General features: G+C 44.5%; 4 protein-coding genes across 7 annotated transcripts; 3 read left to right on the forward strand and 1 right to left on the reverse strand.

Moving 5' to 3' along the window:
• The first annotated feature begins 6,596 nt into the window (after window positions 1-6,596).
• Window positions 6,597-8,998, forward strand: LOC110494023 (cytochrome b561 domain-containing protein 2). Of its 2 annotated transcripts, none has more exons than XM_021568689.2 (4): window positions 6,597-6,749; window positions 6,979-7,217; window positions 7,351-7,388; window positions 7,559-8,998. In XM_021568689.2, the coding sequence occupies exons 2-4, from the start codon at window positions 7,091-7,093 to the stop codon at window positions 8,060-8,062; spliced, it is 669 nt and encodes a 222-aa protein (XP_021424364.1). In that variant the 5' UTR covers window positions 6,597-6,749; window positions 6,979-7,090; the 3' UTR covers window positions 8,063-8,998. The 2 variants fall into 2 exon arrangements, with proteins under 2 accessions (XP_021424364.1, XP_021424365.1); XM_021568690.2 differs by having other exon boundaries at window positions 6,616-6,749; window positions 6,964-7,217.
• A 1,317-nt stretch (window positions 8,999-10,315) lies between these two features.
• Window positions 10,316-47,082, reverse strand: rad54l2 (RAD54 like 2). Of its 3 annotated transcripts, none has more exons than XM_036950010.1 (23): window positions 46,930-47,082; window positions 39,441-39,639; window positions 37,531-37,948; window positions 36,791-36,924; window positions 35,496-35,675; window positions 34,242-34,471; window positions 33,513-33,695; window positions 33,191-33,324; window positions 32,866-33,062; window positions 32,001-32,343; window positions 31,491-31,668; window positions 30,875-31,099; window positions 26,488-26,606; window positions 26,147-26,271; window positions 25,432-25,531; window positions 24,766-24,971; window positions 24,099-24,274; window positions 23,792-23,988; window positions 17,591-17,775; window positions 17,036-17,125; window positions 14,520-14,612; window positions 13,350-14,290; window positions 10,316-10,590 (listed from the first exon to the last, which is right to left on the reverse strand). In XM_036950010.1, exons 2-23 carry the CDS (start codon window positions 39,583-39,585, stop codon window positions 10,507-10,509), a joined length of 4,683 nt encoding a protein of 1,560 aa, XP_036805905.1. In that variant the 5' UTR covers window positions 39,586-39,639; window positions 46,930-47,082; the 3' UTR covers window positions 10,316-10,506. The 3 variants fall into 3 exon arrangements, with proteins under 3 accessions (XP_036805905.1, XP_036805906.1, XP_036805907.1); XM_036950011.1 differs by lacking the exon at window positions 46,930-47,082 and adding an exon at window positions 41,134-41,327; XM_036950012.1 differs by lacking the exon at window positions 10,316-10,590 and having other exon boundaries at window positions 12,156-14,290.
• Window positions 47,083-51,451: 4,369 nt separating this feature from the next.
• Window positions 51,452-64,542, forward strand: bap1 (BRCA1 associated protein-1 (ubiquitin carboxy-terminal hydrolase)). Its single transcript, XM_021568695.2, has 17 exons — window positions 51,452-51,768; window positions 52,105-52,134; window positions 52,248-52,302; window positions 52,430-52,562; window positions 52,757-52,876; window positions 52,969-53,030; window positions 53,293-53,435; window positions 56,591-56,669; window positions 56,762-56,885; window positions 57,148-57,295; window positions 57,580-57,749; window positions 57,946-58,079; window positions 58,311-58,780; window positions 62,178-62,416; window positions 62,702-62,794; window positions 62,909-62,981; window positions 63,290-64,542. Exons 1-17 carry the CDS (start codon window positions 51,732-51,734, stop codon window positions 63,421-63,423), a joined length of 2,244 nt encoding a protein of 747 aa, XP_021424370.2. The 5' UTR covers window positions 51,452-51,731; the 3' UTR covers window positions 63,424-64,542.
• Window positions 64,543-67,768: 3,226 nt separating this feature from the next.
• On the forward strand, window positions 67,769-187,668 carry bsnb (bassoon (presynaptic cytomatrix protein) b). The gene is made up of 13 exons (XM_036950013.1): window positions 67,769-68,076; window positions 80,899-81,280; window positions 95,355-96,359; window positions 145,944-146,786; window positions 151,261-157,881; window positions 172,144-174,250; window positions 174,671-175,650; window positions 175,790-175,904; window positions 176,442-176,606; window positions 180,609-180,664; window positions 180,787-180,923; window positions 181,710-181,933; window positions 185,317-187,668. The coding sequence occupies exons 1-10, from the start codon at window positions 67,907-67,909 to the stop codon at window positions 180,647-180,649; spliced, it is 12,429 nt and encodes a 4,142-aa protein (XP_036805908.1). The 5' UTR covers window positions 67,769-67,906; the 3' UTR covers window positions 180,650-180,664; window positions 180,787-180,923; window positions 181,710-181,933; window positions 185,317-187,668.
• Window positions 187,669-239,606: the final 51,938 nt, after the last annotated feature.

Consider the following 239,606-nt stretch of genomic DNA (forward strand, 5'->3'; position numbering starts at 1 on the left):
AATCATCAATTACTTTTGATGTAATCTACCCACTAAATAAACCCCACAGATAATATAGACAATCATTCTGATCATAAAATAGTCCTAAGACCCAGTGGTGTAATGTCCTTAAGTAAAAAATACCTTCAAGTTAAAAGTTTTGGGTATCTATACTTTACTTTACTATTCATATTTTTGACAACTTGTATTTTTACTCCACTACATTCCTAAAGAAGATAATGTACTTTTTACTCCATACATTTTCCGTGACACCCAAAAGTTCTCATTACATTTTGAATGCTTAGCAAGACAGGAAAATTATCCAATTCACTCACTTATCAAGAGAACATCCCTGGTCATCCCTACTGCCCCTGATCTGGTGCACTCACTTAACACAAATGCTTCATTTGTAAATGATGTCTGAGTGTTGCAGTGTGCCCCTGGCTATATGCAATTTTTAAAAACAAGAAAATCGTGCTGTCTGGTTTGCCTAATCTAAGGAATTTGAAATTATTTGTACTTTTACGTTTTGATACTTAAGTATATTTTAGCAATTACATTTACTTTTGATACTCAAGTATATTTTTAACCAAATACCTTTAGACTCTTACTCAAGTCGTATTTTACTGGGTAAGTTTCACTTTTTCTTGAGTCATTTTCTATTAAGTTATATTTACCTTTACTCAAGCTATGTGTATGTCGCGTGTTACAACTTCACAGGAGAGGCATTTGAACGTAAAACAATATATATTTTTTTTATAAAAATGCGTTTTTTGACAGAAATGTCTTCTGGAACATATGAACTTTCATGTGCCTTAATAACAAACTTGTATGCCATCTGTAAATACAAATAAAATGTTTTAATTATGAGCCTAGTTGGTTTAACAACTGAAAAAGTCAGGAACTTTCCCGCTAGCCATTATTGGCTGAGATAATGGATGGGCTGAACATACCGAGAGATGCGTTCGGATTGGTCTGCCATGTATCATGCTTCTGTCTATAACATGAGCTGCTCAGTATGTGTAGATAATCCTTGCTACCGCGTCTTTTTTGAAAGATATAACGTTAGCCATGGAGAACTGCAAAAGTGTTGCTGCTGCGCTCAACAACATTGCTGCCCTGAATTTAGCAGGCACTATTGACAAAGATCTGTAGGAAAAAGTTGTGATAGAATACTTTCTGCACACTGTCAGTATGAACCGGAGTGACTTGACACAATGGGCCAAACAAGCGTTCATCCATGCATACAGGTAAGAGTCTGCAGTGGAGAAGGTGGAAAGCTTCAAGTTCCTTGGCGTACACATCACTGACAAACTGAAATAGTCCACCCACACAGACAGTGTGGTGAAGAAGGCGCAACAGCGCCTCTTCAATCTCAGGAAGCTGAAGAAATTTGGATTGGCACCTAAAACCCTCACAAACTTTTACAGATGCACAATTTAAAGCATCCTGTCGGGCTGTATCACCTCCTGGTACGGCAATTCCACTACCAACAACCACAGGGCTTTCCAGAGGGTGGTGCGGTCGGCCCAATGCATCACTGGGGGCAAACTACCTGCCCTCCAGGACACCTACAGCACCTGATGTCACAGGAAGGCTAAAAAGATCATTAAGGACAACAACCATCCAAGCCACTGTCTGTTCACCCCGCTATCATCCAGAAGGCAAGGTCAGTACAGGTGCATCAAAGCTGGGACCGAGAGACTGAAAAACAGCTTTTGTCTCAAGGCCATCAGACTGTTAACTAGCAATCACAAGCACCTTAGAGACTGCTGCTCTATATACATAGACTTGAAATCACACTTTAATAATGTGTAACACAGACACTGGGAGTCAGGAAGCAAGTACAAGGGATGAATTTAATAATACAAAAAAACATGGAACAATACAAAACAAGAGTAGCGTCTGGACATAACTAATACTGCCTGCTGAAAGAACCAAAGGGAGTGACAGATATAGGGGAGATAATCATAGAAGTGATGGAGTCGAGGGAGTCTCAGGGGGCGCAAGTGCGTGTAACAATGGTGGTAGGTGTGTGTAATAATAAGTAAACTGGCAACAATGAGCGCCAGAGTGGGGGAGCGGGAATATATATGACATAATGGAACACTAGTCACTGTAATAATGTTTACATATTTTGCACTTCTCATCTCATATGTATATACTGTATTCTATTCTATTGTATTTTAGTGTATGCCGCACGGACATTGCTCGTCCAAATATTTATATATTCTTAATTCCATTCCTTTACTTTATATTCGTGTGTATTGTGTGTATTGTTGTGAAATTGTTAGATATTACTGCATTGTTGGAGCTAGAAACACAAGCATGTCGCTACACCCACAATAACATCTGCTAAACATGTGTATGTGACCGATAAAACTTGATTTGGTCTAGCTACATTTTCAGATATTATACTTTACGTTTCTAATTTTGTCAGAAACTTGTTTTCATTACAAGTTAAAGCGTATTGTTAGCTAGCTAGCAAACATTAGCTTCCTGGCACTCTAGCTAGCGTTACGTGTTTGATATGTGTAGTAATATTATTTGTATCTCAGAAACCCATTTGCATTGCTAGTTATAGCCTAATGTTTGCTAGCTAGCTAACATTAAATGTAGTTGGTTAACTTTATTAACCGGCAGACTCATAATACAGCATTTCATGCATGGTGGCTAACTATGACAATATGTTTGTACTGTATGGGTTGAGATTATGGTTAATTGTTTAGCTAGCTATCTAGCTACGTGTCTAAACAAAAGACTTCACTTCGCCAGATGATTACATGACCCATCAAGTTAGCCAGGTGTGTTTGGTGGCATCTACTATGCAAATATGCAAGTAACCATTTCACTGTACTGTTTACACCTTCTGTATCCTGTGCATGTGACAAATCACCTTGAATGGGTGTTGACAAAGAAGAGCTCTCCAGTAGGTGTACCAAAACATTCAAGGTACATTTTCTCAAAAGTGGGGTTACAAGTTAATTAACTTTCAAAACAGAATTACTTTCCCATTGTACCTCAAATACAGTGCCTTGCGAAAGTATTCGGCCCCCTTGAACTTTGCAACCTTTTGCCACATTTCAGGCTTCAAACATAAAGATATAAAACTGTATTTTTTTTGTGAAGAATCAACAACAAGTGGGACACAATCATGAAGTGGAACAACATTTATTGGATATTTCAAACTTTTTTAACAAATCAAAAACTGAAAAATTGGGCGTACAAAATTATTCAGCCCCTTTACTTTCAGTGCAGCAAACTCTCTCCATAAGTTCAGTGAGGATCTCTGAATGATCCAATGTTGACCTAAATGACTAATGATGATAAATACAATCCACCTGTGTGTAATCAAGTCTAAGTTTAAATGCACCTGCACTGTGATAGTCTCAGAGGTCTGTTAAAAGCGCAGAGAGCATCATGAAGAACAAGGAACACACCAGGCAGGTCCGAGATACTGTTGTGAAGAAGTTTAAAGCCGGATTTGGATACAAAAAGATTTCCCAAGCTTTAAACATCCCAAGGAGCACTGTGCAAGCGATAATATTGAAATGGAAGGAGTATCAGACCACTGCAAATCTACCAAGACCTGGCCATCCCTCTAAACTTTCAGCTCATACAAGGAGAAGAGTGATCAGAGATGCAGCCAAGAGGCCCATGATCACTCTGGATGAACTGCAGAGATCTACAGCTGAGGTGGGAGACTCTGTCCATAGGACAACAATCAGTCGTATATTGCACAAATCTGGCCTTTATGGAAGAGTGGCAAGAAGAAAGCCATTTCTTAAAGATATCCATAAAAAGTGTCGGTTAAAGTTTGCCACAAGCCACCTGGGAGACACACCAAACGTGGAAGAAGGTGCTCTGGTCAGATGAAACCAAAATTGAACTTTTTGGCAACAATGCAAAACGTTATGTTTGGCATAAAAGCAACACACCATCCCCACTGTCAAACATGGTGGTGGCAGCATCATGGTTTGGGCCTGCTTTTCTTCAGCAGGTACAGGGAAGATGGTTAAAATTGATGGGAAGATGGATGGCGCCAAATACAGGACCATTCTGGAAGAAAACCTGATGGAGTCTGCAAAAGACCTGAGACTGGGATGGAGATTTGTCTTCCAACAAGACAATGATCCAAAACATAAAGCAAAATCTACAATGGAATGGTTCAAAAATAAACATATCCAGGTGTTAGAATGGCCAAGTCAAAGTCCAGACTTGAATCCAATCGAGAATCTGTGGAAAGAACTGAAAACTGCTGTTCACAAATGCTCTCCATCCAACCTCACTGAGCTCGAGCTGTTTTGCAAGGAGGAATGGGAAAAAATTTCAGTCTCTCGATGTGCAAAACTGATAGAGACATACCCCAAGCGACTTACAGCTGTAATCGCAGCAAAAGGTGGCGCTACAAAGTATTAACTTAAGGGGGCTGAATAATTTTGCACGCCCAATTTTTCAGTTTTTGATTTGTTAAAAAAGTTTGAAATATCCAATAAATGTCGTTCCACTTCATGATTGTGTCTCACTTGTTGTTGATTCTTCACAAAAAAAATACAGTTTTATATCTTTATGTTTGAAGCCTGAAATGTGGCAAAAGGTCGCAAAGTTCAAGGGGGCCGAATACTTTCGCAAGGCACTGTACATTGTATGATATGCCGTTTTGTAGCTCTGAGTCTGAACTTTAAAAAAAAAACACAATTTAGATTGTTGCTACATAAGACCGAATTGAGGTGGTGGGTTACATATTGGACTTGATTTACTTGGCTATATATCCATAAATAATAGGCACATACAGCCCAATGATGGATTACAATGTTTGAGGGGGTCTAAAAAACACAATGAAATGGACAACAAAAAAACATGTATCCTTTAAACTTTTAGTAGACAAGTGGTGCAAACGCATGCCAAATTACAGTGTTTTGTTTTGTAAATGTTTTTATTGTTAGTTCCAATAGTTTACATGTAAACACTCTAAAAAGGTATATGGGTGTTCCCTGTAGTCTACTGACTGCAATTATATATAATGTGATAATCACTCAGTTTCATGAGAATATGCATTTAAACCCTCTTGAGTGATGTAAGTAATACTCTTTTAGCGGATTTCAGAGCATACGATATTAACAAGCTACCTATAGCCTACCTATATTGTTTCCATCTGTGGACATTTATTCTATGGTGGCATCATGAGAAAAAAAGCCGCAACCATTCAGTACTATCATCCATAAATGTCATAAGAAATGATTTTGGTCTTACAGTAATGTTATAGTATGCTATTATGCTCAGGCTGTTATACATAATCATAATGAATAATTTACTAAATGTCCTTGCGAGACATTGGTTCATCGTTCTGGTGTGCTCCGGCAGCATTATACCCCTGATTATACATCGTTTTCCAAAATGACCCTCAACCAGCTCCATAGGGCCATATTGGACAGGATTCACATGGCCATATCTCCATAAATAATTGGTACATACAGCCCAATGATTAATTACAAATGTTTGAGGGGGTCTGGAGAACACAATAAAATCTATCTTTTAAACATTTTGTAGAAAAGTGGTTAAAAAGGGCCACAACATTGTTTTCCAAAAATACTTTAGACATGCCCTAGTGTGTGAAATTTGGTCTCCAAAAAAGTAATGTAGCTGCTGGACTATAGTCAAAATGACCTCAATATGACCCCTATTAAGGTCTTAAGAGTACTTTATGATCAGAATTATTGTCTATATTATCTGTGGAGTTTATTTAGTGGATAGATAACATGAAAGTCATTTTTATATTGTTTAGAATGATTTTACCCTATTTTCTTCTAACAGGAAATTCAGATGGCAGCTGTTTTATGAAAGTGGCCTCCCTGGTTGACTGACAGGCTTCCCAGACTGCCTCCAATCTTTAAAATGTTCCTTAAGTTATCTAGTATTAGTGTACCAAGTTTGATACTTGTATCATAAAATGGAACAATTATTTCAGCTATCCACAGGACTAGTTGGTTGCAGTGAATCTGAGTGGACGAGGGCCTTTATGCCCTAGTGAGAATGTGTCATTCTAGTGTCTAGCCGTGTTGCACAAGTCTCAGTCTTGTTTGGGAGGAATTGGAGCACAATGAGTAGTGAGTGAATGGAGGAGCACGGTGTCCATTGAGTGGTGCAGTTTGAAATGGGCGGTAGCATATTCCAGGTGCCCATTTAACAGCAGTGAGCAGCACACATCACAATGCTACAATTGATGAGTTTACAGACTGCATTATTCAAGATTTAGCAAATTACTTCTGGACATTCTGTTGTATTCTTGATTCCTTGTTAATTCCCTAGGCCTACTGCTCGGTGCTTGCTCTACTGGCAAAATTCGACTTTCCCCAAAAAATAATGATTAGGAAAGGTTAATCGGTGCAGTGAAGAAAAGACAATGTTGGCCAGCTGATGGTTTGTGCTCTATGATCATTCATTTTTTTTAGCATTCCTTCTGAATATAACACAGTGTTGGTGCAACAGATGGAATCCAGCCTGTTCCACAATGGACATTAAATAATTAACCCCTCTCTTTATGCAGTCTGGTCATGATAAGGAAGAATGTGCACTGCTTTACTGAACTACAATTCCCAAAATGCACCTGCGAAAGTAGGAAGTGGATAGTGATTCTTTCCACGTCACACCGCAGCCCGAATTTCAACGTCAAGCGAACGCCGCATAGTCATGCTGATTGAGAATAGAACATTGCACGCAATTAAGGACAATTTTCATAATCTCTATGCAATTTAAATATTGACATTCCGGTAGGTATTAGTCTTATTTAGCAAAACGTGTGGTTATTGTGGTAGGCTACTCTTTGACGTGCGTATCCCACTCTCACTTGTCAATAACGGTTTGCAATAGCTTTCTCGTTAAGCATATTTTACTTTATTGAATCAATTTAGTGAGGAACTTAATGGTGTTATGCTTTGGTATTAACTTTCTCTATGGGTTTCGAGGAATCTACAAAAAATTCAGCTTTTCTGTTTTCAGGAAAAGGTATCAACTCCCCCTTGTGGGGTAAAAAGGTAGCTGTGGTTGCCCTGACGTTGGATGCGCACAGTTCTACCTGTCAGTCTCTTGTACGAAGGAAAGTCCGAAAACCATGGCGGAACTCCCCGAATCAGAACCCCGAATTTACAGTGTTGGGAAAGTCGCATGTGGGATACTGACTCACGTGCTTTGTGTTGTCTTCACTGTGCTTATCACGGTATTGGCCAAGCCTGGAACAAGTGAGTAACCCAGCCTTGGCGCCAGCAACAGAGCACCCATCAATGCTGTTCCATATCTGCAAATAACACATGGAATACTTTATATTGAGTTGATGAAACGAGACAATATTTTTTGGGTTGATCTGTTTTTCAGGTTTGTTCTCTTGGCACCCTTTCCTGATGACACTGGCGGTAAGGTGACACATCTGTGTGTGCATAATGTATTCTGTGAATTTATCTCATTAAATTGTCTCAGAAGTGTTACAACAGTTCACGGTCATTCCATCTTTCCTCCACCACTCTCACCGTCTTTTCTTGCCGTTCTCTCCCCATCTCCTCTTGATCCCCCTCTTCCCTCTTAGTTCTCCCTCTTCATGACAGAGGCTGTGCTCCTCTTCTCTCCACATTGCTCTCCCATTCGGAAGCTTTCCCACAAGACCAAGGGGCGTGTCCACTGGATCCTGCAGTGCCTCTGTGCCAGCTGTGCCACCCTGGGCCTGGCATCCATCTTCTACAACAAGCACCTGAACGGCAAGCCCCACTTCGCCTCGTGGCACGGCCTGGTGGGCCTGGGGACATTGTGTGTTGTTGGGGTGCAGTCTCTGGCCGCTCTGCCCCTCCTCTACCACTCCCTGGCTAAGGGGTGGTCCCTGGCTAAGCTAAAGCGCTACCACGCAGCGTCTGGCCTAGTCACTTATCTGCTGGGAAGTGTCAGTCTGCTCCTGGGCATATGCTCAGTGTGGTTTACAGGCACTGTGGGAGGATACACCTGGTACCTGGCAGCACTTTGCCCTGCCCTCAGCACCCTGGTCATCATGAGCCAGGTGTCCAATACCTACATGGCTAAGAAACGGCTGGTGTCCTAACCAGGCTGGCCGCCAAAGCCAAGCTCACAAACATCAGCCATAAACTATTACTGTATTCAAATGAAGCTTTAATAAAAGCTTTACCGTAAGGCTATCTTTGGAAGACCAACCTGCATTCTGCCTAATGTCCAAAAGTACCAGTGCCTTATATTGGTGAAATTATTATTTTGTTACATCTACTGCTGAACTAGTTCTAATTTCAAAGTTTGGTCTTTGTATGTTAATTCTACCTTGAGCAAAAAAAGTGCACGGAATCATCAATGAGCATAGCTTGGCTGTCTAAAAAAAAAATATGATAACAGGCCTCGGTCTTTTGGAGTATTTAGTAGTATATAGTAGTAGTATTTAGTAGTATATAGTAGTAGTATTTAGTAGTATATAGTAGTAGTATTTTGTATCCGAGAGCCAAGAAAGCCTGTTATGTGTCTAACGAAGTACAAATATTGGTTGTTAACCATGGAAAACAACTAGAGGCCACTGATGCTGCTTGATTTTATTTGCCTTTGGGCTTGAATGGACCAATGCACATTTTTTGTGATTGGTTTGTTTTTATAAGGTGATACATTTGTGTATTAGTTTACACTAAGGTGTGAAATTCCAGCCGAATCCGTAAGATGTCATATTTACTGATATGGTAGGCTGACTGCAATGAAGAGTCAAAAAAACAGTGTAGTGTTTACTCCCATACATTCTGTAACTCCATTACCCTCAATTTTCTTACTGATAGGACATACGCAGTTTCATCATAACCGCATCATATTCAAATCCATTATCCTCACATGGGCGTTTCATAGATTCCCGGCTGCAAGAGTGCAATTGAAGGTCGAGTTGAACATAATTCTTGGAATATACTGCAGATTATTACTGATTATTGTTGACATGTTTTGTCAAATTTATATTTTGATGCAATTTCAATAAAAAAATACATTTTGCATATTGGTATGTTTCCATGTGCATATACAGTGCATTCGGAAAGTATTCAGACCCCTTGACTTTTTCCCCTTTTTTTACGTGACAGCTTTATTCTAAAATTGATTAAATAAATAAAACATCCTCAATCTGCACACAATAACCCATGATGACAAAGCGAAAACAGGTTTGACATGTTTGCTAATTTATAATAACAAATACCTTATTTACGTAAGTATTCAGACCCTTTGCTATGAGATTTGACATTCAATCCAATCAATTTGGTTGGCGCCCAGGTGCGTCCTGTTTCCATTCATCATCCTTGAGATGTGGTTAAATCAATTGATTGGACATGATTTGGAAAGGCACACACGCCTGTCTATATAAGGTCCCACAGTTGACAGTGCATTTCAGAGCAAAAACCAAGCCATGAGGTAAAAGGAATTGTCCATAGAGCTCCGAGACAGGATTGTGTCGAGGCACAGATCTGGGAAAGACTATCAAAACAATTCTGCAGCATTGAAGGTCCCAAGAACACAGTGGCCTCCATCCTCCATCTCTGCAGCACTCCACCAATCAGACCTTTATGGTAGAGTGCCAGATGGAAGCCACTCCTCAGTAAAAGGCACATGACAACCCGCTTGGAATTTGGTTTGATGAAACCAAGATTGAACTCTTTGGCCTGAATGCCAAGCTTCACGTCTGGAGTAAACCTGGCACCATCATCCCTACGATGAAGCATGGTGGTGGCAGCATCATGCTGTGGGGATGTTTTTCAGTGACAGGGACTGGGAGACTAGTCATGATCGAGGGAAAGATGAACAGAGCAAAGTAGAGAGATCCTTGATGAAAACCTGCTCCAGAGCGCTCAGGACCTCAGACTGGGAAGAAGGTTCACCTTCCAACAAGACAATGACCCTAAGCACACAGCCAAGACAACACAGGAGTGGCTTCTGAACAAGTCTCTGAATGTCCTTGAGTGGCCCAGCCAGAGTCCGGATTTGAACCCGATTGAACATCTCTGGAGAGACTTTAAAATAGCTGTGCAGCGATGCTCCCCATCCAAACTGACAGACCTTGAGAGGATCTGCAGAGAAAAATGGGAGAAACTCCCCAATTACAGGTGTGCCAAGATTGTAGAGTCATACCCAAGAAGACTCAAGGCTGTAATCACTGCCAAAGGTGCTTCAACAAAGTACTGGGTAAAGGGTCTGAATACTTCCGTAAATGTGATCCGTTTATTTTTTTTTATACATTTGCAAAAAAATTTGTGCTTTGTCATCATGGGGTATTGTGTGTATATTAATGAGAAATCTATTTAATCCATTTTAGAATAAGGCTGTAACATAAAATGTGGAAAAGGTCAACTTGTTTGATATTTTTCAAATGCACTGTAACTTCAAAAAACATCTGTGCATAGAACATACAAAGCCCATAATTTTTTTTTTATGTCAGTGTAATAATAAAATGAAGTAACAACGCAGGAGAAGTGTGTTTTATTATGTTAAAATAAAATTAACGAAGTAACACAGTTGTCATATGCTGGATACATGGGGGTGGACTGTCCCTCCCGATCTCTCACAGTCAGTCTGTGCCACTGCTCTGCTCTTCCACAGACACTGGACAAAAAGATCAACGTGGACAAAAAGAGAGGGAAAAAAGTTTTTTTTAAATAATACAAATAATACAGCAGATGAATTCATATCCATCGTTATAAATAAAGACTTTTGGTAAATTCATACAATGAGATAAATGACAAATTAGTCAAGGCAAGCTAACATTATCAAGATGTTATAAAATAACATTGTTACTTAGACAACATACGGACCATGTTCTCTTCATGATAACACTAAGAAACAATAAGCACAGTGAAACTATTTTGATTGAGAGGGAGGATGGGGATTCCTTCTCCAAGGAAATAGTGTTCCCTATTAAAAGGACTGGGATGATTGGCTAAATCATTTGATAGACACACGACATGGCCAATTAGAAAAAGGTTGAGGTTCCGAAGTGAGGTGGAAAAAACCATGATCAACTTGAAGCAGGCTGTAAGGAAGAGGACAAGGAAGTAAGCAGTAGTGGGTGGGTAGAGTAGAGGTTGTGAGGAGTGTATGGTGAAATAGGGAGTAGAGAGTAAACAAACTCCAAAAAAAGAGAGTTATAGAATAACTCCAGTAGGCTTATTCCATGTCCAAATGCAGATTTTATTCCAGTGGAGAAACAGAACCTTGAGGCCCGATCCATTCCACTCACAATGATTTTGACATGACATCACAGACCGAGAAAGGTACTGGCCAACCACGGAGAAACTTTTTACTACTTTAATACACTAAGTAAATGTCCAAATACTTATGTAAAAAGAAAAATATTACGTATTGAAATGGGGGGACTAGACACATAGTGCTTTCATTTCTAAATGGTAAAACGGATACATTGCCATCAGAAAATATTCACACCCCTTGACTTTTTCTACATTTTGTTGTTACAGCTGAATTTAAAATTAATTACATTTAGATTTTTTTGTCACTGGCCTACACACAATACCCTACAATGTTGAAGTGGAATTATGTTTTTCAAAATGTTTACAAATGAATTCAAAAAGGAAAAGTTTAAATGTCTTGAGTCAATACGTATTCAACCCCTTTGTAAAAAAAAAAATTAAAAAAAAGTACACATTGAATATCCCTTTGAGCATGGTGAAGTTATTAATTACACTTTGGATGGCGTATCAATACACCCAGTCACGACAAAGATACAGGTGTCCTTCCTAACTCAGTTGCCGGAAAGGTAGGAAACTGCTCAGGGATTTTACCATGAGGGCAATAGTAACTTTAAAACCATTACAGAGTTTAATGGCTATGATAAGAGAACTGAGGATGGATCAACAACATTGTAGTTACTTCACAATACTAACATAATTGACCGCGGGAAAAGAAAAAAGCCTGTACAGAAAAGAAAAAAATTCTACAACATGCATTTTGTTTGCAACAGGGCACGAAAGTAATTTTGCAAAGAATGTGGCAAAGCAATGAACCTCTTGTCCTGAATATAAAGTGTATTGTATAGGCAAATCCAATACAACAAATTACTGAGTACCAAATGTTACGGGTATGCTTTTAATCGATAAAGACTGGGGAGTTTTTCAGGATAAAAAATAAACAGAATGGAGCTAAGCACAGGCAAAATCCTAGAGAAAAACCTGGTTCAGTCTGCTTTCCACCAGACACTGGGAGATGAAGCCACCTTTCAGCTCGACAATAACCTGCAAAACAAGGCTAAATCTACACAAGTTGCTTTCCAAGAAGACCGTGAATGTTCCTGAGTGGCCAAGTTAGTTTTGACTTCCATCTACTGTACTTGAATGATGAACAAAATTTGGCAGAGCTTTTGAATTTTGAAAAGAATAATGGCCAAATGTTGCACAATCCAGGTGTGGAAAGCTCTTACAGACTTACCCAGAAAGGCAGTGATTACATCTGTGGGTCTAAGGTGCTACTACAAAGTCTTGATTCAGGGGTGTGAATACTTATGTAAATGAGATGTCTATTTCATTTTCAATACATTTCAAAACATTTCTAAAAACATGTTTTCAAGAAAATATTCAATCTATTTTGAATTCAGGCTGTAATAAGTCAAGAGGTGTGAATACTTTCTGAAGGCACTGTATGTATGAAAATACACTAAAATAAAACGTGATATTTTGTACTGTTGCCTCATGAAAAACTTGATCTCAAATTCAAAATGCTGGAGTATAGAGGCAAATGTAAAAATGTTAGCTTCATTGTCCAAATAAATTTGTAGGGGAGTGTATATTGTCTTCTTGTCCTTTCCAACTGGGTTTGCTACAATGTCTATCAAACAGCTAACGGCTCTAAAATCACATTTTTTTATTTATTTTGAATGCAAACGGTCCAACAGACGATCACATAGTACCATCTGATGTGAGCTCCGAGGAGATAGTGTCCTGACAGGCCTCAGTAATCGTCATGGGGGTAAAATAACTGCACGGCCATGCTAGAAGACATAGCAGGAGAGGCAGTGCTTAGAAGCGCCAAGTTCAACCAACTGGTCCCCTACAACAAGAAGTCCATCCATTCCCGTCCATGGTCTCTGGTGCTCAGCCTCACCAACCTCAGGGGCTCGGGCAAATCTTCAGTCTCTTCAGTAAGATATTCAGCATAAGGATTTTGTTACTTTGTCTTGGTAAGCACATTGAGGTACGCCTCGTTCCCTCTCACTCGCCCGCTCATAGGAGTCTGTGTGTGTGTGTGTGTGTGTGAGGGGGGCTAAGAGGGTTAGCCAGGTTAGGGTGGGGAGTTGTTTGTTTTTGCAACTTATCCCTTCAGGGTTAACGAATGCTGGCTCATTGTCCTGTTACCTCGATGACATCATCGTCCGAGCTGCTGCCGCCGTTGTCCGTGGCCATGTGATGGGTGTCAGGCCGGCTCAGGGCTGCACCCAGGAGGCTGGAGGGGGAAGAGGAGTAGTGGGAGAGGAAGTTGGAGCTTCCTCCAGAGCTGGCTGGGCCTCCTCCCAGGGTGTTGGGGTACATCCTGGGATCAGGCAGCAGGGACTGACTGTAGTTCAGAGGGAAGCCTGGGGACAGAAGGTCAGCCACACTGGGATTCATCAGGTAGGGGGGCAAGGTGGAGGAGGCAGAGGACACAGGCATGGTGTTGGTGGAGGAGGAGGTGGTGGTGGAGGAGGAGGGGAGGTGTCCATTGCTTCCTGTGGCTGAGGAGGCGTGGTTGAGGAGGTCCGCCCCTGCCAAGGGGAACATGGCCTGCAGGTCTCCCAGAGTCTGTCCTGCTGACTGGAGAAAGGGGGATGAGGAATTGCCTCCCATCAGCAGCGGGTGGCTCATGTGTCCCTCCAAGGCCTGGTTCAGGGGGGGGAAGCTGAGGCCGCCGCTGCCCAGGGAGAGGCCGGGGAAACCGGCTGCTGTCGAACTGCGTTTGCCCCCCGCCTGCTTGTGTCCACGGCTCTCGGCCATCTTGCGTTTGGAGCGTTGCAGAGCCTCGCCGATGCTCATTCCGATGTCATCTCTGAACTGCCGGCTGTGGTCCGATTCTGTGGTCTGATTGTGCTGCTGCGTTCTTCCCCCTCCCCCTCTGTCCCCTGTAAACGTGTCCGATGGTGACGGCAGCTCATTGCCCACGGTGACGGTATCCGCGGTGACGGCGTAGCGGCTGAGCTCTCGTAGGATCTCAGGGCTCTCGGGTGTGGAGGGCCACAAGGCGCTGTCGGGGGTCAGCCGTTGGCGCTCCGCGGGAGACGAACAGCCGTTACCGATGGCGTGAAGAAGGGAAACCTGGGAACCTGAGGAAAATAGAGGGTCAAAATGGAGAGTAACTATTCATTTTTCAAACAGTGCTTCAACTAGATTCCCTTAAGTCTGCATCTTGATGAGGTCTCACTACTTGTGACCCCCAGGGCTCGGTACTAGGTCCACTCTGGTTCTCTCTGTAGTCTGTACACCAAGTCAATCTATCATATCCTGTCAAATGGATTCCTTATCAAATGTAATGTAATTGAACTTATAGTGCACCTCTGTTGGTAGCAGTTCCTCCCTGCACTGCTCTGCTGAGCTTCCCTGAGCGGATGGCAAAAATCCTGCCATCATTGGTCTTGATGTAGGTACCTGTAAGGAGGACTACAGTTAATGGATGATAGCAAATCAAATCAAACTTTGTCATATGCACAGGATACAGCAAAGTTAACACAGTGCAATTAAATGCTTAATTGCAAGCTCTCCTCTCATGACAACAGCTAATAAAAGTATAAAAGGTATTCAGACAAAAATAAGGCTGCAAGGAAGCACCAGTCAGTTTTGATGCTTAGGTTAATGTACCGAGCCCTTTATCTAAATGAGATAACTGGGGGATTTCAGGTGCCCATGTGGCTGTTGATAACCACTCGCTAAGGTGTGTACAGTATTTGGATTAGAGTATGTAGAGAAATAATTTGACGACATGCAGGTAGATGTGGGGCCACAGCTTCTACAGTATACAGTGCATTCGAAAAGTATTCAAACCACTTTACTCAACATTGTGTTACGTCACAGACATACATTAACATGACCCCCCCCCCATCAAACCACACACAAACCCCATAATGACAAAGCAAAAACAGGTTAAGAAATGTTTGCAAATGTATAGATTTAAAAAAAACTGAAATATCACATTACATAAGTATTCAGACCAGTACTTTGTTGAAGCACCTTTGGCAACGATTACAGCCTCGAGTCTTCTTGGGTATGATGCTACAAGCTTGGCACACCTGTAATTGGGGAGTTTCTCCCATTTTTCTCTGCAGATCCTCTCAAGGTCTGCCAGTTTGGATGGGGAGCATTGCTGCACAGATATTTTCCGGTCTCTCCAGAGATGTTTGATCGATCGGGTTTAAGTCCGGGATCTGGCTGGGCCACTCAAGAATATTCAGAGACTTGTCCCGAAGCCACTCCTGCGTTGTCTTGGCTATGTGCTGAGGGTTGTTGTCGTGTTGGAAGGTGAACCTTCTCCCCAGTCTGAGGTCCTGAGCAGGTTTTCATCAAGGATCTCCCTGTACTTTGCTCCGTTCATCTTTACCTCGATCTTGACTAGTGTCCCTGCCGCTGAAAAACATCTGGCCAAACTGCTCCCCCGATTGTTCAGTTTGGCCAGGGGGCCAGCTTTAGGATGAGTCTAGGTGGGTCCAAACTTCTTCCATTTAAATATGATGGAGACCACTGTGTTCTTGGGGACCTTTTAATGCTGCAGACATGTTTTGGTACCCTTCCCCAGATCTGTGCCTTTCCACAATCCTGTCTCGGAGCACTACAGACAATTCCTTCGACCTGGTGGCTTGGTTTGCTCTGACATACACTGTCAACTCCGGGACCTTATATAGACAGGTGTGTGCCTTTCCAAATCATGTCCAATCAATTTAATTTACCACACGTGGACTCCAATTAAGTTGTAGAAACATATCAAAGATGATTCATGGAAATAGGATGCACCTGACCTCAATTTGGAGTCTCATAGCAAAGGGTCTGAATACTTATGTAAATAAGGTATGTTTTTTTATACATTTCTAAAAACCTGTTTTCCCTTTATCATTATGGGGTATTATGTGTAGATTGATGAGGGAAAAAATGTATTTAATCCATTTTAGATTAAGGCCGCAATGTAACAAAATGTGGAAAAAAGGGGTCTGAATACTTTCCAAATGCACGGTATATAGTGCCTTCAAAAAGTATTCATACCCCTTGACATATTCCACATTTTGTTGTGTTACAGCCTGAATTCAAAATGGATTATATATAAAAAAAAAACATCTTACCCATGTACACACAATAAATACCCCATAATGACAAAGTCAAAACATGTTTTTTTTAAATTGTAGCAAATTTATTGAAAATGAAATACAGAAATACCTAATTTACTTAAGTATTCACACCCTTTGCTATGATATACAAAATTGAGCACAGATGCATCCAATTTCCTTTGATCATCCTTGAGATGTCAATACAACTTGATTGGAGTCCACCTGTGGCCAATTGTTTCAATTGTTTGGACATGACTTAGAAAGAAACGGTTCCCCACAGTTGACAGTGCATGTCAGAGCAGAAACTATACCACGAAGTCCAAGGAACTGTAAGTAGACCTCCGAGATAGAATTGTGATGAGGCATATATCTAGGGAGGAGTATAAAACAATTTCTAGAGTGTTGAAAGTTTCCAAGAGCAGGGTCTCCATTGGCAAATGGAAAAAATATGGAGAAACCCAGACTCTGCCTAGAGCTGGCAGTTTGACCAACCTGAGCAACCGGGAAAGAAGGGCCTCGTAGTCGCCACTTAAAATGCTTCAACAAAGTATTGACTCAGGGGTGTAAATATGATATTTCATTTTCAATAAAATGTGCTAACATTTCTAAAAGCATGTTTTTACTTTGTCATTATTGGGTATTGTGTGCTGATGGGTGAGAAAAATCTAATCAATTTTGAATTCAGGCTGTAACAAAATGTGGAATAAGTCAAGGGGTATGAATAATTCCTGAAGGCTCTGTAGGCTGTGTTCTTGTTACCTTTTGACCCTTTGATCATGTGGATACTCTCTCCTGCACCGATACGGGCCTGGACATCAGTGGTGCTGTTGGCTCCTGGGATCACTATATCTGAGAGGTCAAAAACAAGGAGTAAGATACATACTGTATTTGTCTTCTTTTAACTGAAATGTTTCTAACCTTCTAAAATTGCTTAAAGTTGGAATGGTCAACTTAACATAGCTGCATGACAAATGGCACCCTATTCCCTTTGCTGGTCAAAGTAGTGAACTATATAGGGGGAATAGGGTGCTATTTGGGACATAGACCGGTGTTATAGGGTCTATCCTAATGCAGCCCCACAGCGTTTCAGTTATTCCTTCAACTCTTAAACCTACCCTTGGGTCGTGTTCAGTAGGCACAACATGTAAGAAAGTGCTCTAAAAAGGGGAGGTACCATCTAAACGTAATCCAATAAGAAACCGTTTCGCTACGGTGTGCCCTAATGAACAGGACCATGGCAAGCATATCAGTGTTTATCAACACCAATTCTGTTAAATTCAAACTTTAATGTCCCCGCGGGGAAATGTATTGTACCAGTGGTAGTGACGATCCTCTGGACGTAGACGCCAGCCTTCTGCAGGTAGTTGACGGGGAAGCCCACCCCGGAGCTGGAGCCTGCCACGCCCATGCCCGCCATGCGGGGCATCATGGGAATGGGGGTGGACTGGACGGGCCGGACGCTGGCCACGGGCTTCTCATCACCCCGAGCTATGGGACGCCTAGTGGATTCAAAACACACAAGATTGAGGATCATACACAGTCTGATGTGGTTCCGATGGCATGGTTGAATTTGGAGGCGAGAAGGGTGAATCTCATGAAACAAGTTTTAACCATGTCTGTAGAAAATAGTTACAAAACCATGATGCACCTGCAAAAATATACTATCGTTCTGAAGAGTAAGATGCATTGTTTATGTCAGTGTCTTATTTTTAATACATTTTCTTTAGAATTTTGTAAATGTTCACCCTTTATTCTCATTACCAAAATGCGTCCGGATTAAATTCTCAGGTCATTTTATACAAATTTATTATAATAAAACAGAATGTTGCTGTAGTATTTCCATGAATTCATAACAAAGGTAAACTAGCTGAAGTTTACATTTCACTATAATATTTATTACATAAAAATAGTGTCTGTGGACATGTCTCATTACCGTAACACTTTATCAAGTTCCTGTAAAAACTTAGTTTTTAAATAGAATTTTATTCACCCATGATGAATCATCTAGATGAGTTACCATGACCCTTTGCTAAGACACTCGAAATTGAGCTCAGGTGCGTCCTGTTTCCATTGATCATCCTTGAGATGTTTCTACAACTTGATTGGAGTCCACCTGTGGTAAATTCAATTGACCGGCACACACCTGTCTATATATGGTCCCACAGTTGACAGTGCATGTCAGATCAAAAACAAAGCAACGAGGTCTAAGGAACCGCCATAGAGCTCCAAGACAGGATTGTGTTGAGGCACAGATCTGGGGAAAGATACCAAAACATTTCTGCATCATTGAAAAGTCCAAGAACACAGTGGCCTCCATCATTCTTAAATGGAAGAAGTTTGGAACCACCACGGCTCTTCCTAGAGCTGGCTGCCCGGCCAAACTGAGCAATCGGGGGAGCAGGGCCTTGGTCATGGAGGCGACCAAGAACCCGATGGACATTCTGACAGAGCTCCAGAGTTCCTCTGTGGAGAAGAGAGAACCTTCCAGAAGGACAACCATCTTTGCAGCACTCCACCAATCAGGCTTTTATGGTAGTGACCAGACGTAAGCCACTCCTCAGTAAAAAGGCACATGACAGCCTGCTTGGAGTTTGCCATAAGGCCCCTAAAGACTCTGACCATGAGAAACAAGACTCTCTGGTCTGATGAAACAAAGATTGAACTCTTTGGCCTGAATGCCATGCGTCACGTCTGGAGGAAACCTGGCACCATCCCGACAGTGAATCACGGTGGTGGCAGCATCATGCTGTGGGGATGTTTTTCAGTGGCAGGGACTGGGAGACTAGTCAGTATCGAGGCAAAGATGAACGAAGCAAAGTACAGAGAGATCCTTGATGAAAACCTGCTCCGATCAAGACCTCAGACTGGGGAAAAGGTTCACCTTCCAATAGGACAACGACCCTAAGAACACAGCCAAGACAACGCAGGTGGTGGCTTCGGGACAAGTCTTGGAATGTCTTTGGGTGGCTCAGCCAGAGCTCAGACTTGAACCCGATCTAACATATCTGGAGAGAACTGAAAATGTCTATGCAACGACGCTCCTCATCCAACCGGACAGAGAGGATCTGCAGAGAAGAATGGGAGAAACTCCCCAAATACAGGTGTGCCAAGCTTGTAGCGTCATACCCAAGAAGACTCCAAGCTGCAATCGCTGCCAAAAGGTGCTTCAACAAGGTACTGAGTAAAGGGTCTGAATACTTATGTAAATGTGATATTACATTTGCAAACATTTCTAAAAACCTGTTTTTTGCTTATGTGTAGATTAACGAGGGGGAAAACTATTCAATTCATTTTAGAATGAGGCTGTAATATAACTAAATGTGGAAAAAGTCAGGCTGAATTTTGTTTGGTATTCCGTGGATTTCATTTTGAGAAGCCCATGTTATCACACACACGATCCTGCAGCCACTAGCTAGCTTGTCACTTGACGTTTGAAGTTACCGCCATTCTGCCCGTGGAGCAGTGACAGTGTTCTATTGAGCAGCGACCACTCTTTGACCATGGCCATAATGACATTCTATTTACTTTAATCATGCTTAATCCTCTGAGTAAACCGTCTAACTTTTAAACCATATACGATTCATAAACGATGAATGAAATCATTATGGGCGAACACCCTACAGAAAACCTAGTTATTTTGGCAAAAAAAGATTCAGAAGATGACAGAAAACAAGGTTCATTAGGGTAATGAGAAATTAGAAAATACATTTTAATATTTACATTTTACATCTACGAATTATGTTTGACTCAGGCCTTTTCATTAGGTAAGCAATGTTAAAATTATTAGAAATTGGTTTGTTTACAACTTTTTGGGACTTTGAAGACGGCGGAAATTGTGGTAAAATGCATAATATCTGATACATAAATATAATAATAATAATAATAATAGTATTATGAAAGACAAATACAGATCCTAATTCAAGTGATTTTTAAATTGTGATTTTTGTTGTCAAATGCCAGTTGTGACAATGATCTAACGGGATCATTTGTTTAGATAGGCAGTAAAGATCGACAGATTTAAAGTTCGACAGATTTAAAGTTTTCATAACAAAAATCGGTAAATCTGCATTTTTGGATGACGACTATGGCCGATTACATTGCATTCCACAAGGAAACTGCGTGACAGGCTAACCACCTGTTACGCGAGTGTAGCAAGGAGCCAAGGTAAGTTGCTAGCTAGCATTAAACTTATCTTATAAAAAAAACAATCAATCTTCACAAGTTAACTCCACATAGTTGATAATATTACTAGTTTATCTAGCGGGTCCTGTGTTGCATATAATCAATGCGGTGCCTGTTAATTGATCATCGAATCACAGCCTACTTCGACAAACGGGTGATGACTTAACAAATGCACATTCTAAAAAAGCACAATTGTTGCACAAATGTACCTAACCATAAACATCTTTTGCCTTTCTTAAAATCAATACACAGAAGTAAATATTTTTTTAAACCTGCATATTTAGAAGAAATGAATGTTAGCAGGCAATATTAACTAGGGAAATTGTGTCACTTCTCTTGCGTTCATTGCATGCATAGTAAGGGTATAATGCAACAGTTTGGGCCGCCTGGCTCGTTGCAAACTAATTTGCCAGAATTTTACATAATTATGACATAACATTGAAGGTTGTGCAATGTTACAGCAATATTTAGACTTGGGGTTGATAACAGTTCCGTATTTCACTGAAAGATTAAAGGTTTTGTTTTCAAAATGATAGTTTCCAGATTTGACCATATTAATGACCAAAGACTTGTATTTATGTGTTTATTAAAGTCTATGATTTGATATTTGATAGAGCAGTCTGACTGAGCGGTGGTAGGTAGCAGCAGGCTCGTAAGCATTAATTCTAACTATACTGCGTTTGCCAGCAGCTCTTCGCAATGCTTGATCACAGCGCAGTTTATGACTTCAAGCCTATCAACTCCTGAGATTAGGCACTTTAGTATTGCCAGCCTATTAGAACATCCAATAGTCATAGGTATATGAAATACAAATGGTATAGAGAGAAATAATCAACGAGTCATAATTCCTATAATAACTGCAACCTAATATCTATTTACTGGGAATATTGAACCACCAGCTTTCATATGTTCTAAGCAAGGAACTTAAACATTAGCTCTTTTACATGGCACATATTGCACTTTTACTTTCTTCTCCAACACTGTGTTTTTGCATTATTTAAACCAAATTGAACATGTTTCATTATTTATTTGAGACAAAATAAATAAAATCTATGTACTATATTAAGTTAAAATAATTGCTCATCGAGTATTGTTGTAATTGTCATTCCAAATTTTATAAAAAATAAAAAAAAATGGAGAAAAAAATAAATTTGGCCGATTAATCTTCTTCTTCCGGGATCTTCTTTTTTTGGTCCTCCAATAAAATCGGTAACGGTGTTGAAAAATCATAGGTAGTAGTTTAGGCCTGCCAATTAGGCTTGCTCTGCCCTATTGAAGTATTTGCAGGTGCTTCCACATGGGTGTGGTTCCTGAGTTAATTAATCAATTAACATCCCATTATGCTTAGAGTCATGAAGAAAATACCCAGAAGAGAGCTCAGTGACGTTGAAAGAGAGGTCTCAAATGAGCATAGAGGATTTAAAGAGTGTGTGTGTGTGTGTGTGTGTGTGTCTCAGTCACCAGATCTCAACCCAATTGAAGTCAGAAGTTTACATACACTTAGGTTGGAGTCATTACAACTTGTTTTTCAACCACTCCACACATTTATTGTTAACAAACTATAGTTTTGGCAAGTTGGTTATGACATCTACTTTGTGCATGACGCAAGTAATTTTTTCCAACAATTGTTTACAGATTATTTCACTATCACAATTCCATTGGGTCAGACGTTTACATACGCTAAGTTGACTGTGCCTTTAAACAGCTTGGAAAATTCCAGAAAATGTCATAGCTTTAGAAGCTTCTGATAGGCTAATTGACATAATTTACATCATTTTAGTCAAGTGGAGGTGTACCTGTGGATGTATTTCAAGGCCTACCTTCAAACTCAGTGCCTATTTTCTTGACATCATGGGAAAATCAAAAGAAATCAGCCAGCCAAGACCTCAGAAAAACAATTGTAGACCTCCACAAGTCTGGTTCATCCTTGGGAGCAATTTGCAAACACCTGAAGGTACCACGTTTATCTGTACAAACAATAGTACGCAAGAATAAACACCATGGGACGACGCAGCCGTCATACCGCTCAGGAAGGAGACGCGTTCTGTCTCCTAGTGATGAACATGCTTTTGTGCGAAAAGTGCAAATCAATCCCAGAACAACAGCAAAGGACCTTGTGAAAATGCTGGAGGAAACAGGTACAAAAGTATCTATATCCACAGTAAAATTAGTCCTATATCGACATAACCTGACAGGCCGCTCAGCAAGGAAGAAGCCACTACTACAAAACCTCCATAATAAAGCCAGACTACGGTTTGCAACTGCACATGGGGACAAAGATCGTACTTTCTGGAGAAATGTCGTCTGGTCTGATGAAACAAAAATAGAACTGTTTGGCTGTAATGACCATCGTTATGTTTGGAGGAAAAAGGGGGATGCTTGCAAGACGAAGAACACCATCCCAACCGTGAAGCACTGGGGTTGGCAGCATCATGTGGGGGGTGCTTTGCTGCAGGAGGCACTGGTGCACTTCACAAAATAGATGGCATTATGAGGCAGGAAAATGATGTGGATATATTGAAGCAACAACTCAAGACATCAGTCAGGAAGTTAAAGCTTGGTCGCAAATGGACACTGACCCCAAGCATAATTCCAAAGTTGTGACAAAATGGCTTAAGGACAACAAAGTCAAGGTATTGGAGTGGCCATCACACAGATCTGACCTCAACCCTATAGAAAATGTGTGGGCAGAACTGAAAAAGCGTGTGCGAGCAAGGAGGCCTACAAACCTGACTCAGTTACACCAGCTCTGTCAGGAGGAATGTGACAAAATTCACCCAACTTATTCTGGGAAGCTTGTGGAAGGCTACCCGAAACGTTTTAACCCAAGTTAAACAATTTAAAGGCAATGCTACGAAATACTAATTGAGTGTATGTAAACTTCTGACCCACTGGGAATGTGATGAAAGAAATAAAGCTGAAATAAATAACTTATTATTCTGACATTTCACATTCTTAAAATAAAGTGGCGATCCTCACTGTCCTAAGACAGGGAATCTTTACTAAGATTAAATGTCAGAAATTGTGAAAAACTGAGTTTAAATGTACTTTGGTAAGTTATATGTAAACTTCTGACTTCCAACTATATGAGAGATTCTGGAGCGGAGACAGACAGTGTTTTTCAACAAATTATGGAATTTGTTGTGCAAACATTGTGTCACCTCCCTCCAATACAGTTCCATACACAAGTACAATCCATGCCAAGGAATATTGAAGCTGTTCTGGCTCAATCCCCTACTAAGACACTATGTTGGTGTTTCCTTTATTTTGGTAGTTACTGGTCTGTTAGTGCTGTGATAGCGCAGGTAAGAGAATGGAGAGATTGTCACTCACCAGTTGCGCTGGTTAAAGGCTGGGATGTTGATGAGGGTCTGGTCACTGGTTGGGTAGTAGTGGGCGTAGGAGGGGCGAGAGTAGGGCACGGAGGCACGCTTCTCGTCCTCGTAGCTCTTCTTAGCGGCTCTCTTCTCTGCTTTAGTGAGCTTGGACTCCTTCCGGTCCACCAGCAGAGACTCATGGTGGAAGGGTTCCTGGTGGGGTACAGATCAACGTGGTTGATCGATTGCACGTGTACCATAATAATGATGTACAGTGATGCATGACAGTGTGCATCTGTGAGAGAGTGAGTGTGTGAGCGTACCTTAGTGATGAGGTGGGGGTAGAGCTGGCAGGCTTGGCTGATGACTGTCTCCATCTCTTTCTGGGGCTGGGGAGGGGCTTTGGTCGAGTCAGGCTCCTCCTCTGCAAAGTGCAGCAGAGACTCCACCTCCTTGCGGGTGAATGTCAGAACTGGGTTCAGGTCATCCACCACGCGGTCTGAACACAACCAATCACAGTGTGTTATTGACCACTGAGACACAACCAATCACAGTGTGTTACTGACCAACTATAAACTGGGTGATTTGAGCCCTGAATTCTGATTGACTGAAAGCCATGGTTTATCAGACCACGGGTATGACAAAACGTTTCGTTTTACTGCTCTAATTATGTTGGTAAGCAGTTTATAATAGCAATAAGGCTCTTCGGTGGGTTTGTGATATATGGCCAATATACCAGGACTAAGGGTTGTGTCCAGACACTCAGCATTGCATCTTGCAAAAGAACAGCCCTTAGCCATGGTATATTTGCCACACCTCCTCAGGCCCAATTGCTTAATTAGACTCTCCTGGCTTGTACTACGCTGTCATTCATAATTCAACTTCTACACGCTGCCATTCATTCTGATTTAAGTATCTCAAATTAATCCAGCAATTTCCACACACACACAGTCATATCGTGCATCACTGTACCCCCCCCCCCCCCCTTACCAGACATGCCCTGCTTGGAGACCTGCCGGTCGTAAATCTTCTTCTCCAGGGTGAAGTCACAGACCAGGCGGTAGATGTGGCAGGGCTTCTTCTGGCCGTAGCGGTACACTCGACACACAGCCTGGGCGTCGTGACACGGGTTCCACGACGCATCAAACACCACCACCCGGTTGGCCCCGATCAGGTTCACCCCCAAGCAGCCCGCCCTGCAAGTCACACAACACAGGCTTATTAACAACATGCACAAGTGTGTATGTTACCCTGTATGTGTGTGTGCGTGTGTATATGCCTAAGTGAACAGCTGATCAAGTTCCCTGTTCAGCTGTTGACTTATATGCAAAAGGAAGGGGGAATATATGCAATTGTGTGTGTGGAAATATATCTGTGTGAGCGAGTGTGTCTAATTGAGTGTATTTGTCTTCGTTTACACAGGCAGCCCAATTCTGACCGTTTGCCCAATTATAGGCAAACGAGCTGATCTGATTGGTCAGAAGACCAATATGTGGAAAAATAATCACAATTGGGCTGCCTGTGTTAACACAGCATTTGTTGTGTATTTGATTGAACAATATATAAGCATAGAAATATAATTATTAGAAAGGGCAGAAGCCATCAGATCACAGCAATTTCACTTCTATGCGTATCAGTGTGTGTACAGTCTAGTACCTCGTTGACAGGAGGAAGACCCACGTGGAGGTGTTCTCTGGGTCGTTGAACTGGTTGATGAGTCTCTCTCGCTCTGAAGCAGACGTACTCCCATCCAACCCTGGGGGTTGACAGACAAGACACATTCACATCAGCATCATGGGACGATTCCAGTCAAATCGTCTTCCGTTCCAAATGGCACCCTATTTCCCTATGTAGGGCTCTGGTAAAAAGTAGTGCACTGTGTAGGGAATAGGGTGCCATAAATACTTCACTAGTGGATCTAGTGTATTGCGGTGGTCAGTGCAGTAGGGGGCGGTATGACTTCATAAAGAAAAATAAAACACCTGGGCCGCCCAGATTCATTCATTGTTTTTTTTCCCGACTGAGATTATAACGAATGGACAGAGGTGACCTGATCCTAGATCAGCACTCCCATTCTGAGATTATGAAAATGGGCCCTGATGGTTGAGAAAATGGCAAAGTGAGAGTGTAGATGAGTAAAGTTATCAGTTTGAAGCCAAGTACATGTCACAGGACAATTTTCTGTGAAAACAACTCCGGTCTAATAGTCTGGAACAACAGAGTACGTTAGTGAGCATCTAAATTGGATCTGGGTTCACAGCTGAGCCGACACGGAAAGAGAGTCAAAGGGTTGCCATGGGCTCGACGACACTGACACCGCCCCGGGAGTAGTGGTTGCCATGGGAACCGGGTCGTGTGGACGATGACTCACTGTAGTAGTTGATGTTGCGGACCCAGGTCTGGTTCTGGCCATGGTTGTTCGGGGAGACACGGCCTGCTGGTATTGGCCGTCTGGTCAGGAAGTCTTCAATGACGGTCAGGGTGGACAAGCTCTGGCTGATGGACACACACACGTTAAAAACACGTTCAAGTCAGTTAACTTCAACCATATGGATACTTCTAGGTTAAAAAGCAAAAACACAAATTTCCGTCCTCTGCAAGAAAAAGGTCAATAACGTTAGAGTAGAAGAGTATGCTCATAGAGAAAACACTTCATTCAAACCGATGATGTACATAAACACACTCCAAAAGAGCCGTAGGAATAGATCCAACCTGAAGACCAAGATCTTGTCTCCTCTGATCACGCTCTCGTCGATCAGATGGAAGAGCAGCAGCATCTTGGCTGAGTTCTCCAGAACTCCAGTCTGGTAGTTGCTCATGATGTCCTTGGCCTGAACAGAGATGGAACAGGACAGGAAGTGGGTGAGTGAAGCTGTCCATTCTTTCACACCAAGGGGAGGTCTAACGTTTTACAATATAACGTTAGAATAGGGCTGTGGTCGTTCATGACATTGTCAGCCGGTGATTGTCAAGTAAATAACTTCCGGGTCTCACGGTAATTGACTGTTAATTACCAGAAAAACATTTAGCATTTCCTGGCTTCCACGCACAGCCTACAAGCCAGTGATGCAGACCTTTGGAACAAAAACATTTTAAAATGTATAATAAATCCATATAATATAGTCTACACCATCACAATAAATCAATTATTTATTTTAGACAGGTCTATTTCAGAAGAACAGAATAGCAAACTGAGTTGTCCTTGTTGGGCCCTAATCTGGCTATGCCATATGGCTGTGGGCTATACCAGTTCATTTAGAAGACAAGATTTGCTTAGAATTTTGTGGCATTATTTTATATTATGAAGAATAGAATTGAACATAGCTCAATAAAATGAAGGATCTTTTCTCCAAACGATTTGGGGGAGTGCGCACATACGGCTATTCTGTGTTGAGAGGTTAACAAAGAGACAAGTACTCCAATATGCTTAATTTAGAGTTATTAATGTAACTTTAGTTGTGATACAAACTTTGCGCTATATGTTTTTATTTTTAATACATTCTAAGGATGCATGATGCAACTAATGATGATTTGAAAAAAATCAGCTTGAAAAGGTATGAGCTCTGCTTTGTTGTTTTTTGCACAGGCTGTCCACACTTCATCAGTCTCTCATTCACAATCTGACAAGTCCTTGATAATGCCACAAAATTTCTTTGTGTGGCCGTAATGCCATCTAAACAAATCCATGCCTTTTGCAGCCAGTGGTCATTGTGCCCTTGGGCTGAATATAAGAGTTACTTTTCCCCACTGCGTGCCGAAGCACCTCTCTCACGCACATGGCTCTCAGTCATGTGATCGGGTCTTTCTCACAGGCTACAAGTGAAGACAGACACATCGGGGACACAACTGCGCTCGTCCTTATCCAATTCCAAGGTGCATATTGAAGACATTGGAAGAACGAACAATCCACATTTACCAAAAAAGATGAGTAGGCCTAACGAACAACAAAAGCACTAGCCTGTGTCAATCTATTATCCCCCACAGTACAAAAGTTGACCTATTCTGTGCGAGAAATAAATATTCAAAACAGTCCGGGACAGTTGTGGGATGCAATAGATCCCAATTAATACAATCACTATCATAAAAAACAACTGTTTTAAGCAATGAGCCTGACGCAACAGAATAGAATGTTTAGCATAAAATGTTGACAACCTATTAGGCTATTTCTTCACATTATAAGCACATCAATGTGCACACGGCAGTAGGCTACAAGCGCAAATGTTCCATTAGCAGGAAAACACCAATCTCAAAAGTGCACACAAATACAATTACGCATATAATACTTTTATTAAAAGGTGTATTTTTAATGGTGAAAATGATCATCCCCAAACTTGAAACCAGTGGTGTAAAGTACTTAAGTAAAAATACTTTAAAGTACTACATAAGTCATTTTGGGCTATCTATACTTTACTATTTCTATTTTTGACAACTTTTACTTTTAATTCACAACATTCCCAAAGAAAATACATTTACTTTTTACTCCATACATTCCCGGACACCCAAAAGTACTCATTTTGAATGCTTAGCAGGTCAGGAAAATGGTCCAATTCACACACTTATCAAGAGAACATCCCTGGTCATCCCTTCATTTGTAAATTATATCTGAGTGTTGGAGTGTGCCTCTGGCTCTGCTTTTACTCAAGTAATGACAATAGGGTACTTTTCCCACCACGGCTTGAAACTCAATCGCTGCATATGTAGTGGTTCCTCCTTCAAACGTTGCAGCGTACTGCGGCGCAGCTTGCATGGTGCCGCAGAATTCTATGGCAGGTTATTTAAGTGTGAACCACTGGTACTATTAATGCTAGTTAGTGCTAGTTTGACCACCAGAAGGCATCTTTGAGAAGCATTTGGTAGCCTTCAAAAAAGGCTGTACTAGAGACCGGGGTTCAATTCCCCGATGGGGAGGAAGGAGTAGGCTGTCCTTGTAAATAAAATCAAATTCTTAACTGACTTGTCTCGTTAAATAAATCCTATTGCTTCGAACTTCAATATGCTCTATTTATAAATAAGACCTACACCACATGAGTCAACACTAGTGAGACTCATGTCGCCAACAGTAGGCCTACAGTATATCGAAAAACACGACGTGACTCTCGGCCAATAATTACATATAGAGGATTGGAGGATATTTCTGTAATTCAGTGGTAATTCAGGGATATTTATTGCCATAGTTATTCGTTATGGATCAATAACTAAAAATAAATTTTAAAAAAAATCGACATTTTGAAAGAGTATTTTTATAATTTTATTAACGAACACATAAAGATGCCATTATTAGTTACGTTGTTTTAGTTTGAACGTGCAGACTGGTACTAAGAACAGAACAGCGGGAACGTTTCCCTAGTCAGCGTCATTACTAGTGCAATGCCCCTTAAAGTGTGGCAGGATGGGGCCAAGGGTATTAAACCAGCATCTGTAGCAACACAGCTTGCAGTACTTTGCAGTGTCTTATAGACCATTGCGCCACTCAGGCTCTGTACAACGTGAACGGTCGGAAGTGACATAGGATTATTTTGCTCTTACTGTAGCACTAACAAAATAAAAGATTAACAACCTTACTGTAAGAACAGTTTTAGTAAGAAATATTGAGGTCGAGCACAATTATCAGTTTCTATTTAGGTTTATGTCGCCCATTCATTGTCAGTTAGTGACACAGTAGGACCCAAAAAGCATAATCAGTGCTCTAAGTCCCCCCTTGCGCTGGTCTGGAGGAATGAAGTGGTGACGCAGGGTACCGTACTAAACGCAGGGTACCGTACTAAACGCAGGGTACCGTACTAAACGCAGGGTACCGTACTAAACGCAGGGTACCGTACTAAACCAAGAATTACTTCTAAGTCCCACGGCGTAATCTCGCAACTTTTAAAAGGAGGAACCACTGTATGCCAGTTAGGCTCTATACCCGTTAAGAAGTTATTTGGCCACTTTAGTTGTGATACAAACCTGATCAAAACATATAGGCCTATGGGTTAGGCTACATGAGGTGTGATACAAACCTGATCAAAACATATAGGCCTATGGGTTAGGCTACATGAGGTGTGATACAAACCTGATCAAAACATATAGGCCTATGAGTTAGGCTACATGAGGTGTGATACAAACCTGATCAAAACATATAGGCCTATGGGTTAAGCAACACGAGGTGTGCGAGTAAGATTTGAAAAAGGTACAAAAAAACAAAAAAAACATGCACTGTTTGCCTTAAGCTGGGCATCATTCAAAAGTGATAATATATAAATGATGGTGATAGGCTAATATTGTCACTCATTCTTGATTTAATCTTGTCTTTACATATACTAAATAATATATGTGTGAAATTTGTTTTTATTTATAATGTCTCATTATCATGCACCGAGCTCGAAACAGGGGCAGCGGGGGGAAAAAAGGAATCTATGCACTTAAATAGTGAATGGAGGACGCTTCTCCCACGGTTCATTTTCATGCCAGCCTGGTAGGCTATAATCCTGTTTTATAGAGAAGTAATGTGCTTAATATTAGGAAGGCTGAGAAATAAATATAGTAGGCCTAAACTAAAGAAAGCTGATGGGGTCCTCCTCTTTTTAATAGTGGCCATCCCTTTGTTTTCTCCCACAATTGCATAGCCTATAGAAAGGTTGCGCAACATGAGCACATGGGCTCTCATGAAGTGTTTGATTTGATATTTGAGAACATTTGCATTGATGTCAGAGTGATTAGAGGGACAATAGAGTGCTGAGTATCAGGCAGTTAGCAAGTTTGGTAGGCTACTAATGACCAGCAGCAGCATCAGAGCTTGGAAAAGCCTAATTACCATGACTAAACGGTCACATGGAATTTGACTGCCATCATGACTCGTGACCGCTGGTGTGGCGTAAATACAGTCAAAGTAACAGCCCTACATTAGAATCCCCACAGTGGAAATTCATGCAATAATTTTGCAATAATGGTGTTATTTTTTCATTTTTCCCAACACTAAGGTAGCCTGGTTTAACTAGACACAGCAACGTTCGGTGTGGTTTGACCAGGCTAACTCAGGAGAAGTACCTGACAAAATTCCAGCCAACCAACCAGCGGGTGGGTTGGGAGGACAGAGTCAGAGAGAGGTGTCAAGGCGTACCCATTCGTAGGTGATGACCTGATTGGCTCTCTCCTGGATGGGATTGAGCGGGGGCAGGGTGATGTTGGACCGGCTGTTGGCCGAGTCGGCCGCTTTGGCCTTCAGGCCAGCGCCAGGGCAGCGGGGGTTGGTGGCCGCCGTGATGTCATCCAAGTCCAAATCCTGCTCGTTGGCCAGGTTCTCCTTCTGAAGGGTCTCATAGAGCACGTCAGGGTGGTTCCAGATCTACACACACACACACACACACGATTAATGAACAGACTACAATAATGTTACTCTGGTCCAGGTGTCAAGAGTAGGCTGATTAGCCTGACTGCTTTAAAGGGACAGTTCACCCAAATTACATGTTGGTTTCCTTATCCTGTAAGCAGTCTATGGACAAGCTATGACAGCAAACCATGCTTCGGTTTTTGTTTACCTGGCCACTGTCTCCAAATGCTAACTTTTTAGAATTTGTAGCACAAATCCAATACAAGACAATATCCCCAGAATTAGCATTTGTCCCTGCGTTTCATCTCCAAATCATCAGAAATTGTGTAGCTGCTGTTGCCTGGCTCTCTGTGTGTCTGCCTGCCTGCCTAACCCCACAGCACCAGTGAAGCCATCTCAGACTAACCTTGCAGCAGACGCAGAAGGCCTTCAGCGGGTTGAGGCCCAGCCAGCCGCTGTTACCTGCCTCTCTGAAGCGGTCCATAAACTCGGCGTAAAGGGCCCTCTGCAGGGGTGACAGGCGCACCATGATCACGTGCTCGTCCTTGGAGGGCAGCTGGTCCCTCAGCACATCGTGGCCTCGCCTGGGACAGACACGGAGGAAACAACGCGCAAAGATCAGCTTAGTGAGCTATAGGAGAGAGTAGGAGCTAGGGGTTGATTTGGGATTGGGGATGATGCCTGGGTCACCCAAAATCTTCTCCCTAAACACCATTGTAAGGCTGTTCTCTGCTCTTGAGTAATGCGATAATGGGTCGTATATGTATGACCCTCGATACATATGGCTATTGGACAACTTGAGATCAGGATTTTGGTCAGGGGAAAGGGTTGTGCAAATAATATGTGAATGGAGGATAATGTGAGCAAAGTGGGAATTCTTGATTAAGTCAGGAGAAATCCTATTTGTGGAACTTACCTCTGGACGAACCCCTCCAGCAGGCTATGCAGCACGTGGCTTCTGTATCTCATCAACCTGGCGTCCTGTGGCGTGCTGTCCACACACTGCCCGTTCAGAATGGGCCTCTCGAACATGTTACTGAACTCCTGCCTGGTGCCCAGGAAGTCAGGCCTGACAAAGTCAACCATGCACCAGTACTCTATCAGGTTGTTCTGGAGGGGGTAGCCCGTTAGGACCACGCGTCGCCTGGAGCGAATGTTCTTCAGGGCCTGCGAGGTGCTGGCGTGGTAGTTCTTGATGCGGTGGCCCTCGTCACAGATCACCACGTCTGGACCAGGCCTGGCCAGCGCCTTCTCGATACCTGGGTGGGTAGGTGGAGAGGTAGAGAGAGCGCAAAACACAGGTTGAGGAAATGTATGGAGGAGTAGAGCGAGAGTGTAGGTGTGTGAGAAAGGAGAGAGTAAAACACAGCTTACAGGAATGCCTGATGAATAAATCAAATAACACCGTTCTCTAATGTACTACAGTAGTGATTAATACCATCATTTTCATTCACTATGATGTTATTGATGTGCAGAAAATACATCAGCCTTGGCATTTGAATAAATGGTCATTTATGCAGATATCGATAACGCATTATTCTCCAACATCAACTCTCTATACTCTATTGTTTCATCATTATACTGGTACGCAATTTCTAATTTTCAATGGATCAGGGGTTTCTTGTAGGAGTTCTGATCTAGGATCAGATTTGCCTTCTAGATCACTATGAATAATATTAGATGGACAGGTGGGACCTGATCCTAGATCAGCACTTCTACTCAGACGACTACGGCCCTAGATCCACCTACAGCGGGCCCCACAGCAACCTCTAACCCCTGACCTTTCATGAGCTCCTGCTGCCTGTCCTCTTCGTCCAGGTCGATGATGACGGGTCCCTGGGGCTTCTTGGACTTCCTCTTCCTGCCCGTCACAAAGCTCTTCTTCAGGGACAACAGGCGGTACATCTCATAACCCATCAGGAGCACGCCCCCGTCACGTGACCAATCCTCCACTACCTTAGCCCGGGCCACCGTGGTTCTGTAGGGCGCACACACACACGTCAAAATTGGTAAACACGCACACATACTAGTTAGTGCGTTTTGTGTTATGGATATAACACACACACACACGTGTGTTAGCTAGCTCTACTATATCATGTTACGTACTTGTGCTCATCATTGAGGATGTGGACTCTGAAGGTGCGTCCTGCGACCTCGGCAGGGTCACTATCAGGGGGCAGGGCCTCTTGTGATGGGAGCCACAGGTTAAACTCTGCCAACCAGTTCTGGAGCGTGTTCACCTGGGGGAGAGAGAGAGAAAAAGCTAGAGAGATGTATGCATACACACACACACAAGACAGACAGCGATACCGACAGACAGGGGAGACGCAGAGAGAGCAGAGAGAGAGAGAAAGGAAGAGAGACAAAGAGAAACACACACACTCACTCAAACCACACACCCAACCACTCTCTCTATCCGTGAACTCACAGGGACGATGGCCAGTACGGTGTGGGCCCCGGTGTGTCGCAGCAGGATGTCTATGAAGGAGATGACCTGCAGGGTCTTACCCAGGCCCATGCTGTGGGCCAGGATACAGCCAAACCCGCTGCTGCCCTTGTAGCGCTCCAGAGACTCCACCAGGTTGTCATAGAGGAACCGGATCCCACCAACCTGGGAGGGAGGGAGGGGAAAGAGAGATGGAAAGCAACGGGTGAGAGCGAGAGGTGAATCAAGAGCCGAGTGAAGAGGAGATCGGCGATGGAAAAAGTGAATGGTGTCACGTCTGAACTATCTTCATACGGTAGAATACACCTTGGCCTCCGCGTTTCACGGTGCAGGGTAAGGGCTAACAGGCATGCTACACTGGCCGTGTTATTTTTGCAGAGCGGGAGATGCTCCCCCCCCCCCCCGAAAAATGGCAATGAATTACACCAGTTCTTTTTTTCACGAATTCGATACTTGGCTCACGTTCCGAGACCACCTTGACAAAGTGGTTCACGCTCTGCTCCCTCCGGCTAAAGTCACACATCCACTGCAGCAGCTAGAAGACTAGGACCGGTTTCCCAGACATGGCTTGACGTTAGTCCTCGACTTAAAAACACTTTCAATGGATATTAACCCGTGAGAAGGTAGGTTTTTTTTTATCCAGGACTAGGCTTAATCTGTGTACGGGAAATTGGACCGTAGTGACGGCCCAGTGGAGCTCCCCTGTACTACCTGGTGAGGTTTGACTGCACGAGCCAGCTGTGGGACGAGGTACAGGTCTTCCTCCTCCGCTGGGTGGTTGATGTTGACCAGGACCCTCCCCTGGGCGTCTGGTTGGTTGAGTGAGTCGTTGATGTGCGCTCCGCTGCTCTCTTCCGTGCCCCCCGCACCTTCATCCTCATTGGCCGATTCGCTGCTGATCGGCAGTGTGTCGTCATCCCCAGAGCTCAGCTCGATCACGTCTGGGTTGGGGAAGAATTTGATTTGATGTATTTATTTATTTATTTTTGGGTAAAAAACAAACAGTTAAAAATGTAAAAAGTGAAAGCTTTATAACACACTTATTTCCAATGTAGAGAAGGCTTGGTCCAGAGCAGGGGAATGTATTATCTATCTATTCATGACATTAAGTGTTCATAACCTGACAGCTAAACATGACATTATGACTCACATAGATTATTAAGTAATTATGAGGTCTGTGCTCACTCTAGATACAGCATTTTTAGTACTAACCAAGAACTGTGTTTATGTTCCTGTTTGTCTAACCAAGGATCCTTATAACTAGGTTTTACCTAGAATGTCTGGCTCTAAGCCTGTAGTGTAGATAGTAGGGTTGTCACAATACCTGTATCACTATACTCAGAAGTAGCATGGCAAGGAATCAATAAAATAAGAAGCGGACTTCGTTTCTCAAAGAAACACACAGCCTTGTGTCGTCACCCAGAGTCATATTTGTTCATTTCCCAAGCTATTGGCACACAAAACATGTCACTGGGATAGTTTGGGATTTTGGCAATGAGGACATTTATCTACTTCCCCAGGGTCAGATAAACTTGTGGATACCATTTTGGTTTGAAAGAAGTCGCTAGCGTTAGCGCCATTGCTAACTAGTGTTAGCGAAATGACAAAGTCTATGGGAACAGCTAGCATGCTAGCTGTTCCTGTAGACTTCCAAAACTACCTCTAACCTTCACACTGGATGAAGATACATACATGGTATCCACAAGTTAATCTGACTACGGGGAAGTAGATGAAGGGCCTCACTGACAGAATTCCAAACTACCCCTTTAAAAAAGGACCAAATAGTGAAGTCTGCTTTGTGTTTTTGCCATGGAAATTTGAGTAACGTGATATAGTTAACGTGATACTGGTAACGTGATATTGGTAACGTGATACTGGTAACGTGATACTGGTAACGTGACAACCCTACTAGACAGAGGGTGATGGTTGTTCCCTCCGTTTTAGCAGTCCTTCTACTGGTCTTACCGTCTCTGATAGTGGGTGTGATAGTGGGGATAGCTGGTGGCTTGGCGTCCTCCTCCTCCTCCTCTCCACTGCTGTCGCTGCTGTCCAGGCAGATTACGTCCTGCCTGGCTAGGAAAGCCGCCTCTAACGACCCCTGGCCCTGAAACTCCTCCTCTCCAGGCCTCCCTGGCACCGCTTCCACTGGAGGGGGAGATGAGAGAGGAGAGATGAGAGAGGAGAGAGGAGAGGGGAGATGAGAGAGAGCGCACCGACCATTGTTGCTATTTTTTTTTACTTTGACAACTTAAGGGATTTAACGTTCCATGTGAATAAAGTCAGAGAGAGAGACAGAGAGAGAGACATGCAAAGACAGGAAATAAGTAAGAGGTTAGGAAAATAAATCTCCCTCGACCATGGGGTGGAAGAATTAGGGCTCTATAAAATCGGCGTTGTGGAGAACGCAGACGGAATCCATACATTAAAACTGCATTCAACCATATTAAAACATTCACTGAACTTGGTAGGAAATCAACCAAATGTATTCAGCTTATTAGAAAAGTAATTAGTTTGCCCAAATGAATCATAAGACATTAACAAAATGCATCAATGATTCATATTTTCCTGCAACTTTCTGAAAGGGCAGAGGAATGCAGTCAGCGATTAGAGAACCTGTCAGAGGTGATGCTGATGACAGTCATCTTCTAGTAGAGATGGAATGGATTTCCCAAAAACATTCTCAATTAAATGTTAACTACAAAGTAGACTATGTTTCAATTTTAATGGTCAAAAGAGCAGTTTCTCAATAAATCATTTTGCTAGGACTGTATGGGAGTGGTCTGAGCGAGGAGGGGGAAACTAAAAACAAGCTGTTATTGGCAGAGAGGTTTGGAAGTCTTCTAATTCACAAACTCTGCCATCACATGAGAACTATAGAAACGTCGCTAACCAAACAATGGCCTCTCTGCTGGTGCACAATTTAATTAAAGTGTCACTACACCCGAAAATCTGAATTTCTTAGATTTTCTGAGACCTCAAAAGTGGTCTCCTGATGTGGTTTAAGCAGTGTTGGGGATTTACAACATCCAATTGGGTTGTTTTTCTATTATTAAAAAAAAGTGTGATTTTGAGAGAAAAAAACATGAACATTTGAAAAAACTTGGACCTGGAAAAACAAAAGAGAAAATGGAATCAGGCAAAAAATAAAGTTGTAATATTTTATAGGGCCCTACAGAATCCTTTGTATGACAAACCACAAAATGGAGCCCCTCTATGACAGTCAGTGTCCAGAGGGCTTCAGGCTGAAATAGGACTCTCACCTGCTGGAGAAAACTCTTGGACGGGTGGTGCCATGAAGTCCTTCCTCTGCTGCTCCAGACGCCTCAGCCTCTCTAACTCCTCCTGCTGGGCTGCTTTGGTCACTGCCTCCATCTGGTGCTCCTTCAGCAGCGTCCTGTTGGGAGGAGAGGAAGATGGGTTAGGAGGAGAGGAAGATGGGTTAGAGGAGAAGAGGAGGACAGGGGGATGGGTTAGAGGAGAGAAGAATGGGTTACAGGAGAGGACAGGGGGAGGGCGTTAGAGGAGGACAGGGGGAGGGCGTTAGAGGAGGACAGGGGGAGGGCGTTAGAGGAGGACAGGGGGAGGGCGTTAGAGGAGGACAGGGGGAGGGCGTTAGAGGAGGACAGGGGGAGGGCGTTAGAGGAGAGAAGAAGGACAGGGGGAGGGTGTTAGAGGAGAGGGGGACAGGGGGGTGGGTTAGAGGAGGACAGGGGGAGGGTGTTAGAGGAGAGGGGGACAGGGGGATGGGTTAGAGGAGAGGGGGACAGGGGGATGGGTTAGAGGAGGACAGGGGGAGGGCGTTAGAGGAGAGGGGGACAGGGGGATGGGTTAGAGGAGAGGGGGACAGGGGGATGGGTTAGAGGAGAGGGGACAGGGGGATGGGTTAGAGGAGAGGAGGAGAGGTGGACAGGTTAGAGAAGAGAAAGAGAGAACAGGGGGATGGGTTAGAGGAGATAGGGTGGTTTCAATCCCTTGTTATCAAACAGATGAGTGTACCTACCTGATGTTCTTCCTCATGTGTACTGTCTTCGAGGGTTTAGCAGGCTTAGGCTCCTTAGACTTAGAGGTTCTCGGTTTCTTCTTTTTGCCAACTGAGGTCTTGTCCTTGCTGGGGGTCTCAGGACAGGACGAAGGGGCCTGGGACTTTGAGGCCCTCGGTTTCTTCTTCTTGCCCGCAGATGGCTTGTCCTGGCTGGGGCTCTCAGGGCGAGAAGGAGGCTGGGAACTGGGGCCAGAGGGGGGCTGGGAGCGAGACTCAGGCCTAGAGTTGGGCCGGGAGGAAGCCCTGGAGGGGGGCTGGGAGGTTGGCTGAGACGGGGGCTCAGAGGGAGTCTTTTCTGAGGGTGAGGTAGCTGAGGGGGAGTCCCTCCCTTCCTGGGTCTCCGTCTCTGTACTGCCCTGGCCACCCTCTGGCCAATCTGTGGGAGAGAGGAGCAAAGAATGACAATCAATCAACTAATTCTAAAGTCCAGGCCTGGGCTTAATCTGTGTCTGGTCAATGAGCTGAAGAATCTCCAATGAACAAGATTCTTAGTTCAGGATCAGGCTTAATGATTTATCAGGGAAACCATCCCTAAATCCTAACTCTTGTATTGTTTACTGGGCCAACTGATCATCTTCTCTATGGTCCATTCATGACCGTTACTGTCCGGCCCCAGTCAGACAGACGTGAGTGTCCGGCCCCAGTCAGACAGACGTGAGTGTCCGGCCCCAGTCAGACAGACGTGAGTGTCCGGCCCCAGTCAGACAGACGTGAGTGTCCGGCCCCAGTCAGACAGACGTGAGTGTCCGGCCCCAGTCAGACAGACGTGAGTGTCCGGCCCCAGTCAGACTGACGTGAGTGTTCGGCCCCAGTCAGACAGACGTGAGTGTCCGGCCCCAGTCAGACTGACATGAGTGTCCGGCCCCAGTCAGACTGACATTACAGACAGTGTCGGTCCTCCCAAATGGCACCCTATTCCCTTAAATAGTGCACTACGTCTAACCAGTCAAAAGTAGTACACTAGGAATAGGGTGCCATTGGTGACGCAAGCCAGTGTCTTCATTACACTCCCATCCTTCTGGACAGTCATGCCCGAGTGTATGAGAATGAGCGGGGGTTGCCTGGTGTTACCCCTGGCAGCCTCTCACATTCCTGGCATTGAACACGTCGTTTGAGAGGCGCCGCTCAGAGCAGATGCCGGCAGCTCCAGGCTGGAAGTCTCGTTACAGAAGCGGTCAACAAACCCTGAACCTGGACTCTCCTACCTGTTGCTCTAACACGCTCAAAACTGGTCCGTCTGGCAACGTGGGCCTTGGCGGATCAGACTCTCTCCGAGTGCCCGACTCACTCCCAAATGGCACCCTGCTCCCCATGTAAGTGCACTACTTTTGACCAGGTCCCCTGATGCAGGGCACTACGTAGGGAATAGCGTGCCAGACTTTGTAACTGACTGGTTGACTACATTAGATCGTATTTGAAATACAGACAGCCTATGTTTTGCATCAGACTTGACAAAAAAGAAAAGAAAACTAGTTGAATCCCTTTTTCTTAGCAGCTGGCAGCTTTGCAACCATTGTTAAACTGAGACTTGGCGATATGACACTGCCACAAGCAGCAACATGAACTGAGAGTATTGCTGGTGAGAGCAATGCAAAACGATGCACTCGTACACAGTATCTGCGCACGTGCACGGTTCCCTCCGCTGCAATGTAAAAGCACGTAACAGCTGCGGCATTACAACAGCGTAGAAGTTTAGCCTGGCGCTTTCAGTTGACGCGGAAGGAAGCGCAACTCCGCTGTTCACAACGTGCACCCCCGACTTCAAGTCTTTAGATTGAATTAGAACCACTTCTAGAATGTCTTCTGTTCTGAACCAGTACTAATTGTGAGTATTAAGTCGGAGGCAAGACACCAGCCATGTCACTCACCGACTGCATCATCTTCATCATCCCCATCGTTGTCACCCTCATCTTCATCCTCAATCTCCTCCTCCTCCTCCTCCTCTTCCAGATCCTCGTCTTCGCTGTTAACGCTGGGGTCCAGGTCGCTTCCTGAGATGGCCTCTTCAGACATGACGTCCTGCAGGGCTCAGAGAGCATTACCTACACACATAGTCACTGGGAGTACCTGCAATAAAATACACATCACTTAAAGCCAACGGTCAAACAAAGCACAACAAAATGGAGACCCCCTTTAAAAATGGATAGTTCACCTCGGCTAAATCAAGGTAAGGAAACCAATATGTGGCCAATTCCACGGTAACAGAATCACACAGAGTCAGATTGGTATGCCAAACAACAACCATTGATTTCAAAGTTGAACTCCGTGCACAAGGACTACTTTACAAAAACACATTTACTGTAAAAACAGTGCAGATACGAAGTTCGGTAACAACATTTCTGCATAATCTCCCTCAGTTTTTTACGTGTCCACATTTTCCCAAAAACCTAGGCTAAATCAAGGTAAGGAAACCCTATCCCAACCCCATCCCAAAAACGGAAATATCTGCTGCGAATTAAAGATTCAACGATATCTGCAGAAAGAATGGGGTGTCAGCTATGACATACCGAGTTGAATTTTTTAAAATATATTTTGGTTATTGAACTACATTAAGCAAAGGAAGGAAAGGGGGGATACCTAGTAAGTTGTACAACAATGCATTCAACTGAAATGTGTCTTCCGCATTTAATCCAACCAAAATGAAGTGGATTTAAACCCGGTAACAGAATTACATCATGGGTCCCTGAGCTGTACTATACAGAAACTATGGATATGAATGTCATGGTGATGTACCCTGAAGATGAACACAAAAAGGTGGAAATATGCAATATCCTCCTTTGCATCTTTGGGTATTGGCATTATTACCAAATCTGAACCAATCATAGACGTCTATGTTTCTTTATGTTGAACCTGTATTTAACTAGGCAAGTCAGTTAAGGACAAATTATTATTTACAATGACGGCCGACCCCGGCCAAACCTGGATGACGCTGGGCCAATTGTGTGCCGCCCTATAGGACTCCCAATCACAGCCGGGTGTGATGCAGCCTGGATTCAGGTACTGAACCAGGTTAATGAACCAGGTACTGAAGTGACACCTTTTGCACTGAGATGCATTGTCTTAGACCACTGCGCCACTCCAGAGCCCTCAACAAGTTTGGACATCAAAGTACAGCACAGTAGAGCGCAGAAGAGTAGAGTACAGTAAAGTAGAGTTTAGTACAGTAGAGTTCAGCACAGTACAATACAGAACATAGTGTGCTCAACTTGTGTGTTCTACTGTGTACTGTACTCTAATTTTCTTTACTGTACTCCACTGTGCGGTATAACAAAACTCCGGTACCTTTTAGATACTAGAACATGAAAAATGGTTTGGTACTAGAATTCTTGTTACTTTCGGTACTTCTGTCAAATGTGTCTCACAGCTCAAGTCTGTACCAGCGCAGCCGACGTACCCCTTATAGCGCGAGTGCCTGCTCCACTTAGCCTGCATCGTGTTAGCTCCCCACTCACGCGGCACAGAAGTTAACACACTTGAATAACGCGACACGGCATTGTGAAACTGTTAATTGCTGTTTGCAAAACAATGTCCATACAGGCTAGTCTGGCTAGAACACTTTACCATGCAAGACGATACCGGTATCTTCCAGCTTTGTAGGCGAACTATCCTTGCTAGCTTACAGCTGAAGCCAACATCAATTCCCTACCCCAGTACTTTGTTCGCAAATCATTACGCTAAATATTCTGACTTCAAAGCTGATCGGCCTCTCACTCACGTCTCTCCCAAAGATGATCTATTGCCTCAGCTAACTGACTAGGGCTCCGACGGGCTGCTCCCCTCTTGCCTTGTGAATGACGTCATTACGGGTTAAAGAGACAACGCTCACTTTTATAAAAAATAAACTACTTCTATGCAAATTATGTTGAACAGTACAAGAAATTAAGTACCAAATTGAAGGGAAACTGATTTTTTTTTGTCATCTGTAGCCCCATGAAATCAGCCCAAAACAAGCTCAATAACTCAATGCATGCACACACTCACTCCTGTTGAATATGCATTCACCTGTATTTTGAATAGGCCTACGCTACATCTGGATTTACCCAGTTCTTCAAGAGATATACCATTCAAATACAATTATTACCATTATGTTATGTAGTTAAATTGCTAAACACAAAGTGAAATTGATTTGTGTAATTGATTCATTAATGCATACATGGCTGTCTCTGAAAAATGTCACAGAAAAAAAATATTGGTATTGAACTCAAAAGATGCCCACCGATTGAACAGAGGAGTAGATGAGTTTATCTGTCTGGACCAAATGCCATTCTGTGACTTTGGCTAATATGCATTTTTTTCCTTTCAACGGTATCGTTTTGGTATTGAGTATTGTGATACTAATCTGGTATGGAAGTAGAAAATGCTGGTATTGTGACAACACTACTGTACTCTACTGCAGTGTTTCCCAACCCTGGTCCTCCAGTATCCCCAACACTACACATTTGTATCATAACACTGGACAAGCACACCGGATTAAACTTGTCAACAAATCAGCAAGCCTTCCATGAGTTGAATGAGGTGTGTATGTCAAGGGCTACAATGAAACTGTACTGTTGGGGGTACTCGAGATCCAGGGTTGGAAAACACTGCTCCACTGTCCAAACTTGTGAACCCAACTGTGGTTTGTGACTACTATGATTTCCCAATGTAATCAATTCAATTGTCAAAATTCCGTGACAAATTTTTCAGAAATAACAATTTTGAGTTTTATTCACTCAATTACTAAACAAAATTTATATCAGTAAAAACACTAACTAATTGATAGGGATAGCTGTACTTGTTGCTTCTGTGAACTTTCATTATCTTCCCTCGTCATGAGGATGTGGGTTTTTGGTAACGGCATTTCAAGGCACAAGGCAATGTTTCTTAAACTTCCAGAACTAAATATAAGTGTTGATATTAGTTGACAGGGGGTCTTCAAGTCAACATTATTTTGTTTTGATCTATTTCTAATACCTTTTAAATACTTTCTTTCTGGTAGTTGTTTTCTAAAACCATTTTTCCATCTGCTTGACCAAAAATCAGTCTGCTTATTCCTCATTTTTAGGATGGAAAACAGTGGAAAAATGTACATATGCCGTGATTTCAAAATATATATAAATAGACTCTTAGCTTTCATTTGATATGCTCCTATGAACTTCACATGTTGGTGCTCATGTTTTTATTTTTTTTTACATGGAAATGCCCATGTAATTTTGGTGAACTCTCTCTTTCAGCTTGGCAAAGTGGGGAGAGTTTGATCTAGGGTATGAAATTACTATGTTGGGTAAAACAGGCTGGTTATTATCATCAATAAATCGATTCCTTTTGTACATTCATCATCTATGATAGAGGGATGCATGAAATGAGCAGTACAGTAAAACAAACTGTCGTTGCTTTACCTTCGTCTTTCCTAAGGCACTCTCAAAGTATCAGAGAGAAAAAGAGGAAAGGGAGCTCTGTGAGTGTGTGTCGAAGTGTGAGTGTGTGAGTATGAGTGAATATGTGTGAGCGAGCGAGGCGGCAAGAGTGTGAGCGAGCTGGCCAATTACATAAGAGCTCAGTTACATAACAGGCCGTTGCAACTCAGACAGACTGTGTTAAACAGCAGGATATATAGGCTAACCCAAGACACACAGACTATAGTCGTCGCTCCCGTTTTCTCTCACCTCACATACAAAGGCCTGTACACTGTTCCTTCAGATGGTTATGCAACGACTGTAAGGTCTGAGTGTCACAAACCCCCCCGCCTCCCACACTGGCAGACAGGCTGCGTCCCCATTCTCCCAAGTGGGCACGTCCCTTCAGCCATCGCCCACACCGATCCTATGCTTTTCAATCTGAGGGGGAGATGTGTGCAAGTGCACACTTTTAGGAGAAGGGATGTCGTACCCAATGGCGAAGAAACATTTTCTCTCACTGCCTACTGTTCTCCTATTAATAACATACAGTTGAAGTGGTCGGCACATCGGTACATCGTAGATGTCTTCCCAGTTTTTTTGTAACATGTGTGGCGCAGCATTCAGCGTTTTTGTCCTCAAATGGAACTGTAATATACTTTTATTTGTCACCCCCCCCAGCCAAGTTTTATCTGTAATATTGCGAAGAGAAACAAGTTCCCAATGGTACCTATGTGGGTTTGTACCATAAATGCTGAAACGTTAGCCAGGTAAACAAAACCAAAGCACAGGTTGCTGTCAGACCTTGTCCTGGTGTTTCCTTTGGAAAAATGTGTAGCAGTGAGGGGAAAAGGTAATTGGAAACTGAGAAGCTGAGTTCTGGTGGCTTACTACTCCAAATTGAATGAAAATGAAATTACGCTGACACCTTTTAAAATATAATTTCCACCTCCAGAAATGAGTCCAATAATATATTGGTAAAATTTATTTGACATATTGGTCCATGCATATATTACCAGGTATGCTATTAGCAATAAGCATAATCACCCGAGAACCCAACTGATGCAGCATAGTGGCTACAAATAAATACAGTAGGCAACCCCATGCTTCAGCCTATCTGCATTTACCCTATTGGGCTAATCATTAGATCGATCCCAAATTAGGTACTTTAACTAGTTAGCATACTAGTGTTGAAATGTATGTCCCAAAAAACTTAAACACAGTGACTATATGTAGAAAAAAATCTGTTAGGGTAACTTGGGGTAATATGCCCAATCTGTACTTGTCACAGAACCCACTTCATGTCACCATTTTCCCCTCCAACACTTTCCCAGGTTGCCACTACGCTTGCTCAACTAAAAATGTAGTCTGTCTCATTACAATTTAAGTCACTCCCCCAAAAATATTTTGAGGTTGGGTGGCGGTTTACACCAAGGTTGCCGCTGTTAACTCTGGGCCTATTCAGACGTTGAGAAATAAATAAAGTAGGAATAGAGATCTGGAATCCAAGCCAACTACGTAAATAGATAAACTATCTACTATGGGGTAGTCTGATTTTTCTATTAATTTGTTGTTTTGTTTTCAGAGGAAAATTAAAAGTGGACTGTTTTATCATCTTCAGTGCGCCTTGGTAGAAATATTTTTTTCATGTTCCATATTTTTTGGGCATGGTGGCGATTTTGCGATGGCTCGACACCACATAAATGACTGCAGCGGAAAACAGCCTTGTCAGCAGGAACAGCACCATTTAGTGGTCAGAACCTGGTAATATCAAGATGTAGGATGGGACATAAACCTAAAAACTTCAATGACTAATTTCTCTGAACGGGGGGGGCTACAAAAGTCACTGAGAATAAATTACATAGGATGAAGAAACAATAATCTGAGCCGCAGCTCAAACCGGCTGTGCGAATGTGCCATCGTGCATAAATGTATTTTGTCACCCCACACCAAACGCGATCATGACACGCAAGTTAAAATATCAAAACAAACTCTGAACCAATTACATTAATTTGGGGACAGGTTGAAAAGCATTAAACCTTTATGGAAATTTAGCTAGCTAGCTTGCACTTGCTAGCTAATTTGTCCTATTTAGATAGCTTGTTGTTGTAAGCAAATTTGTCCTGGGATATAAACATTGAGTTGTTATTTTACCTGAAATGTACAAGGTCCTCTACTCTGACAATTAATCCACACATAAAACGGTCAACCGAATCGTTTCTAGTCATCTCTCTTCCTAGGCTTTTTCTTCTCTTGACTTTATATTGTGATTGGCAACTTTCATAAATTAGGTGCATTACTGCCACAGAACTTGTTCGTCTTTCAGTCACCCACGTGGTATTACCAATGAAGAGAAGGCACATGGGTACCTGCTTCTATAAACCAATGAGGAGATGGGAGAGGCAGGACTTGCAGCGCGATCTGCATCAGAAATAGAACTGACTTCTATTTTAGCCCTTGGCAGCGCAGACGCTCGTTGGTGCAATAATTAAATAATATAGATTTCTATTTTGCGATGCGAGCAGTGTAGTCAGCCTGTAATTACTTATCAGATATAGAGAACTGATACTGATGTTGGGTTGGGATTGTTGTGGGGGGTCGTTTGACCATTTCTTTTGATTCCTCATGTCTTAGTCACTGTTAGAAAAAAATGTCTCTCCAAATCAGATGTTAGGTACTATTATTTATTATATGAATCCTATTCATTTAAATGGTCAATTTGGGTGCAATCAATTAGCTTAATTTCTCAGAGATCAAAATATTTCAACAAAATAATGTTGCAGGAATGCTAATCGTATCTGTGTCTAACTACAGAAACGATTTCAGAACAATCTGAGATGGTAGGGATGATAGCTTGCTGAAATGACATGGAACGACCCACATGCATGTCCAGCATCAAATATGACCACAACACTGAGCAGCATGTGATGTGGATGATATACCCCTTCTCACCTGCAACTCCCAAGGGCAAATCAATATCAACCCCTGTGTATATTTTTTTTGCGTTCTGTTGACATTTCAATGCGTCAAATGTTAAATCATAGGACATGAAGATGTTGTTGCACCTTGGCGTGATAGTTTTGTGTTACTTGAATTTCGGAGAAGAAAAAAAAAGATGTCACACTTTTGGTATTGCACCACAATAACATGGAAAAGACAGTTCAGGAATATATCTGAGACTGAGATTTTGTTTCCAAACAACAATGGCAATATTCCTGCTAATTAATATAATATGGATGCCAACATTAACCTCTGTCACTCCCTCTCTCACACACAAACACAATTGAGCAATTATAGCGCAGTGTTACAGGAAATGCTAAATGCAAGAGATAATAACCAACTCTAGCTTCTGTATGTAGCCATCACGTGCAACCATAAACAGGTAGATATCTAGCTAGAATAGGGGCGCATCATTAGCAAATACCTAGCTGGCTTAAAGTTACTTGTCGTTTTCTACCTTGTGCCCATCATTAAATATATGTCATTATTAACTCGCGAAAATCAACATAATAGCTACTGTTATTAGGACACTAACTAGCCGGATATTGAGATGTTGGCTTATTAAAACGCTCATCTGATATGAAATATTGCTAAGAGATGCTGTTGCTAACGTAGCTAGCTACGCGTCTGGCTATAAACAGATCACAATCCAAGATAATGTATTTTACGCTAGCTAGCTAGCTAGCTTAGCTAATTTGTTACAATTAGTTAGCTAACAGCAGTTAGCTCGTTCAACGAGTTTCCATAAATTAACAGACGAGTCGTACCAAACACAGCCTGCTAACGTTAGCTAGCTCGTGCGTGTTTGAGCAGCTAGCTAGCTTGTTGTTAGTGCGCTAGCGTCATGTTACCATACACTCGCTGTTTTCAGCCAACGTCTATTGTCCAGAGGATGGCTAATCAAGAAATCCCCTTATGTAACATTGTAAGACTGAAACTAAAATGAAATTCGAGTCAAAAAGTTGTCAAACTATGTACTTACATTTTGCATTCCCTTGGGAAATCGAATTGATGATATGCTTATGATTAATACATTATTCTTTTTACAAACTGTATTTTTTTTATTTCCCCCCTCACTGTTTCTTCAAGGGTAACAGTAACACGGTTCCCCTGCACAGATGGGAAAAACAACTCGCTAGAAGTCGGTTCCCGAAGGCACACTCGAATGACAAAAACTGTTTATAAGAAGCCAAAAACTGCTATCAGTAAAGGTTAAAAAAAAAATCATATTAGATTTTAGTTTATGCTGTACGCGTCAACACTAATTCATTAAGTTAATAGCATAGAAATTAGAGCATGTAATTGTTATATTAATGCACATCACGACAAAGTATGTTATGGCACCATCTGCTGGTGTAGTCTTGAGGTTAATACGGAGCTGTGCTGTGACAAGTGGGATGCACTATTGAACGCAACATCCTGAGAGGTTCGTGCTGATTGTAAGAAGATTGTGTCAGCCGGTTAAATGTTGTCCCTTGACAAGGCAAGAACAATGTGTAATGCAGGAGAAGTGCAGTAATCTCATAAGGAGCGTTATACTTGGAATACGGAGGAGGAATGGAGGGAAAAGAGAGGGAGAGGAGGTCTAAGAGAGAGAGTGAGGAAGAGGGTGAGCTTGAGTCAGTTGAAAAAAGAGATGGTTTGTTAAATAAGAATGGTAGAAAGTGTAAGCAGAGAGAGTTGAAGACAGGAGGTGAAATATAAGTGAATGAGGGCGATGTATTGGAGGTGGTAGGTATGGTGAAGTTCTCGGAGCTCGAGGCTTGCACCACCGTAGGAGTGAAGTTTTTGGAAAAAGTGGATCCTTGACTTTTGGCTGATCCATTTCAGGTTTCATGGTGGGTGCTGTGCTTTTTCAGAGTTGGATGCTCTGGAATTGGTGAGGGTAACCAGAAGTGATATTGTGATAATTGTATGTGTTCCTGCTGGTCAGAGGGAGCAGGCGCTCCGTGTTAAAAGAATGGAGCCAAGATATGTGAATTATTTTGCTCTCAAGAAAAGGGCGCCATTGAGTGGAGTGATTACTGGGGTTGCGGTAAATGTGAAAGCTGACCAACCGAAAGGGGAAGATTCCCGGGGGTTGTGATGCTCGTCGTTTGGTGCTTAGCAGGCAGGGTGACATGAGTGGAGAAACAGAGTTTTGATGTTGAGTCTTTGCCCCATAAAGTGATGTTAGGATATATAAGTTATCCTGTATGAGCTTTTATGCCGACTACATTACGTTGTTACAGGTGTCAAGCGTATGGGCATGTGGCAGTAGTGTGTAGGAAGGAGGTTCCTATGTGTGCAGAAGGGCATGAGACAAATGTATGTGTAGAATTGGGGAAAGTCGTGGTTTGTGTTAATTGTGGGGGTGCGAGAGAAGCAGGTTGAGGTTTCCAGGGTTAGAGTAGTGCAGAAGTTGTCATATGCTGAGGTAGTGAAGAAAGTAGAGTAAGATGGGTCCTGGCCCCTTACGCTAAGTCTGAATTTGTTCTGCTAGGTGACCTAAACTGGGACATGCTTAAACCACCTGAACAAGTCCTAAAGCAATGGGACTTCCTAAATCTTTCCCAGATTATTACCAATCCCACAAGGTATGACTCCAAACACTCAGAAAAGGCTACTCTCCTCGATGTTATCCTCACAAATAATCCTGATAGGTGTCAGTCTGGTGTTTTCTGTAATGACCTTAGTGATCGCTGTTTTACAGCTTGTGTTGGTAATGGCTGCTCAGTGAAATGACCTGTCCTGATTTGTCATAGACGCTTGCTAAAAAAACTTAAATGAGCAAGCCTTCCTTCATGAACTAGCCTCTGTAAAATGGTATAGAATCAACTTGATCCTCTCTGTCGAAGATGCTTGGACTGTCTTTTTTTATATTTTCAGTGGTATTGTTAACAAACACGCCCCCATAAAGAAAATGAGAATTAAAAACAAGTTCAGCCCCTGGTTCGACTGTGATCTGGCAGAGTTACTCCGCCTCAAGAATTGTATTTGACGAAACGCTCGGCACACACATAGTCAGGCTGACTGGCTCTCGTTCAGGCAAATGAAAAATAAGTGCACTCAGGCTATCTGGAAGGCCAACGTTAGTTACTTTAAGGAGCAGTTCTCTCTCTGTGGGTCTAACCCCAAGAAGTTCTGGAAAACGGTTAAAGACCTGGAGAATAAACCCTTGATGATGTGGTTGTTACTGACAAGAAGCACATGACTGAGCTCTTTAATCACCACTTCATTAAGTTAGGATTCATATTTGACTCAGCCATGCCTCCTTGCCAGTCCAACATTTCCTCATCTCCCACCTCTTATAATGAGACTATCCCTGATCCTTCTCCGTATTTTCACCCTGCTACAAAGTTTCTCCCTGCAGGCAGTCACTGAGTCTGAGGTGCTAAAGGAGCCCCTTAAACTTGACTCAAAAAAACATCTGGCTCAGATGGTTTAGACTCTTTCTTCTTTAAGGTTGCTGCCCCTATCATTTCCAAGCCCATCTCCGACCTTTTTAACCTGTCTCTTCTTTCTGGGGAGGTTCCCATTTCTTGGAAGGCAGCCACAGTTTGTACTTTATTTAAAGACGGAGATCAATCTGATCCTAACTGTTTATCCCTGTTTATCAAAAGTGTTGGAAAAACTTAATAATCAACTGACTGGCTTTCTTGATGTCTATAGTATTCTCTTGGGTATGCAATCTGGTTTCCGCTCAGGTTATGGATGTCACTGCAACCTTAAAGGTCCTCAATGATGTCACCATTGCCCTCGATTCTAAGCAATGTTGTGCTGCTATTTGTATTAACTTGGCCAAAGCTTTTGATACGGTAAACCATTTAATTCTTGTGAGCCAGCTACGGAGTATTGGTGTCTCTGAGGGGTCTTTGGCCTGATTTGCTAACTACCTCTCTCAAAGAGTGCAGTGTGTAAAGTCTGAAATTCTTCTGTCTCAGCCACTGCCTGTCACCAAGGGAGTACCCTAAGGCTCGATCCTAGGCCCTACACTCTTCTTAATTTACATCAACAACATTTCTCAGGCAGTAGGAAGCTCTCTCATCCATTTATATGCAGATGATACAGTCTTATACTCAGCTGGCTCCTCCCTGGATTTTGTGTTAAATGCTCTACAACAATGCTTTATTAGTGTCTAACAAGCTTTCTCTACCCTTGACATCCAAAACAAAGGTTATGTGGTTTGGTAAGAAGAATGCCCCTCTCCCCACAGGTGTGATTACTACCTCTGAGGGTTTAGAGCTTGAGGTATTCACTTCATACAAGTACTTGGGAGTATGGCTAGACGGTACACTGTCCTTTTCTCAGCACATATCAAAGCTGCAGGCTAAAGTTAAATCTAGACTTAGTTTACTCTATGGTAATAGCTCCTCTTTCACCCCAGCTGCCAAACTAACCCTGATTCAGATGACCATCCTACCCATGCTAGATTACAGACACATAATTCATAGCTTGGCAGGTAAGGGTGCTCTCGAGTGGGTAGATGTTCTTTACCAGTCACATTCTGTTAAAGGTCCCCAATCACACACATCCCTTGCTTGCTCCTCTTTTCAGTTCGCTGCAGTTAGAAACTGTAACGAGCTGCAACAAACACTCAAATTGGACAGTTTTATCTCAATCCCTTCATTCAAAGACTCAATCATGGACACTCTTACTGACAGTTGTGGCCGCTTTGTGTGATGCATTGCTGTTGTCTGTGCCCAAATATATTTCTACCATATTTTGTGCTGCTACTATGTTGTTGCTACCATGTTGTTATGTTGTGTTGCTACCATGCTATTTTGTCATGTGTTGCTGCCTTGCTATGTTGTTGTCTTAGGTCTCTCTTTAAGTAGTGTAGTGTTGTGTTGTCTCGTCGTGATGTGTGTTTTGTCCTATATTTTTATTTGATTTTTAATTTTTAATCACAGCCCCTGTCCCCACAGGAGGCCATTTGCCTTTTGTTAGGCCGTCATTATAAATAAGAATTTGTTCTTAACTGACTTGCCAATTTAAATAAAAATAAGTAAATCAAGAGGGAGGGATCCTGAGAGGAATGGTGTGACTAGTAGATCTGTACCAGTACAGAGGGATCAACCAACAAGTGATCTATGTTTCAGTAAGATTGGATTTTTTTTCATTTATAGTGATGGTTATGAACTGTACAGCAGGATGGAACATAAGTCACAGAAAATAGAGGTTGTGGTGGCAGCTGCAGAGAGGAATTTGTGCTAGACTATCAAAAAATCCAATCTTACTGAAAATAATTTCACTACACCCGCAATAACATCTGCTGAACATGTGTATGTGACCAATAAAATTTGATTTGACATCAGAAGAGTTACAGGGTGTGTTAAGGGGTGGTGTCCCATCCTTTCAGACTGTTCGCCTGAAGTAGGACTAAATATATTTAAATAGTGGAGTATGGTATTTATTATTTTTGGGGGAGTGTACTGTTAAATGGTAGGGTATTTGTTGTATTTAATTTTTTTTAATGTTCTTTGGGGGGGAGAAACATTTTTTATATGCAAAGTATAAGGAAGTTATACTCCAGTCTAGTAGGTGGCGGTAATGCAACATTTATTGGATGCCAACCGCCGTTAAACCTAATCGAAGAAGAAGAATAGTAGTCTTGAATTCGACCATTTCGAAGTCGCGCATAAATGACGTGAATTAAAGCGTCCAAGCTGTCGTTCTTTTGTGTTAGAAATGAATATGTCTTCGTTCCGTTAGCTAATTGGGTAAAACTTTTGCAGTGGTTATGTGAATATGGACTGACTCAGTACTTAGCCAAATATCGATGGACTGTAATTTCATACAAAAATGAACAAAGGGTGGCTGGAACTCGAGAGTGACCCGGGTAAGAAGCTAATGCGTTAGCTGCTAACGTTAGCGAACAATTATTTGTCAGATATAATCTAATCTGCAATCAGAATGTTTGATCGTCTCAATATGTTTTACTGCCAGTAAACACAATACATGTAATAGCAAATTACGTTATATAGATTCATACGTAGGGCTATAAGTTAGCTAGCTACTGTAGCTTGTAATATATCAATTACACACTAGTTAGTACAATAACGTTACATTGTTCATTAGTTGCACCAGCAGGAGGAATTACCTACAATGTTTCTGTTTGTATGATCGATGCCATTGTTACATTTTCAATTAACGTGTTTTCTTATGGTCTGTGCAGGGCTATTCACGCTCTTGGTGGAGGATTTTGGTGAGTTGATTTGACAGGTTGGCTGATAAAGTAAACCTGTACTGGATAAGTGTGAGCACCATGTAGTTTGAGTATTCCTTTTTTTGTATTCTGCATGTGTGTTTGTAATGTAGGTGTGAAGGGGGTTCAGGTGGAGGAGATATACGACCTACAAAGCAAGTGTCCAAGGTATGGAGCAACTCTCTGAAAGCCTCACTATTTACAGCCCACTGTATATATAGCCTCGGCCTACTAGTGTATAAACCCAAATATGTGGACAGCTATCTGATTTCCTTGACTCTTGTCTCCCACCCAGTCCTGTCTATGGCTTCATCTTCCTGTTCAAGTGGATTGAAGAACGAAGGTCTAGGAGGAAAGTCTCCACCTTGGTGGATGAGACGTCTGTCATTGATGATGACATTGTTAATGACATGTTCTTTGCTCACCAGGTGAGTCTGTTTAATCCTTGACTATAAGATTCAGGCCAGTCAGTTTGCAGTAATAGTGATTTGCATGCATGGAGGCTATATTGTTGTCAGAATGTGGTGCATTCCATCATTTCCTACTGTGTCAGAGGAAGACATTGGTTTTTTTTCTTTCTCTCATTGAGTTCCTTTACATGGTTATTTTTTTCTGTGCCCAGCTGATCCCCAACTCCTGCGCCACCCATGCACTTCTGAGCGTGCTCCTGAACTGTAGTGGGGTTGAGTTGGGCACTACCCTCAGCCGCATGAAGACCTTCACTAAAGGCTTCGGTCCAGAGGTGAGGACACACACACCTACCTCTCTCCAATTTCTGCTGTGGTGTTATGATTACAATCAAATTTTACATTGCATTCTTTTGTGTTCTTTCAGAGTAAAGGCTACGCCATTGGAAATGCCCCAGAGCTGGCCAAAGCACACAACAGCCATGCCAGGTAGGTGCTGCTGCGTTTGTCCCTCCCTATTGAGTATGCCCCTTCCTACAACTAGATTTTATTCAGTAGGCACATAAAAAAAACAAGGCTGAAACAACAGAGGTACCAACCTGAAATCATCCAATTAGAAACAGTTGTTTTCATTTGCTGTTGCAAAACATTGTCTACGTTGTGCAGGAATGAATACAACCCTGATTTGTACAAATGTGACTGCCACCCATGATTGATTCTTCCGCCTCTTCCTTCTCTTGTTTCCATGGAGACCGGAGCCCAGGCACCTGCCGGAGAAGCAGAATGGGATTAGTGCCGTGCGGACCATGGAAGCGTTCCACTTTGTCAGCTACGTGCCCATCAAAGACCGACTGTTTGAGTTAGACGGCCTCAAGGCATACCCCATTGACCACGGTGAGGCTGCACACTGTGATGGACTAAGGGAAGCAGCGTAGTACTGCTCACTCACGTTGAGACAGCCTAGCGCAGCCTTAAAGTATGGGTCACGACCCAAAGTGGGTTGCAGACCTGTTAATTGCGGCTCGTGATTTGTCCTGAGTAAATGTATAATTATTTCATTTAATTACTGGAATTGATTTGGTTAAGTGCAACTGTGCTCTCTGCTCAGTGCGCTCTCAGCTGAGCAGCGGTGTCTCTGCTCAGTTTGGCAGCTGTGCGAGTGGGAGGGAGATGCCCGTGTGCTTTGCAGTTTACCCAATCTTTTTTTCTGCAGTTTTATTGAAGATCACGCTGCTGTCATTCAGCAGTAGATGATGCGCTGTCAGCCATTCCCACTCGCCATCACTCACCGCTGTCATCCAATGGACTCAAGCTAGCCACAAGTTTTGACTGAGCGCAATTGTCATGAAATGCAAATGCAGTGATGAGTTTCTCTCTTGGTTTCATACAAACTTTGAGATGTAACGAGGAACCCAGGGAGTTATTTCAGAACAGGGCAGAATGCTTCAGGAAACAGTGCTTCGACAGTGGGAAAAGTAAGTCAGCTAGCAAGGCATTGTTGTCATTTTCTAACGGGTGATGATCAGCAGAAATAAGGGGAGTGCTATCTTTCATAGTAGTCGATGTCAGTATCTCTTTCAAACAATCCCCTTGGACACAGCTAATAGCTAGCTAGCTAACGTTAGCCAAAGCAAACTAGCTAGCTACTGCAACCCTAAGTAGCAGTACAGATGATGAAACATTATCAGGACTACTGTACAACTTACTATAGAAATGATTATTGAAAGCAAGTTAAGTTGAAGCTGTTCTGTTAAAATACAAGTAATCATTTTGATTCTGGAATTAACTGATTTAAAGCAAGATGCTTTTTGAGGCAAACACGCACAGTTCTGGGTTGCTCATCTACAGCAGGAATCGGTCTTCTGTCTGACTGAGAAAGCAGTAGATGTGAGTCAGTGTTCTCAACTCTGCCGTCCTTAAAAAAAACAAGTACAGAAACGGACTCAATGCTGAGCATGACCTCCGAGTTGCACTGTCAAAAACGGAGCCGAGAATAGACCTGCTTGTTGAAAACTTCAACCAGCCACGCACCTCTGTGTGTGTTTTATGTTGGTTTTCTGGTCTACATCTGTGTGATGTGATCAATCAGTTTATTCCATTTCAGAATATTTTTTGTTGTATTTTAAGAGCAACAGTTCCAACCTAGACATATATGTAGGAGTGTTTTTAAAGGGGGAAAATAAACATGAATTACTTTTTACAGTTGAAGTCGGAAGTTTACATACACCTTAGCCAAATACATTTAAACTCAGTTTTACGCAATTTCCTAGTAAAAATTCCCTGTCTTAGATCAGTTAGGATCACCACTTTATTTTAAGAATGTGAAATGTCAGAATAATAGTAGATTTTATTTCCGCTTTTATTTCTTTCACCACATTTCCAGTGGGTCAGAAGTTTACATACACTCAATTAGTATTTGGTAGCATTGCCTTTAAATTGTTTAACTTGGGTCAAATGTTTCCGGTACCCTTCCACAAGCTTCCCACAATAAGTTGGGTGAATTTTGGCCCATTCCTTCTAACAGCGCTGGTGTAACTGATTCAGGTTTGTAGACCTCCTTGCTCGCACACACTTTTTCAGATTTTCTATAGGATTGAGGTCAGGGCTTTGTGATGGCCACTCCAATAGCTTGACTTTGTTGTCTTTAAGCCATTTTGCCACAACTTTGGAAGTATGCTTGGGGTCATTGTCCATTTGGAAGACCCATTTGCGACCAAGCTTTAACTCCCCGACTGATGTTGCTTCAATATATACACATAATTTTCTTCCCTCATGATGCCATCTATTTTGTGAACTGCACCAGTCCCTCCTGCAGCACCCCCACAACATGATGCTTCCACCCCCGTGCTTCACGGTCGGGATGGTGTTCTTCGGCTTGCAAGCCTCCCCCTTTTTCCTCCAAACATAATGATGGTCATTATGGCCAAACAGTTCTATTTTTGTTTCATCAGACCAGAGGACATTTCTCCAGAAGTACTATCTTTGTCCCCATGTGAAGTTGCAAACCGTAGTCTGGCTTTTTTTTATGGCAGTGGCTTCTTCCTTGCTGAGCGGCCTTTCAGGTTATGTCGATATACTTGTGTACTATTGTTTGTACAGATGAACGTGGTACCTTCAGGCATTTGCAAATTGCTCCCAAGGATGAACCAGACTTGTGGAGGTCTACAATTGTTTTTCTGAGGTCTTGGCTGATTTTATTTAGATTTTCCCATGATGTCAAGCAAAGAGGCACTGAGTTTTAAGGTAGTCCTTGAAATACATCCACAGGTACACCTCCAATTGACTCAAAGTATGTCAATAAGCCTATCAGAAGCTTCTAAAGCCATGACATAATTTTCTGGAATTTTCCAAGCTGTTTAAAGGCACAGCCAACTTAGTGCATATAAACGTCTGACCCACTGGAATTGTGATACAGTGAATTAAAAGTGTTGGGAAAATTATTTGTGTCATGCGCAAAGTACATGTCCTAACCGACTTGCCAAAACTATAGTTTGTTAACAAGAAATGTGTTCAGTGGTTGAAAACCAAATTTTAATGACTCCAACCTAAGTATATGTAAACTTCTGACTTCAACTGTACATTGGTATTTCATTCAATTATTTGTTTTAGTCTATTGTGTTTTAGGCATAAGGTCAATGAAATGTACCGATTTTTTTTAATTTTTTTTAAATTTTTAAATTTTAATTATTTTTTTTTTTTTTTTTTTTTTTTTACGCATAGGGCCATGTTTTCATAAGCTTGGGTCCCAGAAAAACACAGAATTTCTAATTTGGGTCCCAGGCTGAAAAAGTTGAATAACCCCTGGCCTAGTGTCTTCATAGCGCTGTAATGCCATGTGAAGCACATGATCTACTGTGTGGCAATACAACCCTTGACGAAATTCTGTGAGACTGCAGTGGCTCATTTTCAAATGGCACTCTATTCCCTATGTAGTCCACTACTCTTGGCCAGGGCCCATAGGGTGACCACATGGGCTCGGGATGAAAGCAGCATGGGGAGGGGAGAGTAAATTCTAAACATTTCTTCCTCCACCTCTCTCTCGCTCTCAGGGCCATGGGGAGAGGAGGAGGAGTGGACGGACAAGGCGCGACGGGTCATCATGGAGAGGATTGGCTTGGCCACAGCTGGGTGAGCCTATCTCCTGCCTCAGTAACACTGAATGAGATGTTACGCATACACACACACACACACACACTCACACACTTTCTCTCACCTCTCAGAGAGCCATACCATGATATCCGCTTCAACCTGATGGCAGTGGTTCCTGACCGCAGGGTGAAGTATGAGTCCAAACTAGAGATCCTCAAGAGGAACAGACAGATGGTTCTGGAGGGATTACAGCAGGTCAGGAAACTCACACAGAGGAGCCGATTGATACACCCCAGTGAGAAAGTGTGTGTGTGTGTGTATGTATCTGATTGGGTGCATTCCTTTTAGCTTGCCCTTTGTCCTGGTTAAGCAGAGTTCTGACTTTAGGATCAATTGAATGGTCTAAAATGTGCCAACTCTACCCAGCCAGTGCCCCTGGCGAGCTAAAACGAATGCACCCAGACCAATACACCATGTGTGTCCAATTGACTTGACATGAATGTCACCTGTTCTCCAGCTGATCCGGGTCACCCAGCCAGAGCTCGTCCAGGACAGAAAGCAGCAGGACTCCTCCCCTTCAGAGGACACACCCCCTGCTATCAAAAAAGAAGAGGCAGAGCCTCAACCTGTTACATCACAGGGGGCTGAGCAGACTCCTCCCACAGGTATTACATTCAGCTCCAACCACCTAAAATGTAGATTCTCTTTATAAACATGAGAAATGGTTCTGTGAGTCTGTCGTTGTCTCCCAAATGGCACCCTCTTCCCTATGTAGTGCACTATTTTTGACTATAGCCATATGGGCGCTTGTCAAAAGTAGTGCACCATTAAGGGAATGTCATGCCATTCGGGGTTCATCCTGTCTCAGGTTATGATGTGCTGCAACAGTTCCACTGATGTCCATGACTTCATGACTGTCTCTCCCCTTGTTCTGCGGACGCTGCAACAGCCCAGTCCCAGTCGACACCCAGCCCCTCAGGCAAGGGGAAGGCCATGGGGAAACCAACCGCCCCAGCGGGGGGAGGGGGAGCCACGCAGCCTGTCAACAGCACCTCCCTAATCGCCCCACGACTGCCCGCCTTCCTGGACAACCACAACTACGCCAAGTCCCCCATGCAGGTCAGCAGGAGAGGGATGGGTTACAATGTGACAACTCAAATTTCCACACACAAGTCTCATTAACGTCAATGCTTGATGGATTGTCACGACAGGCTTGACTTGCGTACGCATATCTCAAGTTAGGATTCGGCCCCATGGACCAATACCATATGTTTGCCGTGACAAGGTAGATGATTGGTTGTTCTGTGATTGACAGGAGGAGGAGGACCTTGCGGCAGGGGTGACGGGGGTGGGTCGTCCCCGGGTCCCTGGCGCAAACCAGCCCCCCTTCTCTGATGTTGATGACGATGAGGAGGAAGTAACTGGCACAGCAGGAGGCACACCCACCAGGTCAGCTCCACACAACTAGAGTTATTCTAGTGCTATGGTCACTCTCTTTCTATTCTAGTTCCATTATATTTCTATACTCAGCTTCATATCGCATGATGTTTCAATTTAGACTGTGGTAAAGGCCTCAGGTGATGGTGTTATTCAGACTAAAAAGCGTTATACCACATTTTTCATTGAGTCCAAAATGTTCCCCTCTGTAACTTGAATGTTCGTATGTTCATGAGTGTTTAGGTTCAGGCGGAAGGCGGGCCTGCGTTCCCGTACGGGCCGTGCAGGCGGCGGTGGCGTGGAGACCAAGCTGGCGCTGAGTGTCCTGGCCGAGAAACTCAAGAAGGAAGTCAAGAGGAAGGACGCTCTGGCCACGCCCCTCTCGGTCCGCACCGAGGGCCGCACGGGGGGCATCGTGATCACCGCCACCTCGCAGCCTTCGCCCACGCCAAGCAACGAGAGCACCGACACCGCCTCGGAGATCGGCAGCGCTTTCAACTCGCCACTGCGCTCCCCGGCTCGCTCCCAGGCGGCCACACGACCCTCCAGCCCCGTGGCGTCCCACCTGTCCCGGGTATTGTTCGGGGAGGATGAGGGTCTGCTGAGGCTGGACGCCAGGCACAACCGGGCTGTTAGAGAGCTGGGGCCCTCCGTCAGCACTGCCCTGCTGCATCTACAGGAGGACGGTGTTATATATGCTGTACCGCCACCCGGTGAGGATATGTGTGTGTGTGTGTGTGCAAGATGGGGAGCGAAAGAGACTGGACATGGGGGAAGCGAACATGGGCACTTGGATTTAAGATTATCATCATAAATGAATTATCAAAGAGCAGCTGCTTACCTTCAAACCTAATTACATAAGCCATATTAACACCTGGATTATACTAATCTAATACCAGACTGACACAGCTCTGGAGATGCAAGAGCTGAACAGGGCATTTAACTAGTAGGGATGTAACTAGTAGGGATGTAACGATTCACCGACACGCACCGGCCCCAGATTTTTTTTTAAAGAAACAAGTGCATCGGCCCACAAACCGATCCAAATGTAGCATGCATCAGTCAGAAAATCGATTCAAACGTTACAAATCGGCAGTTGACTAAAATGTTTTTCTCATATTACCTTATTTTTACCTTCTGAAAATTCTTCATCTTTCAGTGTCGACCTGCGTGTAACTGTGTTGCCAGTCATTGGTCTACAATTAATTTTGCATGCAGAACAACCCCAGGCTATATCTGGGGTAGCTTCACACGCTGACCAATGCCAGGCAGGCAACCTGTTCCTGATCTTGCATGATATTAGGCTGTATTAGTTGAGTAACAACCTATATAATTTGCTAGGTTATAGTTATCTATGCACTGTTAAATTGTGTTTTACCGGAATAGATGTAAACTACAGGAGACACAACTCTCATTGACTGTCCCTGCTGACAATAGATTTTATTTTTGATTTGTTCAACATCGGATGCGTCCCATCAACTACACTGATTTTGAAGTAGACTTAACAAGTGACATCAATAAGGGATGAAAAGAGCATGTGTTCCTAATGTTTTGTACACTCAGTGCATATGGTCATTTTTAGATATACAGGGTTAAGTTGATAATTCCATAGTGAGGGCAGCAATCACTCGCACACTGCATGGCGGAAGCAGAGGAGAAGCGATCACACAGTTAAAAACGTCACAACGGGGGACGGGGGGGAATCTAAAGTGTGCTATATGTTAATTGGAAAAATATTGATGCATAACTAGCTCAAACACTTAATCTGCAAAAATGACTAGTTAATTAGTGGGTGATGATTTCAGAGTCAAAGTGGGGCGACACACAACTGCCTACATTGTCGCACCCCCCCCCCAAATCTGGTAGTACCTAGTCTACCTTATGTCTCAGGTACCTACATAATACCTACACCATAGACATATGTAATTCACACACACACACACAGCCCTCTCAGACAGATCCAGCTCAGAGAGGCCCAACTCATGAGCTCTATCAGCAGCAGATTTGAATTTAGAATGGAAAATGAATGTGTTTATGCAACAAATGTTGGTGCATCGAATCGTATCAGGCCGAATCCCACCGATTCGCTCTCAAACCAAAACGCACTAAAACATCTCGTTCTAGAATCCTATCGGAGCCCATGTACAGTTGTAGTCGTACGTTTACATATACTTAGGTTGGAGTCATTAAAACACATTTTTCAACCACTCCTCACATTTCTTGTTAACAAACTAAAGTTTTGGCAAGTCGGTTAGGACATCTACTTTGTGCATGACACAATTTTTCCAACACTTTTAATTCACTGTATCACAATTCCAGTGGGTCAGAGGTTTACATGCACTAAGTTGACTGCCTTTAAACAGCTTGGGAAATTCCAGAAAAGGATGTCATGGCTTTGGAAGCTTCTTATAGGCTAATTTACATACTTTTACATACTTTGAGTCAATTGGAGGTGTACCTGTGGATGTATTCCAGTGCTTGACATCATGGGGAAATCAAATGAAATCAGACAAAAATATTGTAGACCTCCATAAGTCTGGTTCATCCTTGGGCGCAATTTCCAAACGCCTGAAGGTACCACGTTCATCTGTACAAACAATAGTATGCAAGTATAAACACCATGGAACCACTCAGCCGCCATACCGCTCAGGAAGGAGACGCGTTCTGTCTCCTAGAGATGAACATACTTTGGTGCGAAAGGTGCAAATCAATCCCAGAACAGCCAAGGACCTTGTGAAGATGCTGGAGGAAACAGGTACAAAAGTATCTATATCCACAGTAAAATGAGTCCTATATCGACATAACCTGACAAGCCGCTCAGCAAGGAAGAAGCCACTACTACAAAACCTCCATAATAAAGCCGGACTACGGTTTGCAACTGCACATGGGGACAAAGATCGTACTTTCTGGAGAAATGTCGTCTGGTCTGATGAAACAAAAATAGAATTGTTTGGCTATAATGAACATCGTTATGTTTGGAGGAAAAAGGGGAGGCTTGCAAGCAGAAGAATGCCATCCCAACTGTGAAGCACGGGGGTGGCAGTATCATGCTGTGTGGGTGCTTTGCTGCAGGAGGGACTGGTGCATTTCACAAAATAGATGGCATCATGATGCAGGAAAATTATGCAGATATATTGAAGCAACATCTCAAGTCATCAGTCAGGCGGGAAGTTAAACTTTGGTCGCAAATGGGTCTTCCATATCGACATTGACCCCAAGCATACTTCCAAAGTTGTGGCAAAATGGCTTAAGGACAACAAAGTCAAGGTATTGGAGTGGTCATTCACAAAGCCCTGACCTCAATCCTATAGAAAAATTGTGGGCAGAACTGAAAAAGCGTGTGGGAGCAAGGAGGCCTACAAACCTAACTGTTACACCAGCTCTTTCAGGAGGAATGGACCAAAGTTTACCCAACGTATTGTGGGAAGCTTGTGGAAGGCTATCTGAAATGTTTGACCCAAGTTAAACAATATAAAGGCAACGCTACCAAATACTAATTGAATGTATGTCAACTTCTGACCCACTGGGAATGTGATGAAATAAATAAAATCTGAAATAAATCCTTCTCTCTACAATTATTCTGTTCTTAACGGACCTAAGACAGGGAATTTCTACTAGGATTAAATGTCAGGAATTGTGAAATCCTGAGTTTAAATGTAATTGGCTAAGGTGCATGTAAACTTCCGACTTCAACTGGAGAAATAACAAAATATGCTGAAAAGCTGCTGTGTTGTTCAATGTAACCAGGTATAAAATCCCGACCTACGGTTTGGTTTGCAATGCTCCCACATAGGGAAATAGAGAATGTGAAAAGAACCCTGTGGCCTCACGCTATTCGATGTGGGAAATGTGGGCACCCGGGGTCCATCAAATCGTCTTGAAAGGGATCGATGCATATTCCTATTAGCTGAATCTGATGGCGAGTTGATAGCTGGGACATATTCACTACAAACTAAACGAAAGAAAATGGACAAACCGGGAGGAACTTCCTGAACTTGTCTAATAAGAAACACTTTTTTGGGGGAGGGTTCCAAAATGGGTTTTTTTTTATACAATGATGAAGATTTGTTGGTTTATTGCTCAATAGATGTTGTTTCTGTGCCAGTGCAGCTGATACACCACCTGAGGGGTCCAAGCGAGAGAAGGCAGGCACTCCAGAGAAGGTAAAAGACCAAGAGCAAGGGAGCAACCCAGCAGGAAGGGGGGAAGGTGTGAAGGAGGATGGTAAGGAGGGACCATCGGTGGAGGTGAAGGAGGAGCGCAAAGACGTCAAACCCAGAAAGGAAAAGATCATCTCCACGGAAACCGTTGGAAGCAACAAGCCCTCAGGGGAGAAATACTCTCCTAAAGTAAGTCTTTTTTTCTTTATTTTCTCTCTCACTTGCTAGAAACATCTCTGGAGATTTCTGTATTTAATGGCTCCTCAATCCTTTTTTTCACTTTTTTTTTCCCAGTTATTGTCCGGTTTTCCACTCTCGTTTTGTATGCCTTTTTGTTTTCAAATTCGTCGTCTTTCACTGTATTGTGTGTCGAATAGCTAATTGGAGCTAGAGGTTGACTTGCTGTATGTAACAGTTTGCTGTTTTATAAATGTCAGCCAGATGATTTCTTCTCCATCTCTTGTTTTCCTGCAGGAGCTGCTTGCTCTGCTGAAATGTGTGGAGGCGGACATCGCCAACTATGAAGTGTTTTTGAAGGAGGAGGTGGAGAAGAGGAAGAAATACAAAGTTAGAATGAATTCTAATCAAGTTCCTAAGTAGTGGGATGAATGAGTTTGGTCACAGAAATCCAAAGCTGTGTGTGTGGGTGTTAATGAAAATGTTCAACTGTGTTTTGACCAGATCGATGACCAGCGAAGGACCCATAATTATGACGAGTTCATCTGTACTTTCATATCCATGCTGGCCCAAGAAGGTACAGTCACCACTCAACGCTTTCCCTTGGTAGAACTAAAGGTGGAATGTCATGCATGAACACATCCAGTCTTAGTCTCTCTCTGTTTATTAGCTAATCCCTGTTCTATATTTAACCTCCCTACTGTGTAGTCGGGGACCCACACTGCCTGAGAGTAGTCCACATAATGGTACACTCTCTCCACATCTTCCTCTCTGACAAGTGTTTTTAATATGATTTCCTGTAGAAAATGCGGTAACATTTTACGAGATCATAGGCAATTTTACAGTAACCAATTTTACAAGTTCTCGCTCTCCTTCTGTCTCCAGGCATGTTGGCTAGTCTGGTCGAGCAGAATATCTCTGTGCGCCGTCGCCAGGGCGTGAGCATCGGCCGTCTACACAAACAGAGGAAACCAGACCGCAGGAAACGCTCGCGACCCTACAAGGCCAAGCGCCAGTGACCCCCAGGAAGTGTTAGCTCGGAATCACCGATCACCAATCGCAGCAGAGAAAATGCAAAAACCCTTGTTGCACTCATGACACTGTCCTGTGACGTCAGGGAGAAAAGGACTCATATTGCTGTATTTGTGTCAGTCTCTGACTTCCTCCAATGGACCATCTGTTGATTAGTTTAATCAGGTTTGCTTTACTGTAAGCAGAAGAGTAATTTTGTATGTTTGTGTTCCTGAGTGACACCTTATTCCCTAGTGCACTACTTTTGACCAGAGCCCTACATAGTGCAATACTTTTTTATGGGCCCTGATCACATGTTGGGCACTATATAGAGAATTGGGTGCCATTTGGGATGCACTCCTAGTCTCCCATGTAAAAGGACCTCTGTCTGTGCCATCACACTGTGTACTGGGTCGTGTTCATTAGGCACGCGGCGCAAACTTTATGAACGTTTTGCAAATGAAAATGAGTGTTTGCAATTCCAGATAGTTCCTCCCTGTTTCAGTCTGTTTTTCTTCCATTTGGTGCCTAATGAACACAAAGGTGTGACAACTGATTGAGGGACACAGGAAGCTTCTGGGAAGTCTTTGAGTTGGTCGGATCATGTGATGTGACTCTTTCCTGTCAAGAAGGGCTGGTTTACTGCTATTTGCTTGCTTGTATTATGCTTTGGCAGTACCGTACTATGCGTCCCAAATAGCACCCTATTTCCTATTTAGTGCACTACCTTTAGGTCTCTGATCAAAAGTAGTGACCTATATAGGGAATAAGGTGCAATTTGGGATATACTGTATCCCCTTTTGAGGTCCTGTAAATGAATGGATTAGATCTACTCTTGTTTTTTTATTTTTTATCTGTAAATGATCTCTAAATGTAGATTCTAATGTTTGAGAGCATGAGATGTGTGTGTGTGTGGGGGAGTGTGTAAGCAGTTTGTATGTTTCTGTACATATGTATCTGTCAGCTCAGCATCAGTGGTAACAGAAGTGTTTAAAAATAATAATAACCCTAGTCACATGAATACAATGAACTCCACAGAAGCACTATTGACCTCACTCACTTCTCATCATGCCATAGGTGGATGCTCTGGGTCATATATTTGGTGAGATAAAAACATATCACATGGGCTTGGCTTTGACTGCGTTTATTCCATTACTTGCACAAAGAGACTTCCATCCTTTTGGCACACTGAGTTTTGTCCACGACCATCCTCTCTGATTTGAATAGTGTTACGAACGGGACCCGCTGAGGCGCGGAACGCAAACACCTTACTTACGCTTCGCGCCAATAGGAACTCCTCCACTTGGTGGGAATTGTAACATGCTTCATATAGCGAGGATCGTTACAAGAGCTTTATATGTTGAGACACTGCTGGAGCTGGAGACTTTCCTAAGGAGGAATACCCTCTGGAGTCCAGAGGGCAGACTTAAGCGGGGGAGGCCCAAGACACCATGGCAGAGGAGAGTCGAGACTGCGCTCCAGCCACATCAGTAGAGCAGGGCCACGGTGAAGATGGCCAGAGACCGACAGAATCGAAGGGCCTTTGCTGTGGCCCTGTGCCCCAGCCAGCACGACTGAGATGAGTGAGTGTTAAGAAAATGTCCAAGCTGACATTTTGTTTAGTTGCTGCCTATGTCCACGAGGTGTAGCAATGGTTCCCGGATGTGCTGCTGAACCCCCTTAGTCACACAGTTATATCATCGGTCAGCAAGGCCTCTCGCCACATGGGTTCCTTCCAATGTTGTGTCACTTTGGAGACGTTTAGGCACGTTAATATATGCACCCAGAGAAAGTAATTGTCTCTCCATCCTCCCCCGTGTGTTTGCATCCAAAGCTGCAGTATCTCGGTGGGTGTACACAGAGTATCCAAAACATGAAGAACACCTGGTCTTTCCCTGACAGACTGACCAGGTGAAAGCGATGATCCTGTATTGATGTCACTTGTTAAATATACTTCAATCAGTGTAGATGAAGGGGAGGAGATAGGTTGAAGGATTTTTAAGCCTTGAGACATGGGATTGTGTATGTGTGCCATTCAGAGGGTGAATGGGAAAGGCAAAAGATTTAAGTGCCTTTAAATGGGGTATGATAGTACGTGCCAGGCGCACCGGTTTGTGTCAAGAACTGCAACACTTCTGGGATTTTCATGCTCAACAGTTTCCTGTGTGTATCAAGAATGGTCCACCACCCAAAGGACATCCAGCCAACTTGACACAACTGTGGGAAGCATTGGAGAACATGGGCCGGCATGGGGGGTGCAACTCAATATTAGGAAGGTGTTCCTAATGTTTGATATACTCAGTGTATGTGTGTGCTTGTATGTTGGTGTGTTAATCAAGATCTCTAACCATGTTTTGACCAGATCGAAGACCAGAGGAGGACCCATAATTATGACAAGTTCATATTCACCTTCATATCCATGCTGGCAGAAGAAAGTAAGGCCATCTCTCACCCACATATCCAGTCTTCTATGAGGCGTGCCCTAAATATAGGCTAAAACCTTGGTATACCTTACATGCTTGACACCAACTGTCACAAGTCAACAATTCTGCCTATGGACATATTCATGAGCTCTATATATTGCAGAAGATCGACCATTGAGCAGTGTAAACCTAGCATTATACATAGACCTACAACCAGGAAGCCATAACCCAAGCTAGCCTCAATCTTCGCTTTGGTCAAGTCAGCACAACTCAACATTATGAAGTAAAAAATCCACTCCGATTGTTATTTTAAAAAAAATGTTTAGGGCCAAAGTGTCATTATGAATGTGGAGTGTATGTATTAAATAGGGCTTGTTCCGGTGTACTGGTTTCACCTTCTAATCTTCCTTAACCCAATGGCATTGTCACACCACCATGATAGAGCTGGCCATGCACCTTGAAGATGTAGTGCTCTATGTAGGGAATAGGGTGCCATTTGGGACACAGGTTCACTCTGAGCCAACAGTGCACTGACATGACTACATTGTAGTTGGCATTTTCTTTTTCATTATTTTAGGCAGGAAATTAATCGCGTTATGCTAACCCCAATGTTAACTTTTATGCCTTTCCCTAAATCTAACCTTAACCTCACTGAAACTATACCTCATTTTAACGTTAACCTAAGTCTAGACCATATGCCTGTTTTCATTCTGCCCGTTGATTTCATTCTGCCACTGCGCTGCGTCTCTCCAACAACACCCTGGAGAGGAGCGCAGGGCATGGACAAGCTAAATATTTTGCACCCCTGCCTTTGGCAAACTGGGCACTGCTTATCATCAGGCACTCACCTAAATAGCCCTTATGCCACTGGGTGAGAGAAGTTATCATTGTTTATGGGCAGAATAATGTGAAGTTTTATGTGTTGTTGGTGGTGTGTCTTTGTCAGTTTAGCTCGGAAAATGCTGCCCTCTTCAAACTGCCGCTCTAGGCGGCTGCCTAATGGACTGGCCGACACTGCTCTACATGATTATTATTTACCACCTCTATCATTAGTTTTAATTTAAGGTCAGGGTTAGCAGTGTGGTTAAGTTTAAAATCCAACTTTAAGAAGATACATTTTTTCTAAATAGGCAGGGTTTATAACTTTGTGGCTATTGAAGCTGGTGACAACCGGGTTTTTCGCAGGAGTGTGAATGAATGAGAGTGGTGCTGAGGGGAGAGATAGCCTTATCAATGGTGGAGTAGCCTTAGCTGCGGAGGAAATGACATCCGCTGGGTCCTGCAGAGCACAGCGCCTGGAGCTGATCAATAGTTAACTGATCAATAGTCACAGAAACCATGGCCAGAAAGGACAGACAGGGGGACTGGAAGGGAGGGGACAGGGCAGCTGGCTGACACCCAAATAGCACCCTATTCTCTATACAGTTTACTACTTTTGATCAGAGCCCTATGGGCCCTGGTTAAAAGCAGTGCACTAAATAGGGAATAGGGTGCCATTATGGATGCATGATCTGTCTAGTGCCCTTTGAGAATGTAGCCTTTTAACGAGGAAGAGACCGTGCAGGCGTCATAGAATATTTGGTTTATTCTATTTAGTGGTCGTTATTTTCAATCCATCTCAGCGCTTTAATGCATAACAGGTTGCACAACCTGGAGAGCACCACTGTAATTGGTCCACTGTTCGGGAGACACACCTCTCCGTGGAGCATAGTAGGCCTATTAAAAAACACTACGCCTACGTAACATGCAGTGAACAATGGAGATGAATGACAGTTTCCTGTTAAAATTGCTTCTATATTGGAAAATGTCATGTTTTTCATAGCGGTTCAAGTGTCTTGACAGGCGACACAAACGAGGATTTAAGGGCACGCGCCCGTACGCGCTCACTCCCTTTTGCGTCAGCGCGCGTCCTCTGTCTTTCCGCCAGTGCGCGTGCTCCGTGCAGGAAACAGAATTATAGGTGATGATGGCGGAAGGGGAGCAGCGTTGAGTTTCCTCTGAGTTTTTTATTCTAACTGTAGAACCCTCTACAACTTCGTTTCTCTCCTCCGAATCATCTTCTGAGACGATGGGGAACGAAGGCAGCATCGAGGGTGAGGGGCAGCCCGGCTCCGCTGTTCCTTCCCCGGGGGCTCCGACTTCCATTTCAGCACCAGCAGGCTCTGGACAGCTCATCAAGCCCAGCAATGGTGCGCCAACGGGAGGGACGGGGGCCGGACCCGGCCCGGGGATTAACAGGTACTATCTGGGACAGTTCTCTGCAGAACCGTGACAATAAAACAACAGTGTTTCCTGTTTCCAGGAAATGTATTTATCGTAATGCATGTCATGTAGCGTAGCCTTTAGTGGACGATCAGCTATAGCCTGTAGTGGCCGTTTGTCAGAGTGTGGAGAAAATAGGCTACAGCTGGTGTTTTTAATTATTTATTTACAATATCGTTGTCAACACATATTGTCCATATAGGCTAGATTATTCCTAGTTTTGCAATGTAGCCATTTGTTGAATCGGTTACTTGTACAAATGTGATGCAACAGTCATGCATAAATGGCTAAAACATCACGTTAACGGGCGGGTGAGCTAAAGTAAGGCAGTCGGCTACTGTATAAGCTATAAAGAGAAGGTAGACATTTTAAATCGTGAATGGTCACAGCTCTATACTGTATAATTATAGCGTGCGTAAGCATATTGTAGCCACCAAATTGAACATTTTCATTGATGAAGATTCCACGCCCGCTCTTGCACGGTGTGCGTGAGATTGGGATATCAGATTGTAGCTATACTAGAGGGGCCATCTCTTTACGGTGAAGCGAAACACCACGTTCATACTTTTTTCATTCTCTTTTGGTGATCTCTAAAATGTAGCCCTTTTAGTAGATAAGCGATTCCATTGCTTTTTACACTTTGATTCCACGATGGGCGTGACGTGTGAGGAAAAGCAGCTGCAGTGACTGTAGTGGTCTTTTCACGTGACGTAGATTCAGAGAAAGAGCAACCGTTTTTTCTCGTCAATTGACCACAACACCTGCTAAAAAGCGGTCTAAAAGGCGACCGTTAGAGTCTTAGCAGAAAATACAATCACTTCTTCAATAGAGAATATTCCAATAGAAAAAGAAAAAACGATAGATTAGTAACATACTGTACGTTAGAGATGGGATGAAAGCATATTGAGTCAACGTGTTTCCATGTTTCCAACTCTTGAATCATTTGTATCGCCACACCTTTTAAATGGTCGGTTGCTGTTGGAGCACCATGACGTAAATAAAACATACATATTTTCCCACGTATGAGACAGTAAAATGGACTGTGCAAAGTAAAGTTTGCATGCTACCTGCATGGTTAATGTTACATCAACGCCGAATCGAGTGAATCATATGCCTCACGCTGTCGCTTGTCGCTTACCCTCCCCATATGGTCTTTTGTCAATTGTATAATGTAGCCCAGCCTACCGTGTGTTTACTATTAATATTCATTTGCTACTCATTATTCATTTGTAACACACACACACACACACACACACACACACACACACACACGTCTTCAGCTGAGCATCCTGTGTGTGTAGATAATTGTCAGACTGATGGTCTCTAACATCATTGTGACTGGATGACTCAAGCTGAAGACCAGAATACCATCAGCAGATAGCGCTGCCAGTAGTATGTACAGTATATAGGCTTATTTTGCATGTATGTAAGCCTTGTCTGAGACAGAACGCATAGGGTAGTGAAGGCCACCCCCTCCAACCCTCCAAAATAATATACGGTATATACCGTGCATTCAGACCCCTTCACTTTTTCAACATTTTGTTACATTACAGCTTTATTCTAAAATGGATAAAAATAAATAAACAATCCTCATCAATCTACACACAATACCCCATAATGACAAAGTGAAAACATTATTATTGTTTTTTTGCAAAACAAATCTGATATCACAAAAAACTGATATCACTGGGGGAAAAGGGCCTCGGTCAGTGAGGTGACGAAGAACCCAATGGTCACTCTGACAGAGCTCCAGAGTTCCTCTGTGGAGATGGGAGGACCTTCTAGAAGGACAACCATCTCTGCAGCACTCCACCGATCAGGCCTTTATGGTGGAGTGGGCAGGCGGAAGCCACTCCTCAGTAAAATGCACATGACAGCCCACTTTTTTAGGTGCCACAAGGCACCTAAAGGACTCAGACCATGAGGAAAGAGATACTCTGGTCTGATGAAACCAAGATTGAACTCTTTGGCCTGAATGCCAAGTGTCATGTCTGGAGTAAACCTGGAACCATACCTACGGCGAAGCATGGTGGTGGCAGCATCATGCTGTGGGGATGTTTTTTAGTGGCAGGGACTGGGAGACTAGTCAGGATCGAGGGAAAGATGAACAGAGCAAAGTGCAGAGAGATCCTTGGTGAAAATATGCTCCAGAGCACTCAGGACCTCTGACTGGGTTGAAGGTTCACCTTCCAACAGTACAATGACCCTAAGCACACAGCCAAGACAACGCAGGAGTGGCTTCGGGACAAGTCTCTGAATGTCCTTGAGTGGCCCAGCCAGAGTCCGGACTTGAACCCGATCGAAGATCTCTGGAGAGACCTGAAAATAGTTGTACAGCGAAGCTTCCCATCAGACCTGACAGATCTTGAGAGGATCTGCAGAGAAGAATGGGAGAAACTCCAAATACAGGTGTGCCAAGCTTGTAGTGTCATACCAAAGAAGACTTGAGGCTGCAATCGCTACCAAAGGTGCTTCAACAAAGTACTGAGTAAATAATAATAAATCATAAAGGTCTGAATACTTATGTAAATGTCATTTTAGGTTGTTTATTTATTTTCACTTTTTCATTACGGGGTATTGTGTGTAGATTAATGAGGATTTTTTTTGTTATTTTATATATTTTAGAATAAGGCTGTAACGTAAAAAAATGTGGAAAAAGTCAAGGGGTCGGAATACTTTCCGAATGCACTGTATATACAGTACCAGTCAAAAGTTTGGACACACCTACTCATTGAAGTGTTTTATTTGTACTATTTTCTACATTGTAGAATAATAGTGAAGACATCAAAACAATGAAATAACACATGGAATCATGTAGTAACTTAAAAAGTGTTATACAAATCCAAATGTATTTTTAGATTTTAGATTCTTCAAAGTAGCCACCCTTTGCCTTGATGACAGCTTTGCAGTCGCTTGGCATTCTCTCAACTATCTTCACCTGGAATGCTTTTCCAACAATTTTGAAGGAGTTCCCACATATGCTGAGCACTTGTTGGCTGCTTTTTCTTCACTCTGCGGTCCAACTCATCCCAAATCATCTCAATTGGGTTTAGGTTGGGTGATTGTGGAGTCCTGTTCATCTGATGCAGCACTCCATCCCTCTCCTTCTTTGTCAAATAGCCCTTACACAGCCTGGAGGTGTGTTGGGTCATTGTCCTGTTGAAAAACAAATGATAGTCCCACTAAGCGCACACCAGATTGGATGGTGTATCCCTGCAGAATGCTGTGGTAGCCATGCTGGTTATGTGTGCCTTGAGTTCTAAATAAATCAAATCAAATCAAATGTATTTATATAGCCCTTCGTACATCAGCTGATATCTCAAAGTGCTGTACAGAAACCCAGCCTAAAACCCCAAACAGCAAGCAATGCAGGTGTAGAAGCACGGTGGCTAGGAAAAACTCCCTAGAAAGGCCAAAACCTAGGAAGAAACCTAGAGAGGAACCAGGCTATGTGGGGTGGCCAGTCCTCTTCTGGCTGTGCCGGGTGGAGATTATAACAGAACATGGCCAAGATGTTCAAATGTTCATAAATGACCAGCATGGTCGAATAATAATAAGGCAGAACAGTTGAAACTGGAGCAGCAGCACAGTCAGGTGGACTGGGGACAGCAAGGAGTCATCATGTCAGGTATTCCTGGGGCATGGTCCTAGGGCTCAGGTCCTCCGAGAGAGAGAAAGAAAGAGAGAATTAGAGAGGTATTCCTGGGGCATGGTCCTAGGGCTCAGGTCCTCCGAGAGAGAGAAAGAAAGAGAGAAGGAGAGAATTAGAGAACGCACACTTAGATTCACACAGGACACCGAATAGGACAGGAGAAGTACTCCAGATATAACAAACTGACCCTAGCCCCCCGACACATAAACTACTGCAGCATAAATACTGGAGGCTGAGACAGGATGGGTCAGGAGACACTGTGGCCCCATCCGAGGACACCCCCGGCCGGACAGGGCCAAACAGGAAGGATATAACCCCACCCACTTTGCCAAAGCACAGCCCCCACACCACTAGAGGGGTATCTTCAGCCACCAACTTACCATCCTGAGACAAGGCTGAGTATAGCCCACAAAGACCTCCGCCACGGCACAACCCAAGGGGGGGGGGGGGGGGGGGCAACCCAGACAGGATGACCACATCAGTGAATCAACCCACTCAGGTGACGCACCCCCTCCAGGGACGGCATGAGAGAGCCCCAGAAAGCCAGTGACTCAGCCCCTGTAATAGGGTTAGAGGCAGAGAATCCCAGTGGAAAGAGGGGAACCGGCCAGGCAGAGACAGCAAGGGCGGTTCGTTGCTCCAGAGCCTTTCCGTTCACCTTCCCACTCCTGGGCCAGACTACACTCAATCATATGACCCACTGAAGAAATGAGTCTTCAGTAGAGACTTAAAGGTTGAGACCGAGTTTGCGTCTCTGACATGGGTAGGCAGACCGTTCCATAAAAATGGAGCTCTATAGGAGAAAGCCCTGCCTCCTAAATCCCAGACAGTGTCATCAGCAAAGCACCCCCACACCATAACATCTCCTCCTCCATGCTTCACGGTTGGAACTACACATGCGGAGATCATCCATTCATCTAAGACACGGTGGTTGGAACCAAAAATCGCACATTTGGACTCATTACACCAAAGGACAGATTTCCACTGGTCTAATGTCCATTGCAAGTGTTTCTTGGCCCAAGCAAGTCTCTTCTTCTTATTGGCGTCTTTTAGTAGTGGTTTCTTTGCAGCAGTTTGATCATGAAGGTCTGATTCACACATTTTCCTCTGAATAGTTTATGTTGAGATGTATTTGTTACTTCAACTCTGTGAAGCATTTATTTGGGCTGCAATCTGAGGTGCAGTTAACTCTAATGAACTTATCCTCTGCAGCAGGGGTAACTCTGGGTCTTTCTTTCCTGTGGCGGTCCTCATGAGAGCCAGTTTCATCATAACGCTTGAAGGGTTTTGCGACTGCACTTGAAGAAAACACTTGGTCTTTTACCAAATATGGCTATGTTCTGTATATCACCTCTACCTTGTCACAACACAACTGATTGGCTCAAACACATTAAGAAGGAAAGAAATTCCACAAATGAACTTTTAACAAGGCATACCTGTTAATTGAAATGCATTCCAGGTGAATATCCCATGAAGCTGGTTGAGAGAATGCCAAGAGTGTTCAAAACTGTCATCAAGGCAAAGGGTGGCTACTTTGAAGAATCTCAAATATAAAATATATTTTGATTTGTTTAATACCTTTTTGGTTACTACATGATTCCATGTGTGTTATTTCATAGTTGTGATGTCTTCACTATTATTCTACAATGTAGAAAATAGAAAAAATAAAGAAAAACCCTTGAATGAGTAGGCATGTCCAAACTTTTGACTCGTACTGTGTGTGTGTATATATATATATGTGTATGTATATATATATATATATATATATACATACATACATACATACATACATACATACATACATACATACATACATACATACATACATACATACATACATACATATGTGTGTGTGTGGACACGACTTCAAATGAGTGGATTTGGCTATTTCAGCCACACCCATTGCTGACAGGTTTATTAAATAGAGCACATATCCAAACGTTGGCAGTAGAATGGCCTTACTGAAGAGCTCAGTGACTTTCAATGTAGCACCGTTGTAGGATGCCACCTTTCCAGTTCTTAAAATTGTTGTTCTTTTGAAGTGGAAATGTCTAGGAGCAACAACGGCTCAGCAGCGAAGTGGTAGCCCACACAAGTTCACAGAACGGGACCACCGAGTGAAAATCATCTGTCAGTTGCAACACTCACTACCAAACTGCCTCTGGAAGCAACCTCAGCACAAGAACTGTTCGTCGGGAGATTCATGAAATGGGTTTCAATGTCCGAGCATTGAAACCCACCTTTGGAATCTGGAGCAGTGGAAACGCGTTCTCTGGAGTGATGCTTCACTATCTGGCAGTCCGACGGACAAATCTGGGTTGGACAGATTGCAGGAGGAGTGAATAATGGTTGGGGGTGTTTTTCATGGTTTGGGTTAGGCCCCTTAGTGCCAGTTAAGGCAAATCTTAACGCTACAGCATAAAATTAGATTTTAGACGATTCTGTGCTTCCAGCTTTGTGGAAACAATTTGGGGAAGGCCCTTTCCTGTTTCAGCATGACAATGCCCCCGTGCACGAACCGAGGTCCATACAGAAAGGGTTTGTACAGATCGGTGTGGAAGAACTTGACTGGCCTGCACAGAGCTCTGACCTCAACCCCATCAAACACCTTTGGGATGAATTAAAACACCAACTGCGAGCCAGGCCTAATCACCCAACATCAGTGCCCGATCTCACTAATGCTCTTGTAGCTGAATGGAAGCAAGTCCCCGCAGCAATTTTCCAACATCTAGTGGAAAGCCTTCCCAGAAGAAAGGAGGCTGTTATAGCAGCAACAGGGACCAACTCCATATTAATGCCCATGATTTTGAAGTGAGATGTTCGGTGAGCAGGTGTCCACATACTTTTAGTCGCAGTAGTGTGTAAATATATATAATTTATATATGTGATTTTGGGGAAACAAACAGCTAACTTTCCACAATTCTACACATTTTGCTATGGGGCAAAGAGAAAAATGTGCAGTTGTATAGCTAACGCCATGCTATTCCACACGCTTTGCCATGAGGCTGAGCGAAAATCTTGCTGTTTGAAAGCTAATTTCCTGCATTTCTACACATATTGCCATGGGGCAGAGAGAAACATTTTCAGTTGTATAGCTAATCTCATGCTATTCTACGCATTTTGCGATGAGGCTGAGAAAATTCGGAATTTTAAAGCAAATTTCCTGGTGTTCTTCACATCTTGCCATGAGGCTACAAGAAATTATCCTGTAATTTTTTTTTGTTTTTTTTGCCATGGCTTATGACATCTGGGGGTGGGGTGGGGTGGGGGGGACCTCCAGGGTATCCCCCCCCCCCCCAAAACAATCCTATGGGCCCCTTTTTTTCAGTGAAGTACACCCTCTGGATCACAGGAGGCTAGTCCAGGCGGTATGTATGCCTATTTTTGCATGTGCAGTAGGTGAATTCTGTGAACTTCAATTCAGATTCCTCCTCGCATATCGGTGAATTTCTGTCTCTCTGGGTGGTGCCACATGTACATCACAAATCACCCAGCCTGTGACAACCACAGATGGGTTCGACGGTTGGTGCTGTTCGCTCTGCATTTTCCGTGGCTATGTTTTATGGTGATATCTCAGCCAATAGCCCATGGCAAATCAATCGGTGTGAGACTGCAACATATATGTTTGTAGCCGTCTCTCTGGAGAGAGAGAAAGGAAAGAGGTAGGGAGGGCGAGAGAGATAGAAACCCATTACCATGTTTCATTAAAAAAACCAGTAGGTGGTTTTAAAGGCTCATTGCTATCTTCGTCTCACATTCCCGACAAACTGCCTAACAGAGGTGAGACCTAAATCTACGTCCCATATAGCCCCCTATTCCCTATATAGTGCACTACTTTTGACCTGGGCCCATAGAGAATAGATGGAATAGGGTGTCATTTGGGATGCAGACCGTGTGTGTGGTGACTGAGCCACTGAACTTGATTGGCAACGTTTTCACACCTAGGTCTTCATCAGACGTGATGAGGGTGGAAAATGCCAATGAAGCACATGGGAGCATAGATTGCACTATGCAGAGTGTATTTTTAATTTAGCTGAACATCTGGTAATGTGAAGCAGTAGTCGTAGAAATGGCCTAGAAAAAAACAGAGGTCTATGATGAACCCAAGCACTCCAAGCTGTAGCTGCCAGACAACCACATGTCTCTAGGCTTACTCAGATACCCCTCCACAAGGCCCATGGGAGTAGCTGTTGCTAATCAGCATTTGTATGCGTTGCATCCCAAATGGTGCCCTAATTCCCTATGTAGTGCACTACTTTTGACCAGGGTCCCACAGGGAATAGGGTTCCATTTGGGACTCATACGTTGCCTAATGGATCAGACACCCGGTCACGTGATTGTCCTTTCAATCATGGCTGCTTGGTTGGTTCGTCATTGATCCGCAGTATGCAATCAGATAGATTTGATAATGACCGTTGAGGATTATTTGCATCCCAAATGGTGCACTACTTTTGACCAGGGCCCATCTAATTATTCTGAGTTGATTTGTGTTAAAGACCTGTGTCTGAAATGGCACCCCATTTCTAATATGGTGCACGGCACTGCTATGGACCCATGTCAAAACCAGGCCACTATATAGAGTCTAGGGTCCCATTTCGGATTTCCACAGGAATATCCCTGCCATTTGTGCATCCACAGAGACTCAAGGGTCAGCTTGGAATGTGCAGACAGGCACAGAATATGTCCCAAATGGCACCCTGTGCCCTATATAGTGCACTACTTTTGACCAGAGCCCTATGGTCCTTGGTCGAAAGTAGTGTACTAAATCTGGAATAGGGTACCGCGGACCCCATCATAGTCCTGTAGTCATTCTGCAATATTTTTCATTGCAGTCCAGTCCACCTGACCGTGCTGCTGCTCCAGTTTCAACTGTTCTGCCTTATTATTATTCGACCATGCTGGTCATTTATGAACATTTGAACATCTTGGCCATGTTCTGTTATAATCTCCATCCGGCACAGCCAGAAGAGGACTGGCCACCCCACATAGCCTGGTTCCTCTCTAGGTTTCTTCCTAGGTTTTGGCCTTTCTAGGGAGTTTTTCCTAGCCACCGTGCTTCTACACCTGCATTGCTTGCTGTTTGGGGTTTTAGGCTGGGTTTCTGTACAGCACTTTGAGATATCAGCTGATGTACGAAGGGCTATATAAATACATTTGATTTGATTTGATTGCACTGCCACCTAGGTGTTAGAAAAGCTCTGGGAAATGGCTCCCTCCCTGCAATCTTGGCCACATCGTTGCCTTGAATCAAGATCTATGTTACTTGCAGATATTGACATGTTTTGGAATAATGGCATATTCAAAATATTATTATCAAATAATGGCATATTTTCACAATGGCTCCCAAACCCCAGACGTAGCCAAGACCAGGCGATTCATTCATCATGATGCATCCCAAATGGCCCCCTATTCCCTATTCTTGTGCACTGCTATTGACCAGGGCCCAATGGTCCCCTTTTCTCTATATAATGCACTACTTTTGACGAGAGCTCAAGGGTCCCATAAAGGGAACAGGGGGCCATTTGTGATAAACACACAAGCTCTTCCCTACTGTGATTTATCCTTTGTGATGTTTCACCTTGTCTCTGAATGATCCATGGTGTTGTTCCCACAGTAAAAAGAGCATCAGTGGTTGACTTGATCAAGCTGATAGTGATGATAGGTGGTTGTATCAGTTTACTGCCATGGAATCTCACAAACATACAGTACACGGATATTTGGATCTGAGAGCCTTCACAATACTGAACATGTTGTGCACACATATTACGTTCAGAGTATGTTCACATGGAGGCTCTCTTACGTTCCTACTTATCCCTCTTCCCCGTGCACACACACACACACACGCGCACGCACGCACCCGCACACACGCGCACGCACACAACATTTGAGTAGGAATGTCATGTAGTGTCTGAGTGTCTTTGTTAAACAAATGCACAGACAGACAGACAGACAGACAGACAGACAGACAGACAGACAGACAGACAATCTAATTCTCACTCTCAGCTGGCTAGCCATTTCCCTTCCAGTAGAAGACAGAGGGGATGATGTAAATCTATGTACAAACTAAGAAACTCTCTGGGGTGTGAGATTTTCTCCAGACTATTACCTCTATCAGGAGAAAGATGGGAGGGAGTCAGAGAAACCCGGTCTGCTTCTCCAACGGCACACTATTCCCCATATAGTGCACTACTTTCAGGACCTATGAGTCAAAAGGAGTGCACTATAAAGGGGAATAGGGTTACATTTGAGAGACTCCCCAGCACCATCTCCTGCTGCTGAAATATTGAGTTCCCTGCCACTGACCATGTTCATAAAGGAAATGGTAATTGCCTGTCCATTTATTTCAATATATATTGCGTATAGATTGGAATAATTCACTGCTAAAAGGTCCCACATGAAGTGCCATTAGTGAGCACAGCCCTGGGTTGGTTCTGAGGAGGTCAGCGCCGTCTGTCTCTTCACGGAGGAGCTCTGTGTGCTGAGTACAGCAGCTGTGGTTGTACCTCCGACAGTGTCTGAATATCTGTCCGTGCCTGGAATTCTGTCTTGGCCAATTTTCCATGTGGCTCAGTTGGTAGAGCGTGGCGCCTGGATTGTGGGTTCGATTCCCGCTGGGGCCACCCATACAAAAAAACGTATGCACGCATGATTGCAAAGTGCTTTGAATAAAGGTTTCTGCTAAATGGCCTATATGATTCTATTACTATCTGCGTTGAAAATGTGCAGTGAGGGGAGAGGCCTCCGTACTGAGAGGATACACTGCATGCTGTGGATTCATTTGTAATGGCTGAGAACATAGATATCTGTCTGTACTCTTGTTGTTGTGTTCTATAGTAGCCTTCACTGGAGGTAATTGCTGTACACACTGTACATCGGTAGGCCTACTGCAGATGTGTTGTTGAGCTGTGTAGGTAAGCAAACGCTGTTCACTTGCTCGTCTCTGACATTGGTATTTGGCACGGTGGTTCGGAGCCTAGCTCTCTCGCTCTAACCGCACACCAACAAAAGGCTCTGCTTCCTACTCACTTCCACTGGCACCAGACTCAGAGCGACGCTTATCGGAGAGGAGAGTTGCACCAAGCGTTTATGCTTTTCACTCTGGGATAAAGCAAACCACCTGCCTTTCCTCTTATTGCTTAATAACAACAGATGCAAAATCCCAAGGTGCTTTGCTTTCAACAGAGTGCTGTTCACTGGTGGATGAAAGCGTCTGAAGAGGTTGTTTTGAAGAGGTGGATGAGCGTATGGATGAGCATAGAGCGCTGCTATCCCACTCGTGGCTTCCTGCCGTTTGGTTTTAATGCCGTGTGTGTGTGTGTGTGTGCGTTTGGGATTGTTTGTCTATCGCCTGAGGTTTGGGCTTTGTTTGTTTAACGCCTGAGGCTTGGGCTTTGTCAGGACCACAGGGGATTCCACTCTACAAGCCTTCATTAGCAGAAACGATAGGTTTTGAACCCAAATAAAAACATTTTAGTTGCCACCAAACCACATATCTTTTTAATACTGCTTCATTTGACCCCTTTCCAAACTAGTTGCAGTTGTTAGTAATAAAGTTGTGAACGATGGAATGGAGAAATGCATCGTTTTCCGCGAGTTGAACGGTGAAAGCTGATGGCCAGTATTACTACCATGATGGGCACTTTGCCCAATGTAGAACAACACGCTTGGCGCTCTTCCAATAAGACATTATGCATCTCGTAGATGTATATTTGATGTAACCCGGGAGCCTAGCTCAGCTCCTTTTCATTCGGCTCATTATTACGGATCCTATTGGCACACTGCCAGGAAGACTTTGTCGAGGAGACTTCATGTCAAGCCTTTTATAGTGCTAGTGTTTCTGTGAGCAGGTCTTAGGTGAACAGAACGGTTCCTAGAGAGAGAGAGAGAGAGAGTGAGAGTGAAAAACGGGTGATTTGAGCGCTGCTTCACAACATGCTGCTCTGCTCCACTCTGCTCAGCCCGTCTTCAGTGACTCACTGTCACAAACAGTTCTATTTTCATTCTCCTCTTCCCTCATTTCCATCTCCTTCTCCCGCCCTTGGAAGTGGTGTGCTGCTGAACAGTCTTGACTACTGAAGGAGGCTCCTGGACTTTGAGGAAGACGTGCGCATCGAAACAAAGGCCTGCGTAGCGTGGCTCGTTCTCACAGGGAAGCAGAAAGCTAGGACTTCTGTTTGAATTGCTGTAGCCACTCCGTGGGCGGGTGTCTGCGGGGCAGAGAGGGCAGATTGGGGAAGAGAAAAAGAGACAAGAGGGGAAGTTGTTAGTGCTGCTAACGTCCACCTTCTCGTCTCGTCTTTTCTTCCTAACGGTGTTAAGTCCACAGAGACAGGTCACCGGAAAGGCATTTTCCATACCCAAGACTCAATCTAAACCTCTCATAGGCTGCAGACACCAGCACATTTATTCCATATAGACTCAACACAAACCACTACTTGAATTACATGTATGCATGCTTGGTTCAGTACTCAGCGGACCCGCGGGGTTGACGAGGTGTGTGTGTCTGTGTGTGTGTGTGTGTGTGTGATGGAGAGGGCGAGTGTTTTGTCCAGTTGCCTACTTCTTCCTTCCATCTCCAGAGCTACTATGCTGTAGGGGAAACTGAGGCTGTGCCTCAAATGGCCCCCTATTCCCTATTTAGTGCACTATTTATGACCTGGGCTCTGGTCAAAAGTAGTGCACTATATAGGGAATAGGGTGCCATGAGAGACTCAGCCTGTCTTTTCCACTGCCAGGGGGTCAGAAGGGGATCAGAAGGCTGAAAACTGTGGGCGAGGAAGAGGAAGCAGTGAAGCAGAAAGGGATAAAAAACATTCACCGCTCTTTGAAGGAGCCAAACGCTGTTCTCCTCTTATCTCACCAGGAGAAAACAGACCATTTCTCCAGCTCACACTGTCTTTCATTTTTCGTGCCCATATTGGTATTGGCCAAAGCAAATTGGCAACTTGCAAACCCTTTCATTCAGGATTCATGACCAAATAAATAGGTATGTTTAAATGTTGTTACTTGTGATATTCAAAATCATTGCTCCCTGTTTAACACTTTAAGAGGTTTCAGTTCAATTTTTGACCCCCAAAAGGCCTGTTTTTCTGATGTGTAACCTAACATCCTCTAACGAGAGTGTAACGTGTGTCTGTCCTCCACAGCATCTCTGGAAGACTCCCCCAGACAGACCCTGGGTCCGGGCCCAAGGCGGGGGTCCAGACTGGGCCTGGGACGGGGGACCGCCTAGCCTCCCAGAGGGAGCAGCAGGGTCAGAGCCACGTCGCCCGCAAGAACCTCCAGGTGGACGTGGGTAGTAGCAGGACAGGACGGTCCCCATCGGTGTCCCCCGCCGTCACCCCCACATCACCCTACTCCGTGCCCCAGATCGCCCCCATGCCCAGCAGCAAGCTGTGCCCCGTCTGTAAGACGGCCGACCTGACGGGCACCACGGAGGACAACCAGCCAAACTGCAGCACCTGCACCCAGTGCCGATCCACGGTGTGCAACCAGTGTGGCTTCAACCCCAACCCACACCTCACCGAGGTAGTACCTGCTTCTGATCGGCCTTGTGGAACTGTTAGGGGGGGAATATAAAAAAAATCTATAAGTTATACACCTGTTTAACAATTCTACAAGATATTGTTTGTGTATCATCATGTTGGTCCGTGGTCCGGTTTAGAGAATGTGGTCCGGTTTAGAGAATGAGGTCCTGTTTAGAGAATGAGGTCCTGTTTAGAGAATGAGGTCCTGTTTAGAGAATGAGGTCCTGTTTAGAGAATGAGGTCCTGTTTAGAGAATGAGGTCCTGTTTAGAGAATGTGGTCCTGTTTAGAGAATTCCGGTTTAGAGAATGTGGTCCTGTTTAGAGAATGAGGTCCTGTTTAGAGAATGTGGTCCTGTTTAGAGAATGAGGTCCTGTTTAGAGAATGTGGTCCTGTTTAGAGAATTCCGGTTTAGAGAATGTGGTCCGGTTTAGAGAATGTGGTCCTGTTTAGAGAATGAGGTCCTGTTTAGAGAATGAGGTCCTGTTTAGAGAATGAGGTCCTGTTTAGAGAATGAGGTCCTGTTTAGAGAATGAGGTCCTGTTTAGAGAATGAGGTCCTGTTTAGAGAATGAGGTCCTGTTTAGAGAATGAGGTCCTGTTTGAAGAATGAGGTCCTGTTTAGAGAATGAGGTCCTGTTTAGAGAATGTGGTCCGGTTTAGAGAATGAGGTCCTGTTTAAGGAATGTGGTCCTGTTTAGAGAATGTGGTCCTGTTTAGAGAATGTGGTCCGGTTTAGAGAATGTGGTCCGGTTTAGAGAATGAGGTCCTGTTTAGAGAATGTGGTCCTGTTTAGAGAATTCCGGTTTAGAGAATGAGGTCCTGTTTAGAGAATGAGGTCCTGTTTAGAGAATGAGGTCCTGTTTAGAGAATGTGGTCTGGTTTAGAGAATGTGGTCCTGTTTAGAGAATGTGGTCTGGTTTAGAGAATGTGGTCCAGTTTATAGAATGTGGACCGGTTTATAGAATGTGGTCCGGTTTAGAGAATGTGGTCCTGTTTAGAGAATGTGGTCCTGTTTAGAGAATTCCGGTTTAGAGAATGTGGTCCGGTTTAGAGAATGTGGTCCTGTTTAGAGAATGTGGTCCTGTTTAGAGAATGTGGTCCTGTTTAGAGAATGTGGTCCTGTTTAGAGAATGTGGTCCGGTTTAGAGAATGTGGTCCGGTTTAGAGAATGTGGTCCTGTTTAGAGAATTCCGGTTTATGGAATGTGGTCCGGTTTATAGAATGTGAGTCAGGAAGTCAGTGTCTGCATCCAAAATTCCACCCTATTCCCTAACTAGTGCACTACTTTTGACTAGAGCCCTATGGGCAATTCAGTGAGTCAGTGTTCCAGAGAGAAGATAATGCAGGTGGGGTGATGGTGATGAATTCTCCAGTGGCGAGGACCAAGGCCTGTTGGGAGGGCCAGGTAAGGGCCAAGGTAAATAACCCACAGTAAAGTAATTAATCCTGGGACTGAGACTGGCCATCCACTGGGCTCTGACCCAGGACCAGCTCCAACCACACTACTCACTGGCCCTCTGGAGATGCAGCAATGTGTGTGTGAGAGAGAGAGAGAGAGTACTGTACTGTACTGTATATGAGATGAACATATATTGGAGTGAGTGTGTGCAAATAAGAGTGGACAAGAGATAGAGATGAGATGCCCCAGGCTTGAAATGGGAAAGATAGGAGAGAATGGGAGGATACATGAGGAGGGGAGGAGAGAATAAGACAGAAGAGAGAATGGGAGGAGAGGAGTAGAGATGGGGTTCAGAGAGGGGAAGAAAGAGTGAAATCGAACAGAATTAGATGGGGGGAGAGAGAGAGAGAGCAATAGATAAAGACAGAGAGGATAAGAGAGAGAGAGAGAGAGAGAGAGAGAGAACAATAGATAAAGACAGAGGATGAGAGAGAGAGAGAGAGAGAGAGCAATAGATAAAGACAGAGAGGACAAGAGAGAAATAGAGAGAGAGAAAGATACAGAGAGGGTAAGAGAGAGAGAAAGATACAGAGAGGGTAAGAGAGAGAGCGAGCGAGAGCGAAATAGATAAAGACACAGAGGGTAAGAGAGACAGAGAAACTGAGGGAGCAGTGTGTCCGTGGGTGTTGGTATTTTTTCAGCTGAGCCCTGGGTGAGCTTGTCACAGGCTGTCAGGGAGACAGAGAGAGAGAGAGGCAGAGTGTTCCGCTTGATCTAGCCCGTGAGAAAGCACAGGACCATGAGATTTAACCTCGAACCCAGTTACCATGGACTGAGTTGGTCTGCGTGGCTGCCTGCCTACTGCACAGCACAGATCTACTTACGGTGCAATGACATTACATTGTCTGTATCGCTCTATATTGAGGTTGATGGGGAGGAAGAGGAGGAGGAAGAATAGGAGGGCTCTGGTCAAAAGTAGTGCACTACATAAGGAATGGGGTGCCATTAGGGACACTGTCCTAGTGTTCAGCACACAGCAGCCCTGACCTCCCCTCACAGTTGATTTATGATAGGCCAATGTGCCATCCTCATCCTGGTGGAATGGAACTCATTGGACGATTCCCAAGTGGCACCCGATTCCCTATATATTTTGGTTAAAAGTAGTGCACAGGGCCTCCCGGGTGGCGCAGTGGTTAAGGGTGCTGTACTGCAGCGCCAGCTGTGCCACCAGAGACTCAGGGTTCGCACCCAGGCTCTGTCGTAACCGTCCGCGACTCATCGCGCACCAGCGACTCCTGTGGCGGGCCGGGCGCAGTGAGCGCTAACCAAGGTTGCCAGGTGCACAGTGTTTCCTCCGACACATTGGTGCGGCTGGCTTCCGGGTTGGATGTGCGCTGTGTTAAGAAGCAGTGCGGCTTGGTTGGGTTGTGTATCGGAGGACGCATGACTTTCAACCTTCGTCTCTCCCGAGCCCGTACGGGAGTTGTAGCGATGAGACAAGATAGTAGCTGCTAAACAATTGGATACCACGAAATTGGGGGAAAAAAGGGGGGGGAAAAAAAGAAAAAAAAAGTAGTGCACTAAATAGGGAATAGGCTGCCATTTGAGACGTAGACAGTTTTGGTGGTGTGAGGCTGAAGACGAGGACGCATAAAAACAACGTCATGGCAGCCATGCAATTTAGAGTGGCATTAACAGGGTCTAACATATGGCCGTGATATGCCATCAACCAATTGCAGGATTGTCAATCATCCATGCTCATCTCGTCATCTGAAAAGGGAAGATGTAAATTGGGGTCCGAAATGATTGACACCTTCGATAAAGATGAGCAAAAATGACTTTAAAAAAATAAGTAATTCAAATACTATACTGTATTTGCTCAAAAATACCTCTATTTTCATGTCATGCAACAAACTCCTAGAGTTTGCTTAACAGCATTGGCAGTTGGATTGGAACTGGTGTTTTGGTCAGATGACCTGAAAATAGAGCTCTGTGGCCTCGCACACCAGTCAGTGGTGGGTTTGGCATCGAAATGAGAACGCATGAGCCCGAAAATAACCCCAATACCTACTGTAAAATATGGCGGCGGATTGTTGATGATATGGGGCAATTTTGCCTCCACTGGTCCTGGGGCCCTTGTTGAGGTCAACGTCATCATGAACTTTACCAAGTACCAGGACAAACTTTGTGGATCTTCCAGGAAGACAATAACCCCAATTACACATCAACATCCACAAAGAAATGGTTATATTTGCCACAAAATCTGCATTTTGCAACGGCCATCTCAGTCTCTGAACCTGAAACCCATTGAAAGCCTGTGGCTTGAATTGAACAATCTTAAGAGCTGCCATTTTATTGTGAGGAACGGCAGTTTCATCAGACGTTTTTTCCTGTGTTGTCCTTTAGTTGTGTGAATGATCCTCACTAATGGTGTACCTAGACGGATGTTTACATACATGCAGACGTTCTCCAACTCATAAAACATTTTTGAAAAAGGCCCAGTGCTTTTATCCTCGCAAGGTGAGATATCCAAAGGCTTTGAAAACACAAATAATATCAAATAATATTGACCCGTATCTTTTTTAGGAAATAAATATTACTTGTTAAACAAAATCTCTTTCTCTGAGCTATTTTTGAGCATACAATATAGCGGCGTATTTGAATGATTTTATTTTTATACCGTATTCTTTGCTCATCTCTATCAAGGGTGCCAATTTGGGCTCCCGAGTGGCCCAGAGGTCAAATGCACCCTGGTTCGAATCCAGGCTGTATCACATCCGGCCGTGATTGGGAGTCCCATAGGGTGGCGCACAATTGTCCCAGAGTCGCCGGGGTAGGCCGTCGTTGTAAATAAGAATTTGCTCTTAACTGACTTGCCTAGTTAAATATAGGTTACATTTATAGGTTACATTTTAAGCAGCACAAGATATTCCGGACCCCATTTTATATTTGTACGTATGTGTGGTGTATGCATGCGTGTATTTGTTGGGATGCGTGTGTACCAGTGTGTGTATGTGTGTTTCAGGCGTATGCGTTGCATTAGATAGAACAAGAGCTGCTATGACAGAGATAAGACTGCATCAGACTACACTGAATTCTTTGTTTTAAGTGAATGTGACGATAACATGCTGGTCTTATGCGGGGGGGGTCAGGTGTCCCAATAACAACATCCTCCGCTGTCTACAGGCTGATCATTTCATCAGGGAGAGGAGAGGAGAGGAGAGGAGAGGAGAGGAGAGGAGAGGAGAGGAGAGGAGAGGAGAGGAGAGGAGAGGAGAGGAGAGGAGAGGAGAGGAGAGGAGAGGAGAGGAGAGATCCCTATTTTGAAGACCTGTATTGCATGCTATCTTTGCCATGGCATCAATAACCATTGGTTTGGGGATATTAAAGCCATTTCAATTGAACTGAATTGAAGAGTGGAAGATAATAGCCTGGAGAGAAAAAGAAGAAGAAAAGCAGCAAAGAAAGAGGGAGAGAGCAGATAGAAAGAGGGAGAGAGCAGATAGAAAGAGGGAGAGAGCAGATAGAAAGAGGGAGAGAGCAGATAGAAAGAGGGAGAGAGCAGATAGAAAGAGGGAGAGAGCAGATAGAAAGAGGGAGAGAGCAGATAGAAAGAGGGAGAGAGCAGATAGAAAGAGGGAGAGAGCAGATAGAAAGGCGGAAATGAAATTAGAGCATAAGGCGATAAAAATCAGACGTGGTTAAACCATAATGTGAAGCCATGAAGGATCGGCTGATTTCAGAGAATTCGCACGAGGAGCGAACATGATGGAATCAAGATTTAATTACAAAGTCATTCATGATTTAGTCAAACAATGAAAACCAACTGGAGAGCGAGCTTGTCGGCTTTTGGCTGAAAGATTAGTTGGAAAAACTGCCTGGTCTGAAAACAGGGCTAGCTGCAGCACAGAGAATAGGGCTTGCATCCTAAATGGTACTCTATTTCCTTCATAGTGCACTACATTTGACCAGGGTCCGTATGGGAATAGGTTGCCATTTTGGACGCATCCTAAACCCTCCTATCCCGAGGCTCAGGGATTTCTGCTACTATCTCTCCATGAAACCCACATGTCCTAATTCCATTAAACACCAACTGTATTAAACACCATACTTATACGTTATAATAACTCATTATCGAGTGTATCCATACGTTTAGTTGCATCTTGGAATTTGACAGTAAATACAAGATATCAAGACGTTCATACTGTAGCGCATGTGTATCTAATATGCAATGAAAATATATTTTTTTAATCAAACCTATCACCTAGGGTAGCAAAATCTTTCTAAAAATTTCATTTTTTTCTCTCCAGAAATCACGGTTGGAAGATTATCAGAATCAGGGGGGAATAAGCAGGAAATTTGGAATCTTCTAACCAGGATTTCTGGAAAACTTTGGCAAGTTACCGGTTGCAACCCTATTACCAATAATTAGCCACAGCAGAGTCGAGAGTTGAGGTGTTGTGAGGTAGTGTGCTCCTGGCCTAAACTGGTCAAGAAGAATGTCAGCTAAAAACTTACAGAAATCTCTGGAACATCTCTGTTGACGAGTCTTCAATATGTAAAACACTAAACAAGAATGGTGTTCATGGGAGGACACCACAGAAGTAGCCACTGCTGTTAAAAAAAAGCAACATTGCTGCACGTCTGAAATTCGCAAAAGAGCACCAGAATGTTCCACAGCGCTACTGGCAAAATATTCTGTGGACAGATGAAACTACAGTTGAGTTGTTTGGAAGGAACAGACAACACTATGTGTGGAGAAAAAACGGCACAGCACACCAACATCAAAACCTCAACCTAACTGCAAAGTATGGTGGAGGGAGCATCATGGTTTGGGGCTCGACAGATTTCCCAAGTTTATCAAGACATTTTGCAGGAGAATGTAAGGCTATCTGTCCGCCAATTGAAGCTCAACCGGACATCACCCAGAAGTTGGGCGATCCAACAGGACAACAACAGAATGGCTTCAACAGTCGTAAATACACCTTCTGGAGTGGCCCAGTCAGAGTCCTGACTTCATCCCGAATGAGGTGCTGTTGCATGACCTCAAGAGAGCAGTTCACACCAGACATCCCAAGAATATTGCTGAACGGAAATTTTTTTGTAAAGAGGAATGTTCCAAAATTCCTACTGGCCGTTATGCAGGTCTGATCCGCAACTACAGAAAACATTTGGTTGAAGTTATTGCTGCCAAAGGAGGTTCAAACAGTCATTAAATACAAAAGGTTCAAATACTTTCCCCACCCTGCACTGTGAATGTTTACACGGTGTGTTCAATAAAGACACAAGTGTTTGTGTGTTATTAGTTTAAGCAGACAGTGTTTGTCTGTTGTTAGGAATTAGATGAAGATCAGTTAAAGTGTTATGACCAATTTATGCATAAATCCAGGTATTTCCAAAGGGTTCACATACCTTTTCTTGCCATTGTATATAAGCACCACTTTTGACCAGAGGCCTATGGCTGTCATGTGGAACAGCCGATTTCTTCTGTCTTTCCAGTCATTGTAGATAGGATCCTGGCCTGTCAACGGAGGCTGAAGTGAAGTGTATTGTACAGGAGGCTGGGGGGTTGAGTTAGTTAGGCAAATACTGTAGCAGGAGGCTGTGGGTTGAGTTAGATAGGCAAATACTGTAGCAGGAGGCTGTGGGTTGAGTTAGATAGGCAAATACTGTAGCAGGAGCCTGTGGGTTGAGTTAGTTCGTTAAATACTGTAGCGGGAGCCTGTGGGTTGAATTAGTTTGTTAAATACTGTAGCAGGAGCCTGTGGGTTGAGTTAGTTCGTTATATACTGTAGAAGGAGCCTGTGGGTTGAATTAATTCGTTAAATACTGTAGAAGTGACAGATAAAACAAGGGTTTATAACAGGCTGCCAGCCACGGGACAGAATGACAGCTGCCGCCTAGGGTAGGGGGCTGTTCTGTGTGTGTGCATGTGTGGGTGTGTGTGTTCACGTGTACTTGGATGCATGCATGCGTGTGTGTGCGTGCGTGTGTGTCTGTGTGTGTGTGCATGCATCTGTGTGTGTGTGTGTGTGTGTGTGTGTGTGTGTGTGTGTGTGTGTGTGTGTGTTTTGTTTTTAAATGCATGTCACCTCTGCAGAATGTTCCATAATTAACCTTGGTAGCTAGAGAGTTACAAACTGTACCTCACTAGACCACAGCGTTCTAAGAATCTCCCTGACTGTTTCCCAAATAGTACCCTATTGCCCATATAGTGCACGGTGCTATTAATAATCTAGTGGGGTCTATCGGCTGTCCCCATAAGAGAACCCTATGAAGAACCCTTTTTGGTTCCGGATAGATCCCTTTTTGGGTTCCATGTAGAGAACTTTCCACAGAGGGTTCTACATTGAACCCAAAAAGTGTTCTACCTGGAACCAAAAAGGGGTTCTACCTGCATCCAAAAAAGGTTATCCTAATGGGGACAGCCGAAGAATCCTTTTGGAACCCTTTTTTCTAAGAGTGTAATGGTGGCATATTGGCGGTTGTTAGGAATATGGTGCTATTTAAGACACACCACAGACTTCACATTCCAACCACACATTTGACAAAATATTGCATACCTTACCTGAATAGAACATTCTATGTCTTCCCTTGAGCTAGCAGAACTGCATCATTTGGGCAGACGTTCCATACCTCACTTCAGTAGAATGTGCCCATTCCTCACCAAGGCTGAAGGCTCTGTTTACTTAGAGAGCAGAGAGCTTCACTCTTCAACGTCAACAGAGTGCTTCTCTGCCTCGAAGTCAAACCTCATTACTCAGCCCAATATTCTGTGTAACACATGGTTTCTCGAAGAAGAAAAAAAGAGTTTGCCCTCTTTCGGGGGCCGCTTGCGTTACACCTAGCTCTGTAGAACGGACTTTACTGTAACTTAGGGCGTTATTAACTATCTTATGAACCAATCCGCAACATCTCACGGAGCGGAGTTTGAGAAACACGGGTGTCGTACACGGAGCAGCAGAATCAGTGGAGGCTGTTGAGGGGAGTAGAGCTCGTAATAATGGCTGGAATGGAGCGCTATCAAACACATGGAAACCATACCGTTCTATTGATTCCGTTCCAATCCATTACTATGCGCCCGTCCTCCGATTTCGAAGTGCCACCAGCCACCATTGAGAAGCAGACTACTCTGGGAGTTTTTTTTCTCCATCTGATGCCAGTCCTTTGGGATCCCTAGCGGGGCCCCTGCTGGGCCTGTAACGTCCTGTCATTGCCTGGTGTACAACATCGAGATGCGGCTTTCACAACACGGAGAGGTTTTCCACTAATCACCTTCAAGATACCTATCATCGTTTTCCTTCCAGCCGCCGAAGGTTTCTGCTTCAGAACTCGAATGCCAGCCTAGCAACATTTAGTAACGATGGAAGCGCCTTTTGGAGAAAGTGTGTGCGCCCCGTTTGTGTTTTCCATAATTTGTGTGTGTGTACGCTACAAAGGCACAGAGAGGCCTTTTGATGTCTCCTGGCCCAGTTTTTGCTAGTTGATAAACCACTGCATTTCGAATTCCTCCTTTCTCCCCAGACTGCAGTGTTCAGCAGCACCATGTAGCCTAGCCGGCTGCAGCTTGGTGGTACTGTAGAAGGTTGTTCTGCAGGGCATGGCTTCTCCGTCTGTCTACCGCTGTGTCTGGGTCCGTCTCTGTCTGATCCACCGTTCCTCACAGTACCACTGTGTCTGGGTCCGTCTCTGTCTGATCCACCGTTCCTCACAGTACCACTGTGTCTGGGTCCGTCTCTGTCTGATCCACCGTTCCTCACAGTACCACTGTGTCTGGGTCCGTCTCTGTCTGATCCACCGTTCCTCACAGTACCACTGTGTCTGCTTGCGGCCCAAATGGAAACCTATTCCCTATGTAGTGCACTACCTTTGACCAGAGCCCCCTACGCCTGTCTCGGTCTGCTACCCCATTTCTCACATAACCACCGTGTCTGCCTGCGTCCCAAATTAATCCCTATGCAGTGCACTATGCAGGGGATAGGGTGCCATTCCAGACGTAGACAGTGTCTGCCTGTCTGCTTGACTGAGGGTGTGGCTGGCTGAGACCTGATTATGTTTAGCATTAGCTTGACATGGCAGCCAGCAAAGATAGAGGAGCAAAATAAAGAGAAATGGCGTGTGAGAAGAATAGATCCTGATTAGACTTTATTAACATATTTGTTTTCCGCTGGCGTTTGGACAGTGTGTGTTTTGGTATGGCAGTGCTGTGGCCTATCCCTGTAATATACGGTGTATATATCCAGCTCTCTGTAGGTTTCTCACTGCTAAATGATTTCCTAAAAACTCCTCTCTCTCTCTCTTATTTATATATATATATATATATATATATATATATATATATATATATATATATATATATATATATATATATATATATATATATATATATATATATATATATATATATATATATATATATATATGAGAAGCATTGATATCTGAAGCAGTGCTGTGTAATTTGTGCTTCAATCCATGGCAGGAGGTGACAGGGTGCAGAACATACACACACACTACCAGCCACTACTAGAGTAGTGGAAATGGATGACGAGATGGGAGAGAAATGAAGATTGAGAGGACTGCGATGGAGAGATGAGGACAGGGGAACGAGTGATAAAGATGTAGAGGGAGACCAAGATGGAGGGAGGGCAGAAGAGAGAAATGAAATGGGGGAGAGACTGCGATAGTGTTGCTGTAATTTCATGCTTTTTCATGGAAGAAAAAAAATCACATTTTTATCAAGACTCACATGATTGCCTCAGAACAGGCAGAGAGAGAGAGAGAGAGAGAGAGAGAGAGAGTGACAGAGGGAGAGAGAGAGAGAGATAGGTAAACGAGTGCTGGCTCTCCACAAAATATCATATTTCATAAAGGTTAACAGAGAGAGAGAGAGAGAGCTCAACCTTGATTTGATCAAGGCCCTGGCTTGTTTGTTTTTGCATATCTATTTTCCCTGCAGCCCACTGTTGTTTGTGATCGCGCCAGGTTGATTGACTGTTCAAAGGAATGCCTCGTCACTCCAACCTCAGAGAGACTACAGGGACTAAAAACAGGGTGTGGGGATACTACTGTGACTGAATGACTGACACACACACTGGCAGACAGACAGACAGACTGACCCAGAAACACACTGACTTGTTGTCATTGACCACCTGACCCAGTGTACAAAATATCAACAAAGGCCTCATGGGAAATATGCACTCCTCAATAATAGGTGTAACAACCTTTTCCTCTCAGCCCTCTCCATTACTATGGTCCAGCCGGGCTTATGGCAACAATACGAGATCTCGGCTGTGTCCAAAGGTCAAAAGTAGTTCAATACAGGAATCGGGTGACGTTTGGGACCAGCCCTCATTCACACTTGGTGTGGCTAATAGCTAATACTCATTTAGCTTCCACCTCGTGAACTCTGGACTATTTGAACAGCAATTCACACTGTTCTTTCCCAAATGTGATATTGGGGTAATTTCAAGTTTAGTATGATCTGGTGAGGCATCCTTCGCCATGCAGCGAGATGGGTTCTTTTTCTAGCATTCACCAACCAGGCATAATGATTCTATGCTATCGTGCCTGGCTGGCTGGAGTTGTAATACGCTCTAGCTGTCCATGGGTGTGTCCCAAATGGCACCCTGGAAGTGATTTCGTACACTCGTTTTGACCAGGGCCCTGTTTGGAATGGTACCCTATTCCCTATTTAGTGCACTCCTTTTGACCAGGCCCCTTTTTTTAGAGCACTACTTTTGACCACTGCCCTCTGCTCAAAAGCGGTGCACTAAATAGGGAATAGGTTGCAATCTGGGACACTACCTATTGTATATGCTTGACACGACCAGTCCTGTGGAGGATAGTACAGGATAGTCAGATACAGAACTAGAGCCCTCCCCATCTGGGGCACAAACGTCCATTCAACATCTGTTCCACGTTGGTTCAAAGTCTTTTCATTGAAATGACTTGGAAACAACGTTGACTCAACCAGTGTGTGCCAAGTGGGTGTGGACTGCATGTCACAACACAGCCATGGCATCTTGGCTGTCGCTGGACATGTTATAGCCCAACATTGATATACGTAAATGCAATACATATCGCATCTCAAACTCTTCCGTATACAATTCTGTGTATGTCTTTGTAGAACTGCATGTTTCGGCGACATATTGTGTGTTTGCCTGTCTCTGGGTACGAGTGAATATATGAGTTTGTGTGTCTGTCTGTTTGTATGAGTGAATACAGGAGTTTGTGTGTCTGTCTGTGTGTTTGTGTGAGGGGAATTAGACAGATCTGTGCGCTTTTGAGCGAAATGAAATACCGATATGCGTGTCTGTGTGCTTTTGAAGCGGTTCAAAATTGGATCTTCAGAGCAATAACATGGAAGGAAGTAATGAGGGAATCATATTCATGAGCAATGATCAATAGTGGCTGGTACAGACTGGCTAGACAGAAAACAAAACATGCAAGACAAGATTCATTACGTCTCAGTACAAAATGAGAAACTTAATGATGTAAGAACAGACTCATTTACTTGCAATCACTTCCACAGACCATAAACAGCCATTAAATGCGGTGGTGTGTATTCATGGATGCCAAGGGGAAGCCAGGCTTCCCAGAGAAATGTACCAAGAAAAAAAATATAGAAACTAACGTATCTTTCCCCTCTGTGTTTCAAAAATGTCCTTCAATTTGCAAGAGGCTGAATGTATCTCACCGGAGAAAGCATCCGAGCAAACGAAACAGCGCAACCTCTGCCTCAGTATGTGTGGCGTGTCTATCTGATGCTGTCTGGTCAGAAAGAGCATTACATTGTTGCCGCCCGAACCATTGAATGCAAGGGAAGCCAGCAAGCATTTGGCCTCCCTTAATAAAAAATGAATAAAATAATAGCCAATCAGCATTGAGCTAAACTGAGTGACCTCAGCTGTGAATGGTCCTGGCGCACAAAAAAAAACAGTCTGTTTTTGGATTTGGCTTCAGGCCAATCACATCACATGGCAAATGCCATTATTGACAGAAAAAAACTTGAATTGTTTTACATCTCGTTGTGTTGCTGTCCTCCGGTGGCTAGCTAGCTAAAATCATCTCTTTACTAAATTAACCATGGATGGAGATAGGGATTTAGACTTGTGGTTTTACTAAATTCTCCGTACTGGCTAATGATTACAACGGCGATTCTGATCCAACCATTAATTCATACATTGCTGTGCCCCTGGCCTGAGAGGATGGCAGTTCGAATACGTACCTAGATATAGAAGGCTAACATTGCCCATGAATGCAAGTTAGGCTAGTGAGCAAGCATTTTAGCCAGGTAGCCTAGGACAACACAAAATAAAGGAGTGTACTGTATGACAGTCATAGACATCACTGGACAGATGCTGCCCTCCAGGTTTTGTAATGAAACAAATGTGTGGTTGAATTTATTCATTTATTATTTATAAGAATATAGTATTATTCTTATTGTCTTGGCATTTAGGGCTATGTATCACAGTCGCAAGGCATATGAACTAACAGGTTTTTAGAGCAAACAACACCATTATCACAACACATAGGTTGTAATATGGCTTTTCTTTCTGTATTGGCTTCCCCAGTGATTTCACCCACGCACCGTTACTCATTAAAGGGAAGAGCTAGTCCTCTGAAATCATACTTCGTTGATGAAACAGGGGTGTCTGGGAAGACGGGGCCTTCTTTTTTTGTTTGTTGACGTGTGTGTGTGTCTGTGTGTGTGTGTGTGTGTGTGTGTGTGTGTGTGTGTGTGTGTGGCTCCGTTTGTAAAGCATGGTGCTTGCAACGCCATGGATCGTTGGTTGGATTTGTTCTGGGCCACCCATATGTAAAATATATGCGTGCATGACTAAGTCGCATTGGATAAAAGCTAAACGCTAAATGGCATATATTATTAGTAAACATGACTAGTGTGGTTTGTGAGTGAGACTAGGGGCCACATGGTTCTGTGTTCTAAAGGTCCGAGTTGAAGACCACACCCTCCATGTCCCCTGTCCCCGTGCATCATGGCGCTGGAACAGGGGACAGGGAGGGTGTGGTTTTCAACTCGTAGAGGGAGAGTTGGTGGGGGAGAGGGAGAGGGGCGTGTCACTCCTGTCTTGTTACAGTATCTGCCTGGTGAAGAGGGAGTAAGGAGAAGGAGAGAGAGAGAGAGAGAGAGAGGAGACAGCGAAGACATGAAATGCAAAGGGAGGAAGAGGGAAGCGAGGAGAGAAGGACTGAGACAAGACAGCGTGAGAGAGGACAGAAGGCGGTAGATCCCATGCCATGTGTCAGTAAGCTTACGTCATCATTTATCAGCCCTGCTGTTTACCAACAAGAGGCTCCTAGTGAGACAAGCCAAGGTGGATCAAACTTCTCAGAGTAGGAGTGCTGATTTAGGATCAGTTCTGCTTTTCCGATTTGCATTTTACGGACAGGGGGACATGACGTCTGAGACGCTTGATACACACGGCTCCAGTTCTCTTGCTCAATGTATTTTTGACATATGATTTGTTCCTTGAAAACATCCATCGATTGTCTATAAAGTTTTCAGAAATTGAGGTATTGATTTTTGTTAATAAAACCAATCGGGTAACGCGCAATGATTTTAGTGAATTCAGTTGGTGACACTGGGTATGTATAGTACTCTGTATAGATACCTCTTGCTAATGCGGTTGTATTTCTTCTTTATTGCTACCGTAGGTCCAGGAGTGGCTGTGTCTGAACTGCCAGATGCAGAGAGCTTTGGGAATGGACATGGAGACACCTCGCTCCAAGAGCCAGCAGCAGATTCACTCTCCTTCTCACCAAGCCAAACCAGAGCCCATCTCTGAACCTCAGCCCCAGGTCCAACCTCAGCCCCAGGTCCAACCTCAGCCCCAGGTCCAACCCCAGCCCCAAGCCCCACCTAAGGCACAGCCTCTAACCCAGCACCAGGCTCCGACACAGGCCCAGCCTCCACCGGGCCCTAACAGACAGACTGGTCCAGGCCCGGGGCAGACCCCTCAGCAGCAGAGAAGTCCAGGCCCTGCTCCAGCCCAGGGCCAGGGTCAGGGTGGGGCTCGTCTCCCCCCAGGAGCTGTCCCTCTCCCAGGCATGGCCAAAGCTCCATCCCAGCCTGACCTCCGTGGCTCCCCTGCCCACCAGCCCCTGCCCCTCCGCCAGGACCATACCCGTAGTGCAGGGAGCTCCCCGTCCCGCCAGCCCCCACCCCCGGCCGCCGCCCCCGAGCAGACCTTTGGGAAGCTGTTTGGAGGCTTCGGTGGCTTCGGTGCCTCCCTCCTCAACCAGGCCAGCACCCTCATATCAGATAACCCAGTATCTGCTCCGCCACAGCCCCCCAAACCTGCCCCCAAACCAGCCGGACCCCAGGGACCTGCAGCTGGGGCTGTGAAACCACTAGGAACTCATCCTGGCCAACAGGGACCCCACGCACCCCAACAGGGACCCCACGCACCCCAACAGGGACCCCACGCACCCCAACAGGGACCCCACGCACCCCAACAGGGACCCCACGCACCCCAACAGGGATCCCACGCACCCCAACAGGGACCCCCCCAGCAGCAGGCCAAAGGTGCCTGCTGTCCCCTGTGTAAGACCAGTCTCAACGTGGGGGTGACGGGCGAGCCGGCCAACTACAGCACCTGCACCCAGTGTCACGCCCAGGTCTGCAACCTGTGTGGATTCAACCCTGCACCCCATCTGGAGGTAAGAGCGGTCTCATCTCTAATCTCTAGTCATCGGAGTCTTCAGTTGGTTGTGGTTTCTCTTCCTGTGTGTGGGTGTGTGTGTGTGTGGGGGAGTGTGTGAGAGGGAGATGCACAGTTTTGTGGCTTTGTGTGAGGTATGTGGGTGGATGTGATCATGTCTGAATAAGGGCCATGTGCCCTGTGATAAAACTGGGCCATCTGTGGTGAAATAGATGATAGAATAGTTTATGGATGTGTTTCTATAAAAATGCCATGTCATAGTGCAATAGAATATGTCTCTCTCTGGCTGCCCTAGTCTTTCTCTGTCTTTCTTAAACCTGCGTTCTACTAAAGCTTTCCCATGGGTGTGAGTCAGGGGCATTACTATTTGATACATCTGGGTTGTATTCATTAGGCACCAAACGAAAGAAAACAGACTGAAACAGGGAGGGACACCTTGATCTTGTTTTTTGTTTTCTGTTGCAAAAACATTTTCCGTTGAATGCCCCTAATGAATACAAACCGTGGTTTATTGGGCACTCTTCCTGCTGCTTCCTGTCTGTCTCTAGTAATCAGGTGGGATTGTGTCGCTCCAGAAGTGATGCCCTGTGACTCAACAACAGTCTCCCCTGTGGTGGAAAGGGAGATTTAAGTTACGTCCCAAATAGCACCCTATTCCCGATGCAGTGCACTAGTTTAGACAGGGCCCATGGGGAATAGGATGCCATTAGGGACATTGACATGGCCAATAAAACTAAATTGGGTTTGATCCTTTCTGAGTAATAGATGACTCATTCATTAATATCAATGAGTCATAATGAAAGACCTATGGTGATTCACAAGGCAGTGTGAGTGACTCACCCCTTTAACCCTCTTAACCCACGGTTGTAAAAATACAACGCTGCCTAAATTATATCCAGTACCGGTCCTAAACTTAAAAAATAATGTCAAACACTACCTAGTTCGTCTCCTTAGACCCAAACAGTAGTATTTGGTGTGTGTCAGTATTATTGTGGCATCAGTAGCCTCTGAAACATAGAAAACTGTCCACTCGTCTGAGATCCCACTGGTCCCCTACACAAGCATACTGTCTGACTCCCGAGTGGCGCAGCGGTCTAAGGCACTGCATGGCAGTGCTAGAGGCGTCACTACAGACTCTGGTTTGTATCACAATCGGCCGTGATCGGGAGTCCCATAGGGCGGCACGCAATTGGCCCAGTGTTGGGAGGGTTTGGCCGGGGTAGGCCGTCATTGTAAAATAAGAATTTGTTCTTAACTTTCTTGCCTAGTTAAATAAAGGTTCAATAAAAAACTATAAATGAACAAGCATACTGTATGTTGGTAGCCATCCATGCAAGCCCATGACTTGACATTTTTTTTCTTGTCTTCTCTAAGATGATTATGTCGATTTTTTTTTGTTGTATTTATTGAGAAACAAACATTCTGAGCTAGAGGTAGTTTTGTAAGTATTCCAAAAACACATAATTGCGCTTAAAGGTTTGCAAATCTGAGACATGGGGCCACATTCATATGTTAATGCAGAAGTAAGGGAGATTGTTTCCTTTCCAAATAATGCAAATATGGAAAACAAAATGCTTTGATGTTCTCTCTACGTATCAAAAGAACAAACATTTATATATATATATTTTTTTAAATGATTGGTTTTATGAGGTCAGAGTACTTCCATCGACGACCCTTCATTTTATGGTGAAGAAGTAAGATAGGATGGCTATCTCTCCAAGTTCAACTAGAAAGGACAACCAAATATTACTGAAAACAAATTCAATGTTCTCCATACATAGAAAACCCACAAAATACTTGATCCTTCAAAAAACGTAAGAATTTGTTAGCAAAATACTAACATTTGGATAGATCCAAGTTGATCAATTTAGCTATTTCAGACAAAATATGACCTCATTTTAAATGTATATACCGTAAGACAATTTTCTCCATCACATGTCAATGCTTTTGATCCAATTTGATGTGATTTTTTAAAATAGAATTCAAATTTGTCCCGCCATTGAAGCTCAATGGTGCATTTTTGCAAAGCTTACATACAATTATTCTACCAACTTGAAATTCCAAAAATGTATTATTTTTATCATTGGCCTATTAGAAGTATTTCTGAAGGGTAATACATTTTTTATCCTCATTTTGATTTTTGCTTGGGTCTCACAGGGTTAAAGGTGCACCACCTGATTCTTTCCAATAGAACCCCCCCCCCCCCAAAAAAGGCAGCTTGTTAGAACACAGGCTCGTTAGGCTTTCAGGCCAATCAGGAGTCAGGCCAATCACGGAGCTTAATTATGCAAATCAGGCCCAATTGAATGATGGCAGTAATAACAAGATTAGTGGCCGGTGTTGGGCTTGTTATGGGCCTGCCTTGTCTTCCTTGGCATCTGGCTGGCAGTAGCAGTGGCTCCGGCCAATTATAGATAGATAGATAGATAGATAGATCGCTATGGAAACACGGCGCTATCGTTTGTCAGGTACTGCTTTGATGCCTGGGTGGATTCAGAAGCAGCTGAACAAGCCGAGCCGATGAGTTTCATGAGACGTCCAAAGAGTACAGAAAGTTTCGAAGTGATGTGATGAGATGTCTCGCTGTGGTGTTGTGCAACTCTACGGCAGCGTCAATCAACCTGTGTGTGTTTGAAGATTGCATCAGCAGGCTAGGTTTTGTTTGGGCTCTATAGTGGCAGATTCGGATGTAAATGTAATTGGTACAATGTTGTATCTGTATCTGCAGGTTTGTTGGTAAGGGCTAGAGAACTGTGTAAGGAGAGTGCTGATTCTTCTGTATGCTTCCCCGACTAACACACACAAACACTCTCCCTCTTTTTTTCCTGCCTACTCCCTCTTTCCTGTCCTGGCTGTAGGCTAACCCTCTCTTGATCTCTCTCACCCTCCCTCTAGGTTTATTTGTGGCCTTTCTCTCTCTCTCTCTCTCTCTCGTCCTGGCTGTAGGCTAACCTTCTCTCTCTCTCTCTCTCTCTCTCTCTCTCTCTCTCTCTCTCTCTCTCTCTCTCTCTCTCTCTCTCTCTCTCTCTCTCTCTCTCTCTCTCTCTCTCTCTCTCTCATATCCTGGCTGTAGGCTAACCCCCTCTTGATCTCTCTCACCCTCCCTCTAGGTTTATTTGTGGCCATCCTCTGTCTCTTTCTCTCTCTTTCACTCTTTCTGTCTCGCTCTGGGTGTGGCTGTAATTGGTCTAATGCATGGGGAAAGGAGGAGAGGAGCAGCCCCACTGCACTAGACAGCTCCTATAGCCCAGACTCCGTCCTGGGGCCCCCCCCTGGGGCACGTTTTGGTTTTTGCCCTAGCACTACACAGCTGATTCAAGTGACCAACTAAGTCATCATCAAGCTTTGATTAGTCGAATCCGCTGTGTAGTGGACCCTGCTCAAGCCAACCCACATTCAGCACCCCTGCATTACACAGCTCCTCCAGCCAACCCAAATTCAGCACCACATCACCGGACAGCTCCTATAGCCGTCCCCCATTCAGCACCACCTCACCGGACAGCTCCTTTAGCCAACCAGCATTCAGCACCACACCATTTGACAGGTTCTCTAGCCCAGTGGTTCTCAAACCTCTCCTCGGAGAACCCCAAATGTTTCAAAATGTTGTTGTAGTCCTGAACTAACTCACTTGATTCACCTAGTCAAGGACTTTATGATTAGCTGACAAATTGAATCAGGTGTGCTAGCTCTGGAATAGATCAAATACATGGAATGGCTGGGGGTCGCTTAGGAAAGGTTTGAGAACCACTGCTCTAGCCAACCCACATTCCCCACCATACAGACAGCTCCACTAGCCAACCCATATTCCCCTCGGGTCTAGCAGGTGCTGCCTTTGACCAATCAGAACATTGCATCGCTTGTCTCTACATTTAAGCGGGACCACTGTAGACCAGTCAGTGGTTATCATGGTGTACTCTACAATACATTGTTTCATTGCATACAGGCTTGGGCATTGTGATCTGTCATTGTGTTTGTGTGTGTGTGAGGTTATTTTAAGAAGTCTAATCTCTCATGGGCAGATGCACGTAACACAACTGGTATCGTAGCATCTGTCAACAGATGCAACGACTAAACAAGGAACTTTGTTCCGGTGTGCAGATTTTCCATCACTGGTCATTTAGACAAATCCCAATTTTTTTTTTCAGGTGTTCGCATCTTTTGAAATCCGGAGGAGGAGGGAACACTTGGCCTATAGACATCGTTCCGCTTCCGCTCCTCGTCTTAGTATCTTCTCTAAAACTGGCGCAATTATGCACGATTTTAGTTCTCGAAGAAAACCCGGAAATCTTTACACTCTGAGAATAGGGTTCCAAAAGGGTTCTTCGGCTATCCCCGTACGAGAACCCTTTTTGGTTCCAGGATGAACCCCTTTTGGTTCCAGGTAGAACTCGTTTGGGGTCTTCAAAGGGTTATCCTACGGGGACAGCCGAAGAACCCTTTTAGGTTTTAGATAACACCTTTTTTCCCCCTACGAATGTGGGGTAGAAAATCTGGGATTATTTTTGGGATTACAATTCCTCTCAGCCCTATGAGAGCCATAATGCATAATTCATTGCCATTTGATATATGGACTGTACTGTAGTGTATATCAAATGAGGACTTAGCTCCCATTTTTAATCTGTACAGTTTACTGAAAAGAGAGCGAGAAAGACTGTGTGTGTGTGAGAGAGAGCATGGAAGTGAGAGATGAAGAGATAGCGGGAGGGAGAAAAAGAAAGTGCGAGACAGAGATAATGACTGAGAGGAGAGAGAGAGAGAGAGAGAGAGAGAGAGATTTTACAAGTAACTACCAAAATATAGGAAACACCAAAATAAAAAGTGTCTCAATAGGGTGTTGGGCCACTATGACACAGAACAGCTTCAATGCACCTACTTGCTTTATTAACTCAGGAATCACACCTGTGTGGAAGCACCTACTTTCAAAATACTAATTTACTCAAGTGTTTCCTTTATTTTGTCAGTTACCTGTATGTTACAGCAGCCTATGTGATTCACATCAATCAGAGCTATGGGATTTCTATGGGTCTCTAGTGAATAAGATGTCCTTGTGAGTGTGTGTGTGTTAGTTACTTCCCCAATGCTGGCTTTCAGGGGAGATTATTCTATTGTAATCTGTATTATTCTCGTGTCTTCTATATTATTATAGTGTCATTGTTCCTCTGGTTGTGCAGGTAAATAAAACCCCCTAAATTGCTGTTGTTTTTCTACTGATGTGAGCAGACTGGTCTAATTTACATCTGGATCTAAATGGAGATGGTGGTGTGTGTGTGTGTGTGTGTGTGTATGATCGCTCCTGGGTGTGTGTGTGTGTGTGTGTGTGTGATTGCAATATTACCAGATTTACTGACATTTATACAAATGTAAAATGTCACAGCACACTGCGAACAGCGTCTATAAAAGACAGACCATGACAGACCACAAACAATGTGTTTGTGGTCCTGCAGGCAGGTGTGTGTGTGTGTAAGACTGCCAATGGCACCCTATTCCCTATGTGGTGCACTACTTTAGACCTGAGCCGATAGAACTCTCGTCAAAAGTTGTGCACTAAATAGGGAATAGGGTGCCATTTGGCACACATCCTTAGATTTTGCTCAGAGCATCTAGAATAGAGAATGTTACTGTGACTCAAATAACTATGATTATAGTGTCAGTCCCGATACTACAAGTCGATATTCGCATCATAAAAAGGAATTCTCCTCAACCACGCCCACAAATGGGGGAAAACAAACATTCTTTCCCATTGACCTCCATGGTAAAAGAGCTAACGTTGTCGTTGATTGTTTTATATACAGTTGAAGTAGGAAGTTTACATACACTTAGTTTGTTTTTCAACCACTCCACACATTTCTTGTTAACAAACTATAGTTTTAGCAAGTTGGTTAGGACATCTACTTTGTGCATGAAACAAGTCATTTTTTCCAACAATTGTTTACAGACAGATTATTTCACTGTATCACAATTCCAGTGGGTTAGAAGTTTACATGCACTAAGTTGACTGTGCCTTTAAACAGCTTGGAAAATTCCAGAAAATGATGTCATGGCTTTAGAAGCTTCTGATAGGCTAATTGACATAATTTGAGTAAATTGGAGGTGTATCTGTGGATGTATTTCAAGGAACCTTGAAACTCAGTGCTTCTTTGCTTGACATCATGGGGAAATCAAAAGAAATCAGCCAAGACCTGAAATCAGAGAAGTCTGGTTCATCCTTGGGAGCAATTTCCAAACGCTTGAAGGTACCACGTTCATCTGTGCAAACAATAGTACGCAGGTATAAACACCATGGGACCACGCAGCCGTCATACCGCTCTGGAAGGAGATGCGTTCTGTCTCCTAGAGATGAACGTACTTTGGTGTGAAAAGTGCAAATCAATCCCAGAACAACAGCAAAGGACCTTGTGAAAATGCTGGAGGACACAGGTACAAAAGTATCTATATCCACAGTAAAACGAGTCCTATATCGACATAACCTGACAGGCCAGTAAAATCTGAAATAAATCCTTCTCTCTACTATTATTCTGACATTTCACATTCTTAAAATAAAGTATCCTAACTAAACTAAAACAGGGAATTTTTACTAGGATTAAATGTCAGGAATTGTGAAATCCTGAGTTTAAATGTATTTGGCTAAGGTGTAGGTAAACTTCCGACTTCAACTGTAGAAATAACAAAATATGCTGAAAAGCTGCTGTGTTGTTCAATGTAACCAGGTATAAAATCCCGACCTACGGTTTGGTTTGCAATGCTCCCACATAGGGAAATAGAGAATGTGAGAAGAACCCTGTGGCTTCACGCTATTCGACATGGGAAATGTGGGTACCCGGTGTCCAAGTAGGATACAAGTAGCTAGGTGTGAGGAAAACAATTCATCACGGGTAAGCAGTGCCGATTTTAGCATGTAAATCTTGGTGGGGCAAAAAAAATAAACAATGTGGGATGCATGCCAGCAAAACCACTACTGTTGTGGAAATTTATCCTGAAGAGAGAATTTTTTTCATTTCTTCAAACAATCTTTTTTTTTTAAATCGTTTAATTATTGCAATAATGAAGCGGGTCAACCCCACACCCTTAAGTGTTGGACCGAGTAACCTAACCTTTACACAAATGCAGATTTCTTTATATAGCTGACACTAAGAATGCTTAGTCATGATTGGTTCAACCCCTCCCATACAGACCCAGGAGCATCATAGGCCACTCTGGGTTCATCCTGTTGTTATCTGCATGGGTTGTTGTCTTAACCCCACCCTGGCTTAGTTTCCCAGTTGCAAGGGTGATTTTGAGACAATGATTGATTGTTCTACTCCTAAACTATCGCTAGTAAAACACATTATTGTCTATGCAATGCAGTCTTGAACTTATTTGTCAGTTCAAGCCATCTCTAGTGACCATACGCCCAGATTAGGGAACTGGAGTGGAGACCATAAAAACATAGACACTAGTAGGACAGAAATGTATTACTATTAGTTAAATATTAATTGTTCACTATTAATATCAAATAGATCAGGTAAATATGTAATTTTTCTCTCACACTACAACACTAAACAATACATTAAATGCACTATAATGGTGACAAACAGTGCCCACAAACTGGGCCTACATAAAGCTGTCTCAACATAAAGCCGTCTCTTACTACTGCTACACCTGCTTATCAGTGGACCCTTGTCTGGCAGGGAAACAGTTCATTCAGTCTTATTTATAACTGATATGGCTGACTTGCTTAAACAAATGTTGTTTCTAATGTCAATTTAGATGTACAAACTATGGCATAAGGGGACAACGAGCGGTAATCCGTCATTTTGTTTAAGACATTAATGAGCGAGCTAGGATGGACGTAGTCAATACAACTATTTGTTTAGCACTTTTGAAATGTACAGCGACAGCATTCAGAACATTCAGAACGCTCTTACTTTGTTCTCCCTGTACACCAAGTCAGAACCGTGGGATAAGTAAAGGGGGCATAAGCACACAATGAAAGCTCTTACAAAATGTTATGATTACATTTTTCTAAATCAGGTTATAGGCTACATGTGTACCACCAAGTCAGAACATTAGGGAAATTAAGAGGGGTAAAGAGACCAAATTATTAGGCACATACACTTAGTATTACTTTCTTAGCTACAGTATACAGTGGGCAAAAAAGTATTTAGTCAGCCACCAATTGTGCAAGTTCTCCCACTTAAAAATATGAGAGAGGCCTGTAATTTTCATCATAGGTACACTTCAACTATGGCAGACAAAATTAGATTTTTTTTTTCTCCAGAAAATCACATTGTAGGATTTTTAATGAATTTATTTGCAAATTATGGTGTAAAATAAGTATTTGAACACCTACAAACAAGCAAGATTTCTGGCTCTCACAGACCTTTAACTTCTTCTTTAAGAGGCTCCTCTGTCCTCCAATCGTTACCTGTATTAATGGCACCTGTTTGAACTTGAATAAAAGACACCTGTCCACAACCTCAAACAGTCACACTCCAAACTCCACTATGGCCAAGACCAGAGAGCTGTCAAAGGACACCAGAAACAAAATTGTAGACCTGCACCAGGCTGGGAAGACTGAATCTGCAATAGGTAAGCAGCTTGGTTTGAAGAAATCAACTGTGGGAGCAATTATTAGGAAATGGAAGACATATAAGACCACTGATAATCTCCCTCGATCTGGGGCTCCACGCAAGATCTCACCCCGTGGGTTCAAAATGATCACAAGAACGGTGAGCAAAAATCCCAGAACCACACGGGGGGACCTAGTGAATGACCTGCAGAGAGCTGGGACCAAAGTACCAATGCCTACCATCAGTAACACACTACGCCGCCAGGGTCTCAAATCCTGCAGTGCCAGACGTGTCCCCCTGCTTAAGCCAGTACATGTCCAGGCCCGTCTGAAGTTTGCTTTAGAGCATTTGGATGATCCAGAAGAAGATTGGGAGAATGTCATATGGTCAGATGAAACCAAAATGTAACTTTTTGGTAAAAACTCAACTCGTCGTGTTTGGAGGACAAAGAATGCTGAGTTGCATTCAAAGAACACCATACCTACTGTGAAGCATGGGGGTGGAAACATAATGCTTTGGGGCTGTTTTTCCTGCAAAGGGACTAGGACGACTGATCCGTGTAAAGGAAAGAATGATTGGGGCCATGTATCATGAGATTTTGAGTGAAAACCTCCTTCCATCAGCAAGGGCATTGAAGATGAAACGTGGCTGGGTCTTTCAACATGACAATGATCCTAAACACACCGCCCGGGCAACCCCATAGAAAATCTTTGGAGGGAGTTGAAAGTCCGTGTTGCCCAGTAACAGCCCCAAAACATCACTGCCAGATGAACACTGATACGTTTGATCTATTATTTATCTTCATATGACAAGGATTAAAAAGGATTTTCCAGTAGATTGTCGACTTGATTCATGATGATGACTGCCAGCTAAGATTTTGAAAGTATGATGTTGACATCAGTCCAATCAAAGCTACTGTAGATATAACGTTATTTGATGTCATTTTATCTGTGGCCAATGACCTTGAGACTTCTTGGATGGGCACTTCTAAAATAACTCTATGGCAGGACCCAAGGGGCTTGAATTCTCGAGGTCTACCCTTAGACTTGGCGGTGAAGTACTGTGCCCACGAATGACCGAACACTGAGCTAATCATGGCGCAACTAGAGAACATTACCAACAGCTACGCCTCTTATCTTCCACTGGCTGCCCCACCACCACAGAAAGCACTGAGCAAGGCTGAAACACCTGCATTTTGGAGCTGCCTTACTCAAGAAAGTAAAATACTTATTAAAAATACTTATTAATGCCAAAATAACATGCAAAACAGGTAAGTCCAAAAACAATACTTTTTTTTTGCTAAAAAAGTGTGGCTCAAAACGGGTCTTGACGGGTCGCCACTGCAGGTAAGACATTATTTTTTTCAGTATAGTCCGTTTGTAACTCCACTGTATAGTCCGTTTAGTTTGTGTTGGTCTTGGCTAGCTTAATGTTCCGGTCGGTAGCTAGCTAGCGCTCACTCACGTGGATGCTAGCACGTCATGAAAAGGGGCATGAGGGAAGCCCTACAATCTAAAAAATTTCTAAATAGTGAGATTTCTCGGGAGCAGGCAATGTCGAAAAGTCATCTTTAGACATGTTGTACTTTTCTTAAATGTACCTTTGTAATTGACTAAAACAATCAGACAACAAAAAATTAGCATTTGAAAAAACTTTTGCTGTGAGCCAGTGGGGTAAACTAGGCAACCACAGGTTGTTTTCCCCACAGGCGAAAACAACCTGTAATACCGAATGGGACAATACTTTAATAATGGCAGGAAATGGTTACCTTCCACTGCTTACAGTTCTGTCCCCATTAGCAGTATTTACATCCGAAATGGCACCCTACTCCCTATATAGTGCACCACTTTGGACCAGGGCTATGGTCAACAGTGTTGCACTTTTTTGCAACCATTGAAAAGGCCACAGAGAGAGATGGGCCCTGAGTGGGTTGTTAGTGAGGGTACTAGATCCTTCATAGAACAGTACAGAAAGTGCAGGGAGAGGAATAGAAAATATAGCTCATCAATAATTTATCCAGGGAGAACATTATAAATAGTGTATGAAATGTGGAACAGGGAGAGTGCTGCGTTTGATCCCTGGTGTTCAGAGAGAGAGAGTGTGTGTGTGTGTGTGTGTGTGTGTGTGTGAGAGATGCTGTTTCACTAGCGTCAGGGCATTTATTTTGGTCACTGTCAACATCACCCCTAGTGTGTTGGGGCTTCACGTGCACAGTGATAATGGGACATATGAAGTACTTCATCCAATGAGTGCTTGGGGTTTTATAGAGCTATGACGACTTAGGCCAAATATGTGTGATGACACTCCCTGCAGGTCACTATCTCTATTTCTGTCCATCTCAGACCATTAGACACCATTTTGTAAGAACTCCTCCTATCCATGCTGATTGAAGATAAAAACCAGCTTCGTTTCAAGTGTTCCTCGTTTTAATTAGTTGTATATACGAGATACTCATGGTATACATCGTCCGACGAAATGCTTACTTGCAGGTTCATACTCGACAATGCAACAACAATCAGAAATAATAGAAGATAAGAATACGGACATAAAGTCAACGGCTCAGTAGAATAGAATACATTTTTTAGCACAAGTATAATACAGGAAGGCACAATGTATAGTCCAACATTTACACGTGTTTTGGGAAGGGGGGGATTGAGCAGTATAACAAGAGTCTGGTTGAAGCAGTTATGATGTATACTGTATATATGTGTGTTTGTGTGGGTGTGTGTGTGCTTGCATGAGTGAGTGCATTTGTGCTAAGGTGCAGAGAGTCAGTGCAGGTTGTCAGTCCAGTTCAATTTTCAGCAGTCTGAAGGCTTGTAGACAGAAACTGTCTCGGAGCTTGTTGGTATCAGACCTCATGCTCCGATACCGTCTGCCTGACGATAAAGGAGAGAACAGCTCGTGGCTGGGTTGTGTGGGGTCCTTGATGATGCTGTGCACCTTCCTCGGGGCACTGTTTCAAGTAGATGTCCTGGATGGGTGGGAGCACGGTCCTAGTGATGTACTGGGCCATCTTCACCACCCACCGGAGGGCCTTGCTGTCACGGACGGAGCAATCCCCGTACCAGACCCTGATGCAACCAGCTCTCGATGGTGCAACGATACTATTAGGAGAGGACTCGGGGCAGCTTGATGAATTTCTTCAGCTGCCTTAGGAAGTAGAGACTTGTTCTTGGTCCTTTGATACCAGTGGTGGCTGGTGAGCGGACATGTCAAAAGACAGGCTAATCACAATGGCTGGAATGGAATAAATACAGTATATATTGAACATATGGAAACCATGTGTTTGATACCTTTTCCATTTCAGCCAATACGACGAGCCTGTCCTCCTATATCTCTGCCCGCCAAGTGAAACCTAGGTACAGTATTCAATCTAAATCACCAAGACACAGTGGCTATGATAAGTCCACTCCTTTGTCTGGGCTCTTCTTTGGCCCTCCATGGCCCCTGAGTGGCCCTTGTGATATCCAGGCAGAGACCCCTGTAGCCAGTGGCTTTATTCAAATAGCAACACTAGTCTAGCACAATACTTAGAGTTAAGGCATTGTAATAGATATGGATTGTGGTATGCTAGTATGGTCATTGGAACCTAGTGGGTGTGTGGCTGCAGCCTGGCATGCCGACTGACCCGGGGATTACTGACCCTCTGCCCAGCCAATTGATTTTCCTCTTGTAGTTCAGGGATTATGGCTGTGTAAAAGGGCCTGGGACTGCCAGGAACTGCTCACTGCTCACACAGACACACGCACGGCACGCACGCATAATGTAACACGCACCCTCGCTTGCTAATTTTGTTTCCCATGGACCCCCCCCCCCCCCTCCTCCTCCACCCCCTAAAATACACAGGAGTGTCTAGCTGTGACAGAGCAAATATGAACAGTCTAGTAGGTGTAGACTAGACAAAGGGGGAAGAGGGTTACCCTCTGTAATGCAGTCTCAGTGGAACACATTAGCTCACAGATTGATCTTTCTCTTTCAGTAAATATCAAGCTCGTCCACACGGTAAGGCTGTGTCTAACATACATTCTAGGCCTCTATAAACCATAGACACTAAGTAGACATAGACACTAAGCAGACATAGACACTAAGGATATTTGCAGTAACACAGTATAACATTTGGTCCTGTGTCGAATATACATTTGACATAAGACATAAAATAGATAATACATATATAGTTGTAGGAAATAACACAGCTCCTTGACATACATGTCTATTTTTATGAACGACATTATGAGCAACATTAAATGCTTCTTTAGGGTTGGCAGGTAGCCTAATGGTTAGAGCGTTGGGCCAGTAACCCGAAAGGTTGCTGGATCGAATCCCCAAGCTGACAAGGTAAAAATCTGTCGTTCTGCCCCTGAACAAGGGGTAGGCCGTCATTGCAAATAAGAATTTGTTCTTAACTGACTTGCCTAGTTAAATAAAGGTTAAATAAAATAAATATAGCCTCCACTCCTCGTCCTAACTAGGCCACAACGTTGACTAAGACCGAAGATTCCCATTCGCCCACAGCTATGCTGCCTCCTGCCACAGTCGCACAATGCTCCAGTTTAGCTTCGTCTCCATCACGACTGGCATGTAAAGACCTTGATAACACACCAGCCGTTCTCACATGATAGAACATGCCTGGACACGCCTGGCCATGGCACAACATGGCTGCATCCCAATGTCTTCTGTAAAGCAGTGCACAATATACGGAATAGGGTGCCATTTGGGAGGCAGGCCCATGGCTTCTGTGTTGTCACAAAAAAAGCAAACAATGGAATGATAGCGGAGCATGCCAGAACATTTGGGAGCATGTCGGAACATGCCCGGAACATTGGGGAGCATGCTAGATCGGGAAGTGTTGCTGCCTGGGTGATGGCACTAGCTAGGCTCTCTTCCACAAGAGGCCCATACTGAGCCAGATGGCTGCTGGCGTGTTGGCACCGTCCATCCAGGCCTGCCACACTATGCCCAGCCTGCCTGGTCTCTCTCATAGGAAGTACACAACGCAGAGCAGACCCCCCACATCCTACCCCGGCAGCATGGAGCCAGAGTGTGTTTCCATCACTACCGTAAGGCACTCGCACACGAACCCCCTCAGCCAAAAGTATGTGGACACCCCAAATTAATGGAATCGGCTATTTCAGCCACACCCGTTGCTGACAGGTGTATATAATCGAGCACACAGCCATGTAATCTCAATAGACAAACATTGGCAGTAAAATGACCCGTAATGAAGTGCTCAGTGACTTTCACTGTGGTACCGTCATAGGGTGCCACCTTTCCAACAAGTCAGTTCGTCAAATTGTGGAGAGGTGTAAAGCTCGCTGCCATTGGACTCTGGAGCAGTGGAAACGCATTCTCTGAAGTGAATGAATAAATCACGCTTCGCCATCTGGCAGTACGACGGACGAATCTGGGTTTGGCGGATGCCGGGAGAATGCTACCTGCCCGAATGCATTCTGCCAACTGTAAAGTTTGGTGGAAGAGGAATAATGGTCTGGGGCTGTTTTTCATGGTTCGGGCTAGGCCCCTTAGTTCCAGCAAAGGGAAATCTACAGCATACAATTACATTCTAGACGATTCTGTGCTTCCAACTTTGCTTCCAACAGTTTCAGCATGACAATGCCCCCGTGCACAAAGCAAGGTCCATACAGAAATGGTTTGTCGAAATCGGTGTGGAAGAACTTGACTGGCCTGCACAGTTCCCTGACATGAACCCCATCGGACACCTTTGGGATGAATTGGAACCCTGACTACGAGCCAGGCCTAATCTCCCAACATCAGTGAATGACCTCACTAATGCTCTTGTGGCTGAATGGTAGCAAGTCCCCACAGCAATATTCCAACATCTAGTAGAAAGCGTTCCCAGAAGAGTGGAGGGGGGACCAACTCCATATTAATGCCCATGATTTTGGAATGAGACGTTCGACGAGCAGGTGTCCACATTCTTTTGGCCATGCAGTGTAGACAAAGGCATGTGCTAACGGATGTGGGCACGCGAACGCCAGCTGCACATATCCATACACACACACACACACACACACACAGGCGTCAAATTAAGCCCCATAGAGAGCTCTCCTGCATGGCTCTGCTATGCCAAATGAAAAGGATGAGCACGAAGTCATACTATCTCCCCACTGGGACCATGGGTTTAGCTGGCCTGCCTAATTCTCCCGTGATGATGAGACAGACTAGACCCCAAATGGCACCCTATTCCCTATATAGTACATTACTTTTGACCAGAGCCCTATGGGACTTGGTCAAAAGTAGTGCACCACATAGGGATTAGCAGTGCCATTTAGACCTCACACAGACAGCATCTTCTGAACCATATTTTATCAGCAACGTAATTAGCTTCCTTCTTAACTATACACCATTAATAGCATTATAAGGCATTGATCTAGTGCACTGTGTCCCTGGCCTGGGTCGTATTCATTAGTGCAAACCGTACCAAACCGTTTTGCAACGAGAATTTGAGTTTGTTATTGGGCAAGTTCAGCTAGTCCCTCCCCGTGTCCGTGCATTTTCTTCGGTTTGGTGTGTAGGGGGTGCACATCACAATCACATCAGTGCATTATTGTGCCTGGCGGTCACACTCTTTATTTCTCTGTTTATCTCCCTTCTCCATCTTGCTGGTCGTTTGTTTCTCTGTATCTCTCTGTTGCTGTTCGTCTGGGTATATCAGCTCCTCTCCTCTGCTCTTTCCATGTCTTCTCTCGTTCCCCTCTCTCTCTCTCCCTCCCCCTGTCTCCCCGCCTCAGTAGGAGGCTGCTTGCCGTTGACACATTGATTGAATTGCCAATTACTGCCGGTTGAATTGCTTGCAGTTGTTGTTGCAACACGAGCACTCAGCCCTCCTGATGCCCACACTGTTGACTGTTGATTTAGCAGCAACAGCTCAGAGAGGCAGCAGTTAGGACCTGCTACACATGGGGGGACCGAGGAGGCTTGTATGTGTGGTGTATGTGTCGGAGAAAGAGACGAGGAGAGGTAGAATGGGGGGGGGGGGGGAGGAGAGAGAGAGATGGGGGGAGTGAGAGAGAGAGAGGGGGAAGAAAGAAGAGAATAGAAGTGGTGGAGTGAGAAGGATGATGTAGGGTGACCTAATAGGCCAGGGTGTTGGCGCTTGTAATCCGTGTTAAGGGAATACTGCTATCCCCATTGAGCATGGTGCTTAACCTCAACACACCATTGTAAAGATCCACCCACACAAATACATGTCATCAGAGAATAGTCTGGAGTGAGCCTTGTAAGATGATTAAGCAGGGCAACAATGCTGAAAACAATGCATTAAATGTCTGATGAGTGAGTCAGAAGCCCAATCTGATTTAAAGGAGAAATTCACTATTTAGGTCCCCAATCTGTATTTTGTATGTAAATTTACCACACCAGCAATTGATTTCCTGAGCCTCATTCTGGAGTTCCAGGGCGTCCCAAAAACATGAACAAAGACTGCAAAAACACACACATACGTCTTATTACACATGGCAAAGCTCTCAGTATCGTGATGCAGGTCTCTAGATGCTGTACGCATGACATTTTGTCATACTGGACTTTATCCACAACGTTCTAGTCCATTTTGTTGAACTCAACTGATCATTTCTGGCGTGTGCATATTGGCCCTTCTCAACAATGCAGAGAGAGAGAGATAATAGAAAAGTGAAACACGTAATAATACAAGTAATAATAGATACACAATTCAAACACTTATCAAGAGAACATCCCTGGTCTTCCCTACTACATCTGATTTGTCGGACTCACTCAACACAAATGCTTTGTCTATAAATGATGTCTGAGTGTTAGTGTGCCCCTGGCAATTCGTCAATAAAAAAAACAAGAAAGTGGTGCCGTCTGGTTTGCTTAATATAAGGAATTTTAAGTGATTTACACTTTTACTTTTGATACTTAAGTTCATTTTAGCAATTACATTTACTTTTGCTACTTAAGTATATTTAAAACCAAACATTTTTAGACTTTTACTCAAGTAGTATTTTACTGGGTGACTTTCACTTTTTACTTCAGTCATTTTCTATTAAGGTATTTTTAGTAGTATGACAATTGAGTAATTTTTACAGCATACATATAACTAGGAATACAGTTACAGATAGTAAACAGTAGCAGCAGCGTATTTGATGAGTCAAAAAAGGGTCAATGTAGATAGTTATCTGGACTAACTAATTTAGCAGTCTTATGGCTTGGGGGTAGAAGCTGTTCAGGGTTCTGTTGGTTCCAGACTCGGTGCATCGGTACCACTTGCCGTGTGGTTGTAGAGACAACAGTCTATGACTTGGGTGGCTGGAGTCTTTGACAATTTTTAGGGCCTTCTCTGACAACACCTGGTATAGAGGCCCTGGATGGCAAAGAGCTCGGCCCCAGTGATGTACTGGGCTGTACGCACTACCCTCTATAGCTCCTTGCGGTTAGAGGCCAAGCAATTGCCATACCAAGTGGTGATGCAGCCAGTCAAGATGTTCTCAATGGTGCAGATGTAGAACTTTTTGATGATCTGAGGGCCCATGCCAAATATTTTCAGCCTCCTGAGGGGGAAGAGGTGTTGTTGTGCCCTCTTCACAACTGTGTTGGTGTGTTTGGATCATGATAGATCCTTAGAGATGTGGACACCGAGGAACTTAAAGCTCTCGACCCGCTCCACTACAGTCTGTCGATGTGAATGGGGGCATGCTCGGCCCTCCAATTTATATAGTCTACAATCAGCTCCCTTGTCTTGCGGACGTTGAGGGAGAGGTAGTTGTCCTGGCACCACACTGTCAGGTCTCTGACCTCCTCCCCATAAGCTGTCTCATCATCGTTGGTGATCAGGCATACTACCGCTGTGTCGTCAGCAAACTTAATGATGGGGTCCGAGTCGTGTGCGGTCATGCAGTCGTGGGTGAACAGGGAGTGTTTAGGGTCAGCATGGCGGATGTGTTGTTGTCTCCCCTCACCCCCTGGGGGCGGCCCGTCAGGAAGTCCAGGATCCAGTTGCAAAGGTGGGTGTTCAGTCCCAGTGTCCTTAGCTTAGTGATGAGCTTGGAGGGCACTATGGTGTTGAACACTGAGCTGTAGTCAATGAACATTATTCTCACGTAGGTGTTCCTTTTTTCAAGTGGGGATCTGCAGTCTGGAATGCAATAGAGATTGCAAGAGATTGTGACATCTGTGGATCTGCTGGGACGGTATGCGAATTGGAGTGGGTCCAGGTTGTCTGGGATGATGGTGTTGATGTGAGCCATGATCAGTCTTTCAAAGCATTTCATGTCTACAGAAGTGAAGACACTTGCCAGCTGGGCTGCGCATGCCCAGAATACGCATCCTGGTAATCCGTCTGTAAATGTTAACCTGTTTAAAGGTCTTGTGAATGTTAACCTGTTTAAAGGTCTTACTCACATCGGCTATGGAGACCGTGATCACACAGTCGTCCAGAACAGCTGGTACTCTCATACATGGTTCATTGTTGCTTGCCTCAAAGCAAGCGTAGAAGGCATTTAGCCCTCTACGGCAAGACAATAGTCAGACTCTAGTCGAGGGATTGTAACCTACTTGATGCAGCCTGAGAATCACAAATGTTTCCACCAACTCCCAGGTTCAGAGAGAGGGTTCAGAGATGATATTCTACAGATAGTGTCTATATTTTGTTATGTATTTCATCTGTGAAATAAAACTCTTGTACACGTTCTTCATTCCTCAATTCGAAATGTATTATTTCCCCAAAAAATATAATTCAAAGTGATTATACTGTTTTTGGTTTTGTTATACATCCATAGCACAGGTGTTTTCAAGGCTATATGTTACATGTATAGTAAGGCCTATTTGATGTTGTACACATTGGCAGATACAAGAAGGATGGCAGTAAACAAATAAAAAACAAATGAATGAGAAAGGGAGATATAGAAAGGGAAGGGGATGGTGATGAGCCATCGTTGGAAGGTTCTTCAAAGGATTCTCAATGCGCCATCTGCCTCCTGGAATCCAGTGTAGACACCGGTGGGTGAGGGGTACTTGTTGTGGATGGTGATGACGACGCAACTGGGTAACACTCGTCTCTGACCACGTCCAAGTCATTCACCTTTCAATCTCCATTCCAAGACCACTGTAAACAACAAGTCTATATTGCCCCCCCCCCCAAAAAAAAATAAACATGTTAGCTAGCTGTGCGAAAGCAGAATAAAATTATGTTGAACATAAGGGTGACTGATTAGATATTTGACACAGGCTATGAATACTGCAATGCTGGGAAGTCTACTTATCACACACAAACTATCGGTACTTGACAGCTGACCATTGGGTCCCTCTGGCTAAGTTCTCTTCTTCCAGTTTATTTTTGGCACATGGAAAAAAGTTTCTACAACTGCTGGGTTTATGAGGGCTGGGCAGTCATTGTAACTGGTTACACAGAGTAGGGTGGGCTCGCGTGTCACGTTGTCTCGTCGCTGGACAATTCTAGATTTTCCAAGGCTGGTATAAGCAGGTCCATCTCCCTGCAGCGAAGACGGTTGTCTTCAGTGGGCATCGCTTGGCATTACCCACAGGTACACCATCATTTCCCAGATGTCCTGAGTCAGGACTCAGTTGCTGGTTGAATATCAAATCAAATCAAATGTTATTTGTCACATACACATGGTTAGCAGATGTTAATACGAGTGTAGCGAAATGCTTGTGCTTCTAGTTCCGACAATGCAGTAATAACAAGTAATCTAACTAACAATTCCAAAACTACTGTCTTGTACACAGTGTAAGGGGATAAAGAATATGTACATAAGGATATATGAATGAGTGATGGTACAGAGCAGCATAGGCAAGATACAGTAGATGGTATCGAGTACAGTATATACATATGAGATGAGTATGTAAACAAAGTGGCATAGTTAAAGTGGCTAGTGATACATGTATTACATAAGAATACAGTCGATGATATAGAGTACAGTATATACGTATGCATATGAGATGAATAATGTAGGGTAAGTAACATTATATAAGGTAGCATTGTTTAAAGTGGCTAGTGATATATTTACATCATTTCCCATCAATTCCCATTATTAAAGTGGCTGGAGATGAGTCAGTGTCAGTGTGTTGGCAGCAGCCACTCAATGTTAGTGGTGGCTGTTTAACAGTCTGATGGCCTTGAGATAGAAGCTGTTTTTCAGTCTCTCGGTCCCAGCTTTGATGCACCTGTACTGACCTCGCCTTCTGGATGATAGCAAGGTGAACAGGCAGTGGCTCGGGTGGTTGATGTCCTTGATGATCTTTATGGCCTTCCTGTGACATTGGGTGGTGTAGGTGTCCTGGAGGGCAGGTAGTTTGCCCCCGGTGATGCGTTGTGCAGACCTCACTACCCTCTGGAGAGCCTTACGGTTGAGGGCGGAGCAGTTGCCGTACCAGGCGGTGATACAGCCCGACAGGATGCTCTCGATTGTGCATCTGTAGAAGTTTGTGAGTGCTTTTGGTGACAAGCCGAATTTCTTCAGCCTCCTGAGGTTGAAGAGGCGCTGCTGCGCCTTCTTCACAATGCTGTCTGTGTGAGTGGACCAATTCAGTTTGTCTGTGATGTGTACGCCGAGGAACTTAAAACTTGCTACCCTCTCCACTACTGTTCCATCGATGTGGATAGGGGGGTGTTCCCTCTGCTGTTTCCTGAAGTCCACAATCATCTCCTTAGTTTTGTTGACGTTGAGTGTGAGGTTATTTTCCTGACACCACACTCCGAGGGCCCTCACTTCCTCCCTGTAGGCCGTCTCGTCGTTGTTGGAAAATCAAGCTTACCACTGTTGTGTCGTCCGCAAACTTGATGATTGAGTTGGAGGCGTGCGTGGCCACGCAGTCTTGGGTGAACAGGGAGTACAGGAGAGGGCTCAGAACGCACCCTTGTGGGGCCCCAGTGTTGAGGATCAGCGGGGAGGAGATGTTGTTGCCTACCCTCACCACCTGGAGGCGGCCCGTCAGGAAGTCCAGTACCCAGTTGCACAGGGCGGGGTCGAGACCCAGGGTCTCGAGCTTGATGACGAGCTTGGAGGGTACTATGGTGTTGAATGCCGAGCTGTAGTCGATGAACAGCATTCTCACATAGGTATTCCTCTTGTCCAGATGGGTTAGGGCAGTGTGCAGTGTGGTTGAGATTGCATCGTCTGTGGACCTATTTGGGCGGTAAGCAAATTGGAGTGGGTCTAGGGTGTCAGGTAGGGTGGAGGTGATATGGTCCTTGACTAGTCTCTCAAAGCACTTCATGATGACGGAAGTGAGTGCTACAGGGCGGTAGTCGTTTAGCTCAGTTACCTTAGCTTTCTTGGGAACAGGAACAATGGTGGCCCTCTTGAAGCATGTGGGAACAGCAGACTGGTATAGGGATTGATTGAATATGTCCGTAAACACACCGGCCAGCTGGTCTGCGCATGCTCTGAGGGCGCGGCTGGGGATGCCGTCTGGGCCTGCAGCCTTGCGAGGGTTAACACGTTTAAATGTTTTACTCACCTCGGCTGCAGTGAAGGAGAGACCGCAAGTTTTCGTTGCAGGCCGTGTCAGTGGCACTGTATTGTCCTCAAAGCGGGCAAAAAAGTTATTTAGTCTGCCTGGGAGCAGGACATCCTGGTCCGTGACTGGGCTGGATTTCTTCCTGTAGTCCGTGATTGACTGTAGACCCTGCCACATGCCTCTTGTGTCTGAGCCGTTGAATTGAGATTCTACTTTGTCTCTGTACTGACGCTTAGCTTGTTTGATAGCCTTGCGGAGGGAATAGCTGCACTGTTTGTATTCGGTCATGTTACCAGACACCTTGCCCTGATTAAAAGCAGTGGTTCGCGCTTTCAGTTTCACGCGAATGCTGCCATCAATCCACGGTTTCTGGTTAGGGAATGTTTTAATCGTTGCTATGGGAACGACATCTTCAACGCACGTTCAAATGAACTCGCACACCGAATCAGCGTATTCGTCAATGTTGTTGTCTGACGCAATACGAAACATGTCCCAGTCCACGTGATGGAAGCAGTCTTGGAGTGTGGAGTCAGCTTGGTCGGACCAGCGTTGGACAGACCTCAGCGTGGGAGCCTCTTGTTTTAGTTTCTGTCTGTAGGCAGGGATCAACAAAATGGAGTCGTGGTCAGCTTTTCCGAAAGGGGGGCGGGGCAGGGCCTTATATGCGTCGCGGAAGTTAGAGTAACAATGATCCAAGGTCTTTCCACCCCTGGTTGCGCAATCGATATGCTGATAAAATTTAGGGAGTCTTGTTTTCAGATTAGCCTTGTTAAAATCCCCAGCTACAATGAATGCAGCCTCAGGATAAATGGTTTCCAGTTTGCAAAGAGTCAAATAAAGTTAATTCAGAGCCATCGATATGTCTGCTTGGGGGGGGGGATATATACGGCTGTGATTATAATCGAAGAGAATTCTCTTGGTAGATAATGCGGTCTACATTTGATTGTGAGGAATTCTAAATCAGGTGAACAGAAGGATTTGAGTTCCTGTATGTTTCTTTCATCACACCATGTCACGTTAGCCATAAGGCATACGCCCCCGCCCCTCTTCTTACCAGAAAGATGTTTGTTTCTGTCTGCGCGATGCGTGGAGAAACCCGTTGGCTGCACCGCCTCGGATAGCGTCTCTCCAGTGAGCCACGTTTCCGTGAAGCAAAGAACGTTACAGTCTCTGATGTCCCTCTGGAATGCTACCCTTGCTCGGATTTCATCAACCTTTTTGTCAAGAGACTGGACATTGGCAAGAAGAATGCTAGGGAGTGGTGCACGGTGTGCCCGTCTCCGGAGTCTGACCAGAAGACCGCCTCGTTTCCCTCTTTTTCGGAGTCATTTTTTTGGGTCGCTGCATGGGATCCGCTCCGTTGTCCTGTTTGTAAGGCAGAACACAGGATCCGCGTCGCGAAAAACATATTCTTGGTCGTACTGATGGTGAGTTGACGCTGATCTTATATTCAGTAGTTCTTCTCGACTGTATGTAATGAAACCTAAGATGACCTGGGGTACTAATGTAAGAAATAACACGTAAAAAAAAAAAAAACTGCATAGTTTCCTAGGAACGCGAAGCGAGGCGGCCATCTCTGTCGGCGCCGGAAGATTGCGCCGGAATATGTGCCTGAGCCGCTGCCTGCTCCATCTCTCTCTCTCTCCTTTCTCTGTCATCTTCCATCTGTTTAAGATCCTTGTCTGTGTATTCCGGTTCAAATAAATATGGCTCGCCTGCAAATTTGAACATTTCCTCCTAGTATTCGTAGTCGAACATGTTGGTAATGGAGTAGTTTGAGAGAAAGTTTGAAAGAAAATATTATGAGCTAGCTTGTTAGATTAGCAACCGGCAGCTAGCTAGCAGCTCTCCGCATGTGTATTTCTCACCGTAAAGCATGGAGGAGGAGGTGTTATGGTGTGGGGGTGCTTTGCTGATGACACTGTCTGTTATTTATTTAGAATTAACCAGCATGGCTACCACAGCATTCTGCAGTGATACGCCATCCCATATGGTTTGGGATTAGTGGGACTATAATTTGTTTTCAACAGGACAATTACCCAACACACCTCCAGGCTGTGTAAGGGCTATTTTACCAAGAAGGAGCGTGATGGAGTGTTGCATCAGATATCCTGGCCTCCACAATACCTCGACCTCAACCAAACTGAGATGGTTTGGAATGAGTCGGACCGCAGAGTGAAGGAAAAGCAGCCAAAATGAAGAAAAACCCTTGGATGAGTAGGTGTTCTAAAACTTTTGACTGGTAGTGTGCATGTTTGCGCGCCAATATGCACGTTCGGAAATTATGGATTACAAATTTGTGGATCAAGTTCGGTATGACACAATTTAATTTGTACATCGTGTAAAGACCTGCATCATGATACTGAGAGCTTTGCTGTTTGTTAAATGACGTATTTGGGTGTTTTTAGAGCCTTTCTACATGTTTCTGGACACCCTGGATCTCCAGAATGAGGCTCAGAAAGTAAATTGCTGGTGGAGTATGTTTCTCAAAAACAAGTGAAATTGCAAAGAAAAACTGTCTGGAATCTACAAAATGCCATTTACATCAAAAATACAGATTAGGGTCCTAAATAGTGAAATTCTCCTTTAAGGTGGCACTTTGTTTATGTGTAACAATTACAGGCCTGGGCAACTCCAGTCCTCGGGGGCCTGATTGGTGTCACACTTTTGCCCCGGCCCCAGCTAACACACCTGACTCCAATAATCAACTAATCATGAGCTTCAGTTAAAAATGCAATTAGTTTAAATCAGGTGTGTTTGCTAGGGATGGGGGAAAAGTGTGACACCATTCAGGCCCCCGAGGAATGGAATTGCCCAGGCCTGCGGGCACAGGAATAATTAAGATGGATTCAACAGCACGGCACTAAATATTTATCATTTCAGGTCCATTTAAACCAGTCCACCTTAAATCTGTTTTTTATTTTTTTATCCTGCCCTCCCCTGTTCCTAGCGTGATTTGGGATTGGCCAATAAAAACAAGTGTGGTGACAACAGGAAGTGGAGGTGTCAAACAGCTGTGACAGCTTCCTGTGTGGATTAATGTGGCACCCAGCACATATGTTTACTGGTTTTGGAGGAGCTTAAACGCCAACCCCCGACTCTGCTCTGTGGCCTTTGTGTTGGGAGATCGGCAGGCAGGGGGCTCAAAGCTGGCTTATCCAGGAGACTTTCACACAGCATCTCTACTGTATGCCAAGGATTTGCTTGGTTATTCGTTTGGTATTAGGGGGTGGTTTTCTAGTCTATAGATACTGCAGTGGTCTATATCTAAGGGCTGTTTTGATTTCTCATTGGATGCTGTGGACTGTAGACATACATTTTTGATGAGACGACTGGGTGGTCAGCCTCTAGCTGTGCTGAGGTCTCTCTGCCCTGCAGCAATATAAGCTCTCTGTTGATGAATATAATGTACTTTCCAGAGAGCACAGCCACTGACCATATTAAACGCTGGTTACCTCTCCTCTCTGGTTCTTTTCCATGGTCCTCCTGTTCTGAAGATGCCCTTCATTCCTTGTTTCCCTCTTTCGGTTTCTCTACCTCTGTTTCTCTCTCGCTCTCTCTCTCTCTCTCTCTCTCTCTCTCTCTCTCTCTCTCTCTCTCTCTTTCTCTCTCTCTCTCTGTGTCTGATGAGGGATGGAGAGCCTATAAGGAATACTCTGCGTTGGCTTAATCACCTCTTCACTACTCATCATCGTCAAGGCCTGGTGGCTGTGCTAACAAGCTCCAGCGATGCTCCAGGGGCCCCTTGCTGCGCCGTGTCTCTCCCTGCTGTCAGAGGCTCAGAGGTGGGGTGGACCAGGTCCTCCACCCCCTCTTCCACATTGAGTCCCCTTGTCTCTCCACATCATTCACCTCGTTTGCACTCCTCTTCCGCCTGCACTGTTCCCCAAAGCACCTCAGACATGTGACTGTACACCCACTAACTCTGGCATTAGTACCGAGAGAAAGGAGGAGAGGAGGAGGAGTGCGCAAGAGAAAGGGCAAAGGAAAGTGTGAAACAATGCAAAAAACAAATGTGGTATCTTTGAAGAATCCTTTTTTGGTTCCAGGTACCTGGAACCAAGAAGTGTTGTACCTAGGGCCATGTTGTTGTTGGTTCTATTTAGCCTGAATCCAAAGTGATATGCTCTGTTTCACCATTGTTTCACTTCACAATACAGAGCATATCTTTTTGGATTCCAGGCTACTATCCAGCAGCCCTCAGCCAAGAGTACATGTCCTCCCACAGCCTCCCACAGCTCCCATTAGTAGAATCACTACAGCTCCCACAGTGAGAGAGACCACAGAGCTCACTCAGTGGAAATAGACATCCATTGGGATAATTATTGTTAGGCCTTTTAAACGTCACAGGGCTAGATTCTGTGCCCCAAATGGCCCCATATTACCTTTATAGTGCACTACTTTTGATCAAGGCCCATAGGGAACCCGGGTGCCATTTGGAACACACAATAGTATCAGTGGGTTGGACTGGGGGCATTTACAATAGATCATTGTGTCACTGTAAGAGAACAGTCTTTTTTTATAGAAGCAGTGAACCGACCTCTATATACGCCTCTGTGCTGGAGCTTTACGATTAAGTCGCTTTGTCTCTTACTGTAAAGTTCAATCCAGGTTTAGAGAGAGGCAGGTAGGCTATGCCGCTCTGCATGTTCTTCTGTTTGAAGGCTTGGGTACTGCAAGCTCTTTTTAGAGGAAGATGAAATATTAATAGGTAGATTAGTGAGATCACAGGGCTTTTTTGGTGCACGTTTAATAAGAGATACCACTGAAGGTACAGTAGGGATTACGCATCAGCGCTAGCAGGACAGACCCAGCGGGCGAAACTAGTCGAAACTGGTTGAAATGACCTCATTACACAACCACAAACTGATATCACTATGATGTCATTTCATTCTGCCTTGCCCGCTGGTGAGGAGTGGTGTATTTTGGTATCTGACGTTAGCTTCCTGGACCACAGGTTAGAGTTTGACCTTTGAACCCTGGGTAGGTCCCCTTCACTTTCACTCCCTCGTTTAATTAACCCTTAGTGTCCAATCTGACCTCGCAGCTAGGCTCAGAAATTAGCGCGAATGAGCACGAACCAACAGAGCCACCATCTTGGATGCAGTTGGCCCAAATAGCCACCATGTTGGTTCTAATTTCAGCCGTAAGATATTCCTTTGCCTGTTGTGTCATTCCCTAGGCCCAGGATCTGGGATCTGCCAGTAGATAAGCCCAAAGGACCACCATTCTGACTCTAATATGAGCCTGATGGACTCCGTTTAAAAAAAATCTAAATTGAGGCCAGTTTCTGTATCCAGGCCCTAATGAGTGCCACTGAGTCAATGTGTCTGGAAAGTCAGAACAACAGTCTTTTTTTATATTGCTGTTCTGGCTCTAATGTGGACTGCTCTATTAATCAGTGTGATGTTGCTGAGAGATCGATGTCTGTCTGTGTGTCTGTCTGTCTGTCTGTCTGTGTGTCTGTGTGTCTGTGTGTGTGTGTGTGTGTGTGTGTTAAACGTGTTTTATAGTTAGTATGCACACTACATAGGGAATGGGCTACCATTTGTGATATAGCCTAGGTTCTGGTAACAGGTGCTACAACATTTGAGTAGGAATGTCAAGCAGTGTCTTCGAGTGTCTTTGTTAAACAAATGCACACACACACACACACACATGATTGAGATAATAGATACTGCTAATACAGATGATTGCTTTGCTGAGAACTTCCTGGCCTCTCTGTCAGCATTTAATCACACCACATTCTGATTGGCCGGTGTGTAAATCTCCCTCAATTTGATATGGCAGCATAAATTGTTCTCAACCCCCCTTTGGCCAGGACTTGCCACCATTAGAAGGGACTCCTTCAGCCCATGTGCTGACTGAAGGATTGCTAGAGTTGAAAAAGATATCCTGAGAGCAAGAGAAAGACTGATGGCGAGGACAGGAGTAGGGAACGAGTGGAGGAGAGGATCTCTTCTTTTTTTCTAATTTGTCACGTAAAGATGAGGTTAAAGACGGAATGAGCAGAGAGTGAGATGTCCCCAGTACTTATCTGAGCTGACCACCGTGTGTCAGTTTGTGCATCATGCCGTGTGCTGCCTGACTCTGTGGCAAGGGGGATTAAACACTAATTCATCCTCCTTATACTCCCCGCAAACTAGCAGATTTGACAGATTGACCGTAAAACTAAGAGCATGAAATAAAGAGAAACATGTTCTGTGTGTGTGTGTTGTGATCTGTGTGTGTCCGTGTGTTTACAGTATTAGTCTGTGTGTTGTTAATGAGAGAAGGGAAAACAGAGAGCGGGTAGAAATAGAGAGGGCTTTTGGAACACTCAGTCCAGAAACAAATAGCTCTTCCCACACTCCTGTTCAGCACTCCTCTTCCTCGATCTCGCCTTCCTCTCTAATGAAATGGACACACAGTGTATCAAAATCAAATCAAATCAAATTGTATTTGTCACATGTGCCGAACACAACACCTTACCGTGAAATGCTTACTTACAAGCCCTTAACCAACAATGCAGTTCAAGAAATAGAGTTAGGTAAATATTTACTAAATAAACTAAAGAAATGAAATTAAAATAAAACAGTAACACAAGAAAATTACATAACAATAATGAGGGGGGGTACCAGTACCGAGTCAATGTGTGTGGGGTTACAGGTTAGTCGAGGTAATTTGTAAAGTGACTATGCATAGATAAAAAAACAGCAAGTAGCAGCAGTGTAAAAAAAAGGGGCGGGTAACAATGTAAATAGTCCAGGTGGCCATTTGATTAATTGTTCAGCAGTCTTATGGCTTTGGGGTAGAAGCTGTTAAGGAGCCTTTCGGCCCGAGACTTGGCGCTCCTGTACCGCCTGCCTTGCGGTATCAGAAAGAATAGTCTATGACTTGGTTGAGTCTTTGATAATCTTTTGGGCCTTCCTCTGACACCGCCTAGTATATTGGTCCTCGATGTCAGGAAGTTTGGCCCCAGTAATGTACTGGGTCGTACGCACTTCCCTCAGCAGCACCTTACAGTCAATTGCCGAGCCGTTGCCATACCAGGCGATGATTTTAACCGGTCATGATGCTCTCGATGGTGCAGCTGTAGAAGGTTTTGAGGATCTGGGGACCCATGCCCAATTTTTTCAGTCTCCTACAGGGGAATAGGTTTTGTCGTGCCCTCTTCACAACTGTCTTGGTGTGTTTGGACCATGATAGTTCGTTGGAGATGTAGACACAGAGGAACTTGAAACTCTCGACTCACTCCACTACAGCCCCATCGATATTAATAGAGCCTGTTTGGCCCTCCTTTTTCCTGTAGTCCACGATCGGCTCCTTTGTCTTGCTCACATTGAGGGAGAGGTTGTTGTCCTGGCACAACACTGACAGGTCTCTGACCTCCTCCCCATAGGCTGTCTCATCATTGTTGGTGATCAGGCCTACCACTGTTGTGTCGTCAGCAAACTTAATGGTGGTGTTGGAGTCGTGCTTGGCCACGCAGTCGTGGGTGAACAAGGAGTACAGGAGGGGACGAAGCAAGCACCTCTGAGGAGCCCCAGTGTTGAGGATCAGCGTGGCAGATGTGTTGTTGCCTACCCTTAATACCTGGGGGCGGCCCGTCAGGAAGTCCAGGATCCAGTTGCAGAGGGAGGTGTTTAGTCCCAGGGTCCTTAGTTTAGTGTTGAGCTTTGTGGGTACTATGGTGTTGAACATTGAGCTATAGTCGATGAACATCATTCTCACATAGGTGTTCCTTTCGTCCCGGTGGGAAAGGGAAGTGTGGAGTGCGATTGAGATTGCGTTATCTGTGGATCTGTTGGGAGGGTATTCTAATTGGAGTGGGTCTAGGGTTTCCGGCATGATGGTGTTGATGTAAGCCATTACCACCCTTTCAAAGCACTTCATGGCTACTGACGTGGGCTATGGTGGTCTGTTTGAAACTTGTAGGTTAATACAGACTCGGTCAGGAAGAGGTTGAAAATGTCAGTAATGACATTTGGCCAGTTGCTCCGCACATGATTTGAGTACACGTCCTGATAATACGTCTGGCCCAGCGGCTTTGTGAATGTTGACCTGTTTAAAAGTCTTGCTCACATCAGCTACGGAGAGTGTGATCACACAGTCGTCCGGAACAGCTGGTGCTCTCATGCATTCTACAGTGTTTCTTGCCTCAAAGCGAGCATAAAAGGAATTTAGCTTGTCTGGTAGGCTCACATCACTGGGTAGCTCGCAGTTAGGTTTCCCTTTGTGGTCCGTAATAGTTTTCGAGCCCTGCCACATCCGTCGAGTGTCCGAGCCGGTGTAGTAGGATTCAATCTTAGTCCAGTATTGACGCTTTGCTTGTTTGATGGTTCGTCTGAGGGCATAGCAGGATTTCTCATAAGCATCCGGATTAGTGTCCTGCTCCTTGAAAGCGGCAGCTTTAGCTCGATGTGGATGTTACCTGTAGTCCATGGCTTCTGGTTGGGATATGTAAGTTCGGTCACTGTGGGGACGACGTCGTTGATGCACTTATTGATGAAGCCGGTGACTGAGGTGGTATACTCCTCAATGTCATTAGATGAATCCCGGAACATATTGCAGTCTGTGCTAGCAAAACAGTCCTGTAGCGTAGCATCCGTGTCATCTGATCACTTCCATATTGAGCGAGTCACTGGTATTTCCTGCTTTAGCTTTTGCTTGTAAGCAGGAATCAGGAGGATCGAATTTTGGATCGATTTGCCAAATGGAGGGCGAGGGAGAGCTTATATGTGTCTTTATGTGTGGAGTAAAGGTGGTCTAGTTTTTTCCCCCTCTGGTTGCACATGTTACATGCTGGTAGACATGAGTTAAAACGGATTGAAGTTTTCCTGCATTAAAGTCCCCGGTCACTAGGAGCGCTGCTTCTGGATGAGCATTTTCTTGTTTGCGTATGTCCTTACACAGCTTGTTGAGTGCTGTCTTAATGCCAGCATCGGTTTGTGGTGGTAAATAGACAGCTACGAAGAATATGGACGACAACTCTCTTGGTGGATAGTGTGGTCTATGGCTTATCATGAAGTATTCTATTTCAGGTGAGCAATACCTCAAGACTTCGTTAATATTAGACATCGCGCACCAGCAGGTATTGACAAATAGACACACACCCACACCCCTGCACGGGGAAGCCAGCCAGTTCTATATTATCCGTGTTGTCGATTAGCCACGTCTCGGTGAAACATAAGATATTACAGTTTTTAATGTCCCGTTGGTAGGATAGTCTTAATCTTAGATTGTCCAGTTTGTTTTCCAATTATTGCACGTTGGCCAATAATTCAGATGGTAGTGGGGGTTTACCTACTTGTTGGCAAATTCTTAAAAGGCACCCTGCCCTCCTCCCCCTTTATCTCCGTCTTTTCTTCACGCGGATGATGGGATTTGGGCCTTGTCTTGACAAAGCAGAATATCCTTCACATCGGACTCTTTAAAGAAAAAATCTTCTCCCAGTTCGAGGTGCATAATCGCTGTTCTGATGTCCAGAAGCTAGTTTTGGTCATAATAGACGGTAGCAGCAACATTATGTACAAAATTAGTTAAAAACAATGTGAAGTCTGGAGTTTGGAGTCTGTAAAACGGCAGCCATCACCTCCGACGCCATCACTTAGACCTAGATTCAAATAGTATTTGGCTTCCCCCAAATACTTTTAGTGTTCGATTCACCCTGCCTGTAGTGCCAGATTTGTATTTTTGGGACTACAAGTGCAGATAAAGTCCTTGAAAGAAAGCACGATTTGAACCCAGGTCTGTGTACATCAGGAAGAAGAATGGGCTCTGGTCTGGAGGATGACTGGGGTTTAATGTGTAGATAGTGGAAACAGAGGCCAGCTCCTTTGGCACCACTCCTCACAGATCCAGACATGTTTTTTCAAGGGAAAAAGGGAGACAGACCGGTCATCCTCAGTGTGTCCTGTCCAGGGTTTCATAATTCCACAAATTTTCTACAAATTCCCAGGTTTTTGAGAAATCCTTATTCCCTCCTGTTTGTGGGAATCTTCCAACCAGGATTTCTGGAAATATTGGGCCCCTGGTCAAGTCTTTTCCCATTTCAGTGATGTCAGTACTATGGGACCCTGTCTGTGCTGTGTCTGTACTGCAAGCTGTGGAAGCATCCCCATCCATGTACAGTTGTGTCGGGGACAAAGTTGTCAGTGCTGAGAGTTAGACAGTCATGTTAGTCAAGACACTGTGTTGTAAACCCTGCCCTGTCTGTGGTGAACGACAGACATGGTGCTGTCAGTTCTGAATGACAGACATGGTGCTGTCAGTTCTGAATGACAGACACGGTGCTGTCAGTTCTGAATGACAGACACGGTGCTGTCAGTTCTGAATGACAGACACGGTGCTGTCAGTTCTGAATGACAGACGCGGCGCTGACGGTTCTGAATGACAGACGCGGCGCTGTCGGTTCTGAATGACAGACGCGGCGCTGTCGGTTCTGAATGACAGACGCGGCGCTGTCGGTTCTGAATGACAGACGCGGCGCTGTCGGTTCTGAATGACAGACACGGCGCTGTCAGTTCTGAATGACAGACACGGCGCTGTCGGTTCTGAATGACAGACACGGCGCTGTCAGTTCTGAATGACAGACACGGTGCTGTCAGATCTGAATGACAGACCGTGTGCTGTCAGTCCCGAGGCGAACACAGATGGACAGAAGGAGTAAATAAAGAGCATAAAAACATGACCTGGCCCTACTTCCACCCTGCCTTTCAAGCCCCAGGAAAGAGTTACTGCACAGACACACTGTTAATGTCCGATGACAGACTGTTGTCCTGCAGCATTACTCTAACTCTGACTCTGTCTCTCAAACTGTGACAGTTTGTTTCTGCTTGAAGAAATTGTGTCATACTCTATGGGTGTAGGCTTTATTAAAAAGGGTCAATACGCTGTTTATTTTTTGCAAAAGTCCAAGGTTCATGGAAGTGTGTTTTTTTTTTTTTGCTGTAGGAATTATGCCCTGTCAGATGGCTACTTCACGGGATGTTGGATAATATCCAACTGGGCACTTTCTCAAAGTTTGTGTCCTTTTGAGAACCGCCATTCAGTTAAAGTTAACGGCTGTTGATTCATGGAGAGCTTCTCCATGAAAACCCTTTGTGAGGATGGTCTGCTCAGGTCCTGTATTTATAAAACCGCTCAGAGTAGGAGTGCTGATCTAGGATCAGGTCCTCTAATCTTATTCATTATAATCTAAAAGACAAAACTGATCCTAGAGCATCAGCATTCTTACTCTGAGAATACAGGCCTGCTCTGCTCAGCGATACAATCTGTCCAGATCTGGAATGCTATATTACAAACTACTGTAGGAACCTTCCATCCATCACTCCGATTAGTGGAGAGACAGGAAGTGATGTCAGGTGATCCCCCACCCTAAACACCTAAGTAACTAAGTTGTTTGTACACATTAGTACTCCTTCTGCAGTCCTCTAATGGAGAAGGTTAATGAACTGTTCACAACACAGTTACATTAATGATATGCATATTAGTGGTAAGGGAAAACATTTATATAATTGCACATCACAGTATTATTTTTGAACAGTATTATATCGATATTTGACTTTTTATTGTATTTGCTACTGTAGGTAGTGTTAGCTAGCGCTAGTAGGCTGGCTGTACCTGCACCAAATAGTTTTCAGCACTTTTATTTCCACGACTCATCAATATGTGTTTTCTCATGGCTCTCTCTTGTCTCTCTGCAGCAGACATATGGTGAACAATCTGTTTGGAACATTAAATCGCAATGTCGAATCGGAATACATGCAGAATAGTGAGAATCGCAGCACATATCGTATCGGTACCAAAGTATCGTGATGAAATCATACAGTCAGGTCCCTGGTAATTCCCGGCCCTAATAAATATTCAGTGTTATATGATTATGATTGACGCCATTTAGTAGACGCTTTTATCCACAGTGACTTACAGTAGTGCTGCATACATTTACTTCTGATTGGCCCCAGTGGGAATCGAACCCACAACCCTGACACTGCATGCACCATGCTCATTGTCCTATACACATTCTCAAAAACCCCTTATATTATTGCATCAATGTATCAAATCACCTGTGAGGCCAAATAGATCTGACCATGTACTGTATGCAATGAGAGTTGTAAAGTATCTGATCTGCAGCGCTGTATCTCTATGCCTGGCAGTAGCTGTGGCTCAGTCCCTCTGGCTGGCTCAGTGGATGATCCTTCATTTCCTCTGTAATCCTGCAGCCCTGGTCATGTGACGCTCATTGAAGGAGTCCCAGGGGATTAACCCACATACCTGCTGACTCGGCCTGACCTTGGCTGTGTTAGTGCTTGGGTGTGAAGCAGCATGACTGGGTGTGGCAGGCTGCAACCTTATAGCTAACACACACACACACACACACACACACACACACACACGTCTGTTTTACTATCCTTGATTGATTGATGAATTCCCATTCAAAATCCTATTTTCCCTAACCCTAACCTTAACCCCAGAACCTACGCCTAACTATTAAACCTAACCCCTAACCCTAACCCTATTTAAACCTAAAATAGCCTTTTTCCTCGTGGGGACTGGAGAAAAGTGCTGTGAGGGTGTTACTGAATACCAGTGGTGGTCAGAACCACCAGATGAGGGAGGACAATTGGATGACTGTCATTCATATTCCATTCACCCAGTTCAATGTAACAGTGATGGGTTTAGCCTATTACATGATACTCAAATCTTCCCTATACCCATGATGAGGTTGCTACAACCTAGCCTATGAATGACAGTTTTCCACGTACAGTTGAAGTCGGAATTTTACATACACTTCGGTTGGAGTCATTAAAACTAATTTTTCAACCACTCCACAAATGTCTTGTTAACAAACTATAGTTTTGGCAAGTCGGTTAGGACATCTACTTCGTGCATGACACAAGTAATTTTTCCAACAATTGTTTACAGACAGATTATTTCACTTTTAATTCACTGTATCACAATTCCAGTCTGAAGTTTACATACACTAAGTTAACTGTGCCTTTAAACAGCTTGGAAAATTCCAGAAAATTATGTCATGACTTTAGAAGCTTCTGATAGGCTAATTGACATAATTTGAGTCAATTTGAGGTGTATCTGTGGATGTATTTCAAGGCATAGTTTCAAACTCAGTGCCTCTTTGCTTGATATCATGGGAAAATCAAAAGCAATCAGCCAAAACCTGAGAAGAAATTGTCCTATATCGACATAACCTGAAAGGTCGCTCAGCAAGGAAGAAGCCACTGTTTCAAAACCGTCATAAAAAAGCCAGACTGTGGTTTGCAACTACACATGGGGACAAAGATCATACTTTTTGGAGAAATGTCCTCTGGTCTGATGAAACAAAAATATAACTGGCCATAATAACCATCATTATGTTTGGAGGAAAAAGGGGGAGGCTTGCAAGCCGAAAAACACCATCCCAACCGTGAAGCACGGGTGTGGCAGCATCATGTTGTAGGGATGCTTTGCTGCAGGAGGGACTGGTGCACTTCACAAAATAGATGGCATCATGAGGGAGGGAAATTATGTGGATATATTGAAGCAACATCTCAAGACATCAGTCGGGAAGTTAAAGCTTGGTTGCAAATGGGTCTTCCAAATGGACAATGACCCAGAGCATACTTCCAAAGTTGTGGCAAAATGGCTGAAAGACAACAAAGTCAAGGTATTGGAGTGGCCATCACAAAGCCCTGACCTCAATCCTATAGAAAATCTGAAAAAGTGTGTGCGAGCAAGGAGGTCTACAAACTTGACTCAGTTACACCAGCTCTGTCGGAAGGAATGGGACAAAATTCACCCAACTTATTGTGGGAAGCTTGTGGAAGGTTAACCAAAATGTTTGACCCAAGTTAAACAATTTAAAGGCAATGCTACCAAATACTAATTGAGTGTATGTAAACTTCTGACCCACTGGGAATGTGATGAAAGAAATAAAAGCTGAAATGAATCAATCTCTCTACTATGATTCTGACATGTCACGTTCTTAAAGTAAAGTGGTGATCCTAACTGACCTAAGACAGGGAATTTTTACTGGGATTAAATGTCAAGAATTGTGAAAAACTGAGTTAAAATGTATTTGGCTAAGGTGTATGTAAACCTCCGACTTTAGGTGCACACAGGTCGAGAGAAACATTTGAGGTGACAGACAGTGACACATGGACAGTTACGTTCAATACCGCCTTGCACACTCTTGCCTGAATCTACCTGATATAGGGTGTAATCATTAGTCCAACAGTTACAAACAAGAGTTTATTTTTGACAAATTCAGGTATGTTTATCCCCGTTCTGTTCTGTTTGCTTCTGTTTAAGAAACGTTTTTTCTACGGAATCGGCGGAATGAATACACCCCTGATCATGTGTAGGCACAGTTCACTTTCATAGCAGCCACGTTGTATTCCTTCTCCCATCAATGCGCTCTCCTCCCTTCACCTCTTCCCTTCACTTGTGGACTTCAGTGCACAACACATCAGCTGCTTGTGACCAGGTGAAAAAACCTTTCCAAGCCAAACCTCTGCACACAACCTACATCTTTGTCACCATAGCTAAAGTAACGTCATAGTCAGCATAGCTAATAGAACTAACGTGTTTTGTAACCCGCTACAATCATGCAGTAACGTTACAGTGTACAGTCAGCAAGCAGTTGCACTGGCGGGCCCCGGTGGCAATAAATTAGTAAAACCAAAAGCTTACCTTGGAAGTGTTCCAGTGCTGTGTTGGAAAGTCAAAGCCAGCTAGCTAACATACCATCCCTGTGTTTGAGCAGGGTGTTTCAGTAGGCTAAACTAGCTAGCTGCATTTGCTTGCTAAGTAAGTGAAACTGAAAGTAAGAAATAAAAGACTCTCTCTCTGGCTTCTCCTTCATTTTGAAATAAATTAATTTGTTAAACTGTTGAACTACTGTCTTTCTCTGTCTTTGAATCCACTACTCACCACATTTTATGCACTGCAGTGCTAGCTAGCTGTGGTTTATGCTTTCAGCACCAGATTCATTCTTTGATCCTCTGATTGGGTGGACAACATGTCAGTTCATGCTGCAAGCGCTCTGATAGTCTATGGATGGGGGTGAGGAGCATAAGCCTACTAGGTTTTGCAAAATAGTGTGATTCAATTGGTGACGTGATTATATGTCGTATAGTTTTGTCTAATATGATAACTTTTTAAATGTTTTACCATCTTCATTTTTAGGAAATTCACTGAGGACTGTCCTCCCCTTCCTCCACTCAGGGGCCTCTACTGCTGAATACTACTATTGTGATGAAAGAGTAGTGATAGGATCCCACTGTTTGCTGAGCCCGCTCTGTTTGTGTGTGTGTGTGCGTGCGTGCGTGTGTGTGTATACGTGCGTCCATCTGCCTGTGTGTGTGCCCGTGTGTGAGTGTGTGTGTGACACATTTCCCCAGTACCCTAAGGCTCACCTAGTCTCACCTGGCTGGCAGTGGGGCCCCCTGCTCTGCTGACGTTAATAATTCACAGTGACCCTGGGCCACACTAACCTTCACTGTTCAACGCCAGCCATTTAGTATCACCTGGCTGCTTCTCCTCTACTGAGCAGCATCATTATGATGACCAGCTACTACGCTGTGTACTAATGATGACCTCCATCTTTGTTTATTAATCATCATACAGTAGGCACTCAATCACAGTTGTTTGGTTGTTGTTTTTTTACGGTGAAGGTTAGGACAGGACAGGTTAGACACGGTCCCCTGGCCAGGCTGCGTTCCAAATGGTACACTATTCCCTATGTAATGCACTACTTTTGACCTGTGCATTACATAGACGGGTTGGTTGTTTAGCAACAAAACCGACGCGTGCGTAGCTATGGGTCAAAACAGACGGGGTTGGCTTAAACTGTTGACAACATGTCAACTTTTTTTTTCGTTTGAAAACATAAATAATTGAAAACCGAAATAAATTTGCGCAATGAGTCTCTCAAATACATTGTTACAGTGGTTGGTTAGCTAGCTAGCAAATTTGAGCCAGTAGCATAGATGTGACATCAGTCAAAACACCTCAAAACAAGACAATGTATCAAAAACGAGCTAAAACTAACTGAAACGAGCCACTTAAACGATTCCCCACATGGCATTTTCTTGTCGTTGTTGCTAGCTATCTGGCCAGCCGGAATCACAACACACGGCCTTCTGGCCCATTGAAGCTCCCGCCTCGTTTTTGCGATGTTCCCAGCTAACTCGTCAATAGTGCCTTAAAGAGGGCATGCTGTAGGCCAGTGCTTTTCAATCCCTAGGCGTTTCTCCTAGGGGAACCCTAGGCGTTTCACAATTGTGTTGTTGCCCTGAACTAGCACACCTGATTCACCTAAGGGCTTGATGATTAGTTGACAGGTTGAATCAGGTGTGCAAGCTCTGGAACTGTTCAAATACATGTAACGGCTGGGGGTCCCCGAGGAGGGGTTTTAAAAATGCTGTTGTAGGAAACGCAGGGGAATAAAGAACAAAGCTGTTTGAGTGGGGTGAAAGTGGTTATTAATAGCTGTCAAGCGAGCACTTTTGTGAGTGACAAGTGACAGAAAGATATGAGGAGCGGGGCCAGAGGTGTGAAGTGAGAGAGAGAAAGAGCGGGAGAGAAAGAGAGAGGGAGAGAGAGAGGAGAACAAGAGGGAGAGTTTATGTGTATGTGTGTGACAGAGAGGGAGAGTGCGTGTGTGTGTGTGACAGAGAGGGAGAGTGTGTGTGTGTGTGAGAGAGAGAGAGAGAGAGAAGTAGAGAAAAGAGAGAACAAGACAACGAGAGAAAGAGGGGATGAATTCATATTGACAATGACCACCTGAGAAATTCCTGGCCACTGGAGTGTGTTTTGGCATTTAATGACGGCTGACATTTCATGGTCCCAGTGTGTGTTCCTACACCCAGTAGAGAGAGCATGTGGGAGAGAAGGTCCTGCTGGGAACTGATTATCTGGCAGGAGTATCCTAGATGGCGGCGTCCCCATGACACCCTATTCCCTTATAGTGAACGGCCAGGGCCCATAGGTTTCTGGTCAAAAGTAGTGCACTATATAGGGAACAGGGTGCCATTTGAGACACATCCGATGTGTGTGTTTGAGATTTGGTGACAAACTCTGTGCCGGCCTGAGTAGGATTATTATATCATTATGATAGGCTAAATTGATAGGTTTTTCTAGGTATTATGAAGGAATGTTGATTTGCACCTAATCTGTATGAATCTCACATTTCTATATGAGAACGTGTCAACAAGCAATTTCTGTGCCTGTGTGTGTGCCTGTGTGTGTCTTTGTGTATATGTGTCTGTGTATGTATTTGTATTTATTATGGATCCCCATTACAGCTACTCTTCCTGGGGTCCAGCAAAATTAAGGCAGTTAAAAAAACATTACAATACATTCACAACAGATTTCACAACACATTAAGTGTTTGCCCTCAGGCCCCTGTGTGTGTTTGTGATGATCTGTGTGTGTCACTCACAGTAAGTATCCGTGTTTGTCTGTCTCCGTGCGTTTCTGTTTGTATATTGGTGTTATGGTTGCGTGTGTTTCCCAGTCTTCCTGCCTCTCTTGATCTCCCCGTCTATGATTCAGATGAGACTGTGTCCTCTCTGGCTCCCTCCGTAGGTGACAAGTGTTGACGCTTCTATAACCTCCTGTACCCTTTCCCTAGTGTCTTTATTTGTGCTTCACACTTTCATCATTTCACATTTGCTGTTGACATTCTGTTGACATTTCAGGTAGTTATGGGCTGCCCTGTCTGTCTTAAACACACATGTACAAACATGCATAGGCACACACGTTCCCATACACATACACACTCATGCAAGCGAACGCACGCACGCACGTACGCACTCAATGGTTCAATGACTAAGCAGGCTCCTCTGTGAGTGTGAGGGGATCAATCGTGGTGACCTTTTTCCTTTGGATAACCTGCTGTTCTCAACCCCTGATTATTGCCGGCGGGGAAAGACTAGCTCTTCCGGCCCCAAGGACTGAACTCCGACCCTGCCGGGATGGAAGGACCTCTACCCATAGAATTTGAATATTAGAATGTATAACCACTAAGCATCTTGCTGTGGCTCCAGAACCACACAACTACAATTCTGTTTCTCCAATTCTATTTCTGTATGTCCAGAACCATTCATTGTGACTGCAATAGATACTCTGCTACTGTACACTGAGTGTAGAAAGCATTAGGAACACCTTGACAAAGGCTGTCCAGGTGGATCCAGGTGAACGCTATGATCCCTTATTGATGTCACTTGTTAAATCCACTTCAATCAGTGTAGTTGAAGGGGAGGAGACCGGTTCAAGAAGGATTTTTAAGCTTTGAGGCAATTGAGACATTGATTGTGTATGTATGCCATTCAGAGGGTGAATGGGCAAGACAAAATATTTAAAGTGCCTTTAAAAACGGGTGTAGTCGTTTCACGCTCAACAGTTTCCCGTGTGTATCAAGAATGGTCCACCACCCAAAGGACATCCAGCCAACTTGACACAACTGTGGGAAGCATTGGAGTCAACATGGGCCAGCATCCCTGTGGTACGCTTTCGACACCTTGTAGAGTCCATGCCCCGACTAATTGAGGCTGTTCTGAGGGCAAAAGGGGGGGTGCAACTCAATAGTAGGAAGGTTTTCCTAATGTTTTGTACACTCAGTGTATATCTCTTTGCGGAAAAACAAAGTGCTTCATGAAACCTACATCTCTCCTCCCACCCTCATCCTACACTGACACCTACACACCTCTCTCTCTCTTTCGTCGCTGATCCTAGACCAGCCATTTCAAGGCAGCTCTCGGCTTACCCTCTGCAGTTTCCATATGACAGGTTATGACCAGTGACCACCAGGAAACAGGCTGGTCTGCTACCTGTATCTGGGCCCAGTGATGCAGCATTTCCGTGTTGTGAGGCCTGGGGGGCCTCTCTCTGGTTTCTGTCCCAGTATCCCTCCTCCTTCTCTTCACCCCGCCTCACCAGAGGGTGCGTCCCAAATGGCCCCCTACTCCCTGCCGATGTAGTGCACTACTATATTTTCACGCCGCTTAAAGCCAGGGTACTGTAACGGGAAGGGTGTGTGCTATTGTGTTCGAGGGCCTATTGCTTTCTAATGAGCTGACCTGTGCTGCTACACCCCCCGCTGCTTAATGAGGTTAACAACTCACTAACGAGATCATCTCACTAACGAGATCATCTCACTGACGAGCTGAGCTAGCCCACCCCGCACAAGACACACACGCAAATGAGACCCACGCGCACATATGCGGGCACGCGCGCACATACGCACACGTGCCGGGGTGCACACGCACAAAGATACGTCTGTGTGGGTGTGATTGAGGAGGTCGGACTTTGACGTGGGTGCCGTTATGTACGCGACACAATTCGTTCCGGTAGCGATGTAGCTACACGTTAAACGGCACAGATATGACTCCGCTGCTTTCCACAGTCGTCGTCGTCCTTTGTGAACCGGTGAAGTGTTTATGGCGCTCTAATGCCTGGGACTGCCTGTGTTGTTATTGGACGTTGCTCTAACACACAGTATGACAGGCAGCACCATCTGTGTTGTTTTGTGTGTGTGGAGGGTGGTAAGGGTGTGTATTTGTGTGTGTGTGTGTGCCTCAGTTTGCTACTTCTTCCTGTAAACCCAGGCCATCATTCATTGACATAGACTTTCTGTAGCAACACAGCATCCTATCCTATGGGGGGCGCTTATCTAGTGACCCATTGTCATCCATACATTACTGGCTTCATAATCATCCTTCTCTTGCTTACAAATCCTAATCTGTTTTTTGCATCGATTTCATGAGGTTGTTGCAGGCTGGTGTTAGTCTTGTCCAGACTGTGCGTTTGGGAGAGGGGAGAGGAGGGGAGGGGAGAGGAGAGAGGAGGGATGGGAGAGAGACAGAAAGAGGTGAGGAGAGGGGCAGTCATTCACAGTGGGCAGTAATCTGTACTTTGTTCTGGGGGAAGTGTTTACAGGTTCTAGAAATGTCTGGATGTCTCAGAAGCCCAAAGGTGCAATGTCCTAAATGGGACCTATTATCCTTCTACACAGGGACTGATTGTGTGTGTGTGTGTGTGTGAGAGAGAGAGATTTACACTGCTGTAAAAGCCAAAGCACTCTCTACATAAACAACTCTCCTTTCCCTTCTCAGCCCTCTGGTTTGGCTATGTTCTCTCCCTCTACTCCCCCTCTCTCTCTTTCTCCTCTTTATTTTATTTCTCTATTTTCTCTCTCTTTCACTTTCTATCCTCTTTCTCTCTTTCACTCTCCTTCTCTCTCTCTGTCTCTCTTTATCTCGTTTTCTCTCTTATCTCTGTGTGTGTGTGTCTCTCTCTACCCTCTTTCCCCCTCTGTCTCCAACACAGTGATATTATGCTGATTCAGTAAAGGAGCAAGAGAGGGGGACATTTGGCAGCACAAACGTGTGACAGGAAGCGAGCTGCTCAAACGCTTATTAGCATCTCATATTAGCATTTTACATTAGCATCCTCTTTATGAACGCAGCCGCCCAAAAGGCTAAAGGGACTTCCTGCTGTTTGGGTGTCAGCCATTGATAAGCCTGTAGTTGATGGATGGGGGTCAACCAGCTGACATTTCAGTACACAGGGACCACACACACACACACACACACACACACACACACACACACACACACACACACACACACACACACACACACACACATACTCACTCTCCTCAGGCCAACTTCTTCACATGTTTATGTGCCATGTTACTGTGTTAGGATGGTTGAGTGAGTCCGAATATGCATGTATGAGTGTGGAGTCTGAATATGCATGTATTGGTGTGGAGTCTGAATATGCATGTAAGGGTATGGATTCTGCATGTATGGGTGTGGTATCTGAGTATACATGTATGGGTGTGGAGTCTGAATATGCATGTATGGGTGTGGAGTCTGAATATGCATGTATGGGTGTGGGGTCTGAATATGCATGTATGTGTGTGGGGTCTGAATATGCATGTATGTGTGTGGGGTCTGAATATGCATGTATGGGTGTGGGGTCTGAATATGCATGTATGTGTGTGGGGTCTGAATATGCATGTATGTGTGTGGGGTCTGAATATGCATGTACAGTGCCTTGCGAAAGTATTCGGCCCCCTTGAACTTTGCAACCTTTTGCCACATTTCAGGCTTCAAACATAAAGATATAAAACTGTATTTTTTTGTGAAGAATCAACAACAAGTGGGACACAATCATGAAGTGGAACGACATTTATTGGATATTTCAAACTTTTTTAACAAATCAAAAACTGAAAAATTGGGCGTGCAAAATTATTCAGCCCCCTTAAGTTAATACTTTGTGGCGCCACCTTTTGCTGCGATTACAGCTGTAAGTCGCTTGGGGTATGTCTCTATCAGTTTTGCACATCGAGAGACTGAATGTTTTTCCCATTCCTCCTTGCAAAACAGCTCGAGCTCAGTGAGGTTGGATGGAGAGCATTTGTGAACAGCAGTTTTCAGTTCTTTCCACAGATTCTCGATTGGATTCAGGTCTGGACTTTGACTTGGCCATTCTAACACCTGGATATGTTTATTTTTGAACCATTCCATTGTAGATTTTGCTTTATGTTTTGGATCATTGTCTTGTTGGAAGACAAATCTCCGTCCCAGTCTCAGGTCTTTTGCAGACTCCATCAGGTTTTCTTCCAGAATGGTCCTGTATTTGGCTCCATCCATCTTCCCATCAATTTTAACCATCTTCCCTGTCCCTGCTGAAGAAAAGCCGGCCCAAACCATGATGCTGCCACCACCATGTTTGACAGTGGGTATGGTGTGTTCAGCTGTGTTGCTTTTACGCCAAACATACGCCAAACATAACGTTTTGCATTGTTGCCAAAAAGTTCAATTTTGGTTTCATCTGACCAGAGCACCTTCTTCCACATGTTTGGTGTGTCTCCCAGGTGGCTTGTGGCAAACTTTAAACGACACTTTTTATGGATATCTTTAAGAAATGGCTTTCTTCTTGCCACTCTTCCATAAAGGACAGATTTGTGCAATATACAACTGATTGTTGTCCTATGGACAGAGTCTCCCACCTCAGCTGTAGATCTCTGCAGTTCATCCAGAGTGATCATGGGCCTCTTGGCTGCATCTCTGATCAGTCTTCTCCTTGTATGAGCTGAAAGTTTAGAGGGACGGCCAGGTCTTGGTAGATTTGCAGTGGTCTGATACTCCTTCCATTTCAATATTATCGCTTGTACAGTGCTCCTTGGGATGTTTAAAGCTTGGGAAATCTTTTTGTATCCAAATCCGGCTTTAAACTTCTTCACAACAGTATCTCGGACCTGCCTGGTGTGTTCCTTGTTCTTCATGATGCTCTCTGCGCTTTTAACGGACCTCTGAGACTATCACAGTGCAGGTGCATTTATACGGAGACTTGATTACACACAGGTGGATTGTATTCATCATCATTAGTCATTTAGGTCAACATTGGATCATTCAGAGATCCTCACTGAACTTCTGGAGAGAGTTTGCTGCACTGAAAGTAAAGGGGCTGAATAATTTTGCACGCCCAATTTTTCAGTTTTTGATTTGTTAAAAAAGTTTGAAATATCTAATAAATGTCGTTCCACTTCATGATTGTGTCCCACTTGTTGTTGATTCTTCACAAAAAAATACAGTTTTATATATTTATGTTTGAAGCCTGAAATGTGGCAAAAGGTCGCAAAGTTCAAGGGGGCCGAATACTTTCGCAAGGCACTGTATGGGTGTGGGGTCTGAATATGCATGTATGTGTGTGGGGTCTGAATATGCATGCATGAATGTGTGTGGGGTCTGAATATGCATGTATGTGTGTGGGGTCTGAATATGCATGTATGGGTGTGTGCTCCTGAGTGTGTAATGTATATTATTCTAAATATGTACATGCCCCCTTTTTCCGCCTCACACCCACACCAACACAAACCCATCACACGCACTCTCTGACCATATTCCACATTTTCCATCTCATTTAGGTTTTCCACGTAAATGCAAACTGCACAGATGGTTAGTTCTGAGAGCCCTGCCTGCACCTGTTTATATTTAGCTCCTCAGTAGAGCACTTGAGGGAGAGAAAAAAACAAAGCGTGTTTCGTTTGTTTGGCATGCCAATGACTCCCTCGCCTTCTCGCTTCAACAGCCAACTACATTGAACAAAAATATAAAATGCAACATGTAAAGTATTGGTGACATGTTTCATGAGTTGAAATAAAAGATCCCAGACATTTTCCATACGCACAAAATGCTTATTTCAATCAAATTTTGTGCACAAATATGTGTACATCCTGTTAGTGAGCATTTCTCCTTTTCTTGGCATATCATATCAAGAAGCTGAAAAAACAGCATGATCATTACACAGCTGCGCCTTGTGCTGGTGACAAAAGACCACTCTACAATGCCACAGATGTCTCAAGTTTTGAGGGTGTGGACAATTGACATGCTGACTGCAGGAATGTCCACCAAAGCTCTTGCCAGAGAATTGAATGTACATTTCTCTACCATAAGCCGCCATCCAACGTTGCTTTAGACAATTTGGCAGTACGTCCAACTGGCCTCACAACCGCATACCAAGTGTGTGGCGTCGTGTGGTCGAGCGGTTTGCTGATGTCAGTATTGTGAACAGAGTGCCCCATGATGGTGGTGGGGGTTATGGTATGGGCAGGCATAAGCTACAGACAACGAACACAGTTGCATTTTATTGATGGCAATTAGAATGCACAGATGCATATCTGTATTCCCAGTCGTGTCAAATCCATAGATTAGGACCTAATGAGTTTATTTCAATTGACTGATTTCCTTACATGATCTGTAACTCCGCAAAATCTTTGAAATGGTTGCATGTTGCGTTTACATTTTGTTTCAGCGGGATTTGGGCAGAATTGGTGAAGACATTATCTGGCTCACAGGGTGCTGTGGTTAGAGATACTCTCTGCTGCTTATGTAATACAGGATGACCTATAACCCCCTCCATCTCTCCCCTTGGTTGTGTTGTTGGCCATTTGATTGTGTTTGCTGGTGGGATGCGTCCGAAATGGCACGCTATACCCTATGCACTACTTTTGACCAGAGCACGGTACACTACATAGGGAAGAGGGTAGGCACTTTCGGACACAGATTCTGTATCGGATATGTTGATTGGTCAGGCTTGGTGGCTATTGTTGTGAGTGGCTAATAGACCTTCAGTATCACAAGAGCCGTATGTTAGCTTCGTCCTTGAAAAATACAGACTCGTTCATTTTCCCCCTGTCTCTCTCGCCAAACCTTTGACAACATCCTTTTTTTTAATCTCCTTCCCAGCTGGAGAAAATTGCATTTTCCAACTGCCCACTTAGATCAAAATGCGCTCTAAAAATCTCTGGATCTGACGGTAGCCAAATGTACGGTGTCCACATTATGATAGTCTCAGCAGGACTGAGTCTGAGTCTGTCCTAATATGGACACCATACAATTGGCTAACGTCAGAACTGTTTCCCAGCTCTGTAACGTCATCGACTGATTATCCAGTTTCTGTTAGGTGTCCTGATATGGACACTGCACACATGGCAGTAGGGAGCAGCATAATGCTGGTGTCGTGTTTCTTTTCATATCTCTAATGGTTTCTATACATCGTGTCTAAATGATGTCTCTGCCTAGATCATTAGCAGCCATGTTGCACACAGTCCCTAATTAAACCATTACCAACCATGGGAAACATGCTGTAACCATCACCATTATTAGGATGTATAGTTTAGGCCATCATCATTAATAGGCTCGTCCTATCTGTGCAGTTATAACCTATGTCTAGTAACAGTCGGATTTGTTGGGGTTAGGTAGCTAGGTGGTTTTGTGCAATTATTATTTTATGCTCGACTATATTCTGATTGGCAGGAAGATGGATGCGCTCACTCTGCATCATTTGGTGTGTGCGGTCATCTCCGAACACAGTGAACGTGCCCCTTGCCGGCCCTTCTTCATTCCCGTTCATGTAGCGCTGTTAGATTTTAACATCCATTGGTATCCCTCTACTAAATGTGTGAGTCTCGGAGTGTTTGGAAAGGTGTGCCAGATATGTTTGAGAGAACGGTGTGTGTGTGTGGTGCTCAGGTACAACTCAGTGTTTCTGCACCTCATGTTGTTACACAACCATAGCAGAGCACCCCCCGCCACCCCCCCCCCACCCCACCCCTACCCCCCATGGGGGCACACTGGGTTACTAATGAGCCTAGGCTGGAGAACACAAGCAAGGAATCACACACACACACACACACACACACACACACACACACACACAGCTCTAATCTTGTCCACCAGCCGGCTCTCTCGAACCGTCGGGTTTCATAGCGCCTCAGAACGCGGACTTGACTGGAAGTCTATTGCAGGAGCGGACGAAACAACCGCTGGTTTTAATTGGCTGATCTCTCTGTCCATTCACCATCCAGCATAACCCTTAGAACGTCCTGCCGACATTGTGGACTTCAATGAGCGAGCAGCGCAAGTGATGCAAAGTATGCATCTTAGAAATAGCTTCCACATACGTGCTTTGTATGCCCCCGAACTCGATTGGGCTTCCCAAAAAACAATATGGCTATTGTGATCGATCGTTTATTTTGATTGCCGATTTTCGCCATATTTCAAAGTCCCATCTAATACAGCTGTAGCAGGCTCGCCCCCTCTCCTGCCTCGACATCAACCACACCCCTTTCAAGTCCCGCTTTGTTGCGCGGTTTTCACAGGTTCTATGCGCCTGCCATTATTTTCTGGGACTGAGGTTAACACAGCTCTAACCTGTTAACAATCACTGTTCATGCACCTACAGCACAGTCTCACACTTGCACATTTACAATACAGGTGTACATTGACTGATATAAACCCTTGCACACACTGACACCCCAAAAAGCAGTCGCATACCCCCGCACTGTTGTATTTACACAATCATACGAAACTCCAATACATTCACTGATTCACTTTCGTCAGATGAGAAGGCCAAGGCAGAGGAGCTGAGTAGTGGCGAGAGTGGCACTCCCAGGCCTTATTGCTGGAGAGACTGTACCTGTTAACCGCTGTTCTTTGGGGCCCTCAGATTAACATCCATATCAGACTGTCTGTTAGTCAGGAGCCTCCAGGGCCCATGGCCCAGACACACAGATGAAGTGACTACATTATTTCCCTGAATGTGGCACTTTTAGCTTGCTCGTTCTCTCTCTTTTTTTCATGATCAATTCTATTTCCTTATCTCCTCCCTCCTTGTAACATAAACACTCTCTCTCTACACATTTTATGCAGGGAGCAGGTTGCAGGTAGAGTAACTCACTTGTAACTTGCCATTCCTCATGCTGCTGCTGCACACTCAATTCTGGAGTGTAACCAAAATCCAAACACATTTTCAGCTCAAAATGTGACATTTAAAGTATGCTGCAGTGAATTATGGGAGCGTAGCAGTGGTGTCCTCCACTCTACGATGGGATCATTTAACACCTGTGTTGTGCTTTCCTTTATGAGCTTTATGCTGTGGGACTGTTTTGTAGTCTATTGTTATAGTCTTTATTTCCTCCTCGGAGGTTAAAGAAGACACCATAACAATAAAGGAGGGTGCCCTAATATGGACACCGTATAAAGATAGGATCTATGGTACAGTGGTATCGATGGTAATCGGCTATAGAGGTGTTTATGAGGTTATTTGTTATCGCCTTGACGCCAACAATGCACGTTACACACAGATGCCATTTCTCCATGCCTTGAGGCTCTGGGCCCAGCTTCACAAGGCGTCGAAGAGTATGGTTGCTATCTAGGATCAGTTTAGCCTTTTAAATCATTAATGAATCAGATTTCATGGACAGGGAGGGAGGGGCCTGATCCTGGATCGCTTTGTGAATACGGGCCCTGGGCTACAAACATGGTGCCACCATCTCTCGTTGTGCTTTTCATAACCTGGTAATAGAAGCATTTAAATGTTCCCGTTGATCTGAGAATAAAATAACTCCTGCTGAGACTAAGGCTGTCCTAATACGGACACCGTAGTTCTGTCTCATTGATCAGCTCTTTTAATCGGAAATGGAATCTGTTTCTGCTAATATCCTGTCTTTGATGGGTTTACACCCTTTTTTTTTCCTCGGGCAGAATGTTGACATAATCAATACCTCCATAGAGGTGTGGTGGCAGTGCATTGGAGACTATCTGGTTGTGTCCAAAATGGCACCCTATTCCTTAAATAGTGAACTGCATTTGACCAGGGCCCATAGGAATCAGGTAAAAAGGAGTGCGCTAAATAGGAATATAGGATTTAGGGTGCCATTTTGGATTAACCCCGCTGTTGATTGAATGTGAGGGGTGACAGTCTGTATCTAACTCTCTGTTGATGAGTGTTATCTGCTCCGTGAAGGGCTGATTACATCTGAACAGTTGACTGTGGAACTAATTGCAGTTGGGTCTCTGTGTCTCAACACTAATAACCGTAGTGCTGATTTGTATTCATGCAGCGGCCGTCCTCCTATGTGCTTCAAAGCGCTTAACATTGTCTGGTGATTAAGCCTTCTCATGCAGATGAAAGGGTTGACTTCAACAACTACAGGGGTTTGAGTCCTTTAGCCAGCTCTGACCTAACCTGTCTGTGCTGTGGCTGCGGCTGCTGCTCGAAGTACCTGATCTGACCTCAAACAAGCTTCTTCATAGGTATATCTTAGATAGTTTGCCCAAAATCTAGGAAGGAACATCTTTCTTGAACCGAGACTTTATCCCAACGGCCGGCTTGTTTTAATCAGAGGCCAATTTATCACAATTTCTGATCCTTTTAATCCGTCTTTATTATGCTGGTCTTTGGCCATATGGTGTGAGAGGGTGGCTATTTCTTTCATTTAGTAATGGTATCCTAAGATGCTTTCATTTTTTTATACCCCTCCATCACTCCCTCTTTATCGAATCAATTTTTAGCAAGAGTAACCAGTCTTCCTCCATATGTGTTGACTCTCATATCAACATAAAGGTCAATGTTAAACAAGTCCCCTGTGTTCAGAGTCAGTACACTCCCTGTTAAAAGCCTTGGCTCTCTGCCACCACTGTAGTCTCACTGTACAGTACTTTATTGCTTATCCTAACCACATTGTTTCTACAGTATATTACAGCCATATGAAAGAAGAAGGACATAGTGGGACCGGTATTAATATATAGTGTACTACTTTTGACCAGAAAAAGTACACTATATAGGAAATATGGTGCCATTTGGGACGCAGAAGCAGTGTAAATTAGCAGCCTAAACCTTCTACCAGACAGCTGATTTATGGGGGAGTCGTGTTTTTACATATTTTTTTTTCCGGTTAGGAGGGCATGCTTCATTTGTAAGCGCTGCTGTGAGCACAGCGTCAGTGCAGACAGCTAGCTATTCCTGTCCTCTTTTATCTCAATGTTACTCAAGCGTACTTTCACTTTGTTTGACAAGTATAGCACCTCTTTTCATCTACCACCGGCCTACTTCTACCCCATTATGTTTCACTATGGTATGATAAAGTCTATGGAGAGTATCAATGTGAACAGCATATATATACATTTTAAATGTTTCGATCGTTGTGGAATAATCGTTAGTTTGCAGACAATGTTTGGTTTTATACAATCCTGTACCATGCAGTTTTCTAAATGTCGCTTTTTGTTCTGTCTGTGTTTCAGAATAAAGAATGGCTCTGCCTGAACTGCCAGACCCAGAGAGCTTTGTCTGGGGCCCTGGGAGACACTCCACTTCCTGCTCCTCAGCCAATGGGATCCCCACGGCACCCGGCTCCAGCCAATCAACTACAGCCTCAGCAGAGAGGGCTCAATCAGCAGGCAGGGCTACGGCCCACTGGTCCTCAACAGCAACAGAAACCACCGGGTGCCCAAGTAAGTGGCCCTCCTTTCTCCCCTGCCAAACAGGCAGGGCCCACCGCCCAAAGCAAGGGGCCTGCTCAACCGTCCCCTGCCAAGGCACAACCCTCCCCTGCTAAAACAGCCCAGCCTTCACCTGCTAAGGGTGAACGCTCCCCAGCCAAACAGACAGGACCCACCACCCAGAGTAAGGGTCCTGCCCAGCCCTCCCCTGCCAAGGGTGCACCCTACCCTGCCAAACAGACAGGACCCACCACCCAGAGTAAGGGTCCTGCCCAGCCCTCCCCAGCCAAGAGCGCACCCTCCCCTGCCAAACAGACAGGACCCACCACCCAGAGTAAGGGTCCTGCCCAGCCCTCCCCAGCCAAGGGCGCACCCTCCCATACTAAAGCTGCATCCACCCCTAGCAAGGGTGCACCCTCTCCTGCTAAGGGTGCACCTACCCAACCTAAACCCAACCAGAGTGTACCCAACAAGCAGTCTGGTAAGCAGCAGCAGGGCCAGGATAAAACTAAAGTCGCCACCAAAACTCAAAAGGAAGCAGAAGTCAAAGCCTCGCCCAAGAAGGGAGCACCTGAGACCATCACCACATCAAAAGATGAAAGGAAAAAACCTGCTGGAGACTCGCAGAAGTCAAAACACCATGACGTGAGCGACCTGCAAATTTGCAACTTCAACGTCTTTACCACTGTTGTTGTTCTTGATTTACCACCAGAATTGTATTTGCCTTCATTTCAGTCATTCTTGACAGTTGTCGTCGTCATCATCTTCATCATCAATGTCATCCTCTTTGTCATTGTCATCATCTTCATCATGAAATGTTTCCATATATTGAATCATTTCTTTCTCTGTCTATAATCTTGTGCTGAGCGATGAGTGCTTTCTGAGGTCGGTTTGGTTTCGGATTGATTATAGAGCGTTTTTCGTTTTTTAATTTTAAAAAAAATTATTAAGTGACATTAAAATGATTTTAGAGCTTTTTAATGGATATTTCAAAGCCAAAAATAGTGAACATTCAATTGCTAAAACATTGAAAATATTCCATTGTCTCTGTCAGCTCCACATTGGCTAGACATCAATAGAAAGATATGAAATTGCTATGAAATAATAAAATATTCCAGTTGTGTATATTACACACAAAAAAAATAACGTTGGTCAATTCGTTTTTTAATAACCGGTCAATCACTCAGCATTACTATCATCATCATCATCATCATCACTGCCATCATCATCACTATGATCATTACATTATATCAAATAGGAGGCTGCAGGTAGTCTAGCAGTTAGAGTGTTGGGCCAGGAACCAAAAGGTCGCTGGTTCGAATCCCTTAGCCCACTAGGTGAACAAAAATCGGTCGGTGTGCCATTGGCACTTAACCCTAATTGCCCCTGTAAGTGGCTCTGGATAGGAATGTCAGCTAAATGACTAAAATGTAAATGACCACCTATCATCATCATTACAACATATCATTCTTATCCCCCTTCTCCTCGTCATCTCTATCCCCAAGCATCAGCTGTTTACCATGCACCAGGTTTGGTATCTTTACCTCTCTTTTTATTTCACCAATCATAATGTTAAGCCTGTGTTATCTTTAATATGGTCATCTTTCTCTGGCATTGCGATCGTGATTAATCAGCGTTATTAACATGCAATGCCCTGTTTTTTATTTATTTATTATTATTATTATTTATTTTTTTACTTCATCATTATATTTTGATCAACTTGTTCATTTATTTCCGTCATTCTTCAACTGTATTGCAGTGATTGGGAAAATGTATTGTACAAGCATGTGACAAAAATATCATGTTTTTTTCTTTGTGTGTTGTTTTTTGTCACTTTTTTATCTCAACCTTTTTATTTAGTCATATTTATACAGTGTCGTGAAAAAGTATTTGCCCACTTTCAGATTTTTCTCTATTTTTGCATATTTTTGATACTGAATGTAATTTGATCTTCAACCAAAACCTAATATTAGATAAAGGGAACCTGAGTTTACAAATAACACAAAAGAATATACTTATTTTATTTATTTTATTAAGAAAGGTTCCACAATAAGAACCTCATACCAACGGTCAAGCATGGTGGTGGTCGTGTGATGGTTTGGGGATGCTTTGCTGCCTCAGGACCCAGACGACTTGCCTTAATAGAAGGAACCCTGAATTCTGCTCTGTATCAGAGAATTCTACAGGAGAATGTCAGGTCATCTGTCTGTGAGCTGAAGCTGAAGCGCAGCTGGGTCATGCAGCAAGACGGTGATCCAAAAAACACAATCAGTGTTGTTTGGACCAGTCAAAGTCCAGACCTAATCCCAATTGAGATTATTATTATAGATTTTTTAAATTGAACCTTTATTTAACTAGGCGAGTCAGTTAAGAATAAATTCTTATTTACAATGACGGCCTACCCTGACCAAACCCGGACAACGCTGGGCCAATTGTGCTCCGCCCTATGGGACTCCCAATCACGGCCGGATGTGATGCAGCCTGGATTTGAACCATGGACTGCAGTGATGCGTCTTGCACTGGGATGCAGTGTCCTTAGAGCGCTGCACCACTCGGGTGCCCAAAGTCCTGCCAGATGTTGTGGCAGGACTTGAAACAAGCAGTTCATCCTTGAAAAACCACACATGTTGCTGAGTTAAAGCAGCAATTATTTTCACATAGGAAAATTGGGTGTTGTGTAACTTTGTTAATTAAATACATAACAAAAAAAAGTGATACTAGTTTTATTTGTACACTCCGTGTCACGATCGTCGTATGATATGCGTACATTCTCTTTTAATGAATGAAACAATTAACAAAAACAACAAAACCAACATACGAAACTTGAAGCTATACAACTTAGTGCAGACAGGCAACTAAACATAGTCAAGATCCCACAACACAAATGAAGAAAATGGCAACCTAAATATGATCCCCAATCAGAGACAACGACAAACAGCTGTCTCTGATTGGGAACCATATCAGGTCAACATAGACATACAAAAACCTCTAGACATACAAAAACCTCTAGACATACAAAAACCCTAGACATACAAAAACTAGAGTACCCACCCTAGTCACACCCTGACCCAACCAAAATATATAGAAAAACAGATATCTAAGGTCAGGGCGTGACAGTACACCCCCCCCCCCCCCCTCCCCCACACACAAAGGGGCTCCCAGCCGCAAACCTGAACCTATAAGGGAGGGTGGGCATCTACCCTTGGTGGGCATCTACCCTTGGTGGCGGATCTGGTTCTGGACGCAGCCCCCCCTCCTTACGCTGATCCCTCCGCTTCTGTGGAACCGGACCATGGATCATAGCTCGTCGCTGAAGACTCTAGACTGCAGCTCGTCGCTAGAGGCCCCGGACTGGGGACCGTCGCTGGAGACCCCAGACTGGGGACCGTCGCTGGAGACCCCGGGCTGGGGACCGTCGCTGGAGCCCCAGACTGGGCACCGTCGCTGGAGACCCCGGACTGGGGACCGTCACTGGAGACCCCGGACTGGGGACCGTCGCTGGAGACCCCGGACTGGGGACCGTCGCTGGAGGTTCCGGACTGTGGACCGTCATTGGAGGTTCCGGACTGGAAACTATCGCCGAAAGCCCTGGACTGGGAACTGTTGCCGGAAGCTCTGGACTGTGGAGGCACACTGGTGGCCTGATGCGTGGTACCGGTACAGGTGGCACCGGGCTGATGACACGCACCTCAGGGCGAGTGCATAGAGGAGGCACAGGACATACTGGACTGTGGAGGCGCACTGGAGACCTGATGCATGTGACCGGTACACATGGACACGCACCTCAGGGCGAGTGCTGGGGAAAAGGCACAGGACGTACTTGACTATGTAGGCGCACTGGAGGTTCTAGAGCGCAGAGCTGGCACAACCCTTCCTGACTGGATGCTCACTCCAGCCCGGCAAGTGCGGGAAGCTAGCACAGGGCGCACTGGGCTGTGAAGGCGCACTGGAGACCTTATGCGTGGGACCGGTACAGGTAGCACCGGGCTGATGACACGCATCTCAGCACGCCCGCTCTGCAGCGCTCTCAATGCCAGCACCTCTCTCCGGAATCTTTTGTCGAGCTCCTCACTCGACTCCCTGACTGGCTCCATGTGCCCCTCCCAAATTTTTTCTTGGGGTTGACTCTCGTGCCTGCTCCGTTGAGCTATCTCCTCATATCGTCGCCGTTCCACTTTCGCTGCCTCTATCTCCTCCTTAGGACGCCGATACTCCCCGGGCCTGCGTCCAGGGTCCTTTTCCATCCTGGATCTCCTCCCAAGTCCACTCCTCCTGTACACGCTGTTTGGTACATTTTTGGTGGGATCTTCTGTCATGATCGTTGTATGAGTGAGACCAAGGCGCAGCGTGGTATGCGAACATTCTCTTTTAATGAATGAAACACTTAACAAAATCAACAAACGAAACGTGAAGCTATACAATTTAGTGCAGACAGGCAACTAAACATAGTCAAGATCCCACAACACAAATGAGGAAAATGGCTACCTAAATATGATCCCCAATCAGAGACAACGACAAACAGCTGTCTCTGATTGGGAACCATATCAGGCCAACATAGACGTACTAAAACCCCTAGACATACAAAAACCCTAGACATACAAAAACTAGAGTACCCACCCTAGTCACACCCTGACCCAACCGAAATATATAGAACAACAGAGATATCTAAGGTCAGGGCGTGACACTCAGGTTCCCTTTATCTAATATGAGGTTTGGTTGAAGATCTGATAACATTCAGTACCAAAAATATGCACAAATTTAGAAAATCAGAAAGGGTGCAAGTACTTTTCAAGGCACTGTATGTATTACATTATCTGTTATAGTTGCATGTGCTTTAATGATTGAACTCCTTTAATTACATTGAGTCTCTTGTGTCTTGCCAGAATAGTAATATATCCTGTATAAGCTCCATTGCTTTAATTCCAATCCCTATCATCTGTGAAACAAATGCTCATAAAAGTGACACTACCGTTGAGTTAGGTGAAACGATAGGAAAGAAAGGGTGCGCTGATGCCTGTAATAGACTTTTTTGCTATAGAAACAAATTAAGTCAAGGGGAAAAAGGACTGATGCTAATACCGCCCTCTGACCTCTCTCTTTTTTTCTCTCTTTCCTTCAGTATTCCAACAAGTCCAGCACACAGAGCCTCAGTGACACGGGCTACTCGTCAGATGGGATATCCGGCTCCATGGGCGAGATCACAGGCCAGATCCAGGAGGATCCGGGGTTGAAGCTAAGTGAACGAGGCCCCTCTAGCCCCTCTGAGATAACCAAGCTGGAGAGCTCCATGCGGCCACTGCTAGAATCAAAGTCCAAGGAGGCTGCAGACCAGGGCCGGGGGAGGCCTCACTCTCTGTCCATTGGCCAGGACGAGGAGTACAACTCGGATGGGGAAGTGTCGGACGATCTCAGCTCAAAGCTGCGACACGACTATGTGGAGGACAGCAGCGAGAGTGGTCTGTCCCCCTTACCGCCCAGGCAGAAGAAGTCCCATAAAGAAATGACAGATGAGGAGTTCATGAGGAGGCAGATCATGGAAATGAGCGCTGACGAGGATGAGATGGAGGAGGAAGAAGGGTACGGCTACCAGAAAACAAAAAACAAAAAGGATTTGGGGAAGGAGAAACGACGTAGCCTCACCCACCATTCCAGTAGTTTTGAAGAGGACACCAAGGGCGCTGATGGTGAAGAAGACGAAGGTATGATGGCTTCCCAAGGAGGCCTGCGGCGGTTTAAGACCATCGAGCTGAACAACTCAGAGCATGACCTCAGAGAGCCAGAGCTGGAGATGGAGAGCCTGACTGGATCACCAGAGGAGCGGTCGAGGGGGGAGTATTCCTCCACCCTACCTGCCACCACTCCCAGCTACACCTCCGGCACATCCCCTACCTCTGTGTCCTCCATGGAGGATGACAGTGACAGCAGCCCCAGCCGCAGGCAGAGACTGGAAGAAGCCAAGCAGCAGAGGAAGGCTCGCCACCGCTCCCATGGCCCACTCCTGCCCACCATTGAGGACTCATCCGAAGAAGACGAGCTGAGGGAGGAAGAGGAGCTTTTGAGAGAACAGGAGAAGATGAGAGATCTGGACCTGCAGAGGATCCGCAGCACAGCCAGGAAAACTAAGAGAGACAAAGAGGAGCTGAGGGCCCAGAGACGTAGAGAGAGATCCAAGACTCCGCCCAGCAACCTCTCTCCCATCGAGGATGCATCCCCAACAGAGGAGCTGAGACAGGCAGCAGAGATGGAGGAGCTCCACAGATCCTCCTGCTCAGAGTACTCCCCTTCCATGGATTCAGAGGCAGAGGGCTTTGAAATGATGGGCTCCAAGCTCTACAAGTCAGGAAGCCACCACAACCTACCCACGTTCATGTCTCTCTACTCCCCCACTGAAAAACCTACTGCCACTTCACCGTCTGACAAGACACTGAAAAGTGCAGAGGAGGTTTATGAAGAAATGATGAGGAAAGCAGAGATGCTGCAGCAGCAGCAGCAGGGACAGCCAGGAAGGCCAGGTCAACAACAAGGAAGTCCACAAAGGCAACTGGCTGGGGCACCTCAGCCTGGCAATAAACAACATCTAGACACTGGAGCTTCCCTAACACCTGGCTCCAGCCCCACACAGATCTCTGCACCTGTTTCCTTCTCCTCAAACGACCCACGTGGGTCTGGACGAGGGATCCCCCAAGGAATCAGTGTGACACAGCATCTATCGAAAGAAACCCAAGACAGGATGAGGACGCAGACTGCCAAAATAGGGGGTGTTATCCCCCCGGCAGCTGGAAGACCAGGTACTCATGGACCAGCACAGGGGGTGCCTCCTCCTGACCCTGGAGTGCCTTCCATCGCATCCTCCCTCTTCTCCTATTTTAAAGGCACCAGTCCTCCTGTTTCCCCTGCTCCCTCTCCCTCACAGAGCCCCACTCATTCCCCGTCCCCACGACCCACAGGGCCTGGGGTGTCCCCACGACCCACAGGGCCTGGGGTGTCCCCACGACCCACAGGGCCTGGGGTGTCCCCACAAACCACTGGGCCTGGGGGGTCCCCACGACATTCTCAGCCTGGCGCTGGTGGCCCAACCTCCCCAATACCGCCACAACAACATGGAGCCCAGACGCCACAAAGATCAGCGTCGCCACGCCTTGCAAGACAACAGTCCTCCTCCGACTCACCAGTAATGGTGATAACTCTGGGCTCTGAGACCACCACCAGTTCTGCAAAGCCTTTAACTGTAAACTCTTCCACTTCGCCCCTGTCCTCGCCAACACAGGGTATGGGTCAGCCCATGTATCAGCAACATACTCCTTCAACAAGCTCCCCAACATCCACACAAATGCACCCACTGCACCAAACCCCTCAACCCGGTTTACAGAGGCCCCAAACTGCAGAGAGGGTTAATGTTGGTATGAGCATGACAATGACAACCACAGCTACCACATACAGTCGTGGGTCAATGTCAATGGAAAATATCTCCCTATGTAGAATCTCCAACGTTCCAGGTACCTCTAGGGTCGTGGAGCAGGGCCAAATTCAAATGCATCCGACTGGACCTGCATCTGTGGTGGACCTGAGAGCACCAATGAAGCCTGCCCCAATCATCATGACTGACCAGGGCATGGATCTAACGTCTCTGGCAACTGATACAAGGAGGTATTCTCTCGATGCTGAACAACCACCCAGCCGCCACACAGCGGTGCAGGACCTGAATGCAGCCATGAACCTCAATGCACAAGAGCAGCCGCATGTGTCTGCGTCCACTCCAACAACAGTCACCGTGGCAGCCTCCATGTTTATATCTCAGCCTAAGGGGCATCCAGTGGTTTATGGAGATCCCCTTCAGAACCGTATGGATCTGGGGCAAGGCGTTGGATCAGCAATGTGTCTTACACAAACTAAGACACCCATCACTGACCCGTCCATTCCTAAGATTGACGCATGTCTGGAGGATTTGGGCATCCAGCAGCAGCAACTCCAGATGCAGCAGCAGAAGCTTCTACAGCAACAACAGCTCCTCGAGCAGCAGCTCCAGCAGCACCAGCAGTCCTCTTTCGCTCGCTATAACCTAGCAAACCAGGTCCAGCCGCTGTTGCTGAAGAAAGACCTGGTGGTGAGCCAGACAAGCATTGGCATTGCTCAGCCTGTGGTCAGTGTCAGTGCAATTCCTAGAGTATCTCCCTTACCTCCTCAGCCAGTGTCTGTGTCTCCACCTTCCTCTAACACTCTGCATGACTATTGTCAGGGTGGGCTTGCTTTGGAGTTGAAGAACAAGCCCACGGTCATGAACCTGTCCACGGGAAAGCCCCATGTTATGATGGTCCAACTGGAAGACCGCAATACATCTCAGGTGGCCACAGTGACTCAGCTGGTCAAAGAGCCTCCTCCTCCCCAGGTCCTGGATCTCACTGGTGGACAGATGCAGAAACCAGAGAACCAAGTGGCTTGTTGTGACGTTGTTTACAAGTTACCCTTCGCTGGTAGTTGTGCAGGGAACTTAACTCAGAAAAATCTTACCACTGAACCTTCCCAAGTCACCCTTCCACCCCCTGCCCCACATTACAGTGTAAGCCAGCAGCAGCAGCAGCAGCAGCAACAGCAGCAGCAGCAACAGCAGCAGCAGCAACAGCAGCAGCAGCAACAGCAACAACAACAGCAGCAGCAGCAACAGCAGCAGCAGAAACAACAACAACAACAACGTCAACAACAACAACAGCAACATCATCATCATCAACAGCAACAACAACAACAACAACAACAACAACAACCTGGAAATAATGGCTACCAGACATCAAGCATGCAAGGAGCACCAGAGGAGCTTAAACCAATGCAGGGAGTCCCTCCATACCCTATAACCCCTGGAGGGAGACTTCAACCTTCTATGTCTGACACCAACCTGTCTAATGCAGGGCTTCAGTACTATCAGAGGACTGACCCTGGGGACTTGGCTGTGGATCTGAGCACCATGAATCAAACCTACGAAGGAGGATATCTTGGCATGGGTGCGCAGTATGGATCCTACACAGACTTACGTCATGAAGGAGATGTTACAGGTTCTCCCTTACCCCTGCGACGATACGGCTCCATGTCCAACATCAACCAAGACTACGGCTATGGTCAGGCAGGTTTACCGGACGCCAACCTGGCACAGTATAGTGCCACCACTGCCAGAGAGATCAGCCGAATGTGTGCAGCTCTGAACTCTATGGATCAGTTTGGTCAACGGTACAGCAACCCTGACATGATGCAGTATGGTGCTGGAAGAGGAGCAGGCCCTGCAGCCAGGCTCAACCTACAGCAAAGTTTAGCATCAATCCGAGCCAACCTACTCTATGCCCCTGACGGCAGGCCCACTGCACACGGCCAAGCCCTAACCAATCTGATCAATGCCAGACAAGCAAGCATACGGGCCTTATATCCATCTGCAATGAGAGGAGCTGATGGCATGACATACTCCACCATCAACAGCCCAATAGCCTCTACCTTGCCAATAACCACCCAACCTTCCTCTGTTCTGCGACCCATGCCACGAGGAATATACCGACCTTACCCTGCAGGCGTGACTGCTGTACCACTGGCTAGCCTCACTAGGTTGCCTCATGTGACCCCAAGGATGCCTCTGTCTACACAGGGACCTTACGGTTACGCTTCTCCCAACCAGTTTCCTACAACAGCGGGTGTTCCTGGAAATGTACCTGACACAAGCACCTCCACCCAGGAAGCTCCTGTCTACCTTGGGAAGCCTTTGGAAACCGTGCACACAGCTGCAACTTTACAACCGGCCCACCCGGTTTCTCATATGGGTGGACAGATTGTACAAACTACTGCAATGGCAATTCAGTCTGCAAACCAACAGACCCCCCAAACTCATATCCAAGTGCAGAAAGTTACGACACACCCCCTTACACAAACTCAAATGCAAGCCCAAATACAGCAACAAATGCAGTCCCAAATACAGCAACAAATGCAAACTCAAATGCAACAACAAATACCAACTCAAACTCAAGCTTTATCCCTGACTCAAACCCAGTCCCAGCTAATAACTCGGCCTCAGCCCCAGGCTCTAGTGCAGCACCAGACTCAGCTGCAGCCCCAGACCACACTCCAGGCTGCAGCAGCCAGCACCACCATTGCTACTTCCGTAGACCCAGAGCTAGAAAAGGTAGAAGAGCGTTTGAGACAGCAGCAAGAGCAGATGCTGCAGATGGAGCGAGAGCGTGTGGAGCTGGAGAAACTTCGGCAAATGCGCCTGCATGAGGAACTGGAGAGAGACCGCATGGAGCTCCAGAGGCACAGGGAGAAAGAACAGATGTTGGTGCAGCGCGAGATTCAGGAGCTGCAGACCATCAAACAGCAAGTCCTGCATCAGCAGCAATCGGAAAGGGAGACCCAGCTGGTCATGCAGAGGGAACAGCTAGCCCAGCAGAGGATGCAACTGGACCAGATCCAGTCGCTGCAGCAACAGCTCCAGCAGCAGTTGGAGGAGCAGAAGAGGCAGAAGACTGCAGTGGTGGAGGCAGCAGCTGCAGCCGCAGCAGCCGAGGCAGCTGCTGTATCGGCAGCAGCAGCTGCTACAGCCACTACTGCTCAAGGGTTAGTAGTTGGAGGAGGAACCCCACAAGGTTTCATCATCTGTGACCAGAGTGGTAGGGTGATTCAACAGGAGGGCCAAAGTGTGCAGTTCTGGCAACCCCACATGGAAGGGCAGGTGGTCCAAACAGTGGTGACCCCAAGGCCTATACCTAGCTCTGCCTCTGAGATGTCCTTTAGAAATAGCGAGGATCAGGCGGAGTCCAGGGTCATGAAGAAGCGGAACTCCATGCCTCGTCTTAGGGACGAAGCAGAGGAGGAGCCAGTGAGGAGGATTGCAGATAGCTGCGTGCAGACGGATGATGAAGATGGTGAGGACAGGTATATGAACCGTAGGGGCAGGAGAACCAGGCGCATCGCCGACTGCAGCGTCCAGACAGACGACGAGGATCAAGCAGAGTGGGAGCAACCGGTTAGGCGCAGGAGGTCACGCTTCTCCAAGCACTCAGACTCTAGCGCGGAGGTCAAATCCGATGGAATCTCCAAAGTGTCCTCCTCTAGCATAGCCATTCAGACCACCAACGACTCCTCATGCCAGACTGAGACAGACCAGTTGGGCAGGGTCTCACCTGCAATCCACATCACTGCGGCTGAGACAAACAAGGTGGAGCTACTACACTACATCTCTGCTCCTGAGAGAACCCATAAGGGTGAGAGCTTGGCCTGTCAGACCGAACCAGAGGTCCAGTCTCAGGGGGTGGTGGCCCCTCAGCTCAGTGTCCCCACCACCATCAGCCCATACTCCACCACCATGCAGATGGTAGGCTCCACCCCATCTCCTCCCCAAGGGGTGGCCAAGTTCGAAAGGAGGAAACCTGATCCTCTGGATATCGGCTACCAAGGCCAGCAGCAGAACGAGTCCCCATCTCGCCAGCCTCCCAAGTCTCCTCAGGTGCTGTACTCCCCTGTGTCCCCACTGTCACCCCATCGGATGCTGGAGACCACCTTCACCTCCCAGGAGAAACTCAACAAGGCGCACGTCACACCCCAGCAGAAAGCCTTCACTGCCGAGTCCCCTCAGCGTCATCAGAGCCTCCCCAGGCCCATCAAAAGTGTGCAGCGCTCCATGTCAGACCCCAAACCCCTCAGCCCCACCTCAGAAGACCCTGCCAAGAACAGGTTCTCACCATATCATCAGCAGGCCCTCTCCAACAGTCAGGTATGTAATAAGTTGCATTATTATTTCACTTTCACTTCAGTAACATTAAAACCCTGTGAGAACCCCGATTGCAAAGATGAAACAGGTCCTAACCTGCAAAAACTATACTAAATATATTCACGTCACCAAATAACAGATTAGAACACACTGTTTTGAAAAGGTGGTCTACAGTATCCTACAGTATCCTCAACAGGACTCTCTGGCGTAGCACCATAGTGTAGCCGGAGGACAGCAATTTTCCGTCCTCTTCTGGGTACATTGACTTCAATACAACACTTAGGAGGTGAATGGTTCTCACCTCCTTCCATAGACTTACCCAGTAATTATGATGACGTCCGGAGGAATCGGAGCTCTTGCAGCATGGATTGACATGTTGTCCACCCAATCAAAGCATCAGTGAATGAATCTAGTAATAAAATCATAAGGTACAGATAGATAGCACTCCAGTGCATAAAATGTGTTGAGTAGTTGACTCAAAAAGAGAGAAAGACAGTTGAGCAGTTTTGAACAAATTCATTTCTTAAAAAGTTAAGGAGAAGCAGCAGACAGTGCTTTCAGAAATTATTCATACTCTTAATTCATAACTTTTCCACATTTTGTTGTGTTACAGCCTGAATTTTAAATATATTTAATTTAGATGTTGTGTCACTGGCCTACACACAGTACCCCATATTTTTTTTTAGAAATGTTTACAAATGAATTAAAAACGAAAGCTGAAATGTCTTAACTCAATAAGTATTCAACCCCTTTATTATGGCAAGCCTAAATAATTTCAGGAGTAAACTTTTGTTTAACAAGTCACAGAAGTTGTATGGACTCATACTGTGTGCAATAATAATGTTTAACCTGTTTACATATATAATTATCTGTAAGGTCCCTCAGTCGAGAACTGCAATTCAGACACAGATTCAACCACAAAGACCAGGGAGATTTTCCAATGCCTTGCAAAGAAGAGCACATATTGGTAGATGGGTAAAAATGTTCAAAGCAGTCATTAAATATCCCTTTGAGCATGGTGAAGTTATTAATTACACTTTGAATGGTGTATCAATAGACACAGTCACGACAAAGATACACACGTCCTTCCTAACTCAGTTGCAGGAGAGGAAGAAAACCGCTCAGGGATTTCACCATGAGGCCATTTAAAGAGTTTAATGACTGTGATAGGAGAAATCTGAGGATGTATCAACAACATTGAAGTTACTTCACAATACTAACCTAAATGACAGAGTGAAAAGGATGCCTGTACAGAGTAAAAAATATTTCAAAACATGCATCCTGTTTGCAATAAGGCACTAAATCTCTATTGCACTGCACATTGCCCTTTTCCACCCCTCCTGTATTCCCTGTTCACTCATGACTGCACGGCCAGGCACGACCATTATTAAGTTTGCAGATGACACAACAGTGGTAGGCCTGATCATCGACAATGAAAAGACTGCCTATGGGGAGGAGGTCAGAGACCTGGCTGTGTGGTGCCAGGACAACAGCCTCTCTCTCAACGTGATCAAAACAAAGGAGATGATTGTGGCCTACAGGAAAAAGTAGACCGAGCACCCCCCCCCCATTCTCATCAATGGGGCTGCAGTGAAGCAGGTTGAGAGCTTCAAGTTCCTTGGTGTCCACATCACCAACAAACTAACATGGTCCAAGCACACCAAGACAGTCTGGAAGAGGGCACGACAAAACCTATTCCCCCACAGGAGGCTGAAAAGATTTGGCATGGGTCCTCAGATCCTCAAAAGGTTCTACAGCTGCACCATCGAGAGCATCTAGACTGGTTACATCACTGCCTGGTATGGAGGGTAGTGTGAACGGCCCAGTACATCACTGGGGCCAATCTTCCTGCCATCCAGGACCTCTATACCAGGCGGTGTTGGAGGAAGGCCCTAAAATTTGTCAAAGACTCCAGCCACCATAGTCATAGAATGTTCTCTCTGCTACCGCATGGCAAGCGGTACCTGAACACCTAATCAAATGGCTACCCAGACTATTTGCATTGCTACCCCCACTTTACACCGCTGCTACTCTCTGTTGTTATTATCTATGCATAGTCACTTTAATAACTCTACCTACATGTACATATTACCTCAACTAAACGGCACCCCCCGCACATTGACTCTGTACCAGTACCCCCCTGTATATAGTCTCACCATTGTTATTTTTCTGCTGCTCTTTAATTACTTGTTACTTTTATCTCTTATTCTTATTCATATTTTTTAAACTGCATTGTTGGTTAGGGGCTCATAAGTAAGCATTTCACTGTAAGGTCTGTTGTATTCGCCGCATGTGACTAATAACGTTTTATTTGATTTGATTTAAAGTATAACTGCAAAAAAAAGAAAAAAAAAGAGAAAGAAATCCGACACAACACATCAATAGGTACCACTCTTCATATTTTCAAGCATGGTGTTGGCTGAATCATGTTATGGGTATAGAGCTAAGTACAGGCAAATTCCTAGCGGAAAACCTGTCTCAGTCGGCTTTCCAACAGACACTGGGAGACAAACTCACTTTTCAGCAGGACAATAACCTAAAACACAAGGCCAAATATGCACTGGAGTTGCTTACCAAGACGACATTGAATGTTCCTGAGTGGCCTAGTTACAGTTTTCACTTAAAATTACTTGAAAATCTATGGTAAGACTTGAAAATGTCTGTCTAGCAATGTTCAACAACCAATTTGACAGAGCTTGAAGAATTAAAATAATAATGTGCAAAATGTGTACAATCCAGGTGTGCAAAACATCTTAGGGACTTATCAATTAAGATTCAAAGCTGAAATCACTGCCAAAGCTGATTCTAACATGTATTGACTCGGGTGTGAATATTTATTGAAGTTAGATATTTATATTTTTCATTTTCAATATAATTGCTTAAATGTATTGAAACATGTTTTCACTTTGTCATTATGGGGTATTGTGTGTAAATGGACGAGGACAATAATATATTTAATCAATTTTGAATTCAGGCTGTAACACAGCAACATTTGGAACAAGAGAAGGTATGTGAAGGTATTAACTGTTAAACTGCTTGCTGTACAATGTACTGGGAAAGGGACAGGGGGATACCTAGTCAGTTGCACAACTGAATGCATTTAACAAAAATGTTTCCTTTGCATTTAACCTAGCCCCTCTGAATCAGAAAGGTACTGGGGGGCTGCCCTAATCGACCTCCATTGGCCACTCGGGAAGCAGTTGTTGGGGGTTAATTGCCTTGCTCAGATACATTTATAGTATGAGATTATGGGGAATGGGAATAAGATGAATACAAACAGTGTTGGGAAGGGATCGCAGCAGTGATTGAATGAGGGTATGAGGCATGAGTTGAGGTGTTCAGAGTCTTGACTTCAGTGCAGGACAGGCTCATTATGGATGAATGGTGTTGGAGAACAGCTCAACCTCTGCTGAGGGCAGGACAGAATTTGACTGGGAGGACAAAAAACTATTACACAAAAGACTACACAGTTAGAAAAAAAGAGCTAAGAATGAGTTAATACAATCAAGGAGTAAAATCATTGATGTGTAATAATGTGATTGTGTATGTGTCTCTGATTGACTACATACGGTAATGACAGAAAATTGACAGGTATAATCACAGTGCTTGGAGAGGAAACATTCAATGTGCCAGAGGCATGAGACGTGGCTTCAGTTCATATCAGGAAAGATTCCTCACAACTTCTCCACTGGCAGCTTCATTAAATAGTAACCGCAAAGCACCAGTCTCAACATCAACAGTGAAAAAGCCATATCTCAGACTGGTCAATAGAAATCAAACATTAAGATGGGGGAAAAAGAACACAGACACTGCAGAGGAACTCTGCCTAGAAGGCCAGCTTCCCGGAGTTGCCTCTTCACTGTTGACAATGAGACTGGTGTTTTGCGGGTACTATTTAATGAAGCTGCAGTTGAGGACCTGTGAGGTGTCTATTTCTCAAACTAGACACTCTAATGTACTTGTCCTCTTGCTCAGTTGTGAACCGGGGCCTCCCACTCCTCTTTCTATTCTGGTTTGTTTGCTCTGTTCTGTGAAGGGAGTAGTACACAGCGTTGTACGAGATCTCAAGTTTCTTGGCAATTTCTCGCATGGAATAGCCTTCATTTCTCAGAACAAGAATAGATTGACGAGTTTCAGAAGAAAGTCCTTTGTTCCTGGCCATTTTGAGCCTGTAATCAAACCCACAATTGCTGATGCTCCAGATATTCAACTAGTCTAAAGAAGGCCAGTTTTATTGCTTCTTTAATGAGGACACCAGTTTTCAGCTGTGCTAACATAATTTCAAAAGGGTTTTCTAATGATCAATTAGCCTTTTAAAATCATAAACTTCGATAAGCTTACACAACGTGACATTGGAACACGAGTGATGATTGCTGATAATGGGCCTCTGTACACCTATGTAGATATTCCATTCAAAATCAGCCTTTTCCATCAACAATAGTCATTTACAACATTGACAATGTCTATCCTGTATTTCTGATCAATTTGATATTATTTGAATGGACAAAAAATTAGATTTTCTTTCAAAAACAAGGACATTTCTAAGTGACCCCAAACTTTTGAACAGAAGTGTATATATACAGTATATGTATGTATGTATGTATGTATGTATATATATATATACACTTCCGTTCAAAACTCAGAGGCACTGAGTTTGAATGACTTCAACTACAACTACAGTTGAAGTCATTAAAACTCGTTTTTCAACCACACTACAAATTTCTTGTAAACAAACTACAGTTTTGGCAAGTCGGTTAGGACATCTACTTTGTGCATGACACAAGTCATTTTTCCAACAATTGTTTACAGACAGGTTATTTTTAAGGTCACTTTTAATTCACTGGTATCACAATTCCAGTGGGTCAGAAGTTTACATATACTAAGTTGACTGCCTTTAAACAGCTTGGAAAATTCCAGAAAATTATGTAATGGCTTTAGAAGCTTCTGATAGGTTAATTGACATAATTTAAGTCAATTGGAGGTGTACCTGTGGATGTATTTCAAGGCCTAGCTTCAAACTCAGTGCTTCTTTGCTTGACATCATGGGAAAATCTAAATAAGTCACCCAAGACCAATAAATTGTAGACCTCCACAAGTCTGGTTCATCCTTCGGAGCAATTTCCAAACACCTGAAGGTACCACGTTCATCTGTACAAACAATAGTATGCAAGTATAAACCCCATGGGAACACGCAAATGTCATAGAGCTCAGGAAGGAGACACGTTCTGTCTCCTAGAGATTAACATACTTTGGTGCGAATCAATCCCAGAACAACAGCAAAGGACCTTGTGAAGATGCTGGAGGAAACAGGTACAAAAGTATCTATATCCACAGTAAAACAAGTCTTATATCGACATAACCTGAAAGGCCACTCAGCAAGGAAGAAGCCACTGCTCCAAAACCGCCATAAAAAGCCAGACTACGGTTTGCAACTGCACATGGGAACGAAGATCGTACTTTTTGGGGAAATGTCCTCTGGTCTGATGAAACAAAAATATAACTGTTTGGCCATAATGGCCATCGTTATGTTTGGAGGAAAAAGGGGGAGACTTGCAAGCCGAAGAACTCCATCCCAACCGTGAAACACTGGGGTGGCAGCATCATGTTGTGGTGATGCTTTGCTGCAGGAGGGACTGGTGCACGTCACAAAATAGATGGCTTCATGAGGCAGGAAAACTATGTGGATGGAAACAGTATGTGGATATATTGAAGCGTGTGTGAGCAAGGAGGCCTACAAACCTGACTCAGTTACACCAGCTCTGTCAGGAGGAATGGACCAAAATTCACCCAACTTATTCTGGGAAGTTGTGGAAGGCTACCCAAAATGTTTGACCCAAGTTAAACAATTTAAAGGCACTGGTACCAAATACTAATTGAATGTATTAAAACGTCTGACCCACTGGGAATGTGATGAAAGAAATACAAACTGAAGTAAATCATTCTCTCTACTATTATTCTGACATTTCACATTTTTTAAATAAAGTGGTGACCCTAACTGACCTAAGACAGGGAATTTTTACTAGGATTAAATGTCAGGAATTGTGAAAAACAGAGTTTAAATGTAATTGGCTAAGGTGTATGTAAACTTCCGACTTCGAGTTCTTAGGAAACTATGCAGTTGTCATGACGTTGGTCTGTGGGTAATGAGAACTTGCACAATTGGTGGCTGACTAAATACTTTTTTGCCCCACTGTATCTGGGAAAGTCTACACATTATAGTTATCAGATTCACATGGAATTCTTGTGCAATTCAAATGTTTAAATATAAAATTTTGGGTGAAAAGATTAAACGTAATTTTAGCTTCCAAATGAGAGATTTGGGTTTTCATAAGGTTAGGGCTCTGTTCAATCAGTGGCCCACCCCTTTGAAGAGACATGGGCTATAAACTATGAAACACACCCTTTCAACCTCCACTATATAAGCCCTTGACGAAAATGTAACCTCCTGTTCCGGATACATTAGGATGACGGTCCAATGTCAGAAGGATTCGGATAATAACTACAGAACGAAGCCAACCTCAGCGTGAGCTTTGGTTGGGAATGGTAGGAACTTTTAACTCTTATTCGCTACAGAAGTAATCCCTCCTAGCCGTTGAGTTAGCAGCGGCCGCTGTAAACTTGGGCTAGGAGAGGACGGACAGAGTATCCGGTCTACCACACAACGACGACACTACAACGTTTCCCGTTCACCACCAGAGACACTCTTCAGAGGTCAAAGGACTTGCGCAACACGGCCTTCCACCTACCACCAACCTATTGAAGCTCAGCTCAGAGTAAATATTTATTGCATTTTCCTTTTCCAAATGGGCGGTAATTTAGAATGCATAAGATTCTGTATTTACGATAGAGTAGCTGTCCAAGGCCCGATAGAGACATCGCTTCTTCCTTTGTTCTTCAGTCTTCCCGCTCTTTCACTCAAACCCAGCCCCCTTTTCTTTGTGTAACCAGCTGTCATATCTGTTCCGTCCGCTAGGGACGTTTTCCTTTATGACATAATTTGTAATCGAGGTATAATACATTCTGCGTATATGTAATTCTGTGTGATTAGTTAGGTATTTAGTAAATAAATAATTAAACCCAATTTTGTATTGCTGATTCAACTTGCTAGCCTGGGTTCGTGAAGATAACCAATAATTTACAACTTTCAGATGAGACTGAAATAAGGTGACGATTAATATTGCCGATTATATTGCTATTGATGTAAAATATTACTAGGTCTTTAAGAGTTTATTCGGAAGATAACTGCTCTATAAATATTCTTTCCTGGTGCCCCGACTTTCTACTTAATTACATTTACATGATTAGCTCAATCAGGTAATATTAATTACAGAGAAAGGATTTTATAGAATAGCATGTCATATCACTTAATCCGGCATAGCCAAAGACATGACACAGTATTTTGTTTTTTTAATGTATTATTTCTTACATTGTTACCCCAGGAAATCTTAAGTCTTATTACATACAGCCGGGCAGAACTATCTGATATAAGAACAACGTCAACTTACCAACATTATGACCAGGAATACGACTTTCCCGAAGCGGATCTGTTCGTACCACCACCCAGGACAATGGAGCTAATTCCAGTAGGCGATCCACAAGAACGACGCCGCAGAAGGGACAAATGAAGCGGCCAACTGGCCAGGCTCCGTAGACGTGCACATCGCACACCGCTCCCTAGTATACTACTAGCCAATGTCCAGTTTCTTGACAACAAGGTAGCCGAAATTCGAGCAAGGGTTGCCTTCCAGAGAGACATCAGAGATTGTAACATTCTCTGTTTCACGGAAACATGGCTCTCTTGGGATATCTTGTCAGAATCGGTTCAGCCACCGGGCTTCTCCATGCATCGCGCCAACAGAGATGAACACCTCTCTGGGAAAAAGAAGGACGGGGGTGTATGCTTTATGATTAACGACTCATGGTGTAATCATAACAACATACAGGAACTCACGTCCCTCTGCTCACCCAATCTAGAATTCCGGCCATTTTACCTACCAAGAGAATTCTCGTCAGTTATAGTCACATCTGTGTACATTCCCCCTCAAGCAGACACCAAGACAGCCATCAAGGAACTTCACTGGATTGTATGCAAACTGGAAACCATACATCCTAAGGCTGCATTTATTGCAGCTGGGGGATTTTAACAAAGTAACATTGAGAACAAGTATACCTAAACTCTACCAGCATATTGATTGCGCTACGTACATGCGCAATACCTTCGGCCATTGCTACTCTAACTTCCGCGATGCATACAAAGCCCTTCCCCACCCTCCCTTTGGCAAATCCGACCACAACGCCCCTTTGCTCCTTCTGTCTCATAGGCAGAAACTCAAACAGGATGTAACAGTGACGAGAACCATTCAACGCTGGTCCGACCAATTGGAAGCCATGCTTCAAGATTTGTTTTGATCACGCGGACTGGAATATGAACAACATCGACCGATACGCTGACTCGTTGAGTGTGTTTATAATGAAGTGCATTGGAGATGTTGTACCCACTGTAACTATTAAAACCTACCCTAACCAGAAACCGTGGCTGGATGGCGGCATTCGCACAAAAACTGAAAGCGCTATCCACCGCATTCAACCATGGAAAGAGGTCTGGGAATATGTCTGAATATAAACAGTGTAGCTATTCCCTCCGCAAGGCAATCAAACAAGCAAAATGCCAGTACAGGGACAAGGTGGAGTTGCATTTCAACGGCTCAGACATGAGACATATGTGGCAAGGTCTACAGGAAATCACGGACTACAAAAATAAATCCGGCCATGTCACGGACACCGACCTCACGCTTCCAGACAAACTAAACACCTACTTTGCCCTCTTTGCGGATAATACAGTGCCACCGTTGTGGCCCGCTAACAAGGACTGCCCCCATCTCCTTCTCCGTGGCTGATGTGAGTAAAACATTTAAACGTGTTAACCCTCGCAAGGCTGCTGGCCCAGACGGCATCCCTAGCCGCGTCCTCTAAGCATGTGCAGACCAGCTGGTGTAGTGGAAATTTCCTGTATTTACCAAATCATGAGACTAAACCACCACACAAGTCAGAGTTATCATAAAGTCCATCTTGAATTATTATGAGCTCCATCACAACCCTGTGGCTCTCAGATCAATTCAGTGTCTATACATGAATTATCTGAGAGTGCTTACACATTACAACTGAGATCCTTTATAGCAAAGACACACATAGCCAGACAGCATTGGCTATAAATTATCGTTTAGCTTTGTCTCCTAAACTATGTTCTTATCTCGCTCTTGGTACCACTCAGGACCATAAAACAAAACCTCATCAACAGGCATATATCAAATAAACCCCTCCTGGACAAGATCAGAGACACAGTGACTGGCACACAGACATTGTGGAGCCAAGAGATAATTGGTTCCCCCTCAATCATCCCTTCACATGGTTTAAAAGATATGTTTACATATGAAGACAAGCTTGACCTCTCCCCTCTCTGCGGCCCAAGTAACTGACCCCAGGACAGAGAAAGGATAACTGCAAATGGCCACCACTATAGTACAACAAGATACATTCTAAATGAGAAGTAACTCACAAGTATATAATGAAAATAAAACATCTTATCTATGTTACCCAACTATTCTGATTAATCCCCAACACTGGCTGGAGTGTTTACGGACATATTCAATCACTCTCTATCCCAGTCTGTTGTCCCCACATGCTTCAAGATGGCTACCATTGTTCCTGTACCTAAGAAGGTAAAGATAACACTCACTTCTTTCATCATGAAGTGCTTTGAGAGACAAGTCAAGGATCATATCACCTCCACCTTACCGGCCACCCTAGAACCACTTCAGTTTACATACGACCCCAACAGGTCCACAGACGACACAATCGCCATCACACTGCACACTGCCCTATCCCTGGACAAAATTAATACCTATGTAACAATGATGTTAATTGACTACAGCTCAGCATCCAACACCATAGTACCCTCCAAGTTCATCATCAAGCTGGAGGCCCTAGGTCTCAAGCTGGAGGTCCTGGACTTTCTGACAGGCCGCCCCCAGGTGGTGAAGGTAGGAAACAACATCTCCACTTCGCTGACCCTCAACACTGGGGCCCCACAAGGGTGCGTGCTCATCCCCCTCCTGTTCTCCCTGTTCACCCACAACTGCATGGCCATAGATGCCTCCAACTCAATCATCAAGTTTGCAGACGACACAACAGTAGTGGGCTTGATTACCAACAACGACAAGACAGCCTACAGGGAGGAGGTGAGGGCACTCTGAGTGTGGTGTCAGGAAAACAACCTCTCACTCAACATCAATAAAACAAAGGAGATGATCGTGGAGTTCAGGAAACAGCAGAGGGAGCGCCCCCCTATCCACATCGAAGGGACAGCAGTGGAGAAGGTTGAAATTTTTAAGTTCCTCGGCGTACACATCACAGACGAACTGAAATAGTCCACTCACACAGACAGTGTGGTGAAGAAGGCGCAACAGCACCTCTTCAACCTCAGGAGGCTTAAGAAATTTGGCTTGTCACCCAAAATCCTGACAAACTTTTACAGATGCACAATTGAGCGCATCCTGTCGGGCTGTCGGGCTCAATTGCAAGGCTCTCCAGAGGGTGGTGCGGTCGGCATAACGCATCACCGGGGACAAACTACCTGCCCTCCATGACACCTACAGCACCCGATGTCACAGGAAGGCCAAAAAGATCATCAAGGACATCAACCACCCAAGCCACTGCCTGTTCACACCGCTACCACCTAGAAGGTGAGGTCAGTACAGGTGCATTAAACCTGGGACTGAGAGACTGATAAACAGCAATCACTAACTCAGAGAGGCTGCTGTCTACATTTAGACCAAATCACTGGCCACTTTAATAAATGGATTACTAGTCACTTCATACAATGCACTCTAAATAATGCCACTTTAATAATGTTTACATATCTTACATTACTCATATCACATGGATATACTGTATTTTATACCATCTATTGCACCTTGCTTATGCCGTTAAGACATTGCTCATCCATACACTTACATGCACATATTCTCATTCACCTCTTTAGATTTGTGTGTATTAGGTAGTTGTTGGGGAATTGTCAGATTACTTGTTAGATGTTACTTCACTGTCGGAACTAGAAGCACAAGCATTTCGCTACACTCGCATTAACATCTGCTAACCATGTGTATGTGACGAATGCGATTTGATTTTGATTTGATTATTAGTAGCCTACAGTTGATCAGACTGAATAATCGTCTCATTTTCATCCCATACAGCATGTCAGATCTCTAATATTTAGGTGTAGACTAGGCTACTGCAACATTTATGTGATGAGTTTTTGCTTATGTCTCTCCAGAGTGATCATGTGTTATCACTTTTGCTAAATAAATATCAGAGGAAAGTAGTAAGCCTACTTGAGCGGGCGCAAAACAATGCACTGCGTCAACCTCTATTTTTAATCTCACTTTCCAAGCGAAAAAAAAGTATATTTCAATATATTACAACTATACTAATGTATACTTAAATATACAAACAATTTGAATAACATACAATATGTTTTTTTTCTAGTATATCTGAAGGAGGCTGATACTTGGCCACAAGTCAATCTTCCAGCAAGACAATAACCCCAAGCACACATCAAAATCCACAAAGAAATGGTTAATTGACCACAGCTTTTTTGGGGGGCAGAATTGTTTATTTATTTTTCTGTATTGTAATGAACACGATGGGAGACAGAGAGCTGGTTTCAAGCGCAGGGCGCAGCAGGTGTTTTTTTGTGAAGGACCACAGGAGGAGGCAGGTAGCTGGGTCCAGGGGCAGGCAGAAAGTCATACACAGGGGGTCCAAAAAGGCAACAGTACAGGCAGGGAAAAGGCTAATAACGTTGTCCGGGAGATCAGGCAAGAGGTTGATAACAGGAAATCCGATAGGCTAAGTTACAGGCAGGGAATAGGCAAAAGGTGCCATTAGTGAGGCAGGCAAAAACGATTATACACAGGAGGATTAAATTCTGGGAAAATCAGAGCTCCGAATAGAAATGTGTCACAAAACAAACAATACCTCACAATGATGGGGTGCAAAGAACTGAACTAAATAGTGTGTGATAATGACATACAGGTGTGTGAACAGGTGATCAGTATTCAGGTGATTGGGATCTGGAGAGTGAGCTGCGTTCAGGGGATCGATGTGTTTGAGAGTGTGAGCTGGAAAGTGGGCTGGAAAGTGAGCTGCGTTCAGGGGATCTATGTGTTTGAGAGTGTGAGTTGGGAGCAGACTTTACATCTATCCTGCCCTGATTCAGAATATATCATTTTTTATAGCCATGGCACACCTTTTTAAGAGCAGTGCTAGAGGTGTCACTACATACCCGGGTTCATCTTACAAAAGTCCTAACATGGTCCTCAATGACGTCCTGGTAACTAACAGGGAAGTAGACAAAGGTCCCCCAGAGAACGCTCCTTTGGGACCATCATGAAACGTCCCCTTGTGGTCATTGAATGTCCCATGGATAACATCCTATCAGAACCAAATAGGAACATTTTCCCAATGTTCTCTAATGACCACCAAAATATATTATTTATATAACATCATACTGTGACCAAACTGGGACCTGTACTGAACATGCTCTTATGGTCCCCCTTAACGTCATGTTTTAATGTTCCTCTAACATTCTCAGAACGTCAGTGGGATAACGTCTTTTCCCAAAACCCTTAAAGGGACCTAATGGGAACGTTGCCTAATATTCTTAGCACACCCCCTGTTTGCTGGGTAAACTCATGTTTAGACCTAGATGTAACTCTAAGTAGCAACTGGTATGTGTCCTGTCTTCTCTAAAATATAGAGATTATGTAGAAAATTGAGAAACAAACATTCTGAGCCAGAACTGGAGGTATTTTCGTGTGTTGCAAAAATGCATTTGCAAAATAACTTGGGACTAACAGGGTTAAGACACTGTAAATCATAATGACCTGCTATGAAAATACATACATTTATTACTTTGAAGAGAACAAGCATTTGTTCTCAAACAATGTTTTTATTATAACTGTGCTATATACAGTTGAGAGCATAGAGAGTAGACAACACAATACTGAACAGAGTGATACTGAATAGACTAGAGTCTTGTGTGAGAGCACATATGCATCACACAGGGTTTGGCATCAAAGGACGTGACAGAATGTTCTCAGGAGAGCAGCTGTCCATGCCAGGCACCAAGCAAGCTTCCCCTTTACTCCATTATACCATCATCTCTGTTTTTCACTCCATAGTTTTCCCTGATATCATTTTATTTTTTCTACTTTGCCTTTTCTAGCTTTCTCACACACACACACACACACACACACACACACACACACACACACACACACACACACACACACACACACACACCCCACCCCTCTTTTTCTCCATCATGCTATCCCCGCTATATCTGGCAAAGCCCTTAGACATGCCAAGGGGAGACACAATGTGAAGGCATCCTGCTACAGCCCTGCTGTCTTCCGGCATGTTAGCAGCTGGTCAAAGTAAAGTCAGATCCTTCTGCACTCAGTGCAAAGGCTGTCAGAGGAACAGGCACACATAGAAATCATAAGAGGATTTTTTACATAGATTTTCTTGTTTTATTTGTGCTGGCCATTCATCAACATTTGTAAAAATGGCATTCTCACGGATACTTATTCAATTCACCATGGGTCTGCACAACTCCTAAACTGTAAGTAGAAAGAAGGAATCTTGCCATGTTTGAATGTTTTGTCTCTTCTGTGAACAAAAATGTATTATTGCTCTTAGTTTGTTGTTGTTGCCATTTGGTTTTGAGACAAGTAAGGACAAGGTGGATGACTATGTTACGATTGGAATTTTATAAGGCTCTGAAAATAAGAATGTTAATTATTTATGCTGAGAATCGCTCCCAGGTTGTCTATTCTCTCTCACGTGGACATTATTCTTCACGGTCTCTTCCCATTGTAGCACTCATCTTTTACAGAGTTCTGTTTAATAAGAAACTTGCTCTTGGTTATTATTTTTGCTCATTTATTTATGATGGAAGTGTTTTTTAATGGACCCAAACTAATTTGAAACATAATTATACATTTTACCTTAAATTGATGCTAAGCTATTCTATGAAATTGACATTTTCTGAATTAAGCTATAAAAAAAATTACAATGAGTAGAAGAGGGAGACTGGACTGTAATCGTCACATAAGCACTTTAGTGCAATTAGTCTGATTTCCATGCAGGCATTCTGTTCATTGTTATGTGCGTGTCGTCCTAATGGTGCTTCTCTTTCTCTAGCTCCAGATGGCCACCCTGCAGCAGCAGCAGAACTCTCTGATGAGAAAGGTGAAGAGGACCCTGCCTAGCCCTCCTCCAGAAGAAAGCCCTCTCCCCATCGTCACCCCAGCCATGTCCCACATGTACAGCAGCCCCCCGGTGATGCAGCCCCAGAGGGTGCTGCCAAGGCCTGCCCAGGGAGTCACTAAGGCTGGCCTGCTGAGCGAGCTGAAGGCCGTGGAGCAGGAGTCTACCAAGCTCCGCAAGCAGCAGCAGGAGTTGGAGGAGGAGGAGAAGGAGATTGACGCCAAGCTGCGGTACCTGGAACTGGGCATCCATCAGCGCAAGGAGACCCTGGTGAAGGAGAGGGAGAGGAGGGAGCTGGCCTACATGCGCTGCATGGGCGACGCCCGTGACTACATGTCGGACACCGAGCTTAACAACCTGAGGATGGTTGCGGCCACGGGGACATTCGATGGTAACGGTCTGCTGACGAGGCCTAGTACGGCGCCTCTGAGCCAGTTCACCAACGACCTCGGCCCGGCCTCCCAGTACCCGCCCACCTCCTCCTACATGGCCTATCAGTACGCACAGAGCCAGCCCACGCCCACACAGCAGCCAACCGCTGCTTACCAACAGATCGGTTTCCAGCCCCCTCAGTACCCAACAGCTGGCCAGCCCCAGCCAGGCACCTTCCAGCCACACCCACCCCAAGGCCCAGGTTACCAGACCCAGCCAGGCTACCCAGCCCACGGGGGCTATGGCCAGCCATCCTACCATACAGACCTGGGCATGCAGCAGCATAGCCACCAGGGTTTCCAGCCTCCCAACCCCTCTATCCCAGGCCAACACCTTCCCTACCCAGGCCAGAGCCCCTATCCCGGCCAGGGGATGTCCTATCAGCCCCAGGCTGAGATCCTTACTGTCCACCAGAGGCCTCGTCAGACCTCCCTAGCCGACCTGGAACAGAAGCTGCCCACCAACTACGAGGTGATCAGTAACCCTGCCGTCTCAGTGGCCACATCAGCTCCAGACACCTGCTTTGGCTCAGTCTATGCCTCTAACACCATGCCCAACGCCTACGGGCAGTACCGCCCCCCGGAACCTGTGCTGACCCACGGTGTAGACAGCCCCACATCAGCCTATGCTGCAGACGGCCTCTACACCTCCAACCTGGAGCAAAATATCCCCAGGAACTACGTCATGATTGACGACATCAGCGAGCTGACCAAAGAGAACACGGGCCCTGCTGTTGATGCTCTTGGCCATCCAATAGGAGGACGCTACGGTGAGAACGGCCCTGTGCGCCAGACTGGCTACGGCAATGAGCCTGTGGACCCGTACATGCCTGCAGGCACCACGGGCTACCACCAGCAGGGCGCTGTGGACCCCCGGACCAGCACTACTGGGGGATCTTCTTATTACTATGACGACTATAATAAACACCCCAGCACAACACGTCCAGGGGGCCCAGGGCACCAAAAACACCCATCCAAGAACCTGGCCCCTGCTGTGGTCTCCTCCGGTAAGCGCAGCAAGCACAGGAAGCAAGGCATGGAGCAGAAGATCTCAAAGTTCTCCCCCATCGAGGAGGCGCGGGACGTGGAGTCTGACCTGGCCTCTTACACCATGACCACCTCTACCGGCGGCAGCTGCACCGTGGTGTCCCGGTCCGGGGTGAAGAAGAGCGGCTACGACCAGCAGAAGTACTATGGCGGCCAGCCGGGAAGCCGGGAAGCCCTGGAAGAGGAGGACCGGATGTACGGCTCGGGGAGATCCCGGTCTACAGGCTACGGCATGGACAAGATCTCCTCCAGGGACTCCTCAGGCTACAGAAGCAAGTCCTACGAGAGGGACGCCTTGGAGCGGTCTCAGAGAGGCAACCGCGGTGGACGGAACTCAGAGGAGGAGAGCCCCCTCAGCCCCGTGGGGAAGCCTGTGGGGATCGGACGAGGCGGCACTGGGGTACCAGGGGATCCCCATGACGTGAGGAACCAGTATGGCTCCAGCCACTCCCTGCCGGACGTTCAGGATCACCACATGAAGGACCTGCCCAGGAGCCACGTATACAAACCAGATGACTCATACCTTGTAGACGACATGCACGCAGCTGTGTCGGACAGCGAAGGTAACTGGTGCTGAATGCCACTAACTGCCTGACCTCCTCTGTCTCTCTGTCTGCTGGAAAGAGTCTGTATGCCAAGTGTGGTCTTCAGAGCAGCACGACGGCTCCTTCTATTATGTGACTGTTTGAAAAGACGTGCATGTTGTGCCCAATGCATAAACCGCATATGCCTATGTTTCGTATATTTTTTTCTGTTTTTGCATGCTGAAAACATTTCCATTTTTTGAGTTTTGTGATTTTACATGTTTTTGCTGCTTTTTGTTTGACTCTGAAAGACTTTGCATGTTTTTGAGACTTTGGGCCCGTCTTTTTGCCTGTCTTCCGCATGGCTTCAGTTCAGTCTGCATGTCTCTCTTCTTCTCCTCTCTTCACATCACAAAACAAAAGGAAACTGACTGATGATAATCTTTGTTGTCCAAAAAGCCTATCATCTGGGTCAGGAGGAGACGGACTGGTTTGAGAAGCCAAGGGAGGCTCGCGCCAACCGCTCCAGACACCACGGGAGTGCAGGCCACATCTCCACAGGTAGACAACAGACTGGCGCCAACGTGAAGCACACCTACCATGACTACGACGAGCCCCCCGAGGAGCAGGACCTGTGGCCTCAGGATGAGTACAACAACCAACCTCGCCACCCCTCGTCCACCTCATCATCCCGTGACCACCGTGGTTACCATGGCAGTAGCGGTGGAAGTTCGGGGAGGCACTCATCTTCCCGCCACTCTGGCGAGGAGCCCCGGTCGTCCAGCCGCTCCTCCAGAACACACCCCAAAGACCCATCCGCCCGCTCTGAGGGCCGTGGATCCTCCTCCACCCAGAAGAGGGGAGGCTCGGAACCCCGTTCCTCCCGGGAGGGCTACCGGGACCGGGACTCTGGGGACTACTCCTCCCGTGATCCGGCCTCTGGACACCACCGCGAGGGCACCGGGGGCAGGGGTCAGAGGCCGCCGGGCTCGTCATCCAGGAGACAGGAGGGGGTGCCCTCTGCAGGGGCCAAGCAGGGCCAGGGGCAGCAACCCCAGGGTGGTCCAGGGGGGCCCCAGCAGCAGGGGCAGCGTTCCAGTGGGCAATCCCAGTCAGGCAGACAGCCTGGGTCCCAGGGGCCAGACGGGGGACAGCCAGCCCAGCAGCCTGGCCAGCAGCAGCAACGCACCCAGCAGCAGCAGCAGCAGCCCCTGCAGCAGAGCCAGCTTCCTCAGACCACTGCTGGTGGGCCTCAGGCCAATCCAGGGACCGCAGGGCCAGGTCCCATGGCAGGACCAGGGACCGGACCAGGGACAGGACCAGGTACAGGACCAGGGGCAGGACCAGGAGTGGCACAGCACCAGGATAAACCTGTCCAGACTCCGGCACAAGGCCGGCAGCCAGCTGGACCCACCACAGGCCAGTCACCAACCACAGTCGTAAGTACATCTTAGATGGGGTTGGTATTTCAAGATCCATTGAATGTCATGTGAAAATGTATGCCATCTTACTTTCTACCTCTTGGTGAACAGCTAGACAGTAATGATTTTGTTCCCCTCTCTTTCTGTTCTGTGACAGGCGACCCCTGCTACACCTGCAGCAGCCATTGGGGGGGTGAAACCTGCAGCAGCGATTGGAGGGGCAGCAGCAGCACAGCCTCCCAAGACAGTCACACCCCCCCTCACAGGCATTGGTGAGACTGACATCTCCCCTATAGTCACATTACATCATTCCCAAACACAGAATGACATACTACCCAAACACAGAAGGACATACTACCCAAACAAAGAAGGACATACTACCCAAGCACAGAATGACATACTACCCAAACACAGAATGACATACTAGCCAAACACAGAATGACATACTAGCCAAACACAGAATGACATACTACCCAAACACAGAATGACATACTACCCAAACACAGAATGACAAGCCCCCGACATACTTGGGGTCCTGAGTGGCGCAGCGGTCTAAGGCACTGCATCTATGTGCTAGAGGCGTCACTACAGTCCCTGGTTCGATCCCAGGCTGTACCACAACCGGCCGTGATCAGGAGTCCCATAGGGCGGCGCACAATTGGCACAGCGTCGTCCGGGTTAGGGGTGGGTTTGACCGGGGAAGGCCGTCATTGTAAAATCTGAATTTGTTCTTAACTGACTTGTCTAGTTAAATAAAAATGTAATAAATAAAAATACCATCTGACAGTGCTATTCTTGTTCCTCTGCAGGCTCTAAAGCAGCCCCTCCTGGAGGGATAGGGAGCAGGCCTGGAGGGATAGGTGGGATCGGCAGTGCAGCGGCAGGCCAGCCTCCAGCGGACGGGGGAAACGTTCTCACCAATATCCTGGGAGGGGCGGGAGGGGCTGCCGAGCAGGCAGGGAAACTGGGTGATGGTAAGGCCCTGAGTGCCTGAATACTGGAAAACTGACACAAAAACACTGGGTGCATCTCAAATGGCACCGTATTCCCATACAGTGCACTCCATTTAGCCAGAGGCCTATGGGCGCTGGTCAAAAGTAGTGCACTATAGAGGGTACAATTTGGGACACAACAAGAGTCTGATGTGGAAGGAATTACAGTTGAACAAATTCTGTATGGTGTGTGTGTTCAGTGGTGGAAAAAGTATACAAAATTATCATACTTGAGTAAAAGTAAAGGAAATTATTCAAGTATAAGTGAAGGTCACCCAGTATAATACTACTTGGGTAAAAGTATTTGGTTTTAAATATACACTACCGGTCAAAAGTTTTAGAACACCTTTTTCTTTATTTTTACTATTTTCTTGAATAATAGTGAAGATATCAAAACTATTAAATAACACATATGGAATCATTTAGTAACCAAAAACGTGTTGAACAAATCAAAAATATATGTAATATTTCAGATTCCACCCTTTGCCTTGATGACAGCTTTGTACACTCTTGGCATTCTCTCAACCAGCTTCACCTGGAATACTTTTCCGACAGTCTTGAAGGAGTTCCCACATATGCGTAGCGCTTGTTGGCTGCTTTTCCATCAATCTTCGGTCCGACTCATCCCAAACCATTTCAATTTGGTTGAGGTCGGGGGGTTTTGGAGGGAAGGTCATTTGATGCAGAACCATCACAGCCTGGAGCTGTGTTGGGTCATTGTCCTGTTGAAAAATAAATGATAGTCCCTCTAAGTCCAAACCAGATGGCATGGCGTATCACTGCAGAATGCTGTGGTAGCCATGCTGGTTAAGTGTGCCTTGAATTCTAAATAAATCACAGACAGTGTCACCAGCAAAGCACCCCCACACCATAACACCTCCTCCTCCATGCTTTACGGTGGGAAATACACATGCGGAGATCATCCGTTCACTCACACCACGTCTCACAAAGACACAGTGGTTGGAACCAAAACAGACCAGAGGACACATTGGCACCGGTCTAATGTCCATTCCTCGTGTTTCTTGGCCCAAGCAAGTCTCTTCTTATTATTGGTGTCCTTTAGTAGTGGTTTCTTTGCAGCAATTTAACCATGAAGGCCTGATTCACAAAGTCTCTTCTGAACAGTTGATGTTGAGATGTGTCTGTTACTTGAACTCTGTGAAGCATTTATTTGGGCTGCAATTTCTGAGGCTAGTAACTCTAATGAACTTATCCTCATGAGAGCCAGTTCATCATAGCGTTTGATAGTTTTTCAAAGTTCATGATATTTTCCGCATTGACTAACTTTCATGTCTTAAAGTAGTGATGGATTGTTGTTTCTCTTTGCTTATTTAAGCTGTTCTTACCATAATATGGACTTGGTATTTTACCAAATAGGGCTATCTTCTGTATACCCCCCCCCCCCACACACACACACACACACACCTTGTCACAACACAACTGATTGACTCAAACACATTAAGAAGGAAAGAAATTCCACAAATGAACTTTTAAGAAGGCTGTTAATTAAATCTCTTCATTGAAATGCATTCCAGGTGACTGCCTTGTGAAGCTGGTTGAGAGAATGCCAAGAATGTGCAAAGCTGTCATGGCAATGGGTGGCTATTTGAAGAATCTCAAATAGAAAATATACAGTGGCAAGAAAAAGTATGTGAACCCTTCGGAAATACCTGGATTTCTTCATATATAAATTGGTCATGACATTTGATCTGATATTCATCTAGGCCACAACAATAGACAAACACAGTCTGCTTAAACTAATAATACACAAACAATTACATGTTTTCATTTCTTTATTGAACACACCGTGTAAACATTCACAGTGCAGGGTGGAAAAAGTATGTGAATATTTAATGACTGGTTGACCCTCTTTTGGCAGCAATAACTTCAACCAAACGTTTTCTGTAGTTGATGACCTGCACAACAGTCAGGATGAATTTTGGACCATTCCTCTTTACAAAACTGTTTCAGTTCAGTAATATTCATGGGATGTCTGGACTCTGACTGGGCCACTCCAGAAGGCGTATTTTCTTCTGTTGATGCCATTCTGTTGTCGATTTACTTCTGTGTTTTGGGTCGTGGTCCTGTTGCATCACCCAACTTCATTTGAGCTTCAGTTGGCGGACAGATAGCCTAACATTCTCCTGCAGAATGTCTTGATAAACTTGGGAATTCATTTTTCTGTCGATGATAGCAATCTGTCCAGGCCCTGAGGCAGCAAAGCAGCCCCAAACCATGATGCTCCCTCCACCATACTTTACAGTTGGTTTGAGGTTTTGATGTTGGTGTGCTGTGCTGTGCTGTGCTGTGCCTGTTTTTCTCCACACATGGTGCTGTGTCTTCCTTCCAAACAACTCAACTGTAGTTTCATCTGTCCACAGAATATTTTGCCAGTAGCGCTGTGGAACATCCAGGTGCACTTTTGCAAACTTCAGACGTGCAGCAATGTTTTTATTGGACAGCAGTGGCTTCTTCCGTGGTGTCCTCCCATGAACACCATTCTTGTTTAGTGTTTTATATATCGTAGACTCATTACCAGAGATTTCTGTCAATCTTTAGCTGACACTCTAGGATTCTTCTTAACCTCATTGAGCATTCTGCGCTGTGCTCTTGCAGTCATCTTTGCAGGACAGCCACTCCTAGGGAGAGTAGCAACAGTGCTGAACTTTCTCCATTTATAGACAATTTGTGTTACTGTGGACTGATGAACATCAAGGCTTTTAGAGATAATTTTGTAACCCTTTCCAGCTTTTTGCAAGTCAACAGTTCTTAGATCTGAGATCTCTTTTGTTCGAGGCATGGTTCACATCAGGCAATGCTTCTTGTGAATAGCAAACAAACATTTTGTGAGTGTTTTTTATAGGGCGAGACAGCTCTAACCAACATCTCCAATCGTGTCTCATTGATTGGACTCCAGGTTAGCTGACTCCGGACTCCAATTAGCTTTTGGAGAAATCATTGACCTAGGGGGTTCACATACTGTTTTCCAACCAACACTGTGAATCTTTAAATTCTGTATTCAATGTAGACAATAAAAATACAATAATTTGTGTGTTATTAGTTTAAGCACACCATGTTTGTGTATTGTTGTGACTTAAATGACGATCAGATCAAATTTGATGACCAATTTATGCAGAAATGCAGGTAATTCCAAAGGGTCCACATACTCTTTCTTGCCGCTGTATTTTGATTTGTTTAACACTTTTTTGGTTACTACATGATTCCATATGTGTTATTTCCTAGTTTTGATGTCTTCACTATTATTCTACAATGTAGAAAATAGTACAAATAAAGAAAAACCATTCAATAAGTAGGTGTTTAAAATACGTTGACCGGTAGTGTACTTAAGTATCAAAAGTAAATGTTATTGCTAAAATATACTTACTATCAAAAGTAAAAGTTTAAATTATTTAAAATTCCTTATATCAAGCAAATCAGACGGCACCATTTTCTTGTTGATTTATTTACGTATAGCCGGGGGCACACTCCAACAATCAGACATCATTTACAAACGAAGCATGTGTGTTTAGTGAGTCCGCCAGATCAGATGCAGTAGGGATGACTAGGGATGTTCTTTTGATAAGTGTGTGAATTGGAGCATTTTCCTGTCCTGATAAGCATTCAAAATGTAACAAGTACATTTCGGTGTCAGGGAAAATGTATGGAGTAATAAGTACATTATGTCCTATAGGAATGTATTGAAGTAAAAGTAAAAGTTGTCAAAATATAAATAGTGAACAAAAACTACTTAAGTAGTACTTTGAAGTATTTTTGCTTAAGTACTTTACGCCGCTGTGTGTGTGTCCTTAGTCGGTGATGTTCTTTCTTAGTGATTGAATATAATACAAACATTGATAAGATGTACTGTACACACCTACTACAGAATATTCTGTGAAATGTACTAATGTGCTATCTTACTGTCTTAAACATTATTCTTTCATTATTTTCATCCCCCCCCCTTCCCCATCTATCTCTTTTACACAGCTATTTCTGGCCTCGGCAAGAAGTTCACTTCGTTTTGGTGAACGGAAGAGAGGAGGGTAAATGCGGTGGATTTGTTTGTGATTTTCTTCGACGTAAAGCTTACTTAGTTGACACTTGCAGTTTGCTAGTGTGTTGCGGAAGTCCCAGGGGTGAGAGACAGCTTGTGTTTGTCTTGCAGGGTATGAGGACTTGAGATGGAGAGGGATTGGAGGCTTGGTACTGGAAAAACCTATGAAACTGTTTACGCCATTTTATACATTTCACTATCACAAGGAAACGGAGGAGGAGGGAAGAGGAGGGTACCTGAGCGCATCAGTGAGTATCTCATTACCTCTCCCTTCCCTTGCGAGATGAATACATTTCTTAACACATTGGGGCTGTGGGCCTTGTCTTAGGAGAAAAATGGTGAAATGAGAGATTTTTTTATAGGATAGTGAATCATCATTCCGTGGGCCCCAGTTTGTGTGTGTGTATGTGTGCACATGTCTGTCTGTGTGTGTGTGTGTGTGCATGGAAGGACAGCATGATCCCCCTTGTCCTCTGCTTATTTCCAAGGTGTATATGAGTGTTTATTAAATATTTAAATATATTGAAATAGCTTTCATCTTTTTAGAAGTTAAATACTCACCCCTCAAAGTAGTAATACTATCAACAATGTTTAAGGTTAGGTTTAATGCAGTACGGGATACAGATCTGCAACCCCAATGGCACCCTGTTCCCTATATAGTGCACCACGTCTGCTCAGGGCCCATAGATATCTGGTCAAAAGTGCTCTAGGTAGGGAATAAGGTGCCATTTGGGATGCAGACAGTATCTTCAAGATGTGGCAGCAGTCCCACACTGTGATGGATAAAGTGTTGTATCAGCTGGATATTTGCATAGATTAACATAGATCCATGTCTGCATAATGCATAATGTAGTAGCATGAGTGAACTGATGACTCATTAAGTACTGTAATTGTATATTCTGTCTGACCAGCTGGGTGCATTTTTCTCTTTTTTTTTCCTTCTAATTTTCCCCTCTTTCTCTCATTTTCTTTCTTTCTCTCGCTCTCTTTCTCCCACTTGCAATTTTCTCTCAACCCACGTTACCACCAATCAGGGCTGGAATCAAAGGATGCCTGGTCAGCACTGAACTCCCCAGACCTGAGCACACAACATGATCAGAATTAGAATGGGTGGATGCTTTGTCAGCACTGGCTGGGATCTCCAGACATGAGCAGAGGATGGAGGAGAGGACGAAGTGGATGGATATCAAGTCAGAGCGGGGGTCCCAAGCATGAGCAAACTATTCAAGATAAACTTCTGCTGCTGCCTCTGCTGGCTGTAAGTGAAAATCAGATGTACATTAATCCAGTGTGTGTGTGTCTCTGTGTGTGTGTGTGTCTCTGTGTGTGTGTGTCTCTGTGTCTGTGTGTGTCTCTGTGTGCTCTTGTTTATTGTGCATTTTCAGTTAATTGGTTCTCTGCTGTGTCAAGTCAGGTAAACAGAATGACTGTGTCCATGTTCTCACTCTGCTGGAGAGGTCAGAGGTTAGAGCCCAGGATAGGTCCAGGAGGTTTACCCGTTCACTTGTCCACACAGAGCACTATAATTAGCCAATGGATGAGCAGACTAACCATGGCTTTATACTGTCCTTCCATGCACACACACGCACGGACACACAGACATGCGCGCGCACACACACACGCACACACGATCGCACACGCGCACACAGAAACTGTGAAGCCCACAGAATGATGATTTACTATCCTATAAACAATCCCTCATTACATGGTAGAATGGACTAACACTATAGAATTGTTTTGCAAACGAAATACATTTCAATGCATTTCTATTGGGCCCCTGTTCAAAACACATGAAGACTAATTGGGTCCCTGCTTTCTCTTTCTGGCCACTGCTATCTCTACAAGAACTAGTTATTATGGCATCTGGGTTGGGTTGACCGTGATATCATAGGGCGTGACACCAGGTGCCTCTCTGTGTGTGTGGGGCAGGGGGTGAGGGATCCTGTGATCCAGTGCAGGGATCTAGAGATAAACCCAGCTCAGTGCCTCTTTGAGCAGCAGGCAAGCCTTCTCAGCCCCGGGGATTACTGACAATCCCAGCAGGGCTCTGATTGGCTGCAACCGCCCGGGGAGGGAGGGGCTTGGGACATAGTGGGTGGCCCGGGTGGGCGGAGTTTGCACATTTTAGACCATGTCCACCCACCCGGGGCACCGGGCCGAGCAAAACAAAACCGGCCCAGTGACGCGTAGGGGGGAGTAGTGAAACTGGAAGCACTCAGCGTGACTGTCTTGGGCCAGTTGTGAGGTCTTAGATAGGGAGTGTGGTCTGTTTTAGTGAGGTGTCAACTCGTGGTGGGTGTGTCCTACTACTGCACAGCCGCGTTAGAAGTGTAGCGCAACTAGTCGATGAGGGGAAAGGTCACGAGCAAAACTCAGTACATTCGGATGAACCTTTCTAATCAGTCATATTGCAGAGCTTGTATTTATTGCCCTATTTTAGAGCTCGGAGCTTTAAAAAAATAAATAATAATGACTTTGTTCAACAACAAAAAGTATTGTTATAAGAGAGTTTTACAATAATTCCCTGGTATTAGGGTGTGGGATTGGTTCCCATGGTAAATAGAGTCTGGCACTGGAATGTTAGCCACTGGATGACCCTCCATGCTGCATGAGCTCTGGCTCAGGGATTTAAGGGAATACTGTGAATAAAGACAGTGGTTCTCTCTTTCTCTTGTTCTCTCTCTCTGTCCCTGTTTCTTTCTCTTGTTTTCTCTCTGTCCCTGTTTCTTTCTATTGTTCTCTCTCTGTCCCTGTTTCTTTCTCTTGTTCTCTCTCTGTCCCTGTTTCTTTCTCTTGTTCTCTCTCTGTCCCTGTTTCTTTCTCTCGTTCTCTCTCTGTCCCTGTTTCTTTCTCTCATTCTCTCTGTCTGTCCCTGTTTCTTTCTCTCGTTCTCTCTCTCTCTCTGTCCCTGTTTCTTTCTCTCGTTCTCGTTCTCTCTCTGTCCCTGTTTCTTTCTCTCGTTCTCTCTCTGTCCCTGTTTCTTTCTCTCGTTCTCTCTCTGTCCCTGTTTCTTTCTCTCGTTCTCTCGCTCTGTCCCTGTTTCTTTCTCTCGTTCTCTCTCTGTCCCTGTTTCTTTCTCTTGTTTTCTCTCTGTCCCTGTTTCTTTCTATTGTTCTCTCTCTGTCCCTGTTTCTTTCTCTTGTTCTCTCTCTCTGTCCCTGTTTCTTTCTCTTGTTTTCTCTCTGTCCCTGTTTCTTTCTATTGTTCTCTCTCTGTCCCTGTTTCTTTCTCTCGTTCTCTCTCTCTGTCCCTGTTTCTTTCTCTCATTCTCTCTCTCTGTCCCTGTTTCTTTCTCTCATTCCGTCTCTGTCCCTGTTTCTTTCTCTCATTCTCTCTCTGTCCCTGTTTCTTTCTCTCGTTCTCTCTCTGTCTGTCCCTGTTTCTTTCTCGAATTTTGTCTCTGTCCCTGTTTCTTTTTCTCATTCTGTCTCTGTCCCTGTTTCTTTCTCTCGTTCTCTCTCTCTGTCTGTTCCTGTTTCTTTCTCTCGTTCTCTCTCTGTCCCTGTTTCTTTCTCTCTTGATCTCTCTCTCTCTCTCTCTCTCTCTTGCTCTCTCTCTCTTTCCCTCTCATTGTGTCTGTTTTCTCTCTCTCAATTCAATTAACATGTTCAATTCAAAGGGCTTAATTGGCATGGGAAACACACTGTATGTTTACATCTCTCTCTCGCTCTCTCTCTTTCTCGCTCTAAAGGACACTGAGCTGAACCATGTGTGAGGAATGAGAATGGAATTGTGTGTGTATACGTGGGCCCTTTTGTCTGCCTGTAGGGAAGGCGTGTGCGCACACACATAGTTATCCCTCCAGCGGTACAGTATTACAGTCCTACAGCTCTCCTCTGCCCCCTTGAGGTGAAATCAAGTCCTGAAATATTTCAAATCAAATCACAGTCTATTTGTCGCATGCACAGATCAGCAGATCTTAAAGCAGGTGTAGCAAAACCCTTACGTTTCTAGCTCCAGCAATGCAGTGTCTAACAGTGCAATGCTGATACACAAATACACAACAAAAAAAACAGAAATGAAGAAATATCAGAATGAGCAATGTCAGAGTCCTGAATATAAATACGTGGTGGTGTATAGGCAGTCTGGACAATGTGTAAGTAGGAAAATGTACTGGCTGTCCAGCAGTAGTTATATAGGATGAGCTACAGTATGTCTAGAATACAGTACGTACATATAAAGTGACGAATCAATTAATTAGCTTCATTTCTCAGAGATCAAATAAAATGTCAGCAAAATAATGTCACAGGAACTCTATGGGACAGTAATGAACACATGTAATGAACACTCCGTGTACTGTCAATTGTAATGCCCTGTGTTTTGCCTGTGTTTGTCATATGATTCAAATGCCTGTGACATATTGGATCCTAATGCAACACATACCGTATAGATTCGGTGCATATTGTTCTCGTAACGTTGCAACCTTTTGGTACGTTTGCCAGAAATCCCTGGTTTTCCAGAAATCCCATTTGGAAGATTCCTGGAATCAGGAGGACATAAACTGAAAATCTGGGAATCTTCCAACCGGGAAGATGGACAATCTGGGAGTTTTGGGAAAGTTACCGGAATTTTGGAACCTTTAGTTCTCAGTAGAAATGATCTCCAGGTGAGGGACACTGATCTTTGACCTTGTGTTTTCAGATACACCAACAGAATGCCAGGGAGAGCCTGCCTCACAGCTCCCGTAAGAGAGTGAATAAGACAGATTGAATCCTCACCTCCCTGTCGGTTGTCTGCTTACTGAGAGATATAACTCCGGATCCAGGTACAGGACAGGGAGCTGTCACACACCTTAGGCTTGGCTTCAGCATCTCTCAGCTCAGGGGGACAGCAACGGAGGACGCTGTTTTTTCACCTGAATGTCTTGTATCACTCGCTGAGGTTCTCCTGTTGGAAAACCAGGCCAGATGGGAGCGATTGTAGTTGAGGGAAGCTTCATAGTGCCCTCTACAGGGCATTGAGGGGAAGTCACTCTGTCTGAGGAGTCCACATCTGACCACAATCTACTCGGGGCAAGTCCCAAATGACACCCTATTCCCTATTTAGTGCACTACTTTCGACCAGGGTCCTTTGGGCTCTGGTCAAAAGTAGTGTATTATATTGGAAATATATAGGAAATAGGGTCCCTTTTGGGATGCAGAGTCTGTCTGAGGAGTCCACATCTGACCAGAATCCTTCACGACCCCACGCTTTTGTGCCCAAAGGGCCTTTTTTTTACAGCATCACCATTATAACGCAATGGAGGAGGTGGACAGAGGTAGACAGCTCATAGGTTTTACTAGTACCAAAGAGACTTCTTCGCTAACTATGACACTCAAACTACTACTACCGGAGGAGGCAAGACGTTACTACGGCGACAGACAAAACAAACAAACAATTCCCTGTTATTAAACCCTTGAATGCTTGGTTTCTATGATCTCTACATTCCAGTATAGGGAACGATGACCCTTTCTTTGAATGTGTTTTCATTTCTCGTCCACCTGTTGTGATGATATGATGTCTCCAGAATGCAACATGTACATGTGGACATGGGAATGCACGCACAATAATAATAATCGAACAGAAACCCATATCTTCTCAATACTTTTCCCACCACCATGTCCAGAAGAGGGGCCACTAGACATTACTAGACGAGTAGGATCACGAGAGGTGGAGGAGCTACCAGTGGTGCCCCACCAATGAGAGTGTGAGATCTACACAGAAGAGAGAACCAAACGGAGCGCAAGTAAGCGTGGCCACGGCTGTTTTTTGTTTGTTTGTTAGCCATCACAAAGCCATCAGTTGTCAATCCCAGAGCACTTTGGGACTTTGTTGTTGTTTCGTTTCTTTTTATGATCTATTTGTTGATTTATTTTCATCTTGTTTAGTTTCTTATCATTTCTGCCTGGTATTTTTTGGGAAAAGAAGAGCCTTATTCAGTCCATATTTTTTACTTGTATAACTCATATGTTTTGAAATGTCCATCATACCTTTCTTAATTATTTTTTTTTGCACAAATGTATACTACTGTATGTATATACATCTAGCTAGAACACTGATAATGTACATGATTCATTTGTGTATTTATTCATTTATATTTATGTGACTTCTGTATTTTTTTGTTTCATGTTTTTCTTTGGTAAATCTATTTATATTTGAATGGTCTATGGTTTTCTTATGAATTATCTCGTGTTTGAATAATTTGCTGGTTGATTTTTAAAAGCAATAGCATGCAGAAAACGTTGTACAGCACAATGGTGTTAATGTTGTTTAAATTCGTGCTTGGGGATATCTGAGACATGTTGAATAACATCAGTAAATGTGTCTGAGAGAGTTGCATAACCACACATACACACCTAAATCTCGGCATTTACGCTAACCCACGCACACACACACACACACACACACACACACACACACACACACACACACACACACACACACACACACACACACACACACACACACAGGATTGGTTGGAAGCAATCATCATTTCAAATGTTCTATGCAATGATTCATTTTGAAACTGGAAAAGACTCCAAAAAAGTTTAATATCATGATGACCAATGTTACTCACACGACTCCCAACATCATTGTGAACTGAAAAACGTCAGAAAACGGTTATGAACATGTTTGTACTTGTATGTATGGATCTTAATATTGAACTATTGAATCTAGACTTGTTTTTATTTTTGTGGCATGTTTAATAGTACCCCATCACTCCCCATACGGGGGACTTGTTGCCAAAGGGTTAACTGTATAGACTGTCAGTCATGAATGTCCAACATCTTGTTGCTAGAAGCATGGGTTTGCTTGGCTTCGTCCGGCTGTTTGTATGACCTCATTAAGTCTTGGTGTGTGTGTGGCTTGACCAGGTTTCCACTGTGCCGTGGCGTGTTCGGCTTACAGTGACTGTCCAATCCGTGCTGCTATACAAACCTGTGATGCAGTTGGTCAAGAAATTCTCCATGTAAAATGTAATTGTGCGTATTACGGTCGGTGTATAATCTGAAGGGTGGGTGGGCGGGGCGGGGGGGTTAGTTTCTGGTATCTGATTGGTTGATCAGACCATCCAACAAATATAACTGTTTCGTATGCCTCACTGCATATCGGGATGGCTTCATGTGGTAATATATGATGTGGGAAACAACATTAAAGTGCTTTGAAGCCACTAAAAGGTACATTTAAAGAACAACAAATCAAGGTATTATTTGTAGTTGGAGGAACAATGGGGGAAATCCTTTCCTCCACTTAGTTGTGCATTCATTTCACTGGGAGACTAAGTGAAAATGTGACTTAAATTGATGTTAAGATACGCCCTTAAATGAACAGAAGCACGTCTAGAACTCCATCAGTGAACCGCTGAACCTTCCATATCCAAGGCCAACCTAGAGGGAACCTCCAGGGAACCTAGAGGGAACCTAAAGGGAACCTACAGTACTGTCAGTCAAGTCCGAGAGACTCGACATGCTGCTGACCCCAAGCCTGTCATTTACCAAATCAGGGCACGTTATAATGAAAGCACAAGCCTGACTGGTTACAGTTTGTCACTATACTGTCTGTAAAGACACAGAAATATGACACACCAATAGGAAATGTGTTGACAATTTCAAGGCGAGGTAAAAACAAATCAAGTATCTCATGTCATTAATATGAATGAGTGTGGGTAGAATGAATCACAGAGGGTCCTTAGTGGTGGTTCGGTATAGACAGACGCATGCTCACCATCTTCATGGAGACGTTGTGGTCGATAAGAGAAGAGGTGCATGTGACAGAACAGCCATCACTGACTGTAGTCGTCCAGCGAGACACAAGGACGGACAGACAGACATTGTCACTGTAAATACAGATGGATTCTTCTGTACAGTGTTTGAGTTCATAGTAAGGCCGTCTTGTGCATCCCCCACGCTGTACTTGCTGCCAACTTTTTGTGCTTTTGTGCATAATATAATATTTATTATGATTAAATATTATGATTATAATGATGAAATGAGCGGTGTATGTGACTGTTGGCAAAAGGGGAACAACTTGTATTCAGAAAACATATCTGGTCTCTGTAGAGTTTCTATACATATTGTGTTTGTAAAACAAGGAGAAATACCTCCATGACAAAAGTTTATCCAGGCGTTCTATTGTCATTCTATCGGGAGGTTTCAAAGGTGATGGGACATGATCCGCTAATTTAAAAAAAAAAAGAGATTGAAATAAGAGGAAAAAGGAAAGAGAAAATGCAACAAAAAATCCAGAAAAAGTCTTAACTCAAGTCATTCACTGTTGTAAGTGCAATGGGCGAAACATCAGTCGTGTATCCATTGTGAAATCTTGTGTTCTATTCAGTGTATTCCTGTAAACAGATAGAGTAACATTTTGGTGCATCATGTCATGTAATGTGATTAATGAAAATAATGACCCTGCAATTTGTTTCCAATCAGGAAAAAGAATAAAGAGAAAATGAAAAATGTCTCTCTTGTAGTTATTTGTTTGTCATCCACTTTACTATTTTTCCTTGTTCTTTCACTGACTGACTGGCTGAATGACTGACTGGCTGAATGACTGACTGAAATGGTTGCCAACAGCAACCACTGTTCACCACATTGTATTCAAGGAAATAATTGTTGCCTGTCTCTCTAGAAATTACAGAAAAATACAAAGCTCTGCTGAGCCCCTTGGAGCATTGAAAAATAATAGCCATCAGAACAGCCTTAATATGTCGGGGCATGGATTTTACGAGGTGTCAAAATCGTTCCACAGATGCTGGCCCATGTTAACTACAATGCTTCCAACAGTTGTGTCAAGTTGGCTGAATGTCATTTGGGTGGTAGACAATTCCTGATGCCAGTGGCGGTTAGTGTCGTTTCATGAGCATGGCCTTATTTCTATTACAGCATATTGGATGACTGTCATTCATATTGCATTTACCCAGTTCAATGTAATATCAATAGGTTTAGGCTACTACATGATACTCAAATTGTAAGGAATGACGCTGGAGAATAGATGCAGGTACGGGGAGTTGACATTTAATTAGGAACGGACATGCAACAGGACAGGAACAGCGTCTGAACTGGGAAACACAAAGACAGACGACAAACAATGCAGCGCTGGGGAACTGACAAATATAGGGGAGGTAATAAACAGAAGATCGAGTGAGTCCAGGTGAATTCAATATCACTGATGCGCGTGACGAGGAAAGGCGGGTGTGCGTAAATGATGGTGGCAGGAGAACGTGATGCAGGGCAGCCTGGCGCCCTCGAGCGCATGGGGGGAAGAGCCGAAGCAGGCGTGACACAAATGTTCCCTATACCCATCATGAGGTTGCTACAACCTAGCCTTTGAATGAAAGTTTATAACGAAGGGGCACACAGGTCTAGAGACAAATTTGAGATGACAGACAGTGACATTCAATACTTGCACACTCTTGCCTGCATCTAGCTGATATTGTATAGGATGTAATCATTAGTCCAACAGTTGCAAATTAGTTTCTATTGGACAAATTCAAGTATGTTTATCCCCGTTAGCTTCCGTTTAAAAAACGTTTTTCAACAGAATCGGCGGAATGAATCAAATCAAATCAAAGTTTATTTGTCACGCGCGCCGAATACAACAGGTGACCTTAAAGCGAAATGCTTACTTACAGGCTCTAACAAATGGTGCGGAAAAAGAGGTATGTGTGTGTGTGTAGGTAAGTAAAGAAATAAAACAACAGTAAAAAGACATTTCAAAAAATAGTAGCAAGGCTATATACAGACACCTGTTAGTCAGGCTTATTGAGGTAGTATGTACATGTGGGTATCGTTAAAGTGACTATGCATATATGATGAACAGAGAGTAGCAGAAGTGTAAAAAGAGGGGTTGGGGGGGGAACACAATGCAAATATGTTGAGCCCAATGTGCGGGAGCACTGGTTGGTTGGGCCAATGTAGGTAGTATGTACATAAATGTAGGTCTTTGACAATGTTTAGGTCCTGGAATGCAGGCAGCTTTGCCCCAGTAATGTACTGGGCCGTACGCACTACCCTCTGAAGTGCCTTGCGGTCGGAGGCCGAGCAATTGCTGTACCAGGCAGTCATGCAACCAGTCAGAATGCTCTCGATGTTGCAGCTGTAGAAAATGTTGAGGATCTCAGGACCCATCTTTTTAGTTTCCTGAGGGGGAATCGGCTTTGTCATGCCCTCTTCACGACTGTCTTGGTGTGTTTGGACCAATCTAGTTTGTTGTTGATGTGGACACCAATGAATTTGAAGCTCTCAACCTGCTCCCCTACAGCCCGTCCAGGATCCAGTTGCAGAGGGAGGTGTTTAGTCCCAGGATCCTTAGCTTGGTGATGAGCTTTGAGGGTACTATAGTGTTGAACGTTGAGCTGTAGTCAATAAACAGCATTCTCACATACAGTGCCTTGCGAAAGTATTCGGCCCCCTTGAACTTTGCGACCTTTTGCCACATTTCAGGCTTCAAACATAAAGATATAAAACTTTTTTTTTTTTTTGTCTTTTTTTGTGAAGAATCAGCAACAAGTGGGACACAATCATGAAGTGGAACGACATTTATTGGATATTTCAAACCTTTTTAACAAATCAAAAACTGAAAAATTGGGCGTGCAAAATTATTCAGCCCCTTTACTTTCAGTGTAGCAAACTCTCTCCAGAAGTTCAGTGAGGATCTCTGAATGATCCAATGTTGACCTAAATGACTAATGATGATAAATACAATCCACCTGTGTGTAATCAAGTCTCCGTATAAATGCACCTGCACTGTGATAGTCTCAGAGGTCCGTTAAAAGCGCAGAGAGCATCATGAAGAACAAGGAACACACCAGGCAGGTCTGAGATACTGTTGTGAAGAAGTTTAAAGCCGGATTTGGATACAAAAAGATTTCCCAAGCTTTAAACATCCCAAGGAGCACTGTACAAGCGATAATATTGAAATGGAAGGAGTATCAGACCACTGCAAATCTACCAAGACCTGGCCGTCCCTCTAAACTTTCAGCTCATACAAGGAGAAGACTGATCAGAGATGCAGCCAAGAGGCCCATGATCACTCTGGATGAACTGCAGAGATCTACAGCTGAGGTGGGAGACTCTGTCCATAGGACAACAATCAGTCGTATATTGCACAAATCTGTCCTTTATGGAAGAGTGGCAAGAAGAAAGCCATTTCTTAAAGATATCCATAAAAAGTGTTGTTTAAAGTTTTCCACAAGCCACCTGGGAGACACACCAAACATGTGGAAGAAGGTGCTCTGGTCAGATGAAACCAAAATTGAACTTTTTGGCAACAATGCAAAACGTTATGTTTGGCGTAAAAGCAACACAGCTCATCACACTGAACACAACATCCCCACTGTCAAACATGGTGGTGGCAGCATCATGGTTTGGGCCTGCTTTTCTTCAGCAGGGACAGGGAAGATGGTTCAAATTGATGGGAAGATGGATGGAGCCAAATACAGGACCATTCTGGAAGAAAACCTGATGGAGTCTGCAAAAGACCTGAGACTGGGACGGAGATTTGTCTTCCAACAAGACAATGATCCAAAACATAAAGCAAAATCTACAATGGAATGGTTCAAAAATAAACATATCCAGGTGTTAGAATGGCCAAGTCAAAGTCCAGACCTGAATCCAATCGAGAATCTGTGGAAAGAACTGAAAACGGCTGTTCACAAATGCTCTCCATCCAACCTCACTGAGCTCGAGCTGTTTTGCAAGGAGGAATGGGAAAAAATGTCAGTCTCTCGATGTGCAAAACTGATAGATACATACCCCAAGCGACTTACAGCTGTAATCACAGCAAAAGGTGGCGCTACAAAGTATTAACTTAAGGGGGCTGAATAATTTTGCACGCCCAATTTTTCCGTTTTTGATTTGTTAAAAAAGTTTGAAATATCCAATAAATGTTGTTCCACTTCATGATTGTGTCCCACTTGTTGATTCTTCACAAAAAAATACAGTTTTATATCTTTATGTTTGAAGCCTGAAATGTGGCAAAAGGTCGCAAAGTTCAAGGGGGCCGAATACTTTCGCAAGGCACTGTAGGTGTTCCTTTTGTCCAGGTGGGAAAGGGCAGTGTGGAGTGCAATAGAGATTGCATCATCTGTGGATCTGTTTGGGCGGTATGCAAATTGGAGTGGGTCTTGGGTTTCTGGGATGATGGTGTTGATGTGAGCCATTACCAGCCTTTCAAAGCACTTCATGGCTATGGACGTGAGTGCTACGGGTCTGTAGTCATTTAGGCAGGTTGCCTTTGTGTTCTTGGGCACAGGGACTATGGTGGTCTGCTTGAAGCATGTTGGTATTACAGACTCAATCAGGGACATGTTGAAGATGTCAGTGAAGACACCTGCCAGTTGGTCAGCACATGCCCGGAGCACATGTCCTGGTAATCCGTCTGGCCCCGCAGCCTTGTGTATGTTGATCTGTTTAAAGGTCTTACTCATGTCGGCTACGGAGAGCGTGATCACACAGTCGTCCGGAACAGCTGATGCTCTCATGCATGCCCCAGTGTTGCTTGCCTCGAAGCGAGCATAGAAGTGATTTAGCTCGTCTGGTAGGCTTTTGTCACTGGGCAGCTCGCGGCTGTGCTTCCCTTTGTAGTCTGTAATAGTTTGCAAGCCCTGCCACATCCGATGAGCATCAGAGCCGGTGTAGTATGATTCAATCTTAGCCCTGTATTGATGCTTTGCCTGTTTGATGGTTTGTCACAGGGTATAGTGGGATTTCTTGTAAGCTTCCGGGTTAGAGTCCCGCACCTTGAAAGCGGCAGTTCTACCCTTTAGCTCAGTGCGACTGTTGCCTGTAATCCATGGCTTCTGGTTGGGGTATGTACGTACAGTCACTGTGGGGACGACGTCTTCAATGCACTTATTGATAAAGCCAGTGACTGATGTGGTGTATTCCTCAATGTCATCGGAAGAATCCCGGAACATGTTCCAGTCTGTGATAGCAAAGCAGTCCTGTGGTGTAGCATCTGCTTCATCTGACCATTTTTTTTATAGACCGAGTCACTGGTGCTTCCTGCTTTAATTTTTGCTTGTTAGCAGGAATCAGGAGGATAGAGTTGTGGTTGGATTTACCAAATGGAGGGCGAGGGAGAGCTTTGTACGTCTCTCTGTGTGTGGAGTACAGGTGATCTAGAATTGTTTTCCCTCTGGTTGCACATTTAACATGTTGATAGAGATTTGGTAGAACTGATTTAAGTTTCCCCGCATTAAAGTCTCCGGCCACTAGGAGCACCTCCTCTGGGTGAGTGGTTTCCTGTTTGCTTATTTCCTTATACAGCTGACTGAGTGCAGTCTTAGTGCCAGCATCTGCCTGTGGTGGTAAATAAACAGCCACGAAAAGTATAGCTCAGAACTCTCTAGGCAAGTAGTGTGGCCAGCAGTTTATCACAATATACTCTACTTCAGGCGAGCAAAATCTAGAGGCTTCCTTAGATTTCGTGCACCAGCTGTTGTTTACAAATATGCACAGACCCCCTCCCTCGTCTTACCGGAGTGTGCTGTTCTATCCTGCCGGTGCAGCGTGTATCCCGGTAGCTGAATATCCATGTCATCATTCAGCCACAATTCCGTGAAGCATAGGATAATACCGTTTTTGATGTCCCGTTGGTAGGATATTCATGATCTTACCTCGTCTAGTTTATTGTCCAATGATTGCACGTTTGCGAGTAATATTGACGGTTGTCACGTCCTGACCATAGAGAGCCTTTTAATGTCTCTGTTTGGTTTGGTCAGGGTGTGATTTGGGGTGGGCATTCTATGTTTCATTTTATATGATTTTGTGTTTCTATGTTTTGGCCGGGTATGGTTCTCAATCAGGGACAGCTGTCTATCATTGTCTCTGATTGGGAACCATACTTAGGTAGCCCTTTTCCCTCCTTTCTGTGTGGGAAGTTGTCTGTTTGTTGGCACTCATTGTATTTGTGTGGCTGGATAATAGAATATAGCAGCCATGCTGGGTAAAGATCCTAATAAGCCGAAGGGAAAGACTTCTTCCTATGCATTCTTTGTTGCGACGTGCCGGGAAGAACACAAGAAAAACTTTTTCAGAGTTCTCAAAGAAATGCTCAGAGTGGTGGAGGACCATGTCTGCAAAAGAGAATGTGAAGTTTAAGGACATGGCCAAGGGTGACAAAGTCCGTGATGACAGAACTTCCCACCAGCAAAGGACCACGCAGCATGGTAGAGAGGACTCCTGGACATGGGAAGAGATCCTGGATGGTAAGGGACCCTGGAGGCAGGCTGGCGAGTATCGCCATCCAAGGGAGGAACTGGAGGCAGTGAAGGCAGAGCGGCAGCGTTATGAGGGAACACGGCTAGCAAGAAAGCCCGAGAGGCAGCCCCCCCAATTATTTGGGGAGGGGCACACAGGGAGTGTGGCAGAGTCAGGAATCAGACCTGAGCCAACTCCCCGTGCTTACCGTGGTGAGCATGTGACTGGGCAGGCCCGTGCTATGGGGTGATGCGCACTGTGTCTCGGTTGAGCATTCACAGGCCGATGTGCTCTGTGCCAGAGTCCCGCATTTGCCGGGTGGAAGTGGGCATCCAGCCAGAACGGGTTGTGCCAGCTCCACGGCCCAGTGTATCCGGTACCTCGGCCAAGGAGGAAGCCTCCTTTATGTCTCCCCAGGCTGGTGAGTCCTGTGCCTGCTCCCAGGCCAGGCCTCCTGTGTGTCTCTCCACTCCAGAGACAGTCTCCAGCCAGGAGCCTCCAGAGACAGCCTCCAGCCCGGAGCCTCCAGAGACGGTCTCCAGCCCGGAGCCTCCAAGACGGCCTCCAGTCCGGAGCCTCCAGAGACGGCCTCCAGTCCGGAGCCTCCAGAGACGGCCTCCAGTCCGGAGCCTCCAGAGACGGCCTCCAGTCCGGAGCCTCCAGAGACGGCCTCCAGTCCGGAGCCTCCAGAGACGGCCTCCAGTCCGGAGCCTTCAGAGACGGCCTCCAGTCCGGAGCCTTCAGAGACGGCCTCCAGTCCGGAGCCTTCAGAGACGGCCTCCAGTCCGGAGCCTCCAGAGACGGCCTATCCGGAGCCTCCAGAGACGGCCTCCAGTCCGGAGCCTCCAGACACAGCGCCCAGTCCGGGGCCCGCTTCGAGGACGCCCAGTCCGGGGCCCGCTACGAGGGTCCCCAGTCCAGGGCCCGCTACGAGGGTCCCTAGTCCAGGGCCCGGTACAAGGGTCCCTAGTCCGGTGTCGGAAACGAGGGTCCCCGCACCAGAGGTGCCACCAAAGTGGGGTGAGCCAGTGGTGGAGCGGGGTCTGCGTCCCGCACCTGAGCCGCCACCACGGATGGATGCCCACTCAGACATTCCCCTATAGGTTCAGGTTTTGCGGCCGGAGTCTGCACCTTTGGGGGGGAGGGGGGTACTGTCACGCCCTGACCGTAGAGAGCCTTTTAATGTCTTTATTTGGTTTGGTCTTGGTGTGATTTGGGGTGGGCATTCTATGTTTTGTTTTCTATGATTTTTCTATGATTTCTATGTTTTGGCCTGGTATGGTTCTCAATCAGGGACAGCTGTCTATCGTTGTCTCTGATTGGGAACCATACTTAGGTAGCCCTTTCCCTCCTTTCTGTGTGGGAAGTTGTCTTTGTTTGTTGGCACTATTGCCTTAAGCTTCACGGTTGGTTTTTGGAGTGTTTATTGTTTTTGTCGGCGTCATCCTAAATAAAAAGGGAATATGTACAGTCACCACACTGCACCTTGGTCCAGTTCTTTCAACAGCCGTGACAACGGTAACGGCAGCTTTCCTAGATGTCTTCTGTGGGTCCGGATGAGGCATCCGGCTCTTCGTCCTCTGTGTCGCTTCCTTTTGCAAATAATTGGGATGTCTGCCCTGTGGGGTGTATGGAGAAAATCGTGTGAGTCCTGCTTGCTGCTGTTGTTGTTGTTGAAGAAATCTTTGTCTATTCCGAGGTGAGTGATCACTGTCCTGATATCCAGAAGCTCTTTCCTTCCGTAAGATACGGTTGCAGAAACATTATGTACAAAATCATTTACAAATATCGCTAAAACCCCCCACATAATAGCACAATTGGTTAGGAGACCATAAAACGGCGGCCATCTCCTCCGGCGCCATTTTGCTCAATACACCCCTGATCATGCATAAACACACAGCCACGTTGTATTCCTTCTCGCATCCATGTTCTCGCCTCCTTTCACCTCTTCCCTTCGCTTGTGGACTTCAATGCACAACACATCAACTGTCCAAGCCAAACTGCTGCACACAACCTACATCTTTGTCACCATAGCGAAAGTATCGTCACAGTCAGCATAGCTAATAGAACTAACGTGGTTGTAAACCCAATCATCCAATCAACCAATACAATCATGCAGTAACAGGGACTTCAGGAAACAGCAGAGGGAGCACCCCTCTATCCACATCGACGGGACAGTAGTGGTGAGGGTAGTAAGTTAAGATCCTCGGCGTACACATCACGGACAAACTGAATTGGTCCGCCCACACAGACGGCGTTGTGAAGAAGGCGCAGCAGCACCTCTTCAACCTCAGAAGGCTGGTGAAATTCGGCTTGTCACCAAAAGCACTCACAAACTTCTACAGATGAACAATCGAGAGCATCCTGTCGGGCTGTATCACCGCCTGGTAAGGCAACTGCTCCACCCACAACTGTAAGGCTCCCCAGAGGGTAGTGAGGTCTGCACAACGCATCACCGGGGGCAAACTACCTGCCCTCCAGGACACCTACACCACCCGATGTCACAGGAAGGCCATAAAGATCATCAAGGACAACAACCACCCGAGCCACTGCCTGTTCACCCCGCTATCATCCAGATTGCGAGGTCAGTACAGGTGCATCAAAGCTGGGACCGAGAGACTGAAAAACAGCTTATATCTCAAGGCCATCAGGCTGTTAATTTGCAAATAAATTCATTAAAAATCCTACAATGTGATTTTCTGGATTTTCTTCTTCTCATTTTGTCTGTCATAGTTGAAGTGTACCTATGATGGAAATTACAGGGCTCTCTCATCTTTTTAAGTGGGAGAACTTGCACAATTGGTGGCTGACTAAATACTTTTTTCCCCCACTGTATATACTGTACTCGATACCATCTACTGCATCTTGCCTATGCCGTTCTGTACCATCACTCATTCATATATCTTTATGTACATATTCTTTATCCCTTTACACTTGTGTGTATAAGGTAGAAGTTCTGGAATTGTTAGGTTAGATTACTCGTTGGTTATTACTGCATTGTCAGAACTAGAAGCACAAGCATTTCGCTACACTCACATTAACATCTGCTAACCATGTGTATGTGACAAATAAAATTTGATTTGATTTTAACATTACAGTGTACAGTCAGTTACACCTTACACAGTAAGCAGTTACACCGGCGAGCCCCGCTGGCAATAAATTAGTAAAACCAAAAGCTTACCTTGGAAGAGTTCCAGTGTTGTGTTGGATAGTCATAGCCAGCTATCTAACATGGCATCCCTGTGTTTGAGCAGGGTGTTTCAGTAGGCTAAACTAGCTAGCTGCATTTGCTAGCTAAGCATGTGAAACTGAAAGTGAAAAAATATTGCATTTTCATTGAAATCAATCCCAGAAAGGTACTTAATTGTTACCTATAACTGATTTGATATTGAATAAAACATGGCTGTATTGGATCTTTAATTAGAAAAGAAAATCCCATCTCAGGAGGTTAAATCAAACAATTACAATAGAAGTGCCTATTAAGTGCCAAATAAAGTAACAAGGTTGACGATTTCATCTTAAATCAGCCATAAGTCCCCTTATGACAGGGTGCATGGAAACGTTTTATGTGCAACAGGGAGGGACATTGTTTTTTATTGATAATTGTCTAGTCTGTCTATCTATGGGGAACAGGGTTGATGTGTTATGCACAAACCACTTTTCCATCACAAAACTGCAGAAAATGTCCAGGGAGACTAGAACCAGCTCACCTGCTTTTCCGATATATTTTGACTATTAGATGACAGTTCAGTTCACATAACGGGGTAGACCTTAAAATGAGGGACAGGTTTTTTTCTCTCCACTAATCACATTAAATAAATAATAATCTTCAGAAATGACTTTGTCAATGCAACAAAATAACTAGGCCTAGATTCAGTCCGATCAATTATTAACCGGCGATAGCCGACACCCGCATTGGGTGATGTTTTGGTGGTGTCGTAAGTTTAACTGTGTTGGAGCTGTCAAATCGGTGAGCTGTCAAATCGGTGAGCAGCTGCTCTCGATCATTGTCATGAAGCCACACCCATCCCACTTGCGTTTCAAATTTAGAATGAGATAGTGTAAGCTATGAGAAATAGTTACGCTCAAACTAAATAATTAGGATTTCTATCAGCCTAATTGAGGTGTAGATTACATCTCACATTTGAACTTGTAAACAAGGCTGCATGGAATTTCTTCTAATGCAACTCTGTGCAGCCAATGGCAATGCCCGGTTTAGGTATAATGCCAGGAGCCGCTTGTGAATTTGACAGCTCTAACGCAATTCCACCTCCGACACCCCCTCAACAACTGCCATGCGGATTTCGGCTAAAGCAGATTTTTTTTTAAATAGAACGGAGCACCTAGGGCTTTAACATGATGGTGAAACTTAAAATTAAATATTGGTGCAAAGAAAGACAATATGACAATATTAGGGAGGCTGTGTTGAATTATCACCGTATGGGCAGGCCAGTCCAGCCAGCCAGTTGAAATATCTCTGTTGATGAGAACAAAATGACAATATTATCAACACTGGCTTCTGGACTGTAGCATCACACACGCACGCATGCACGCTGTGGATGGAGAGGGATGGAGGTGTGTGTCATGCTCCAGTCCATGTCCCTATGTCCCTCCCTGTCATGTCCCTCTTATCTACCTGTTTTCCGTATTGTTCTCTCTATGATATTAGTACTCCTCTACAGTAGTATCCCGACAGGCCCCTTTGTTGATTCTATGACTAATACTGTATGTCCAACCACAGACTCTCAACATCTGTGCTAGCTATTTAGAATGCTAGTAGCATGCTAGGGTTGACATCGGCACAGATATATCAAGGCACTGCACTCATCAAGTACAGCTCGGGTTTGTTTCTACTCCACTGGCGCTGTCTAGGTTACTATCAACATGTCTGCATTATTCCATCTCTCTTGACAATACAATTTTAAGATGCAAACTGGTTGAAATGACATCCTTAGAACCTGGTAAGAAACAGCTAATTATGTAATTTAAACTTTAAGAACAGAAATGCAGGTTCAGCATCACATCCAGTTGTATTTCTTCAGATTAGCTTTAGCTGATATCTGTTAGCTAACAATTGAACTAAACGCCCGCGAGTGTTGATTCTCAGGGTACTATTATTCCATGCATCCAGGGAAAGGCATCACACCAGAACCACCTATAATGTAGAGTCCAGCCCCTCTCTGAATCAGACCCGTCTATTGGTGATGACCTACGTCCACAAGGTAAGTGCCACGGCAACCATCAGTCTCTGTTCTGGACATCAATGACATCGGCCCAGAGTGCCAGCCATCTCTTATATTGTGAGAGGAGTCTACAGGCCTACTTCCACTTCCTTTGTCTCAACTGTTGTCTCTTCGCTTCTCTTCTGTCTTTCCATTTGTGCATGTCCTCTCCCCTCTGCTTTGATTCCCCGCCCCTCCTTTACCATTCTCCACAGCCACAACACTACTTTTCATTTTTTCATTTCCCCTTGCCTGTACTTGTGAAAGGCTGTGCAGTTATCTTCCGTAAGGTGAACCAACAGGATCCTTTCTTCACTTCCTGTGTATCTGTGGGTTTGAAGGAGAATGCTCCTCGGGTTACCGTGGTAACCATAGTCCGAGCCACAGACCGAGACTGCCCCCACCTGGTCAGATACAAGATAACAGGTGGAGCCGGAAAATTGATGTGCTGTAAAAATGTAATAAAATGAAAGAAAAAAATGTGTACCAGATTAATAACACTCTGGATTATGACTGCTGACTGCAGAGACCATCTCTACACAGCAGACTTTGCTGTATCGGATAACGAAGTACCTTCTCTGTCAAATTACCCTGTCTATGTGGTTATGATTACACATGTATTACAGCAAAACTAGTCTTGAATAAAATGTTGAGGGACCTCAAATTTGATATCCAAACAGTATTCAAATAAAGACAACACTGTTGTCTTTATATAATCCAGTAATACTATTGTAGTATTATCAAGCCAAAAGCAGTTAACTGTAAAATATTTAAATGTGCCTCTGCTCCATAGCGACAGTCCCAGTGTTTGTGATGGTGACTCAGGTGAATGAACATGATCCCTGCTTCACTTCCTGTGTATCTGTGGGTGTAAATGCGAATGCTCCTCTGGGTCCCATGGTAACCATAGTCTGATCCACAGACAGAGACTGTCAGGTGGAAGATTACAGGCAATGGCGGAAACAACCCACACAAGTTCTATATTTCCCTGATTCAGGTCTAGTGCAGTATGGCAAATAATTTAAGAATATACACTACTGTTCAAAAGTTTGGGGTCACTTAGAAAATCATTTTTTGGTCCATTAAAATAACATCAAATTGATTAGAAGTTCTTTGTTTCTGGTCATTTTGAGCCTGAAATCGAACGCACAAATGCTGATGCTCTAGATACTCAAATAGTTTATAGAAGGCCAGTTTTATTGCTTCTTTAATCAAACAAAGTTTTCAGCTGTGCTGACATAATTGCAAGTGTTTTCAAATGATCATTTGGCCTTTTAAAATGATAAACATGGACTAACTAACACAACGTGTAATTGGAACACAGGAGTGATAGTTGCTGATAATGGGCCTCTGTACGCCTATGTACAGTCGTGGTCAAAAGTTTTGAGAATGACACAAATATTCATTTTCATAAAGTCTGCTGCCTCAGTTTGTATGATGGCAATTTGCATATACTCCAGAATGTTACGTAGAGTGATCAGATGAATTTAAATGAATTGTAAAGTCCCTCTTTGCCATGCAAATGAACTGAACCCCCAAAAAACATTTCCACTGCATTTCAGCCCTGCCACAAAACGACCAGCTGACATCTTGTCAGTGATTCTCTCATTAACACAAGTGTGAGTGTTGATGAGGACAAACCTGGATATCACTCTGTCATGCTGCTGATTGAGTTCTGATTGAGACGAATAACAGACGGAGAAGACAAGGTGAGCGCTACCATCAGTCCTGTGTCATGTCAACAGTAAAGCATCCTGAGACCATTCATGTGTGGGGTTGCTTCTCAGCCAAGGGAGTTGGCTCACTCACAATTTTGCCTAAAAACACAGCCGTGAATAAAGAATGGTACCAACACATCCTCCGAGAGCAACTTCTCCCAACCATCCAGGAACAGTTTGGTGACGAACAATGCCCTTTCCAGCATGATGGAGCACCTTGCCATAAGGCAAAAGTGATAACTAAGTGGCTCGGGGAACAAAACATCAATATTTTGGGTCCATGGCCAGGAAACTCCCCAGAACTTGATCCCATTGAGAACTTGTGGTCAAGCCTCAAGAGGCGGGTGGACAAACAAAAACCACAAAATCTGACAAACTCCAAACATTGATTATGCAATAATTGTTATTTTATTTATTTCACCTTTATTTAACCAGGTAGGCAAATTGAGAACAAGTTCTCATTTACAATTTCCACCTGGCCAAGATAAAGCAAAGCAGTTCGACACATACAACAACACAGAGTTACACATGGAATTAAACAAACATACAGTAGAAAAATAAGTCTATATACAATGTGAGCAAATGAGGTGAGATAGGGGAGGTAAAGGAAAAATAAAATAAAAAAAGGGCTGCCATCAGTCAGGATGTGGCCCAGAAGTTAATTGACAGCATGCCAGGGTGGATTGCAGAGGCCTTGAAAAAGAAGGGTCAACACTGCAAATATTATCTCTATGCATCAACTTCGGGTAATTGTCAATAAAAGCCTTTGACACTTATGAAATGCTTATAATTATACTTCAGTATTCCATAGTAACATAGTGACAAAAATATCTGAAGACACTGAAGCAGCAAACGTTGTGGCAATTAATTAATTTGTGTCATTCTCAAAACTTTTGGCCACGGCTATAGATATTCCATTAAAAATCAGCCATTTCCAGCTACAATAGTCATTTACAACATTAACAATGTCTACACTGTATTTCTGATCAATTTGATGTTATTTTAATACATATACAAAATTCTTAATATGCAAATAAATGTTTTAATCATTTGGCAGCCCTAATTTTGATGTTAAAACTAGTAATCCTATCTTGTTAAATGAAAAAAGACTCCAACTCCAATAAACCCTGTACTACTGTAGCCCCACCCAGTTACTGTAGCCCCACCATTTAGTGTGCCTCTCAAACCCTCCAACTTTGTTTAACTCTGTGAACAGGAGCCATCCACCTGCTATTCCAACTGGACTTTGGGAAGCAGTGTCACGCCTACTCCCTCTCCCACATTACGCACACCTGGCAACCATCATTACACACACCTGCTCCTCATCGTCATCCACACATGGTCTTCCTCATTACCTTGATTACTTCCCCTTTTCTGCTTACGGTTGAAGTTGTGGATCTCAACCAAGACCATAACCCACTGAACCAGAGGACAGCCTACTGAGGACAGCCTAAGTTGACAAACAGGTGACTCCTGTTTGTCAACGTCCTGGTTTAAATAGACTCAACATCTGTCAGGGTTGAGGTTCATGGGGTCAGTAAAATGAATATTCATGCAAGCCCTTATTCAAATGAAAGAGGAAGTAACATGACCCTTTAGATATTCCTTACAAACAGTGAGGCCTCCATTAAGTTTTTATACTATACTGAAGAAAAATAGAAAGGCAACATGCAACAATTTCAAAGGTTTTACTGAGTTACAGTTCATATAAGGAAATCAGTCAATTGAAATATAAATTAGGCACTAATCTATGGATTTCACATGACTGGAAATACATATATGTATCTGTTGGTAACAGATACCTTAAGAAGAGGTAGGAGGCTGGATCGGAAAATCCGTCAGTATCTGGTGTGACAACAATTTGCCTCATGCAAAGCGACACATCTCCTTCGCATAGGGTTGATCAGGCTGTTGATTGTGGGATGTTGTCCCACTCCTCTTCAATGGCTGTGTGAAGTTGCTGGATATTGGCGGGAACTGGAACAAGCTGCCCGTACACATCAATCCAGAGGATCCCAAACATGCTCAATGGGTGACATGTCTGGTGAATATGCAGGCCATGGAAGAAATGGGACATTTTCAGCTTCCAGAAATTGTGCACAGATCCTTGTGACATGGGGCCGTGCATTATCATGCTGAAACATGAGGTGATGGCAGCGGATGAATGGCATGACAACGGGCCTCAGGACTTCGTCACAGTATCTCTGTGCATTCAAATTGCCATTGATAAAATGTCCGTAGCTTATGCCTGCCCATACCATAACCCCACCGCCACCATGGGGCACTCTATTCACAACGTTGACGTCAGCAAACCACTCGCCCACACAACGCCATACGGATGGTCTGTGGTTGTGAGGCTGGTTGGACCTACTGCCAAATTCTGTAAAACAACGTTGGAGGAGAAATGGTAGAGAAATGAATATTACATTCTCTTGCAACAGCTCTGGTGGACATTTCCTGCAGTCAGCATGCCAATTGCACGCTACCTCAAAACGTGAGACATCTGTGGCATTGTGTTGTGTGACAAAATTGCACATTTTAGAGTGGCCTTTTATTGTCCCCAGCATCAGGTGCACCTGTGTAATGATCCTGCTGTTTAATCAGATTTCTGATATGCCACACCTGTCAGGTGGATGGATTATCTTGGCAAAGGATAAATGCTCACTAACAGGGATGTTAACAAATTTGTTCACAACATTTGAGAGACATTTGTGGGATCTTTTCTTCCAGCTCATGAAATATGGGACCAACACTTTACATGTTGCATTAATATTTTTGTTCAGTGTAGATACAACCTTAAACTAAATACTAACCCTGTAACAAAATACTAACCCTGTAACTTAATACTAAATACTAACCTTGTAGCTATCATTGTCTTACTTAAGATAGCCTGACGACTCGGTCTCTACTGAGTTCATGGCAACGCAGTCATGTTAAAATGACACTATCTGTCAGAAGACAATGTATATGTTATGCACGTGAGTGAGGACCCAAAAGCGGTTTAACAAAAACAGAGTCCTTTAATGTCAAAACACAGGTAAGACATAGATCCTCTTCAAATGTATATGATGGCAAAATAAACAACCCGCAGAGAGGGCGACAAATGAAACATAAAGTCCTTCTGAATATCACAGAAGAGTTCCCCTTCTAGCAGCAGAGGAGAATAGCTGGGTTAGAGTCCCCTTCTAGCAGCAGAGGAGATTAGCTGGGTTGTAGAGGACAGAGGTACCTGATCACACGTAGCCTCAGATGAACAGGCAGATTCCGACAGGACAGGACAAGGTTGAAGCAAACGAGACGATAGTTTGGTTCTGGCATGAGAAACTCAAACGAGAATCTGACAAAGACAGAAGCAGGAACAGAGAGAGAAATAGAGACCTAATCAGAGGGAAAAAAGGGAACATGTGGGAAAAGGGTGAACGAGGTAGTTAGAGAAGATGAGGAACAGCTGGGGGAAGGAGGGGAAGAGAAGGTAACCTAATACGACCAGCAGAGGGAGACGGAGTGAAGAGAAAGAACAGGAACAAGACATAATATGACAATACATGACAGTACCCCCCCACTCACTGAGCGCCTCCTGGCGCACTCGAGGAGGAAACCTGGCGGCAACGGTGGAAATCATCGATCAGCGAACGGTGCAGCACGTCCCGAGAGGGAACCCAACTCCTTTCCTCAGGACCGTACCCCTCCCAATCCACTAGGTACTGATGACCACGGCCCCGAGGACGCATGTCCAAAATCTTACGGACCCTGTAGATAGGTGCGCCCTCGACAAGGATGGGGGGGGGGGGGGGGGAAGACGAGCGGGGGCGCGAAAACGGGCTTAACACAGGAGACATGGAAGACCGGGTGGACGCGACGAAGATATCGCGGAAGAAGAAGTCGCACTGCGACAGGATTAATGATCTGAGAAATACGGAACGGACCAATGAACCGCGGGGTCAACTTGCGAGAAGCTGTCTTAAGGGGAAGGTTCTGAGTGGAGAGCCAAACTCTCTGACCGCGACAATATCTAGGACTCTTAGTTCTACGCTTATTAGCGGCTCTCACAGTCTGCGCCCTATAACGGCAAAGTGCAGACCTGACCCTCTTCCAGGTGCGCTCGCAACGTTGGACAAAAGCCTGAGCGGAGGGGACGCTGGACTCGGCGAACTGAGACGAGAACAGCGGAGGCTGGTACCCGAGGCTACTCTGAAAAGGAGATAGCCCAGTCGCAGACGAAAGAAGCGAGTTGTGGGCGTATTCTGCCCAGGGGAGCTGTTCTGACCAAGACGCAGGGTTACGAAAAGAAAGACTGCGTAAGATGCGACCAATAGTCTGATTGGCCCGTTCTGCTTGACCGTTAGACTGGGGGTGAAAGCCGGAAGAGAGACTGACGGAAGCCCCAATCAAACGGCAAAACTCCCTCCAAAATTGAGACGTGAATTGCGGACCCCTGTCCGAAACGACGTCTGACGGAAGGCCATGAATTCTGAAAACATTCTTGATGATGATTTGTGCCGTTTCTTTAGCAGAAGGAAGCTTAGCAAGGGGAATAAAATGAGCCGCCTTAGCCTGTCTACGATACTGGTTCCCAATTGGGGATCAACCCTCCCACATTCAGCTGAAACGGTGGCGCATGGAACGCAAAAATATTCTTAAAAATATTTAACCTCCACACATTAACAAGTCCAATAGCTCAAATGAAAGATAAACACCTTGTTCATCTAGCCAGCAAGTCAGATTTCTAAAATGTTTTACGGCGAAAACATAGCACATATATATGTAAAACCACCACCAGACACAGCTCATTTCAATAGCCAAAACATGCAATCAACAAACGCAGGATTAAAAAATAAATCGCTCACTAACCTTTTGAAAATCTTCATCAGATGACAGTAATATGACATGTTACACAGTACATATTTTTTTCTTTCAATAATATGCCATTTATATCCATAAATGTCCATTTACAGTGAGTTCACGTTCAGAAATTACTCAAAAATGCCCGCAGGAAATCTATGTAGCGCGGCAAGATAACGTAAATAGACATCATAAACTTTGACTAAATATACATGTTCTACATATAGTTAGAAAGATACACTGCTTCTTTATGTAACCGCTGTGTTAGATTTATTTTTAACGTTACAGAAATCGCACACTATTCCATATGCTGAGACAGCGCTCAGTTCCAAGCTACATTTCCACGTAATGTTGGAGTCAACAGAAACACAGATTTAAGCATAAATATTCCCTTACCTTCGATGGTCTTCGTTCAGAATGTTCTGGAAGGCTTCATACTTACCCAATACATCGTTTGGTTTCAAGTCTTGCGTCTTTGTATTAGCTACTGCTAATAACATCAGCTGAAATGCACCCAAAACGTCCTCTGGTCCGGAAAAGTTGCGCATCAAAACTTCAAAATTACATATTATATGTCGACTAAACAGGTCAAACTAAGTGCAGAAGCAAGCTTTATGATGTTTTAGACACGCAAAACAAACTTCAATTCAATCGGCCATCGTCTGCCCTTCTCTTGAGTGCTGGAACAAAGGAATGGCTGGGACCAATTCGCGCCCATACGCACAGCCTATTCTCTCGTGGCACGCACTAATTTCACTCCCATAGGGTCAATTCTCGCGGGATTTGAACGATTCAAAGCTCTAATGAAAGAGGACATCTAGCGGAAGAGATAGAAAGTGTCCCCAGAATAACTGGTTGGGAAGGGTGGGGGCCATGACGTCAAAGTTGCTCCAACTTTCATGGCCACAAAAACTAGTTTGGAAGAATGCCTGCCCTGTGAGTTCTGCTATACTTACAGACATAATTCCAACGGTTTTAGAATCTTTAGAGTGTTTTCTATCCAATAATAATTTATTTGCATATATTAGCAATTTTTGACAGATTTTTTTTCCAGTTTACTAGGGGTACCCAATCTCTCCAAAGGGGGCGTATGTCTGCCATATCCTTAACAGGCTTTAGAGAACCTATCGACAACCGTAAGAGTAACAGTCTTCCCCGCTGACGAAGGCAGTCCGGTGATAAAATCGAAGGCGACGTGAGACCACGGTCGAGAGGGAATGGGAAGCGGTCTGAGACGGCCGGCAGGAGGGGAGTTACCGGACTTAGTCTGCGCGCAGACCGAACAAGCAGCCACGAAACGACGCGTGTCATGCTCCCGGGTAGGCCACCAAAAACGCTGGCGAATGGAAGCAAGCGTACCCCGAACGCCGGGGTGGCCGGCTAACTTGGCAGAGTGAGCCCACTGAAGAACGGCCAGACGAGTAGGAACGGGAACGAAAAGAAGGTTCCTAGGACAAGCGCGCGGCGACGGAGTGTGAGTGAGTGCTTGCTTTACCTGCCTCTCAATTCCCCAGACAGTCAACCCGACAACACGCCCCTCAGGGAGAATCCCCTCGGGGTCAGTGGAGGCTACTGAAGAACTGAAGAGACGAGATAAAGCATCAGGCTTGGTGTTCTTAGAGCCCAGACGATAAGAAATCACGAACTCGAAACGAGCGAAAAACAGCGCCCAACGAGCCTGACGCGCATTAAGTCGTTTGGCAGAACGGATGTACTCAAGGTTCCTATGGTCAGTCCAAACGACAAAAGGAACGGTCGCCCCCTCCAACCACTGTCGCCATTCGCCTAGGGCTAAGCGGATGGCGAGCAGTTCGCGGTTTCCCACATCATAGTTACGTTCCGACGGCGACAGGCGATGAGGAAAATACGCGCAAGGGTGGACCTTGTCGTCAGAGAGGGAGCGCTGAGAAAGAATGGCTCCCACGCCCACCTCTGACTCGTCAACCTCGACAACGAACTGTCTAGAGACGTCAGGTGTAACAAGGATAGGTGCGGATGTAAAACGATTCTTGAGGAGATCAAAAGCTCCCTGGGCGGAAACGGACCACTTAAAGCACGTCTTGACAGAAGTAAGGGCTGTGAGAGGAGCTGCCACCTGACCGAAATTACGGATGAAACGACGATAGAAATTCGCGAAGCCGAGAAAGCGCTGCAGCTCGACGCGTGACTTAGGGACGGGCCAATCAATGACAGCTTGGACCTTAGCGGGATCCATCTTAATGCCTTCAGCGGAAATAACAGAACCGAGAAATGTGACGGAGGAGGCATGAAAAGTGCACTTCTCAGCCTTCACAAAAAGACAATTCTCTAAAAGGCGCTGGAGGACACGTCGAACGTGCTGAACATGAATCTGGAGTGACGGTGAAAAAATCAGGATATCGTCAAGGTAAACGAAAACAAAGATGTTCAGCATGTCTCTCAGGACGTCATTGACTAATGCCTGAAAGACAGCTGGAGCGTTAGCGAGGCCGAAAGGAAGAACCCGGTATTCAAAGTGCCCTAACGGAGTGTTAAACGCCGTCTTCCACTCGTCCCCCTCCCTGATGCGCACGAGATGGTAAGCGTTACGAAGGTCCAACTTAGTGAAAAACCTGGCTCCCTGCAGGATCTCGAAGGCTGAAGACATAAGAGGAAGCGGATAACGATTCTTCACTGTTATGTCATTCAGCCCTCGATAATCTATGCAGGGGCGCAGGGACCCGTCCTTCTTCTTAACAAAAAAAAACCCCGCTCCGGCGGGAGAGGAGGAGGCGACTATGGTACCGGCGTCAAGAGCTACAGACAAATAATCTTCGAGAGCCTTACGTTCGGGAGCCGACAGAGAGTATAGTCTACCCCGGGGGGGAGTGGTTCCCGGAAGGAGATCAATACTACAATCATACGACCGGTGTGGAGGAAGAGAGGTGGCCCTGGACCGACTGAACACCGTGCGCAGATCGTGATATTCCTCCGGCACCCCTGTCAAATCACCAGGCTCCTCCTGTGAAGAAGAGACAGAGGAAACAGGAGGGATAGCAGACATTAAACATTTCACATGACAAGAGACGTTCCAGGAGAGGATAGAATTACTAGACCAATTAATAGAAGGATTATGACAAACTAGCCAGGGATGGTCCAAAACAACAGGTGTAAAAGGTGAACGAAAAATTAAAAAAGAAAGGGTTTCGCTATGATTACCAGAGACAGTGAGGGTTAAAGGTAGCGTCTCACGCTGAATCCTGGGGAGAGGACTACCATCCAAAGCGAACAAGGCCGTGGGCTCCCTTAACTGTCTGAGAGGAATGTCATGTTCCCGAGCCCAGGTCTCGTCCATAAAACAGCCCTCCGCCCCAGAGTCTATCAAGGCACTGCAGGAAGCTGACGAACCGGTCCAGCGTAGATGGACCGACAAGGTAGTGCAGGATCTTGAAGGAGAGACCAGAGTAGTGGCGCTCACCAGTAGCCCTCCGCTTACTGATGAGCTCTGGCTTTTACTGGACATGAAGTGACAAAATGACCAGCGGAACCGCAATAGAGACAGAGGCGGTTGGTGATTCTCCGTTCCCTCTCCTTAGTCGAGATGCGGATACCCCCCAGCTGCATAGGCTCAGCACCCGAGCCGGCGGAGGAAGATGGTAGTGATGCGGAGAGGGGGGCAACGGAGAACGCAAGCTCCTTTCCACGAGCTCGGTGACGAAGATCAACCCGTCGCTCTATGCGAATAGCGAGTTCAATCAAGGAATCCACGCTGGAAGGAACCTCCCGGGAGAGAATCTCATCCTTTACCTCCGCGAGGAGACCCTCCAGAAAACGAGCGAGCAAAGCCGGCTCGTTCCAGTCACTGGAGGCAGCAAGAGTGCGAAACTCAATAGAGTAATCTGTTATGGATCGATTACCTTGACATAGGGAAGACAGGACCCTGGAAGCTTCCTCCCCAAAAACAGAACGATCAAAAACCCGTATCATCTCCTCCTTAAAGTCCTGATACTGGTTAGTACACTCAGCCCTCGCCTCCCAGATTGCCGTGCCCCACTCACGAGCCCGTCCAGTAAGGAGAGATATGACGTAGGCGATACGAGCTGTGCTCCTGGAGTAAGTGTTGGGCTGGAGAGAAAACACAATATCACACTGAGTGAGGAACGAGCGGCATTCAGTGGGCTCCCCAGAGTAACACGGCGGGTTATTGATTCTGGGCTCCGGAGATTCGAAAGCCCTTGAAGTGGCCGGTGGATCGAGGCGGAGATGGTGAATCTGTTCTGTGAGGTTGGAGACTTGGGCGGCCAGGGTCTCAACGGCATGTCGAGCAGCAGACAATTCCTGCTCGTGTCTGCCTAGCATCGCTCCCTGGATCTCGACGGCTGAGTGGAGAGGATCCGAAGTCGCTGGGTCCATTCTTGGTCAGATTCTTCTGTTATGCACGTGAGTGAGGACCCAAAAGCGGTTTAACAAAAACAGAGTCCTTTAATGTCAAAACACAGGTAAGACATAGATCCTCTTCAAATGTATATGATGGCAAAATAAACAACCCGCAGAGAGGGCGACAAATGAAACATAAAGTCCTTCTGAATATCACAGAAGAGTTCCCCTTCTAGCAGCAGAGGAGAATAGCTGGGTTAGAGTCCCCTTCTAGCAGCAGAGGAGATTAGCTGGGTTGTAGAGGACAGAGGTACCTGATCACACGTAGCCTCAGATGAACAGGCAGATTCCGACAGGACAGGACAAGGTTGAAGCAAACGAGACGATAGTTTGGTTCTGGCATGAGAAACTCAAACGAGAATCTGACAAAGACAGAAGCAGGAACAGAGAGAGAAATAGAGACCTAATCAGAGGGAAAAAAGGGAACATGTGGGAAAAGGGTGAACGAGGTAGTTAGAGAAGATGAGGAACAGCTGGGGGAAGGAGGGGAAGAGAAGGTAACCTAATACGACCAGCAGAGGGAGACGGAGTGAAGAGAAAGAACAGGAACAAGACATAATATGACAATACATGACAGTATATCCTTAAAATGAAATACTAACCTTATATGTACACAATATATTACAGTGAAGTAATAGAATGTCTCGTTTTTGTAGAATTCTAATGATGACCCGCCTCAGTGTAGCCCTCCATACTAGTGCCGGTATATATTCCACGCTGAGGGAGTGGGGATACTGACTGTCAACTGTGAGGATTTGGACACACCCGGACAGAGCCTCACCTACAGCATTGTGGGAGGTGAGAAAATATCCCATTTCACATGTAGTGCACTATTTTTGACCAAGACCCATAGAGTTCCAGTCAAAAGTAGTGCACTATATAGGGAATGGGGTGCCATTTGGGACACATCCCATATCACATAATGTGCTCTATTACTAGTGATCAACTCCTTTTGGTTTCAGGTAGAACCTTTTTGGGTTCCTGGATCCAAAATGTTGCTCCTACGGGGACAGCCGTGGAACTATTTTTTTTCTAAGCAGACAGAACACACAAGATATAACCCCAGGTGCAGATGGAACACAGAACATTCAGCCCAGACAGAACACATTGTCTAGAAAGGACATACACAATTTTTTATTTATCTGTTGTTTTACCAGGTAAGTTAACTGAGAGCACATTCTCATTTGCAGCAACGACCTGGGCAATAGTTACAGGGGAGAAATGAGCCAATTGCAAACTGGGGATTATTAGATGATGGTTTGAGGGCCAGATTGGGAATTTAGCCAGGACACCAGGGTTAACACCCCTACTCTTATGATAAGTGCCATGGGATCTTTAATGACCTCAGAACACCCGTTTAACGTCTCTTCCGAAAGACGGCATCCTACACAGGGCAGTGTCCCCAATCACTGCCCTGGGGCATTGGGATATGTTTAGACCAGAGGAAAGAGTGCCTCCTACTGGCCCTCCAACACCACTTCCAGCAGCATCTGGGCTCCCATCCATGGACTGACCAGGACCAACCCTGCTTAGCTTCAGAAGCAAACCAGCAGTGGTATGCAGGGTGGTATGCTGCTGGCATACCACGATAGAACCCCATGTACAGACGGAACACAGAACATTCAGCCCAGAGAGAAATCATACAAATGATGGAAAATGCAGCCCAGAGAGAAAACAGAGCATTCAGCCCAGATGGAACAAAGACCTCCAAACCAAGACAGAATGAATCAGAGGGAATGTAATTCACCATCTGCTTGAATTGCAGGTAAATTTGATTAGATACAAACTACCACATTCCTGTTCTCCCAGGGAACACTAAACAACCGATTTACCACGGATGGAGCACAGCTGGTGTCCAGTGCCCAGTTCTCCTGTCACACCCCATGGTTTATGAGCTGCTGGTCAGGGCTCAGGACCATGGCATGCCTGTATGCTCCACTACTGTTACGGTCATTGCCAATGTGGTTCCCTGGACCACAACTCGACCAACAACCACCACCACGATCAAGGTAACTCACCACTTTTACACTGTCTATCTTACCTGCAGCTAGTAGGTATAAACAAACATAGTGTGAGTGCCTCTGCATGTTGTGTGTTATATGTGTGTCGTAACGTGACCATCATTAAATGAAGACGGTTATATTATCAAATCAATTCTCTATGTGTAATTCTTCCTTACGTGACTAAACTAATCATGTCAACTTTAATTAACTAGGAAGTCGGGGCATCACGGGATTTTTTTTGAAAGAGTCTCTATTTCCCGAATCTTATCCGTTACAGTCACTTATTAATGTCTTATTACCTCATCAGTCTCATTCCTGAACGTCGCAAACCCTTGGATATCTGATATCCGATATGACGGCTTGGTAGACAAAGGAAAGGGGTGAGGACAGGTAATAAAGAGGTGGAGAACAGAATGGACCCACTGCATACATACAGTTGAATAGGTTCATCGTAAATATGGACATTACTAGGAAAAACAATTCTCATTAGAATACTAAGATCACATTGTTATCTTTGCAAAAGTATTCTTATGCTTAATCATTTATTTTATACAACATTCAGATGCAAACCCCATAACTGAGGAGTGTATACAAACAGATATACAGTAATATGTGTCTCCTGTCCTTCGTGAGGTCATCAAATGAAACAAACTCAACATGACTCTTCCTTGATTTCCCACCAACCGATTCCACATTCTCAAAAATATAAATATTGTTTAGTTCTACAATTTTTGGGATGTAGGAGTTTTGGCAAGTCTCTCTCTGTGTCCAGAGGCCGAGTATTTACAACCTCCATAAAGCGACCTTCTCCCCCTCTCCCCCTCTGTGGGAGAGAGAGTCGCTGTAGAGTGGACCCACTGTAGCCTGATTCTTCAGATCTTTACAGGAAATTAATGACAGTCCCCCTCTGGTGGGGTCAAGTTGAAAGGATCCTGCAAGTTGCCACCCACCATAAGAATGAATCTCGGATATCCTGGTTGGGGATCAGCGTAGCAGTCCCCCTCTGGTGGTTGACCCGGGTAGGATTTTTGCAAATGGAGCAGGCCGCCACAAGGATGGGCAGCGGATGTCCGGATTGGGATCGCCAATCTGGTGGATCTAGGCAGTAATTTAGGCAGATGTTAACAACGCACACACACTCACAAAATACATAATTACATTTATTCCCAAATGAGTGGTGTTGTGGCACTAAGGGATGGTTGTATGGGGAACTTGTTTATGGCTCTATCAATTCCTAAGTGTCAAAGGAAATTAAATGAAAAGGAATGAAAGCATAAACAAAGATATACAAAATATAGTTATCACACCATAATCATCTAATTGGACTGTATTCTATATACGTCCAACGTTTTGGCAAAATGACCCTATCATGGCATTGTCTAATGTCATATCTAGGGCGTTCCTAATTTGCAGTGTGTTGCTAGAGCACTATCCTAAGTTGATAACTACATGATAAGTTTACATCTGTAAGGCACCAGTTTGGGGCAGTCTACAGGGATGACCTATGGACCTCTGTGGAGAAACTGGTGAGTATTGTAGCTGTAGAGTCAAATGCCTCAGAGTACATTTTCAACTTTACTAAGGCTGGTGTTTTGTTCTGACCCTAAAGTGATCCATTTGTGCTTACACAAGCGCACACGCCAAGGGAAATAAGCCAAGTATCCGGGTAGGCTGCAACCTGTTCCGATTGAGTCTGACATCATCAGATCATTTCCGGGTCAATGCCTGGAGGTTTAGTAACAATTGATGCCAACCTCACGACCTACGTTAAGGGGACCTGTAGTAGTTTTTATTACACGCCAATGTGTCTTACACCATTGTAGTGGCGATAGGAATGACGGAATCTATTTCATAGCTAAGTTATCCACGGAGGAGCTAACCTCACGACGGAAGTACTCTCTAAGCACTGAACCAGTCGTACGTGGTGTGATCACGGTTCATGACTTCTAATAACTTTCCTCCTGAATGGAGGGTTCTATTTATTAGTGGCATGTGTGTTAACCGTCAGAAGAGTGTTCTGGAGATTCCCTTACACGTGTTGCGATCTGAGTCACTACTAACTCCTCTATTGCTGTTCTCAATAGCAATTTGACTTGGGACCTTCATGATACACTAGCACATGATGCCGCACAGTGAAACACTGCTTCCAATTAATTTCAATGGAAGGAAAGCGGCGAGAAGCGGATAGGGCGGGGGACCTTTGGGCGGTGTGAAGGAGGTGTGGGAGGCCGTGAAAAAAGTGAACTTTTCCCAACTTTATGCAAATCACCAGCGGCGACCGCTGACCAACCAGGCTGTCGTCTTGTGAAACAGTGGATGTAAAGAATCTAGCTAGCTAAAGCATTTACTACAAATTGAATGTGCAATTTTGTAAGCTTGTCTTGCTGATATTTGCTGATATTTGCTATGCAATGCAGATGTATTAAATAACTATGTTCTTACTTATTGTGCAGTGGAGGATAAAAATACCTGTATGCCTATAGATGTGTAGCTAGCTATCTAGCCGATCTGTGTATGGACCCAAACATTTGGTATACATATTAGTTCAGAACCTAGCTATGAACCTCAGCTATCATATCCAGTTGTATCAACTTCAAAACAGTCTGAATGACATTAATGAAGCCAATGGATTGAGTAGAATATAATCTAACTTTGTGCCAAGGATGCAAGTTGAATATGCATGTAGTTATTACCATGCATGAGATCCCCACATTGTAGCCTGCCAATTTAATGTATTCCCTGATCATGTACTCTATCTTGGCAAATACAGGTGCAGTTCAGGTATGAATCTCTTCGAGATTATTTTTCAGTCATATGCAATACCAGGAGTATAAAATCCAGTCTTTGAATGATGCTCTGTCTGCAAGTATCTATTACAATTATACACTTCAGTGTTAACCAATCTTGGTCCTGGGACATCCGTGGTTACTCATTGTAACTAATAGACTACAAACAGGATTTAACTAGTTAAAGGCTGATTTGTAATTCATATATTCAGAAATAGAATAAAAAAAAACAGTATACTACACTTCCTATGCATCATGTAAAACTGGTTCATCTCAATATCTAATGCTCTTTATCTGCATTGATCTGATAAACACAGGATAGGTGTAAATGAGAGACTTCATTTCAACCACGAGAGAACATGAAAAGCTTTATTGAAAGAAGTTTATTATCCAAGTGTTATAAATACATGCATTATAAATATTATAATAGTAGTATTATAAATTCAACTTCAATCTGTACTTCAATGCACATCTGCTGTGCATTATAAAAACAGAGGAAGAAAGAGGAGGTGGCGAGAGGTGTAAAAGACAGGAAGGGAAAGAGCTAAGGACATAGGAGCAGAGAAGGTAGCATATGTGTCACGATCGTTGAATGAGGAGGACCAAAGCTCAGCGTGGGGAGCGTACATATTCCTTTATTTTCGGATGACGCGGACGAAAACAATAACCATACAAAAAAACAACCGTGAAGCCTAAGGGCTATAATGCTACAAACAAAGACAACTTCCCACACCCACAGGTGGGGAAAAGGGTACCTAAGTATGGTTCCCAATCAGAGACAACGATAGACAGCTGTCCCTGATTGAGAACCCTACCCGGCCAAAAACAAAGAAATAGAAAACATAGGACACAAAACATAGAATGCCCACCCCAACTCACACCCTGACCAAACCAAAATAGAGACATAAAAAGGATCACTAAGGTCAGAGAGTGACGATATGATTAATGAATCACAGTGCTACCCAAATATTCTCTCAGTTCATCACAATTACATAAGTGTCTCTAGTCGACCCGAAGGTTATCTTAAAAGTGGGTGAGGTGGCGATGATGGGTCTGGGGGTTGGCATCCTCTCTCACATCAAAACATACCTGCAGAGAGACAGATGGAGAGAGAGAGATAGCATGTTAAGCCTTGTTTTTTAAATATATTCTAACATTGTTAGTCATCATACTAATCAGGTGAAATGCAAAACTGACCTTGGATCATTAACTCTGGGACTACTGCATCTCTATCTGTATTTCAATGTAAAGCATGTCTTTAATAATACTTTCTGTTGAACTGACCAAGTGACCTCTCACCTCTGAACATGCCCTCTATGTTGCCAGTTCAGATGCGGGAGTGGTTCACCAACACAGCTGATATAACCTAGAGGATTTAGGGAGAAGAGGAGAGAGGGATGAAGTGGAGAGAGACTTATTGAGAAAATAAGATAGTTAAAGAGACAGTGTTCAACAGGAATCTGTGTGTGTGGCCTCACCTGGTATCCACACCACACTAAGTGGCAGCAGAGCACTTTATGCTGAAAAACATGAACGGACACACAAGGACAAACAATATTGCGTAGTTATGGAAATAATGAAGTGTCTTACTATTCTCCATGGTTGGCCCTCTTGCCTATTCTTTGAAGGTGGAAGAAGCCACACCTGAGCCTGCTTACTGCACAACAATCCATCAATCAATCAGATACATGACTGTGTAGGTGTGGGTTAAAGGGTGTCCAATTGTACTACATTTTTTCAATATGGGTGATTTAAAATAGCCTGTTTTGTTTTTGTACAGACATCACACCCTTACCTAAACAGCACCCTCACCTGATCAAAGGGAGAGAAACTGGGAGTTGAATAACTGCAGTTAACATAGCTAAGTAAATGGAATAATACTCTTATTGCATTGTGAATGGCTCTTAAAAGAGCCTTTGGGTGTGCATAGTGTAGTCTATGGTGTTGCCAGGGAACAGCGCCCTCTTCGAAGAAGTAGGAGGTGAAGATCTCCTGCACACAGATTGCCTCTCTTGCTGCGTTGTTGGACCCCATCCTTTTAACATCCTGCAGAGCAGCAGACTCCTCTGGCACAGGACGGCGAGCTGCAGATCCCCTCCTGGTCCTTGTGTCCATTCTCATGAAGTTATGCAGGACACAGGTAGCTTTCATACACCTGAATTCCTCCAGGAGGCAGTCTCAGGCGGGGCCCTGGTCACCCAACCTTGCAGTGCCCTACACATTAACTGTAGGCAATCGTTTTGAAGGAATCTCCAATTACAAGGTATCTGTAGGAATATGGAAGACAATGAGATTATTAGACTTTTACAACACCAGGTCATTGTGGATTACTAAAGTATGATATCCCTGATAACAAATCATGATAACATTGGATTGATAGATGCATGGGCACACATATGTGCATGTGACATTAACAGGATCATATCAAGGATAGCACCACAAATGAATACATAAATACCACTTGAAGCTTGATGATGAGTTGATTATTTGAATCAGCTGTGCAGTGCTAACGCAAAAACAAAATGTGCACCTCTTTGAGTCCCCAGAACCAGGACTGAGAACCACTTAATTGGGACCTCTTCATATGTAGACAGGCTTTCATAGCTCTCTTTATCTGAGGACAGAAAACCTCACAAGAAACGGACTTCATTATAGTCAAATTAGCTAGCTACCTACAAATGCATTTGTAGTTAGTTATTTTACAGTGATAAATACATCAAGATAGCTAGCTAAAATGAAGTTAGGTAGCTGGTGATATTTAATTCACTTTGCTAGCTATCTATACAGTATCTGAAGTTGGCTAGATAGCTATCTAGCTAGCTCATTTAGCAGCTCATTTGAGTTAGCCTGCACCTTAGCTAGTTAGCTAATAATACATTGGTTTTTTACATTTTCGAAATATATTTATTAACTTGAATAGGTTCTCCCAGCCATGTGGACAACTGGAAACAGGGCAGCAAAGTTTGTTTGTCACCAGAGCGTTTAGAGCACATTACTATTGAACTATCTACCCATTTAATAACCAGACCTTCATACAAACTTGCTATGATGAATTCTTGACGCACAACCGAAAAGCTGCTCTGTGCTGCCATATGCCGCTAGCACGCCCACAAACGAGTCACAATGGGTGGCCTACTCGGCACGCGGCAATTTAGATGCACCTTGAGGTCTCTAACATTCTTACTGATTGTGGTTGGACTGACTGTGCTGGCATTGGTACTGGTACTCAAGGGGACCAGTTATCCTATCAATTTATTCTGAAATGCCAACCACAACACATGATTAGAGCATGTTACTAGTTGCATTGTAGTGGAAACCACACATGGCAAGGAATTATTATTTTTGCCATTTGTTTTGGAGGTGCAGCATCCACTGGATGACCAGTGTGGTACAACTCAGTAATTATTTTAGATGTGTTCTAAGGTTATCCCAGTTATCCCACTGTTCTTATAGGGGAGTTTACAACTAGATTTGTTTTCTGCTCTAGCGGCCTCATACAGTGTTGCACGTAGTCTCGCCCCCCCTCCCCCACCGGCCTCGATAAGGCTCATCATGGACCCCCCAACAGTGGTTGGTGTTGGAATCCAAGGCACAAACGAAAAGGTCGGACCCTTATGTACGAGTTGTCAATGGCCATGTTGTTATGAGAATGACTGTAACCTTTCAACAAAATCTCCTGGTGTTTGTGCTTCAAACCGCTCAGTGGCTGTCGAGGCCTGTCAGTCACCACAGCATCCGCGTGTTGCAACATCTTCAGTACCTGCGAACTGAGACGAGGATATCTGTCTGTGATATCGCAAGTGTTTCACCAGTGGGAGTCATCGGGTCAGTTGAGGGACTGATGCCATTAGTGTCATTGTAAGGGGTGACAGTCCCCCACAAAGCGGAAGATGTATCATTGGAAGCAGAGTACACTCTGCACATCAATGTTTTTCTTGCTGATATCTCCTTGGATCGGATTCTGCATCAAGAAGTTTAGAAACGTCTATTTCCAAAGGGGTGCTTTCGACAGATACCCCTCATTGTTTCCAGAGACAAAACCTCTCTCATTGTCACTCAATGCCTAGGTTTACCTCCATGGTATTCACATCCTACCAAACCTTTGTCTGTACATTATGCCTTGAATCTATTGTTCCGCACCCAGAAACCTGCTCCTTTTACTCTTTGTTCTGAACGCAATAGACGATGAGTTCTTATAGCCTTTAGCCATACCCTTATCCTACACCTACTCTGTTCCTCTGGTCATGTAAAGGTTAATCCAGGCCCTGCAGCGCCTAGCTCCACTCCCATTCCCCAGGTGCTCTCATTTGTTGACTTCTGTAACCGTAAAAGCCTTGGTTTCCTGCATGTTAACATTAGAAGCCTCCTCCCTAAGTTTGTTTTATTCACTGCTTTAGCAAACTCTGCCAACCCGGATGTCCTAGCCATGTCTGAATCCTGACTTAGGAAGGCCATCAAAAATCCTGACATTTCCATCCCTAACTATAACATCTGCCAAAGGGGGCGGAGTTGCAATCTACTGCAGAGATAGCCTTCAGAGTTCTGTCATGCTATCCAGGTCTGTGCCCAAACAATTTGAGCTTCTACTTTTAAAAATCCACCTTTCCAGAAACAAGTCTTTCACAGTTGCAACTTACTTGTAACGGCTGTTGTCGGGAGAAGAAGGAGTAGACCAAAGCGCAGCGTTGTACGTGTTCATTTTGCCTTTCATAAACTGAACACTAAATACAAAAGAACAAGAGAATAAATTAAAACCGAAACAGTTCTGTATGGTGAAACACAGAAAACAACTACCCACAACCTATAGTGGGAAAACAGGCTGCCTAAGTATGGTTCTCAATCAGAGACAACAACAGACAGCTGTCCCTGATTGAGAACCATACCCGGCCAAAAACAAAGAAATACAAAAACATTGAAAAAAGAACATTGGACACCCACCCTAGTCACACCCTGGCCTAACCAAAATAGAGAATAAAAAGCCTCTCTTTGGCCAGGGCGTGACATTACTATAGACCACCTTTTGCCCCCAGCTGTGCCCTGGACACTATATGTGAATTGATTGCCTCCCATCTATCTTCAGAGCTCGTGCTGGTAGGTGACCTAAACTGGGATATGCTTAACATCCCGGCCATCCGACAATCTAAGATAGATGCCCTCAATCTCACACAAATGATCAATGAACCTACCAGGTACAACACCAAATCCGTAAACACGGGCACCCTCATAGATATCATCCTGACTAACCTGCCCTCCAAATACACCTCTGTTGTCTTCAAAAAGGAACTCAGCGATCACTGAAATGACCATCACCGTCAAACACTCCCTTATACCCTTCAGCGAGCAGGCCTTTCTATTCAACCTGGCCAGGTTATCCTGGAAGGATATTGACCTCATTCCGTCAGTAGAGGATGCCTGGTTATTCTTTAAAAGTGCTTTCCTCACCATCTTAAATAAGCATGCCCCATTCAAAAAATGTAGAACCAGGAATAGATATAGCCCTTGGTTCACTCCAGACCTGACTGCCCTTGACCAGCACAAAAACACTGCACACTGCATTAGAATCGAATATCCCCCGCGATATGCAACTTTTCAGGGAAGTTAGGAACCGATATACACAGGCATTAAGGAAAGCAAAGGCTAGCTTTTTCAAACAGAAATTTGCATCCTGTAGCACAAACTCAAAAAAGTTTTGGGACACTGTAAAGTCTGGAGAATAAGAGCACCTCCTCACAGCTGCCCACTGCACTGAGGCTAGGAAACACTGCGACCACCGATAAATCCACAATAATTGAGAATTTCAAGAAGCATTTTTCTACGGCTGGCCATGCTTTCCACCTGGCTACCCCTACCCCGGTCAACAGCCCTGCACCCCCACAGCAACTTGCCCAAGCCTCCCCATTTCTCCTTCACCCAAATCCAGATAGCTGATGTTCTGAAAGAGCTGCAAAATCTGGACCCCTACAAATCAGCTGGGCTAGACAACCCTCTCTAAAATTTTCCACCACAATTGTTGCAACCCCTATTACTAGCCTGTTCAACCTCTCTTTCGTATCGTCTGAGATCCCCAAATATTGGAAAGCTGCCACGGTCATCCCCCTCTTCAAAGCGGGAGACACTCTAGACCCAAACTGTATAGACCTATATCTATCCTACCCTGCCTTTCTAAGGTCTTCGAACAGATCACCGACCATTTCGAATCCCACTGTACCTTCTCCGCTATGCAATCTGGTTTCCGAGCTGGTCATGGGTGCACCTCAGCCACGCTCCAGGTCCTAAACGATATCATAACCACCATTGATAAAAGACAATACTGTGAAGTCGTATTCATTGACCTGGCCAAGGCTTTCGACTCTGTCAATCACCACATTCTTATCGGCAGACTGAACAGCCTTGGATTCTCAAATGACTGCCTCGCCTGGTTCACCAACTACTTCTCAGATAGAGTTCAGTATGTCAAATCGGAGGGTCTGTTGTCCGGACCTCTGGCAGTCTCTATGGACTAACCTCCAGACAAGCTTCAATGCCATACAACTCTCCTTCCGTGGCCTCCAACTGCTCTTAAATGCAAGTAAAACTAAATGCATGCTCTTCAACCGATCGCTGCCCCCACCTGCCCGCCCGTCCAGCATTACTATTCCGGATGGTTCTGACTTGTGGACAACTACAAATACCTAGGTGTCTGGTTAGACTGTAAACTCTCCTTCCAGACTCACATTAAACATCTCCAATCCAAAATTAAATCTAGAATCGTCTTCCTATTTTGCAACAAAGCATCCTTCACTCATGCTGCCAAACATATCCTTGTAAAACGAACAATCCTACCGATCCTTGACTTTGTCGATGTTCTTTACAAAATAGCCTCCAACACTCAGCAAATTGGATGCAGTGCCATCCGTTTTGTAACCAAAGTGCCGTCCGTTTTGTAACCAAAACCCCATATACTACCCACCACTGAGACCTGTATGCTCTCGTTGGCTGGCCCTCACTTCACATTCGTCGCCAAGCCCACTGGCTCCAGGTCATCTATAAGTCTTTGCTAGGTAGAATCCCACCTTATCTCAGTTTACTGGTCACCATATCAGCACCCACCCATAGCATGCTCTCCAGCAGGTACAGTGGGGAGAACAAGTATTTGATACACTGCCGATTTTGCAGGTTTTCCTACTTACAAAGCATGTAGAGGTCTGTAATTTTTATCATAGGTACACTTCAACTGTGAGAGACGGAATCTAAAACAATTAGATTTATTTGATACATCAGAAAAGCAGAACTTAATATTTGGTACAGAAACCTTTGTTTGCAATTACAGAGATCATACGTTTCCTGTGGTTCTTGACCAGGTTTGCACACACTGCAGCAGGGATTTTGGCCCACTCCTCCATACAGACCACTCCAGATCCTTCAGGTTTCGGGACTGTTGCTGGGCAATACGGACTTTCAGCTCCCTCCAAAGATCTTCTATTGGGCTCAGGTCTGGAGACTGGCTAGGCCACTCCAGGACCTTGAGATGCTTCTTACGGAGCCACTCCTTAGTTGCCCTGGCTGTGTGTTTCGGGTCGTTGTCATGCTGGAAGACCCATCCACGACCCATCTTCAATGCTCTTACTGAGGGAAGGAGATTGTTGGCCAAGATCTCATGATACATGGCCCTATCCATCCTCTCCTCAATACGGTGCAGTCGTCCGGTCCCCTTTGCAGAAAAGCATCCCCAAAGAATTATGTTTCCACCTCCATGCTTCACGGTTGGGATGGTGTTCTTGAGGTTGTATTCATCCTTCTTCTTCCTCCAAACACGGCGAGTGGAGTTTAGACCAAAAAGCTCTATTTTTGTCTCATCAGACCACATGACCTTCTCCCATTCCTCCTCTGGATCATCCAGATGGTCATTGGCAAACTTCAGACGGGCCTGGACATGCGCTGGGCTTGAGCAGGGGGACCTTGCGTGCGCTGCAGGATTTTATTCCATGACGGCGTAGTGTGTTACTAATGGTTTTCTTTGAGACTGTGGTCCCAGCTCTCTTCGGGTCATTGACCAGGTCCTGCCGTGTAGTTCTGGGCTGATCCCTCACCTTCCTCATGATCATTGATGCCCCACGAGATGAGATCTTGCATGGAGCCCCAGACCGAGGGTGATTGACCTTCATCTTGAACTTCTTCCATTTTCTAATAATTGCGCCAACAGTTGTTGCCTTCTCACCAAGCTGCTTGCCTATTGTCCTGTATCCCATCCCCCCCCAGCCTTGTGCAGGTCTACAATTTTATCCCTGATGTCCTTACACAGCTATCTGGTCTTGGCCATTGTGGAGAGGTTGGAGTCTGTTTGATTGAGTGTGTGGACAGGTGTATTTTATACAGGTAGCGAGTTAAAACAGGTGCAGTTAATACAGGTAATGAGTGGAGAACAAGTGGGCTTCTTAAAGAAAAACTAACAGGTCTGTGAGAGCCGGAATTCTTACTGGTTGGTAGGTGATCAAATACTTATGTCATGCAATAAAATGCAAATTAATTACTTAAAAATCATACAATGTGATTTTCTGGATTTTTGTTTTAGATTCTCACAGTTGAAGTGTACCTATAATAAAAATTACAGACCTCTACATGCTTTGTAAGTAGGAAAACCTGCAAAATAGGCAGTGTATCAAATTTATTGTTCTCCCCACTGTATATTTCACTGGTCACTCCCAAGCCAATTCCTGCTTTGGCCGCCTTTTCTTCCAGTTCTCTGCTGCCAATGACTGGAATGAATTGTAAAAATCACTGAAGCTGGAGACTGATATCTCCCTCACTAATTTTAAGCACCAGCTGTCAGAGCAGCTCACAGATCATTGCACCTGAACATAGCCCATCTGTAAATAGCCCATCCAACTACCTCATCCCCATATTGTTAGTTTTTTTTCTTTCTCCTTTGCACACCAGTATCTCTACTTTGCACGTTCATCTTCTGCACATCTATCACTCCAGTGTTTAGTTGTTAAATTGTATTTACTTCGCCACTATGGCCCTATTTATTGCCTTACCTCCCTAATCTTACATAATTTGCACACACTGTATTGTGGCATATAGCAGGTCAGCCACCAGGGGTAGACTTGTCGAGGCCTGGTGACAGACGGTGTATACGTCACGAGGCGATGGCTCCATCTGCTGGATGTGCCAGGTCTCGACTGGTTCTCCGGCCAGAACTAATTGGGGCTGATTGGGAGTTGGTGAGTAATCAAGGCCCCTAAAGCTGCCAGAAGGGCAACACACAAGGAGAGTGAGGGAAGGGGATGGTTACAGAGGTAACAGGAGTGCAGTTGCGATCCCGACAGGATACAGCAAGACCCGGAGCCCAGAAGACGGTATCCCAGAGAGGGTCTCAAAGGGGAGACCTATCCTTTTCTTTTCTTTTTGTTTTGATTTATTATTCAAATAAATACCCCTGAAACTGAGTTTATCCTACTCTGTCAGTGTCTGATCTGTGTAAACGTCTTGACCAAACCCCCTGGTCTGCCACAGTATATAGACTTTTCTATTGTGTTATTGACTGTATGTTTGTTTATTCCATGTGCAACTCTTTGTTGTTGTTTGTGTCTCACTGCTTTGCTTTATCTTGGCCAGGTCGCAGTTGTAAATGAGAACTTGTTCTCAATAGGCTTACCTGGTTAAATAAAGGTGAAATAAATACAAATAAATGGATGACTGGGTTGCAGCTAGCATTGGGGGAAGACAGTGTGGTCAGTGGAGAAGGCAGTGTGACCTGTGACCATACATGGTTGGTTTTCCAATCCATCAGTGGGAGTAACCGATCAATCAAGTCTGCTCCGAGTAGCAGGGGTTCAGATTTGAGGCTGTTGACATACACACGATGAACAAGCAATACGTCCTGGAAGTGTAGTTTCAGCATGAGTCTAAATGTGAGAGGCGTGGTAGTCTGAGTGACCCCTCGGAGTGTCCCGGTGCTCTTGACGGCCAATCCTCCACTGAACGTAGCGAACAGGTCAATTGTAGCTGTAGTCGTTTCGATGGCGACGTACTTTACAGTTATTTCAACTGTGGTGGTTGAGTTGTGGTTTCGTGGTAGAAACAGTTGTTGTGTCTCAACGCTCCAATACCTGATAATGCACCCTCTAATTGGAGTGAGTGCTCCTGGTCAAACTTCAAAAGCCATCCAATGCGTCCTCTATATCAGCTAGGAACGTCTCAGTATCGTTTGGCTGACTTAGAACGTGTTCAAAGGGGTTGGGACATTTTTTACGAGTTTGTCAAGGCGTTCCCTGCCAAGCGGGTGGAGAGGGTTTGCTTCATCCTGTGTGGAAATTGTGTCCGAAAGGCCAAGAGGAGAAGCAAAGCTTTGGCTTTGTTGGCGAAGAGGCGCATATTATTCAGTGCCGAATGGCCAAGAGGAGAAGACTGAGGGACACATGAGGGAGGCAATGTCTGAAACCTTCTATCATCGTCACTCCTTTGAGTACCGGGCTTGGGTAGTCACGTTGTAGCGCGTGACCGTTTTGGAATTCCACCAGATGGTACCTAAGGGTGGTATACTCGTGCATAGCAGAGTCCACTTGAGTGCTTAGAGTACAGATTTTAGACATGTGAGTGTCAAACTTGCTCCGTTCGGTCTCATACTTATCTGTCATGGTTTGGAGATAGAGGTCTTGAGTAGGGAGCGAGAGATTCAGTGATGAGATTTCCGCCGCTTGCTTAGAAATCAATATTTCCATCTCCATCACCTGAGTTCTCTCATCATTCATTAGGTCAGTGACTTCAATGAGTTCTGCTGATTTGTCATCCAACTTAGTCATTATATTAATCAGGTTGGTCAGCACATGCCCGGAGCACACGTCCTGGTAATCCTGGTAATCCGTCTGGCCCCGTAGACTTGTGTATGTTGACCTGTTTAAAGGTCTTACTCACGTCGGCTACGGAGAGCATGATCACACAGTCGCCTGGAACAGTTGATGCTCAGGCTGAGGTTTTGACTCTCAGGGTGCTAAAGTGGAGGCATCAGACCTTGTTCATAGCTCTCCTTGCCTTCATCGGAGCTCTGCTGATGGGCAGCCTGAGACTGCTGCTCTGGAAGCTGTACATATAGTGCCAGTCAAATGTTTGGGCACACCTTCTCAAGGGTTTTTCTTTATTTGCACTATTTTCCAGATTGTAGAATACTAGCGAAGACATCAAAACAATGAAATAACATACCAAAAAAGTGTTCTTCACAGTAGCCCCTCTTTGCCTTGATGACAGCTTTGAACACTCTTGGCATTCTCTCAACCAGCTTCACCTGGAATGCTTTTCCAACAGTCTTGAAGGAGTTCCCACATATGCTGAGCACTTGTTGGCTGCTTATCCTTCACTCTGCGGTCCAACTCACCCCAAACCATCTCAATTGGGTTGAGGTTGGGTGATTGTGGAGGGCAGGTCATCTGATGCAGCAATCCATCACTTTCCTTCTTGGTCAAATAGCCCTTACAAAGCATGGAGGTGGGTTGGGTCATTGTCCTGTTGAAAATGATAGTCCCACTAAGACCAAACCAGATGGAATAGTGTATCACTGCAGAATGCTGTGTTAGTCATGCTTGTTAAGTGTACATTGAATTCTAAATAAATCACAGACTGTGTCACCAGCAAAGCACCCCCACACCATCACACCTCCTCCTCTATGCTTCACGGTGGGAACCACAAATGCGGAGGTCATCCGTTCACCTACACGGCGTCTCACAAAACACGGTGTTGGAACCAAAATTCTCAAATATTGACTCATCAGACCAAAGGACATATTTACACCGGTCTAATGTCCATTGCTCATGTTTCTTGGCCCAAACAAGTCTCTTCTTATTATTGGTGTCCTTTAATAGTGGTTTCTTTTCAGCAATTCAACCATGAAGGAATGATTCCCGCAGTGTCCTCTGACCAGTTGATGTTGAGATGTGCCTGTTACTTGAACTCTGTGAAGCATTTATTTGGGCTACAGGCTCTAACTTATCCTCTGCAGCAGAGATAACTCTGGGTCTTCCTTTCCTGTTGAGGTCCTCATGAGAGCCAATTTCATCATAGCGCTTGGTGGTTTTTGCGACTGCACTTGAAGAAACTTTAAAAGTTCTTGAAATGTTCCAGATTGACTGTTCCGGATGTCTAAAAGTAATGATACGGTCGTTTCTTTTTGCTTTTTTGAGCTGTTCTTGACATATGGACTTGGTCTTTTACCAAATAGGGCTATCTTCTGTATACCACCCCTACCTTATCACAATACAACTGATTGGCTCAAACTCATTAAGAAGGAAAGAAATTCCACAAACTAACTTTTAACAGGGCATACCTGTTAATTGAAATTCATTCCAGGTGTCTACCTCATGAAGCTGGTTGAGAGAATGCCAAGAGTGTGCGAAGCTGTCATCAAGGCAAATGGTGGAGATTTTGAAGATTGTCAAATATAAAATACATTTTGAGTTGTTTAACACGTGTTTGGTTACTACATGATTCCATATGTGTTATTTCAAAGTTTTGATTCTTCATTATTATTCTACAATGTAGAAAACAGTCAAAATAAAGAAAAACCGTTGAATGAGTAGTTGTGTCCAAACGTTTGACTGGTACTGTACGTATGTCCAGACAGACAGACACCTAACTGCCTATTACAGATTATATTCTTGTAGCTCCCTCCAGTAACCACAAGCACAACCGTTCCTTGAGTTTAACTGGCGGCTTTATTCTGTAGATTTAGTCAGAATTATCACCTTCCGTGAGAACTATAAAGTAAATGAAAAATGCAGTTGAGCACACTCTTACAACCAACCTCCTTATCTTACGAGTGACTTCTTAGCGTGGTATAACTCTGAAGTGCTTACATACATAAACAGTGGCGCTTCAACAGTATCAGATTAAACACATGAATAAAGGAAAAATACCTCATTGGCTGCTTATTACAGAAGGGAGGAAATCAAACTTCACACTTATTATTCCTGCCATGAATTCACACTTCATCCTTAATTATTATAACGTCACCATCCTAACATACACGCTTCAACCTTTATGAACTACACCCGATGACATGACAATTTAGCTAACACAGCGTGGGATTGCCTTCCCTCCAAAAGTGTGTTGCTACAATACTGTCCCCGTTACGACAGTTATTAGCTACGTAGTTCCGCTTGTTTTATCATTTCCCCCGCATAGCGAACACGTAAACAATTCAAACAAAAAACTACATAGACTTACAGGTTACTTGTCAGTTACAATTCTGTCTCTCTCCATAGTTTGTCTCTCTTTCTATTTTTTTTCAGGCTCTCCTTCTACACACATGCTCCTTTTAAACATGACCCCAACTCTCTTGCTAAACATGTGAACAAAGGCATTTGTTATTGTATATGTTGTGGTCTATGGACCATTCTGGCTTGGACAAGGCTTTCTAAACTCTGTAGTAGAATAATAATATATTGTCCAAATTGCTCTATCAGAGTTAAGTCTTCTGGTCCAGAGGTTTGACCCAGGTATGACCCAGGTTATGGGCATACAGTAAGTGTTTCTGAAATGCCTTAACATGGCGATGTTTAAGTCATCATAGCCAGTTCCTGAAACCCAAGGGACACAATCAGGCTCATGTTTGTTACCCATCAGCCCCCCTCCCTCCATGCTCTGTGCTGACAACCCCACTGGGGGATGATGTTGACGATGTGTTGTGTTCTGACTCGCCCTGTCTGTAGTGATGATGGGAAAGGTGACAAGCAGAGGAGGCAGAGGAGAAGCCCAACATACCCCAAGTGAAGGACCCAGAGGAGGAGGAAGATCTAGAGGAGAACCCCTTTACCACGTTTAGCCTGACAACGTCTAACTGTCTACCTGTCAGTGATGACACTTCACCAACAATGAAAAATACTTTTGTAGGCCTTCAGGAAAGAGGTCTTCTGACACAAAATAAGAATGTGTCATAGCACACACCATCTGACGTTTGATTGATTGTAAATGCGAGGCCACGGTTCCAAGCATCTCACTGCCTGGCAGTAATGATGTCACTTTATTGATTTACTGACTGATTTACTCATAGAAATGGAAAGATAATTCATTTTAAGTCTATGGATTTACGGGTTATGACTGAATGACTAAGACAATTATTTTTGTCATTCACGCTCGAAGGTTCAACAGCAGGGCTCACGATCCAGGTGATGATTTGTCTTTAGATTCCGTTAGCCTGGTCCCAGATCTGTTTGTGCTGTCATGCCAACTCCTAATTTCATTGTCGTGTGACAGCATAAAAAGATCTGGGACCAGGCTAATACCTACACCCTTTCTCTTTATATGTCTCTGAGGTACCATCTCTAACAGTGTCTTTCTTTCCCGTCTGTTTGCTTGTTATTTGCTCAGACACTGGGAGAGCAGACCTCTTTATCTCAATCTCTTTGTTCAAAGACTCAATCATGGACACTTACTGACAGTTGTGGCTGCTTCGCATGATGTATTATCGTCTCTACCTTCTTGCCTTTGTGCTGTTGTCTGTGCCCAATAATGTTTGTACCATGTTTTGTGTTGCTACCGTGTTTTTGTCATGTTGTGTTGCTACCATGGGGTGTTTTCATGTGTTGCTGCCATGCAATGTTGTTGGCTTAAGGTCTCTCTTTATGTAGTGTTGTGGTGTCTCTCTTGTCGTGATGTGTGTCCTATATTTTTATTTTTAATCCCAGCCCCCGTCCCCACAGGAGGCCTTTTTGCCTTTTGGTAGGCAGTCATTGTAAATAAGAATGGGTTCTTAACTGACTTGTAGAGTTAAATAAAGGTTGAATAAAAAATGTAAAAAACAACGAGATGATGGAGAGATGCATTAACAGAAACCAGGACGATGTGTGATTGTTTGTGTGTGTATCCTATCATTATCACTGATTACTGAAGATAATTACTACCCAACAGAACCTGCTGAGAATGTTCAGTGAAGAACACACTATTCAGGGGAGCTCATCGTCAACCACCAGAGGCCAGCAGAGAGCTAATTGAAACAGTCACAGACATTGAATCAGCCAGCAGCCCTAAATATGTCCACATGAATTACACTAACTTTAGTAAGCAAAAGGGAGGGGATGAAAAATGAAAAAGTGGAAGAGAGAAACAAAGGTTTGCCTCTCCCGCCTGTCAATCACAGACCCCGGCTCGTCCGATGTGCTTGTCTTGTGTGAGATTCCAGTAGACTGCATAATGTCTGTGCCTCGACCTAGGTTGAGCAAAACTAAACATGGAGGTATTCGCCTTAGCAATATCACTAGAAAAAAGACCTCCTCCATTCCTGCCATTAATGAAAGAGATCGTGATACCTCACATCTCAAAATAGGGCTACTTAATGTTAGATCCCTCACTTCAAGGCAGTTATAGTCAATGAACTAATCACTGATCATAATCTTGATGTGATTGGCCTGACTGAAACATGGCTTAAGCCTGATGAATTTACTGTGTTAAATGAGCCCTCACCTCCTGTTTACACTAGTGACCATATCACCCACGCATCCCGCAAAGGCAGAGGTGTTGCTAACATTTACAATAGCAAATTTAAATTTACAAAAAAAACGCAATTTTCGTCTTTTGAGTTTCTAGTCATGAAATCTATGCAGCCTACTCAATCACTTTTTATAGCTACTGTTTACAGGCCTCCTGGGCCATATACAGCGTTTCTCACTGAGTTCCCTGAATTCCTATCAAACCTTGTAGTCATGCCAAATAATATTCACATTTTTGGTGACTTTAATATTCACATGGAAAAGTCCACAGACCCACTCCAAAAGGCTTTAGGAGCCATCATCGACTCAGTGGGTTTTGTCCAACATATCTCCGGACCTTCTCACTGCCACAGTCATACTCTGGACCTAGTTTTGTCCCATGGAATAAATGTTGTAGATCTTAATGTTTTTCCTCATAATCGTAGACTATCGGACCACCATTTTATTACGTTTGCAATCGCAATAAATAATCTGCTCAGACCCCAACCAAGGAGCATCAAAAGTCGTGCTATAAATTCTCAGACAACCCAAAGATTCCTTGATTCCCTTCCAGACTCCTTCTGCCTACCCAAGGACGTCAGAGGACAAAACTCAGTTAACCACCTAACTGAGGAACTCAATTTAACCTTGCGCAATACCCTAGATGCAGTTGCACCCCTAAAAACTAAAAACATTTGTCATAAGAAACTAGCTCCCTGGTATACAGAAAATACTCGAGCTCTGAAGCAAGCTTCCAGAAAATTGGTACGGAAATGGCGCCACACAAACTGGAAGTCTTCCGACTAGCTTGGAAAGACAGTACCGTGCAGTATCGAAGAGCCTTCACTGCTGCTCGATCATCCAATTTATCCAACTTAATTGAGGAAAATAAGAACAATATTTTTGATAGTGTCGCAAAGCTAACTAAAAAGCAGCATTCCCCAAGAGTGGATGGCTTTCACTTCAGCAGTAATAAATTCATGAACTTCTTTGAGGAAAAGATCATGGTCATTAGAAAGCAAATTACAGACTCCTCTTTAAATCTGCATATTCCTCCAATGCTCAGTTGTCCTGAGTCTGCACAACTCTGCCAGGACCTAGGATCAAGGGAGACACAAGTGTTTAGTACTATATCTCTTGACACAATGATGAAAATAATCATGGCCTCTAAACCTTCAAGCTGCATACTGGACCCTATTCCAACTAAACTACTGAAAGAGCTGCTTCCTGTGCTTGGCCCTCCTATGTTGAACATAATAAACGGCTCTCTATCCACCGGATGTGTACCAAACTCACTAAAAGTGGCAGTAATAAAGCCTCTCTTGAAAAAGCCAAACCTTGACCCAGAAAATATTTTAAAAACTATCGGCCGATATCGAATCTCCCATTTCTCTCATTTTTTAAAAAAAAAGCTGCTGCGCAGCAACTCACTGCCTCCCTGAAGACAAACAATGTATACGAAATGCTTCAGTCTCGTTTTAGACCCCATCATAGCACTGAGACTGCACTTGTGAAGGTGGTAAATGACCTTTTAATGGCGTCAGACCGAGGCTCTGCATCTGTCCTCGTGCTCCTAGACCTTAATGCTGCTTTTGATACTATCGATCACCATATTCTTTTGGAGAGATTGGAAACCCAAATTGGTCTACACGAACCGAACAAGTTCTGGCCTGGTTTAGATCTTATCTGTCGGAAAGATATCAGTTTGTCTCTGTGAATGGTTTGTCCTCTGACAAATCAACTATAAATGTTGGTGTTCCTCAAGGTTCCGTTTTAGGACCACTATTGTTTTCACTATATATTTTTACCTCTTGGGAATGTCATTCAAAAACATAATGTTAACTTTCACTGCTATGCGGATGACACACAGCTGTACATTTCAATGAAACATGGTAAAGCCCCAAGGCTTCCAGCGAGGGCAGTTTGTGTTTCAGACATAAGGAAGTGGATGGCTGCAAACTTTCTACTTTTAAACTCGGACAAAACAGAGATGCTTGTTCTAGGTCCCAAGAAACAAAGAGATATTTTGTTGAATCTGACAATTAATCTTGATAGTTGTACAGTCGTCTCAAATACAACTGTGAAGGACCTCGGCGTGACTCTGGACTCTGATCTCTCTTTTGACGAGCATATAAAGACTGTTTCATGGACAGGTTTTTCCATTTACTTAACATTGCAAAAATCAGAACTTTTCTGTCCACAATTGATGCAGAAAAATGTATTCATGCTCTTGTCACTTCTAGATTAGAATACTGCAATGCTCTACTTTCCGGCTACCTGGATAAAGCACTAAATACACTTCAGTTAGTGCTAAATACGGCTGCTGGAATCTTGACTAGAACCATATTTCTTTAATCATATTACTCCAGTGCTAGCCTCTCTACACTGGCTTCCTGTTAAGGCAAAGGCTGATTTCAAGGTTTTACTGCTAACCTACAAAGCATTACATGGGCTTGCTCCTACCTATCTTTCCGATCTGGTCCTGCCGTAGATACCTACACGTACGCTACCGCCACAAGACGCAGGCCTCCTAATTGTCCCTAGAATTTCTAAGCAAACAGCTGGAGGCAGGAATGGTCTGCTTACCCACAAGAGAGACGCAGACTTGGTCTCAACCTTTAAGTCTTTATCGAAGACTCATCTCTTCATTTAGGTCCTATGATTGAGTGTTCATGCTTTTATTTAGAACTGAACACTGAATCACAAAACAACAAAGAGAATGAAGAAAACTGAAACAGGTCTGTCTGGTGCAGAAATACACAAAACAGAAAACAACTACCCGCAAAACCCATGTGGGAAAAAGCTACCTAAGTATGGTTCTCAATCAGAGACAACAATAGACAGCTGCCTCTGATTGAGAACCACACCCGGCCAAACAAAAAAGAAATACAAAACATAGAAAATGAACATCGAATGCCTACCCTAGTCACACCCTGGCCTAACCAAAATAGAGAATAAAAGCCTCTCTATGGCCAGGGTGTGACAAGCTGATGTAAGGAGGGCTATATAAATACATTTGATTTGATTTGATTTGATAATCAATGCCTATCGCTATGATAATTAAACAATCCTTTACCCCCGTTCTCCCCATTTCTCTACGCTTTCTTAAGAGGCTTGTTTTACCCCGGAAATGGGAATCATTGCTGTCTGGACTGCAGGGGGGTTTAATGGCCCTCTGCAATGTATTGATCGTCATGTCAAGGAAGTGAAAAAGAACTGGATTAACGGGGCCGGTGACAGAATGTGGACGGGGATACATTGCAAAATCTCACTGTCTACATTCCAAATGGCCCTATGGGCCCTGGTAAAAAGTAGTGCACTATGTAGGAAATAAGGTGCCATTTGGGATGCACACTCTGAATAACTCCATAGGGCCTGTAATAGATGGGAGCTAAAGAAAGTTCTGACCTGACTATATACAAACAGTACAATGCTATTGCACTGTGTTTCCTGATTGAGATTTCATTATAGATTGTGACCAGCGTGCCTTTTACTGTCAGCCTGTGAGCTGTCAGCTCTGTTTTGATTAATTGGTTCTAATAGATTAATGAATGTGTGATTAATGAACAGGTCCCTCTCCACTTCTGTGGTGTGTGTGTGTGTGTGTGTGTGTGTTTGTGTGCGTGTGTGTGTTTGCATGCTAGCATGTGTGCGTGTGTACGTGCATGTGTGTGTGTGTGTGTGTGTGTATGTGTGTGTTAAACTGATGCTGCTGATGCTCCTCTCTCCTGGGCCTGTCCCTGTCACCGCCATTCATCGTCAATGTTTGCATCACAGTTATAGCCCTCGGGCCTTCCAGGCCCTAGCATATCGGGACAGCTCATAAAGAGAGAGAGACGGAGAGAGTGTGTGTGTCTGTGAGTGTGTCTGTCAGTGTGTGTATCTGTGTGTCTGTGTGTCTGTGTCTGTGTGTGTGTGTGTGTGTATGTGTGTGTGTGTGTGTGTGTGTGTCTGGCTGTATTGGAGGGGTGAAGGTGGTTGTATTTTAGGCTGTATTTTGTTTTCAACATCAACATATCTCACATCCTCAGGAGAGCCAGGAAGGTTCAGTTATAGTGATGTCATTATGTGTGATGTAAGAGTAATGCACTCAGATTGATTTAACGTGTGCTGGGTTGCCGTGGCAAAGGCAGCTTAGTTTCTCAGTCAGTCCTGGATGTACACAGGAAGGAAGGAACCTGGGCTGACATCACCATGACGATGGGAGAAGCCATCATGTGATTAACGATGCCAAGGCATGGCTGGGAGAGAGAGGCGCTGGCTGAGTCACTGGCTTAAAGGACAAGGACAACCACAGCCAGGAACCACCTCCAACCCAACCCATGAGAAAGAATGTATTTCATCATCCTATTACACCTTGCACGCACGTTAACGACCACCCATGCCTCATAAACAAACAACCAGATTGTATTGTGTGTTGATTGTGATTCCTTGGTGTCGGAAAAAGATCATCCTCCTATCCCAACAAGATGTTTCATCTCCTCCATACAGGGGTTGCTTTGAGAACATTCCTGTCCTTCACTGCATCTCTCTCTTCTCCTGTTCCGTTTTCTCTCTCTCTGCTCTCCCTGCTAAAGTGGGTGGCAAAACATCTGTCTTTGCCCCACCTCCATCCATTCCCAGTACGACTGAACAGTTTCCCAAAGGGACATTGCTTTTTCCATTCACTGAGTTAAAGACTCATATCTCCAGAGGCATTTTCCCACAGTGAGGATTCTCCCCACACCTCCACACAGAGCCCCATTGGAGCGTGTGGGGTTGGACCCTACGGGCCCTGGTCAATAGTAGTGAACTATATACAGTTGAAGTCGGAAGTTTACATACACCTTAGCCAAATACATTTAAACTCAGTTTTTGACATTTAGTAGTAAAAATTCCCTGTCTTCGGTCGATTAGGACCACCACTTTATTTTAAGAATGTGAAATGTCACAATAATAGTAGAGAGAATGATTTATTTCAGGTTTCATTTCTTTCATCACGTCAGTGGGTCAGACGTTTACATACACTCAGTATTTGGTAGCGTTGCCTTTAAATTGTTTAACTTGGGTCAAACGTTTCCGGTAGCCTTCCACAAGCTTCCCACAATAAGTTGGGTGAATTTTGGCCCATTCATCCTGACAGAGCTGGTGTAACTGAGTCAGGTTTAAAGGCCTCCTTACTGGCACACGCTTCTTCAGTTCTGCCCACAAATTTTCTATGGGATTGAGGTCAGGGCTATGTGATGGCCAGTCCGATACCTTGACTTTGTTGTCCTTAAGCCATTTTAATACAACTTTGGAAGTATGCTTGGGGTCATTGTCCATTTGGAAGACCCATTTGCAACCAAGCTTTAACTTCTTCACTGATGTCTTGAGATGTTGCTTCAATATATCCACATAATTGTCCTGCCTCATGATGCCATCTATTTTGTGAAGTGCACCAGTCTCTCCTGCAGCAAAGCACCCCAACAACATGATGCTTCCATCCCGTGCTTAATGGTTGAGATGGTGTTCTTCGGCTTGCAATCCTCCCCCTTTTTCCTCCAAACATAAGGATAGTCATTATGGCCAAACAGTTCTATTTTTGTTTCATCATACCAGAGGACATTTCTCCAAAAAGTAAGATATTTTTCCCCATGTGCAGTTGCAAACCGTAGTCTGGCTTTTTTATGGCGGTTTTAGAGCAGTGGCTTCTTCCTTGTTGAGCGGACTTTCAGGTTATGTCGATATAAGACTCGTTTTACTGTTGAAATAGATGCTTTTGTACATGTTTCCTCCAGCATCTTCACAAGTTCCTTTGCTGTTGTTCTGGGATTGATTCGCACTTTCGCACCAAAGTACGTTCATCTCTAGGAAACAGAGCGCGTCTCCTTCCTAAGAAGTATGACGGCTGCGTGGTCCCATGGTGTTTATACTTGCATACTATTGTTTGAACAGACCAACGTGGTACTTTCAGGCGTTTGGAATGTGCTCCCAAGGATGAACCAGACTTGTGGAAGTCTACAATTTTATTTCTGAAGTCTTGACTGATTTATTTTGATTTTCCCATGATGTCAAGCAAAGAGGCACTGAGTTTGAAGGTAGGCCTTGAAACACATCCACAGGTACACCTCCAATTGATTCAAATTATGTAGATTATGTCATAACGAACTGTAGGCCTGGTGCGTGGTGCGCACCTCAGGACACGCACCTCAGGGCGAGTGCGGGGAGGAGGCACAGGATACACTGGACCGTGGAGACGCATTGGAGATCCAGAACATAGAGGTGGCTCAATACGTCCTGGCTGGATGCCCATTCTAGCCCGGCAAATGCGAGGAGCTGGAATAGAGCGCACCGGGCTAGAATAGCGCACTGGAGACACCGTGCGCATCTCTGCATAACACGGTGCCTGACCGGTTACACGCTCCCCACGGTAAGCACGAGGAGTTGGCTACCTGACTCATGCAATCTCCTCATGTGCCTCCCAATTTTTTTTATTGGGGCTGCCTCTCGGGCTTCCGTGCTAGCCGTGTACCTTCATATCGTCGCTGTTCCTCTATTCTCCGGTATTTATCGTAGTATCGTCGTTCCGCCTTCACTGCCTCTAACTCCTCCTTAAGACGGCGATACTCCCCCGGCTGTGTCCATGGTCCTGCTCCATCTAATATCTCCTCCCAGGTCCATTAAGTGCTGTTCCTTCTTTTCACGCTGCTTGGTCCTGGTTTGGTAGGTTATTCTGTCACGTTCGTCATAACGATGAGACCAAGGCGCAGCGTGATAAGCGTACATTCTATTTATTAAACGAATGCAACACTGAACAAAACTATACAAAATAACAAAACGAACCATGAAGCAATATGACTAGTGCAAATAGGCAACTAAACATAGAATAATAACCCACAAAACCAAAATGATAAATGGCAACCTAAATAGGATCCCCAATCAGAGACAACGATAAACAGCTGCCTCCACCATAGACCTACATATACCTAGACATACTAAAACCACATAGATATACAAAAACCCTAGACAGGTCATAACACCTAAACAGGACTAAAACACCTAGACAATACAAAAACTAAACCAACCACCCTTGTCACACCCTGACCTAACCAAAATAATAAAGAAAACAAAGATAACTAAGGTCAGGGCGTGACAATTAGCCTATCAGAAGCTTCTAAAGCCATGACATCATTATCTGGAATTGTACAAGCTGTTTAAAGGCACAGTCAACTTCGTGTATGTAAACTTCTGACCCACTGGAATTGTGATACAGTGCATTATAAGTGAAATAACCTGTCTGTAAAACAATTGTTGGAAAAATTACTTGTGTCATGCACAAAGTAGATGTCTTAACCGACTTGCCAAAACTATAGTTTATTAACAATACATTTGTGGAGTGGTTGAAAAACGAGTTTTAGTGACTCGAAACTAAGTGTACGTAAACTTCCGACTTCAGCTGTATATACAGTGCCTTGCGAAAGTATTCGGCCCCCTTGAACTTTGCGACCTTTTGCCACATTTCAGGCTTCAAACATAAAGATATAAAACTGTATTTTTTTTGTGAAGAATCAACAACAAGTGGGACACAATCATGAAGTGGAACGACATTTATTGGATATTTCAAACTTTTTTAACAAATCAAAAACTGAAAAATTGGGCATGCAAAATTATTCAGCCCCCTTAAGTTAATACTTTGTAGCGCCACCTTTTGCTGCGATTACAGCTGTAAGTCGCTTGGGGTATGTCTCTATCAGTTTTGCACATCGAGAGACTGACATTTTTTCCCATTCCTCCTTGCAAAACAGCTCGAGCTCAGTGAGGTTGGATGGAGAGCATTTGTGAACAGCAGTTTTCAGTTCTTTCCACAGATTCTCGATTGGATTCAGGTCTGGACTTTGACTTGGCCATTCTAACACCTGGATATGTTTATTTTTGAACCATTCCATTGTAGATTTTGCTTTTTGTTTTGGATCATTGTCTTGTTGGAAGACAAATCTCCGTCCCAGTCTCAGGTCTTTTGCAGACTCCATCAGGTTTTCTTCCAGAATGGTCCTGTATTTGGCTCCATCCATCTTCCCATCAATTTTAACCATCTTCCCTGTCCCTGCTGAAGAAAAGCAGGCCCAAACCATGATGCTGCCACCACCATGTTTGACAGTGGGGATGTTGTGTTCAGTGTGATGAGCTGTGTTGCTTTTACGCCAAACATAACGTTTTGCATTGTTGCCAAAAAGTTCAATTTTGGTTTCATCTGACCAGAGCACCTTCTTCCACATGTTTGGTGTGTCTCCCAGGTGGCTTGTGGCAAACTTTAAACGACACATTTTATGGATATCTTTAAGAAATGGCTTTCTTCTTGCCACTCTTCCATAAAGGCCAGATTT

The sequence above is a fragment of the Oncorhynchus mykiss genome, chromosome 17 (genome assembly GCF_013265735.2).
Source record: "Oncorhynchus mykiss isolate Arlee chromosome 17, USDA_OmykA_1.1, whole genome shotgun sequence".
NCBI classification, from domain to species: Eukaryota; Metazoa; Chordata; class Actinopteri; order Salmoniformes; family Salmonidae; genus Oncorhynchus; species Oncorhynchus mykiss.

Bases quoted from the DNA above. Each gene is read 5' to 3' on its own strand.
- rad54l2 (XM_036950010.1), bottom strand. From the start codon at position 39,585: ATGTCTGAAGAGGCCATCTCAGGAAGCGACCTGGACCCCAGCGTTAAC. The intron at 26,607-30,874 runs GTACGCCTTGAC...ATCTCTGTTCAG, and splicing joins AGGTCATCACCTACGAATGG to GCCAAGGACATCATGAGCAA. The intron at 24,972-25,431 runs GTACTAGACTGT...TGTGACTTGCAG, and splicing joins GTCTTCCTCCTGTCAACGAG to GGCGGGCTGCTTGGGGGTGA.
- bsnb (XM_036950013.1), top strand. From the start codon at position 67,907: ATGGGGAACGAAGGCAGCATCGAGGGTGAGGGGCAGCCCGGCTCCGCT. The intron at 68,077-80,898 runs GTACTATCTGGG...TGTCCTCCACAG, and splicing joins CCCGGCCCGGGGATTAACAG to CATCTCTGGAAGACTCCCCC. The intron at 157,882-172,143 runs GTATGTAATAAG...CTCTTTCTCTAG, and splicing joins AGGCCCTCTCCAACAGTCAG to CTCCAGATGGCCACCCTGCA.
- bap1 (XM_021568695.2), top strand. From the start codon at position 51,732: ATGAACAAAGGGTGGCTGGAACTCGAGAGTGACCCGG. The intron at 52,563-52,756 runs GTGAGTCTGTTT...TTCTGTGCCCAG, and splicing joins ACATGTTCTTTGCTCACCAG to CTGATCCCCAACTCCTGCGC. The intron at 57,296-57,579 runs GTATTACATTCA...ACGCTGCAACAG, and splicing joins TGAGCAGACTCCTCCCACAG to CCCAGTCCCAGTCGACACCC.
- LOC110494023 (XM_021568689.2), top strand. From the start codon at position 7,091: ATGGCGGAACTCCCCGAATCAGAACCCCGAATTTACAGTGTTGGGAAA. The intron at 7,218-7,350 runs GTGAGTAACCCA...TCTGTTTTTCAG, and splicing joins ATTGGCCAAGCCTGGAACAA to GTTTGTTCTCTTGGCACCCT. The intron at 7,389-7,558 runs GTAAGGTGACAC...CTTCCCTCTTAG, and splicing joins CTTTCCTGATGACACTGGCG to TTCTCCCTCTTCATGACAGA.